Here is a 244048-nt window from a genome sequence, read left to right as displayed (position 1 = left end):
TCAAAGCAGGGCTTGCTTTCTGGTTTTAATGAAATGGCATTTAAACAGTTTTTAAACTACAGTGGCAAACTGTGGCGTTTCAAGACCACCATTTTAACTGATCCGATAGTTACATCGTTCTTGTTTCTCAGAACATTTTATGGAAAGATCTGGAGTTCTTTTTGAACAAAGACAACTGTAAGATAAATGCTGAGGAACCCATATTTTAACCGTATCTAGTTACAATATAACCGACCACAATAACTTTTGGATTATCTCCCTTATGCAGTGAAGTGAAAGAGGTGAGAAATTGTTCCAGAATTAGAATTAGACTGAATATTCATTACATTCTGTTATTGTCCTGGTTCCTGCGGGGACAGGGTTAATTCTCCCTGGTAAAACACCCCTTGTGAGCCGTGCCCAGGCTGGAGCCGGGAGCTGCCGGGGGAGCGGGCGGGAAGTCGCCGCTTGGAGCGGGCTGAGGCGTCCCGGGGCCGGTGGGTGAGCGGCGGGGAGCGGCGGTTCCGGCATCGGGTTTGTACGTTCCTCTGTCCGTGTTAGTGTTGTTGTTTTCTCGTTGCCTTTGCTGTTCTGTTAAACTGCCTTTGCCTCAACCCACGAGTTTTGCCTTTTTCTTCCCATTCTCCCCGTATTGGGAAGGGCCGAGGGAGCGCCACGTGGTTCTTTGTTGCCGTCTGAGGCCAAACCACGACACTTATATCGCTTGTTTCTTTTAATAATCATAAGACTTTAGATTTTTATGTATTTTTCATATATATATAGAAGGATATATGTGTGTGTGTGTGTATATATTCTTTATCCAGATCTTCTGCTACATTCAGGTTGAAACCTGAGAGGGCCCCATTTTCCAGTTTGTTAAGGTGCAGTCGAAATCTCAGAAAGCAGATTACTTCTAGCAGAAACCTAGATCTTTTAAAAGTGTACCTTGTGATCTTCAAATATATCTTAAATGCACAAATACATCTAAGATTTAGGCTTATTTGTCTAAAAGTAGAAAAGCCAGAAAGATTAAAGAAAAGAAACACGCTGGATAACAGCCTCTTTCCTGTCTCTCTTCAGTTTGGAATGGTTTGGCAAAGCTCCATCCATCTTATGAAGAAGAGTCTTGGTTATCTTCCAGCTTCTTAGTTTCTTACTCTCAGTTAATACAGCTGAAATGTGCAAAGTTACCGTGACTAAGTAAATTAAACGGTTTGGAAAAGTTCAGTTTCTCCTGCTTTTTCAGAAGTTTCTGTTGACTTTCACTGGGGTGACATTTGCCTTAAAAATGCACAAGAGAGATGTCACATCTTGCAAAGATTTTGATTTCAAAGCAGCTGTCAACCAGAAAAGCCATCTGCCTGCAGTGCTTCTCGTGAAGAAGGGACAAAGCAAGTATGAGAGCATCCCGAAAGCATATACAGTTAAGCCATAGATGGCCCCTAGTAACTGTGAATTTACAATGGGTAGGTTTAGTGTAACCATATCTGCTGACACCCACACTGTCACAACATTGTCTTTTTAACATCCATTGCTTAATGAAGTTTGCTGCAAAAATAGTTATTGCTAGGGGAAGAGCTGCGTCGTGATTCGGCCCAGCTGATGTCAGAAGACTTCCTGCTGATCTACTTGTGCCCGTCGAAAAAGAGTGAAAGCCCGTGTCACAATGACTCACGGGATTTACAATATACAGGAACTATTTGCTCACTGTGTGCTGTAAATCTCAGTTCTCCAGGATATGTTTTACCACTAGCGCAAGGTAGACACCAGCGAGGTCGGCAGCAGGTAGTGTCTACCAGCAAGGTAGACATTATATGTATTTCATGTTATGGGAATTTCACATCCACTGATTGGAAGGGAAACCTGGGGAGATGGTAAGACAGGCAACTTGTACAAGTCTGTTACTACCTCAGTACCTGGAGTAATTTTCAGGGCTACAGAAAACTTACACTACCCCAGAATGCTGCAGAGAGAACAGCAATGTTGCTGCTGGAATCACTGCAGCCCTCTGTGTGGGATACAGAGATCACAGGACCAGTAGATCCTACAAGTGTTTTTTAATAACCCCGTGTTGGAAAAGGAATAGTTCAGAGTGTTTAAAAAAATAAACATAAAAATATCCCAACTGAGTTATGTAGATGATGTGCAGCCTGCCATTATTTTCCCAGAATCACGTGTCTAGGACACTGTCACTGCATGACTGACTGTCAGCAAGGGCCAAAAATTTGTAGAGTTTGAAGAATGGCTGCTTTTAAGCATCTGAGGAATGCTTAAATGAGGCATAACTCTAGAAATCATATGACTGAATAAAAAAGTGATAGTTAAGTGTGAGCTCTCTGTACATTAACGTGAAAGACAGTAAAGGACTCCCTTATGTCATGGGACTAGCTCTTTATACTGCGTGCAAGAGGAATGGGGGATGAGATAGTGAGGCTGACACATGGTAACTGCCGTAGTTTGCAGCCTGTCTTCTCCACCAAATTAAGGCTTAAAAAAGATCTTTCTGCTAGATTCATCTGAAGGTTAGATAGTGATTTATTTGAGCTTCCTGCATGCTCATCAAACCTTGAAGGTGAACAAAAATAGGAAAATTATATCAACTACAGCAGCAGGTGTTAAACCTTGCTCAGAGGGCTATTTTGCACGTAAGCCACCTAATTACAGCCTCTGATTTATTTATTTATCTTTGGTCCCCTGGTAGTATGCCAGCAACAGCCAGCTCTCATAGGCTGCCTTGCTCTGTTATGTCCCAGTTCTTAAAGAGCATGAAGCCAGCTCGCATAAAAGTCTGCAATTTAACACAACCTGTCATTGTTAATTCTTTCATAAGCTTTATATTTTACTATTAGAAAGTAATTTCTAAACTTTGGAATGCTTTATATAAATAAAGGGTGAAAACAAGCAGGGCACGATCTTCTGTTTCTCTGCCTTTTGTGGAAATTAGCAGCAACACTAGAAAACTTCAAATGGAATTTCCCTCTTTGAATATCACTGTAATTGTCTGGATTTTAGAGCACCTCTAAGGGAATGACAAAGCCTCTGTGTCTAAAAAGCATAAATGATGAAATCACTGTATGCCAAATTTCTTCCTTCGGTCTTGTGTCCCAGAACCTTTTCCAATTGCCCTGAAATGTGCTGGCCTTTTTAGCTCATCAGTCCAGGTGTCCGAAACTTTCACATTTATTGCTGAAATACAAACTGTGTGGCCATCTATATAGCCAGGAGAGTAAAATTCTGCTTCTCTGCGCTGTCCCTAAGAGCAAGACAATTTGTCACAGATGACGCGCATGGTGCCTAACCCACATTCATTTAGGTGTGACAGAGCTTCGGGGGTAGCTGTTTCCTTAGCTCTCCTTTAGCACAGTAGACATCGAACACAGCTGGAGAAGATATTTATCTTCTCTAACCACTAGTTTTGTTGCATAAAACTTGCTGAGGAAGAGAAGACATAAAAGTGTGTATGGAAGAGGAAGACTGCCTGATGAGTATGCGTGAGTGTGGCTCCAGACTAGTGGTTGGAGTTCATCTTCCAAGTTCTGTGTAGGGGCACAGCTTTACCAGCGAGGACAGAAAGCATCCCTTACTTTCCCCTTGACTGCATGAAGGGACCTGAAACTGTATTACTGTTCCCTGGATCGCTATTCGTTGCTAGGTTATCAAAAAGAGAGTAGTGGTTTGTTTCTCTGCCACCCCCATGGGCTTGGTTCAAAAATAAAATGTCTCTTGAGTGCATTTGGGTGCTAACGAGACATGGTGAATCATGGCCAGGGTTCAAAAGTGCATGGTAGTAGCAAAGGAGGTGTTTTCTTCAGACAGCTGTTGAGAAAAACATTGATGCATGTTTATCTGAGCCTGGATTTAGACTTACAAAAGTGTTTACACCTTTAGGTGTGGAACTGAATTTCCCCCAGAGCCAGAAGAAAGGTAAAAACATAACAGTTCAGCAAATCTCATGATTTTGACTCCAGTCTTATGACACTATTTTTAAGTCAGGGGGTTGACAGTTCGCTCTGATTCCCTTTTGACCTGCCCTGATCATGGTCCCTGACTTAAGGCTTAGTGACTTATCAATACCTTTTGCTTGTGATCCCCTGCTTTTTTTCAGTAGGGGAGCTCCTAAATGAGAGCAATTCGAAGACTTCTGTAGTAACTTTCGAGTAAATGGGCATAAGAGGATGAATGAGGTGCTTGAACATGAAATAAAGCTAGGGGTTGGTGGGGAAATCTCAGAGGCTTTAAAAGCTAAGAGATGGAATCTTGTGATAGGAGCTGAAATGGAGACTTCTGTGGAAATTAAGGACGTGGAGATATATACTTAGTTATTTGCTAGATGCACTAGGATTTCTAGATTGTCTACCTATGGAAAGGTTAGAGACAGAGAACCTCTAACTCAGTTTCTATGCATTTAGTTGCTGCAAATTTCAACTCGATCTCAGAAACCTGAAAATCCAGAGGATTTTTATAATGCATGTCTAATGAAGGATACGGAGTGTCTCTGTTCCTGGCCTTACAACAGAGAAGCTTTTGAGGAGCGTTCTTTCTGTAAGCATTTTGTTTATGGAAGGACTTTTCGGCTATTTTCTTCCTTTTGGAAGGCTGCATCCCAAAAAGTCAGCCTGTTCTGCCCTTTTTCTCTGATCTGGGGAATGGGGAAGGGCAGCAGCAGCTAATTCTTTGCTTCCTGGCTGCTGACTTGGCTGCAAGCAGTGGCTGCAGCTCCTTGGGTTGCTCTGAGCCTCCTGATAGGCAGCTAAGACTTACTGCAGCTAACTCAGGCATGGCCCTAGCAGGCTAGGATTGGGGAGTTAAGGCAAAAAGAGCTTTCTTTTTTGGATGATAGACATGGGGAGAGTGGATCTTACACTGCCTGCTGCCTTAGGCTGCCTGCTGCAGGGATTCAGAAAGATGCTGAGAATTGATGACCGAAGGAACAAATAAAATATGGGTGTGTCTGAGAGAAGAGATCTTTGCTGGGCCCGCCAACACCGTTCTTAATGCTAAGCTGCAATATGGTGGGATTTCCTTGGCTTGCTTCTGACCTGATGAATGTTCAATGTTTGAGAGGAGAAAGCTGTGTGTTTCCTTGTAAGGCAGCATTTCTTTAGTATGTAATAATAAAAGTAATAGACCCTTGAAAAAAGTCCAGGTTAATGTTCTAAGGGTGCAGTTAATCTTATATATACTGTAGTATTTCATAATGCTAGTACTTATCTATGTGGTGGGTTGACCCTGGCAAGCTACCAAGTGCCCACCAAGGCACTCTATCACTCCCCCTACACAGCTGGACAGGGGGAGAAAATATGACAAAAAACTCGTGGATCAAGATAAGGACAGGGAGATCACTCAGCAATTACCGTCACACTCAGCATGGGGAAAACAGTTTAATTTATTGCCAATTAATAAGAGAGTAGGATAATGAGAAATAAGAACATCTCTAAAATAAATCACCTTCCCCCCCTGCCCCCTCCCTTCTTCCCGGGCTCAAAGCGCATGGCTGTGGATAAGCCCATGACAGAGCAAGTACACCCCTGGAGGGACTGCAGCCATGGGTAAGGCCATGTTGGAGCAGCTTCACTCCTGAAGGGACTGCGGCCGTGGGTAAGGCCACGCTGGAGCAAGTATATCTCTGAAGGCATTGTTGCCCGTGGATAAGGCCACACAAGAAGAGGTACACTTCAAAGCGACTGTGGCTGTGGATAAATCTATGCTGCAGCCGGTATACCCCTGAACAGCCTGTGACTCATAGATAAGGCTCCACTTGGAGCAGATACAACCCTAGGGGACAGCAGTCTGTGGATAAATCCAAGCCAGAGCAGGAGAAAGAGGAGGAGCTCGTTGCAATATTAAACCCGACGATCCGGTCCAAAGAGGCCAGGGGTGGAGGTTGTTATGGAAATACCTTTAAATTGCTGTATCCTGGGATTTGGGTTACATGTTATGGGAACTATCATAGCAGGAACCTCTTGTTGCTAGCCAGACTAGGAACAAGCAGAGCAGTTCATTGCAATGTTAAACTCTATAACCTGGCCCAAAGGGACCAGGGCTGGAGATTGCAATGGATATACATTTAAATTGTTGTAGCCCATCATTTGAGTTGCACTTTATAGGAATTGCTACAGCAGGAATTGCCCGAACCAATGGAGGCCAAGCCTTACAAGAAGCAGTGCAAGTACAGCAGTGACCCAATCTGAACTGGCTTTGGTGACCAGTAACTCTACGCAACACACCACCTCTCCTGTCCTGAGTGACCACCATAACAGATGGAGCCCAAAGTCATGGACTAAATTAATTCAATGGAAAATTTGTGGACATTTTTTGACATTTTATGGACATTTTACAGGAAAACTGGTGGTAAGGAAATGTGCTGGTGTCTTTGGGTTTGTTTTCCATCCTGGTGTAGTGCTCACTCAGTTTTACAAGCCTTATAGACAGGGTCAGCATCAAAGAGAGGGAGTGAAAACATGCATGAATCCTGCTGGGACTGATGAAGGTCTCTTCCTAGGTACCATTGTGCTGGTTTTCTGAAACATATTCAGCCAGAGGGGAATGGAAGTAAAGAGAGTTGCTTAGGAAAACATAGGCATTCATTATGCTTCCTCAGTGCTACTGAATAGTTTTGTGTAATCCTGTTTTAATTCTAGTATTTGGAAATAATAGTATTGATGCAAAGAGTAAAAACCTATGGATTTGTGCTTATCCATGGTATCTCCTGAGAAGCACTGTGTCCCTGTATGATGCTGTCAACATAGTTCTTGCTTCCCCTTTCAGTTCCAAGTAAAATTCAAGTATTGTAGAAGAAAGGGATTTGTTTTGTTTTGCCTTAGAGGCAACTCTACTGACTACTAGTTATGAGTTCTTAGGAAAACAGTTTAATTATCTACTTGCTGGAAAGGTGATGGTGCCCTAAATATCTTGAATGTGCATCGTGTCAGTGTTTTAGTTTTGAATGCAGCACCCGACCATTTCAATGTACACTAATAGGGTGTGATTTCTGCTTGTGTGAGACTTAAAAATTTGTCTTGTAAACTGGAATAAACTCCTTGATTGCTCTAATGTTACTCAACTACCCTAAAAAACTAAACTACTTCTCATGAGAAGAAATTCAGAGATATCCTTTCTAAGTGTTACTCATTTAAAACGCCATACTTAATTTTGAAGTGGGCAAAATACATTTCCTCCATGGAGTAGGAACTTCTGTTTTTCTCCTGAATCAAATTCCAGCAGATGGGTCTGATTTTCAGTGATATATTCTTTCATCAAAATCCATCTGATCAAATGAACCCTTGTCTTTAAAACTGGTGGTTCCCTTTGTTCAGATTTTCCTCTCTCCGTGTTCAACACTCCCTCTCTCCATCAGATGCTGTTTGGGAGGTCATTTGGATAGCAGTAGTCTTTTTGTATTAGCTTATTAGGATTTCATAATCCTAATATTATGGTATTGAGTTAACATCTGGGAGTGAGTTAACATTTGTCTGAAGAGATGCTCTTGTGGAAGTGTGTTCCCCATTTACCTGAAGGTGGTTAACCCCGCACGGTACAAAGCACTTGGTCCTTTTCAAAATGTTTTATATTGTGGGCTCCTTCAATACAAAAAAGTAGTCCTGAAGCATTCACCAGTCCCTGACCAAAGCTCAGTATCCAGATTTTCCGTTCCCCTGCATGAAAAAAGAAGTTGGCTTGCTTCAGCTGTTAGCCACACAGGCTTCCAGAAAAACAAAGCCAACGGCACTATGGCAATGTATAGTTTTCCTTGTTGATATCTTCAGGAGAGGGTAAAATTGAATGGGCTCAGAACTGGTTCATTTGTTGCAGATTTTGAGGCTTACTGGAAGGATATTTAGAACATATTTCTTGTTTGGGTATGTTTGGATAGAAAAGATAACGGGACAAATTGCCTTTCTGGATGCAGTATTGGGGGCTGAGAGTTGGGAAACATTAGTTCTTGAATCTGTCATAGATAGTCATAGTCACATTAGACAGGGCAGCAGGAACTGAGTGCTTATGAAGATTCCTACTTTTCACGTCTTTGCCCTCATGTTTTTACAAATGGAGATACATACTTCAGTTTGCCTCAGAGAAACTACTTCTACATTCCTGGAAGCCCTGCTACATTAAGGACTAGGATGAATAGCACACATAGTAAGTCCACTCCGGGCTTCGCAGCACTGAAACATTTTCTTACAGGAGATTGGAGATCTTCAGAGAAAAGTCTCCTTCACTTCTTGAGCTGCCTGATATCAGAAAATTGTAAGTACAAACCAGAGGTTTAAAAGACGTCAGATAACATAAGTCTTGCAAATCATAGCATAAATATTGTTGAAAGAAGTCAAACAAGTCAGGGGCTATGTCAGAGTCGCCAGCATGCATAATGAGGCATAGATAATGACACCAGAGGACTTGCTGCCTGATGCAATGAAAAATACTGCAGGGCTGGGCTGTTGGCAGCAGTTTATGCTAAACTGCCAGATTGGACGCAGTTCGGGGGAGAGGTATATATGCATGTGCCCCTGTGGAAGAAAAAAAAAGGGGGGGATGCTAATCAAAGGTAAATGATTTCAAAGTCAGCATTCTATACTATGCTAAATAATTTTTTCTGAATTCTCACTAATGAATTGTAAATCAATAGTTCTAGCGTGCACTTACCTACACAATTTTCAGCACAGGTATTTCACATTGCAGTGTTGTGGGTAAAGCCTGTTGTAGCAGAAAATTGTAAATGATTCAGAAAACGGAAAACTGTAGCCAGAAAATTCTACATAATTTCATATGGGAAAATAGGAAGGTAGGAGAAGCTTTCCTTTTTCTGTAGAAAAAGATTTCTGTACTGATATTGGAGATTGCCCCACCCAGGTGCAGGACCTTGCACCTGGCCTCGCTAAACTTCATGACATTTACGTGGGCCCACTCCTGAAGCCTGTGAGGGTCCCTCTGGATGACATCCCTTCCCTCAAGTGTATCAGCTGCACCACAAACTTGGTGAAGATGCACTCAGTCCCACTGTCTATGTCATTAATGAGTATTTTAAATAGTATCGGCTTCTCTATGGACCTTTGAAAGACTCCACTCATTGCTGGTTTCCACTTGGACGTTGACTGCAACTCTTTGTATGCAACCATTCAGCCAATTCTTTATCCATCTAGTAGTTCATCTACCAATTCCGTATCTCTTCAACTCTCCAATGTAAAGTTGATTCTCAGGTGCCAGAGGATCTGTGGCTAAATCTCAGGGCAGTCCTCTGTAAGTGACTTTCAGAGTATACATCCTCTACCCTGTCTTTTTTCCTACCTTCGGTTCCACCTCTCAGTCTTCCTGCTGGTCCAGTGATCAGAATGTTTTTCCCAGCTTTCATGACAAACTATTGTTTGTTTTGGGGCTTTCAGATCATGCTCATTTTCTCACAGGTACAATCTTTTAATGCCTGACTATGAAGCATTATGAGGTGAGCTTTTCTCAGTCACTTTAATTTGAATTCTTTTTCCAGAATTAATTAATGACTTCAGTATAGATCAGGACGCAGATCTGCCTAGTGACCATCTTGTGTACTAAATGTAAGGAGTCGAGGAATGATTAAATATTTTGTACAGTATAGAATGTTCATCAGAGGCTGTCTCCGAAGTTTTGAAAGTGATAGCAGCAGTCATTCACTGGGGATTTGAGAATTCTGAATTCAAATCCCACCAGGCAGAAAAAGGATTTGAAACACGGACTGCCGGCTTTTTGTATGGATGGTCTGTCTGCTGGGAAGTGGGTAGCAGCTGCCTTTACTTTTGCTGTCTTCAGTAAATCCCATATGTAAGTATCTTTTAAACTGTGTATCAGATAAGATTTCTCCCTATAGCTGGGAGAAACCTTGGCCTATGAATTGTGGTGACACTTGGTCAAGTGGTGGGTTAGAGGTTTAACATAAGTCATGGCTGAAGCAGTTCCGGTTGGCTTGACCAGAGACACTGGGAGTGCCTCGTGAGTGTCGCTGGCATAAACTGTCAAGTTACTTGCCTGTGAATCTGAGCATGATTGACTTGCCCAAGGTTGTGGAGAAACTTGGTGGCAGAGGAGGGAAATTAACTGAATAGTCTTTTGGTCATTTAAGATGTCCATCCACCTTATTGATTGTGTCTTTCTTTCTACATTCATACACTTTTTTTTCTTTCTTCACCTACTGCTATAATTTTTAATTGGAAAGAAACAGCTTCCCTGGCAGCTGAATACTTCTATGCCTGGGGCTTCTTAAGAAGTTGTGGAAAATCAGGATTAGACGTCAAGGGATCTTACCTCAACAGGCACCCAGGTGATTGATTTTAGTGCTAGTTTGCATCAATGCTAATTTGTAATCCCAAACCCCAATGTTTAGTTACCAGAACAAACCGAAGTCCTAATTTTTTGCTTAGCTGCTCTGGAAGGAGGAGGGAGAAGTTGTTTTTTTGCTGCTTTCCACACTCACTGACAGCATTTGAGACACAATCTTTATTTAATTCTAGAAATGATGACATTCTGCTTGGCTGTATGGCAAGAGAAACCATCATCCAGTTAGCTATTTGTATAGTTAGTCCACTCTGGGACTGATACTATTGGTTGAAATGAGCCTAAAGCACAGCTCGAATTTTACTAGAAAGACAGACTGAGACAGAGCTGCTTAATATGTGAATGGTGAAGGAAAAGGTTGGGTATAACACAGGAGAGGAAAAATCAGCTTGTTCTATAAGGAGTCATTCATAAAAAAATATTCTGGTTGCATCTCTGGCTGCCTTTTATCCACTTTTGTGGTAAAGGTCACTCATTTACAGAGGTATTGATGTGGTTTAGCAGTCTTACTGAAGGCTTAAAAAGAATCTTAAGTGAAGGCAACCTCCACTGGACCTTTGGTTTAGAAAAGGTATTGGCACAAGCTGTTATCTGATGTTCGGTGAAGTTTGGGAGTATTAGTCTCTTGTTCTGTAGGGGCCCAGAAAGGAAATGTTTTGGTTGATGAAGCTGAAGTAGCAGCTCCAACCCCCTCCTGGGGGGTTGGACTAGATGACCTTTAAAGGTCCCTTCCAACCCAATACATTCTATGATTCTACGATTCTAAAGCAGCAGGTTGAGGCTCACTGTGATGCCCCTGTTGTAAAAGGGCAGTCCACAGGCTGTAGCTACTTCTCTGCTGTAGTACAGGAGCTTGATCTGGTTGCTGGGGCAGGCTTCAGAAAACACGGAAGGAGCGCTGAACCTTGCTCCCAGTGCTTAACTCTCTGCTAAGATTTGCAAATCAGGCCTTAGTATTATCGGCAACTGTTTTGTCAAAAATGATCCTATGATTTTATGATTCTATGAAAATGCAGACCTGACAGCCAAATTGTTGGTGGGGAGCAATAAAAGGTGGAACTGCTGTCTTTTAGTGGCAGTTGCTGCTTACATTCTGCAGTTGCCAGTATCACAGCAAACACCGTTTACAGCATTTACTTTGTGGGTACCTTGGGTTTCTTTCCAAAATGAGTTAGAGAGTTGTAACTTTAAATTGTATCTAAGACTTTAAACGAATTTGACACTTTGGTTATTCTTCAGGTGGCAGTTTTGTCATGATATCCTTGTTGTGTATCTTCCAGTTCTTCCTGTCCTTTTATCTGAAAAGATTTCAGTCCTATGTGTAAAATACGATACTGGCTTGATTTTTCTCTGTAGGGAATAAGAGAGCATGATCTTGAAGTACCTTCGGCTTTTTAAATGGCATGTAATGCTTCCTTTGGAAATAAGAGTGGGTGGGACCCCCGTGGTGCAGTGGCAATCTGAAAATAGTCCTTCTATTGGATGTTGTTCCTTATACAGCTGGAATAACAGCTGCTGATGTTTGGGAGCACATACTGGGGAGACATCACAGTAGACATCCTCCTTTTACTTCTTCCTGAAGGCATTTATTGGTCACCTCAGAGACAAGATACTGAAGTACACCTACCATGGTAATCTGTACATTGAGGAACTAGTCTGACACCTAGCACCTGTAGAGGGCATATATGGAGCAGGCTGGAGTAAATTCTGTTATTTGTGCTGCTTTGGTTGAACAAATGCCCCAGAAAAAGCAGGAAGAACATGTTTTGCCCTGAGCTTGCATTGGAAATGACTTTAAAATGCAGACATTTCTAGAAGCAAGAAACAATTAGTTATTAGATTCTTTGCAATTTATTGTTAACCTCTGGTATCCTAAGAACATTCTGCTGCTTAGTCATATGTGCAACTGAAATTTTAATTTAATTTGTTTAATTTCATTCCGTACATAGACAGTGTTTAGTAAATTTATTAAGATTCTGTTACACTTTGCCCTCTTTATACTAAAAAAGTGATAGATTAGTTAGTCATTCTGAATAAGCAATTTGTCAAGCCTGTAAGCCATATAAAACTAAGTGCATAAATAATTTATTGTCTACTCTGGTAGTAGAAATAATGTACATTTGGCAAATTGTAATTAAAATAATCAAGAGATTAATCATTTGACAGAAAGTTATTTATTAAACAGAATTAATTCTCTTAAAGGTGTGCTTTAAACTTGGAGTACTAATGTGTTCTTACCTGAGACATGGTAAATTAGAAGTTTTTTCTTTTTTAATCAGCAACTTCATAAAAATTGTGGCACGTTAGCAAAATGGACATTAAAATGTATTTTTGCAATATTTCATAATGTTACAGCAGAAAAATCATTTAAGAGGATATTCCTCAACTGAAGTTATCAGATCAATTTCTCATCCTCTAGTTAGGGTCTAATTTAAGGTACGTTTAATGAAACATAAGCTTTTATTGGGAAGTACTTTCATATGGAAAATATCTGCAGAGTAAGTCTCGGTCCAAGCTTTTCATAAGTTAGAATTCATCTTCTTTGCCATGGTCTAATTTACACGTATGTACAAATGCAGGAAGAAAATAATTTTACTTGGAGGCTTACAGACACGGAATGCTGTGAACTTTACCATACATTGAGGCACATTCAGACCCAGCATGAGTCTTCGCAACGCAGTGCTCCTTGTTGCAGTAATCCAGTGGCAGGTCATGAACTTCAGCTCTAATCTTCCGGTTATGCGCTTACATAAAAGTCTGTTGACTTTTTTGGACGGCCTGTGTAGCAACTCGTACACACCAAATACGTTACACGATTACTGCTCTGTTCTGTGCACCTTGTATATATGGGTAGCTTTACCTCTGTGACCAGTCTCACTGATGAGCGGGGAATGGCTTTTGTGTGAACTGCTCACTTGTAGTTGAGAAAACTGGAGGATGAAAATAAAGTTAGGTCAATAGAAAGCTTTGGTACTTCAGAAATGTACTTTCAATGGATGAAGCACAACCAGTGCCCGATGTCTCATTTTGGCTTTTAGGTAGCAATCTCCTTTTTATTAATATTGTGGCTGTACCTAAAACAATTAAAACATAATACTGGAGAGAGACTGTTTTCTGCTCATAAACCAATGCTCCATTCTGATCACCATGGTGCAGTTTTTGCTACACATGGCAGACGGATTGGTGCTTAAATCATGGCAATAAATTAATCTGCTATTTGGAAGTTTACCTGTTGGTTGTTTTTTGTTTGTTTGTTTGTTTTCTGCAGTGAGTCCAGCAGACATTTTCCTATGTAGCCTGGATCCATAGATGTTTATCTTCAATGTTCCCTTTTCCTGAATCAAGCCTGGATCATTATGAGGTTTTCAGTTTAAATCTAATTCTTGTACTGATAGCCCAGAAGTTCTATTCTAGTACTAAATAGTACTAGTTAAATTTTGTTGTATGTGGTTATGAGTCTTCAAAACTGCATAGAACAATGAGGAAGTCCGTGAAGAGGCAAAAATGGTAATTTCCACGTCAAATTAATCGGATTGTTAATAATACTACCAGTTGTTTATGCACAGAAACAAATAACAAATTGATGAAAAGGGTATATTGTGTATGCAGCTTATAGGCCTTCATGTGCTTTGTCCATATTTGAATGATGTTAGCTTAGACTTTTTGTATGTGTGAAAGGATCTGCTTTCAAGACTGTGTTCAGACAGATTTTAGAAAATATTCGTATGGAAAGGAAGATCCTTATATTGAGCTGCCTTCAAAAACTATGTAACTTTAAATTAAACTTTTGCAAGTGCCTAACCCAAGTGAAGACAATGTAAGAGATGTAAAACCCAAAGATTACTGTGTTAATGTCTATAGAAGCTGAACATACCATTGTGGAATGAGGGTAGGAAAGGGAAACTGTGAGAGCAGAGAATATACATACCATCAACGATGGAGGGCAGGTTGAGGGCTACCAGAAGTTTGGTAAGAATTAAAAACTGAATATAATGTAAGACTTGTGTAATAATAAGGCTTTTATGAAGATGTTAATCTTGTCATTGCATGTGGTTTATGGTAGCAAGTTCTGGGGGAAATGTCACCATGCCTCAAAGTAGAGATATTTGGTAGTGCAAAATATGGGCCCAAAAGTGGACTTGACTGCTTCCTGAAATCTGTCTTCATTCAGTAACACACTTACTAGCATATGCGTAATTCTCCTTTAGGGTCTTAAAAAGAGTTCAGATTTAAATCTCTGCTTAGGCACTCTAATTATGTTCAGGATGATTCTTAAATTACTCTGGTAATCCTAGTTACTTTTGAAGGTGCCTTTGTTGCCAGAAAAAGCATTCTAAAAAAGCATTTTCATTGAATTCAGTGCCATGCTGTTAATTTGTTAGTATAATAGGAGAAGGTTAAGGCTGAACTTAAGGAAAATGACACATTGCAAAATGTAGGGCTATAAAGACCTTAGAGGGTTCTCTAGCCTATTCCTCTGCCTAAAACAGGTTCACCTAGGCTGAAAAATCCAGTTTAAGAGCTGTGAGGGGCTCCAAGAAATGCTGAAGTGGGTGAAGCTAGCAAGAAATGTGATACAAGATGTTCAAATAGTATGTATAGAAGACTCGGGCCACGACCTGCTTGTGTTTAATCGAGTTGAGTTATGGATCAAGGTCAATAGAGCATATGCTTCCTATGAAAATTATCAGGAACACAGCTAAGTCAGAGAACTTCAGGAAGCAGGTAGGACAGCTAGTTTCAGGGCAGAAACCAGAGGGCAGGGGAAGAGAATGTAGTGCTCTAGGTGGAGTGCAGTGTGGGGCCTGATAAGGCAACTGCACAGTTCCGTGTAGACAGCGTAGCTCGCAGTAGCAAAAACCTAGTGGAATGGTTGTTTATCCACCCCACACTTTACTAAAACATCAACTATGATAAAATGAGGAATTAGAGATGATGAAAATCCCTATGTTGTATATCTGCAATGACCAACTGTGGAATAGCGTTACTGTGAGAACAGTTAAGGAATTTAATAGTGTTTCTATTAGAAAATGCAAAATCTTTTGAGCTACATGGTTGAAAAGTCTTTACTTGTTTTGATTAAACTTTCAGGGGCAAAGACTTTTCAGGTGTGAGATGGAAATTCAGGTTAAGAGAATAAATTTACTTATTTAGTGTCCAGTAACTTGACTGTTAGAAGATTTGTCTATGGCACTGAAGTCTTCATTCTAAATCTGTGCTTTTCATTGGTCAAAGCAGGCACTCCTGACTTTTTAAATATCGCAAGTGTACTGTGAAACTGCGAAGAACTTCCATGGGATAGGAAATATTTTCCACCAGCTATAGTGCCCATTAAAAAGGCACAGCTTGAGAAATAAATAGTTTCTAACTACTCCCCCAAATTATCATGGGCACAAGGAAAAAGATTCTGAAAGTTGCATTTACAGCAGTTACTGAAGTATTTTGTTTGTGCATTGGGGGAATAAATCGCTATTTCAAGTTCCTCATAAACGCCTCCTTTTAGGAAGCTGCTAGATGACATGGATCTGAATATGCCACAAGGTTTTGGTTTCAAGTTATATTCTAAACCAGGAGAAGCCCGTCTTTGGAGTAAAACTAGAGCAAAGAAAGTAAAACTTGGGTAAAACTAGAAAGTTTTTGAGCTCATGAGGACCTAATAATCAAAAAAACTGTTAGACTGGCTTAACTGATTCTTGGTTGCAAGCTTCTTATAATTTTGGAGTAAATACACAAGAGGGTCTTAAATGCTTTAAGTTAAGAAACCTTTTGGAACAATACATGTCTCTGCTACACAAATAGTGTGTACTAGAGAGTCAAGCTGCTTTCTTTTTACACTTTCTCTCTTCTCACTTTCTTAATCTGTAAATACACAATGATATTGATCTAAGAAAAGTTAGTGACATTGGGGCTTTTCTTTACCCAGATCTGGGAGGGGCAAAGAAAAATTATTCCATTAAAGCAGCTGTCACTAAAGAAGTTACAAGAATATTAGCTACGGTACCTGAACAAAGACTGCTGCAGGAAATTACAGAATAGAATTTCAACAGAGGTTACACAGATATTTCCAGATGCTGCTGTGGAAACAGCTTTTAAGTGCACAGGGTTTCCATCTAAAGGCAGATGAAACAATAATAAATATTTGCAAAGTAAATTAAACTGTATCTAGAGTACTGCAATAAATAAAACGTCAAAAAGGAAATCACTGAGAGGCCTGCAACTGCTCGCCAAGTCTGAAACTTGTGAAAAAAACCCTGAACCCTAAAACTTTTGTAAAAAAATAAAGATGCACACACCGCTTCCCAAACTTCTTACAAGGGATCTAAGTCCCGAGTGAAATGTAAATGAAAGCATCAACTGCAGGAATTCAGTGTGAGGTTAATTTTCAACATGCTTAGCCAAGGCAACATTCTAAACAAAGATTCCTATTGTATTAATTATGTTCTTTGCAAATGAGTGAGCGTTAACCTTTGCATTCTGATTACTGTAGGGAGATGTTCCAGCCACTCTCAGGGTAAGGTTGGCTAGGCACCTGCATATTTGGATAAATAGGTACCGAAATCTCCTTGAAATGCAAAACCAGACAAGAAAGCTTCTCTTATTTGCTCTTTCTTGTGCAGCCAAAAATACCCTGAGAGAAGAGGTGTCGGTGCTTCTGCTTGTAATCATACACTAGGCATGGAGTTGAAGAAGCAATCCTGTAAAAGTTAACTGAATTTGTGATTTATTCAAAGCAGATAGGAAGTATGTAGCCTAGTCTTTCAAGCCTAAAGTGCTTGAAAGGGGTGATCTTTGTTAGGTGACTGCTTCCAAAGACCTGAACTTAAGAGAACATATCCTTCTGATGTGGCCATCCCCCTGACTCCCTGTGTCTGGGAAACTAAATTGCTGGCAGGCACAGTTTGCAGTGCCATCACATGATTGTGCAGTTACGAGGCTATAGGGACCCCTTCAACCTGTTTTCTGGTTCTGTGGCTGACAAAGATTTCAGTGACTTTTTAAAGTTTTCTAACCCCTCAGTGGTGGTTCTTGTTTGTTCTTTGTTTTTGTCCACGGAGTTTTTATTCAAAAGAGGCACTCTTATGGGACATGATTTTTTTCTTCCAGTGCAGTGGTGAGACGATTGCGTTTGTGGTCTACAGCTGTGCTGTGGGAGACCCCAGTACTTCTGGCAACTTCAGGGAAAAGCTTGTTTTGATTTTTAGCTGAATGAAGCCAGGAAGCTCAGTTCTCCTTTCCCAACTTGTTTGAACTTGTCTACTGTGACCAACACTGAAATCCAGTGAACTTTTTATTGTGGATGTGTACTTAGACACATCACTTTGAAATTAAATGTGTATCAATCTTACTCATATATAGATATCTAACATTTTAATAGATATTAAGGAAACATTAGTGTATAGTAGATAAATCCCTATTTAGTTAAATACTCTTCTTATGGTTAAAAAATAAATGTAAGTTTTTATATAGTGGTATATAATTTTGCTGATTTGCTTACTAGATTTTCAGTTCTTCTAGCAACAAAAGTCTACTTGTGTAATGGATTAGTAAGAGATTATTTTAAATCTCATACATTGTGATCTGTCTTGAAGCATTCAGACTATAGTAATCTTTCACAGCCTATTTATGATACATGTTTATATTAACATTGGAAAATGAGCTAATTCAGTGTGATTATTCACCTAGAGACCTGACTTGACTTCTGTATTTGTCTATGAAGGAATTTCATAAGAACTATGAAATACCTTTAACATGCTTTTACTGTATTCGTGAGGTTTTTTTCTCTTTTATCTGCATCATACGATTGGGGACAAACTTGGCTATTATTAGGACAATTGCACTTTACTGCTTCAGAAGCTTTTTTTTCTTAAGGTTTTATAGAAAAAGTAGGTGTGTAAGTAAAAAATATTGTGATTTATAGAAGCGTTGAATCTTGTACCTCTCTCATGTCAGAGCCTCTAGTGGCTGTGGGTGATGAAATAAAGCCACTTTGACTTAGGTGCCAAAATATAGATTTATGTCAGTGATGACTTAAGGCATACAAGTTGGAACACTTTGGCCTAAGTTTCAAAGCCTCTTTTTTTCTGAAGACAGCTTTGACAAAGTTAAACAATTCCTAGGCTTGAAATACTGCCAGCAGTTTTTCATGAGGAGGGTAGGTTATTCACGTTTCTTCCTGCTGGTGCCTTGAAATCTATTTCTGATCAGTAGGCAGCTACTCTTTGCTGTACTCTGTTGTACTTGATCCATGCTATGGTCCTGCTATCTGCCTGCTCGAGCAGGTCACTACTGCCTAACTGTATTATGCTTTCTGTGTGCTGTGTTTACAACTCTGGACATCCCCAAGATGGAGACGATGTTTCTTGTATATCTCTATAATGCACACTCTTAGGGAGCTGTGTATTTTTGTAGCTTTATATTTTTTTCACTGACCCTGAGTTGTCAAACAGAGTCAAAACATTGGGTTCTTTGGTACTTAAATGACATGCATGGTGTTTACAGCAACTGGGGACTTGATATCCTCTTCCTGATCTAATCATGGAACTCTTCAGTGGATCAAGGTAGTAGGGCTTAAACGGGTATAATGTATTGTTTTCCACAGCCTTGGGAGACTAGATTGAGATGTGTGGATTTCAGGTCTCTGTGACTCTGGCCTCTGAAGATTTAAGTCCAAGCTATTTTCATTTGGGTCAGTGTGAACCAAAGTACTGAGAATGGGAGGAGTCCAAAAACTAGGGCTGTATTTTCAGATACGTTTATGAGTATGTAAACTGGGCACCTACTGAAGTCTGACAAAACTCATCGTTGTCAGATATTATGTAAATACTGGATGCTTACGAATATTCCCTTTATCATGCCCTGCAGCGCCTTGTCCTCCATCAGAACAAGGGTAACAACACTTACCTTAAAACGTTACATTCATTTATCCTCTTTTGCAGTTTCTTGGATGAAAATCACTCTTAGCTGCAATTTTACACAGTCTAAATCATAAAAGGTTGGGTACTGGGAGCCTTCTGCTTGTATTCAAAATAATCCTTTTGCGTTGAACTGTATTGCTTATGGTTAATTCTGTTTCCTGTCCCTGGGTTAATTTTAATTTTAAAAAAAACAATACCCAAAGAAACCACACACAACAATTTTCTGCTGCACTCTATTTTTCACATTGACCTTTGAAGCAGAACTGCCCGTGTGTTGTTTTTATATTATTTTTATGTTCACTGTATTTGACTTGTCTGTCTCAGCAGTAATACTCTTAAAAATGCAAAGGAACAAGTGAAGTGTGACCTTTTACTCTTCAAACAATGTTGTCTGTTGCTCATTCAACAGTCTATCTTTTGAACTTCTGACCCAAGTTATTTCATCGTCTTCCCATATTCTTCTGAATAAAAAAGAGTTGGTACAAAAATATATTGTTTAGGACTGCTATTCAGATATTTGGTGTGTACAGATTATTTCTGAAACACGCGATTGTATACGCATATGTAGAAGATCTGACAGGCTCCTCCAGGCTGCCCAGATAATATAGTGTTACATTTTCTTCACTTCTCACTAGCTTGTGTACACAGTGCCATTTGAGCTGCATTGAATTTGGTAACCATTTTTGGTTTTTCTGGTCTCAAACAATATTTAACCGGATTAACATAGTTCAGTTCTGCAGAAACTCTGAGGGACTTGGAACTGTTGCTGCGGTTCTTGGTAACCCCTCACAGAGGTTGTAGCCATGTTAAATGGGTTTGATGCGTGGCGGTAAGGTGGTGCTTCTTCCCTGAAAGACTGACAAAGTTGAGGTTGTTCAGGCTAGAGAAGAGAAGGCTCCAAGGAGATCTTATTGCAGCCTTTCAATATTTAAAAGGGGCTTATAAGAAAGATGGGCATAAAGTTTTTAGCAGGGTCTGTTGCAACAGGACAAGGGATAATGATTCTAAACTAAAAGAGGATAAATTTAGACTAGACATAAGGGAAGAAATTTTTTATGATGAGGGTGGTGAAACACTGGAACAGATTGCCCAGAGAGGTGGTAGATGTCCCATCCCTGGAAACATGCAAGGTCGGGTTGGACGGAGCTCTGAGCAACCTGATCTAGTTGAAGACGTCCCTGCTCATTGCAGGGAGGTTGGGCTAGATGACCCCTAAAGGTCCCTTCCAACCCAAACTATTCTATTATTCTATGTTGCTCTTTTTTTTTTTTTCTTTAAGTCATTGTGAGACCCACTTTAATGCTGCCTTTAACAGCCTTTGCTTATCTGTTGAAAATTTTCTAACCTCACTGTTTCTAAACTGGCTTCTGAGATCGTGTCTGGCAGCTGTGAACTTTACTGCTGATTTCGGTAAGAGCAGATTTGTTTTGTGGGTGTCTGCTTCTGCATTGTCCTTCCAAGAACTAGAGGAACAGGAAAGATTAGACTGCTTTTAAAGAACAGATAGCACTGGAGTGCATTATAAAACAATCCTTTATATGGTCAGGGAGATTGATAAGGACACATCTTGTAATAAGAAAAGATGCTTACTTTAAATCGCACCCTATTCTGGTCTGGGGTGTCTTGCTGTTGCCCTTGCAGTTGTGAAATCCTCCCGTGATAATAAGTAGCCACATCCTTTTCCATAACAAAAAGAGCTGTGGTTGCTAGAAAATGTACCTGGGTGGGGAGGCAGTGCCAATTCAAACACCTCCACATTATGTGGGATTTCTTGTGCTCTTTTGCTCTTCCTTTGCTTTCGCTTTCTCCATGTGCCCTCCTCCTGCCCCCCGGGCTTAATATTTTGGGAAGTAAGTGTGAAATGATTACAAGCTGAAGCCTTCCGTCCCTTGGGAAATAGCTGCTGCCCCAGCTGAAGGTAGTTATCAGGGCTAACTGCTGGTAGAACTGCTAACTTGTAATCTGCAGTCTGTTGCCATTCCTCTGCCCCAACAGAACTGAGTTTCTGCTGCCAGTTAATGCTTAGTGATCCCTGGAGGGGTTTACACTCAGTTTGGGAAGTGGTGGTGGCTTAGTGATCCATGTATATCAGGGCATGAGGGATTTGGATTCAGCTCTCTTTCTTTCTCCCCAGGGAAGTTGTTCTTGAAGTGTAGAAAACAACTGAAGTGGATAGAGGCTGGAGGACTCATTTCATGACCGAAATGGATAGAGGAGCTGAGATTGAATACCCCAGGGGTTGGAGAACTTGTGAGGAAGGGGTAGAGAACTGGGCACTAGTCTCTTTTCCCAGAGACCAAGAGGAGAGTTCAGACACATTTCCAACCAGGTGTGGTCACATGGCCAATATGAAGTTGGTAAACTCTATAAAGTTGGAAATTAACTGATTATGGTCCTTTCCATCTTAGGGGCGTTGGGCGTGTGCTTTGCTGCAAGTCGTAGGGGTGAGTTCTGCACAGATATCATTTTGATTGCCTAGGACCTTTTCAGACTTTCCCTGAAGTGACGAGTGCCTAATGGTGCACAGAGGAGAACAAATCCTAGATTTCCCATCTGCTTCCAAGTTGGCTAAGGAGTTGGCCTTCCTTTTTTTGTAGGGTAACAGCCAACAAGGCCTAAAGAAAAGGCAGGTTGCATAGATCTCATTGCAGCTTAGCTCATGCTCAACTTCTTCACTTCCAGGAATTTGTTAGTATTTAGTTGACAACAATATACATCTTCCCTTGGAATCCTTGCTTTGCGGAGTTGATTACCATTAATTATGAATGCCTTATTTTCTCCTGAGCTATCTTAAAAGGGCCATCAGTAGCAATAAAACATTGATTATTCAGTCAGCTGTTTGTCATTGTTAAATGTTACATTCAAAAGGGCAGTAGGACTAAGGGAAAACAGTGGTCTGGGCTTCTGGTACTTGGTAGCATAGCTTTAAGGTGACTGAATCCAAAACTTATGTAAATGACTTGACTGGAGGAGCTGGAGTTAAAGAGTGCAGGTGCACAACGTAATTTTGGGGTTGTAAGATACTTTCCTCTGAAGGCACCTGATGAGACTGTAAGAATTTGACTGGTGGGTATCACAGGGCTCTGACCTGTGTATTTGGAAGGTTTTGGTAATATGTTACTGAATCGGTGATTCTCTTCAAAACTAAAAAAATCACCATTTTTTTTTTGCACTAAGCTTGCTAGCAGAAGCTGCTTCATAAAGTGGACCCTGTTCTCCATTTTCTGTGATCTTCTTTTGAAATTAACCTCCAAACCATTGCCAAAGGATCTTGGTGACCACGCTAAACAAGAGGGTGACTTTGTAGGCATGTCTGTACAGTGCAGGCAAGCACAACTGAACTGGTTCTGCCTGTGTTGACCTATAAGCAGAAATATGTGGGCTGGATGTCTAATCAGTCAGCTTAAGTCTACCAGCAGTGTATATAGGTGGTGATGTGTTGGTGCCGATTCTGGAAAGGCTGTGTACTGTTGGAGCTGACAGATCTACTTGTTTGTGTCTCCACTAGCTTGAGATCTCTTTCTCCCACTTAGTAGAAGACTGAATGAAGCATTACAACGCCTAATGTTGTCACACTGCCTCCCTTCAATTTCTATGTTTGTAACAGGTGGCAAGGCTCAGGTGTACTTGCTACGATTTGTGTGATGCTTGCCCTGCTTTTTTTTTTTGGCTTTCTGCTTAGGCATAATTTGTGTCACCCATTTCCTAAGCACCCTCCGAAAGCATGTTTAACTGAGATGTGATGTGTGGGAGGGGAACTGCATGCTAACTGTTAGTGGGACAGATGGGCAAGACGCAAAAGATCCCCAAAAGATCTTGGGAATTCCCAAAAGAAGTTGAACAAAATAAAATTATTTCAGTTATTTCTCTAATGGAAAAGCCATCCTTCCACAATAAGCCAAGAGCAATTGAATAAATGTTCCTATATTTCTACAGGAGATTAAAGTACTTTGTCTTTCAATTCATGTATTAATCAAGCCCTTTAGAGTTTAAGATGAAACTAACAGACAGTATTGTTTGAACTTTACTGTTCATCAGGAGGCATAGCTTAAATTAATGGGATACCTTGCTCCGAAGACTTCAGACAATTTAGGAGAAAACTTTTTTTGTTTGTTTCAATTATTACAATACTTTATTCCCTCATCTACTGAAAATGTTATGGTTTAGTTCAAAAAGTTATAAGAATGACACAAATTATTTTCTAATAAACTGTTTGCACAAAAACCAGAAACACTCTTTCTGGCACGCTGTTTGCCAGAAAACAGAAGTATGCTCACTTTTGAAACAGTGTCTTAAGAACTTTGCTCTCTTTGTAGGAAACACTGTTCTTTTAGTCCAGGAATATATCGTAAAAAGCTTGTTACCACTATGCCGTATATGTTTACAAAATTTTATGTGAAAATAAAGGTTATGATAGTTGCCGTTGGCTCCCCCACTCATGACATGAATCTAATTAAAAATATACCAAGAAATAGATGTTTATTAGTATTAAGTGATGAGACTTTTGGAGCACTTGAAATAGTATGTAACGTAACAGGTCCTTCAGATTTAGTGTTAGCACTTGTTTGGGCTAGATTTCCCGAGGGGTCTTGAGTTCTGTTTACTATGTTGAATACATTATTTCACTCGGAGAGTCCTTATCAGCTTAGTTAAAAGTGAAAGGATGAAACAAGCAAAAATCCTACAGGAAGTGGTTTGTAGTTGAGTATCTTTCCGACAAGGCCTTCTGAAGGTGCTAGTTGCTATTAAAAGGTTATCAAAACACCTTGCATCTTGTTTAGGTGACTTTCTGTGGACCTTTTCCAGCTGTTGTTAAGCATTATGAAATATGCCTTCGTAGAAAACAACACAAATCTGTAGTAGTTAAACACGAAGTATCAAGGTAGAAGCTGAAACATGTTCACGTAGCATCTCTTGTCCTGTTGACTTGCTTGCATGCCATAGCATTGTTATCACTAAATGATGAATGCAATACAGGGATAAAACTAGCAGAAGGGAATTCCTTGCCTAGGCTGGTGAAGAGGGTTAAGATTTGCAGTGGGACAGTCTGTCTTTTTATTAAAAGGGTGCTTCAGCTGAGGAAGATGGCCATGCTGTCGACACTTAAGCATATGGTGCAGTGAGGTGGTGACAGCCTTCCATGGCTATTGTGACTAGATAAGAAATCATGCAGCAGTGCTGCCTATTGAGTTCCATCCTGCTGCTGTGCTATGTCTTCCTTAACTCTATTTAGGATTTCAGTGTGACATCAGAAAGAATTGAGAGAAAGAAAAGGTAGAGAGATACCATTATTCTTTTTATCTAAAGTAGATTTCAAGGATGCTGGAGTGAGGAATAGGCTTGCTTCCTGAAAAACATTGCAGTAACCTCTTTGAAATCAGTAGTTCTAGGTCCACATAGGCTTTCCATTGCTTTAAATCACCGTACTTCTATTTAAGTTTGAACTTTGCCACATGAAAATTCGGCTGATGCTTGATGTAGGAGAAGGAAAGGACGTGCTCATTGTTGGTTGGATCACTGGAGGACAAATAGAAGAATGTTTAAGAAGCTGTCCTGAAGGAGTCCCTGGAGCCCTCCTGAAACTTTCTCCAATTCCATTAATTTAAATAGGCTAAGACAACCAGCCCCACTAGTTGCAAGGGACACATATATATGTCTCCAGGTGGGCAGGTGCATGGCAGCATGATGACTGCCTGGCAAAAAGGCATGTCCTCTGCTCCTCCTGAGCTTCCAGCACCCAGTAGAATCAATGCAGACACACAGACAGAGGTCTAGTCAGATTATGCAACCACTCAGGTGTCAGGCTGCAGGCTGTGTCTGTAGTTACTCCCATAGATTGAGGGTGCTAGCAAATGTACCTATGGGAGGTATGCCGAAGTAGATGAACTGCTCTGCCTGGTGGATGAGCTTCAGGAGGAGGCGGGCAGACTGAGGAGCATCTGGGAGTCCAAGAAAGAGATAGACCAATGGAGCTGTACCATCTCTGGTGCACACATGACAGCTCCGCATGACCACTGCTGAAGGAGGTCCAGCATCTGTTCTGTGTCAGGATGAAGGCAGTGATATGACAGACAGATAGGCATGGAAGCAAGTTACTTGCTGCATGGAGCTTTAAGAAGAGACGCTCCTTGCCCTCTGAAATACCTTTATACAGTAGGTATGAGGCTCTGGATATTGTGGAGAAAGGAAGAGCAATCTGTGCAAGTTCTCTCACCAAGGTCAGATCAACCAACCCCGTGCATCAAGAGCTGCATTATGACCAGCACTGAGAAGAAACAGCAGAAAGTTATGGTCATAGGTGACTCCGTCCTGTGCAGAAGGGAGGCACATGTCTGCTGAACAGAACCTCTTTCCAGGGAAGTTTGCGGCCTCCCTGGGATATGAATGAAGGAATTCACCAGAAGACTGATGAGCTTAGTACAGACTTTGGATTATTGCCCCCTCCTGTTCTTTTACACGGGTAGTAATGATGTTGCAACAAGTCCAAAGTCAATCAAAAGATATTTCAGGGCCCTGGTAAGAATGCTAAAGGATTCATGAGCACAAATAGTGTTTTTCTCAATCCTCCCAGTAATGATGAGAGACATTGGAAGAAATAGGCATGCCCAAGACATCAGTGCCTGGCCCCAGGACTGGTGCCTCCACCAAAACTTTGGGTTTTATAACCATGGAAGAGTCTTCGAGACACAAAGTGTGCTGCAACCTGATGGTCTGCCTGGACCTCTGAGTTGGAGGACCACAAGTGTGGGAATAGTGACTTTCCATTTGTGAACACTGAAATTGTAAGGGACCAGCTGTATCAGCTGAATGTTCACAAGTCCACAGGGCCTGATGGTATTCATCCCAGAGTACTGAAGGAGCTAGCGGATGTTGTGGCACGACCCTTCTCAATCATCTACCAAATGTCTGGGTGTCTGAGAAGGTCCCTGCTGACTGGAAGCTAGTCAATGTTATTTACAAAAAGGGCATGAGGGAAGACTCAGGAAACTACAGACCTGTTAGTCTAACCTCAGTACCTGGAAAAAGAACAATGTGATCATCAGACAGTCGACATGGATTCACAAAGGGAAAGTTTTGTTTAACTAATTTGATACCCTTCTCTGATAAAGTCACCTGCTTAGTGGATGAAGAGAAGGTTGTGGATGTAATTTTTTCTGGATTTTAGTAGGGCTTTTGATACTGTTGCTCACAGCATCCTTCTCGTTAAGTTGTCCAACTGCGAGATGAGCAGGTACATGGTGAGCTGAGTGAATAACTGGCTGAATGGCAGAGCTCAAACGGTTGTAGTGAATGGGGAGAGAAATGGCTGGTGACCAGTGGTGTTCCTCAGGGCTCAATTTTAGGGCTGTTTCTGATCAATATTTTTGTCAATGATCTGGAGGCAGTAGTTGAATGCACCATTAGCCAATTTGCTGTTGATACTAAATTGGGAGGTGGTATATTGACTCTCAAGGGATGAGAGGCCTTGCAGAGGGATTTGGATAGATTGTAGCATTGGGCAATCATCAATGGCATTAAATTTAACAGGACCAAATGCTGGTTTCTGCACCACGGCTGGAGTAACCCTGGGCACAAGTATAAATTAGGATAGGAGTGGCTGCAGAGCAGCCCTGCAGAATGAGATCTGCAGGTACTGGTTGACAGCAGGCTCAGCCTGAGCCAGCAGTGTGTCCTGGCAGCCAAGAGGGAAAACTGCATCCTGGGGTTCATCAAACAGAATAACCAGCTGGGCAAAAGAGGTGAGTATCCCCCTATATTCAGCATTGGGGCAGCCTCTTGAGTATTGTGTGCAGTTCTGGGCCCCACAATTTAAGAAGGTTGTGAAAGTACTTGGATGTGTCCAGAAGAGGGCAACAAAGCTGGTGAAAGAGCTGGAAGGCATGTACTGTGAGGAGCAGCCAAGGACTCTGGGTTTGTCTAGTTTGGAGAAAAGGAGGCTGAGGAGTGACCTCATTGCTCTCTGCAGCTTCCTGAGGAGGGGAAGTGGAGATGGAGGTGTTGATCTCTTGTCCCTGGTATCCAGTGATAGGACACGTGGGAATGGTTCAGAGCTGCACCAGGGGAGGTTTACCCAGGACATTAGGAAGCATTTATTTACCGAGAGGGTGGTCAAACACTGGAACAGGCTTCCTGGAGAGGTGGTTGATGCCCCAAGCATGTCAGTGTTTAAGAGGCATTTGGACAATGCCCTTAATAATGTGCTTTAACTTTTGGTAACCCCTAAATTGGTCAGGCACTTGGACTAGTGGTCATTGTACGTCCCTTCCAACTGAAACTGCTCATTGTTGCATGAGGACAGGATTTTCCAGATCTAAACAGGTCATATAGGCCACCTGTACAAAGAGGAAGAAAGACAGGACAGACACCTTGTTAGATACTCAAGAGGTGATCTAGGAAGGGGGAGAAGGTAGTAGGAGAACGGCAAGCAGGTGATATAGAAACACAGAACAAGTTTTCTTTCTCTTAAGAGCTTTGGCAGAATTGTGCCTGAGAAGAGTTGCTGGGGAAGGGTACTATTTAAGTGTAGTAGTGACAGAGATGGGGTTTCCCTCAACTCAGATGGGAGCTTCCATCTGCCTGCAGCAGATTCTCAGCAAAGGAGCAGGTGTTAAACCAGGATTCCTCCACAGTATTGCATTTTTCAGATGCTCAGTCTGTTTAAATATCATCTGCCTGACAGCATGCCTACTTCTGTCAGATGGACTTGTGCAACATGAAAAAATAAAGCATGGGAGGGATTCTGAGCTGAGCCTTGGAAAGGCATTTTTGGGGTTTTTTTGGACATTGATAATTACCTCCAGGTATTTTCAGGGGATGCTCCAGGGATACGCAGGTTAGGAAACTTGCATTAGATTGAATTCTGAAACCTGTTCCAAATTGTGTGGTATGCCTTTGTTTCTTGGTTTGTTTGTTTGTTTGTTTTTTTAATACTGAAAAGCCCTCCAAAACCTGTCTTTAAAAATTCAGCAGGGAGAGTGAATTGGTTGATGTTCTAACTGCTGTGAAAAGTACTTAGCTATTTCATTGGAAGAAAGTGTCTAAATAAACATACAAATAGTGCTTTCCTGATAATTTATTTCATTAATTCAATTTGGAAGGATCTGTTCATGGTTGTGGTTTGTTTTGTTTTTTAAATGAGATGGTTATAGATCCTATTTATTTTTTAATATTAAGTTTTATCATGCATCATTTTTATTATTTTACAGTTCTTTCTATAATCACATATATTTAAGTAAGGCCACATTCTGAAGGCAAATTTATAATTGCTTTTGTCATTAAAGAACAGGAAATCTATGTGCTGAAAACTCACAAGGAAACCCTCTCAATCGTTTTGTCTTAATTTTCTCTGGAGGCGTAGACATTTGCCCTGCAAAATTAGTTCAGGGACATATTATCGCCGGATTAGCACAGGTGGGAACCACTCTCATACCTCAGCAATACAGAAGTAGTGAATAACAGCTCCAGAATGAAGAATTTCATTCCTTTGTTCCTACCCTCTTAGCAGCACAGCAGGGTAAGAGGAAGATGTTTTAAAGACCTCCTGAAAATGCAAGTCCGTTTATGTGAGTTAGACCTGTATTCCTGTGCTGCGGATTTCAGATCTCACTCCAGGCTGCTGCTTCTCCAGTTGATCAAGGAAGCCTCTACCATCTTTGCAGAAATAAAGTTCTTAGGTGGTATGTCTGATCCAAGTGATCTTAGAGCAGTCACTAGCGAGCAGAGGCTTGCAGTAATGCCAAGGGAATTCTCTAGAGGAAAGGAATGGTGTGTACACTGAATGAGGAGTGAATCCATCAGTGGTGGGGACACCTTTTCTGTCTCAAGATAGGAAGAGAAATGGCCTCAAAGTTGACATTGTGCACTCACAGGTGCTTATTTAAAGTCTCTGAGGTATAGGCACCTCTAAATGTGGAAGCACGTTTCTTTAGTGTTTGTGAACACCTTGCACGTATTTGTTCTGGCCGTTTTGTGGAAGAGCCTGATCACCTTAGTTACAATCTGCTGTTGCAGGCGGGGAGATTCCTGTGGGATCAGCTTCATAACAACAGCCTTCTCGCTTTTTTGCCTGCAGTCATGACGTCTAAGTGTGGTATGCTGTCTCACTGTGTATTGGAACTGAAATGATAGAGGTAGAAGGAAGGTGCAACTGTATGGTACAGGGATCAAACTTGTCTTTGTTTTTTTGTCATGCTACCAGGATTCATGACCTGGTGAAGATGGTATTCCCCGTACCTCCCTAGCGTATACTAGCACCTGCTTGAAGGACTGAAGGCATCTGCTATGCTTTGAGATAGAAATGGTGTTCAAAGCTTGCAGGTGGCCTACTTCATAGAGCCAGCCTTTCTTCTCTGTTAAAAACCACTGCAGCTACTCTGGACTCAGGGGTATTGCAACTACTGCACTAGAGAGGAATAGAAATAGCACAGGTGATGGCAAGAAATGTGTTCCAGTGCTGCATTTATTTTCTGAATTTTTTTTTAAGCAAACATTAGTCAAAAAAGACTTTCTGCTATCATCTCAAATCTGTGAGGTATGAAGCCAGTCATTTAGGAAGGGTGTTCTTAATCAACTTCTGAGTCAGCAATCAAGTCCTCAGCACAACAAATATCCACGTCAATTAAAGATGTTTTCTATTTCAACTACAACTTCCTATAAGCAGACGTAAAGTCGCCAAAATTGCTACCAATAAAGCAAGGAAAATGCAAGGGAAAAGCCACCTTTCACCAGTCATCATGAAAATACAATCCTAAAATGAATGACAGGGCCATTATATGCAATGGTTTTTCAAAGCACTTCTATCTATGCAAGTTCAGCAATAAACAATGTGCTAGATCTGTAGCTGATGTACATTGAGTTACTTCCACTGAAGCGAAGTCAATGATTTACAGAAGCTGAGGATATGACCCAATATTCTTTCTTATACTGCAGCTATTTGAGACTTGGCACGTTAACAAGATACCATCTTTAATGAGGTATGCCTACAGAATAGTTAACATTTAAAATACGGAAATGTTTGCTTGTTGTCTCACATATGGAGATTTGGCTACAGGGGAAATCGTTATCCTATCTATAAAATGGTGATTACTGTTAAAATCTTGAATTCATATTTTAATGTTTTAATTTAGTAGATCCCAGCCTCCACTGAGGGTTGCAGCTTCATAAAGCAGTTCAGGATAGTTTGATTTAGTAGGGACAGTTGGCTGCCTTGCATTTTCTCCATAACAAAATAGGGGATTGCTTGCTGAGTTGCATCAATGGGTGCTTTGTCTTAAGAATGAAATCGTCTATATTTTGGCTAGAGCAGGTCAGCCAGCAGATGCTTCCCTTCTCCTTTCTCAGGTGCTGATTTGCATGATATATGCCATTTGCAGATAGGAATTTTGGACTGTCTCAAGGGGGCAACAGTGTTGTCAAATGATGTGCTACTTTAACCAAATCTCTTATAGCTAGAGATCAAAAACCTGCCTGTGTCAGCAGATGAATATACAGGTCTTTTATTTCAGCTTATGTCTCCAGCCTCTAAATTGTTGCAAAATATACACCAGTAAGGCAAGGGCAATGCTATCAGAGGCATAGGGCTGCCAAATGCTGCACCACCTTCACTTAAAAGAAAAGTTCAGGATTTGCATGAGAACAGTATTAGTTGAATATGTATTAATTTGAACATGTAGTAATTTGAGGTAAATGCTTTAGCTCATATGTGTATGTATTGATTTGTGTATGTATTGATTTGGGATACCTTATAGTAAGTTAGTGTGAATCTTGTAATCTTTGAATCTGTAATTAAGTTGCTGTTCAGTTATTTTGTTAAATCACTTTGTAAACCTTTAAATCAGTTAATGATTAAGTGGTGCTAAAATTGAACCTCTTGATCTACCTCAAATCGCCAGTAAATTTTGAATCACTGCTAAATCATAACCGTGTCAAATATTTCCATCCATGACACCTGTGACCCCATGGGGAACCCACACTGGTGCAGTTATTTCCTGAAGGACTGTATCCCAGTTTGTAAAGAACTGCAGCCCATTTGAAGGACCTACATTGGAGAAGTGCATGAAGGACTGTATCCTGTGGGAGGGACCACATACTGGAGCAGGGGAACAGTGTAAGGAGGAAAGAGCAGCAGTGACAAAGCACATTACCCATCCCCCTGTGCTCTTTGAGGGGAGGAGGTGGAAGGGTCAGGAGTGAAACTGAGCCTGGGAAGAAATGAGAGGGAGGGGGGAAGGTGGTTTTAGTTTTGTTATTTCTTGCTATTCTACTCTGTTATTAATTGGCAATAAATTAAATTAATTTCCCCAAAGTTGCATCTGTTTTGCCCATAATGGCAATTGGTGAGTTTCAATGCATGCTATCAAAATGATCAGGTGGGAAAGAGAGGCAACAGTGGCCATTATCCTTGCTGATGAGATAAGTTACGCATGGTGTGATGATACTAAAGGGTCCAAGTGGTAGAACAGGGGCTCCTGGCCTTGAAATGTGTACTGAATGCAAGAAAAAAATGTCCTTAAGGAAATATGGAACAGATCCTCCTGGAAGCTAGGTCAAGGTGTATGGATGCCTGACCAATCTGATGTCCTTCTATGATGGAGCAACTGCATTGGTGGATAAGGATAAAGCAACCGATGTCATCTACCTTAACTTCTATAAGGCTTTTGACATGGTCCCACACAACTTCCTTGTCTCTAAATTGGAGAGATATGAATTTGATGGATGGGCATCTAGAAGGATAAGGGATTGGCTGGATGGCTGCATCGAAAGAGTTGCAGTCAGTGGCCCAATGAAATGTCCAAATGTAGATCAGGAACAAGTGGTGTCCCTCAGGGGTCCGTGTCCAGACTGGTATTATTCAATATCTTCATTAATGACATAGACAGTGCGATTGAGTACACTTTCAGAAAGTTTGTGGATGACACCAAGCTGAGTGGTGCTGTTGATACACTCGAGGGAAGGGTCGCCATCCACAGTGACCCTCACAGGCTTCAGGAGTGGGCCCATGCAAAACTCATGAAGTTCAGCAAGGCCAAGTGCAAGGTCCTGCACTTGGGTTTGGGTGATCCCTGGTATCAATGCGGACTGGGAAATGAATGGATTGAGAGTAGCCCTGCAGAGAAGGACTTCATGATACTAGTAAATGAGAAGTTGGACATAAGCCAGCAATTGTGCGCTTGCAGAAAGCCAATTGCATCCTGGACTGCATCAAAAGAAGCGTGGGCAGCAAGTCGAGGGACAGGGTTCTCCACTCTCATGAGACCCCATCTGGAGCACTGTAACCAGCACTGGGGCTCCCAGCAAAAGAAAGACATAGACCTGTTAGAGGCAGTCTAGAGGATGGACATGAAAATGGTCAGAGGGATGGAACACCTCTCCTATGAAGAAAGGCTGAGACAGTTGCAGTTGTTCAGTCTGGAGAAGAGAAGGCTCTAGGGAGATCTTGTTGTGGCCATTCAATATCTAAAAGGGGCTTATAAGAAAGCCCAAGAAAGGCTTATTAGCAGGGCCTGTAGTGTCAGGACAAGGAGCAACTGTTTAAATTGTAAGATAGTCAATTTAGATTGGATATAAGAATGAAACTTTTTACTCTGAGGGTGGTGAGACCCTGGAACAAATTGCCCAGACCAGCTGTGGATGCCCCATCACAGGAAGTGTTCAAAGTCAGGTTGGAGGGGCCTTTGAGCAACCTGATCTAGAGAAACATGTCCCTGCTGTTGACAGGAGTGTTGGAACTAGATGATCTTTGAAGGTGCCTTCCAACCCAAACAATTCTATGATTCCAGGAGAAGAGGTGATGATAAGAGACAAGGCAGGCTGATGAAAGTGTTAATACTTCATGATTAAATGATTGCAGCATATGAACTATTGTCTTGCTTAATTAAAGAACCTATTTTTTCTTTCATTGCACCCTGGAGACCTGAGTCTGCTCAGGGTTGTTTTGATTTAAGAACTTTCTTGGGAGGCAAAACTTGACATTTTCTTCTTTTTCATGGTTATGGGCTTGCCATGGTCTGAATATAGGCTAAGAGTAATCGGTAGGTAGCTTGCCGAAGCTAATACGGAAAAAAGACAGTAATTGTATAAATCATAGAATGATAGAATTTCTCAGGCTGGAAGGAACCCAGAAGGATCATCGAGTCCAATTCCCAGACAAAGCATGCATTTCATGAGTAGCCTTGTACTGAAAGACCTTCTGTGAAAAGACTAGCTGAGAAAACAATGCCTGGCTTTCTTTGAAGATGCTTAATCTCCTCAATGTGTTCTCAGGAATTCATAAATTGACCACTGTGCCCCACAGCTATAATACCTGCCCATAGATTTGTTGTTTTGTTTTTGTTTAACAAAGAATATATCTTATTGCCTAGCTGCTATTTGTATATAAAATGCATCTTTTATCTCATGCTTTAAGTAAATATCGCTGCAGTTCTCCCTCCTCTGTTGTATATCTGCCTTAAAAAGTGTAAACAAATCCATATTTCTTAATTTGCTTGTTCCTGCTGCTTTAAAAAAAAATAAGTAACACTGTTAGCCTAATTTTTAATGCATCACCTTTTTTTGAGAAATTAACATTCTGAGTCTCTAGAGAGAATTGATTGCTTTCTGAGTTAAAAAAAAAGTAATTAATTTTTTTCTGGTTGATCTTGTCGCAGCTTTAACATAGGGTATTTATGAGGAAGGGTTAAATATAGTATTCCGTAACCAACAGTACACACAAGAGCAGCTGAAAGGATGCAGAGGTGGAGGGCCAGATTCATGGATCCTAAAGCTTTAATTGCCACTCATTCTCCTGATCCAAAAAATCCTGGTTATACAAATTCAGGATGATGTAACAGCATACTCAGGGAAGATTTTCAGTGTTTTTTCATACAAGACCCTAATATTTCGTGAAGCTGTAGGGTGTGTCTTTAGTCAGACGTCCCAAATTGGGAGGTATCTGAAACTACAAACTATCCTTGAAGATTTTGGACAGATTTCTCTCATGATAGCCCTGCCTAATGCTACTCCATAGTGCCTCTGGTTCCAGCGCTTCACACAGTCTGAAAAGTCTGGCCCTTGACAGTTTCAGATTTTTGTGTAACTGTTCTGATGGAGGCTGTGTCTGAAGCTTTCAGGTCTAGAGGCTGTCTCAGCATTTAATTAAAATATCGCCTCTACTTGCGAAGCGGAGCAGACTGAAAAAAATGCGTCTCACCAGATTCTGTGTGACGTCAGACCTTTGCTTATTCTGGCTTTTTGCTTGTTCTCTGCCAAAGGTGATGGCATCAGCTAGAATTAATATGTGAAATTGCTGTTGGAGGAGCTTCATATAAAAAATGAGGGAATTGTGCAAGAATTGGAATATATGTAGATGCAAATAGAATGGATTGAAGATTTTCATTGACATTGGAGATTCATTTTTTAGTTGGTGTAAATTTAGGTTAAAAAAGAAATGCTGTGGCAGTCCAAACTTCTTTTTTTTTTTTCTTCGTAATCCGAAGCACCAATACTATTACTAGTAAAGAGACATTACTGCTCTAAGCTCATGGTTTTGGGATTAGCTTTTTCCATAAAAGTGACAATGGCAGACATTACTGATTTTTTTTTCATTATTTCCTTTTTTTGGTCAAAAAATTATTTGATATTCATTAGATTTCATTATGTAAAAGCTCTATTCCTTGAAAATCTACTCCCTCACAGACTTTGAGTTTTTATAGTTCCTTCTGATGCAAAGATACGTTATGGGTTTTTTTGGTGTTTGTTTTTTTGGTTTGGTTTGGGTTTTTTTTGTTCTTGGCTCCTGTTGGCACTACACAGCAGCTGGTAAATTTTTCTAAGCTCTATGAATGAAAGCTGATGGAAGTAGCTCTTTTTTAACTCATCCCAAAGTCTTTTTACTCACTATGCAGAGACTGCAGTTCCATCTCTCCAAATGTTTTTTAGTTTCTTCTATCATCGTGAGTTATTCCGCAAATTAACAATTATTATTTATAACAGCAAACAAGGTATCACCTTCAGTATGCGATGTCATTGGATGCTTCATCTTTTAAGTTTACTATAAAATACACTGCAAAGGTGCAGCTCTGAAAGTACTGATTAATGCTGGCAAGCTTCTAGAAGTAGCTTTTTTCCCTGCCTTATGGCGTAGAGGATTACTTGTTTACTTACTTTACTTTTACATGCATATACCTTTACAGACCTCAAAAAGCATAAAAAAGCCTGAAAGTGTAAAATTGTTTCTGTGTTAAAAATGAAACATTCACAAAGTTACAATCAATGTCTTATTCTGCTCTGTGTACCAGGGGCTATTTCTGTATTTATAGTGAATGATTAATCAGTGAAAATAGTCCCCGGGCAAGGACTTTGAATGTGACTCTCTCCATCTTCCTCAGCTGTCTGCCAGATTTGGGGCTTGGGATACTGTTGCAGTGTGGTCTCCGAGAAGCTGACTTCTTAAATCCTTTTTTATTTTCCTTCCATGGTGAAGTTGTTTTGATGCCCTTGCCACAAAAATGAGTGAAGAACATCAGACACTGAACAGAATGGAGAAAATGATCACCTGCTTTACGCCTTTAAACAAAACAAAGGAAAAAGAAAAAACAAACAAAAAAACCCCAAACCAAACCCACCTCCTTTTGATTAGCTTGAACTCTGCATGAAGATTTCACTAGTCTATCACTTATTATGACGAAGGGAGTTTAATGCTCTTTGTATGACAACATACAGCTAGAGAGAGTATTTGTCAGAGAAATGAAAACATGCAAGAGCTGGTGCTTGGCTGGCTCTTCCTCCCCTGCTCTTTGTGAAGTTATTTGCACAGTCGTGCCATGTGGGCATGGCTCACGTGAAAGGTGAGGTAGTCCTGTTCGAATTAAGCCCCACTAGGTGTGAAACTTCTATTACTAAGCTGCTTGTTATTCCTATACAGCAGACCTCACCATTCAGCATCTTGGCCTCCCCATCTGCGACACAGAGCTTTGGTATTTATACAGTAGTTTGAGAACTCCTGGTGAAAAAATGCAGATGCACTTCAGTAGCAAATAGCATACAAATACCTGCCTGTAATTTCATGCTTCATTTAGTTCAGCTTTATGTCAACATCCAACTAGAATATTCATTTCAAAATGCAAAACTAAATGATGAAAATATTTGGTGCTGTAAAAAGTATCTTCATATATATACGTTTGCTTCCAGAAATGTTTCCATCAGTCTGTTTGGAGATTTTATTTTTCTTTTGTTCTGTTCCCCAGTGAATGATCAATGTGTCCTAAGACTTCACGAGGTTATTTTGAATATTTTTTTTTATCTTCTTAGCATTAGTCCTCCTTGAAATGCCTTTGCCTATTTGCTCATAGATTTACACAATACAAACCTTACTCAGTATAATAAAAATAGAATTTATTTGTTACCGTACAAGTTACTACAAAACAGCAGTGTTAATATTTTTGTCAGGTTTTTGTTTTTTTTTTTCCTGGGGAGTAATGAACGAAGCAATTGTTGTACAAAGTCAGTCACTGAAGGTAGGTGGTAGCAGCTGCCACTGAGCACTGCTGGTTTTACGTGTGCCAGGTGAGTTCTTGCAAATTTAAACTGAAGCACTGGAATGAAGCACTTTTCTGAGGCAATTTTACAACAGGAAGGCTCAGAGTTACTTATTGTGATGCTACTTTGGTACCTGTTTGAACACGTACTGAACATATCTACTATGTGTGTCATCTGCTACGCGTGTCTTCTGCTAGGGGTGAAAAAGGAGCACCCCCAAGGGCGGCAACAAGGTGGGGCTAAAGGGCTGGCTTCGGTGGGTCAGTTGTTCTTTTGCAGTGTTCCTCAAAGGAACGAAGACAAGATCCCAGCATTCTCTGCAGGCAGGATAACTCACCCTTAGGATGTTAAGGTAAAAAGTAGCTTTATGTAGCCCACTGAAATTCTTACTGCTGAATATTCAGAAAGTTATTTACAACCAATGAGCAACCCCGAATGTAGGATTTGATCCAGAACAAATTCCTTTACAGGTCACCTGGTGGCTATAAACATTAGTTTTTTCTTAAATAAAGATTGCTTTTTTATTGGACAAACTGCATGTTACAGTCCTACTGGGAGTGCAAAGGAAGTCTCGCATATGATTTAGTTTTGCCTAAGCAGAATTTGCTAGAGGAAAAACAAACAAAAAGGCATAAATTTTACATCAGTTGTGCTGACACAAAATGTTGGCAAATTGGGCACCAGGAGTGTAATAATATTCATGTCCTTATAGTTCTATTTTATTCTGGTTTATTGCATAGGCTTTATTGTAAGGGTATGTTTTTGGCATTACAGTATGTTTTCTTTTTATTTCATCCATGTGATCTGAATATACTAAAGAAGTAAAAACTTTTTGGTGTGTTCTGGTCTGTTTATTCCCAAATGAGTCCCTTATATATAACTTGGGAAGGAGTGAACGAGCCAAAAACCGATTATTTTTTTTTGTTAATATGCTGAAAATTTCAGGAAATCATGTTAACTTCTTCCCTTATAAACATTTGCATTCAAATCCCTTCAATTAAGTAGATAGGAAATTACCCCCGTATTATTGTATGTTTAGGCTGACCCGAAATAATTTCTACCATTTCTGGTTGTTTAGGCAAGAGCTAAGCAGGATGAAAAGTGCAAATATATGGGTGACGAGGCAAAGAGGATGATAACTAAAAGGAAAGCAAGCAAAGGGAAGACTATGTTGAATTTTAACATATTGACTTGGAATCATTTTCCATCATGACTAAGATATGTGATTTGTAATTGGCCCAGATGGTACTGTCTCTTAAGCAGCTCTTCATAAACTGGTAACTCAGTTGGCTACGAATTCCAGATGTGCTGCTTTGATTGTGTTTACTGAAGTGCTAGGGGATAGTGCTGCCAGTATATTAAGCACAAGCACTTTTCTTTGACGCCACACATACACTATATCTTGGTTTCTCAGTTTTGTTTCTTCCAATTTATAATCAAGGTATTTGCCACTCTAAAGGACAAGTTTCATGTGTTCCTTTTTTCAGTAAGGATCTGGTCTGTGCATAAGTTTTTCATTTTTTTTTTTCTGTATTTTTTGGCAGATGGTAAGCTGAAAACGACAACTCTGTGTTACTCTGTAGCTTTAATACAATAATATTTGGTCAGTAAAGAGGTGAGTTTTGCATAATGGCCATGCTCTGTGCCTCCATTCTTTTTCATGTTCTGTGAGATGCTGCTCCTACTTCAGAATCCTCTTGCTTCTTGTTTTTCTGGACCTTTGCCTTGTGTTTGCTGTCCAAGCATATCTGTTATCTGAAAGGCAGGTTGCTTGTGTGAAAATATGACGGCTCCAAGTTAGGGTTGTGATTTTTCTGTTAAAGCAGCATAGTCTTGCTAGGCTGGATGCGTTTACGTTGCTGTAACATTCCCTTATCTTTGTGTGGCTTCATGTCAGTTTGTACGAGCATCTTTGTGTTCCTGTAACCACATTTATAATGTGAACTGGACTACAGAGTTCTGACAATACCGCTGTAGTTAAGCCAGTACAATTTGTGTTGGCAGGAAATCTCTGAGAGGGTTTATGACATGCTTTCACATGTAAATCATTTCAGAGCTTGCAGTGTTGCTGTGTGGTAGCTGTGTTCATCTGCTCTGTCAGTGATGAAATGTAAACATTCTTTGCTGTCTTGTGCTTTTGTGTGGTGAATTAATTGCTGATCTGTCTTGGTGTTTTTATCCTTTTCGTATCCCTTTAACAACAGAACATAGGGAGAACAACCAGCCTCACATGTTGCATGCACCTTTGCTCACTCTTAGGCAGTTAATGATTTTTGGGTGGCGGATGCTATGCAAGTACTTTAGGGAATGCCGTCCATGGTAAGCACAGCCACTGTAGAATTTTTTAATGAGGAGATCTTAAGAGTTGTAATTCAGCATGAATCACTTCTGCTTTGTCCTCCGCTGTGCTTTTTTGTGCCTGCCACCCAACACCAAGCCCCAGCAGAACCCAGAGGCCCCAGCTGAATTCAAAGCTCTCTGCAGGGAGGCTTGGAAATGCACATAAGTCAAATGCACTCAGGAAATTAAAATCTTAGTTGACAGACAGAAGAAGGAAGGATGTTTGTTCCAATTTAAGTACTGGAGACTGATGTGTAAAGAGAAAAATATGTCAAAATGTGCCTTTGACACTTAGGAGCACACGTTTTCTTGAACCTAAGTATAGGTTGACTTCCAAACTGGAGCTGATCAGAAAAGTTCTGTCGGAAAAAATTAAACCAACACGATTAAAAAGTTGTATGTAGACTTTTGTCTGAGTTTTAACTGAAAACTTGTCTGGCTGGATGTGGCTACCACGAAAGAGGAGGGCAAACTAAGGCAGGAAGCTATCGTGGTGCTCGGGAATTTCACCCTGGGTGACCCAGGTAGCAGTGAGTGTGACACTGTGAAATGTTAATTTAATTTCTATGTTACCTTTATTTGTGTGCCCAGGTGGATGTGTATGCAGATTTATTAAGGATACTAAAAGGGCTTGCTTTTCAGAAGATGAAGTAATGCATTTTTTTCAATACAATATGCATCTGCTTTGTTTCGTCTGTTTTGATGGATTTTTGTCTTTTAAAAAATTCTTTATGAAAAGATTAAAAAGTAAAGCTGAAAAATGAATTTGGTTTCCAAACCAAGTTAAATTTGCCAAGTTAAGATTGTTTTCCACACAAAGCTGACTTTCTATTCAGTAAAAAGTATTCAGTTTTTCTTTTGAAGCGGAATAATTTTTTCTGTGGAGAATTCATATCAATAAGGGGAATTCATTCTCTCTCTGATGCCTTACCTGCAGATCCTTAAACGTAATTTCTGAATTTCTGTTATATTTTTCAGTTGGACTTAACTGCAGAGTTTTGAAGATATGTAAGCCAGTGAACCTTGATAACAGGATGTGATCTTCACAGGTATATCGGGCACTCTGGGCACATTGCTTTCAAAGTATTTGTTATTAACATTAGTATGTTTTATCAAGTCTTCATAAATGATGTTTCAAGTGGTAACTTGTTGTCTTAGTAGGCAAGATTATAATTCCTCTTGTAATTGGTTCCATAGTTTAAGACTTCATTAATTAGGAAGTAAATTTTCTAGCAGTAACTTATGTTAAAACTGTTAACATTTACAATGAAGTAGAGTACAAAAAGTGGTGAGAAGACTCTGACAGTGTCATCTCGGGATTACGGTTTCTCTTGATCCCTAATTTATGTAATGAACATAGGGAAATGTGAACTGCATGCACTCATTGTGTCTTTGTGTGCTGGGTGTACTGTGTTCTGCTGGCTAGTATGTTTCCAGCACTAATGTAGTTAAGTATAAACTTCCTCAGTAATAGCTTGAAAAATGCAGTCAGACCTTAGTAGCATCACGTAAGGACATCTAATGCTTAAAGTTTTACTGCTTAATCTGCAGGTATCTCAAACCAGGTTATACATGCACTAGAATCTCAGCTGTTCCTATTAAGTGAAATAGGGTGATCTTGCTCAATGTAAGGAAAGCTCTGTGTACTTTTTAACTCATGTCCAATGTCTAGCCCTCTTTACGGCTGCTCTGAAAACCAGCAGAGTGTTTAGTGAGGTTTTGCAAATGTATAATGATTTGTCTGTGTATCTATCCATTGCTCTATGAAGCGTGAGCCCAAAATACTTTATAGCCATTAGGACTTTTGTGTGCTTTTTGATACCATTCTTGCATGATCTTAGCATAGCAAGTTGTTTTGAAATGGTGATCTGAAGTTCACAGGCGGGTTACTTGGAGAACTTGCTTGAACATCACATCTGTCATGATGGCTGAGCCTGAAGCATGTTTAATGTTCTAGGGCTTTAATGCCAGCGGTTGGCATGCCAGGAGACAGAGGAAAGAAAAAGTTTTAGAAGTGGAGTGTTGCTGTTCATACACACTGTCATGTGCACTTATATTACTTCATATTTGCTAAATATTTTTTGTAAGCATCTATACTGATTTGTCATATAATCTGGATGGCTCAGAAAAAAATCAGGTTCATGATAGTAGGGCTGCTGCAGTTGTGATGATCTGGGAATATAAGCAAGATGAGGCTCTGTTGGAAGAGTAGTATCTGATGTAATTGGAGGGAAAGCAGACAATCTTTTGAGCACACAAACTCCTTTTAGATCTGAAAGAGAAATGTGAAACTTCAAGAAAATTATGATGAGAACTATTGCTCTGATTTTACTGTTCAGTTTTTCCTCTCATTTATTTGTTAAATCATCATTATAGAGAGACATAGATGCAAATTAATACTACCTCATTGATACATTTTTGGGTTGTTTTTAAGCTAGGGGTAGATTCAAAGGTTGGGGCATCGCTCTTCTGAAGCAAAAAACTTGTTTCCCCTTACTTCTCCTTGTATTCTTGCTGCAAGTCTCTATCACTATTTTTCTTTCTCTGGTAAACTGAATGTTTGCCCCCCCCCTCCCTCCGCCAAATGTAAAATGTCTGCAGCAGTCACTCCCTGGAGCACGCTGTTTTGTGAGCTGTTAAATTAGCTTCTCTCTGACCTGAGACATGGGCCTTATTTGTAAATCCGAACTTCTGCTCCAATTTCATAGAATCATTGCTGCTAAGAAAATTTGGTTTCATTCTTTTTGCGTTCTTGTTTTCAAGATGTTTTTTATGTTAAGAGTTTGTTTGGCATCTGCACTAAGCTGTATACTTTCACTCTAGATAATATGCCCTGGGGTAGATTCTTGTCTTAACAAGCAGTTTTCGACAAACTTTGTATGCTAATGACACATACTCTCTCAAGAAGCACAGGTGTGAAGATGAGTTCTGCTTTTAGTAAGAACCCTGCCCTGCCCTCCCTGCAGACAGGTGTATTCAGATGTAATGTAAGCAGATATAACTGTCTTGACCTGTATTTGTTTAAGCCATTTAAAAACAGAAAGATTCAGATCTTCCAAAACTGGTTGTATATATCTCAAAATATCTTATAAAAATCTTTGACTCATTTATCTCACATTAAGAAGAAGGTAAAGACAAATTTTTGTACTTGTCCCAAGCCTGATTTTTGATGCTTTTACCTTTCAGTTTCCAAATTACTGGGTAACGATGACTAAAATATCTAAAAGACATTTTATTTCAAGCATTGTTTCAAAATTTCAAAATTACCATGTAGGTTAAGAAAGCTCATTTTGAAGTTTCAACACTTCTATTCCAGAAATCAAGGCATAATGAGTTGTGTGTTTGGAATCCCAATGCACATGGGATTTTTTTGTGTTTCCTAATCCAGGTAGCTCTTCCTACTTAACAGGGAGCTTGAAAAAGCGATATGGTTATAAACATCTGAAAAAGAGGTGATGGGTGGATGAAAATAAAGATATTTGTGGTTGAATGTGTGGTAGCATTTTCAGCAGGTGTTGTAGAGGTTGCGTTAGTGGGGTTCTCCATTTCTGCCCCATCCCCCTTTTTTTAATCTGTTGAAGATGTATCAAAGTACGAAGAAAGTCAGGTTTCACCCACCACACTTCATAGATTTATTTTGATTCATTGTTGTGTTAAGATTTCAAAAGTCTTAGAGGGTGAGAAATTATGGACTGACCAAACATTTCAGCTTAATGGCCAAGTTAGCTTTTGTTAGCTCTTGTTATTTAACGAGAAAGTGATCAGATTTGAATTCATGGACATTTCTAGTGGAAATGAAAATCAAACTGCTCAGAAAACATGAACTGTTCTGTTAAGAATAATCTTAAAAATAATCAACTTTGCCTGACTTCTCATATGGAGAACTTTGAATTGCTGCCAGTGCAAAACTAAAAAAAACTCCCCGTTTTTAAATGGTGGTTGCTTAAATGGTGGTTCAGTCCCGTACTGAAGCAGCAAGAACTCTTTCAAAATATTGGGTATCACAAAGCTTATTTTAAAAATATCCAAACATGAGCTGGCAGTGCTACCAGAAAGGGTCAAGTGTGCCTTCTTACCGAGTCCTGTGACGCCAGACCTCCTGGCTGCCTCATTCCCCCTGTTTTGCCACAAAAACTTGTACAGCTACTTTCCCAGCTGCAGTAGTTTTGTCTTCTTCTCGTTGAGTTTTTGTTGTTAAGATAGCCCCAAGGCAAAAAACTCTGATTATAATTCAACTCTGGCAGAGGATTCTTCAGAATTGTTGCTGAGAAGTATATGTCGTGGTTTAACCCTAACTGGCAACCAGGACCATGCAGTCGCTCGCTCACTCCTGCCAGTTGCCATGGGGGAGAGAATCAGAAGAGTAAAAGTGAGAAAACTCATGGGTTGAGATAAAGATGGTTTAATAAGTAAAGCAAAAGCTGTGCATGCAAGCAATGCAAAACAAGGAATTAATTCGTTACTTCCCATCATCAGACAGGTGTTCAGACATCTCCAGGAAAGCAGGGCTCCACCACACTTAACAGTTACTTGGGAAAAAAAGCGCCGTAACTTCGAATGTCGCCCCTTCCTTCTTCTTTCTGCAGCTTTTTATTGATGACCATGATGTCATATGGTATGGAATATTCCTTTGATCAGTTTGGATCATCTGTCCCAGCAGTGTTTCCTACCAGATTTAGCACGCTTCCGCCCTACTCGCTGGCAGGTATGAGGAGAAGAAAAGGCCTTGACTGCGTAGCAACAACCAAAAACATTAGTGCATTGTCCACCTTATTCTCATCCTAAATACAAAACACAGCATTATACTAGATGGTAGTGCAAAAGTTAGCTCTCTGCCAGCCAAAACGATGACAGTGTAGCAGCTAAAGTCAGCTGAAAATTTTGTGCTAAAACTTTTAGATATTGCAACGTTTGACTGGGCCTCAGTTTCAATCTTTTTCTTCCTAGTTAAAATGTATTCAGTCTGAACACGTGTTAATGTATTTTGGCTTTTATTTCCTTTTTTTTGTTTCAGTTTTCTGGTGTTGTGTTTGTATCTTTTAGAGTTTGTACCTTTTAGAGGAGTTTGTGCTATAGTATGCAAAAAATTATATAGACAATTTAGAAAGAAAATCTTTGTTAAGCTGATCTTGATGCTTTGTGAAGATTGTTTCAAAATTTCTATTATACTGAAACGCTCCCGTTTCTCCCCCAGGCCTCTCTTGCTCTAGTTGAGGAGCATAGAAACTCTTCAGTTACCCAGGATTTACAAGGCACTTTTCCTCAGCGTCTGAATCTATTTATTTTTAAAGGCCTGATTATATAATGTCCAAGGACAATTATTAATTTTTCAAGGACAATTAATCCTTGGATGTAATTCTTCATTTTATGGAATTGATTTTTCATTCAAATGGGTCAAAGATGTAGTTTAGAGATGTATTTAGTTTAGATTCACTGATATGACAAGATGATGTTTGCCCACATTGTGCTATTTGTATGAGTGCAAGTACCTTGCATTAAATCAGGAGAATAAATAAGATGATGCATTGCACAGGTTTCTAGTTTTCTGGATTATCTTTTTTTTTTATCAGAGAGAACATTTCTAATGCTGTGATAGCAAAAGCTGTTAAGATAGGGGCATGATTATGCTCTTAAAAGGCTGCTTTCTTTCACTACCAAGTTGTTACTAATTATCTTGGTCACAAACTCTTAAGTAATTTCTCTAGAAAAACCTTAGTTTTTTTTTCTTGCTGCAAACCTTTTCTATAAAGAGTCAGACTTACCTTTTGATTTAATTTCTCTAGAAATAATGTTGAGATTAATGAAGTTATTTAAAAGTTTAATTTAAGTAAGCTTTGTGCAACTAGTTACTTGTCAGTAAAATACACATAAGTAGTTCATCAGGCCTTTATTAAGGTGTGCTAAATCTGAGAATCATTATCATAATTGAGTCATTCCTTGGCTAAACAATACATGAAAGAAAAAATTTTTTTTTTTCTGATTGTCTGTGCCTCCTCGCTTTGGCTGCCTTCCCAACACACGTCACGGGTTCAGTTAGGATGAATTGAGGAATCTCTTTCCAGATCTTGTAGGAATTTGAAGATGGAGTTTAAAAGTAGTTAAAAGAAGACTAGTGGCAAGATCTCATTATTTAAGCATCAACAAAAGACAGGATTCAACCAAATGGTGATGTCTGGTCTTCTGTATTCTTGTATGTAGAAATGTATTGAACGTATTCTTGAGCTCTACTTTCTGTTGACCAAGGTGCTTTGCCTCTTGGCCAAGGTGATATGGCTAGCTGGAGAGTGTCTTCTGCTTTTGGTGAAAGAGTTTTCTAATCTGACTGGCTTGAACTGTGTCCTTATTGTAAAACAGCATGCCATGTCTGGAGAATTTTTCTGTTCTTGGAAAGTGCCTTGTGCTTTATTGGCCATGTTTAAAATAATAGTGCTATCCTCTCTCTCTTTCTGAGGCTGTAAGTCAGGAAAAACTTGTGGGGAGAGGTCATAGAAAATACTTTGAAAAACAATTTCAGAACATGAATTAATAACTAAAGAAACTTAAAATGGTGAACTGGACAGAAATACTGGTTTTATTGGTCACAGCAATTTTTATGCTGTCTCCCTTCTTTAACACAAGCACTAACAGCTCCTCCTCCTCTCCACTGGCAGAAGCTAACTACCACCCTCTCTCTAGTGGTCCAATTGATTTAAGTAATTAGATTACACAAAGAGCTATAATCCAGTATTTAGGCTGGATTGTTCTGCTTTTTGTATGAATTTGTGACAGAATACGAATTGCAAAATTTTGTCTGGTTTTGGCTCTGTATCGGCTGGCCTAATACGAGATCACTACCTTTGAATTTTGCCTCTGCTATTTAAAATCTATAGTGTGATATGAAGTATTTTCAGTATCCTCTGATCAGTTGTCTAGGCAACAAGATTTTCTCGAATTGAAGTAAGTGGTCGGTTATAGAACATGGTTAGATATTAAAATATAAAGCTACCCTTTTTTCCATATTAGATGATATTTTTTGAAGGTATCTTCTGTTATTTTAACTTTTTGTTTGTTTGTTTATGGGATTGAACCAGGTAGTCTGCAGTATCCTTACTATACCATGGAAAAAAAGAATACAGAGAAAAAGGACTTTGTCTAAAGTTGTGGGGTTTTTTTTTCACCTGGAGCCTATAGATGAACCTCACTAATTATTTGCTTTAGTTTTAGTCTTCTATTCGAAATGTTCCAGCAGTGTTTACTGTTATGTTAAGGAGTCAAATGCATGAAATCATGTTGACATGGTTATTGATAGACACTCTATCGTTTCTACTTTGAGGAATATTTCATTAAGTCTGTATTTCATTCTTTCATGTAGTGTGTGGAACAGTCTGTTGCAAGCTTCACTGGAGGTATGATTGTCCTTTCTCTAATTATACAGTAAATTGAATTTCTAGGGAACTTGAGGTATGCCAGAATTTTATTACTTGTAAGAACAATCCAGAATTTTTAAAACTAATCTTGTCTGATCCTGGGCATGTGTTCTCTCTTGATCTAATCCTTTTCACTTTTGAAAGATGAGGACAGTATCTTCTTGAAGTCTGGAAAGAGATTATATCTGATGCTTTTGAATTAGACTTCTGTTGGTTTTGACAAATTTTTTATTTAAGTGACTTGAAGACAGCTCGTTATTTCAAAGAGTAGAGATGAGTTTAAATTTATAATAAATGCATATGTTTAAAAGGAAAGACTTGAATTTGTGTGCAAATGATTAGCTGTTACTGATAAACCTAAACAGATCATGGTTGTGATTACTGGAAATTGAAGGACAAGCAGTTTTAGAAGTTACACTATCTTGTTAAAAATTAAAAAAATTAATAAAGACACATGCGTACAATTTTTGCAAAGCAAAAGATTAGATTTCCTGTCAGCTTATTTCTACACCTGTAAGAAAAATCTCGGTGTAATGGAGTAAAATGTTTATTTTGTTTACTTTGTTCTTCGTAGCTCTAATTGTCAATCCAGTTAGGTTGATGAGGGCTTGTACTCGACAGTATATTGGGGAATACGTAGAGTGAAAGTTAATGATACCTATTACTCTTTTGTAAGAAATGTTGCTACATGTTATATTGTTATAATTTGTCATCTGTGGATGTTTAGTGACCTACATGGAAGTCTTTTTGCTGTTAAACAGATGATCTAGTTTTGTAGGGAAATGCCACTTTTTGTGAATCGTCTTCTGCAAAAGTGGTCAGAAATCAGCATATTCGCTGAGTTGATAGTAGTAGAGCTTTCCCTGAGCTTTTGCACTTCCTTGCATACTAATAATAAAGGTTTGGCCTGTTATAGCACAGTTGGACCTTATACTTTTGGCTTCTTTTTGGAAATGCATATAAGCAATTACATGGAAGCAAATCTCCAGAGAAGGAAAGAAGACAACCTCAAAGGGACAATGCTGCAACAAACTAGATGTGTTGAGATAAATGTTTCCTCTTGTTACCCTGAAATGCATAAAATGTTGCTTAGAAATGCCACTTGGTTCTACAACTGCACATAATAAGAAAGTTAAGGGTGTGTTTTCCATGGACTTAATTGTTTGCTTTTTCTTCATGCCTGGAAAGAATTTAAAAGATTAAGTGAGTTGAAATCAATACTATCCAGCTCTTTCCCGTCTATGACTTGTGCAATGCGTAATATGCAGTACATGCTAACAATTAAATTCAGAGTAAAAACTCATAGTGTGAACAAAGTAATATATTCATGCCACTAATGCCACACAGTCGTTCAGGAAAATCTCCACGACATTTCTCATCCCTACAAATAATGCACTACTATGATCAAAGGAGATGAACAGATTCTACAGGACTATCTTATGGGTGCAATTATGTGCTCTATAATAGATTTGTACTAGGAGAAGTTTGAACATAGTGGGAAGATACTAAGCTTTGGAGTGCTGGTGGGAAGAGCAGAGGGAGACTGTGTCAAGTTTTTTCATAGGATGAACGTGGTGAACTTCCAGGTAACCTTCCAAAATAGGGACCTGTAAATGTAGTTTTAGAGGTTGCTGCCACATTTATGGAAAATAAAATAACAGTTGAAAAGTGATTTGTCGCTGAGGGGGAAAAAAAAAGGCTTTAAAGTCGTTAGAACATGTATTCTAACAGTATCATAGAATGTGTTGGTTTGGAGGGGACCTTTAAAGGTCACCTAGTCCAACCCCCCTGCAGTAAGCAGGGACATCTTCAACTAGATCAGGTTGCTCAGAGCCTCATCAAGCCTGGCCTTGAATGGCTCCAGGGATGGGGCCTCCACCACCTCTCTGGGCAACCTGTGCCAGTGTCTCACCACCCTCATTGTAAAGAACTTCTTCCTAATGTCTAATCTAAACCTACCCTGCTCTACTTTAAAACCATTGTCCCTTTTCCTATTGCTACATGCCCTTGCAAACAGCCCCTCCCCAGCTTCCTTGTAGGCACCATTCACGTACTGGAAGGCCGCTATAAGGTCTCCCCGGAGTCTTTTCCTCTCCAGGCTGAACAACCCCATTGGAGAAAACCCAGCATAGGAGAAAAGAGCCTGATTTAATGGGGCCAAAAAGCCTGCAGGCATTGCTTTGTATCTGTTTTCACTGGTAAATCTGCAGTTTAAGTCATGGTGCTAACCTCTCAAAGCTCCACTGTCATCTGTACGTACATGTTTCTTTCACAGCCCTGGTTTGAGAAGCCATCATAGTCAATAGATATGCAAAGGTTGCAGGTGAGAATATTTTTATTGGTAGGAGTCAGCTCTGAAGTGTAAATCTAGATCCACCACTTATTTCTCTAGAACCTTTTTGAAGGATCTCCAACTTCTGTTTTATGTAATACGTTTCTGTTTTATTACATAGAAATTGGATAGAACAAAAGTCATGCTTTCCCCAGCTTTTAAATTAGAGTTTCTGAATTTCCTGCTGTGGGAAATTTATAGATCACTCCCTTGGATCTCACAGAACCTTTCAGACAGAGCAAGTTGTTAAGATGGGAGCGTGCTGGATAAATAACTTAAAGGGAATCTTGATAGGTTTTAACTACTTTGGGAGAAGCAGAATGTCTTCTGTGAGATTTATAGAAAAAAATCATCAAGAAAAGAAAAAGAAAGGGCATTACATGTGAAATATAATATTACCTTGCAGAACAGTTTTTTTTTTTTTTAAAGTATTTTCATTTGAGACAGTAATGCCCAAATGGTAATATAAACCGTGTTGTAGCAAAAAAAGAATCAGTAAGCCTACTGTATGCGGAGTTTTTAATGTTGCTTGTCTCTTCATCCGCATCTTCAAACAAACTGAAGTATCCCACAGCGAAACAAAACCGTAGCTCAAGGGGGGGTCAAAAAGAAGACAGAAAGGGCTAGATTAAATTATGAATGAAAGGGAATAATTAATTTATTCATTTACAGCAGTTGACAACCATAGGGAGCAAGATAAGCGATGAATTTTTAAGAGTCTTCATCATCACTTAAACATTGGGAAGCCCTGGACATGTATTTTTCATTTTATTGCACCGGGGTAAAAAGGTTGTGACAAAGCTAAGACCTCTGCCAGACATGCATTATGGGTTCTTTCAGAAAACAGAAAAAAACCGAAGTTAATTATTTTTGTCTTGCTTAAGTGATAACCCCTGATTGAGTGCAAAAGGGTGTTTGCACTGTATGCAGAACAGATTGAACTGCCTCCTCTGCACCCTACACACACACAACCCCCCTAGCACCTCTTCCTCACATGCCCCTCTTCTAAAAAACAGTCCTTATCTTCTCATATGTGCCACACCACTTTACATTGCCTTATTTTCATGCATGCAGTTTACAGCTAACACGGATCCGTGGCTGTGAGTACTTTGGATTTCCACAATTTGAGCACCGTTTTGGCACCAGGTCATCATCTCTCTGAGCTGCTGGGACTAAGTCCCATTTGTACTGGAGTTCCTTTTACTCTTGCACTCCCTCACTCTCTGTGTGGTGAAGCCTAAATTTTTTAAATTGTCTGCTACACACATTTCATTATTACTTGGCTATAAAGGAGCCCCAGTGTAAACCAAGTTGCTACCTACTGATTTCAAATGAAGTTCTGTCTATTCTGCTGTTCCAGAAATGTCCTCAGCTAACCCAAATTATGTGAATTGCTTTTCCTCTTCTGGCAAGTAATTTGTAGCTTACACTGAAAGTAATGGCACTGATCTACTTATTTTTAAATGCATCTCAGGTTCTTCTGAACTCCTTCAGGAGTCTATTTAGTCATCTTCTCGCTTTCTGGACTCGTTGTCGCCTAGATGTAAAAAGTTAGGCAGGAGGCCTGGGAGGAACCAGGGACCAGGAGTTACAGGACCGCTGTGGATGGACGTTTTTTCAGTTTATTTGATTCTCTCAGAAAGGGAGAGACAAAGGAGTGAACAGGGCCAGGTCAGCCTCAGACCTAAATACAGAGCCCCTTGTGATTGCAGTTAAGCTTAGGACTGTACGTGTCAGTGGTTGGCAGGTCTGAGCCAGCAGACTGAAAAGACTAATCAGTCACTGTTGTTGAGTCCATAACATCACAACCAGCTTTAAAAGATTTTCCACAAACTTCTATAAGGTAGAAATATGGCTAACAAAGCAGATCATTTTCAAAAGAAGGCTCTCATGGTTGAGGTGTCCTTGGGCTTAAAGTACATTCTGTGAAGTATGAACTCTTCCATATTTTGAGCTGCAATTAGAGCTAATGGAATTTTTTTAACTGATCAGCCTTTAATATCTCATCAGATTAATGTGATTTGTATACTTGGTATGTGCATTTCATCTACATTTTTGTTATCTGCCAAAGTGTAAGCTACATAATGAACCGGAATGTTATGTTCTAACTTCCTAGATAAATCATCATCATTTCAGTCATCATCATGGTAATATTGCTAATAAGTCTGTGGCAAGTTGTTTTGACTTTGGTACTATGGGGATTTGGGTTTCGGGAATTAGTGATTGAGTCCCACTTATTGCAGAGTGAGGAGAAAAGGGAAAACAGAATATTTTTACTTTCCACTTTTTGAAAAATGTTGCTAGTATTGGCATGAAACTGAGCAAATGGAGGAGTTAGTTCCAGTTAATGGAGCAAAGTTGCTCCCTGCCTTAAGCTTCTTATTTTAAGATCTCTTCGAAAGCAGCATTAGGAGCTTTGCTAGATTTCCCATAAAACAACAAGGACTACACAAACAGCTGCAGTTGGAGAAGTAGTTGGCTGTACATCAATCAAAATCTGACTGCTTTATTACCTGTGAGGTGGGTGGGTGCTGGTAATAAGCAGGAAATAAAGTGTTGTAAGCCATGAGATGTCTTCAGCTACCTGAAGTGAGTTCAGATGATGCTTTTATAAGCATTGTATCAGTCAATTTATTATGGAGACATTATTGTATGCAGTGATACCCTGTAGAAATTATGGCACTGGCCATCGTAAAACACCGCGATGTGGCTATGTAACTCAGGAGGATAGTGTTATTCACTGTTGTAGCAGCTGTTGTTGGGCCATACGTCCTTTAATCATTCTTAACTAAGTCAATAACTCCTTAAAAACAGTAAAGAAATGTTTTAAGAGCATTGACATTCCCATCCAGATGTGATTCTTGAGGAGTGGGTAGTTGAAAGAGAATGCAGACTGAAAATGAATATTTTTCTGTAAGAGGAAAAAGACTATTTATTCTTCATTGAGTGGAGTGGCATAATAACAGACTTGAACAACTGAAAAAATTCTGGACACCACTTTTTTTTTTTTTTTTACATTAGTAGTTGAAGAAAGGCAGCACTAGTAATTCAGCCCAGGGTAACTCCTTACAAGGCAGGCTCTTAGTCTGCTGGAGCAAGTGTTTGGTAATATTAATGATGCTTCTATTTATAAACTTAATAGTAGTTTATCCACCTTTGTTTAATGCTGAGCTACTGTTTGCTGCCTCCCATCTTTAGATGTATACTTTTGTAATGCTGTCAGCCACAGCACTAGATGTAAATTCTTTTATTAATTCTTCTAATTATTTTTTCCTTTCGTGCATTCTGTGAGTAATCCATTATAAAAATAACTATTCTCATAAACTGCCATAGCCACTATATTGGTTTAATTATTATTTGTCACTAAATGTAGTATTTATGGCAGTTTTGGCATTGCTCCTTCCTAATCAGGAAGATATACTGTAAATAAACACATTTATTTTAGCATTTTGTATTGCTTTAATATATATCTCTTCAGATTCTTAATTTTTACATTTCCCTATTATGTTAAGAAATAGAGAATAATTTATTTTGTATTTATTAGATAATTACCTTTTTATTCATAGAATCATAGAATGGTTTGGGTTGGAAGGGACCTTAAAGGACGTCTAGTTCCAACTCCCTGCCGTGGGCGGGGACACCTCCCACTAGACCAGGCTGCTCAAACACCCAGCCAGCCTGGCCTTGAACACTTCTCAGGGAAGGGACATCCACCATTTCTCTGGGCAACCTGTTCAAGTGTATCACCACCCTCACTGTAAAGAATTTCTTCCTAATATCTGATCTAAACCTCCCCTCTTTCTGTTTAATACCATTACCCCTCATCCTACTGCTGCACTACCTCATAAAGAGTCCTTTCCCATCTTTCCTGTAGGCCCCCTTTAGGTACTGGAAGGTTGCTATAAGGTCTCCCCAGACCCTTCTCTTCTCCAGGCTGAACGACCCCAACTCTCTCAGCCTGTCCTTATAGCAGAGGTGTTCCAGCCTTCTGATCATCTTTGTGTCCCTCCTCTGGGCTCACTCCAACAGGTCCGTGTCCTTCTGTGTCCTTCTATGTCCTTCTGTGTCCTTCCATGTCCAGAGCTGAAAGTGGTACTCCAGATGGGATCTCATGAGAGCGGAGTAGAGGGGCAGAATCACTTCCCTCACCCTGCTGGCCATGCTTCTTTTGATGCAGCCCAGGATGTGGTTGGCTTCCTGGGCTGCAAGAGCACATTGCTGGCTCCTGTTGAGCTTCTCATCCACCAAAACCCCCAAGTCCTTCTCCTCAGGGCTGCTCTCAATCCATTCTCCACCCAAACTGTATTTGTGCTTGGGATTGCCATGACCCAGGTGCAGGACCTTGCATTTGGCCTGGTTAAACTTCATGAGGTTCCCATGGGCCCACCTCTCAAGCCTGTTCAGGTCCCTCTGGATGGCATCCCTTCCCTCCAATGTGTTGACCATGACACACAACTAGGTGTCAGGGGCAAACCTGCTGAGGGTGCACTCAATCCCACTGTCAATGTCACTGAAAAAGATGTTAAACAGCAGCGGTCCCAGTACCGACCCCTGAAGAACACCACTCATCACTGGTTGCCACTTGGACCTTGGGGTGTTGACAGCAACCCTTTGAGTGTGGCTATCTAGCCAATTCCTTATCCACCAGGTGGTCCATCCATCAAATCCATGTCTTTCTAATTTAGAGACCAGGATGTCATGTGGGACAGTGTTAAATGCTTTGCATAAGTCCAGGTAGTCCATAAGTCCCTGTCATAGAAGGCCACCATGTCAGGCATGTTGGCTGTCACCAATCACCTCCTTATTTTCCGTGTGCCTTAACAGAGTTTCCAGGAGGAGCTTCTCCATGATCTTGTCAGGCACAGAGGTGAGACTGACCGGTCTGTAGTTCCCTGGGTCTTCCTATTTTCCCTTTTTGAAAATAGGGGTTATGTTTCCCCTTTTCCAGTCAGTGGGAACTTCACTGGACTGCCACGACTTTTTAAATATAATGGAAATTTGCTTAGCAACTTCATCCGCTAGCTCCCTCAGGACCCGCAGGTATCTTGGGATACCTCACTCCTGAGCTTGGAGGAGGTGATCCTTGAATACTAACCAGCTTCCTTGAGCCCCTCTCCCCTCCAGTGCGTTATCCCATGAAACCCTGCCAAGCAGATCCCTCAAGAGGCCAAAGTCTGCTCTCCTGAAGTCCAGGGTAGCAAGCTTGCTGTGCACCTTCCTTGCTGCCATAAAGATCTTGAACTCTACCATTTCATGATCACTGCAGCCAAAGCCGCCCTTGAGCTTGCCATTCCCCACTAGCTTCTCCTTGTTGGTAAGGACAAGGTCCAGCTTGGCTCCTCTCCTCATTGGCTCCTCTACCATTTGGAGAAGAAAGTTGTCATTGACACATTCCAAGAACTTCCTGGATTGCTTATGCCCTGCTGTGTTGTCCCTCCAACAGATATCAGGGGGACTGAAGTCCTCCATGAGGACTAGGGTTTGTGAATGCGATGCTGCTCCTGCCTATCTATGGAAGGCCTCATCTGCTCCATTGTCCTGGTCAGATGGCCTGTAGCTTTGCTCTAATGTCACCTGCCCCTGCATTCCCTTTAATCTTGACCCATAAGCTCTCTGTTGTCTCTTCATCCCCAGGTGGTGCTCCATGCACTCCAACTGGTCGTTGACATAGAGGGCAACAGCTCTTCTTCATCTCCCCTGCCTGGCCTTCCAGAACAGCCTTTATCCTTCCATTCCAACACTCCAGTCATAGAAGCCATCCCACCACATCTCCGTGATGCCAGTGAGATCATAGCCCTGGAGGAGTGTGCATGTCTCTAACTCCTCCTGTTTGTTCCCCATGCTGTGTGCATTTGCATAGAGGCACTTCAGCTGGGCCCCCAATGAAGCTGACTTACAGGCTGGAGTGGCTGCCATTCCTTTGTGCTGCTCTTCAGGTGGCCTTCCTTTGTGGCGCTTTACCTGTGTTTCCCCGTTGGCTCCTATTGCCTCAGAAGCCCCTGAGCTCATCTACATGAGACTTCGAGTGTGCTGCAGCATACCCAGCACATCTCAGAGCAACAGATTGAGGGCCTTCACTAGCGACCCATTCCTCAAGCCTTTGATTGTCATCCCTTGGCTTGTCATGAGCAAGCCTGATATTATCCTCCCACCCCCACACACAACAAGGCTAGTGTAAAGCTCAGTCAATGAGCCCTGCTAGCTCATAAACCAGCACCCACTTCCCCTTTTCAGAAGGATGAACCCCATCCAACGTCAGCAAGCCTGGTGCCATGTAGGCCATCCCATTGTCAAAAAATGCAAAACTGTGGTGGTGACTCCAACCACAGAGCCATGTATTGATAGACTGAACATGTCTGCTTCTTTCAGAATCACTGCCAGTAACTGGAAGAAGAGAAGAAAAGATAACCTGCACTCCAGATTCCTCTATTAACCTTCCCAAGGCCCTGAAGTCTCTTTTAATTACCATTGGGCTACATGTTGCCACCTCATCACCACCCATATGGAAGAGTAACAGTGGGTGAGAGTCCAAGTGCCGTACCAGGCTCAGAAGTTTCCTAGTGATGTCCCTGACCCAGGCACCATACTTCCCTGAGAAGAAGGTATGCCTGGCATATTGGACTCTCTCTTCCCCTCAGAAGGGAGTCACCCACAACTACAACCCACCTCTTCTTCCTTGTGGAGGTGGTTGTTAAACATGGGGTAGGCCTTTCTGGTCCTGGCAACTCTTCTGGTGTAGTGAGACCATCTTCCACATCATCTGTGGCTGGTCTACCTCATCGAGAGCCTCACAGCTATTGTACAGAGGCACCTGGTTAGGAGAGGTGGGCAAGGGGGGGTCGCTTGTCGCCCCTGGCATGGACTTGCCTCCATTCACAGCTCTCTTTTTGGCTACTGCCTTCAGTCTGGCAGGAGGAGGGTACTGGATCTCCTTTAACTTGTTTTTTGTTTTGGTTTTTTTTTGTAGCTGTTCCAGTTTCTCTCTCAGGGAGGTCAGTGTCAAACTAAATTTGGTCTGTGTCAAACTAAATTTGCATGAAAATTGGAATTCAATTAATGCAAAAGCACAGTTTAAAACTGTTTCTACTACTTGATTAGAATTAACAGTCTTTTCTCTTTACAGATGATGAAACTTAACTTGAAAAGTGTTAGATCTCTCTAATAGCAAATTAGTGAAGAAAAGACGAAAGCATTTTTATATTTCATCTTAACAGAGTTAAGGCAAAACGTGTCATGTGCCACAGAAATGGAAAGAGTTTGATTTTCTGGAAAGGGAATTAAGTAAATATAATTTTGATTAAGCTTTAGGTCTCAGGTCCTCATACATGGGGTTTTTGTAAGACTGTCACTCATGGTGGGGGGAACTGTGTGTGTGCTAGGCTGTGCACCACTCGTGCACTCCATAGTGCTGTTTTGGGAATCTGTAATCCAGATGGTATTGTCCTGTTCAGAAAGTTTAATTTCTAATGTTACGTGTTACTGTCTGTATGTTTGGTTTGGGTCTTTTCTGGTTAAGTGGTGTTTTCCTAAGTTGAGTTTCTCTTTAAATAAATGTAACAGATCTAAGCTCTGGGTTGGCATACATCCACCTCTAACTTTGAATGTTGTTTGGGTGGGTTTTTTTAAACAGTTTTAAGAAAAAATAATTAGGCTTTCTTTTTTTTTTGGTTTTCTTTGCCATCTTCATTTGCATCTTCCTAAGCAGAATCAAAATAGTTCAACCACTAACTCCTAAGAATTCAACAGAATCTTGGAATTGACTAGACTTTCAAAATTATGAGAAGGCCATTTAAGTGAAAAGTTAGTTGGTATAATTACTGGGATCAAAATGTATTTTCCATTCTGAAATATCAGTTCTTGAAATTTTTCTTTTGTAATATCAAACTGATTCTCTGCATAGTCCCTTTTCCAAAATGAATTACTTTGAAAGGTTGAGTTTTGCAAACTTTTAAAAACAACACATTTTGTTTGAAATCCATTTTGTGTTTATAAATGACTGAAACATAGCTGAGGGACTACTAGACAAACCTGGCGTATCTTATAGATCTGAGATGTGGAGGAGATGAATTACATATCTGAAGGCATGAACAGTGTCACACTTGTACATTGTGGTTTGCAGTCATGTTTCCTTGTTCATTTACAGCTTAAAAGCTGATAGTGTGTATATTCATTTTCAGTATTGTATTTTAAGTCAAAATTTCTGGGTTTGCACATTAACTTATGACTTTGCTCACTTATCTGTTCCTTCTACAGCACCTTGGACTGTTACAGAAACTGAGATTTAAATTAGCGTCAAGTCTAATGATTACAAATGCAGTTCTAAATTTACAGTGCATAAACATTTAAAAGAAATTGAGTATCTGTTGACACAAAATAGCAGTAGGGGTTCATGTGTTTAAGAACAGATGCACCAAAGTTCAGAATTTAATTTCAGATTAGTTAGTTCTGTGGTACTGGAAGTTAAAAAAGCAGGGGGAAGCTCTCCGCTTGGATCTGTGTATGCACTCACACACATATTTCCCCTTTATCTCACTGATACAAAACACAAAAGCCTTGGGCAAGGTCCTAACTAATCACATATATGCCTCTTATGAGGCAAACAAGTGTGTTTGTCATGCTGGAAGACAACTACATGCGTTATACTGTTCCTCGCTGTGATTGGAATAGAAAGAACAACAGGAGCTGTCACTGTCTCACATAAAGAAGTGAAGGATCCCTCCTTGCAGAAAAGCAGGTTTTTAGCTGAATGGGAGAATGGGGTAAAGGCCATTACTATGGCTATTGAAGTGGCAAATGTAGCTGTATTAATGACCACCAAGAAAAATTGCTCTACGGAAGTTCATAGAAGGGCAAGGGCAGAGATGCCAATCTTTAATTATAGAATAAGAGAATTGTTTGAAGACTTGGATGTGCTGCCTTTCAATTCATTTTACCACATCGGATCACTGACCTGAAAAAAGAATTATATTAGTGTGTGTCTGAAATCTAATTGTGCTTGGGTACAGTTAACTAGAACACTTGCTGGTAACTTGATGCCAAGAAACTCATACAGCAAATATTGATCCACACAATTCCCAAAGGAAAAAGAATCAGCTTTTTGTCAGGTGCAAGGATTTGACACTAGCCAAAAGAAAGAGGTGTATTTCACACGAAAACTCTTTTCTGAGTAGTTTTTAGAGTGGATATGGAGGTGTCTCCTGACATCTAAGACCTTGAACCAGGAATGCAGTTGAGTACTTCATAAATCTATCTTTTTGAGGAAAACACTTAAGCACAAACTTAATTTTTAAACTTGAGTACAAAACTGTCCCTTCTGGAAAAGATGGCAAATATTTTATGACTTCCAAGGGAATCTCACCCCAGCAAGACCACACGTACTTCATGTCTGTAACAGCCTAAATAGTTTACTATTTCAAGAGAAAGCTGTCAAGAAAGAGGGGAAACAATAAGAGTGAACAAAGGGAGTAAAAGGAATGCGAATGAGGTTGTGGGCTATAGTCATAAAACGAATTCCAGTCCTCTGCATGAGATTAGCACACATGTTTTGGAAGAATAAAAACCTGCCTTTTTTTTTTTTCCTTTAGAGGGAGCGTTAGTAACAAACCCATTTACCAGCATTTGTAACAGAGTAATACCATGTTCTAATCCACTATGGCATATCTTGAGTGACTGAGACCACTATACTAAGCAAGTTGTGAAAAGATTTACAATGTGAAATGTCCAGGATCTGAAAGGAAAATTTAATCTTTGTGATATAAACAGTGTCACAACCCATATTATAATAATGCACTGAAGCAGATTGAGATGAAGATTTTACTAGCACATCTAAACTGACCTTTCTTTGCTGATTTAGGCCAGCAGCAAAAATCATTCTCCGATTCATGCCTGTGTGCTAAGAGAAAAAAAAGAGAGAGGAAAAAAAAGAAAGGCAGCAATGATAAAAAGATTATTTCTTAGGTTTACATGAATCTTTTATCCTTCTGCCCTATGGATAAATAAATAAAATTAATAAGGATATGGCCTGCTCCTGGACAAGTTATTGTTTAGTCACTATACCAGGCGAAATCCTAGTAGGGAAAGTTTTATTTTTAAAGGTAGGCCAGACAATAAACTTCTGTTTACCAGTCATTAATGTGGAGACACAGCAAATATCCATGACCTTTTTTGAAGTTGAGAGAAGCAGATGCTTACATTCCTGAAATTCTTGTCACTGGGTCTTTTTTCACACTCATAGAACAGTATTAGCCCAAAAAGCTGGTTCACCTGCCTTAACGTTCCTCTTGTGGTCCTCAGGTGGTATGGGATTTTCCAGAATTCCGAATATAGCTTCGTATCGGTCACAGAAGCCTGAATGTTCCCATATGTATCCTCTGAAAATTTCTTAATCTTCAATGTATGTTCATACACGTAGGTGTACTTACATGTATTTAAATTTTATTAATTAAATTTTGTAGCGATTTGCCATAGTACTTGGCCCAAGTGACTGTGATCTACACTTACATACTGCGTAGTTTATGAATGTCACAGCACTATCACTGAATGCTAATGAGTGCTGGTAAGAGGCTCAAAAGACTCGATTGCTTGATTGAAGACCCAATTCCTAGAGTCAGGTAATCGTCAGAGAATTATTGCTTTGCTTTAAAACAAAATAGAAGGGTTTAAAACAGCCTTCCTGTGGGAGGGCAAGGGCATAAAACTGCTTCTTGGAAGATGCAACATCATAATTTTAAGAAACAGATGATAGAACAATTGTAGGGTTTTAGCTTCAGTGATCCTCAGAGGCTTCTTACGGTCTGTTATTCCTGGCCTTCATACAGGTAGAGAGAAACTTGGAAATATCACCTGAATGAATCTGAATGGCTCAAAAATCCAAAAGGCAAATGAAGGTGATGTATTGGTATAGATCCTATAGCATTTACGTTACATTTGTTTGGAACATTCGTGACGCTTTTTGGTATCTGCCACATGAATTTCAAACTCAGGACCGGTGGTATTATATCAATAACAGGAATTTCACTATTAGTCATTCTAGAGATGTAAATGTACTCCTAGATACTGTTATTTTATTTCAATAATTGTAGTAAAATAATGACAGGTGTTCCTTCATGAAAGTACAATATGCTGGTAGGCCCTCCTGGGTTTCAGGTGTAGGGTCATGGCTGGTAGAGTAAGAGATAAAAATCATGCTTGAGGTTCTTTGTATTGTTCTTTTTTTTCCCTCAACAGCTTGAGAATCTAAAATCAGACAAGAAAACAACAATTGCATTGGCTTTGTGTAAATCATCACCTCAGCTTATTGCATACATTAGTAATAAACCAAGTCTTCTAAATGAAATTTCTGAGACATTAATAGATTCGATTTTGTATTGGTTCAAAATCTTTTCGAATTTATCCTTCAAGTGAAGTGGAAGAACGGTTAGGAAAACCAAACGAAATGCAAAAGAGAAAAAAAAGACAAACCACAAAGTACAACCCTTTTCTGATAAGCTCTTTGTAATTACAATGGCAATAATATTAATTGTAAAGTTTGTATTCCTCCAGACACACTTTCAGAGCATCAAATTAGAGGGTGTTGAATAAAAGGCAACATATTTCAACAGATACTTGGTGAAAATATCCTCCTGTCCACATACATTCCCATGGCAGTCTAACGAGCTGCAGTATATACAGTATCTTAAAAAAAAAAAAAGAAAGATATGTTTCTGATATATTTCACAAATTCTCTGCATGCAATGTCATGCACCGGAATTTGTCCAGCATCAAGTTCCCCAACTGATTAATAATAAACATCTTTCTAACCTATTTTCTCTTTGGAGTTTAATGTGGTTTTTTCCTATTTTTCCTGTATGTCAACATGGGTGCAACTTTATCAGGGCTGCTAATATATATTCTACAGCTAGTGTGTTATGAAATTACTCTGTACAGGAAGCCTTTTTTTGTTCACTCTGAACTTTGTAATCTACTTTCACTAACTACAGTACTTTGTATATTTATGGGACAATATTTCTGTTGTTTTGTGGGTTATAAGACTGATTTAATGTCTTAAAGTTAATTTGCCTATTAATTTCCAAAGCTGTTTGTTCTATGTACTACAAAGTAATAGCAGTCATACCTATTGCATAATAAAAACCAAAGGGAAAAGACAAAATTATCTTTCCTATAAAGATTTTCAGTAATTAAGCTGTTAAGATTTCACTGTCTGTAGGAGAAATAAAGTACCTTGGGGAGAGATCAACACATAAGAGGAACAACATGCGTGAAAGCATTGAGCAACATTACCCTGTGTTTCTAGAGCAGTCCCAAGCCTGGCAAAGTTTTACCATATACTATAGATGTGTTGTTTTACAGAGAGTGTAAATTTAACTTTGAAACAAGGAAAAGAGCAGCTTCTTTATTGCATGGAGAGTCAAGATTAGTACCTTTTTTGAGAGAAATGCTACAGCTGTTATGTTCATGCAGGCTCTAGCAGTAGGTCATGCTAGTGAGCATAATAACGCCTTTTTTGGGGACATACCAGTTTTTACTGTGTCTGGCTAATGAATTGGTGGTGTCTGAAATCTCGTGTGTGCGCTGTGTGACCTTGTGTTTGAGGTGGTAGATGGTACTGTGTTTTCATTGTAGAATAGCACTGACAGGCTTTTCTCATTGGCAAAAATTCTGCTTTTCCCTTTTAAGGATTTCTTCAAAGCTGTCTTATGACACTTTTTCTTAGGTGGAGTTTTCATAATGTTATTTTGAGGGGATTGATTCCATCAACTGTTTTAAGAGTTGGCAGGTTTTTACAGTCCTGTTGGCTTTTTTTCTAAATGCAATGCGAGAAATAGCAAATGAGAACTAGGCAATAGGTCTCTTCTAAAAACTGTGATTGAGATTTCCCTGACTTTACTGAGACCATTTCTATGATTACAATTAGAAAAAAAATCCTAATTATTCCCCCCACCCTCCCCCATCCCCAAATATTCCCTCTGAGGCTATGATAGTTCTCATAAGACAGTGGAAATGGAAGAAGACATTTAATCTAAAGAATAATGTCATTACTAGGAAAAAGTGGAAATGGAAAAATGTAGACTAGTCTTCCAACGGGAGCAAGAGGCAGTAAACCCTAGTTGATCTAGAGATGAAATAGACAAGTTTGAAAAAATTTTGAGGTAAGTGCTTTCAGGAGGATTCTGAGTTGCTGGTCCATGAGGTTCTTGCTGGTGCTCTTATACAAAGTTTGGATCAAAATGTTAGTAATAAGCAGAAGAAATTGCAAAACTGTCAAAGTGGCTCAGCACTAAACTCTCTAGAAAGGCAAACTCTACCAAAATCCTATACCAAATGCTTTAGAGGGAGAAATTAGAACATTGGAGCAGAACGTGTACCCTATATCACATTGCATCCCGTTTGTTAATACGGAAGGCTTTAGCTTTCCAACATAAGATTTAATATATCTTCCAAATATAAAAACTGTGTAACTCTGACAGGCAGACTAGAGAGCAGCTGTATGGTGTTTCCTCCTGCTTCAGTCATGTTTCTGTGTGTGATGATCGGGATTCTGCTGTTCATTCTCAGTAATGCTGTTCTCCACTTGAAACGGGTCAATTCTGTAACTAGCACCAAAAATGTACCCTCTTGGAGACAGGTGGCCAGCAATGTAAGGACATGACTATGCTCTGAGCCCTTGCTGTGGTCTCCCTTGGGAACTTGGCTTTGTCTTGCTGTCTGTGCTATAGCTTTTCTAGGGACTAATAGGAGATAGTTAACTTAGGCTGCCACTTTCCATTACTGTTGGAGGTGATAGCCTTGTGTTTAAGAGATCTGCAGTGGATGGGAGCCTGAGGCTTTGCTCTTTCGCATATTACTTTTCCTGTAATTTCCTTCTCATGTTGTGAAGCAACCTTATACACTGGAGGATTCCCCTTTCACTTTATTAGGGCTCAGATATCACTTACTTGTCACTAAAAATAGAAGAATATGTTCTCAAGTCACTGCTGCATAGTGATTGATTAACAAAATATGTCTTTGAACACCACGATTCAGAGAAAATGGACTTACTTTCATAAAGATTTCAAAGGTTGCTCAAATGGATTTTCATCTGATGGCAAAGACGGGTAAGCATCAAGGGAAAACAGCTAGCACAGGGTGACATGAAAGAATGTATCGAGGAAAGTCCTGCTTTATTTCATATTTTATTACGTTTTCTGACTCCCTATTTACCTTGTACAGATTTAAAACAAATTCTTCTAGAAGCCTCTAGAGTGATCCAGTTGCCTTTTGTGGACCGTACATGTTCACAGTGAAGATGATGCAGAATTTGCTTACTTTATTCAGCTCAGAGCTACTTATGTCTTTTATATGTTCTAAACACCATCTTAATATCTTCATTTCAGTTATCTGCTCTCAACCTGCCATCTGAAGAGAAGACCTTAGCTGAAAACTGCTTCTACTGAAACAAGCTAAACAGAAACTGGATGAGAATATTTAGCTTTCTTACAAATGGAGAAAAAAAAGACCACATGGAATCTGTATATCTTCTACCTGCTCCCCCAGGGTTGTAATGAATTCAGGGAGATGCCACGTCTAAAAATCTTAACAACTCAACCATCATCAACTTAACAGAATGCTCTTGAGAAAGGTAGACCTGTCAGAGAAAAAACTATATCACATTTTATTTGGTGAGGCTGGTTTGGGAGTTTTTTTGTGTGTTTTTGGGGTTTTGGCATTTTTTTTTCAAAGATGTGAGTTATTGTTTGCCTGGCCTGCATGCTGCTGTAGACCTGTGAAGATGTTAGTGGTAGGACTTACTCCGAATGCAGTCCTGCTGTTACTTAGATTTTAATAGAGACTATCGGACTAAACTCATATGGAAGCCCCAGGTCCTACCTGGGAAGCGATGATCCCCGTTTCCAAAAAGGCTGTCTAAATAGGAAAACAATGGCTGAAAGGAGGACCTCGGAGAGCAAGAAAATGTGTTTGCCAAGGAGGCTGAAATCAGGTCACCTGTCTTCCAGCTTGGCTCTGTAAAAGCAGGAGGGATAGAAAGCAGGCTGGCTTTTGTATGATGCCCTCTGTAATCAAGTTTCTAAAACAATGAAGAATCAATATTAATACAGTATGAATGAAAATGTACACAGAGTATACAAAGTGTACTGTACAGAGTGTACAAAGTATACAATGTCTGTATACTTTGGCCTTCTGTAAAGGTGCGGAGGGGAGATAGAGCCATGAAATGCATGGAAAATCTTGCCAGTATTGCATCAAAAGTGGTGAAAAAATCTGCCATCGTGTTAAGAATGTTATATGAACTTAAAAATGGGGAGGTATACTGATCTTACCTATGGCGATGGGTATCATGGGGATGCAGCATGCTCACACCTGTGTAACCAGAAGCAGAGCTGAATGATTATTGACCAACATGGGGATGAAAAGATCCCTGGGGAGAGAAAGTTCTAGAGGAGAAAAGTCCCTCTGGGGGAGCAAAGTCCCTCCCACTGTAAGAGAAGACTAGGTTCGTGACCACCTGAGGAACTTGAACATACAGAAGTCTACGGGACTTGACAGGATGCATCACAGAGTCCTGAGGGAATTGGCTGACGTAGTTGCCAAGCCACTCTTCATGATATTTGAAAAATCATGGCAGCCAGGTGAAGTCTCCACTGACTGGGAAAATGGAAACATTGCACCCATTTTTAAAAAGGGTAGAAAGCAGGACCCTGGGAACTACCAGCCTCACCTCTGTGCCTGGAAAAAAACATGGAACAGATCCTTCTAGAAGCTATGCTAAGGCACACAGAGGACAGGGAGGTGATTCGAGACAGATGGCATTGCTTCACCAGGGGCAAATCCTGCCTGACCAGCCTCGTGGCCTTCTATGATGGAGTGACTACATCAGTAGACAAGGGAAGAGCTACGGATGCCATCTATCTGGACTTCTGTAAGGCCTTTGACAAGGTTCCGCATAACATCCTTCTCTCTAAATGGGGGACATATGGATTTGATGGGTGGACTGTTTGGTGGAAGAAGAATTGGTTGAATGGTTGCATCCAGAGGGTAGTGGTCTAAAGCTCAATGTTCAGATGGAGATTGGTGACAAGTGGTGTCCCTCAGGGGTCCGTATTGGGACCAGTACTGTTCAATATCTTCATCAATGGCATAGACAGTGGGACCAACTGCACCCTCAGGAAGTTTGCAGATGACACCAAACTTTTTAGCAGGGCCTGTTGTGATAGCACTAGGGGTAATGTCTTTAAACTAAAAGAAGGTAGATTTAGACTAAATATAAAGAAGAAATTGTGTACAGTAAGCATGGTGAAACATTGGAACAGGTTGTCCAGTGAGGTGGTAGATGCGCCGCCCCTGGAAACATTTCAGGTCAGGTTGGTTGGGGCTCTGAGCAGCCTGGTCTAGTTGATGATGACCCTGCTCATTGCATGGCAGGTTGGACTAGGTGACCTTTAGAGGTCCCTTCCAACCCAAGCTACTCTATGATTCTATTAAAATTTTATTAAGGTTTGGGGTTTCTTGGTGGTTTCTTGGAGCAGAGAGTTGTCAGCTAGATGTGATCATGAGCTGATTGTTGGGTTTCAAGACAAAAAACCCCACAAAACTAGCAGCAAGATGACCTACTCACAAGAAGTAGAACAAAGAGCTCTTGATCCTTGCGTGGAAAGCTTAATCAATTTTATACTGCAGTTTCCCATCAGTAAAATGGGGATAATTGCATTTTACTGCCTCGGGGGTGCTGTGAGAGTAAATACAGTACAAGTTACAGAGGGTCCAGATGCCTTGGCCAAGAGAGCTGTAAAAATACTGGAAAAGAAAATAATTTTCACAACTAATAGGCAAGTCTGAAGCAGAGACATGAATGTGCTAGTCAGAGGCTTTGAAATTCACTCCTGACCCTACACTCAAAGCGTACAATTACCAGTAGGATAAATTTAGCACAAAATCAGGGTTTGCTTGCTTTGCTTGAACTGGCTTTGTATTGGTTTGTATAGATGATACCAACTCTTTCCTGCCATCAAAACCATTACAATTCTGCAGCAGCAGAGAAGCACTGTGTAGCTAAGTACCCCTGTACTGTGCTAACACACACAACTATTTCGTAATGCTTTGAAGCTGCAATATGGGTCTTTAGCATAAATGAATCTTAGGCTTTGCAGGGTTGGGGCAGATCCTTGGCCACGTTGTCCTAGCTGGGAGACACAGTATGGGTTCCTTGAAGTCTTTTTTTCCAAGAGAAATTGTCAGAAGATGACTAGATGTTGAGATACTGCAATGATACGGAGACACTTATGGTTTAAGTTTTCTTGTTATGTAACAGAAAATTTTAAAAGTTCTAGGGCAAAGAGATTCCCACAGTTGCAGTGACTTTCTAGGGAAACTCACAAAAGGTAATATATCTTCTATGAACAGATTTCAGGTAACTGGATGAATACATTTCACGACACAGGAAAAAACCTTTCCATTGATTTCAAGCAATGTTATTGCAGGGTGTAAATGGAAAGAGTGTGGCCAGCTTTGCACAGAAAGTAGTAAGTGCCTTTCTGACACAATCTGCAAGTGCTAGTGTTTTCTTGCCTCTAAACCTTGGCTGTATTGGCAGCCTTGCTGGGGAATACTTCTCACATTGGGTCAAGGTGAAATCAAAATAAGAAATCTTTGCAGTCCCTACAGTGAGAGGTTCAACTTGCTACTATTTTTTCTTTTGGCAGGAGCTTGGAACCCACTGCATCCAACATATGCAAATGATGTTGCTAATTTAATTAAGCAGGAAGTCAGGAAAATTACATTCCATGGTCAAGAGCATTTTTTTTATTTATTGGAATTACATCAGTAGTTAATTGAAAAAGATTACATGCTTTTGATCGTGGTTTAACCCTAGTAGGCAGATTAGCTCCACACAGCTACTCGCTCACTCTCCCCTTGCCCCAGTGGGATGGGGGAGAGGATCGGAAGTGTAAAAGTGTGAAAAACTCATGGGTTAGGATAAAGACAGTTTAACAGGTAAAGCAAAAGCTGTATGCTCAAGGAAAGCAAATCAAGGAATTCATTCACTACTTCCGATTGTCAGGCAGGTCTTCAGCCATCTCCAGGAAAGTAGGGCTCCATCACATGTAATGGTTACTTGGGAAGACAAAATGCCATAACTCTGAATTTCCTCCACTTCCTTCTTCTTCCCCTGGTCATTTGGGGGCAACTGTCCTAGCTGTGTCCCCTCCCAGCTGTGCACCCCCAGCCTACTCGCTAGCGGGACAGTGTGAGCAGCAGAAAAGGCCTTAATGCTGTGTAACCACTGCTTAGCAATAATTAAAACATCCCTGTATTATCAACACTCTTTTAATCACAAATCCAAAACATAGCCCCATACAAGCTACTATAAAGAAAAATAACCCTATCCCAACCAAAACCAGTACAACAGAAGAAAGAATATGGTGTCTGCAAATCTATTTACATGATCTTTATTATGGCAGAATCCAAGTATTTAATGAAGTTTCATATGCGTATCCTCAGAGCATCCCAGTAACAGAGGAAATACTCCATTTGACCATTATAAATCTGAAGGATGATGAGGACAAGGGACAGAACTTTTCAGTTTTAATCACAGGGAAAGACGTTGCATCTAGCTGACTGCAGTTCAAGTTATGACCAAAATTCAAGGCTTTTGGACTGCTATCAGATTTATTATGCAAGTCAATGTAAGAGTTAAAGGAAAGAGTTGTATCTCCAATATCTTGTGACAGAGTGGAAAGTTGACTCTGAACTTGAGATATTGGGAGTGAGGCTTGTGATTTCTGCAGTACAGTTTTGGCTCTTCTCTCATCACTTCCTGGCTTCTAATAGCCTGTTGTGTTCTTCCCTTCTTCCTCCTCTCTTGCCCAACAATAAAACATGTGAAGGGTGAAGAATGGATCAGAAAACCAGAGATGCCTTTTCTTTCTCTTCAGGACTAATTTTCTCCAGTTTACACTACATTTGTGTCAATACTTGATAAATAATTGCATTGCATTTCTCCATATCTAATGTAACAGTCATGCTGCACATTAACCTGTCAAGTATCACAGGCCAGAGTTTAATGTGTATATAACTGGGGATGGCAATGGGATGGAAGGAAAATTGCTGAGCAACCTCTGGCTTGATTTATCAATCAAATATCTCAGGACTTTAGAGTGATTTCTTTCCTTTGCGAACTCCAAATTGTGTTCTGTTATGGAACTGTTGGAGCTGGATAAAGACAGGATATTTTTCAATGGAAAATTTTCATTTCATATTTTCCTTAATAAAAGGGAATAAAAATAGAAAATGCAACTTCATACTCAGTTGGTACATTGGAGGAATAGTTCTTCTGTTGTGCTTCTATCTCTTTTTTTTCCCCATCTGTCTCCTTTTCCATATCCACGGTAGGAAGGGGGCCCACAAGAACTAGAAGTTTAGAAAGAAATGAGGATCATTGCATGCAATTCCATCTAACCTGAACGGAGGGGATTCTAATGTTCAAAAAAGATGAGGCAACGAACATTTTCATTGTGCAACTGTTGCTGTAATTTGAAATATCCCTTCTTAATTGCCTTAAATAAAAGAAATAAAAACCCCATGCACTCATAGCTAGAACTTTTGGAAGAGGGAAAATGTTTGCAGGCCCTGCTGTACACTGCCATTTTATCTGTAGAATACTCAGTCATGTCTATTAGTTGGAATACAGTGTGCTTCACATGACAGTATTCCAGACATATACCAGTATCTTGTTATCAGTAACTTGTGCAAGTGCACGAGTTTGGAAGGTTAAAGGTAGGTATTTAAAGCTTTTAAATGCTTGAGATGTTAACTTCAGTTTAGCGTCAGTCCTGCTTTTCACTGAGTCACTGCATTGTGCTTTTCATTGCAGCGTTCTGACTTCCTCAGGATATCGTACCTGTTATTTGGGCTATTCTAACAATGCAGAGAGGTAACATCACTGTGGGGGCAGAGGGTAGCTTTAAGCTCTAAGCTGCTCTTTTTCTCCTCGTCCTTTCTGCTGTTCAACCTTTCTGTCTTGGTTTTGCACACTTCATTGCCAAGCCCTGTGGCATGCTTTCAGAAAAGACCTGTTGAAGTAATCTTTTCAAGTTTATGAAGAGTTCTTCTAAAGTAAGAAATGTGGTCACCACAGACTGATGAAAATGTGTCCTTCCACAAATGAACGTGTTCCCCTTTCAGTTGTTTTATTTATCTATGTAACTTCTTCCTTTTTTTTTCAAATCTTCATCAATATTTTTTCTGTTCATTGACAGCACAGCATCTCAGCCCCCTTATTTTAAATTAAAGCTATGTACCTTTGTCCCATATCCTCCTTATGTGGATTTGCACCATCTTTCCTTCCCCTATCTTGTATGCACGTGCTTTCTCTGCTTCTGTTTCTGAAACTGTGTTTTATTACCTCTGTGCCGACACTACACAGGTGCTCTTGTTCCAGATGATGACACATGTTTTCATCACTTTCTTCATCCTCTAAGAATTAAGATAGGGTTAAAGTGAGAGCAAGCATCCCTAGGAACTCAAAGATCTTTTCCTTGCATTATTTGTGGGTGGATATAAATAATATTAGTTATACTGATAATTCTGTGAAAAAGACATTCTCCCTCCTTTGAATTAATTAGCTAATGCAGAGCTGAAGGTTGTCCAGCAGACACACAAAAAGATGTAGCATCCTTCTTTAAATTAAAGAGCTGTGGGTGTAGGTAAACTGAAATTTGTTTATAACAAGTAATCACTCTTATTTTAATACATCAACTATGAAGCTGTCAGTCTCTTTGGAAAAATAGCTGAGGTCATTTTGAAGTTAGCAGTTAATTTCTTTCTTATTAATTGATCAATTGTTGGCTAAGGATTGCTAACCAAATAGCATTTTTATTACTTATTTTTAATCTTTCTGTTAAAATTTATTTAAATTCCCCATTGCAAGGTGTGGAGTACCTGTACTATCTGTTTGCATGCTTACCTCAAAAAAGCCAACTGTTGCCTGGTTATATGAAGAATTCAAACAGTGAAAAAGTTGTATATACAGTTACACTGGATATTGCTGCTAACCTGAGGCACTTGTCACCCTTTTGGTGGATCATACGCTGAATTGCTCACACAGTTTGTAGCAGAAGTCTTAGAGGATCCAATTTTGAGTCCAAGTGTCCAAGACTGTACTTGTGAGGATGGTAAGGGAGAGCTTATGTTTTTAACTGCTTTGAAATTAATTTTCAGCCAGTCCATGGTTGTTGGTTCTGTTGTGGCCTGTTGTCATCAGCAGAAGCTTTCCCATTCATGTGTGGCATGAGAAAAATCTAAATTCTCTCAAAGGAAGTAAGAAGACTCCATGCAATACTTGTAAGCTTTGAATAAAACCCTGATAGTCTCCATAACAGAGCCATGTCTCTGGCCTTTCTTGACAGGGTTCTTGGTAGTCCCTCCTGGAGCAAAATGGCAGATTTGAAGTCCTGTGAAGCTGCAGGATTGGTCCCAGTTTTCTAAAGAAGGGAAATCGGTGAGGGAGTGAGGAACATGGGAAGGTTTGTTGGCATCACTTAAGATCAGTGAATAAAAAGGCCAGAGTAATTTAGCAGTTTCTCTGTCAATACTGCTTGGATGATGAAAAGCAAGGGGGACGACTGGAAAGCCAATAATACTTTAGTACAATAGATAGTGAATGTTCATGCTATTGTTTTCCAAAAGGGAAGGCTTTTTAGTGCAGTGTGCCATGAATAATGCAAATGTCAGAAACGGGAGATGAAAGGCACAGCTGAAAAGCAGTGGGCTCCTGCACTAGCTTTTAGAGTTAATTGGGTAGACCAAGCTCCATCACTACTTACCCAAACAGTGTGTCCCATGGGGAGTGTGACTTCTTGTTCACAATTCATAGGTTTGACTTTCATCATTGTGCCTGTCCACGTATCCTGTATAAGAGTTGAATAATTACAACATAAACGTCTGAATCTTAAAGCTCTGGTTACTGGTCCTAACCTTTGAATCTTTGAGGACAATTAAAAACTTGAGTACATTTCCAATGATAAGCTTTGGGGATCTCTACTCTAGCCTCAGTAAGGTTTGGCGATGAGGTCATTCCTTTGATTTTCCCTCATTCTTTATTTCCTACCCATTCAATACACCCATGTGTAGGTTGCATATTATGCCATTTACCTTCTTCGACAGTTTTCCATACTTTAGGAAGTTGCATTCCCCAAGGAAAATGATCACAAGGTTCTGCATCTTTTGTGGGACTTGGTGTTTGGGTATCATTTATATGCCAACACAGATTTTGACTATCGTTACCTAAGATCTGCCACTTACCTAGCCCAAATATTTTTTCCTTTTTCAGGTTGAATCTTAATATACCAGTTCCATTAGTCAATGTAGTGACAAAGGTTCGGTTCAAGTCCAGAGTCAAAATTCCCTAGTCTACCAGTGAAGCAGCCGACTTTGGCAGTGGCAGACATTCAGTTATTTGAATCTTACCAAATGATTGGATAAGTTGCAGAATCAAATTGCCATTACAAGTAAACATACATTGCAAGATTATTAGTACTAACACTATCCTATGAGTCATTTTGGACTCTCTTTCTTCTACAAAACCTTTTATGTGTCATCTGACTTTCGAGAATCTCAACTTGACAGCTCCTGTCCTTTCAGAAGTTCACTGTTCTGATGTTGGGGCTTTCTTTACTTGGGTATGGTGAATAAACCAAATCTCCTGCTTGAAAATTATGTACAGCCATGTCCAGGGGCAAGGGTGTATGTTGGTTGAGACATCTGTGTAGGTATGACAGAACTATGTAAAGAGATAACAGGTAATTTCATATTGTACCCTCCCCTTTAATATGCATTTGGTCTCCCTGGGTAATGATTTCATGAGTAGGATATGGTTTACCATATAAAATTTCAAATTGACCAACTCCATCCTTTGTCTTTGGAGTAATACTGATTCTCATGAAGGCAATAGGTAATACTTCTATAATTACCTCTCTGGCCCAATTGGAGTGGCAAGGGAAAGCTTCAAGCCACCCTGAAAGGGTATATACCAAACCAAATAAATGTTCAAGTCTATTACATTTAGGTAATTCAGACAAATCTATTTGCCAGTGCTCTCCTGGGTTTGTTAGTGTTTCCTGCCAGTGGTTTTCACTGAATTGTAGGATTGTTAGCGCAACAAAAATGACATTTCTTCACGATAACATCAGCTGTAGTTTGCACATATTTGGCCTGATTGCATGTATTTTACTTGGTACCAATGCTCTGATGACTTGTCCTTGCAAAGCTGCTTTCTTTGCAGTTAGGTAAACTTTCTGAATTCCTTGGGTGTTTTCATTGTAGCCTCTTTGATGAGCTTTGCAGTGTATCACTGCTACTTCTTTTGGTTGTAGGTCAGCCTTTAACAATTTTAAAATTTCTTGTCCGTATTCAGTAGGAGTTTTTTGTGAATTTAACAGTCCCCTTTCTTTCCAAATTGCTCCATGAGCATGGATCACTCCAAAAGCGTATTTGGAATCTGTATATACATTAATTCTCTGTCCTTTTCCAATTTCAGGGGCTCGAGTCAGAGAAAGAATTTCTGCTTTCTGAGCTGAAGTGTTACATGGACATTCAATATCTGGCAAGGCCCAAAAAGTTCAGTAGATCGATCGTTGCTCGTGTGTATGTCCCTCTACTAACAGTTCCAATCAGAATATCATCAACATACTGTAGCAAAGTTATACCTTGGTTTTTACCTTGCCATTGGTCCAGTTCTTCAGCTAAAACATTACCAAACAGTGTGGGAATGTTCTCAAATCCCTGTAGAAGCACTGTCCAACACAGTTGTACCTTTTTCCCAGTTGATGGATTTTCCCACTCGAAGGCAAACAGCTTCTGGCTTTGTTCATCTATCACGATACAGAAGAAGGCACCTTTCAAATCTAGTACTGCAAAATAAATATTATTTTCAGGTATTGCTGTAATATGAGTATATGGATTAGGCACCACTGGGTGCAGGTCTAATGTTACGTGGTTTACTGCTCTTAAATGTTGTACCAATTGGTATTCCTGTGTTTTTGGTTTCCTCACTGGTAAGATGGGAGTATTATATTCAGACTGGCATTCCTGCAATAGTTCCTATTCCAGAAAAGTATTAATTAATGATTCTAATCCTTTCCGGACTTCCAATTCAATGTGGTATTGTTCTTTTCTTACCAGTCATGTTCCAGGTTTCAATTCAATTTTCAAAGGACTTACTCCTTCCACTCTTCCAGGTTTTTTCATCACCCACACTAAAGGAATCGATGCATTCATTACTTTGTCTGGTATAATATTCTCAGGAGTTTCTGGCTCTTGGAGTCCCTTCACTAAACAAATGGGAGTCTTCCAGGCTGTGTCCTTGGGAATGTGTAACTGTACAAAATCTTATGAAAACACTACTTGAGCATTCAATTTACATAAGAAATCCCATCCCAATAGCAGCAAAGGGCATTCTGCCATAGAGAAACTCATGAATTAATTTAGTATTTCCAATTATACCTTCTGTTAGTTTCAAATATGGCCTTACATTTTGCTTTTCCACTGCCCCAAAAATAGGAATTGTATTTTTACTTAGTGGACTTATGTGACTAGTTAACACAAAATGGATAGCTCCACTATCCACTAAAAAATTTATAATTTTATTCCCCAGCTTAACTGGAACCAGAGGATTGGCTGGAGAAACACTAACATTTTCCTCCAGTCCGAATCTTCCAGCATTATGAGATTGGTCTCCTCATCATTGGTTCTTTCTTCTTTAACTCAGGAAATGCATTTTTCCAATTTCCCCAGTGTGCAATAGGCACACTGGTTGGGGTTCAAAAGTGGTTTATTGTCAACAACCCCCTTAGGCTCCCTCTCCCTCTGAAGGTGCCTCCTCTCAGTCCTATTTTCCCTCTGCCCTTGCCTCTCATACTATTTCCATCAGTGCTGTGGCTAACAGTGATGCTTGTACCTTGTTCCTATTCTGCTTCTTAAGTGGGAAACATTCATTCCCTGTGCTCCTTCAATTTTCTGAGGCAAATGAATGTCATGATTTCCCAGCAAATGTCTCTGTTCCAATTCCTTTTTAGCCCCTCCGATATCATTCTCCTTTCTTCTGTACCAAAAAGGGTATTCATCAGGGCTTGCATATCGCCCCAATTTGGGGAATGAGTAAGTACAATGGTTTCCGATAGCTGGTACATCTTCTCAGGATTTTCTCAGTAAGGTCCTGCAGACTGTTTCCAATTCAATAAATCACTAGTAGTGAATGAGACATGAACAAGAACTGTTCTGTCACCGCCTAGAGCACCTTTAAGGTACTTGAATTACAGCACTCTGTGCTCTGGTTCTACCAGCTATTGGACTAAAATTTTCACTCCCCATCCCACTTGCTGCTCCTTCTGAATCTGCAGAAGGGGAAGACCCTATTAAAGATCTTTCCAATGTTTTTCCCAAGGGGGCCAGTGGCACCAATAAATGTATTTCCTTGCCTGGGGGGGTATCAAAATGATTGTTACATCATCCACATCCCACAAAACAACCTTTACGATTATCATTTTCTTTCACTTATATTATATACGTACCATCCACACTGGAGTGCACATTCATTAGTTTACATTTCTTTCTAGTTTCATAATGATTTCTCAATGTCATAAAACCATCAATATATGGCACTTCATCCCGTTTTCCCTGCTCTTTACAAAGCAGCATTAGCTGCAACAATGTATTATATTTCAATGAACCATATTCTGGCCACTTCTCTCCGTCTCCTAATTGATATTGTGGCCACCATTAATTACAATATCTTTTCATTTTATCCTTAGTCATAGGGTCCCCACCAAACTTATTCCAGGTTTTCAAGATGCATCCCAAGGAGGTACGAGAGGTACTTGAAGTTGAGGGTATCACTCCCATTTTACAAAAAAAAAGGTTTTTACACTCGGCTCCGATCTATTATCTGCAAAGGCAAAAGACCTCTTCTTCGCCAAGCGTCTACGTGTATAAAACACCAGAGAGAAGTTTCATACACTTGGCTCCAATCTGTTGTGGGCAAATGCGAAAGGACCTTTTCTTCAGCATGCACCTATGTGTAGAAACGCCAGATATCAAATACGATGCCTGCAGGGCTTCTAAAGGGAGTGACGACCACACCCCAGAGTAAACTTCCCTGCGTAGCTTTCTAATACCTCTGTTTGGCATTGCACAGTTGAGCCACTGGCTGCCCTGGCGTAGAGGAAAGATCGTCCAGAATCCCTGATCGACAGCAGCTGCACTTCCAGATGAAATAAGTAGGCTGCAGACACGCTGAATGTTTTGTGATTATAGTGAGGTATAAAAATCTGGCGATGGTGATTGCCATCTCAGAAAAAATACCCTTCAGGAGGATTCGAGGTTTCATTTTCAAGGTAAATATTCCCCTTCGCAGAAACACCATTTTGCCATGGCAAAGCAACTGCGTGTTCCAGTAAGCAGATCTTCCAAATTATGTCTTACTACATACCTATCCCATTAGCACAGTCACCTTGTCATTCATATCCCTGTAATGATCACTTCTGAAACATTTACACCCTGTGTCTGGCTGGCTGGTTGCTGCTTACTCAGTGTCAAGATTATTGATTGCGGGCACTTATTAAGAAAGTATGAAGCAATAAGGTATGAGAGCTGGCTGTTGATAATTCAGAAGGTGAAGCTGGCAATTATATAGGGATCAGAGGGATTATTATATACAGGGCCTGGGTAAATATGAGTGATTGCTTTTGAATTAAAATTCTTCATTATTGATTTTTTTGGGTTTTTTTTTAATTGCATTTTAAATCTACGTCGTTTTAATGCAAACAGCCTATTCTACACTACAGCTAGAATATGCTTCTGTAACTTACTGATTTATGAATATATCTCTCTGTTACAGTATTTCCATCTCTTGGTACAGGCTTTTTTCTTATTTTTCGCTCTGCTGCTGCTATTTGAATGACATAAGTCATGTACCCGATTTTGAATTCTGCCTCTTTCACTGTTGCTGCTGTTACATTGCCTTTAAGGAGCGTTCTTCTAATTATGGAAAGACAATGAAGAGCGCTCCAAAAAAGAAGAGGGGACATATTTTGGTCCCTTTCTTGTTTGAGTTTTAGATCTCATGAATTGAGCCTCATTTGAAGTTAAAAAAGCAAAACAAACATACAAACAAAAGAATTCATTAAAGCAGGTTACTTTAGCATTGAATCAGTTCGACTCAAGTCACTTTCTGATAATTGTTTGAGCTTTGATCAGAGCTTACCTGCAAATATTAAATGTATGGCCTTATTTTAGATCTTTTTTTCTGCTATGAATAGTGCTGTTTTGTGATGTCAAGAAGCTGTCTAAAGAAGCGAACAGAAAAATGTTGTAGCTAACAAAAAGGCCCCAAACGTGGCAACTGTTTGTGCTTAATTTAAGGAGGTCTGTAAAGTCTAGGATTCAGGTTTAAAACTAATCATTATTTTTCATTAGTTTGCTCCTTTCAGATCAGTTGGTAGGAAGGACAGCAGAAAGAAAGCATCTAATGTACAGATTATTCTATGTTTGATGGCTGTGATGCATGAACCGGTAAGACTTCGTGTGCATACAACCACAGTGAAACTGGTAGAGGTATACTAGTTTAACATGAGTGGATAATTAGCATTTTTTAAACCGGAATCTGTATAAAGAGATGAAAGAGAAAGAACTGAAATTCATCCGTGGAATATCTTTATATTGATGATAAAAATCTCACTTCTTAGAGTACTCCTTTTCCATAGGATTTGTGTATAGTTTGGATAAAGGATGTTTCTGCAGCACACAGCCAATCCTTCTATCCAATTCCAGATAACAGCAGACACAAAGCACGTCCCAATTTGGCACAAATTAGTTAATCTAGGGGAAGCCCATGCTGCCATTAGTGCATGCACAAGTATAGTCTAATCTGGTGCATACAGCATCTCATTCTAAAATCATGGCTGTACCTCTCACATCCTGGTGTGGCTACAGTGATACTTTGCAGTTGATCTTTGCCTGTCAGAAGACCTCCACTGGGCTATCGGGTCAATTGTTCAAGATTAAGAAATTCTAAAAGCACTCCTAAGTGCTTTTTGGAAACTTCTGATTAAAAAAGAAACCACCCTGTCCACAAAATATTTCTTTCTTTTGCTGTAGTTCTCATCAGTTTCCCCAGCTATTGAGCTCTTGGATTTCCTTAGCTCCATGTGAAATTAAATGCTAGAAACCACCCATTGTTCTCATTTCTGATACCCAGCAGAATTAGAATATTGTTTCTAATAAGCAATACAAAATTCACTGAATTATTTACAGTCGCTGAAGAGGTAATGGTTATAGTTGTACAATGGGTTGGACTAGATGATCTCCAGGGGTCCCTTCCAACCCTACCATCCTGTGAATGCTTAAAGAAGTGACAGCATTTTACTAAGACCTACTATCTTTATCATGCTGTTACTGCATGGAGCCAGTCACACTCTGGATCACTTCTGGGCAAAATGTGTCTTTGAGATGTGCAGAATGAAGCTCTCTCACGCATTATTTACCCATGTATGTTTAAAAAAACCCTCAAAGCTCAGTGTTAAAAAAAAACAAACAGGCTGTATAAAAAGCTGAGGGTGCAGTTCGATGTTCAACTTAATCTGCAGAAGTACAAGCTCTTACTGAAGGTGGTCTCTCCCTGGCTGGCCTCTTGTTTCCTCTCTTACCTTCCTTATCAGTTTTGTGCATCTCTGTAGTGGCCTCAAGAACAGATCTGTTTGGAAACTCATTTCTCATGGTTTATGTTGTGGACAAATGAATGCAAAGATGAACAAGGTCAGAAGGGAGATCTGGGCAGTCCTTTCTGATAGTAGCCTCCTCTTTACTTGGGAGTATGTGGCTATAGAACTGTCTCTTCACGCACTAACACCAGCATTATATTTGAAAAATTAAGTTATTGTTGAATTACGGTTGGTTTAGGGGTTTCTAGGGTTTTAGCTACTTGGTTGCAAAAGCTCCCAAAAACTTTACATGGAGCATTAATTTTATTATTATTTTTTTTAATTTTGGATGGTAGTTTTTTAACCTAGTCTCCTCCTGTTGAAGTTGCCTTCAGCAATATATGCTTTCAAAAATTAAAATCTCTAGAGAATGTAGCCTTGAGTTTAGAGACAAATATAATAAAGGAAGTGACAGACGGGTGACATTCAGGTGGGCTTGGGGGTTGGGGTGATAGAGAGGCAAAAAGCATGTTAAGGGAAAAAGTTGTCTTTTTTCTTTTCCATGAGCATGAGAAGCATCTATAAACTGTTATTTTTGACAAGGAGCAGTGTTAAAGGGTCATGATCTTCAGTAATTTACACCTTGGCTCATTGTTTGGCACATGAATATGCAGGCACATAAATTGTGCTTACATGTCCTTTTCCCTTGAGTGTGTCTGTTTTCCTGAGGGGAGTGGATGCAGTGTTCTGTGTTGTGCCGTGTTACGAACCAGTTAACAATAAGATATTTGCTTATGCATTTATCATCACTCTGGGTAGAATAGATCTACTTGTATACGAGCCAAAACAGAGGGGAATTCTGTTGATGTCAAGATGAATTCTTGGAACCTGTGGGTTTTGGTGCCCTTAGGTACATGAAATATATATAAAAGATATATATTTTTAATTGTTAACTCTTACATTTACCTGCCATCAGATGGTGTGTTCATCCTCTTGACATTCTTCCTTATTTTATCTACTTTTAACTAACTCCTTCAGTTTTGCATTATGTTCCTCCTGTTCATCGCTTATGCCATTTCCAGGTCTTAAATGATTATATTAAGTAACATCACACCTAATGCAATACATGGGTAGGCCTTCGCATTTTTGAGAAGAGAAAAAGTCCATTGCCACAGCTCACTTTTGTCACTTCGTGACTACCTACTGTGTTGGAAAGTGTGAAATCATCTTGATTCCTGGAGTTTGCAAACCAATGAAGAAACCAGTGCGAGATGGTGGAGTTCCCTTGTTCACTGCAAAAACACAAACAACCTGAAGCTTTCTTTGAAAACAGAATACCAAATGCTCAGGTGTTCCCTCTGTGTGGGGAAATGTTGTCATATAACTTTTATTCAGAATTATTGTTCTGGTAGTTTCCACTCTTAACATTTGCCTAACGAACAAGGTTTTCATCTCCAATGTGGTTCATGTTAATGGTGGAAGGAGGCAAGGATATTGGCATGAAAATTTTATGCAGTTGCACAATTTATTCTGCATAAAACTAATATTCTGGGAGACTATGAGCTCCATAAAACATTAGAGCCAGCCCACTCACTGTGTATTTTTTTGCAGGGTCTGCTCCTCTTATCATTATTAGTCGTTTTTTGGGTAGGGTTGACTTTTGCCACTTTTTACCCAAATCCAGACCGGCCCCACAAGCCAGAGGCCTAATCAATACCACACTAACTGCTCCATTAATCCTCTTTTGCTGCTATTTTTCTCTCATCCTTCCAAGAGACTGTTGTTACCTCAGAGCAGAGAATTGATTTTTTTAGGTAATAAATGCGGCGGTTTATCATTGATATTTCCACATACCCTTGTACTGCGGGTCCCTATCAGGATCTGACAGATCAGAGCTGCTTTCTGATTATTCCAAAGCAGTGACTGTATGTTCAGCCTAATGCAAAAAGCCACAGCTGATGTAACTGTCAAATAAGCCTAACTGGCTTATACTCAGGCCTTTCCACCTCAGATGCTGTGGTAAGACAAGCAAATTTGCATGTTCACATCTGTCAAGGAATTTTGCACAAATCATCTCACATCTAAAGGGCCTAATAAAAAAGAAAAGACTAGATAGAGAAATTTGGGGCTGGAATAGTTCTTGGACTTCAGGTTTTTAATTCAGGATCTCATTATATTCATTCCAATTAGTAAACTTAAGTAGATGACAAGAAGGACAAAGCTTCACCAGCGTTCCTTTCATCATGCTTGGCTATTGAAGGGGAGTGCAAGAGTGCGTAAAATGCTGTTCCCTCACAGGAAATAAAACCACCTGCACATTAGAAATGCTGATGACATTCAAGAGTCATCATGCATCCTTTCGTCTACCAGTTTGGAAATTGCTATAATTTTGTCCTTAAACCAGTGCCCATCCCAGAAGTTTCCCAAGGGCCGTGATAGAGTTTAGACTGGGTTCAGCATTGTAGCAGGAGTCTGGGGTGGGCAAGGAGATGACGTGCTTAAGAAAGTAGAAATTGTGTGGTGTTTCTCACGCTTGCAGTGAAATGCACGCAATTCCTTCTTCAGTGTGTGCTGTTTGTCCTCCTTGTGCCTGTTGCCCTAGGTATGTGACAGGTGTGTTACAGATCTTTGATGGACTGGCTCTTCCGTTCTGGGCTTGTTGGCTTCGAGATCTCTCTAGCTAGGGTTTGCCAGGATGGTAGATAGCCTGTAAAATTCATAGCTACTGAATCCAATCAGTTTAATGTGTACTGAGCATGGATTTCTATGTGAAATGAAGGAGCATGGCATCTTTCAGAAATTCCTGTGACGAAGAAAGAAGCCGGACATCTCCAGGGATGTGGCAGACCCACAGAACATGAAAAGCAGTACAGCCAACATTGAGAAAAAATATAGTTGACTTTTAAATTGGCAAGTCAGGTTCTGAATATGGGGAGAAACTAGAATTGTAGAAGAGCACTGTTTGGGTGAAGTGTTTTGTCACAGACTTTTACATGACACCTTAATACAGTATGGTATTTACTGCATGTGGGATTTTGATGCATTGTAACATTATGAAATACTGAACAAAAAAGGTTGCTAGATGTGTTTTCAGATGATGTGATACTACTCAAACAGTTTCGTTTCTTTTCATTTGTCCAATAAATCCAGATACCAGATTGTTCTTCTGTGTAAAGTTCTTATGAATTATGTTCTTGTCACTTAACCTCATTGAACTCAATAGATTTATTTCACACCTGCACTGAGGTACCTGGGGGGGGAGAAAAATTGTACGCACTTTATGCAGTGGCAACATGTGCATGAGATGAAACAAAGGGCAGGAAGGGGAAGTTGCATGTTGCTTCTTAGCTCTACAGATGGACAATTAGTTTCCAGGTGCACTGGGACCTGTTTTTGAGCAGCGGAAAACAGCTTCTGGTGAACTGCTGTTTTCATCACTAAATTGGATGAGAAGTTGTTTGAATTTAAAGTGTTTATTCAGCATATAATGTTAATCTGTAGCTACCATTTCCCAGTGCCTGGCCCAGCAACTGTTAATGCTGTTATGAAATGCGTGGTCTTAAAAGAACAGACCCTTTTCTTTCTTTTTTTTGGTTTTGTTTTGTTAGGTTTCATTCTATATTGGTCCCCTTTATTGCAATAGACAAGTCGTACAGTAACTGGTAAGAAAAAAAAGCACCCAACTCATTGTGCATGGTCCATTAAGTTTATTATAATACTTAATTAAGGTTTGTCTTGATGCAGTATGTAAACATGTGTGAAAGGATAATTAATGCCTACTCTTTTCTCATCAAGAGGTCCAAGTGAAATACAGGGTGGGAAGAAAAGTGGAGGGTTGGTTCGTTGTTTTTTTGGATTTTTTTTAATTATTTCAGCCATAAGACTCTCTTCTGGGAAATGTAACCCTCACTTGATTTGTTGTGTCACTCAGGTAGTCCTTATCTATTGGCAAAAGAAAATAATTGTGCCTTCAGAGCACCATTTAATCAGCGCTCAGTAAATAAATATTGGCCTTCTCACTGAATAGTTTGGAGGAGACAGGTACTCCTTCATTGAACAGTGTCCCAAGAAACCTAGGTTAGTTCTTAAAATATGGGTGAAGCTTTAAAGACTTTCCTGAGGTACATCTCTATTTATTGAAGACTGCATCCGCAAAGTTAAAATGAACAATTGAAGTGCAGAGATACCAGGCAACTTTATTTGCAGGTAGCATTACCTCTATCTTCCCCAAATGAGAGCAAGAGAAAGAATAAATGAGTGCACAATAAAGTGTTCTTATTATCATCTCTCTTTTTTTGCAACCTGATATGCACATGCAGCTTTCCAGATTTTTCTCTTGGAACAAATGATAATTAATATCATATCATATCATATCATATCATATCATATCATATCATATCATATCATATCATATCATATCATAATTACAAAGAAAATACATACATCTGTTTCCATTACAAAGTATCTAGACTCTTTGTATACATGACACTGTATAATATTTGTTTCTGCTTTTGAAATCAGTTTGTCTGGAAGGAGGAGAGATGGGGGGGGTCAACATGTGGCTGGAAAGGGACTGGAAAGTAACAACTCACATTTTGTTGTGATAATTTGTTCATGTACTGTTGTGAAGATGCAACAGTTCCTTTGCTATCGTATCAAAGAATAATGAATTTTGCTTCCATTCTTATCCACGCCACTATTAAATAATAATTAACATTACAAGAAATATCACTCCAGCCTGGCGTGTGGCACTGATTGGTCCTGTTTCCCTTCTGAAATATTTATCTGTGGGAAACTGTTCAGCTTGTTTTAATTTGCATTGTTACAACATGCCATGATCCAACACTATGACTTCTATACTTTGTCTGCATTTTTTCTAGAAAGTACTATTTCCATGGTCCAGATATCTGTCCATCACCATCTTCCTCTTAAAGTGTTCTTAAACTCATTATCCAATTTCAGTCAACCTGGTGTCAAATATTACTCATTTACAAGTTTTGTGAAAAGTGGCAGGTAGCTGCCAAATGCCCTCCCTGTGGGAACAGCAAGGAGAATTTGACTCTTACCACTTTTGCTGGCCTCATTTGGATAGCCGGTCAGTGTAACTGGAGAGGAAGTCTTAGAGAATATAGGACAGAGCTTAAGCTCTGTGCCTGTGTGTATGTTTAGGCAGGGGACGACTGGACATTTTCAGACAAGGGAATAGAATCACCGAATGGTTTGGGTTGGAAGAGACCTTTAAAGACCGTTTTGTCCAAACATCCTGCCATGGGCAGGGACATCTTTCACTAGACCAGGTTGCTCAAAGCCCCATCTAGCCTGACCTTGAACACTCCCAGTGACAGGACATCTACAACTTCTCTGGGCAATGTGTTCCAGTGTTTCGCCACCCTCATTGTAAAAAATGTCTTCCTTATATCGTATCTCAATCTACCGTCTTTTGTCTATAACTATTACCCCTTGTCCCGTCACTACAGGCGCTGGATAAAACTCTCTCCATCTTTCTGCAGTAAGGTGTCCCCAGAGCCTTTTCTTCTCCAGGCTGAACAACCCCAACTCTCTCAGCCTTTCTTCACAGGAGAGGTGTTCCAGCCCTCTGACCATTTTCGTGGCTCACATCTGGACCCACTTTAACAGATCCATCTCTTTCTTGCACTGTGAACCCCAGAACTGGACACAATACTCCAGGTGGGGTCTCATGAGGTTGGAGTAGAGGGGGAGAGAGGCAGGGGGAGCTCCAGGGAAGATGAGTGAAGACTGTGGAAGAAGGTATATAGACTTTTAGGAGAGCAGATTTCATTACTGCAGATAGCAATTACTTATACAGTCTTTGTTCCTCCCCGCCTTTTGCCTTTCTGTTACTTTGGGAAAGTTCTGTTGCTGTATGTTAGGTGACTCCAGTTCCAGACAGAGTTTTGCCTGATAGAGAAAAAGAATTGTTCTGTTGGTTGAAATTCAGCTACTGATAAAAGAAGAAAAAGCACACACTTTTACTTTTGCCTTAATTACAGATTGGAGCAAATCCTCAGTTTGTCAAAATAATCAATGCAAGAAGAAAGTGAAGATATTTTTAAACAAGAGGTGATCGATGTGCTGCGTACAGAGGCCTGAACTGTCTGACCTGAAATGAGAGGAAAGTCCTTGGAAAGCTACAAAGGCTGAGCAGAAAAATTCAAAGCCAAAAAGACGTGCTTTCTGTCCTCAAATAGGAGACTGTAGTCCTAAAACAATAATGCTACAGTAAGCACTCCCTCTGATGTGAAAGTCACTAAGAGTTAGTGCTGATTAGTGTTAGTAACAGTGCTGATTTTCTCCAGTTTTGACCACATTTGAGCCTTTTCAAAACTTTTACTGCTTTAGTCTAAGAAGTTGCTGTTTGATTTAAAAAAAAACCTCATTTTCTCTCCATTTCCTGTAATTCCCAGGTAATTCCACAGTGGATGGCAACTTTGGCAGAAGCAACAGGTTTTTTCTATTGCCGATGTTCTATACCCCCACAAACTGGGGAATAGTTTAGTTTGTATTTATTTATATGTTTAGTATTTCTCTTTGAAGGACTTGTGGGTGTTACTGACCAAAGTTAGGGCCAGAAAGTATTTGCTAGGGACATGCTTAGTGTGAACAATTATTGTGTAAAATTTGGAGAGGCTGAAATTGCCAGATTGGATCAGACACAAGATCCATCTTTTTCACTGTCCTGTACCTGCGCCAGATGCCTAAGGGAATGGTAATGCCCCAGACTTAGGGCTATCCTGGGGCTCTACTCACTTGTCTCTAGACATTAGGACTGTTATCCTCAAATTGCTGAGGTGCTATGCCCTTCCTAAAAATTGTAAGCATAGTAGTAAATCTGGATGGTTTTGCTATCCATAGAAACAATCCGCTCTGCTAAGTTCTTGGCTTCATAGATATCCTATGGCAAAATTTCATCTTCTACTGACATGCTGTAAGAAAAAAATTCTCCTTTTGTTGACTGCATTTGTCAGACTTGGCTTTCATTGCAAGTTCTTTTGGTCTTTTTTGAGATGTTCAGATGTGCCGTCTTTTGAATATCTGTATTTTTATTTATATTTATGTTGTTCATTCTTACTCACGTTCATTTTTAAGGCAAAATATCCCAGTCTTCTATGCCTGTCTCTTCCACCCTACTTTGTGGCAGTTTCCTGTCATGTAGTGACATTATGTAGATAGTCTTCAGGCGTATTTGCACCAAAGCCTGAATTCTCTCATCACTGCAGAATGATCTTTTTTAGGCATTGGCTTTAAGGTAGGCTAAACTTAGTATGCTGTTTCTGTACTAGTGCCTGAACTGACAGCATTGAATGGTTGCTACTCACGGTTAGCATAGCATGAGTTAGAGTAGGCATGGTTCTCGCGTCTAAGGCCCTAATTTCAATTTAGGCAAGTATCTATCTGATATGTTGTGGATTCTGTCCCTCACCAGGTAATGTGAAAAGCATTTAAGCGCTTTTTAAATGACAGCCATTTTTACTGCAGGATTGAATCAGATGTGACGTCAAAGATTAAAAGATTCATTCTACAGCCTGGAAACATCCTCTTCCTCCTAAGCTGGCCAGTGTGGCTTTCATGACTTGGGCTGCCTTTTGCTTGTAGTAACAAGGACAATGTAGCTGTTCCTAGGACAACCCAAAACACAAATAGTAATGGCGCTGCAATTCATCTTAAGGACTCTTATTAGAGCACTGCAGGTAGGGTCCTTTGGTGTAGCTTGGGTGCACTGTTCACTTTAAAGTAAAACTGTGGCCAATGGGAAGTGTAAAATCCTGACTTGATATAACTGAAATAATCAAAGGCATCTGAAAGTACAAAGATGACATTTAAGTTCATTGAAAATACTCGCACACTGCCCCTTGAACCTGTAAAGTAATGTAACCTTTGAGAACATGGCCATTCTAAATTCAAAATAATCTCTTAAAAATAATTCTTGTTTTAGCATCTTCCTTGCATTAAAAAAATACAAAATAAAAACCAGTAAGTAAATGAATTCATAAAACAAAGCACTGGGCACTGGATCAACAGACAGAGTTATGCCAATATTTATGCTTTGGGACAGTATCACTAAACCACAGTTCTGCTCTGCCAAAATACATAAATATGTAAATAAATGAGACTAAACTTCAGCTCAAGTGCTATTCTGAAATCAGTGCTGTGGACCTAGTAGAGAGGTTTGGTTGAAGATCTGAATTGGTTGCATTTCTCTTTTCAAACATACAGTGTTCATACTGGTTTTCAGGTTTTCAAATTCATCTCCCAGCGCAGTGTGATAAACCTTTTTTAAGAAGTAAAAAATGTGATGGCAAGAATGCAGTGTGTCAGAACAGCTTCAGTCAGACTATTCTGAATGAAAATGATGCAAACAAATTGAGAAAATATTAAAAGTCTGAATGAAAATAAAGCTCCTATCTTTGATCAGTGCTGTTCAACAAAAAGAGAGGACCAAACATTTGAATAGCCCGTGCTCAGTATTCATTTGGAAACAAAAAGAAAAAAAGAAGAAAACAAACAAACAAACAAAAAAACCCCACACCAAACCCACAAAAAAAATATAAAAAATGTCTTTTGTGATATTTAAAATTTGGAGTAAGCAAGCACACATAAACCATAGGGACTAGAAGGAGTTTATTTTACTTTAGTTTCACTTTTGGGAGCTCAAACTAGTCTTCTTTTAATGATGTGTGAAGCACTAGTCTTCTGTTTTACCTGGCCAACGATGATGGCTTTACATTCACATAAGAACATCCCTCTAGAAGAGCCTGAAAATATCTCACAGACTGATCAGGGTTGCTTTCACCAGGAAGGTGAAACGTGATATTGAGATCTTGTCCTGAAAGCTTAATGCTAGTGCCTCCCAGGGCACATAACCAGTCACCTTGTCATCTTCTGTGCATCTAAACAAATTCATTTCTGGGAAAATCTCCATCTGTCTTTTGCTCTGTCTTTTCCCTCCAGATGGAGAAAGGCTTCTAGTCATAGCTGCTATTCAGGCTTGCAGGCAGCCTAGGCCCTCTGTATAGATAAAAGACATACTTCTGTCTCTCAAAAGTAATCATAAGGATTTATACTGGATTCAATATCGGCTGGTGAACTGCCCCATGTTAGAGTTAAAATGGTTGTCCTGTCCTTTTTTGTCTATTGAGGTTACATAGATGCTCTTAGTTCTGGCATTTCCTAAGGTTGTCATTTTTGAATTTGTGGAACGATTGGTCTTCTAATGGACATCAAGACTCAGCAGTTCAAAACCAGACCTATGCTTTGTGTGAGGGTGGCTTAGACTGCCCTCTGGGATGACCCTCACTATGTTGCTTTGAATCTGTGCACCCTGTCTTTGAAGTGAAGCTGATTACACCACACTCATTTTTAAAAAGGGTAATAAGGAGGACCCTGGGAACTGCTGACCAGGCTGACTCGCCTCCGTGCCGAGTAAAATCATGGAACGCATCCTTCAGGAAGATATGTTGAAGGATATGGAAGACAAGGAGGTGATTAGAGACAGCCAACGTGGCCTCACCAAGGGAAAGTCATGCCTGGCTAATCTGGTGGCCTTGTGTGATGGAGTGACTGCATCAGTCAACAAGGGAAAAGCCTTTGATGTCATCTAACTGGACTTCTGTAAAGCCTTTGATACAGTCCACCAAAGCATTCTTACCTCTAAATTGGAGAGAGATGTATTTGATGGTTAAGAAATTGACTGGATGGCCGTATCCAAAGAGTTAGAGTCAATGGCTCAATGTCCAGTAGCAAGTGGTGTCCCTCAAGGGTCTGGAATGGGACCAGTACTGTTAAATATCTTCATCAATAACATAGATTAAGTGCACCTGCAGTAAATTTGTAGATGACAAACAGAGTCGCACAACTGACACACTTGAGGGGAGGGATGAATTTGCTTTCTGGGCTGCAAGCTTGTGTCCAATTTTTCATCCACCAGTAATGATAAACTAAAGCTGAGTGATAACACTGAAAAATGCTTCTGAATGTCCTTATATGCTATTGATTTTTGAAAACTTAAGTACATGATAACCTAATTTAATACAGAGTGTCTAAATTAATGAGTAAAGCCTTTAAAAATTTCTCTGGTATGGGTTACCTGTCCCCAAGCTGTGACACCTTCCACTTGTCTGCAACAAAGAGAACCTCAGGGCTTTTGAGGAAAGATCTTTTTCTGCACTTTTTACACAGAGGACAAAATAATAGAAACCACAGGAGAACTGAGAGGAGGACACTGAAAAAAAAAAACAACAAAAAAAAAACCCAAACAACAAAAAAAACAGTAAAAAGAGAGAGATATAAATATTAGAAGATTAAAAAAAACCAACAGAACAAGAACAGAAAGCAACGTATAGAGAAAGATAAGCAAGAGACAAAGGTAAATAAAAAAACAGGGTGTGGGAAAGACATAGGAAAAGAAGAGAGAATCAATCTCAGAATGTGTTTTAGTGAATCAGACCTAAGGTGATGCAGGAAAAAAATGTCAGGGTGCAAAAATATGCCCTTTTTATGTCTCCAAATACATTCATAAATCAAACCTGATACGATCTGATCCAAATTCGCCAATCGCAGGAATCATGAGTGTGGAGAATGTGCCTAGTCTGCCACAACCTGATTTAAGAATTGCAGTTTTACAGTATAAACAAATTCCTCAGGTTAAGAAACAAGTCTGTTACTCTTAGAAAAGCATGCATTGGAGTGCTTTGACTAAGCATGCGATCTAGAAGTTTACTTTCTTCATTAGTGATTTACATGCAGAAGTAGTTTTTAGGGGTTTAACGGAATGCAACCTGAGTTCTATTCAGAAGGATATGCTATCAGACTGATGCATGTGATATTCCAGTTGAACACAAGTACAATCCCTTGCATCTACAGATATAATTTTGTATTTATTGTACATTAAACATATATTTACGTGGTAAATATGCCCTATGTTTAATACAAGCCTTTGATATGTGCTGTTTCTGTGCAATTATTGCTTATGTTGTGCTTTTCCCCTCAGCAAGTAAAATTAATTACCAAAATGTCTGTAACTATTTTTGCTTAAAACAGAAGGCAAACAGTGGCCTTCTGCTTGGAAAGATGATCCTATTAGAACAGGTCCTTACTATAATGACTCACCAAAGTCTGAACATCATGCAGGCAACTTCGTGCTTCTCACCAGGCTTGGCAGCTTTTTTTGTGTTCGTAGAGGGGTTGTGGGAGGTTTGCAAATGTCGAGGGAACTGTGCATGGAGTGGTGCCCTGAATAATTAAACACAGATAATATTACTTGCTGTCTCCTTTTTTCATGTCGCTGCTAATATCACTGAAGTGAAAAAAATGGTTAGTGCCTTAAAAAAAAAAAAAAAGCTGCTAAGTTTAGGTGCATTTGATAATTACAATATTGCCAAAGTATTCAACATGGTGTAGGTACTTTTCCTCATGTAGAATAAGCCATAGTATTTGCTACAAACACTGTTTAGTCCAAGGCAGCACTTTCACAATCAGCATTAAAAGCTCTTGTATAGAGGTAGCAACAGGATTTGACCCTTTCCAGATTTCAATATCCTGAGAAGATTTGTGATGCCACAGAAAAATGAAAACTTGACCAATTTGTGCAGGCAAGGATTTTCTTCTGAACCATTAAAGACTGCCAAGCTTGCATTTTGTTATTTTCTGTATTATTGCATATTTTGTTCTCCCAAATGAAAGGGAAATTTGATGATGGAAGGATTTAATGTACGTGTTTAACCCAATTAACAGAATGGTTTTGAATGTGCCAGGTAGATTATGGTTTTTTATTAATTTGCATTATAAGTAGGAACACACCAGGTCTTTCATTAACTATTAAAATCAGTGTTTTTTCAATCAACACTGCAAGTATCTGCACAGCCATCAACTGGTGCTGTGTCAAACCAACATTTCAGAAGACCACAGTGTCAACATACTGTTCTTGCTGTTGACTTTTTAAAAGTGTCTAACTTTGGCAAAGGGAGTTGGATACAAAGTATTTAGACAAAGGAAAGATACGTATCATGTTTTTACTGTCAGTTTTAGCATTTATACTGCTGCCTTTTTCTCAGTAGTGGAGTATCTTCCATACTATAGTCAATGGCAATAATAAGGTTTGTTTATAGCCAACAACGCTTGTCAGATGTTCCTCAGAATCATAATTGCCTTTGCCTTAAACCAGAATCACAGAATCACAGAATGGCAGGGGTTGGAAGGGACCTCTGGAGATCATCTAGTCCAAGCCCCCTGCCAGAGCAGGGTCACCCAGAGCAGGTTGCACAGGAACGCATCCAGGCGGGTTCTGAATGTCTCCAGAGACGGAGACTCCACCACCTCTCTGGGCAGCCTGTGCCAGGGCTCTGCCACCCTCAAGGTAAAGAAGTTCCTCCTCGTGTTTAGGTGGAACTTCCTATGCTCAAGTTTGTGCCCAATACCTCTTGTGCTGTCACTGGGCACCACTACAAAGAGCCTGGCCCCATCCTCCTGACACCCACCCTTTAAGGATTTATAAGCGTTGATAAGATCCCCCCTCAGCCGTCTTTTTTCCAGACTGTAGAGACCCAAATCCCTCAGCCTTTCTTCATAAGAGAGGTGTTCGAGTCCCCTAATCATCTTGGTAGCCCTTTGCTGCACCCTCTCCAGCAGTTCCCTGTCCTTCTTGAACCGGGGAGCCCAGAACTGGACACAGAACTCCAGATGTGGCCTCACCAGGGCAGAGTAGGGGGGAGGATGACCTCCCTCGACCTGCTGGCCTTTTTAATGCACCTTAGGACAATTAGTCTTCCTGGCCACAAGGGCACATTGCTGTCTGATGGTCATCCTGTTGTTCACCACAAATCCCAGGTCTCTTTCCACAGAGCTGCTCTCCAGCAGGTCAGCCCCCAACCTGTACTGGTGCATGGGGTTATTCCTCCCCAGGTGCAGGTCCCTACACTTGCCCTTGTTGAATTTCATAAGGTTTCTCTCTGCCCAACTCTCCAGCCTGTCCAGGTCTCTCTGTGTGGCAGCACAGCCTTCTGGTGTGTCAGCCACCCCTCCCAGTTTTGTGTCATCAGCAAACTTGCTGAGGGTGCACTCTGTCCCCTCATCCAAGTCATTGAATATATTGAAGAGGACTGGACCCAGTACTGACCCCTGGGGAACGCCACTAGTTACAGGCCTCCAGCTAGACTCTGCGCCGCTGATCACAACCCTCTGAGCTCTGCCATTCAGCCAGTTCTCATTCCATGTCACTGACCATTCATCTAACCTACACTTCCTAAGGTTGCCTATGAGGATGTTATGGGAGACAGTGTCAAAAGCCTTGCTGAAGTTGCAGTGTGGCAGTGTGCTCTCCTCCTTCCCCCTTCCCCATCTCCTGCTCAAGCCATAGTTGTCAGTGGGAGCTGTGATGGGTTGCACCTGGACTTTGGGGGATGAATGACAACATAGCCAAACACAGTCTGCAATGGGGACCTAGGCTTCTTATTGTTATGCAAATATGATTATAGGTCAATTATCTTACTCTATAAATAGCAGACAGCCCAAGAGCCCTTTGAGGGGCTACAGGCTGTGAGCTGCATGCCAGGATCTCCCCTTGAACAGGGACACCAACTCAAGGTTAGTCCTTGAGGTTTAGAGATTCCTTGCTGCAACAGATCCTCTGTAAGCGACTAACAGCATGCTAAACTGTGAAACCTTAGCTAAGTGATATAAAGGATTGATTGCGCATACATAATCCTTTAGACATAAACCATTGACCAAGTCTGGGACTAGGATTGGATCCAGCTGCACCTAGACTGCTCTCTGAGAAGGAGTTTAGAAAGCGAGGACGTCCTTTCTGAACGTCATGACTCAATAGGAGGGTCTTCCTGACAGTTTTGTTTGACCCTGTTCGTTGTGCAGTAAACAATCAAGTGCGCCTTGCCATCAAATCTTGCTAAAACACTGTCTCATTGACTATTAAACTTTGTTAAATCACTGTTTGATATCAAGAAATATTTCACTGCTTCTCTCTTACAAGTGAAGTTAATCACTCCGCCTGCGACAGGCAGACAATGTCCTCTGCTCTCTCCACATCCACTCAGCCAGTCATTCCATCATAGAAGGCTATTAGATTGGTCAAGCATGAATTCTCCTTGGTGAATCCATGCTGACCACTCCCAATAACCTTCTTCTCCTCCACAGGCTTAGAGATGACATCCAGAATGAGCTGTTCCGTCACCTTTCCAGGGATGGAGGTGACGCTGACCGGCCTGTAGTTTCCCAGGTCCTCCTTCTTGCCCTTTTTGAAGACTGGCGTGACATTAGCTTTCCTGCAGTCCTCAGGCACCTCTCCTGTTCTCTGTGACCTTTCAAAGATGATAGAGAATGGCTCAGCAATAACATCTGTCAGCTCCCTCGGCACTCACAGCTGCATCCCATCAGGGCCCATGGATTTGTGGGTGTCAAGTTTGCCTAAATGATCTCTAACCCAATCCTTCTCGATCAAGGGAGATTCTTCTTTTCTCCAGGCTTTCTCTCTTACCTCCAGGGTATGGGGTTCCCAAGGGCCGGCATTAGCAGTAAAGACTGAAGCAAAGAAAGCATTCAGTAACTCTGGCTTCTCTGCAGCTTCTGTCACCAGGGCACCCACCTCATTCAGCAGAGGGCCCACATTTTCCCTAGTCTTCTTTTGCTACTGATGTCCTTGAAGAAGCCCTTCTTATTGTCCTTGACATCCTTTGCCAGGTTTAATTCCAAGTGGGCCTTAGCCTTCCTCGTTGCATCCCTGCATGCTCTGACAACGTTCCTATATTCCTCCCAAGTGGCCAGTCCCTTTTTACACATTCTGTAAACTTCCTTCTTCCATTTGAGTTTTTCCAGAAGCCCCTTGCTTATCCATGCAGGTTTCCTACCTCTTTTGTCTGTTTTCTTACTCCTAGAGATGCACTGATCTTGAGCTTGGAGGAAATGGTGCTTGAATATTAACCAGCTCTCTTGCATACCCCTTCCTCCTGGAGCCTTATCCCATGGGATTCCTAATAATTCCTAATGTTTTGGATTAGTCTAGATGATATAATGTGACAGTCAATCACATCACTAGACATTTATAAATGAAAAAATAAAACATATAAACTAGTTTTATTCTTAATCCCACTCACTGCAGTGCAGTCAGCAGCACATTGTTAAGTCAATGTGTTGCCAGTTCATTGCCTGACGAGGTGCTGGATGGTTTCTGATCTCTAAGAAGTTTCTAACAAGTGGGGTTGCTATCATAAAAGGAAAACTATACCAGTGAATAATAGTCATTATATCCCCAGTGATGAATCAGAAATGCCCTCACAAATGCTTTCCTCTTAGATGAAGAGCTGGTTTGCGTTCTGTTGAGATGCTGCTTTGAAAAGACATGGTCATTCTTCATAGTGTGCCGGCTACCCCATCTTCAAGAAGACGCTGTTCTTTGGAGGCGTTCCAGTGCCAGATTGAATGAAAACCACTCAATAGGATGGACTAATTGTGCATGATTTTCTAAAACCATCTGTCTGCTTGATAGCTGCAAGGCTGAGTCATACCTTTTGTACTCCTCTTTGTGAATGTGATGGTGTCACTGTTTACATTAAGAACGAGAGGCGCCACTAAGGTCCATTTCATTGCAGCTTGTGTTGTAAATAATTTATACTTCTCTATTAATCTATATAACAGAACATATGCAGTGTTCCTTCAGTAAACACATTAGTCAGCAAATTGTTCAGTCAGTTGTCAAATTATTCAATGGATTTTTGGTGTACACTCAGTCAGCTTTAACGATAATTAAACCACAAAAAATATTAATTTAAAAGAAACTGCATGCAGAGTTCTCTTGATGCATTAGTAGAAGTAATAATAAATGCATTGAGATTGAAATATGGTTTTTTAAAAATATGATTTCTTTTTACTTCTTTGGAAAATAAAAATGCCTTCAGTGCAAAAATTGAAAAATTATCTCTTGATCCCAAATCGAAATATAGAAAAATCTAGATATTTAAAAATGTAGCATTTCTAGGTTGGAAAGGGGAGATTTCTGTAATTCATCAACACTCAAGAATGATGGATTTTAAAATGTCTTATTTGTATAAGATAAAGCTTTCTTTTTCTTTTATCTTTATATATTTTCTTTTATCTTATATCTTTAAAGTATCTTATTTTGATAAGATAAAGTTTTCATTTCATAACAAATTTTTCCATTTATGATTGACATTTAACATTACCATTAAAAGCAAAAAAAGTTTCTCTTCAAAATTTTAGTCTTCCATGGGTCTTCTGTTTTAATTCTAATAAATCTTTGCTTCAGAATGTGGGGGAGAAAAAGGACAAAAACCTCATTTTCCAGCATTTTTATGAAGTTTGAACTGATCATGACCTTCCCTTAAAATACTTGAGCTAAAATATTCTGCCTCAAGATAACTTGCTTTAAAGAATGCTGTTAAATTCTACTCACTCATTTTTAAATAGTGCTTTGGACAAATATGTTGTACTTTTCCCATGCATTTCATTTAGAACAACTGCAGTAACTCGGTAACAGTCAACTGAATTTAATCAAACACAGTTTATTTTGTGAAACTTGAGGAGGCTTCTAGACTACACATCGGTTCAACAATTATTTTCGTTTATGCTTAGAAAGATTTTTTTCTTCTTTTATCATGTCTCTTATGAGCATTGAGGATGCACAAGTCTCATGACTTCAAGATGGAATTCCTCTTCACCTCTTCCACCAATTCAAAATTGCCCTCATTTCAACTTAAATTTTCTAGAAAAAGCTTTCAAAGTTTAGGTCTGGCTGGAAAAGAATAACCTTCTGTGAAAACACGGGAATTGATAGCAATTCCTTACGGATTAATGCTGTAAGACTTTAGAATATTTAAGGCTTTTTTAATGTTTTGAAGCAACAGCAGATCACCGGCCAGATTCTCGTGAATATTTCACTGAGCATATTAGGGTCTACTTTTCCTTCGAGTGGGAAGGAGCAATCACAGTGCCATCGGCTGCGAACAGAATGAGGCCAGCGCTGAGCCGTCCTGAGCAGCTCGTCCTCTGCCTCTCGCTGTTTACGCAGCAGGTGTGGCATGACTGGTCTGCCATTCCTCACCTTCCTCTCATCTGCCTGGTGTTTCTTTCCATATAAACCCGCTCCCATGCACCAGTGCTGAGAACAGGAACTTTTACAACGTTACAAGATTATAGCTGGACCATATTAGAATTAATTGCCACAAAGTTTTCCTCCCCTGCCCCCCGCCCCCCCCCCGCCATTTGATCCGTATTTGGGTCTTGTAAGCGGCAGACCAAAGTTACCATTCTGTCAAGAGGAACATATCTACCCTGACCAAAAATTATAGGGTAGAGTTCAAGGCAGCCAACATCGGAACAAGGCTGGTGATACTATATTTCAGAAGTATTTTGATTTCTTCTAGAATAAAGAAGTATTGAGAACTTTAGCCTTTTTGAAGTAGAATTTCTGCTAAGTGTAACTTTGCTTTTGTTTCATGAAACAGTTCTTAGCAATGAAATACATTTAATGTTTGGCATACATGTGGGGTTTTTTTCTTTTTTTTTTTTTTTTTTTTTCAGTGGATGGATTTCATATCCTTACATTAGTCTGAGATTTGTTTTGATTTGAGAGTTTTCACTATGGACAAACAGCAAAAAAACAAAACGAAACTGCCACATGTAGTTAGATTTGGGTGTAATGAGTTTAATAGAATAAACTACTTTAAGGATTACTTGGTATTCTATTTGATTTTTAGCCAACAGAAAACTTTTTACCAAGAGAGAAGTCTGAGATTTAACTGTAGAGGATGAGAAAAAAAAACTCTATTAATTTTGCCTCAGGAAATCAATGATTTGAGTTTTAATCTTTTTTAGGGGCATCTTTATCCTTTATCTCCCTGTCTGGCCTCAGAAATGAACTCCCCATATACTTTGTCATATGATTTACAGGTTGTTGGTTTGAGACACAGGGACAGTAAGTCAATAGCCTTTCTCTGAAAATCCTGCTCAGATTTAGCATTGTCTAATATGAGATGTGCAATCAGAGTCAATCTGCTGTCGAGAGGAGTTGTATTCTGTACTTTATACAGAAACATCAACTGGAATAATTTCCCCGGAGTGTTCTGAAGGCTTGTCTCTGAAAGGCACGAGGAAATTTGGATGGAGTTCTGGAAAGTCATCAAGGGCATAAGAGTATGACCTTGGTAAATCTTCATTTTTAGTTTCATTGCAGAGGCTGGTTGAGTTGATCTTAAAAAGAAAGCAAAAAAAGAAAGCATGATATTCTTGTATGCTCAATGTTTATATGGCAATATTTACTGTAAATGACTTCTTATAAAAATATGCCATTCCAATTAAAACCAGAAGTTTAACACTGACTTCATGTTTAAAGTTTTGGTCCAGTTTTGACAAAAGAATATACAGACTCTCTTGCCTTACTTTCACTTAGTTGACTGTATTGTTACCTATAACAAAATCTTTCCAAGTAAAAGCCTATCATGTTTTTTTCACAAGGTGTTCTTGGGTTAGTCTTACAATATCTCCTGAAATGTACAGCAGGGGGAAGTTTAAATAAAAATAAAATTAATTTTATGACATTTTCCAAAAAAATGGCTTTTGACTTCTTGAGTTTCTGTGGTGCCCAAACGGAAACACTTTAATGAAGTAAGTAGCTTCATCCTTCCTGAGAATACAGCTAAATTAGTATACTGTAAGTTTCTGAAGATGATTTGGGAAGAAGTAGAGCATTTTCTTTTACTTTTTTTTTCCTCTCTTGGGAAGGTTTCAGGACTTTGAAGGGCTTCAGCACAGGAAACTAAATGAGCAAGAACAACTTATTAATTCTTGGTTTTTTATACAAGGGATTTTCTTGTAGAGAAGAGAATAACGTACAGGATTCCAAATGCAGTGAGGTTACTGTGGGCTTTAAAGAGATTTAATTTTGAAAAAAAGAAATCATGTGGACTTATTAAAATGGACAGGAAATGAGGTATTACTGCAAGCAATATTTGCTCTTCACTGTGGGAAAAAACATCAACAGGGTTTGGGTTTTTTTGGTGAAAAATATAATAGACTTGAGCTGTCAAAATTTTGCTGCACATCTGAAAAGGTGGTGTATGTGAAGGAATGACAGAGAATTCACAAGCTCATGCTACTAGCAACGCTAACTGTGCTGTATCTTTTATTTCTTGCCAAAGAGAGTGAATATTTTTGAGAAAACTATCTCAAAAATATCAATAACAAAGCCTAACAATACAAGTTGCTGATGTGAGAGATGTCTTGAGTTTGTCAGATAAAAATGGAACTTGGTGTCCAGAATAGGTAGCAAGGCACAGGAGTATAGTGCTGTTCTGTATATGAAAATAATGTCATATGATGTCTCATAGACAAAAAAATAATAGGCCTCAAACTCAGCATGCAAAATTTGTTAGGAGTTAAAATATTTCTTTTCTGAGGAGATTGAAGTTGTTAGCCCAATGTCTATTGCCTGCAATTTTATGGATTGGGGGACCTCAGAGACAGAGTCAGCTACATATAGCTGGGAGCCTTGATTCTCTTCCCCACTTGGACATCTTTGCATGAGATGCCTAAACTAAAATTTCATCAGTAAGCCCTTCAGCTAACTTATTTTGAAGTTTATTGTGAGTGAATAAATAATTAAAGGATGTGATCTCCCTGATTAAAATGAATAAACCTTTGGAAATTCTGGTTACATTTTTGTCATGTTGCTGTAGAAAAGATTTTGAAAGTCAGCTCAACATGACAGTGTAATAGGAAATGATAATTATCAGTTGTTTCTTTTTCTTTTGCTTTACAGCACGCAATGTAATACTATTTTCAAGTCATTCCAGTAGCCCCGTGCCTAATCTATAATTACAGGCCTGATCCGATTGTACTTCAGTCAATTGACTGCCTCTCATAACAACTGAATTAGGATAAATAAAGATTAAAAAGTACTTTGTATTCCCAAAAAGACTTCAAAAAGTTTTATGGAATTAGTAAGATTCTTAGAGGGGTTTTAGTAAAACTACAGTGGACATACTCACCTGAGTCCAAGCTGTTCTGCCAGCCTCATCATTGGGAGCTGCCAAAGATAAATTTAACCTTCATAGATCAAAAGCAGTGATGGGTCCTGTGACAGTTTTCTGTGGATTGCAGTTCATGATTAATCCCTCTGCTTTGATATTAGTGAGCTAGCAAAGAGTTTGATTCCTCATAATCAATGATTCTTTGGCAGCTCCTGAAGTGAGCCGTGCTGGTTTTAGTTCCTGAGCCAAATGGGAGTTCATGCTGCCATTTATTTACTGTTTGCTGAAGGGAACATTTTAATCAACGGCCTCATCACATTTTTGATATTTCATTGGCTCATGACAGTTGTTATGCCATTTTCTGGATTTTAAATTCCTTATTTGTTTTAACCACTGTACAAATTAAATGAATAAATAAGGTTTGAGTAATTTAAACAAAAGAACAGCTGAGCTTTAGCTCTAGATGTTCAACACAAAAATACATTTTTTCTGAGTCAAGATTGCAATTTCTATAAAAGTAGCGAAAGAGGCAGTTCTGGAACACCACAAGCAGAGTTTGATACAGCTAAGTGGAAAGGCAACATGGTTGAGAATTTTTTTCGATGTCTTTTGGCATTTCCAACCTTGTCAACAAAACCAGAATTGATGGCTACGGGGAAAGACTCAGAGGGGTAGAAAATCTTACCAAAACTCACAGTTCAGGTCAGCTTCAGAATTAATCTCCCTGTTCAAAGTCCAGTGTCTTGTGAGGACATGCCTCTCGGTGCTACTCCTGACCTTTGAGCTTTGGGCGTGAGTGAAGCCCCAAGCAAAGAGCTGTCTGGTAAAGTCAATTTGTCCATATCTCTAGAAATGGCTCATCTGACAGAGTCAACTGCATTGTCATGAAGCAGTGGTAATTAATAGTGTACTTCTAGATGAGAAGCCTCCTCTCTGTTTTGTGATACTCTCTGTTATAGTTTAATAGAATAAATCCTTAATTTATGTCGTCTTAACAGCTTTGTCTTTTAAATTAATTGCCTTGTGGAATTCACTACATATTAATATTGAGTAGAGCTTCTCTTGTTATGAAATACCAGAGTACTGATCTGAAGAAAATTAATGATATGAAGCATGAAACAGCACTTAACAAATTGTCTTTATAGCACCTTGAAATCTTGCTCTATGTGTTTCATTTCAATCTGTGCATTGGTTTGTAACCCTTAGCCCTCACTGTGAGAAGAATATGTAACCTTCCTGAGCTGTTCAGTTTGCATTTGGAACTCCATTTTTGCTGAAAGATGTGTAAAATCCCAGTAGCCCGATGATTCCGTAGTGAACACACAGCTGATAATACTGAAAAGCCGAAGCTATTCAATTAAGTGTTGGCATTTATTTATGTTTGCAGCTTTCCCTCTGGATGCAGCTCTTTGTGATCTGGTAATATATTTTAGGTTTCTGCTCATAGAGATTTTTTTTGCATTTCTTGAAATCACACCTTCTAAATAAAGGGGATTTTTCAAGCAGCTACAATGGCAGATGAAAACGAAGATATTCTTGGGTAGCGGTGCCTTTGTTACCAAATGATATAATTCAGGGGAGAAATTAATCAGAAGACCTGACTTTTATTCTGAATCTGTTTAAACAAGGCAAAGAAAATACTTTTTTCTTTCCTTGCTCTTACATTCCTCATCTCTTGGATCTGTCTGGGTAAAAGGTTTCCAGCTATAGATTACCGGAGAATAGTCAATGGCACCAGGAATAGTTAGGTCTTAACTTATGTCCTCCTTTCTTCTGTTCCCGTATCTTACCACCCTTTTCCAAAGTAGGAACACTTCAATTTTGTACTACCCATTTCCTTAATCTCCTCCGGCATCCCCTACAAATTCTTAAACCAGGAACCAAAACCAGTTTAGGATCAAATGCATCTTGGGATCAATTGATTTAGTTTAAAATCTTTTTTGTTATTTTTAGAAAGGCTTGGTCTAAAAAGCCCCACAGTCTTAATTATATTTATAAACAATAAAAGCCATGAAGTACACTTGCTGGGGTCACTTGGAGAAAAATGTGAAGTACGTTTCAGCAGAGTGTTCAGATCCAAACTGAGTGAAAATATTCCCAGTTTGGAACATAGACCATTTGCTCTTCTACCAAACTCATTTTTCCTTCCAGAATTACATTACCTGATTCCTGTGCTGCCAGTTTAGTCCCTTTTTCCTGTTACTTTGGCTGCATCTTGAAAATGATTGTGAGAGGAAATTTAAATAATAAGAGAACACCATTTCATAACAACTGCAATCAGACCATGATTTGAAACTTGGGAGCTGTTTTCATATTTTTGAGAAAAAAAACCCAAACAAATCACCACCATCAATCAGTTCAGAGCATGAATGGAAGAAAACTAAGGGCCAGAAGAATATAGTTTTCATATGACGTGGACTTTAATTACATATATTTCTCTGAAAGGAAGGAAATGTGTAATACTTTTTCTTCAGTGTGAATGGAAATAAGGACTGCGATCTGTTGCATACAGAGCTCTTCAGAGAACTTAAAAGTTTGGAGATCTTTATTACCAGTACATGTGTTATGTATGTATGTTATTTGGTGCTTTACCTAAGACTGTGTTTGAGGATTTGAGCAGTTTTATATCTGTGGTTCATACGTCTTCGCTGTGCTCCACTACCTGTGGTGAAGGAGGACGTCACACATACTCGAGAGAGAACAGTTTGCTCTACTCAGGTGGACCATACCCAGTGAGAACAGCTGTTTCTCCCAGTCTTTTCCTTCCTGACAGATAACAGAACAGATTTCCTCTTGCTATCTAACAAAAGGTTTCTAGCAGCTGTACTTAGAGAAGCTTAACTTTTCTTACCATTTCTGAAAATTTCAGCATATTGAGTCATTTCATTTGACACACCTAAACCCCTCCATTATATTGTCCGTTGTACATTGGGCAAAGAGATTTCCTTGTAAAGAGAATGGAAACCAGTCTGTTTATTTATCTCTTCCTTATGGAATTGTATTGTATTTTAAAGCAACCAAAACATCCAACAACCTGTGTGAAGATGCACATTACCTGGTTGGTTGGTCTGTAGGAAGCTGCAGATGGTTATTTACATGCTGTGATGCATTACTCTGTCTCTTTTTATGGTCAAGGGATGTGATGGATCTGATTTCATTGCATAGAGTTGCTGAAGCACTACCATGGGACTGCAGCAGTAACTGCTGAGCCTTGTTTTAAAGTGTGAATATGCTTTGAAGCCTTCCACTGCAGTTTGTTCTTTGATTTCTAAAGGTCAAATAGTGACTGCATAGATCAAAATTTGACTTGTTTTCAATAAGGATCTAGCTTAGTCAATCAATAGGCTACCATCTTTTAGACTGCAGTCCAAAAGCCCTTGAAAAAGCTTTCTTCTGTTGCCATCTCACATCCCCATTCGAGGACAGTTAAGAAGCATATCATAGTTCTTCTTTCTCTGTAACAAAATAAGAAACATTTAGAAATACTTTTATTCTGGAACATCAGATAGGTTAGATTAAATCTCCAAATGTGAAGGCCGTTTGTATTGAGTAGCTTTGTTAGGGCTGTCTAGAGCATCCTACAACTTCATGCGTGCTGAACTTGAACAACTTAATACTTGCCGAAATACAAGTTGTGATCATAAACCACTCACTGAATATTTCTTTCCTTTCAAATCTTATTCTAAACATTTTTTCCTGCTTGGTAGCCTTAAAGTGCTCTTGTCCTCTGTCCTGGGTTTTACAACTGAACAAATTAATCTCCTGTTGATACACTCAGTTTTCTTTCATGTTGTTGGAACAAATTTGTATGACGTCAGCAAATTAATAACTTACATGATATTTAAATATTATTTTTTTTATGAAACTTCCAGGAATGGGTAAGAGCTGATTCCTCTGAATTAAAGTAAGTTAAAAATTCAGGGTAGGAAACTATAGTTAATATTTTTTTCTCTTTAATCACTCAATTATTCTGCCTTTTCTGCAACAACCAATGCAGAGAATAAAAGTGCAATCTGAATTAATTTCTAAGTATTTTTAGACCATGAACACATCCTCCTAAGCTTGTGTTATTTTTTCCTTACCTATGTAATAGATCTTATTGGTATAATTTCCTGACTTTGTTCAAAATCTGTATTTAATCCAGAAAATAGTGCTTAATTGTTAGGAAGATAGCATAAGAAATCCCAGCCAAGGCAATGCTCTCATTGTGTTTGGTGTGACATAAATGAATAACAGATACAAAACCCCTATATATTCATTTTTTTGGAAGCCAAGAAATTTAAGAACAAGTTCTAACAATGGACCTGGAATAGCTTTCACCTACTTACCTGAGTGTCATCATTTCCAGCTCCAGCACTTCAGGGATGATGAACTTCAAATCACTAGTCTATGTACTAGTTATGGAAGAGGAGCCAGAAGCCTGCTTACTGCAAAGGGCATCTGTCCTTCTCATGTGTGGAAAGTGTTTAGTATGGCTCCTGTCTTCGAAAGTTTCCCCGGAGGTTCTGTGGCAATTAAAACTTGGTGTCTTGAACTTGTAAAGCCAACTGGGTTTTTATATTCTGAGTCCCTAAAAAAGAATTCTTTTAAGTACCTGCTCAACAACCAGTTAAATATAGAGGTACCTGAAGTCCAACTTTTAGGGCTGAATTTCCTGTAGATATTGAAATACGTGCTTTAGCACATCAGCAGATGCATCTTGTTTGTTGCAGGGGCTGAGTCGGTTAGCAGCTGTCTCTTGACATGTGCTGTTGAGATTCAGAAACTAGACATCTATTCTGTCTACCTGTTTTGTCTAAAGGACTTAATCCTGGCATCTTTTCTGATGCACAGCTACTGGTTTGGGCTCTATACAAAGAAGTGTTTGCTGTGGGTAATTTTCTTCATATTGTATAGTACTTTCATATCGCAGGACAAAGAAAGGTCACTGTGCCTCTTTTTCTATATGGCATGCTGAGAATGTCACACACCAGCCACGTAGATACTGGGCAGCTGTCTGTGGAGCTGCAACATAAAATTAATTAGTACTGGCACATGGAAGTAACTATACCATTTGCAGCGTGTTGTGTAGACGCACCAGTTCACTTGGGATTGGTTTCGAAATCTCTGAAATATAGAAGTCCATGTAGATGGACTTTTCTTGCATCAGGATTCCACCATTGGCAGAGGGTATTGCTCTGCGCAGGCACTTGCATCCTCAGTTTTGATTTTGTGGAAATGCTACCAAACAGTGGCCGTTAATGGGACTAGAGAAAAAAGCAAAAAGCAAAAAAAAAAACCAAACATTGCTTCTGACACTGTCAAATTCAGTGGACTGAGATGCACTGCACATAGCGTGAGGTATTTTAAAAGAGAACTGAGACCTCCAGACTGATTTTACCCTGTAGTTTTGTTGGATAGCTTTTGGAAGTTCAGACTCTGGGATGCAGTTTACAAGTAATTAAATTCAGTCCTCTGTATCTCAGAGGTGCTCTTTGAAAATTTAATCTTTAACCTAGGAGGCTCTAGCCCTTTTAATCTGTTGTTTTGTAGAGAACTGGTTATGAGGGGGTTACTTTAACAAATGCTGCTCAGCAGGGATGTACAGAATGCTGATCTGATAGGGATGGTGCTGGGGAAACGGTACGAGGCATACCCACACCGTGGACTAGATGGGAAAAGAGGAGACCTGACATTTCTTCAGTTCGTGTTGCTTTTTTCCGAAGAGCTCCCTGGCTGATCATGATTTTATTGACTTCCGCTTCCATCTGAAATGTTCAGTCTGTTAGCTGATTTTGCATTGGCATGTCTTTAAAAATTAGTTATTTGAATGTGTGATACCAAGTAGCCTATGTAATACCGATGGGAGAGATTTAATTTCCGACTATTGCTTTAGACACAGTGCATTTTAAAAAAAACCAAACCATAATATGCTGTGGAAATCAGAGAGATTTTTAAACCGAATGAGACTAGTATTAATGACTGCAATATTTAACTCAACATTTTGTGTATGTCTGTCTATGTTTTTTTTAAGAATCCCATTTCAAACAGTTACTTAAATGGTCATGTTTAATATCACATCAAAACTCTTCCGAAGAGATTTATTTTTGTTCTGGTGCTGGTAATGTTAAGCAAACATCCTGGGTTCTGGTCACTGGCTTCAATTCATTCTCTGCCTACACGTTATATTTGAACTTATTAAGATATTTCAATCTTCTTTGACAGCTTTATGTTTTAAAGGACTACCCCAGTTCTCTTATCACTGAAAAAGCACCATCATGATGTGAAGAGGCTTCCATCATGTGTGTGAAGTATGCGTGCTTTAGTAGAAGTGCAGTAGTAGTCACAAATGTGTAAATGAATAACCAAAGGAAATGAAAGCACAGAATGAAAAGTAACGTATTGTAACACTGTTCTCCTAAGCAGTGAAACTGGACTAACGAAGGAAGTTTTTAAACACAGAAAATCTTGATAAAAAAAACCAAAACAAACTAGGGCAAAGAAGATGCAGATAAGATAGCTTATGTACTGAAAGATCATGAAATTTGTCAAGTTAAATGCAAACAGGTCCTAGCAGGAGGCATAAAATAGCTTGGGAAGTAGCTCGTGAAACATTAAAATTTTAGTAGATTTTTTTTTCATCTCAGGAAACATATCGGTACTCTGTAGATTACATAGGTGAGTGATGGACAAAGGGAGGACTAAAAAAAGATATAGTCACATTCAAGCAGAAATTATTTCTATCAGACTTTTTATAAGGGCCTGAGATATTGGATCGAGAGATGCCTGAGTCAGAGACGTTGCCTCAAATTGAAGCGTCAATGTAATGGGATTAGAAAAACTTGCTAAAATAGATAAGTAACCAGTTGCCAGGTTCAGGTGGTATTTGCTGAAAACTGGGAGGAGAATTTGCCAAAGTATTAATGGTGATATAAAACCTATTGTTCAAATCTGCTTACGTCCAGGAAAATAGAGAGCAGAATATGCAATGAAGTTTTAAAGAAGGGATCCAAAGAGATTTAGAGCACTGTGGCCCAAGTCAGACTTCCATCATTGATGGCTGATACGATTAAACAATGATAAGGGAGAGAATAGAAAATCATATTTAGCAGCTAAAGATGCCTCTCAAAACTGAGGGGCTTTTCTTGAAAGGAATCGGTAAACACTGGGGCAGGGCCATTGTACTTAGGTTTTGAAGCGTCTGAAATGAATGTCCCTCACTAAGTATTTTTAAAGACTAAGTATTCTTAGAGAATAGGTGGCGTGTTCTGGATTAATGGTTACTAAAAAAAATATGAAATAAAGGGTTGATTCTACATCACATAGACCAAATAATCATAGAATGGTTTGGGTTGCTAGGAACCTTAAAATCATCTAGTTCCAACTCCCAAATATGCAGTTGTATCCTGTGGACATTTTGCTGTTCATTATACTCATGCGGTCTGCAAAGCAAGTAAAGTAGTGTGATGACAAAGTTAATTAATAATTATTCAAACTTAAACTGACTGTGAAGATTAGGGTGGTGGTTAATGAAATGGCAGCCAAATTTCATCACTGTCAAATGCAAAATGATGTATACGGAAAACAGTTTCAGGAGTACAAGTGCATAGTAGGGTGCTCTTACTGAGCTGCTCAGAAAAGACATCACGGAGTTTCTTATCTGTATTCTAAAACCTCATTTCTCTTTTTATCACTGTTCAGAAATACAAATAGAATGTTGGGGATTTGGGGGAAAAATTAAGGGAAAAATAGAAAACATAATTTTGTCACTTTAACAGCATGGTATTTTCTTTGCCTTATCTAAGAAAGGCTTTTGTAGAACTAGGAAAGGTACAAGGAAGAACAAGGGAGGTCAAAGATATGGAGCAGACTTTGTATGAGAACTGATTAAATAGACTTGTTCTCATCCACTTGGAAAAAGGAAAGCTGAAGAAGGATACTACAAGTTGTATATAAAAACGTGTGATGTTCAAAAGGCAAACAGGGATCCTTCTTTGCGCTTCTTCCATAAAAGGCATCAGATTTCCAGTACATACAGTGAATCCCTTTCTTATACAATGCAAAACTAAACCATGGAATTTTATGTTGCAGCAAGTTTTTTATCCAATTTATCGCAAATGTAATAAAAATGTGATTTTATATAATAGTGGAAAAAATAAACATGAATGGCATTAAAAATTAATTTGAAACCACCTAAGGTGCAGCCTCTGGAAGTGTATAGCGTGCAGCTAGTTGGCTATTGGGAGGATGTACACAGGTGAATTATCATTGTACACTTGCCACGTTCCTTATATGTGGTCCCTAGCAATGTAATGTCTGCTGACAGTGATAGCTCTGCTCTGTTCCAGCACAGTCCTCCTTTGGTTCTAAAAGTTTAATTAAATTATTAGTAATTATAACAATTTTGTGCTTTGATTCTTATGTCATGGCTGCTGGAAAAGTGTCAATTTTACAACTGGCATTGTTCTGAAAGTAAAAGTAGTGCTGTAGCAGGCTGCTTTGTCTCAGGACTGCCATGCCTGTCTCCTAATATAATTGAAAATCCTCCCTTCCTGGGTGGGTTCAAATGTCCTGGCAGGCCTTTTTGTTTCATGGGACTTATTTACAGCGTACAAGAAGAGTTGCAATGGGGATGTTAGTAAGCATGTGGACAAAATATATTTGGGGTTTCAAAAAGCCTTTGACCAGTTTCCGTGCCAAGGCTCATTAACAACATTGCCATGGGACTAGAGGAGAGGTTCCTTTATAAAATAAAAGATGGTTAAAGGCTAGGAAGAAAAGTTCATTGATGACATGGTGGTTTTAGGGTCATTGGCCATTGTGATTTTTGAAAATAATTTTGAGGGGCTGCTTGTCCTGGATTCAGATCAGTACTGCTGTTACTAATGCCTCTGGGATCTGTCAAGAAGATGAGGGTAAGCACAGCACAATGATTTTGCCTCATTTTTGAAACAGGCAACGTGGAGCTTTTCTAATTTTCCCTGCCCAGCCAGAGGGACAAGCAGGTGAGTGGAAGAGCTGCTAATCCAAACAATTTAAATAGGCTCTGCTCATTTACCAACAGACAACCGTGTTCCACCATGTTTTTCAGAGGGAACAACAGTCCCAGCACATGTTGTGATACATCCTTGTTCCTATGGTGTAGAAAAAAAAAGGGCTTTTGAGGGCTTTTGAGACCCAAGCCGCAGTCTGCAGTGTAACATAAAGTCTGGCCTTTTAATTCATCCTTTATTGCTTTTTAAACACTGAGTGGTGGTGAGGAACTCTCAGAACGGTAAAAACGTCATTCTTCCCTGAGATTTTCCAGTTTTCCGAGAAACTCTTGTTTTGTCATCTTTCCCAGTGCACTTTTCTAGGAAACAACTGACGTACTCAGTTAGGTATCAGTTCAAACTCCATCTAACTTGTTTAACTTGTTTGTAAATACATAGAAAGTGTTAGAAAGCTTCTTGTTAGAGATATTACCTACAGCACAGTCCTTTGCTAAACTTGCCTCACACTTTTCATTTTGAGACCAAGCGTTCGCTTTTTTGAACCTGGAAAAAGTTTAACTCTGTGGGTTTCCCTTACTGGGTATCTGCCCAAGGCTTGGATACTTTGGTTACCGGGGATACGGTTGAGACAAAATTCATTATATTGCTCATGTTAAAAAGCACGCAAGGAAGTTTGCGGGCTTGTCACTGTGAACATGTAGTTTAGGAAAAACAGTTTGCAACATTATATTTTCATGGAATTATTCCCATGATGTTTCTTCATGTAGTTATCATGGTATAAAAGAATACACAATAAAAAATCATGTAATTAGAGAAGCATGAGGAACCTGAAGCAAAATTGCCTGGACTATAATTTCCAATTGTCAAGTTACTTGGCCACAGTAACTTTAAAAAAATTTAGGACTTCCAAAAAAACATTTCTGTGCAAAGGGGAAAAAAGCAGTCTGTCCTGGGCTTTTGGTTCAAAATGTGGAGTAGAAAGCCTGCAAGTGAAATCATAAGACTCTGTAGGCAGCTAAATTGCTGTGATCAGACACCGGAGTCATCACATCATTAAACTCAGTTGAATTTTCAGCTTCTAAAATTGTTCTTTCTTTTTGTGTAAAGTCAATGTGAAAGGACTGGATCATAAAGCAGCATCTGTCTTTTTTTTTTTTTTTCCATGCAGCATAGCATGTTTTCATAGTTTAACAATCAGAGCACAGGTGTGTTGCCCTAGGGAAGCATCAAGAGCAAGAATAAATCACATCCCCAAATAAGATGTATTTAGTAAATCAGTCTCCATGAAGTACACCCTTATCAATGTTACCATTGACATGTTAGAATATTTTTTTTTAGTCAGGGTAGTAAAGCGCCTGAAGAAAGTGCACGGCAGTCCAGGCCAGCACTTTTTCAATTGGAAGGTAGTAAATGTTTGTGATTGTCTGCACGTCAAGATTTCTGAGGGCAAAATACCGGGGTTATTCTAACAGCAAGTTGATACTATCCCAGGAAAATGAGATATTTCAAGAGGTTACCTAGTTACCTAGTTTGTACCTAACAGACCTCCTTATTCCTAAATTTCTCATGCTTTTTGTCATGCTCAACAAAAGCACCATTCAGCTGTATCTTGCCTGACAGTTAAGACACATGCAATGATCATTTCGTTCAAATGAATAGCAGTAACCTTTATTTTGAACAAATAGCTAGTCCACCAGGGAAAATACAGCATTGCCTTTGCATTTCCTCTGTGTTAGCTCCTCATTGGTTACAGCTGAGAAACAATCATGTATTCCTCCTCTCCATTTTGCCAACTCCAGTTCCAGTCTCTGTAAGGGATCACTGTGTGGCTCATTAAGTTTTGTCCATGTAAACTGATATTTTGAGAGTTGTTATTAAGATCTACAAGTGATGGGATCTGGCAAAATTTCTTGTACTGCTTTGCTCAAAGTGTGTTTCCTCATGATAGTGCTGCGTGAAATGACTCTATATTTATTGGGTGTTAAGTCCACATTTAGAAAGCAAACTTTTTTTTTTTCCTGGATTCTCAAAATTATGCTGAATTGTTGCAGAAAACATTTAAAATTGTGAAGGACAAGATTTTCCAGGGAGTGTGATATTGCCATCCCCAAAATGCATGAGAGTTTTATTACATGTACACCATAGCATATAGAAATGGAACAGGGTTAAAATGGTTTTATTGTTTTCAGACGAACTATAGTTAAAATTAAGGCAACTTTATAGGCAGAAATATAGGTGATAAGGAATATGGAACCTGGTAATTTAAGAGTCATAACGAATATGCACCTTTGAACATTTCCACTATGTGCTTAAGTTGAAACATACAAATGGGCTGTCTTAATGGGACAGCCTCTGAGTAAATATTTATAGGACAAAACCATAGGACTGCTTTGTTGAAAAACATGATTTTACACTTTATGGTAAAGACCACCAACACAAGGAGGCAGGGCAGAGGAAGGGTTTATTCGGGCACCTGTCAGAAATGCTCACCAGCCCAGCTGGTGGAGTGCTTGGGCGCTCACCCCCTCCTCAGCTTTTCACCCGCATGTCTGGTCAGGTGCCGGCAGTTCCTTTCTAGGCTATGCAGACACTTGTTACCAGAGCCAAAGCTCTGCCTGAGCAAATTTGCCCTGCTGTTTCCGTGTATAGCTAGCCTGGGCAGGGTGTGGATACCGTTACGCAAGCCTCTGAGGTGGCTCGCGCCGCTGAACTGTGACTCACTGTGCTTCGTCCGTGTGTTTGTATGTGTCTGGAAGCACGGTGCTGCAGCCGCGGCTAAAGGAGCTACAAATTTAGGACTAAAAAGGCCATTAATTATAAGACCGCTTTTTTAAAAGCAGGAGCTAGAATCTTCTAAAAGATGACCATCATTTTTGGTTATTCAAAGCCTATATCATTTCAGGAAAAGAAAAAGATTTAAATGAATATATAACGATACTAATATATACAGGTATATGTAAAAAATACATATGATATTAATACATTTGAAAATTTTACCTAGTCTGATGAAAACTTTAATTGATGGTAATCTGGACCCTGCCTCCATGTGTTCAGTAAATACATTAACTAGCACTTTTCTAGCTTTTTAAGTTATTGTGTATGAAATACTAATTATTTCTGCCACGCATTAGTATTTCAGGGTTTTGTGCTACAAAAGATGCATGATTTGAATAATTATTTATGGCCTATTGTTCAGAGTACTGGAAATGCACAGAGACAGCCCGCTCTCAATTTGGCAGATGGAGTTCATGAAGCTAAATAACAGAAGATATTTGATTGAAATAAAGACCCATGTAGGATGAAGCTTTGCACAGATGGAATAGCCTGAATTTCCATAGTCCAAGACCATTGACCTTCTAATTATGTTTAATTTTGCTCTAAACTTAGTTAACATGTAAGTACTCAAAGTATGGCTGTTATAACTAGATCATGATGATCAGTGAGTGTTCCTGAAGCAACCAAATAAAAAAAGGAAGTTAATGTTGCACAGAACTGTGATCTGTTCCCTGTGCTTGAAGTCCTAATTTCTGGTAATGTGTTTTCCTTGGTATATTTGGTTACTTCCAGAAGTGCAGAGTTTTTTGAGTTTGTAGCCACCTGAGAGACCTCTAATAATACACTTAAGATATGTCATATTCTTCATCCTGCTTCAGTAAATGCATGAAAAGGATTTTGCGTGATGTCTTGTGCTTATGTTAGTACGCATAAACAGACCAATTTTCACTTGTGTTAATATCTCCCAAATCCGAATCAGGGTACTGTTCTCTTTCTGAGATCCCTGAGCAGTGCTTTCCGGGGAGTAAGGCAGCTTGAAATACATCTATCACTGCTGTCCTCAAAATTTGCAACACAATGCAAACTGACAGCCATAAGCATAGATCAACGCTCAGGCTGCCTGGCCTAATACCAGTTTGAGATGCCTCTGTTCCCAGACTGTAGGTGCCATGCTTCTGATGAAGAAAAAAGGACTTCCGTGACAAGAAGTTCTTTAGTGATTTCTATGACTAGGAGAAGTTCTTTAGTAACTTCTTTACTGTTCTCTCCCGGTAGGTTCCCTTAATTCTTCTCTTCACTTGTTCTCCTGAAGGGATTCAGGCTTAATAATCATTTTAACATCTTTCTCCCACTCTTTCCCCCTGGGCTGCTTAGTATGCATAGGTAGAGGAAGGACCGGCTTCTCGGCGCTGCAGCTTTTTTGCACGTAGCTTAATAAGCTGAGGCAACGTGTCCCAGCACAAGCTGACTCTGGTTTTGTCGTGGCAGGAGGAAAGAAACTTAGTAACCGGCAGCAAGTTTGATTGTGTAGCTGGGGATGCAGAGGCTTGGAGTTACAGCAACAGATCGTTCAGCCATGGGTTGAGAGTTTCCACATGGGGTATGTGAGTTGGTGGCCACTGCATTTGCTGTTGCTATCTGTTGTGCTTCCTGTGCAGCTGATGTTGTATCTGTAAGCAAATATCTGTTGCTGTGTCAAAGGACCTGTAGTCAGGTATTATATATGATGGTAAGGCCTATAGGGATTTTGGCACCTGTGGAGCAACCTCATGGCTGTGACAGTTTCTCCCACAGAAGCACGTAAGCACATGCAAACCCTCTCTCAAAGAGTGTCCTAGGCTCTGGGGAAGGAAGTTTCTGGGCATTTTGAGCAACCAGGATGGTATCCAGGATACGGTTTATATTCTGAGACCTATTTCCCATTGGAAACTTCAGCATGGAAGACTTGTTAATTCTTCACCTCCTTTAAATCACAAAGTCCTTGTACAGCAAAGAACGGGTCAAATGTAAAGCAGTGCTTAATTGATTTTGTGGGTTGAGGGTCAAATGAATTATCTGGCTATGCTGTCCTTTCTTTGTCACATTCAGTGAGGTAGTCTATTTAAAAAAAAATCTAAATCTTTTGCTGTCTTTTTTTTTCCCCCTTTCCTTTGTCCCCTTTATTTATATTACTCCAAAAGTCAAATAAACAAGGTGTGTTTGGCCAAAGATGTGGAAGAAGGCAGTTGTCTGCAAAGTGAGATGCTGAAAGTTACAGTTTAGAGTATGCAAATCTAAGGAATAGCCTGCCTTGCTAATAAACTATTTCATTTTTGCATGTCTCATCAGTACTGTAAATACAGAGCACTTCTCTGCAGCTTAACCTGCCATCTGGGACTGAATTCCAGTAACAACCCACCATAAGGAGTAAGTAATGAATAAATGTGAGTCAGCTCTGTTGTTAAGAAATACAGCTTTGCAAGTTCCTGCTGTAAGTGGTACAGAATTTTTCCTCTTTTCTGAATTAAAGATCTGCCAAATTATCATGAAACAATTTGGATAGTCTGCAAACCGAGCTGTTTTCTGGATAGCATAGTGAAATTTCTAATAATTGAGAGCCCTTCTGTCTACAGAAACTTTTGCTTGTTTGTTTATTTTAATAACATGGGAGGCAGCATGTAAGAGCACAAGCTGTGATTAGAGCTCTGCAGATACCAAAATGGCGTCTAGCTGTATGAAAACCAGCATACAAAAGTACTTCCATAATGATGACAACAAAAATATGTTGCTCTCACCAAGGCACTTCTCAACTGTAAAATGCTTCATGAGAGCTAACCACTTGGATGTGTTTCCAGATCAGCAGTCAGCATCTCAGACGCCATCTCAGATACATGCCTAGGTGAAAGCTGGAGCGAAGTGCGTAAGTCAGTAAGTTGCCACATTGCATTTTTTGTTTAAATCTCTTGCAAATCAGTATATCGTAAACTACCGGATGCTGATAGAAATAGCGCTAGATCTAACAGCTTTTTCTGAGAAGTCGGCTGTGATACGAAGGGCTAGATGCAGCTGTGTATGGGGAAGGGAAAAGGGAACTAGCAGCTGTGCTGCCTTGTCGTGTGAGTGGGAGAACATGCTGCAACAGGTTGTGTCAAGGGCTGGCTGAAATCTTTGAGCCTTTTTCCTAAACTTGCTCTCACTGAGACATATTAGCTGGTCTCGACCTTTGGTAGGGGAGGTAGAATTTTGCAAGTTTTTTAAACACTGTCCAGAGTATGAGGAAGTTTGTGACTTGTATAAAGCAGTGCCTCCCACATTGCCATAGATATTTGGCAAAACCTCAGTATGTTACATGCAACCAGGAGAGAAGAGGGCAAGAGTGAAGCATCCATTTGTATGAAGCAGTGCACCAGTGGAAATTCAAAGCGCAGAGCTCAAGGCCTGACACACCGCAAGAAGGAAAAGTGCTGGCGCCATTCCTGTGGCCAGGTACTCAACAACCAGTTTGCAAATACCACTCTTGGTCTGTGCCTCCTTTTACTTCCTGTTCAGAAAGAATTAACACTGTTTCCAGTTGGTATTATTTATGCTAGTTTACTAGTATTAGTCTTTATAGGAAGGAAAAAAAAAAGGCTATTAACAAAGCATACAGTGTATAGCATGTATATTACTTTTCTGCAAAGAAACATTCAGCTGTTCTTTCAAGAGAACGGTCAATGAAATTTGAAGCCAGCTAGCCACAGAGAAGTCTGTAACAGTACTCACTGTGCACCACCATAAGTCTATAGAAGCCTTACTGATTTTTCCACCCAATTCCATCCACTGTTTAAGGAGTTCCACAGTTTTGCTGCCCCTTTTCTAGTTTTCATCTAAATTCAGAGGGAAGATGTACCGAATCGGGGAGATGAGGTGTGTATTCTGTATAGTCTGGTAACTTGGCGTTTGGGTTGGCAAGTTGGAGCACAACATTGTCAGTCATTACTAAGAAACAAAATGATCATTTATTTATATGTATAAGTTTTACTGCACTGTAACATCACCTGAGGTGTACTGGGGAATTCTTAGAAGTATGGTTAATATATTGAAAAATATAGAAGAACATGAGCAATTCTTTTATTTTTTTTATCCTTTTGGCCCATGTTTTAGTTTAAAAATTGGTTGTCCTCCATGGTAAAGTGACTGCTAATCTCAAGACACTTACAGTGGAGGGAAAGGGAGCAAAATATTGAGGAAATAGGAGTTTAGGATATTATAAAGGAGGACGATGGCAGGGGAGAGAAACATCTTTCAGCAGAATTCAGCCAACTAAAGGATGGTTAAATTTTCACAGTACGAGGAGCCAACATGGATAATTTGGCAGGATGAACATATTCCCAGTGATACCCTGGAGAAATAGAGGCGGAAATGATGAGTGACTGTATGGCAAAGCGTGTATTTACCTTCCCCTTCAGGTGTGGAAAGGACTGACGGCTCTCTGGCAGAAGAAAGACAGAAACACAAATGTAAGCAGAAATAAAATGGATGACAAGTGTGTGCCTTGACCGTCTCCAGCTGTGTGGTATTTCTTGGCTTGTGTGCTGCGTTCCTCAGGAGAGTCAAAGACAGCAAACAGGAGAAGGTAATGTGGAGAACTAAACATTTAATGGCAATCCAGAGCAAAAATATCAGATAGGAAAAACAACTTTGAAATAGGCAAAAATGGGGAAAGATGGCATTATTTAGTAGTTGCGAAGGAGCTCTGTACAAGTGGCACAGTGGATCCGCTCTGAAGCAGAAGTCAAAGTGCTCGTATGTGATCAGGCTGGATGTCTCAGCAAGGGTGCAACAGACTATAGGAACAGGGGTTAGGAGTGACTGCAACAAACAGCTTCGGCCACTTCAACCATGTATGCACAGTCATATGCACCTGTGGTGGTTGCGAGTTGAATAAACAAATTTCCCTTAAGTCACGCAGGCACCTCTGGATAGTCTTACTGCTGGAAACTTAAGCTTAGTCTCTTATTTCAGGGCTGTTTCTTTTTGATTTACATGCTGTTCCTCCAGTAGAGGTGAAGCCTGGCAGTCATGTGTTCACAGCAATGAAAAAGCAGAGAATTTTTTCTCACTTTGCACATTCACAATTACTGTGGTTTAATCCCAGCTGGCAACTAGAACCATGCAGCCACTCACTCAGACCCCCATCCTTTTTCTCCCCAAGAAGCATGGGGAGAAGAGGCAAAAAAACATAGAGGCAAGGAAGAAAAAAACAACTTGTGGGGTTGAGATAAAGGCAGTTTAATAAAAACAATAACAGAAAAGGAAAAATAATAATAATAACAGTAATAATAATAATAATTACATGGGTCGCTCTCACCGCATGGTGAATTGGCACTGTCCTGAGCAGTAATCGCGGATTCCTCCCCCCGGCTACCTCCATTTATATTCTAAACATGACATCTATGGTATGGAATATTCATTGGCCATTCCATCATTCTGTCTATGTCACTATGGGAAGCTGAAAAAAGTCCTTGAAGAGTGTAAACATCACTTAACAACTAAAACCAATATGTATTATCGATATTCCTTTCACAACAATCACTAGAAAGAAAATTAACTCTTTCCCAGCTGAAACCAGGACAACCATACAGTAAGTATAAAATAACCAGATATTTCCTTTCTGTAAACAGTGATGCAAGGAAATGTTGCAAGTGATGCAAGAACATTTTGCATGCTCTCAGGATGAACAATGGCTGTTACTTGCATTTTCATTATGAATTTGCTCTCAATCAGCCACGGAACTGCTCCAGGACCCACGCTCTGACACTTACCCTTGGCACAGGGAAGCAAGCAGGATATGCTCCCCTTACATGCACCCTGGGCTGGTCCTTAATGTTAATTGTAATTTTGGCACCACAGGGCATGTAATAACAGGAACTTCTCAAAGGCATCTGCAAAGTCGAAATCCCAAACGATAATAAAGACTAGTTGGTTTCAGTGTAATTCACATTTGACTCACTGAAATGTTAAGTCTCTGAAACTCTTAGGAATGAAACCAGAAAAAGTACACCTCAGGGAAAAAATCTTGTACTTCCAGAGAGGCTGGAAGTCAGCTGCTTGGCTCAGGATTTCAATTCTGCTTTTGTAATGTAAGGAGAGATGTTTATAATGTAAATCACCCACAAAGGAAAGTGGATGATCCACTTTCCTCAAGCAACAAATCCTGTTGTAATCTTGCAAACACCATAAAACCCAGTTTACTCAAGCATTTGATGCATTCTTTTCCCCATGTGTTAAGCTGACAAGGCAGGATTTACAAAGTGTTCCTTGTGGGATGGTACAAAAAGAAAAGAAAATTTTTCAAACTGTGTAGCACTTTAATTAGACCTTTGTGTAGCACTTAGTAATGAGGTCATTGACTCTTTCTCATCTGGCTGCTACTAAGGACTTGCTTTCAATCCTTTTCCAGTCTTCCTTTAGCTGTGACTGGAGTCATTGGGCAAATGGTGTTCTTACGTACTGGATTAGTGACTTCCCCATACCACGCAGTCTGTGGAAAAAAATTATTAGGAATTTGGTGACTTCATTTATTTCTGAGGAGTCACTCCAAAGAGGGGTGTTTGTTTCCCTCCCTTGATCCCTTCCACCGTAGCCCTGTTATTCCTTTGGGCAGCACATCGCTTCTCTGTGTTTGTCTTCTTGCTCTTAGGTGGGCCTGTTGCAATCTGCAAGTAAATGCTAGCAAGGGATGTTTTTTCCACTCCTTGAAAAGATTTGGGATTAAAAATTAAATCACATGCCAAATCAGGCTAAAAGGCTGAAATGCTCTCAACTTCTGTGACTTCAACAGTTGAAGGGGAAAAAACAAAACAGCTGAAAGAACAAAATTACCCTAGCAACTATAGTAACTTTTTATCATCCTACTATGCATTCATTTAAAATACTAAAAAAAATGCTTTCAACTGAAAAAAAACCCAACTTATTTTACGAAATGTTAAAATGTGATATTTCTGAGGATATTTTTTCAAAATGAAACATTCATAGAAAATTTTATAGAAAAACATTCATGGAAAATTTCAAAGAATTGGCAACATACAATAGAAATATGGGGGTTTGGGGTTTTTTTTGGTAAAAACTCCCTATTAACTGTGTATGTAGGCACCTCAGAAAAATAACAATCTCTTATGGTGCTTGGGCGATGAAGCCTCTGCACTATAATTCAAATAAAATAACAATACATCAAGGTTCTTTCAAAAACAACAGCCCCTGTATCTCATACTCAAAACATTGTATCTCATAAATCTCTACCATCAAAACTAAACTTATGAGCAGTCAGAGTTCTAATTAAAGTAGGAGATTTTGCCTATTCTAAAATTATTTTACCAGATCTATAAAGCAAGAAAAAAATAATGGACAAGAGGCGCCATGCTGGATCTTCATCTCACCAACAAGAATGGGCTGATGGGGAATATGAAGCTCAAGGGCAGCCTTGGATGCAGTAACCATGAGATGGTGGACTTCAAGATCCTTAGGGCAGCGAGGAGGGTGCACAGTAAGGTCGCTACCCTGGACTTCAGGAGAGCAGACCTTGGCCTCTTGAGAGATCTGCTATGGCAGAATTCTGTGGGATAAAGCCCTGGAGGGAGGAGGGCCCCAAAAAAGCTGGGGATATTCAAGGATCACCTCTTCCAAGCTCAGGAGTGATCCATTCCAAAAAAGAGAAAGTTGGGCAAAACATCAGGAGGTCTGCATGGATTAACAAGGAGCTCCTGCAAAATCTCAAACAGAAGAAGGAAGCCTACAGAGGGCAGAAGCAAGGACAGGTTGCCTGGGAGAAATACAGAGAAACTGTCTAGGCAGTCAGGAACCAGATTAGGAAAGCCAAAGCTCTGATAGAATTAAATCTGGCCAGGGACATTAAGGGCCACAAGAAAAGCTTCTATAGGTATTTCAGTGATAAAAAGAAGATTAGGGAAGATGTGGTCCCTCTCTGGAAGGAAACGGGAGACCTAGTCACCTGGGATATGGACAAGGCTGAGGTACTCAATGACTTTTTTTGCCTCAGTCTTCACTGGCAAGTGCTCTAGCTAAACCGCCCAAGTTGCAGAAGACAAAGGCAAGGACTGGGAGAATGAAGAACTACCCACTGTAGCAGAAAACCAGGTTCAAGATCATCTGAAAAGGTGCCCCATCGCTGGAAGTGTTCAAGGCCAAGTTGGATGGAGCTTTGAGCAACCTCATCTAGTGGAAGTTGTCCCTGCCCATGGCAGGGGGGGTTGGAACTAGATGATCTTTAAGGTCCCCCCCAACTCAAACCTTTCTATGATTCTATGATTCTATGATAATAGTATGCTAACAAAAGAAGGTTTTGGTTTTAGCATGAGTAACAGAAGGAACATGTAGCATCTTCCTAGGCATGTGGATAGTGATAGACTAACAATAGAGGACATACCTAAAGGCAACAGAAAAATGATTAATTTTTATTGAAGAAAGCCCAACAGGTATCTAGGAATAAAATTTGTGATTTATCACAAGCTGTGAGTGGAAAACAATAAAAGCCTGGAACAAAGAGGAACACTATATGCAGTATAGTGAATATAAGACATGCATCCTTTTTTTACTACATCTTAATCTTGGCCTGTAAAGGCTATCCCAGATAGAAAAATAAATAAGGTTGTATTGTCTTGAGATCCTGGCGTAAAATTGATAATTCCTTCTGTGAGATTAAAGTATTATTTTTTTAAAAAAAAGAACCGTTATTTTATTATTTTCAATAGTTTTGCTCTAAGGAGTTTTAGCAGCAAATATAATTAGAAAAAAAACAAAACATTGGTTTACAGGACTGTCCTGATGTGATGAGACTGTTTTAATTTTGTTGCTGTCCTGTATATGTTGTGAAAGGCAAAAACTCCCAAATATCTTGCACTCCAGTCATGTTCTGTCTAGAAAAAAGGATTATCAAGAGACTCATTTACGCATTGTTTGAAATCTTTCTCAGAAAGGTCAGCTCCCTGGACAACAGATATTAGCAATTTGTTCAGAAGCATAACTAGCTGTTTGTGTTATTTATTTTTTTTTTCTACTTGTGCTAGTTCTTGGACTAAATTAGCCTGAAATAGAACGGTTTGAGTTGATGTCTCTATTCAAGACATTTTGTTTTAGAAAGGATTAGGGGACAACTGCACCTGCTTTGGTCAGCACAGCGATCCAGAAACTGTGCTTGTGTCTGAAAGGAAGTGCCTCCTGCTTTTGCATGAACTATGAATTTCTCTTTTGTCAGTTCAAGTTAAGGTTGGCATTTTTTTAAGATCTTGTAAGTTAGTCCCGTCTGGGAGCTGCCATCTTCTCAGTACAGTTGCATTTGCTATCACATCTGATACTCTCTGCAGGGGTCCTTGTCAGTATGTGCTAGCTGTCTGATGCCTTAATATTAATACACCAATCCAATTGAGAACGTAAAGTTTTATAGAACATTACAGAAATATGTGCATGGTCCTTACATCTGGGATGTTGTGAAAGCTGAAGAATAAGAGACAGGTGAGCGGAAAAAAAAAAAAAAGAGGCTTCATGAATGCAAGGCTATTAATTCCCTAACAGAGCTGCGTGGTTTGATTAGCATAGGCAGGACTATGCTCAAGCAGGAATGACAAGGAAATTCAGATGTCCCTTGCACAACCTTAAATTTGATACGTTTCTGACAGTGTTGCTACAGCTAAGTCTGATATTATGGGCTAGATGAAACATGTTTCTGGGTCAGCTCCTCCAGCCTTTGCTATGCAGTCAGGATAACCTGAAATCTGTGAACCTTTGTGAGGGAAGGATGTAATTCTAGGTCCAGGGGGCAGGAATGGACTGAAAATGTTTTTAATTCATTACCTTATGTCCCCCTTCCCTACCTTGCCCCACCTCTGTTCTTAAATGGCAATGGATGCCAGCCTTTTGCAGACTCGTAGTTCATGCTAAGGAGTGCAGTTTGTTCTATGTTGGAACTTCCTGGGGTGCTTATCCTGTCCAAGGGATCAAATAATCCCAGAAATCCTGGGGGCAAGACAAAGTCATGGAGCTGGACTAGCACATGATGAGCGATTTGTATCCTCCAGATAGACAGTGCAGTGCGCGTGTCCTATGTGTGTTGTTCCTTGCAATTTGCTACCAGTTTTTATCATCCTATAAAGCAACTTTTTAAAATTATATAATGATGGAGAGCCTCAGCTGGATATGAAATAATGCAGCGTAGGTTGTCCCAACCCCACAATACTGTGAAAATTGGTTATAGTCACTGCAATACTGTGAAAATTGGTTATAGTCACTGCAAAACCCCTTGCCACAGGGTATACATGATAAGCGCTAAGAATGATTGCTTGTTCATAGCAGTCTTCCGAAACAGAAAAGTGATTCTTACTAGCCTGATCTAAAGATCGTTACCAGTAGGTATGTGCTAGCAGATATCTTTAGAAAGGTCCGGTGCCTGATAAAGCAATGGAACAATTTAGTTCCTAGAACAAAAAATGAAGGGTACCTGTCACTTCAGGAAAGTAGCATATGATTTGCATTTTGAACTCTTGAATTACAAAAAGCATGCTTTTTAGCCTTGGTATGTACATGCAAAATTACATGTCTGTTAAAACATTCAAGAGCTGATGTGCTTCTGTCTATATACTGTACACAGTTCAAGACATCTTGTGGAAAGTGTTTTAAAGCATTTCAATAGAGCTTGGACTGAGGGCCCTTCTTCCTAGACTTTTGAAAGCTGTCTAGTCTTAGACATTGAGGTTTCTTTAGAGAATTGTCCACAGATGTAAGTACTGAACACTTCTAAAAATCCCTCTTGGTGTATAATTCTCTCATTTGAAATATATGTATAATTAGTGAATGTGGTACTTACATCCTTAACATTTAATATATTGAGCTGTTAATCTACTTGTATTGATTGCATCCTGCTTTAATCAGGATGCAAGAAACAGGCTATAAAAATGACTGAATTAATAATCCATTTTTAAATGGCTCATTCATAGAGACACTCTTCTCATGTGCTTTTTCTTGGTGAAAAATTTTACTGTTATGGAGGACGGCTATTTATAGCTATGTTGTTTAGGCAAAAAGTAGACCTGGTTGTATAATTTATTGCAAGGAGTATTAGCTGCAAATTTAGTTATATTTTTTGTTCACACATCATTCATGAAATGGCCTGATTCTTTTTGTGAATGAAAAATGTCAGCCTATGGGTTATTCTATCAAGCTATTTGCCTGATTCCTTCTGGGTACGAGAAATTTTACATCTGTAGGTAGTTTCATCCTACAGCTTGTTTTCCATGGGATTTAATTGCCTGCCAAAAGCAACCTCACTTCTTTTACTTCAGTGGACAACTGAACTTTGAAAATCACAAATATGTTTCTGCAATAATAGTAGTACTCACCTGCAGACAAAGGTATACAGGTCAATCTGAAGAATAACCCTTCCTCTGTCTTCAATGTAAACAAAATACCTTCCCTGAAAAATGGCAAAAATAGCTGACAGTACATAGCAGAAAATCTGTAACTAAACCATAGTCTAGTTTTGATTTATGTGCTTAATTTTGAATTAATACGTTGTGTTCATTTTTCACCTATGTCTAGCAAGAAGTCCTTTGTCCTCTGCAAAGGACATTTAATGAGGAATTCTGAAATATGATTACAAACAACCTAATCATGTCACCTGTAGTCATCTAGGTGTGTTTATGAAAAACTCATGTGTATGGGACTAAAGGTTCAAAGCAATGGGAAAAAAACATGAAAGTGACAATTTTACCTGGGCACCGGAATCCCATTACTAGAAGCAACATAGGCTTTTAGCACTTAAGTCCTCAAAGATATTTAGGTGTTGAATTCAGTAGTAAGTACATAATGCCTTTAAAGAGCTGAGCCTCAGTAAATCTGTTGTAGTTTAGGCCTAACTGGCCGATGATAGATGACAGATGCTGCCCCCTGACTTCTCACCCCAAGGAGAGAAGGAGGAGAAATAAAGAGATTTACAAATTTAGAAGGAACTGAACTACTTTAATGGAATATTTAATAAAAAAATAAAAAGGAAATAATGAAATAGATACAATATATACAAAACCGTATTGAGCTCCCAGGATGATGTCACCAGCAGGCACTGGGGAAGCACCAGACTGGACTCGCTATGGATAGGAACTGGATTCCAGATCTGCAGTCAGGAATGCATGAATTGGAATCAAAAGCAGATGAATAGACAGTTCTCTTCGGACTTCGGCCATTGAAGAAAGGTTGACCCTTTGATCCCTCAGCTTTTACACTGAGCATGGGGCAGATGGCATGGAATACCCTGTTGGTCAGTTTTGGGTCACCTGTCCTGTCCGGTTCTCCCCACAGGTGGGACCCCTCTACGCTTTTCCATTTCTGACCCTCCAATGGGGCAAATAATGAAATTAGCTGACCTTGGTTGTTATAGCAATAAGCATAAGCAAGAGCCTCACTGCATAGCATTTCTTGGCACTAACTATAAACACAGGTCTTATCATGCTGAGAACGAATAGTTTTCTGCACAATATGCTGTTGATTTCAGAGTTAGAAGAGGCTTAGCTAAAAAGTAAAATTACTGAACAGAAAGTTGTTTCTGTTCTACCTCAAACAAAGGCATAACCAAAGTCTCTGTAGAAGAAAAGATAATCAGGTTCCTAAGTATTAGGCTTCAGTTGGAGGCTTATATCTTATTATGAATTAGCTGAGAGCCAAAAATAAAGCAAAAGTGCATAGAGGAAGGACTGTTTCTCCTCTTTTAAAGCTTTCATGTAGGAAAAGTAGTTCAGAAAAAAATCTGGTTTGTAATGCTGTATTTTCTAAGGATTGAATGGTGCTGACACAAAATAGTTTTTTTGTTTTCTTAAAGTCCATGAAAAACTATTTGGTTTAATTCTTCTGTTTTGTTCCTGGTCTTCTCTTAGAATCTGGTTATTTGCAGCAATGTTAACAGCAGATTCAGTTCTCTTCAAACTCTGCTGAGATTATTAAAATGGAAAAGCAATCCATGAACACTTCTGAGGATAATCTTAACACTACATTGCGATTTACATGGTGCTCTATGTTCCCAAGCTCTTGTCAAGATCTCTTCAGATATTTTTCACTACACCAGCTATAAAGCAAATATTTTCCTGCTAGTAATTAAGTCCATTGCCATGTCATAGCATGAGTCCCAGAAGTTGCATTTGCCTCTCTAAAATTACTCAAGTTAGAAAACTGATAATAAACACATAATGCATAGTGAATCTCACTACTGTGCAATTAACATTGCAGTTTAAACCTTAATTAGATTTTGCCTTTGAAGGCAGCAGATTTCAATGCAATTTAATGGTTTGTTTGTTCAGTGGCTCTCTGCTTCCGTTTAATTATGGCACTTTAAAAAATATTTTTTGTTATTAAAACAGTAAGAAGAGCCTGAAAAGGGTATTAGTGCTGCTCAGTATGGGAAAATGTAGGCGGTAAGATTCTTGAAAAGGGGGTCAACATGCTTGAGTGGAACTGCATGGACATACACAATCCTACAGTGTAGCAGTACTGTTAAAACTATGAGGCAGCATTTTGACTGCTGTGTGGATAGGCTGGAAAGAATCAGCTTTTGTAGTCCCTGAAACTCTTGCCAGTGAAATTCACCCAGGCCCCATCTCTGGAAGTGTTCAAGGCCAGGTTGGATGGAGCTTTGAGCAACCTGATCTAGTGGAAGTTGTGTCCGTGACAGGGGGCTTGGACCTAGCTGATCTTTAAGGTCGCTTCCAACCTAAGCCATTCTATGATTCTATGAAATAAAGTCCAGTTCTGCTCTAAGCAGATTTTAGTCCAGATCCCAGTATAAGTATAAATGTCTTGCAGGTGTTAGATCAGAAAGGCGTTAACAGCATCATCTTTTGAGGCCTTACCTTTTGTAAGTGGTGGTAATCATCCTATCCCTGGCAAGAGGCTGACCAGCTGTCCTGCTAATTATGAACTCCTAGTAAGAGGTGGCATGCTGAAGTAATACTTCCTCACTCATTCTATCACTGGCTCAGACACACAAGCAATTTATCATGGCTTAGCAAATTGCTCTTCAAGCAATAGGAACTGTCTGTGTGAATGCTTTTAGCCCATGGCAAATACAAATACAGCTTTAAGTTGTTCTCTTTAATTCCCTGTCTTGTCAGTAATGTTTCTATTGCAGAGGTATCAGTGGGAAATTCTGTGATTTTTGGCTTACAATCATGATGGCTCGAGTTGTCAAGTTCCAGTCTCGAAACCTGGCGAGAAGGCACATGTAGGGAGAGATACCTGATACTACTTGTACATAGAAACAGCATTAGAGACAGACCTTAAAGAAATGAGTTGACCTGTCCATGTGGCTTTCATCTAGACTAAAACCATTTAATTTTCTTAAGTAATCCTTAAAAAATGAGTTCTGATTTTATAATTTAATTTTCCAAAAAGATGACATTAAAAGAAAAAAGAAGAGAGAGAGAAGACAGAGGAAGGTATTAAAATATGAGACCATAGCATACCTCAGGAGAAAAAATCCAGTGGGGAAATGAAATGTGAAGAGATGAATAAAAATACTGGCACAAGCAGCTGGAACCTATAGTAAGTTGTTCTTTTGGAAATGTATATGCACTGGAAGACCAACAAAGTTCAGATTGCAAGGCTTTCAGGAAATCAAAGATAAGGAAACTAGGCTTTCTGATTTTAAATTATAGAAGCAATCTGATTGGGGAGATCATTTACTGAATATAGCCTAGAACATCTCAGACTCTGTGGGACTCATTCCAGTGTTCTGAATAGGCTTAGAATGTCACCTTTAATGCAGTAGTGGTGTGTCATGCTTCAGAACAAGATATGTTGAACGTAGCTATCATGTTTTGCAGGTTGCCTCTGGCAGAAAAATTACGTGTGCTGGATAGTGTTGGAATTGCATGATATGTGAATTAGAAGCAGAATACAGATGAAACAGTAATTTGGGGAAAATGGAAAAGAAGGTGTGGGGTGAGGGAGATGGAAAAGAACAAAAAGTAATAAACTAGAGGAAATCCTTACCATGGAAGAAGTGGATCCGATCAGCTGGGAAAGGGGGGCTGCTCTGTTGTTTTATCAATCAGCACAATTTTGGTCTAAAGCCAATGCATGAACAAATGAAGAGTAGCAACGTACCAGAGACTCTGCTGCCATTTTGCTGTGCTACTTAGAAATAAATGAACAAGCATTGAGGTAGCTCTACAACTACTGCTCCTGAATACAAAGATTATCTGATTAAAAATAGGTTTCAAGGCACATTTAATCTTTCTGCAAGTCTTCAGGCAGCTTCTCTGCTACATCAAGTTATTATTGCCTACACGGCATGGGGAGGGTGGACAGCTTGGGTGCAAAATCAGATTGTTATAGTGATCAATGTGAAGAATCTGTGGTGGATTGTATATAACTCAAAGGAAAAAAAAAGAGAACCGAATGAGTGCACAGCTTTCATATTTATTACCTTTACAGCTTAAAAAACCCAACTCATACAGCAGAAAAACAGATGTGAAAAGTATCACTTGTGCTTTCCACAGACTTGTTTGTTTGTCTGTTTTCACCTGTGTGTGATTTCATAACGTAGTCCAAGACTTCTGTGTTTACTTTACTTTTTAAAGTTTAAAAATACGTTTGAAGCCATTTGGAAGCACAGCAGAAATGAAAGGTTGCCCAAGTGTGTTTTTCGTGTGCGTATAGGTAGGAAAATGAATGAATCACCACAGTACACATACACCATGGGAAGACTGAAGTTATTCCCGCTGACATTGGAAGAAGTTGATTCCTTCCTCCAAATCAAGTAAAATTAAGCGATGTCATGGATCGCTTGCATATTGGTAAATAAGTAATGACCTTTGTTTTAGGTGGTTGCCCTGCCTGGAGCACCTACTCTTGTATAAGTCACTCGCCGAGGAGACCAGCTCCAGTGCGGGTAAGTCCGCACTGGGGAAGGGAAACGCGGCAAAAAAGGGTCGGCCGGGGGCTCGTTTTCCAGGCTTTTAAAGCCAGGAAAAGCGGCCAGGCCGAGCCGGTGCCCGGCGCTTCTCGGGGGCGGAGGCAGCTGAGGAGCCGAGGGCGGGGCCAGCGCCCCCGGCGGCAGATTTAAACGAGGCGTAAAGACGTCAACGGTCGCTCGCTGAGGGGACCAGCTCCGGGGCGGGTAAGTCCGCACCGGGGAAGGGAATCGCGGCAAAAAAAATGTGATTCTTCATTGCACCTCTCTAAAATGTCCCAATACAATTTGTGGCAGTTAACGTGCATTTGGAATAACATGTGGTTTGTATTTGTTTTGCAATCATTAACAAATGGTAACCGCCCTTGCTTGGAGTTGCTGGTTTTGTGTTGTGCTGTGAAGGACAGGTCTTTCTTTTCCATTTTGATACTCATTCTTCATTTCATTTCTTTCGCCCTTGCCCAAATGCATTGCAGTCCTCTTTCGTTGTTGCACCCAGTCTCAGCTCTACACTGTTGCACCTAACCAGCCTCTACATCCTAATAACACTCTGCTATTTAGGCTGGACGTCGTGTTCCAGAAACTGTTCAGTCTTTCTTTACTATACATGCTTTTTCCCCCTCACTGTACCTCTTACTAGAAACAAATGCTGACTTCTTAATATCATACTGCCAACCTAAATAGCATATATTGTCAAGAATACACCTTGCATTCGTAGGAAAAACAACTACCTGTTGCAAACATGAAACAAATTCTGTTAAGTCCACCTCTTTACTTCATTTTAAATGCGGTCAATTTAAGTATCAAAGACACGCACAAAGAGAAACTTTCTTTGGTTATGAGTTTTTGTAATTAATCATCTTTATTCTCCAGACTGTTAGATCTTTCTTTTCTTTTCTATTCAATATACCTACCAAAAAGCATCACCTGAAAACATCACACCCCCAAAAGTGGGCCTCAGGTTTACCTTTGGTAGTAACAGGTAACAAGTGTTTGATAGCAAAATCTGTGGAAAGGGGGGAAAAAATATCACTAGGTAGCTTATTTCTGTCAAAGGAAGAGAGGAAGTACAACTGGATTTCTCTACATACATATTTATGTCCAAAGATCACTTTTCTTCTGATGTATCTTTCTTTGCATCCTTTCTAAGTGCACGTTGCTGGCTCGTGCCCAAATTCTGTCCATCTGTATCCCTTTCTCTGCAGGGCTGCTTGCAGTGCGTTCTTCTCCCAGTCTGTACTGATATTAGGAATTGTCCCTACCCAGGTGCAGGACCTTGTACTTGGCCTTCTTGAACCTCATGAGTTCTGCGCGGGCCCACTCCTGAAGCCTGTGAGGACCCCTGGATGGCATCTCTTCCCTCTATCAACTGCACCACGTCCTGAGCGTAAGTAGATTCTAACTTGTTTCCAAGACTGTCAGAGTTTTGCAATGTAGTTTGAATTCAAAAACAGAGAAACAAGAGATGAATAATCCAGCTTCTGTGCTCAGGATAACCTGAAATGAGCATGGTTTGGGCCAGGTAGGTGTGGAAGACAGAAAAAGAACAACTCGTGTATTTTTCTGTGTGCAAATGTTATAAAATATCTTTTTAATTTTAGTTTCTTGCTCATATACAAGAAATATTTTTTGAAATATTTATTAATTTAGTAACTGTTTACTAAGCATTTTGCTGGTTAGTATTCTTGCAATATACTACCTCTAATGTAGTAGCATCATTTTGACTCAGTCAACTGGCTCTCCTGGATTCCCATCTCAGAGGCTGCTGAGATGCCTGCCTGGGCATTGAGGATTCAGTGTGGCAGCAGGATAGTCAGGGACTGAGAGCTGGACGGATTGATTTAATTGCTTGTTATTATCTTTTTCATTGTGCCTAATTTACTCAAATTAACATAACTTCCATTTGTCTTTTAGCCGCTCTTACTGGGGCACGTTTCTTGTAACCATTGCCAATCCAGATTTTCCTGTGCTCTGATTTTTAGATAGCTATTTGTCAATTAACACAGGAATGGAGGTGGGTAATGATGTACAGATTATTTGTAAAACCACAACTGCACAGGCAGGTGTTTTTTCAGAACTGAAAACATAATACTCAAGCCCATTCCTGTGCAAAAAAAAAAAGAAGTCACTGAAGTTGTGATCAGCTTTACAGATGCTGTGGAACATTTTCTTTGAGTAAAGGCACATGTTTGTATTGGAGCTCAAATTCAGATTAGAGCTAGTGCATGCTGTTGGACTAAGATAATGGATATCAATGAATATACCTGTTCCTGCTTTGTGTCGAGTGGAGGCTGATGGCATCCTTCTGAGTATCAGCCTTAAAGACTATAAGCTCTTCTTCCTATAACTGTCTCTAGCACAGGCTGGTGACATTCCCTTTGGTGTCTTTAGCTCTGAAATTATTCCTCGTTAATTCCGTGTTATTTTCAGATCTAAATTGCAAGAAGCTGCTGGAGCTGTAACGTGGATTTCTTTCTCCCATATGGCACTTAATCTGTAACGCTTGACATCCTGCTTTGCCCTGTTATGTTTTTTAACTTTGTGTCCCCAGATTGCCTACCAGGGTGTAAGCATTATGCAACACTGAAGAAGATAGCTGGGTGGTTTAGGTCTGTCTCGTAACAGATTCCCCAAACAGTCACTAGTCAGTCCTCATAGCAATTTTTTGTGCTGTCCTTTTTAGGCACTTCCAGGAGCTTTTAAGAGGACCTTTACTGAGAATGAAATAAATTATATAATGTAGGACTGCTCTATATTACACTCTTCACATTATGTGTTTCCCCTGTATTACATATGTAAACCTAGAAAGCTTGAAACAGCACTTTCACTCACTTGCAAACCAAGTCTTGCAGTAGATTTAAGGTCCCTAGCATGTTAACTGTATTTAAAAGAATGACCTTCTACATTAAACACTATTTCAAAGGGTAAGCACCTCAGAAGTCCCACTTTGCATTTATCCCAGTCCCACTGGGATATACTGTCTTGAACTTGCTGTGTGCACTGGACCTGGGTTACCCTGTAGAAGTGAAAGAAGGAAGACAGAAATCCTTGTGCAAAAGAAGACCATTAGATTAAAGTTGGTAGTAGTAACTGGATGTCCTCTCAAAGTATCTGTAAGATTATCACAGAGAAAATCTGGCTTGACAAGTCTGGGTTTAAGGCTTAGTTGTATTCTGACACATGCAGTGACATTGCAGTATATTTTGAAAATTTCTGTTCATTAGCACTCCTGTGGGGCTTTAAACATGTACTTATGTGTCTGTTTTTGGGCCCAAACAATTTGCAAAAAGCTTCAACCACCACCAGATAGTCAACGAGTCTCACGGAGATTCCTGATCATTGTACGCAACGGGGTGTGGGTGCATTGAAGAATTTGATTTAAAAACAAGCCATAAAAGTAAGATTGTGGAAAAGCTTGATGTGTAATTTCTTCGCTATGTGGCATAGTCACATAGAAGATTTTTGGAGAGACTAAGGCAGCCATTCCACAAATTTGGGACTTTGAGCAACAAGACTAGCTTAGAGAAGCTTTGTTTCCCTCAGTTTTTTCCCCATTCCCCTTCAATTTCTCCACCTTTTACCACGTACCTTGCCTGGGCCTCTGCAAAGAAAAGGGTTATATTTAACCTGGATCAATTCACTGGTCTGGCTCACAATATGGTTTTGTAAAATGGTAGCGTCAGCAGTCTGGAGGAGATGACATGCTGCAGCAGGGAGCAAGAGCAGCTTGGAGTGAGAAGGGAACCATTTTAGCTGATTTCACTCTTGCAGTCCCTGTACTGTGCAGCAGCCTGAGTGTCTCTGTCTCTTAGCAGCTATTAAAAATGTTCGCTGTATCTTTTGTATTCTTGAAATTGAGATGCGGAGCCTTTCAAGCGAGTTGTCCTTCACTAAGCACAGACTTCCTCATAACTTGCAATCAGTGGGAGAAGAGACAAAAAACTTTCATTCAAATTTCCAGGTAAAAGAAGCAGCATTTTTCTAGATGTGTTACAGAAAATTAAAGCTACAGCTATTAAAAAAAAAAAAAAAAGAAAAGAAAAAAAAAAAGTCTTAATCATTTTTGAAAACATATGCTACCAGTGAAGGCCAGCCTGGATTTGAAGTTTCATTAACATTTAAAACCACTACAAAGGAAACTTCAAAATACAAAAAAAAAAAAAAAAAAGAATTGCACTTTGCATCTTTGTCTTGTGCTTTATTACTGTTTTCAGTACATACCTTAACTTCATTGGACTGACAGTGACCTAAAGCTTTGCAGTAAACCACAAAGTTTTGCTGCCAGTTTGCTGTGACTGCTCAACTACATTTGGTAGGAAGATAGATCTATTATAAAATTCAGAACTGTCACCTGAACAGGCATAAAATGTGACATGTTGCAGATAACAGGGGAAACAATACAATGATAAATATGACAGGTGTAAAAGATAAAAGAACGGTATATCAAGTAGTGAAAATATGTCCCAGTAAAGAGAAAGATTTTCAAAACAGGCATTGATTCCTGTAAGATGACTTCAAATGACAAATTAAATTAAGATGAAGTGATGCTCTTGCAATAAGCAGAAGATATGACACACTGATGTGATAGACAGAAAACATAATGAAAGCAAGACAGCAGCACAATGCAGAAGAAAATTAAAATGCATCTGAGATATCTGGTGATTAAGACTTTGATCCCACTAACAAGTATGCATGTATTTAGCTTTCTGAATGGTTTCAGTGATGCTTTCACATCAGTTCAGTGAGTACATACAAAAATAGCAGAAAATAACAGACTGAAATGCTTGCCCTAAAAGAAGTCTAGAGGTGCTGATAAGACTTTACACTCAGAAACATTTTTTCTTAGTCATTTCTCTGGGAAAAACGAATTAATCAAAACAGTACATTGGATATTTGAAATCTGGAGTGTTGAGCACATCAAATGTCTTTAATCTTCAACTGAAGTTTTTGACACAGGAATTAATAAGTCACTAAAATTCTTAGACTTGTGTTTAATCCCTTGAACAAAAGTCATTTTTCTAGAAGGTTAAAAGTGCAAATAGAGGAGGATGCGAATCATTCATGGCTTAAAACTAAGCAGAAAAAGACACAGTGTTACAGAAAGCTCACTGCACTTAACATTTTCTGAACGGTTAAGAGGCTCGCATGTTGGAGGGAGCAAGAGAAGTGTTACAGGAGGAGAAGTTTTCAAAAGCCTGGTTCAAAAATTCTTAGTATAGCAAAATCCTAAACTCGACTGCTACTTCCTAACCTTATTTGGGACATAGGCTCCACCCTTCTGAAAATCCTGGTGTAGTCTCATGCTCAGCTTTACATCAGTGAGTTTAGCCTCACTGAAAGGAAGTAACTTTTGTATGCTTTCATGGAGGAGGCCATGTTCTTGTATTTGGAAAATGTTATTTTGTCTAGCACAGATCTGTTCTTTCTTCTACAAGGAGATTCCAGAGGCACTGTCTGCCTGAATCAGACCTACATACTAATAGAGTTGGGTTTCCCTGTGAACATACTAACTGAAGATATTGAAATAAATGCTTTGTTTGCTTATAAATTTTATCTTCCATAACAAGGAGGATTACCTGAATATGGATTTCTCCTAAAATGGGCAGAAAATTGTGTGGAAGTCTACCTTACTAGCTATGTATAGCTGATAGAAGGAGTGCATAGTGATCTTTGCTTTCTTCAGGGGCTGGGCTGGTCCACTCAGAAAAGTGGATGCTAAGTCCCTGAAGGCAGGACATATCTGCACAGCGTATACTCAGCGTGATGTGTCTGCTTTTTCTCATCTTCTGTCTTTCTACATGTTATACTATCAGGCCTCTTTTTAAATACCTTGAAAATAAGAGATTTAAAATGAAAAGGGGGAAAAGGAACAGTCTCACTACAGGATTTATGTTGTAAATAACTTGGCATTGAAATTAATGTTTCTGAGCTCCTGTTTTCTCTCAAGATGATAAAGCTATCTTTGATTTTTCTTATCATTTGTTTTCGTTTATATATTAGAGTCCTTCCTGACTTTCCCTTTTTTATCAAAAATAAGCACAAAGTCCCGTGGGCAAAGTTGTTGTTTGCCAATAGAACCCTGCAGTAGCCTCAAATGGAAGAACCCACAAACCTATTTCTGTTTTATATAATGCTCTTAACTTGAAGACCCAGAATTTGTTCATCCTGAAAATCTGCTTGTCAGATTGCTGGACCTGGCTATGCATCCTTTCCTAGAGTGTCACAGTTCTTTTCTCTTATGCGTAGGCAACTGGTAATTTAGAGCTTCTAAACCAGGCTTCTGGTGGCCAGCTATAGTATCTTAGTACTATAGTATAGGCACGCTGGGGAATTGCAGGGGTTGTTCCCAGAGTGCTGCTTCTAGCTTGTGAAATCAAAGTGCTGTGAAGTCTTGGAATGAATGGCAAGCAACGTGATTATCAAAATCCTGCAGCTTTCTAGCACAGGTTCAAAGCAACTGGCAAAGAGAGGTGACAATTAAAGAGATAGTACTGATGCTACTGTGTAGAGAGACAAAAAATCACAAAAGACACATGTTGACACAGCCTATGTTGATACTGTAAGTAAGTCCTACAGGAAGACAGACATGTAGCTGGTGTCAACCTCCAAGAGATATTGTCCCTTAAGTACAGTGATGGAACAGCATTGCAAGCAGTCATGGTAACTGCAAGAAAACATGTGTCTTTACAGTTGTCTCCCAGAAGAAACAGATAAACTGCAAGGAAGCATTGATGTCTTTAAAAGTGTTAACAGTAAGAGATGTATAGAGGATGACATCTTTCCTGCACTAGGCACAGGAACCAGGATAGGCACTAGAATAAAATATCTCATAACAGCCCCTTTTTAAATCAGATTCTGATATCTGTAAGGGAGAAAGTAGTTTGTTGCAGGAATAATGAGATCCTACAAATTTGATATCACTAAAATAAAAACGTATTTCTTTTTTCAGCAAGGACTATTTACTCTGGCTCCTCCATGACATGGTTAATACTTGATTAATATTCTGCTTTTAAATGCCAGAAAAGAAAACCGGCAGAGTTTTACTTCTTAATTAGCTTCTTACTTTCCATTTGCAAAGATTATATGTCATCTAACATGCTGGGTTCTGTCTCACTAGAGAAATTGAGCACTTTTAAGCAGAATATACTTTTAAGTTGTTCGTAGTTGGAATAATTGAGTCTACGGGAACTTCCACTGTAACAGAGCCAAAACTTCATTTAAAAAAAAAAAAGGCAAGCAACAACTCCTCTTCTGATTTAAAGCCATAAGAAAAAGTTATATTTATTACAATGAGATTGTGTGAAATATGGGACCTCATATATAAGCTTTAATATAAGAAGTACATCGATAGCATAAAGGGATGGAAGACTGGGAAGAGAAGAACTATTCCAAAGTGTTACTGTGAAGGAGTGCCACAAGAGCTGACGGAAGGCTTTTCTTCAAGAATGAAAATGAATATAAATGATTGTACAAACTACGGAGTTTAATATATGGGAGTATAATAGGAATATAATAATCTAATTTAAACTTGTCACTCATCCCACATGTGTAAACTCTAACGGACTGTTAGAAACTCAAGACCTTTTATTGTCTCACTGCGGTCCATACATATCTCTTTCTGAATTTGACTCAGCAAGTCTACATGGAAGGGTATCTAAGTTGGTGTAATTTGCATGCTGAGAAGGTGTAGGAGGAATAGTTAGAAAACATGCAAGTAATAAAAAGTATATAAAAGTATGATACCTTATACCATTATTTGGGTGTTGGCTAGATCGTATTGTGTAGCTACAAAGTTTGTCAAAGATATTGAAGACTCTGAGCAAGCTTTAGACCAACCAGTGAGAGTACTCTGAGCAGACCAGTTTTCAGGTACAAATCAGAAAAAAGCCAAGAAAGAATTAAGTGTTTCATGGATAAATTAATTGCAGCACTCAGATACGCTCATTTAAAGAGAACTTGAACATGGCTAAATAAACACTGTTTGCAGCAATGACTGTAGTGGGAACAAGGTCTTGGGATCCTAATCTTGGATTTCCATAGTCTTAAGCGTGCCCCTGAACAAAACCAATGGCTCACTGTTTTGCCCTGTGTCTACCAGTGGACAACAGTATGTGATCACAGAATCGTAGAATAGTTTGGGTTGGAAGGGAGCTTTAAAGGTTGTCTAGCCAACCCCCCTGCAATGAGCAGGTCTAATGGTGTGGCACCAACCTCTGAACAGAGATCTTGTTTGGCAGAAGGCACTTGCCAGAGAAGAGAGACTGCAGAACTCACAGAAGGGTTTAAAATCTGTTTAAAAGAACTGTTAGAAATCATAGAGATGAACCGAGCTGTACCGAGCCTCCTAAGGAACACAAAAATCATGAAGAAACATTTCACATCCATACAGAACCAAATGTCTGTGTTGGTATTAAATCATCATATGGAATGGTATAAATAAATTGGCTCTCTGGTAAGCAAAGCTAAAGCTTAAAGCAAAATCATTTGATAAAGACAAGGGAACCCTTAAGGTGAAAATTACAGTTCAAAAGCAAAGTGCATCTGATCATAAAGCAAACTAGCAGACATGAAAGAGGTAAATAAAAAAAAAGTTGGCACAACCTAAGCTGAATTTGATTAACTGACCAGAACATTTGATACGGGAGGAAAAAGAAACAGGATATCTGTGATAGCTGTGGGAAGGTCTTATTTCCTACAGCTGTTATGGCTTTTTTCTGGCAGTGAACTCACAGAATGTTTTTAATTCTTATAACTTTGTCTTTCGTGTCATAAAACATTCACAACTCTAGAGAGTATTCTTAAACAAAGAAGTACCTAATTACACCTCCCATATGTTTCCTACTCTCCTGTTTCAGAAAAGTTGTATATGTACAATAGCTTGCAATTGTTCTTTTTCCTAATTGATATAGCTGCCTTGTCATCCTAATATCTGAACAATTTTAACAAAAAAAAAAATATATATATCAGCAGTCATTCTACCTCATAGAGTCACTAATAATCTTCCAAAGTGTAAATTTCTTTGGATTAGATGCTTTTGTTTAGGAGATTTCAATCAAGTCAATGTTGGTGTTATGAGTAATTGTGCAGTAAACTCTCAGATCCTTTTCCAAAACTTATTTTTTTGACAGTTGCCTAAGAGTTCCTTCTGAAAAGATAAATATCACTTGTACCCCCAGAAATCTGGGAAATGCAAGTTAAGTTATCAGTTGTTCTCCGGTGCACCAAGCTGCAAAAGGAAAACATCTCTTTCACAACATGCTAAGGTTTATTTTGGGAGTGTGGACTAGCAATGTGAACAAGATCAGCAGGAATGTTTTTTCACCTTCTGGCCAGTTCTACTAAAAGTATTCTTTGTGTCCTTGACAGAGAGCACTAACTTCACAAAGGCCTAAGGTCTGAAACGTAAAAGAATGAATTTTTTCATTAAGTTGTAAAGAGGAACATCGCTGGGAATGAAAAAGCAGTGTATACACTAACTGTGTGCATATTGTGTTCTTGGAGAAACAGGGCCCAACTCTAACATAGCAGAGAAGCAAGTTACTTTGATTGAAAACTTGTGAGCATGAACACTTGCAGTACTGAAAAGACTGCTTTCAGCTGAATAGGGAAGTAAAACTTCATCCCACTTCTTAATGGAGAAAGACTTAAAACATGCTGTAGGAACACCTTCAAGTGTCAGGGACTAGAAGGTGAGTTGAAATGTGTTATTCTATAAGGCAGTCTCTACACTATTATTTTTGAATGGTTGAGGCTGGAAGTCTTGTTGCATATATGAAAATGAACACTCAAGCTGTTTTAAGTGCAGATAAATTCATGAAGTAGCACATTTCTATGTTTTCTCCTTTTTTTTTTTTCCAATTTAAGGAAATGTTTTGGGAAAAAAAAAAAAACACCTCTCCTACCAGGGACTTCACAGACATCAAGAAAAAATTGTTTTTTCCAGAAGGTGTCCTCCTTCTTGAGTTCAAAAAATAGTATTGTATGTATATAAATACTGCAAAATGTTCTGCAAATGCATTCTCTAATAATAATTCTGATATTTTAAAACATAATCCAGTACTTGGCTTTGTGAGTGTAGAAATGTCTAAAAGATTGAAAATTATAGGATTTTCAAGAGTTCTTTTGCAAAAAATCTTTTTGATGTCAAAGTATGAATATTGGAGACCATAACTTGGAAGAGTTACAAATCTCATATGTTCCTTAAAGTAAGGCTTCTAAAAGCAATTGCTGTGGTTTAGAATTCACTCTGAAATCTAGATTTGAAGCTTTTAACGAAAGATGGTTTAATTTCAAAAGTCCTGGAAGTGGAACACATTTGTTTAGAAGGCAATTGACATTTTAGGGTGGTGTTTTCACATTCTTTTGTTTGAATACCAGGCTCAATGGCTGCAGTACATTATTCTGCACTATCAGTCATATTTGCATAATGTTAGGATAATAAATGAGTACATTATTTTCCACAAAAACCACAAAGAGATTGCAACCTTTTTTTTTTTTAAAAAAAAAGATAAAAATCACAGTTCATACTTAAATAGGTGGCTACAAGAATCAAGAAAAAGAGACCTCTCCCCTCTTCCTGAAGTAGCTACCTTTTCAGTGGTTAAGACTACAGCACTTGAAAAAGCTACTAAAGCCAAGGGACATTCTGTCAAATAAGGACTGAAAGCCAGCTGTGCTTTGATCATTAAATGCCATATTTGTGCACCTTATAGGGAATTTAGTTGGATTGTAGCTGTCATTTGAAAGTTTAGTATCTACCTAATGCTGGTGCTGATGGAGCCTTTGTATGACAGATCTTTGATGGGGAGGAACTGAAGTGAGGGCAAGGCATCATTCAGTGAATTCATCCTCTGTTGCACTTCTGGAATTCAAGTTTTGATCATCAGGTTCATTGAATACTTTTATAACTGTGGTCTGTAAAACCTGCACAGACGTCTCAAAGTGAACATGCTTTGTTCACTTTGACATGCAGTTCCTTTTGATAGAGCATGCCGGTATGAAGACCAGAAGAACATCCTGTTAATCATTTCTACTCTAATTTTAGTGATGAATGGGGAAAAATTCTAGGTTCCTGAAGAAGATTTACCACAGAGCTGCAGTATGCTCTTTTACATGGACTTCAGAAAAATAAATAAAATCAATTGTTCAACATTGTAACTATTTGCCAGAGTTTCAGTTAACTGTGTTAACTGTACCTTCTGGCCTGAAGTTTAATTTTTGGGGGCCATAGGCACCCAAATATATAGTGTATAATATTCCTCAAAGTTAAAAATCTGAATTCTTCCTTTCCTTCTCCGAATATAATTATTCGTTACACATTTACTAATTCTAGGGATTTATAGAGTACTTACCACTGTAAGTACCTGAGGACCTAATACCATAAAAAACACATTAGGTTACATCCAAAAGATTGATAGTTTCTTTCCTTCCAACACTGCTTGACCTGACTTGCCATACCTGATCTGGATTCTGATCAGGATGTTGTGACAGCTTGTAGACCTTCCACTACTCTTTTGTGTGACACCACAGCTAAAGTGTGAGTCGCTCACCACTTCATTATTGTTTTACGGTGAATGAGCTGTTTATGCTTTGCTCATCCTTAGATTGCTTAGAGGGAAACCTAGTGACAAGTTATATCTGGACTCCAAGCTGCATGTTGAATTCTCTTTTGAAACTAGAAAGTGATGCGGAAAGCTATACAGCTTTCCAAGGTTTGAACTAAATTATGGCCTTGACAGCAGTGGCAGTGACCTTTTCAGGACGAAAGCCAGCTTGGGGGAACATGATTAATGTACCTTCACCTTAAGAAGCAGCACTTTCAGCTCCTTTTCATCCTGTTTTTATCAAGTGTTGTACTGTCTAGATCAAACCTAGACAGTCTGCAAGTTCAAATAATGTGTGGTTTGGTCTCTGTCTGGAGTTCCTGAAAAGTGTTCAGCTCAGTGGTTTGTGTCTGGTTTTGTTTAGTAAATATCAAGATGTTTTCCGGCCTTCCCACATTTTTGTGGGGTTTTGTTCACTTTCGCACTCATTTCAGGGACTGCAGTGGCCGTGAAAGTGTTGTGGACTGACAGGAGATGAGGATATGCCATGTTGTCCCTGGTGTAGCTCTGAACAACACAAGGTTGCTCTTAATCATTTTGACAGTAAGGGTAGCTTAATAAAAGTCCATGGCACTCTGAGAAGGAGCTAAGCCAAGACAGGTGGTTGATTCCTGTGTCTCTTTTCGAGGCATTAGATGTTTCCTGTAAGGAATTATCAGCAAAGTAAAAGTGAATTTTGAGTTCAAAGTTTTGCTGACATTATAATGTAATATACTATAACAGACCAAAAGAACAAACTGTGTCAAACAGGCAAAAAAAATGAAGTGAAATCGTTTTACCTTTTCAATATGAAGTATTTCTTGTAGAACATGTCGATTTGATTGAATCAGCATTTTTTAAAAGAAAATTATTCTGTTGGGAAAACTTCTAAGCAGTTTTTCTGTAGACACAGTTCCAAATCAAACAATCTCAAATTTATTTATTTTTTTAAATCTAACAAATGTTTCTCATTTTATCCAGTTGACCTGTACATCAATAAGATGTCTATCTGAATATTTGGAAATATTTCAAATTGGAGAAGAATATATATTCTAAAATAATTATTTGCAGATGATAGACCAGAGAGAATACTAGTTCTTTGTACTAAATCACTTGAGATGGCAGCGTGAAACATTCTGGAAACTGCTGGAAAATACTGAAATGAGAAAAATAAATGGAGTCAGATGATGTATGCCTTATTTTAGCACTAGAGTATGAGTGGAATAAGCTTTTTTCCTCAAAATCAATTACACATTGTGCTTCTGAAACATACTTAGTAGCAGTGGTGCTCATTTTTAACAAGCATCTGTAAGTCCTAGCTCTCTTCCAAACAGAGGTCTTGGCAATCTCACCACCAGCCCAGCCATGAACTTTCCTTTCCCTCCTTTATCTATAAATCTGCTTATGGCTGAGAATATTGCTAGGATTTTTCCTTGGCTTTACTCTGCTTTTGTGAAATCTTTTTTTCTTTTTTTTGTGAATAACGTGCCTTAATCTTTTCTTGTCTTAATCCATCTCTAGAATTCTTTCTTTTATGGCCTTTTTAAACTCCAACGTGGAAAATCTGTCCCTTGGAAATCAATTGGAGCTTTGCCATTGACCTCAATGTAGCTAGGAGTCTAGCTTTTATTTTTTTCCATAAATTATGTTCTCCTGAACGCTGAGATCTCATGCAGCACTCAGTATGAGAAAGGTGTCGGGCTTCTCAAATGTCTTCCATGAGTTTTGTGTGCAAAAGATGGGCAGTCCTTACCCAACAAGACTTCCAAAGAAGTATCCTATAGCAAAAGGAGAATCAGAGATAACAACTGTCTGTTGCTGGACTAGGTCGGTCACCAAAGATAGGGACGTAGACAAAGTGGAGAAGTTTAATGTCTTCTTTGCCTCTGTCTTCAACACCCATGATGGGCTCCAAGACCTCCAGAGCCCGATGTTGGAAGACCAGGACTGGAGAGATGATAAAATCACCACCAACACAGAACTTGTTTGAGACCTGCTGCTCCAGCTGGATGTGCATAAATCTATGGGACCTGATGGGATTCATCCCAGGGTGCTTAAAGAGCTGGCTGATCTCATTGTGTGACCTCTCTCCATTATTTTTCAATGGTCTTGGGAGTTTGGAGAGGTCACAGTTGACTGGAAGCTGGCAACTGTTATCCCAATTTTCAAGAGGGGTAAGAAGGAAGACCATGGTAATTACAGGTCTGTCAGCCTCACTTCAGTGCCTGGTAACATTATGGGGCAGGTTATTCTGGGAGTTAATGAAAAACACTTGAGAGACAACACAGCCATTGGTTGTAGCCAGCATGGATTCATGAGGGAAAAGTCTTGCTTAAGTGACTTAATTTCCTTTTATGACAAGATCATACATCCAGTTGACCAAGTGAGACCTAGATGCGGTGGTTTTGGATTTTAACAAAGGTTTTAATAATGTCTCTCACAGCATCCTTCTGGGTAAAATGTCCAGCACAGCTAGACAAGTCCATATTTTACAATGCATATAGACAAATACAAATTGGGGGATTGGAAAGTAGCCCCACAGAAAGAGATCTGGGGGGTTGGGCTGATGGCAAGTTGAATACAAGTCAAGAGTGTGCCCTGGAGAGGAGAAGGCTGAGGGGTGACCTCATCGCACTCTGCAACTTCCTCAAGAGGGGCAGGAGAAGGGGAGGTGCTGATCTCCTCTCTCTGATTACCAGTGACAGGACACGAGGAAATGGAATAAAGCTGTGTCAGGGAAGTTCATATTAGGAAAATGTTCTTCACTGAGAGGGTGGTCAGTCATTGGAACAGGCTTCCCAGGGAATGGTCATAGCACCAACACTGTCAGAGTGCAAGGAGCATCTGAATGATATTCTTAGTCATATGGTTCAATTTTAGGTAGTCCTGCAAGGAGCAGGGAGTTGGACTTGATGATCCTTATGGGTCCCTTCCAACTTGAGATAGTCTATGATTCTATGAAATTCTAACAAATTCTCAAATATCACATCAATGAGTTGTGCTCAAATGCTACCCTTTTTGTTTGAGTTCATTTGTCAGGATTTGTTTTGACTTGTTAAGCTACCAGGAGGTATATTGATCTAACTGAGGTAGCTGAGGAAAAACTTGGAGAGAGGGCTGACAGAAGCTATTCTTCCTTCAACTGCAGTATAAGGGCTATCTCAAACATGTAGTCAAAGAACTGTAAACAGTAGGAATGGTAGCCAAATATTCCATGACTTCTGTATCTTTTACATCACTGCTTAAAAATGATGCTGAGGATTTAATATGCACCAAAACTCAGCATCTATGAACTGTAACACTAATACCTTAAAAAAGATGTATTTTCTTTGACAAACAAGTATGCATATGACTGTCTTGAAAATAAAAAATCCACAAAGATAAAGTATCAAATAAATATAATCTAAAAGGCATTAATTGTATTCGGGGCTCATCTACCTTGGCTACTTTTTTTTGGGTGGCAGGAGATATCCCCACTGGGTTGTGATGCTGGTTACCTTCATGCCAGCAGTGTAAAGAATGCCATGTCAACTTTATCTTCTTTAACAGCCTCTTTCTGTAATAAGGAGAATGTATCTTTCCCTGACTTCAGTAAGCATCTTCTGAACAGATGACAAATTTGCCTGTAGCATATTTCTGTACTCTAGTCAACTTCTGCAGTAATTTTTAATGGAATAATTAATTAATGAGGGGAATGTTTCTTTTATAGCTTCTTTTTTTTTTTTTGCTAATTAAGTTAACATGAATATTACAAAAGCAGAAGTTTAACCTCTAGATGAAGAATTAGTCAGTATTACTGCTTATGTATAAAGTAGCTGTGGGCAGGTCAGCTGTACGTTAGTTGGGATTTTATCTTCAGGCTTCCAAAAGAAAGCTTATGTTGCTGTGGGCAAACTTGGAGAGAGATATCTGATGGCACGTGAAATCCACAGAATCATAGAACAACCCAGGTTGGAAGGGACCTTGAAAAATCATCTGGTCTGAACTTTCATGGGAAAGGGAGCCTAGATGAGATTACATAGAACCTTGTCCAGTTGCATCCTGGAAACCTCCAGTGATGGGGACTCTACCACATCGCTGGGGAGGTTGTTCCAGTGATTGATGAGGTCCTCACTGAGCCTTCTCTTCTCCAGGGAGAAAAGATCTAAGTTCTTCTGAGTAAGATCAATATCCTAATCACTATTACTGTTTTCTAGGAGACCTCTATATCAGTATATAACATTGCAGCATGAAAAAAATCCGTTTTTAAAGATGCTACTTCATGTGCTAGGTGCTCTTCATAAGTGTCTAAGTCTCTTCTTGATCCCATTGACAGAATTGAAGGTGTTTGACTATGCCCTCATCCCACAATCTGAGAACATCTCCTTGATGATACTCCCATTGTCACAGTTTGCTTTTCACTTTGTCATGGAAGCTGCTGTCATTGTGATAGAGCATCAAAAGATGGCTCCGTTTTGTTTAAAAAGCATTGAGAACATATTTCCCATGTTTCATTGAACACAGCACAGCCCACCTTTTTAGCTCTTCTACTTGTTATTTCAGTACCATTGCCTGCTGTGAGGAAAAAAAGATAGACATCTATCGTAAATGAAATTGTGAATTCATATGTAAATGCAACAGAGGATGAAAATACTCATCAGCTGCTTTGTTTGGTTGCAGTCTATATTTTTAGTTAATATTCAAGAAGTAAAGACATTTGTTCATTCTCTCTGTACCTGCCAAGCTGGAAAGCTGCCTGGCAGAAAAGGACCTGAAAGTGTTGGTCAACAGGCAGCTGAATATTAGCTGCCCGTTTGCCTAGGTGGACAAGAAGACCAATAGCATCTTGGCTTGTATCAGAAATCATGTGGCCAGCAGGGCTAGGGAAGTGATTGTTCCCCTGTACTCAGCAGTGACGAGTCCACATGCAGAATACCTAAGCCCTCACTTGTACTCCACAGGAGGCTTCCCTTTGCGCAGTCCACCCTTTCCTTTATCCCCAGCAGTAACCTTTTTGTACTATATGGAATCAATATATTCATATTTAGTGCTTAGAATAAAATACTCAAGAGCAATGTCTTTTAAGGCCACACAAAAATGCATGTCCATTTGGTCTCATCTAATTATATGCTTTAACAAGAAATTATTTTGATAGGCAGAACAGAATCAGTTTGCATTTCCCAGAAGCTCTTCAGTCTTGAAAGCTTCTCAATTCTTTTTTCTCTCTTTTCCCGTACAAGTTAGTAGGATTGCTTCACTACAGGGCAGGCTAGGATGATGAAGAGTGTGAAGAGCTGTCTCTGAAAAATAGCCATGAGCAGGTTGATACATAAGAGACCAAGGGAACCTTGTGGTTTGTGTCTATTACAGAATGCCCGATCAAGGGGAGCCTATTGATGAAGCCTTCTTACTCCAGCTACAGGTGGTATTGCACTTGCAGGCTCTTGTCCTGCTGGGGAACTTCAACCACCCTGACATCTGCTGGAAAAGTAGTACGGTGAGCTGCAGACAATCCAGGAGACTCTTGGAGTGCATTGAGGATAACGTCTTAAGCCAGCTAACAGCCCACCAGAAGACATGTGATAGTGGACTTGATGGTCACCAATGCAAGTGAGCTAATTGGTGACATCAAGACTGGAGGCAGCCTGGGCTGTAGTGATCATGCACTTGCAGAGTTTGAAGTCCTGAGGGATATGGGTCAGGGAAGAGTAAAGTCAGGACCCTGAATTTTAGTAAAGCAAGCTTCTAGCTCTTCAAGGAGTTAGTCAATATAACCCCCTGCAAAACTGCCCTCAGGGACAAGGGAGGAGAGCGGAGCTGGCAGATCTTTAAGGACGCTTTCCTTAGAATGCAAGAGCTCTCAGTCCCCAGGTATAAGAAATCAGGAAAGGAGGACAAGAGACCGGCATGGCTGAGTCGAGACCTGCTGGTCAAACTAAAAAGCAAGAAAAGATGCACAGGCAGTGGAAGCAGGGACAGGTGTCCTGGGAAGAGTATAGGGATGCTGCCATGTTGTTTAGGGATAGGGTCAGGAAGGCCCCAGGTGAACTGTTCACTGGATGAGGGATTGGTTGGATGGTCACATCCAGAAGGTGTAGTCATCAACAGCTCAATGTGCAGATGGAGATCGGTGACAAGTGGTGGCCCTTATGGGTCCGTACTAGGACCAGTACTGGGACCATTATCTTCATCAATGACGTAGACAGTGGGATTGAGTGCACCTTCAGCAGATTTGCAGATGATACCAAGCTGAGTGGTATGGTTGACACACTTGAGGGATGGGATGGCATCCAGAGGGACCTGGATGGGCTCGAAAACCTGTGTGAACCTCATGAGGTTCAACAAAGCCAAGTGCAGGATCCTGCACCTGGGTTGGGACAACCCCAGTATCAATACAAGCTGAGGGGTGAAGGGATTGAGAGTAGTCCTGCAGAGAAGGATTTGGGGGTACTGGTGGAAGAAAAGCTGTACATGAGCTGACAATGTACACTCGTTGCCCAGAAAGCCAACTGTATCCTGGGCTGCATCAAAAGAAGCAAGGCCAGCAGGGCAAGGGAGGCGATTCTGTCCCTCTACTCTGCTTTGGTGAGACCCCATCTGGAGTACTGCATCCAGCTCTGGAGTCCTCAGCACAGGAAAGGCATGGACCTGTTCGAGTGTGTCCAGAGGAGGGCCACAGAAACGATCAGAGGGCTGGAGCACCTCTCCCATGAAGATAGGCTGACAGAGTTGTGGTTTTTCAACCTGGAGAAAACTCTTGAGAGACCTTATTGTGGCCTTTCAGTACTTCAAGGAGGCCTACAGGAGAGATGGGGACAAAATTTTCAGCAGGGCCTGTTGTGATAGGACTAGGGGTAAGGGTTTTAAGCTAAAAGAGGATAGATTTAGACTAGGTATAAGAAAGAAATTTTTTACCATGAGGATGGTGAAACACTGGAACAGGTTGCCCACAGAGGTTGTATGTGCCCCATCTCTGGAAACATTTGAGGTCAGGTTGGTTGGGGCTTTAAGCAACCTGATCTAGTTGAAGATATCCGGGCTCATTGCAGGAGGGTTTGGACTAGATGACCTTTAAAGGTCCCTTCCAACCCCAACTATTCTATGATTCTATGATGACTTTCCTCAACGTGAGCAATTTTACAGTTGTTGGAAAAGTCTTCCACCCTCTGCCTTTGGCTGCTAGGCTTTCTCTGCTATCCAAACAATCCTGTTGGGTTAAATATTATACTGTTTATGTTGGTAGCAGATCCCTACACTGCACTGATACTAAGTGCTAAGAGCTCAGCTTGTGGTTTTTTCCCTCCAAAAAAATCCCAAAACTGATTTTAGAAACTGATTTCTAACTTACAAAGGAAATGATGTAATTTGCACCGGTTCAAATATATCATCCATCTGTCACACTGTTTAAGCTGAAGTGTCTTGTATCAGAATACAGCCTGTCTTGTTCTTGAAAGACATATTGTGACAGTACATAGACAGTGAGATTTGGGTCGCTGTGCAATCCGTGATGTATCCTGGGATAGGAAATTTGATTATACTCTATATTCCATAGTAAAATATTACACAATTTAATAATAGCTTTCATGTGAAGATCATTTTTAGTGTAATGTACATATTTGGTTGGAGAGTGGAAAAATTTGTGGAAGGCATCTATTCAACAAATAGCTGTACACAGAGCTGGATAGTAAAGCAAGCATTCTAGCTCGGGACATGTAAAAATAAAAAGCATTCTTTTCACTTACCCCTAATCATACATCATGATTTTCTTCAAATTATTTGTACTATTCAGGAAGGTTCACCCACAAATAAACTAGGTATTTATAAAGCAATAGATTAATAGAAAATTTTCCTGTTGTCTGAAGAGAGAAATCTAAACCCCACTTAAAACACATCTGGATAGTCTCAATGTTACTGAGAAGAGATAGAAATGACTGGTGAAGAAAGGGCTACAAGTTTTTAGGATTTCTGTAAGAGGGTTTCTTCCCCCTGCTCCATTACAGAGATGTAGTAGGTAATAGCCTCTGCTATGTCTCATGTCTGTACAATCAGTGGATTTCTGTTAATCAAAATAGTGTTGTCTGTGCACTTCTGTTTGCTCCTGTTAAGATTCTTTGCTGTTTAAGATCAAAATAGCACAATTAACATGTATTTTATCACTTCAAAGTGCTGCATAGGGGAACTGAGAGAAAGGAGAGGAAAATAATAAAAGGAAATTGTCTGGGGTTTTGTTTGTTTGTTTGTTTTGCTTGTATTGGTTACTCTCCCACTGGATTTTATTTCAAGAGAAAGGCTGTTCAAATATAGCTCCTTTCCACTTACAGTTTATCTGTCATCTGCTTAGAGTTTGTACATTGCCATTGACTGTGTTTTGGTCAGGCTGATGGACAACAGTGTGCTTAGTGCTTACAACAGTGGGATTGTAAGAAAGAAATTCTGTTGACTTTCTAACATTGCCTCCTCTTACTGATGTTTCATGAATGTGTGAAATAATTATTTGTCTCTTTGCTTTTGAAAAAGATGGACCCAGTCTCTTTTCAAAAATCACAACCCCAAACTAATTGTCTAAAAATTTAAAAGAAATTGCATTCTAATAATGCCCTGAGAGCTCAATATCTAATCATTGGAACAGTGGGGAAGGTGAAGGATCCATTAATGAAAGCTTCTGTTTTGCATTACTTTGATCAAAACAAACCATTTAAACTGACAGCTGATGCTGTCACACATCTTTCTTTGTATCAGTAGCTATAAGCTTCTAGCAGATGTCATGCCTCCCTGAGCAGCCTTGGGTACAAAGGACATGAACACACAGTACTGGGCTGTCTCCCAACCTTTTTCTATATCATACAAGCAGTAAATTGGGTAGCAGGCTGGTTGTTGACTAAAACTTGTTCAGTAATGGTAATTTTTATTTTAGCTTCTTTTTTTTTCCCCCCACACGTCTGTTCAATTTTTCCTTTGTATTCCTCTCCGCTATTAAAAGAAAAAAAACCTACTATGATTGAGCGCTGATGCTTTGACTAGACAGTATTTCTGTGTATCCTCTTTAGTCTCATATCTGCACAGGTGAATACTACTGCTACAGAGTCTGCTACAATTTGCTGATAGCAGTGAGAAGGAGCTGCATACACTTATGGAGTTTGCAGGCATTATAGAATCCATCAGCTGCTGGATGCTACTAGCAGGGACTTCATTTAGCACTTGTTGGTGTCTGGGTAATGGAAGTCTTTACTATGGCAGATGTGCTCCTGGATGCTCTGAACCCATCTCTAGCTTGTTCTCTTGCAACCTCTCTGAGGCTGGCCAGCAGATAAAATGCAATTTCTTAGGGATTTCCTCTGTCTAATGAATGCTGAAGTAAATTCTACAAACTCCGTCTGATTTGACTTATAACAGAGAATCATTTTGTGATTTTTTGAATGGAAGTTCCTGTGCACAGATTTTGTCTAGGAGTCCAGACTAAAAAAGTTTTGTTTTTTCTGTACCAAGCACTCTTTGGTTACATGTGAGTGCTTCTTTTGGCCGTATTGGATTTCTAACAATTTCCAAACTCTGTATGGCAAGTGCAAGAAGTTTAGGGGTCACTTTTCTCCAAAGGAGTTGCAATCTGGATTACAGTCTCCACAATCTCAGATAAAGCCATTAAATAGGGATATGCATGCATAGAAGAAGCAGTTGTCTCTCTGCATATTCAGAGCAAGTGCTTACTATTCTGGAATCATAAAAGAAGCAGGGTTGTTTTTCCGATATCTTTCCTTTCAATGTTTTATTTTGAGAGTGAGTAATTCTACAGATAAACTTTTGAAAGACACCAGTATCTTAGCTGGGGTACTTGTGCAGCTTAAAGCAGGGGGTCATAATTCTGAAGTTATAATGAGCACAGACATGCATTAGCTAGAAGCAAATGTTTCAACCATTTTGCAAGTGGGAAGCCGAGGCATGCAAAAAAACAGTATACTATAGTAGTGTATAGAATACTACACTACAGTGCTACACTACTATGCTGCACTGTAATGCCAGAACTGTGCACTGTAGTTCATAGTTTAAAATGAAATTATTCCAGTTTCTGTTTTTTCCAAATTTAGGAACTCCGTCAAAATATGAAGCAAAGTTTGTCTTACAATATTTGCTCTCATTAAAAACAAGTTGTGTGGTTTTCAGTGCTGATATCCTCTAGGTCTGCTGTGATTTGATTCCTTCAGTACAAGTGCCATTAATGTACTAAGGACAGAACTCAGAATTATGACTTGATAATTGCTATGCTTTTTCTTCTCTATTCTACTTTATTGTTGTTTTTATGTCTTGGAATATTTAGAAGGCACAGAAAAGAGAAGCCATGGCATTAATTGCAATTTTAATTTAAATACATAACTCTTTTGGTCGTGAGTTCATGGTTATATTACCAAAAAAATAAGAGAATATTTCAATCTGAACCTATTTCAATCTGAGATGTAGGGATGAACAGTTTATGATCCTCCTTTGGTAGTCCTTTCTCTTCTTTTTTTTGAAGGAGTCCCCAATTTTCTACTGGGCTTAAAAAATGCTCAATACTTCATAAGCTCTGTACAGACTTGCATTTGAAGGGAAAGTTAACTACCTGAAACAAAATGACAAATGTATTGGTCACACTTTTGCATTCTGTATACAAGCAGGGAGAAAGGGAGATTATTTTCTAGGTTTACAATTAAAATTAATGAGGTACTATAAACTAAAATGCCTGCTTCAGGATGAGAAGGAGAAGTAGTAGGTTATAATCTATTTTTATGTGTCTATGTAGATTATAATGATTCCATTAGATTACTTTTATATTCATGTTATTAATGGTTTCTCTGCTTTCTGCGGCATTTTAAGCTCACTGAGTAGATTCAGTACCTTGAAACAGCAAATACTAACTCCTAAGGAAGGAAGAATCAACATTTTTCCTTCCATTTAATTGAAAATAAACCAAAACCTTACAGATCATAACTCTGATGGTACCCTTGTAAAATCCTGAAGCAGATTTGTCTTCATTTAGGGCTTGTTTGTCAGGGAAGCTACCATGCAAGGACTGCAGTGAATTTGCGGCATGTTTGCTGCTTCCAAATAACTTCCTCTGGACACAGCCTTGGGCCACAGTAAGTCTGAAGTTGCCCACTATTTCCAAGACAAGTTTGATTGCATACACACGGTGAAGGCAAGGCAGGTACTGTGCTAGCAATCCTCAATCTATTTCACTGTGAGATGACCGATCATTCGCTGTGAATACCTTTTAGTAAAGTTTCTATAAATTATCATGTGGTTTCATCCATGGGTGATACTGGGTGCTTTACCCAGGTTTTCAAAGAAAAAAATGACAATAATTGAAATAATCTTTAAAAGGTCCCAAAATAATATATGGGCCTTGGCCTTCCCATAAATATGCAATTTAGAGTATGTCTTCAAATTTTCTTAGACAATATTACCGAATCACAGAATAGTGGAGCTTGGAAGAGACCTCTGGAGATCATCTCCAGTCCAACCACCCTCTCACACACACTCAACATGTATCAGACAGGTATCAGAAAATAATAACATCTCATTCATAGCTCATCAATGTAGAGGATTTAATACCTTTTGCTTCAGTGGGATTAGACTTGCTTTTCTGCAACAGAAGATCATCTATTAAGTAAAATGAAAAAAGAACCTCTTCAGATGTAAAATAGTTTTAAATCAATGAAAACAAGGCAGTACAGTGTCATACATGGCAAAGAAAAGGAAGCTTTTTTGTTTGGAGCATCTGAAGTTTTAACCACTCTCAGCATAGGATTACAGAAGGCTAACTGCCACTCCTATGTAATCACTGTACTAAATTATGTCTAAAAGATAGATGGATCCTGCTAAGACTTTTTAAAACCCGTAGTGTTAGACAGTTTAAGTATTAATATAGGTGAATTAAAAACAATAATAATTTTGTTCTAATTGGTCTTATTTCATATTTAGTCCTACCATCTGCCTCCAGCTCCTGATCATATGAGTAGAATGATATTGAAAACACAGTAGCATAATCTTAAATAATCTTTTTTTCCGTCTTCTGCATCTCTCTCTCTTTCAGTACATAACACGTTTTTTACTAGCAGACACTGGAATTGTTTTTACTTTCATAAAGGAAAAGCTAAAGCTCTGACAAGATTTATAAATATCTGGGGTGACTGACTCATAGCAAAGTGATCAATCATAACACAGCTCATACAATAGTTGCTTCTGTAAATTGTTGTTTTCTTTTTCACAGTGAAGGAAGAAAACTAGATTAGCATTCCAATGAGTTCTGTCTAACTTTGTGACTGCTGTGATAATTTTTGCCCGTTTACCATTGTATGTCTTTTACCATCATAAGTTGCTGCCTTCAAACTCTTTTGTAAGTTCTTTGACCAGGTTCACTTCAATTTGTTTTCTCTTTGTATCTGCCAAAAGTTTTTATGTTTTTTTTTTTTTTTATTCTTTGCTGTGATGGTACACAGTATGTTTATAGCAATGAGGACGAACATTGTTACATCAGGCACATTGGACTGGATTTTGATCATACTTACAGAGAAGTGAAAAATGGAGTTAGGCCTATCAGTGGGAGATCAACATCTCACCTTTGAGTGTAAGTCATCAGCAGAATATAAAAAATACTGATATTTAACATTGACAAAACCGACTTTAAGTATAGGATTATGATTCTACTTGGTAGATAGCAAAGCTGAAGTTCTTAGCTCAAAGTAAAACTTTGCAAGGCACAAGAGAATTACACTCAGTTCCCTGCAGTGATACATCAACTCAAAAAACATCGCTTCCAAACTATTAGAGAATACACTTTCCAAATCACATATAAATGCCAAAGCAAGTACAGAAAGTCTTGATCTTATGATTTTATTAACAGTAATAATTTAATTCCCTATTATGCCATGCTAGAATACTGGTCCCCTGAACGGATGTCAGAAATGTGTAAAACAGGGCTGTGTGCCAGCTGTTGCCACAGAAAATTATGTTTTCTTTTATTTTCACAAACCACCAATCCTGCTCGTTATTATAAGGATTCACTTGAGATAGGCCCAAAATGTGCTTCCCTTTCACTGCACTATTTGCTGCAAATGCTGCCTTTAATGTTCAAGCTTAGAAATGAATGTGAGGTGAGACATTTAAAAAATATCTCTGAGTGAGATTTTTAGCGGTACTTAAGAATTTGAAGATCCCTTTAGGAACTCTGAAGGATTTTCGAAAACACGCAGACTCCCAACTCCTACAAGTCTGGTCCTTAAGGGACTTTGGGGCTCACATTCCTATGGCCTCTATGAACCTGACACTCTTAGGTAATTGAGAGATTTGAAAATCTTTCTCCTAGCTTTGCAATTCATTCACTAAGGATTTTCTCATAGAAATGAAGTCTTTAGAGCATGGACAGCTTCTATATGTGAATGCTATAGTTAGAGCACAGGGAGCGCAGTTACGCAGTTACTTTAACTAGGCATATATACCCCCATACCACTGAAAGCAGTGGCTCCATCTGCCTCTTGTCCTGGGCTGCTCATTCCCACCAGCTCCCTATGCCAATACCAGTTAGTTTCCAGCTGGATCACTTCCCATTAGTCTTGGTGTAAGGCCAAGGGGCAAGGCTTAGCAGCTGTGGTAGAGAGTGGAAGGTACCTATGCTCTTTTCAGTAGCAGGGTGGACTTCTGCCAGGTTAAAGCAAACATTTAACCACAGGCTAAAAAAATACAATGCTCTGATAAAGATAAAGCTTCCAGTGCTGTTCATACTTAACACAGGCAACTTTCTGAGTCTTGCATCAGTTTTACATTATTATTGCTTTTACAAAAATTACCTCTACTCTCTAACCTGTGAGCACTGGGAAGTGAAAAGGGTTAGTAAGATGGAAAGTAATCATTTCAGTCTGGGAATTAATTTTGAAACTGTAAATTAAGCTTCAGTTTAATATTCCCAGTCATCTGACCTGCAAACTAACTGGAAGAGTCAAGATATACAGCAAGAGAGACTTTTAAAGGAAATGTCAGCTGTTTCTTGACATATGGTGCAAGAAACTTACAGTACAAGAATGTCAGCAGCACTCGAAAGGTTAATGGAAGTGGGATTTGCAGAAACATGACTGATTCTTCTAGAACAGGTGAGAAAAAAAGACAATTTGGACAAAGACCTTTAAAGCTCTTTTGCATTTGCATCTTTCCATCTGAAGGGAAGAAAAACACTAGTATCTCTTTTAACTTAAATCACTCTAATTTCTTGGAAGGATCCATAACTTGTCAAAGAAAACACCTTCAGACTAAGAATGAGCCGTCAGAATACGTGAAATACATTTTCATAAGCTTCGTGCTGAGTATCTATCATGGCGTAGGAGATTGCTTTATAGTATCAGCAGAGTTGAGGTTAAATGTTTTGGTTTCACTGTGCATTGCCCCTTCTCACACACACATGCACATGCCTGCATATGCGCACATTTCTGACTCAGCTTTATCACATCTAGTTGAACTGTAGGTCCTTTTTTTTCCTGTTTACATTTAATAGAATGAATTAAAATACCTTTACACAAGGAAAGCAACTCACAAAAGAGAACTATTTTGTTATTCAGGCCAAGTGTGATTTAAATCCCTCGCTTAGATTAAAATAAAAATAAGTAATGGTCCTGTTGTATTTTAAGTAGAAGAAACATTCTGCTTGCATTATATGAATTCACACTAAACTAACAATTAAATTAAAACATAATAATAGAATTGTAATTTTGCTGGCTGACAGCAAGACAAAGAAATCTGGAAAATAACCTTTTTTTCTAAGCAAGCCTTGTAGCAGTAGTAAACATTAGTCTTCTTACTCATTTTAATTCCTAAATTTTAATCTAGACCCTGTTGTCCCAGCATCACTGAGCAGGTTGCAGATGTCACTGCTGAGTAGTGTTGGGCAAAACTCTTGCACACATGAAACTCTCTTTGGTTTGGTGGGGCAGAACCAAGCACATTTAAAGATGGCCTCTTGACCAAAGTTGCAAATTAAGATATGTAATGGACACTACCCAGTTTAGAAGATGACTTTCTTAATATTCACAGTGTCTCAGCTTAGTAGGATGTAGCCCTGCGGGCTTAACTTGGCTTGTGATTTGGGCTGTAACTGCTTCAGTATGGCCTGGCTGTAAAAGATAACGAACGTTAAGCTACAGGTAATAGAAATAAGCTTTTCCTATAGACAAGATATCCCATAACTATTTCCTTTTGTATGTTCATGTCTCCCTCTACTACATACGAAATTAGGAGATGGCAGGCAATTTGCTCTGTATCCTGAATTTATTTGGCAGAGTCTACCTCTCCTTCTGTGTTCTTTCCTTGTAGCCCTTTTCTTATGGCCTGATGCAGGTAACTTTCACTCATTTCAAGAGAGAAGCGAGGCCAGGGATTAGAACTGGTTCGTTCTTGCACAGATATTTCGCTTGTGTGATACTGGGAGATAATTAACCAGAGTCTTTTCCTTCTGTGGTTGTCAAGACAACTTGTCATGGGAAGGGCCCAAGCTGGAAATGCCTCTAGACTCATACTGTTACCCACAGTATGTATTAATGTAAGAAATGTATTAATGAAAATGAAAGGTTTGTCAGAGGATCTGTGAACTTTGGGAAGCCAACTGGAGAGTGAGCAGCATTTATCAAAATAATGGTTACAGATAATCTGGTAGACTAAGGTACTAAAACCTAAATTAATTCTGAACCCAATGCATTTATCAGCAGTGAGAATAATTCATCACTAGAATGGTGTGCCTGGGATTATGCTTTGAGTTTCTAGCAGTGCTTTGAGTTTCAGCAAAACTGGTCTGGAGGTCCTGGGTCACAGCATGGGACAGAATACACTATCCTATTTGTTCCTTCTTCTAGCCCTTGAAATGCATGAATGCAACTCTCTTCCCTTGGTAGGCAGTGACTTTCTATTGAAGAATACAACATCTCTTATCTCTGGGGTGACCTACAGGGTGTCATTTTGGGAACGTTAAATGAACGATTCTCTCCTCTAAGCGAAAGCATTCCTGTGGCTTTTTTCCCATTTATGTTCTGGTTTATGTAACGTAAAGTAAAATGGATAAAACGAAATTAATTTAACCATCACTTAGTAGACGATGGCAATTCTAAAACAGTTCCTTTGTCTTTCATATATATAACATTATTCACTTACAAGCTTTGTCAATACCTTAACACTGCAAGTTAAAAGCAGCTTAGTGTTTGTTATTAGATTTTTTTTTTCAAATCTGTAAATCCTAAAACTAACATGAAGCTGTGTTATTCTCAACATTAATTTGTCTGCCAAAGGAAGACAGCATCACATAACCTAATTTGATGCCCAGCTAAATAATGCAATTTGAGAGAATGCACCATTCAGGGGATTGATTGACTGATCTTGGTTGATGTAATTGTTGGGCAGGCAGCCTGAATTTTGATAGAATTTTTGATGAGGTAAAGGACTGACTTAAAAAAGGGTAAGTCAGGAAAGTCATGCATGGCTTTGCATGAAAGTCATATCTCTAGCTTATCCAGTGATCTCTCAACCCTAACCATGGACGGGAGAGTTCATATGGTTTCATGTGTCTTTCTGATTGTTTTCTGACTGTGGTTTTTAACACATTTTCTGCATGCCTCGTCTGTTTGATGTAGAGCTGGTGTAGCTTGCACGTTATGCTTAAAAATAAACTGTATTATTTAATAAATTGGATTTTTGTTTTTTTTATTTGATTTTAAGTTTTTGTTATGAGAAACTTAACAATTCTTTGAAATATGGTATCCACATGTCTACTTGCCAGCTGCTACTGATTGTCTGTCTTCGTAAGTGTGAATATGTACGTATGCAACGTATGTTTTTCTTCATTTTATCACTGGTGCAAGAAGATCAATTTATCTATCCATTTAAAATCAAAGTATACTTTCCTGTGTATTCTATATACCCAAGTCTTCATTAGCAACAGAGTAAATGGGCCCCACTAATAGGATATTTTCTCCCAATGTCAGTAGCCAAATTTTTTTGTACTAATTGCAATGGTTCAAAAAGCTAAAAAAATCCTTACAGCATAAAATTTAGGAAGGTTTTCAGTCTCAAAATGAGCCTAACTCTTGTACCTGTGGGCCAAGGAAACACAATGAAACATTAGGAAATATAGTTTCAGATTGCCAGCATAAGGTATACTGAATATTGCATCTGTAAAGTTCTTACATGTTTTCATTTTTAAACTTCAATTTAAATGCAAATTCTACCAATTAAATAGTATCTGCATGTACTTTATTACACTATAATTATTGCTTTCCGTCTTGCCAGACCTGGCATATAATAAGGCCAGGGGTCATTTTGCTAGTCCCCTGAAAGTGCAATTGAAATCAATCTTCTGTGCAATTGCACTCATCATCTGCTGTATTTATGAGTGACAAACATGTTTGAGGAAAGATCTGAGGACAAAGTTAAGCAAATGCTCTAAGAAATACTGTGGCATTGTAGTTAAAAGAACACTTCCACTGAAAAGACAAGACCCCCTCCAGAAGTCATCTCGTCTAAACGTAATCCTATAAAAATTAGCCCGTTAATCTAGGGTAGTTATTGAGACTTTCTGCACTGTCCACAGAGGAAACTTTGTACTGTATTGGGTCACCTTTCTACTACTAAGTGTCCAAGACGGGGCGGGGGAAAGTGTTACTCTCTTCCTAATGACTGTAGCAGGAAGGGGGTAACTAGCATAAATTAGAAGTTCTAACACTGAGATATTAGGTGAGATGAATCCCACCTTTATTGTCCATTGTTCCTTCTTGCTGTCTCCCAGGTTCAGACCCTGTTTTTTATGGCCAAGATGCAAGCGTAAAGCCACCTTTAGTCTCTCTCAAGGACTGCAAGGAGATCTCAGATCTATCATTCCGTGTTTTGTTAGAAGCCATGGAAGGATACTTTTGTAAAGGAATGTTTGTGAGAAAACCCTTGCATAGATCTTCTCCTGTTGTCTGGGAGGTGATTCATTGCCCAGTCCCTTGTCTGTGTCTGTCCTTTACTCAGGCAGCTGTGAAGCATGGCTATTATGGTCTCTTTTTTGACTCTGTGCCATTCCAAAGAAAACAACAGCTATCATAGCCCACTCTCCAGGCTGCTCTCACCCACAGTGCTTGTAACCCACACAGGAGAGGAAGGAGTATCTTTATTCCTTTGTAGGACCTTGCATTGACGCCTGAGACTTTCTAAATATTTATCCATGTATGAGACAGCCTGTTCCTTCTAGGAACTAGCTGCTCACAGTGCTCTTTTTGTCTTCTCTTCACCATCAACAGGAATATAATATTTCCTGGGATAATCAGATTTAATTTTTATCATTTGTGTTTTTCTGTAGTTAACCTCGTAGCCCTTGGGTTCAGATAAAGTTTTACCACTGCAACTTAAAAGGTTGTCCTGGGTCACTTGGCTGATCTGGGTTACTAGCCACATACGTGTTCCTAGCCCATAGCAAATAGGAGATGCTGCACTGAAGGCTAAACCTAATGCCCTTGCTTTTTCTGGGACCAAGTATGTACACATATTCAATTACCACTAGGCTTTGTGGGGCTTTCTATAACATGAACTGCTTTGGGATCCTTCATTTCACAAGACTCTTTTTCACATTACACTGCACATATGCATCTCTGATTTTTGGCTACATATGTGTGTATGTGTAAATATATGGATACAGAAATGCTATTTAGGTTTATGGTTGTGTGCACTTATGTATATCCAAAAAGACAGGACTCTTAAAAATATGATCTTTGTATTTGGAAAAGACAGTGAAGGGCAACATACATTTTTGACATATCAACCTTCAGCATATTAAAATAATGATTTGCAGACATGAGGCTTTCTTTGTCCTTTTGTTGCAATTGGTCTTGACTGCTTTGCAAATGTGGTGGCCATTGCAATGGTAGGTGACAATTCCTTAATGACTTATCTTGTTTGAGGAGTAAATCTGTTGACAATGTGCATTCCCAGTGATTACTGAGATGGTCACAAGGGCATTAGCAGACTCCGGACTGGATGTTACAGTTGTCCCAATGGTACATGGTGGTAGCAATTTATACATTCCACTACAGAGCATATTCTTTAAATATAGATGATCTCATTAAGTACTTTTGAAACAACTGAGGCTTCTTCCCCTGTATTACAGTGTCAAGTCCACAAGAGAGCAGAGAAATAGTAGGGGGTGAGGGGTGGGGTGTCCTTTGTTTTTATCAGAGAAAGGAAAAAGGAATTAGGATGTTAGGGGGATGGAGACATGATAATGGCAGCTTGAGTAGAAAAAAACTTGTGCAAAGATTAAGGAAATAAACAGCCTGTCTCCATGCCCAAAGACATTGGAAAAGTAATGAAATTAAATTCCAATAATGTTTATTATGAGGAGACGTCTTACCTAAGAAGGGCTAAGCGCTCAAATAGTCTGCAGGAGAAGCAAGGAATCTCTGTCAGTGAAGGTCTGATGGAGGTCAAATCAGGTCAAGCAAACACCTGCAAGAAATGTATAGATATAGCTGATCTTTTCCTCGGACACAGTGATGGGCTATCTGACTTCTTGAGGTCCCTTCCAACTCTACTGATAGATAGTTGTGCAAAGACTGACAGGTCACAGGTACACCACATTTCAAAACTGTTTCGAGTATCTTTGAAAAGCTTGCCCAGTTTTTTCCATAATTCATTCATGCATGATTGAAATGTCAAACGATATAGAATTTTACCGGTTGGGTGTGGAAACGTAGTTTTCTCATCCAGCTTGCTGAATATCTTGTGTCTGGGTAGTGTGCTTCATTCTCTTACCAGCATGGAAGGTGACTTGCAATAGAGCTTGCTTGGGAAGCAAAGCCCAGAGTCAAGCATTCACCACAGGTTGCATTTTATTCTATGTAGGGGAACTTCATTCTTTTTAAAGAAGACCTTTCTTTTCACCAGAAGCCTTGCACGTACAGTGATACTGTAAGGCTCAGCTGTACACTTCCCATGTCCACTTCCTTGTATAAGCTCTCAGATATGTGACTCTTGCTGTGCCTTCTGTAACACTGAAGTGACATTAGAAACAGGAGTTGAAGCAAAGGCTAAAAGAGGTAATGGCTTCTCCCTTTGAACAGCACAGTGAGGTCTGCAGCAACCTCTTTCTCTGTTGTTTTTGGTGTGGTTTTTTTCCCCACAGGTCTGCAGCAAGTCTATAACGAGATTTTTACGGAGTATGGGTATCAAAAATACCGTGTCTGTGGAGACATTCCGGGTGATAGGCAGTAGTAGATAACATAGTTTATATCCCAATCTTTATTAAAGAATTTATGGTGTATGAACTGTTCATTGACTAAGTGATGGGATTGCTATGATTAAAAGGAAGAGCTGGTTGGAGAAAGCAAAAAGATGATACTGTTAAGATATATTTCTCTGCCAAGTCCTTGAGATCTACTGGTCCTGGAAATGAATAGATGAAGTACCTCCAATTTTAATAAGCTAGCAGCTGCTTGTCTTACAAGGCCTGAAGGCAGCAAGAGATGGGAGAGAATAAGGAGATGGCTTGAAGGAAACAATTCAGAAGTGCTAATTGTTGTCTGAGCTTATCCTGTAAGGAAGTTCCAGAGGCTAGAACTAACATATTAATTGAAAAGGCATTAGAACAACAACAACAAAAAAAGATTAGCAAAACCACAGCTACAGAATGATGACAAAAGAAGACAAAAACTCTAGCAAATTACTAGAAAAGCCTGCACTACCGCTGGCTGGGTTGCATTTAGCTCTGATGCATTCTTGTGACTGAAGTGTTCTGGTACAGAGTGAGCACATCGAGTGGAGGTGACAGTGAACTGTATCCAGCACATAGATTGTCTTGGGCATGTTGAACAAACTGTTTGAACAAGGCAAATGAGTCTGTCATCACTGTGTTCTGTGCAGTGATCTCTGCCATGAGTTTAGGATTAAAATACAAGAATGTGCCTCATCAGTAAGTCTTGTGGGAGGAAGGAGTCCCACAAAGTAAGATGTTATTAAATGGCCCTAATACCCCCATAAGGAGAAATTCCTCACTCTCTCATGTGCAATATCCAGAAAGGATGAATCTCATCTTTTGATTTCCAGCATCTTTCAGTCTGGGGCTGAGTTAAGTCTGAGTCTTTTGATGGGTAAACGATCATATCGAAAAAACCCGCTGTCTTCAACAGAGTGTCAAATCTGATGTATAGCTGTCCTGTCAAACTGGTAATTGACATAAAGCATCACCACATTTTTTACTGGTGTTTGTTGTACTGTTTTGTGGAGATGCAACATAGCCATTCTAACAAGAGTGAGTAGGCATAGAAATGGTTTTGTAGGGTTGGTTAATAACGATTTTACCTGGAACTTAGGCTTTTGCTTTGATTTGAGCAATACTATGTTGCATTGTCTTCAGAACTGTTTCAGATTTGCAAAGTGAAGTCTCTAAGAAGTTCAAGGTTTAAGATTTTCAATTAGGAACTTTGCAATTTTCAGTTTGAAATGAATCCTAGTTTTTTAAAAAGATACACTCCGCCTTCATTTCCACTAGAAATAAGTGATAAGTTTGTTCTTTGAAATTAATTTTATTCTAATTTTATCCTTTGGTACTTAATTTTAATTAAATTTTCATAGCAGTTCTACTGCTTTAGAGTCAATGTCAGAGTCTGAATGCCTTGGAATAAAGTATTTTCATCCCCAAAGTCCTTATTTCTTATCAAATTTACTTTTCTGTTGCTATTTTGTTGTCTTTCTTATAATGTAAGTGTAATTTCAATAGTAAGACATATTGTTCTTTGTAGGATTTTCTGCATTTTATGTAATTAAATGCAAGCACTTTCATTCTAATAAGTGTAGCTTAAAGAGTTCACAATACTTTTAACAAAAAGTGGGATAAAACTACAGAATTTCTGATTAAGAAAAAAAAGAAGCCCTCACTAATAAAATGCCAAAAATAAGATACTTGATCAGAGTGAAATTCATACCTGCTCAGGTAACCCATAGCTGGCGTAACTATCCCACAGGTCATGAGTAAGTGCATCTTTGGCTGTAATGGTGCCACGTATGAGAATTGATACCATCTGTTGTCCTTTGTTACTTCTGCCTTGAACGTCCTTTCATCTTTTAAAAGTCAGTTTAACACAGTGGCTGGACAACATAGTGGTTAACTGACATGCTTTCAGCTTTCAACAAGTCTGGGAATTTCTTAGGCCTACCAGGAGGGACTTCATGGTCTTAGATACAGAGATCTGAAGGACTCTGTGAAACCAGAGAGTTTGTGCCACAGAGCAATCAGCATTGTGTTGTCAGTACAAAACCCAGGCTGGGTTTGTGTTCTTTTTTGGAAAGTTTCCTGGTCCAAAAGAAGGCATCTTGTGAGGTAAGCTACTGTTCTGAAAAGTACAGTCTACACTGTTAGGGGTTAGAGAATAAAGTATTGCAAACTCATTAACTCCTCATTGTTTCTGTAAAGCAAAATGGTTTTTTGAGTGCATCCTATGGAATGAATTCAGAAGAAACTAAAGTCAAAATGCAGCACTGCTTCTTTTAGTTACATCTGTTAATAAAAATACAGGAGTATTCAAATTTGCATTTTTATCTCACATGCTTGATCCATTGTGTATTTTTTTTTTTTTTCAAAAGAAATGTGGAACTTCAAAAAAATAGAGCCTTTCACCCTAAAAATACGCAGCGTCTGCAAATTGCAGTTGACCCTTATACTTTCTCTATCCTTGGTGCCCGATCTGATTATGCATAACAAGTGCCTATGATGCTCAGTACCTACTTCTGTCAGATATATTCCTGGGAAAAAAGTACTTCGGAGAAGTTGTATTTATATTTGCTTATTTATATATCTATTCAGAATCTAAAAACATTACAGGAGAAACCTTATTAATGGTGGAGCCAGGAGTAGTCTGCTGTGCTTCCTATACAGCTTTTAGTTTCATATACAAAACACTGAAGACTCTACAGTAGAAGTGCCTTAATCTCACCCTGACTCACCCAGTCAAATCTTTGTTTAATTTAAACCTCTTATATGTCAGTCATGTTTCTTAGAGCCATAGAACAGCACAGGTTGGAAGAGACCTTGAGAGACCATCTGGTCCAACCCTTTGTGAGAAAGGGAGTCTAGATGAGATTATCTCAGGAGGCCTGCAAAAGGAGGCCTACAGAGGGTGGAAGCAAGGACCGGTAGACTGGGTGGAACACAGAGAAACTGTCTGAGTGGCCAGGAACCAGATTAGGCAAGCTAAAGCTCAGATAGAATTAAATCTGGCTAGGGACATCAAGGATAACAAGAAAAACTTCTATAAGTACGTCAGGGATAAAGGCAAGACTAGGGAAGATGTGGGCTCTCTCCATAAGGAAACAGGAGACCTAGTCACCCAGGATATGGAGAAGGCTGTGGTACTGAGTGACTTTTTTGCCTTGGTCTTCACCGGCAAGGGCTCTAACCACACTGTCCAAGTTAAAAGGCAAAGTCAGGGGCTATGAGAATGAAGAACTGCTCACTACAGGAGAAGATCAGGTTTGAGACCACCTGAGGAACCTGAAGGTACATAAGTCCATGGGGACCTGATGAAATCCATCTGTGGGTCCTCAGGGAACTGGTGGATGAAGTTGCTAAGCCACTATCCACCATATTTGAAAAGTTGTGGCAGTCCGGTGAAGTTCCTGCTGACTGGCAAAGGGGAAACATAAATCCCATTTTCAAAAAGGGAAAATAGGAAGACCCAGGGAACTACAGACCGGTCAGTCTCACCTCTGTGCCTGACAAGATCGTGTAGCAAATCCTCCTGGAAACTCTGCTAAGGCACATGGAAAATAAGGAGGTGATTGGTGACAGCCAACATGGCTTCACTAAGGGAAAAGCATGCCTGACAAATTTGGTGGCCTTCTATGATATTGCCACAGCATTGGTAGATAAGGGGAGAGCAAATGATGTCATCTACCTGGACTTATGCAAAGCATTTGACACTGTCCCGCATGACATCCTGGTCTCTAAATTCAAAAGGCAGGGATTTGATGGATGGACCACTTGGTGGATAAGGAGCTGGCTGGATGGTCACACTCAAACGGTTGCGGCTCAATGTCCAAGTGGAGTCTAGTCATGAGTGGCGTTCCTCAGGGGTCAGTACTGGGACCAGTGCTGTTTAACATTTTTGTGGGCGACATGGTCAGTGGTATTGAATGCACCCCCAGCAACTTTGCTGATGACACCAAGCTGTGTTGCACAGTCAAACACGCTGGAGGGAAGGGATGCCATCCAGAGGGACCGGGACAGGCTTGAGAGGTGGCCCATGCCAACCTCATGAAGTTCAACCAGGCCAGGTGCAAGGTCCTGCACATGGGTCACGGCAATCCCAAGCACAAATACAGGTTGGGCGGAGAATGGATTGAGAGCAGCCCTGCCAAGAAGGACTTGGGGGTGTTGGTAGATGAGAAGATCAACATGACCCCTCAATGTGCATTCACAGCCCAGAAAGCCAACTGTATCCTGGACCGCATCAAAAGAAGCGTGGCCAGCAGGTCGAAAGAGGTGATTCTCCCCCTCTACTCCACTCTCGTGAGACCCCACCTGGAGTACTGTCTCCAGCTCCGGTGTCTCCAGGACAAGAAGGACATGGACCTGCTGGAATGGTCCAGAGGAGGGCCACAAAGATGATCAGAGAGCTGGAGCGTTTCTCCTATGCAGACGGGCTGAGAGAGTTGTGGTTGTTCAGCCTGGAAAAGAGAAGGCTCCAGGGGGACATTGTAATGGCCTTTCAGTACCTGAAGGGGGCCTACCGGGTAGATGGGGAGGGACGTTTTATCAGGAAGTGTAGTGATAGGATGATGGGCAATGGTTTTAAACTGAAAGAGAGTAAATTTAGATTACAAATTAGGAAGAAATTCTTTATTATGAGGGTAGTGGGACACTGGAACAGGTTGCCCAGAGTTGTGGATGCCCCTTCCCTGGAATTGTTCAAGGCCAGGCTGGATGGGGCTTTGAGCAGCCTGGTCTAGTGGGTGGTGTTGCTGCCCATGGCAGGGGGGTTGGAACGAGGTGCCCTTTAAGGTCCCTTCTAAGGTGAACCATTATATGATTCTGCGATTCTATGATTATCTATCACCCTGTACAATTACATCTTGAAAATCTCACAATTTGTCTTTTTTTCTTCTTTTTTTTTTCTTTTTTAAAAAAACAAACCAAACTTCTTCAATTTGACCATTGCTGCAAGCCCAAGTTGCAGAGGTTTTGGCTAAGTCTAATAGAAGGACTATCATGGCTGTGTGCTAAGTTTTCTGAAAGACAGAAAAGACAGAAGATATTATAGCCTTTTCATTGCTTGGCTAGAGCTGATCAGCTGAGAGGATATCCTGAAAGTTTAATCCCTGTAAACACTTTGTTTAACTGCACGCTGGAGAGCCTTAGTGTTAATACTCTGCAGAAAATCTAGTGGTAATCTATTTTACTAGTTTTACTGACTTTAAGGTTGCTGATCTCAATGACATTTAAGTATTTATCATGTAAACAAAAAGCCATGGAAAATTAAGTGGTTTTTGGTCAGAAACAGAAATAATGAAGGGTAATAAACCCTTAAATCAAGCAACAGTTTCTCAGAGCACAGCATGTAGTGAGTTTGTTACACTGGCTTCTGGAGGAATTAATTAGGTAATGTATTTAATGTGTCTAGAGTGCTTTGAAAAATATGAAGTGCTTTATAATTGCTAGGAATTTAATTTCTTAATTTGTTAATTGTGTATTTATTTAAGTGACGCAAATTCCAAAGCAGATATAAAAAACCTCAATAGCTTAGTTCTTCAAGAATTCAGATTTTGTTTCAGAACTGCTTTTATAATATCTGGTCTTTTTATTTGCAATACTTTCAATTTCAATAGTTTTGTGCAAACTGAAATACCTTATTTCTATCTTTAAAGTATTTCTGCTTGTGTTTTAATGAATGAGTAGAAGACTTTGATGCAGAAAAAAAGGAACACACTTAGGGGCATAGCCACATGGAGACTTGCATGCCAAAACAGCCGAGTTCTCTTAGTTTTTACTTTTGTGTATCACTCCATAAAGATCCATACAGGATGCACAAAAGTTATCTGAGGGACCACAAGAACCGAGGATCTCTTTTTTCTGGAAAGTAATTGCCCTGCCTACTAGTCTATAGACTCATTGATTAATTAATTCTCATTCACTCATTCTCTCATTTTCTTTCTTCTAGAAGCATTCACCGTGGGAATAAGGTATCCAGCGGAAAGGAAGACTTTAGATTTTTAAGTGAGTACAACAGTATAGGACATATGTGTTGTTCCATGTTGGTGACTGGTGCCCTCTCTGAGATCATAGTGATGTGGACGAGTTTTGGAAAATTGAACTCTCATGTAAATTTTTTTGCCTCTTGGGTGATTTCAATTAGCAGCACAGTTTAATTTTCAAGGGACTAAATGTAATTTGCGTACTCAAAATCCTTGTTGTTTTGAGCTGCTTCGTTACTTTCAGTGATTATGGTATCAGCTGTGTCTAGTAACCTGGGAAGGTGGGGGAGTTGCTGGGGGGAGTCATCTGCTTCGCTGAGGGGGGAACTTGTTCCTATTGCCCTCTACCCTCTAAGTTACCTTGTTCAGCCAGGGAGAGAGAGGACAGGGAATTCTCTGTACCATGTGCCCTGTCTGCCTGTTGGGCCTGGCTCAGGGAAGGTAGGTTGTGACTCCAGCAGTCTATTTCCCTCTCACACTCCCTGATGGTTCTTAATCTACTTACCTCCTCCCAGAGCTCCATCACTAGGCGGAGGACTTCCTCTACCTGGGCACACCTCCCACAGGTGTGCTCACTGCTGCCATCTGATACTGGCATAAGGGCAGGGCAGACCCTGCTCCCAAAAACCTGTGTGGCGGTATGCTCCCAGGAGAGATCCGTGTGGAAAGCTGCCTTAGTCCTGCTGGGTACAGAGCTTGGGAAAGCCAAGGCTTTCCACTGGGTGGATACCATGGCTCCCTGGTCAAGCTGGTATGGCTTCAGCACCCTTCCATACGCCCTTCTGCGTGAACTGTGGTGCAAACTGCTGCACTATTCTCTGGTTGACATGCCGTGTTCTGTTTGCTGCTCTGTTCGTAGTGCTTCTGCACTCCAACGCTCCATTGTTCCCCTTTGTTCTGTTGCCTGCATCTTCCATCACATTTGTGTGCATCTAGATTATAGTCTTGTGGCACATACAGCAGCCAGCATGAAGAAACACAGATACAGACCGGAATGTGTACTGCTGTTATGCTAGTAAAAGATTTCCAATGTATTTGCTGTTTTCTCTAAAGCTTTTGTGCTCAGATGACAGTGGTAGAGCAGAGTTTGGCTTGAAGAAGCAAGAGCTGTCTCAAGTATCCTTGGGAATTTTGGTGGGGGGAGAGTGGGAAAGACAAGGGCAGACTTTGAGGTCAATCCCCATAAGAGATGTCTACATCGTTACTTTTTCAGGAACATGGCTGATGAGCAGGTGGGCATGAAATGCACTCTTTGTCCCACTGTCAATTCTATATGCACCATTTATTGCCATATAACTGTCAGCACAGCAAATGAAACTCAGACTACACATAAAAATTATAGACTTGGGCTGGTTAGCATACTATTGCAGAGAAACAGGGTCGTATATAAGCATTCACATCAGCAATGGATACTTTTTTATCAATCATTTTGCATCATGTTTTGTACTTTTATCAACATATTTATAAGAAATGTTCATTGTTTCTGTCCTTGCTATAACAGCTTTGTTGTAATGGATTGGGAAATAGCAATGATACACATCTGACTGTGTAGCCAACTGATGGAGACTGAAATAGGTGGCCAATGCTGTCTTCATCAGATAAGGAACATTTTGATACTCGTGCTTATTGGGACAGACAGGATATTATTCAACTAGTTTGTATCAGATATGGCATTAGTATTTGAGAAATCTATGATGTGATCTTCAGCCCTAGGTTTCAGAGAAGGCTCATACTCTTGCCCACTGTATCACACCACTATTCATAGATTTGGTCCAAGCATGCTGGAGATAAGAACCCTCCACTCAGGGGCTGTCTTGATCATTGCAGACTTGACTTGAACAAGGCTGGGAGCCACCAGCCCTGTAAACACCTGTGCTGTAGGCAGGACCATGGTGGAAGTAAGGTCAAGAGGCAAATTTTCAACAGCATGCAAAAGCCATCACGTATCTTGTTCCAGTCTTTTCCTAAAGAAAATCCTACCTTTTATTTTCCAAGTACACCTCCAGCCTGGTCTGTAGCAGAAACTAGGAGGCTCTTGCTGTCATCTTAGAAAAAGATAAGAACAGATGCAGCCAAAATATTAATCTTCTCAAATGTCAGAAATGCACTACAATCTTTCCTCATATTATACAAAAGAATGTCGTTTATTTTGTGCGTCAGAATGATTGAAGACACTCTGGAATGCCATCACTTTGCAAACGATTGATGCCTTTTGTATGCACAAATTATCTGAATTAATATCTTGTAAGTGAGAGTTGTGTATATTATGTTGTGTGTTTTCCCCCATAACTAAAATAGGAGTCTCTCTGTGATAGGATTTTGATTGCTCTTCATTTTGGAAGACTGAGGCAGGGGGAGCTGTGCCTTGTTCTGGGTTATTTTCATATTCATCTGGAATGCAGTTTGCTCCTCGCCACTCAGTGGAGGAGCTGTCTTACAGCACTGAGGTGGAGAACTGTAGGAAAAGTGATGTGAAGTCTGAAAATATAGCTTTCTACTGTTGCCTTAACTCTTACCTTTTTTTTTTCTTTTTCTTTTTTTTTTTCTTTCAAGACCAGGGGTCTATGTATGATCGCTAGGGCTTCTACAGTGTTCAATTTTTTGTTTTTATTACTCTCTACAAACTACAATGACATTATTTTAGTCTCTGGTGTATTGTACTTGAGAACACCTACATTGTGATGGATATATTAACTTTCAACTGGGACTAGCTCAAAATAATATTACAGTAAAATGTGTATGTACTATATTTTAAATCCAAATTCCATCACAAAAACGTCTCTCACTTTTTAAACTGTAGGATCATGCTTTTTTAATAAATTCTCTCTTGTTGATATTTTATACATCAAACAAAACGGATATGTTTTAAAGGATCTAAATAAAACAAAAAGTGACCTGAAAAACCATCAGTGAGAATTTCAGTAGAAGATATTCTAAGCCTATGTAAGAATTTCAAATTGAGTTTATTTTCCTTATTTACAGACAAGTCTGAATATGTTTGTGTCTGCTTTCTGGTAGTAGAAGGAAATGGAAGGGCAGTGTAGAAAACACTGCACATGATGTTTATTACACAGACGGCCTAACCTAGGTTTACTTAAGTCTTGGGAAGAGATCCTCCGTGGGTTCAGTGCCGTCATGAATGCCCGAACCAGGCGCAAATCTTGTTTTCTCATCTAAAGATTCTTTATAACAGGAAACATCCCTTCTTTGACATGTTGTTCCCTCACCTGTGTCACCTATTATTTTGTTGACTATTTGTTTCTGGTGATGAAGACTTCTCCTCTGGGCTGTGTGCTTCTTGCACCTCTTAATGCAATTTAGCCTAGCAGACCTAGCTGTGGGGATATTTGTCTTTGTTCTCAAGCAAGCCAGAGAGGAGAATTTCTTTGTGATCTTGACACAAGCAGCAACCTGATGTGTCCCCTGAGGTCCCTGCAGCAGTCATTGAGATATGTTTTACCAAAGGGGTCAAATAACTATGCCTTCCTTGCCTCACTGAGGTCGTGTTGGCTAGAAGAGTGTCATGAGTGAGATGGCTGAATTCATGTGCCTGTGCTCAGCTGACTGGGAGTTAACAAACACAACACAGCTGGTGTAAAACCAACAAAACCAGCTGGCTTTATCATGTTTGGGTTTTTGGTTGTTTTTTGGATTTTTTTTAAGGCAGCTCTATGGTCATGTGGCCTTACTGAAGCAGGATCTCCTCTTTCAAGCAAAATGTTGGACCACATAGACAGGTTTGTTTCACTGACCTCCAGCTGGCTAACAGCTGGGCAGCTAGCTAGGCTTCCTCAATAATCACCAGAAAGAAAGAGGCACCTCCAGATGTGAATCCATTGCCCTTCTTGGTCTGTGTTAGCATGGAAGAACAGACAGTGGAGGTGCCAGGGGCTGCAGAAGTGGCTTGGAAGGATGCATTATACTAGATGCTTAATTTATAGATGCCCGGCTGCAGGTGAGGTAACTGCTCCCCATGTCAGCAATTCATTTGCCTCTCAGTATACTTACTTGCACAAGCCATTTTCCAGCTCAGCAATTAGCTTAAAAAAATGGGATTTTTGTCTGAAATGACCCCAGTGGGAATTATTCATCACCCTTATCTCTCAGTTAGCCTGTCTTGGCTAGTACTGAGAATTTTCAATCTGACCCCAATATGCCAAGCCACAAAGCTTTCAGCACCATAGGGAAGAATTCAGAGGCTTTGGCTGCTCTGGCGTGCTCAGAGATAATCTGATGGGCACTCTGAGCACACAGATACATTAGTGTAACTGACATAAGCACTATTACCATGTGGCTGAAAAGGCACAATTGCACAGGCGTGGGATCATGTTATCAACCTGTATCATCTGTCTTAACAGCTCTTTTCTTCAGAGCCAGAAGTTCACCTCTGGCTCCCTTAGTTATCGTATGTATAATATTTGTAAAACATGAACAATGAAAATAAAATTAATTCACTTGTAAAACAAACCTTTACTGACAAGCAGCTGACTTTAACTGATCCATTGTTTGGTTTGTACTAATATTTAAATAGACATCTCATAGTCAGTGAGTAATTATTTTTATAGACTGCTTCATTTTCCATTGCTGACTGTGAATTTCTTTATATAATATGCTTTTTTTATTGAAAAATGATGATGTGTTGCATGGGAATGGGTCAGGCTTTTTGAAAAAGTCCGTATTTTTGGAAAGTTTGGAAAGCATTTAGAGATTGATTAAACATCCTCTTTGACATTTTCAGAATGAAAACAGAAAACTTTTTTTATGTTTCTACTGATTTTCCTCCTCTGATATTCATTCATTTTTTTAAAAAAAATTAAAGGTCAAAGCCAAAATGAAATGTTTTAAAACACTTTTATGTACAGGTTTATGAAAAAAAAATTATAGTTCTTACATTTCATCCTGAGGATGGAAAGAATTTCATAAACCGAAAAATGTTTCTCATTTGGGAAAATCCTTTTTTCACCAGGTTTGTTAAACTGCCATATTCACTATTATCCAAACCTATCATATCTGCCTTCTTTTCAAAGAAGAGAGAAAATGGCTTGAAATTGTCTGGTAGTAAAAGCTATTTCATAACAAAATATTATAAATTTGCTATGTTTCCCTCAACTACCTAATTTCTACATATGTTACTGTGAAAAATTAAAACAAATACTTCCGTTTTGAGATACTTTCTCTCGCAGACTGCAAGATGGCTATGGTTCACTGACTTAACTTAGCCTCCTCTCTATTCTGGTCATTTTTGATTAGGAAACTCTTCACTTCCAGTAACTAACTAAGGCTGATATGCTCTAATTGTTTAGTTAACTAGATTTTATTACATTCTAGTGGGAATACTCTACTCTGGGTTATTGGTTTGCCTATCACAGGAATAGCAGGTCATACAAATGTTCCGATTATTACACAATGTATGGGCCCAGTTCTGCTTTTGGGTATTACAGTAGGTTTGCAAGGCTGAGTACCAAATGAAGCAATAGAGTACCAAGGGAAAATCAAATCAAGTGGTTTTACGTTTACAGTGACACGAAGAAAGGATTACTCTTGTTCTACTCATACTGAAAAGCAATTATTCTGTCGTGAGGATCACAAATCACCATCATAATAATGAAGCTTTGCTATGGCTTTAAATACCTCTAATTTATTACACATTTTTGGCATGTTATTGACAATTATTACCTTGGGTGGTATTACTCGCCATCCTTGTAGTTTTGTGAAATAAGAAGCTGCTTAAAAATCACGAAATTTAAAGCATCGTGGAGTTTCCCATGGCTTTATGTAACAAACCTCCAAAAAAAGAAAACAAAACAAACCAAGATTTTCCTAAAGCTTCTAGAAGGGAAAGAGTGTCAGGACAGGTCACACCTGAGCTTCTGCTGGGAAAAAGGGAAGATGAATCAGCCTTAAAGGTTTGAGTATGCTCAGTGCAGATTAGAAAGGGGCTATGACATCTAAGTGGATGTTGAACCAGATGCACATAACATGGAGAATTTCTGTGTCAAGGAGGAGCTTCACCTGCATTCTCTCTTCTGGGGACCACTGTTCACTTGGAAGCTGTGGAATTCGCAAGAAAAGCGAGAAAGAAGGAAAACCATGGTACAGCAACTGACTGAGGGCAGGCAACCATTGCATCTCTTGTGCTTTGGGGACTGTGAAGTCACGGGCTGCATAAGACTGCCTGCCCTTCACCTGCCTCGGTAGTTCACAAGGGCAGGCAGTTTTATGAAGCCCTTGCTCTTCATGTAATTTTAGCTGCCATGGGCTGAGGACTCGATGAGGAAGGGCATCTCAGCAGCAGACCTTGTGTATTTGACAGCCCACAGAATGTGATGCACTGGGTGATCTTCAAGTTATTTGCTGCTTTTGAAGGGTCGGAAGTGGAAAAGCGTAAAGGGGTCCCACCTGTGGGGAGAAGCAGACAGGACAGGTGACCCAAAACTGACCAGCAGGGGTATTCCATCCCATCTGCACCATGCTCAGAATAAAAGCTGAGGCGTCAAAGCGTCAGCCCTCTTTCTTCAATAGCTGATGTACGAAGAGGACTCTGTCTGCCTGCCTGCCTTTGATCCCGATCCATGCATTCCTGACTCCAGGTCTGGCATCCAGTTTCTGTCCATCGCTGACCCATCCAGTCTGGGTCTTCCCCAGTGCCTGCCGGTGACATCATCCTGGGAGCTTGATATGGTTTTGTATACGTTGTACCTTTATTTCCTTTTTTATTTTATTGTTAGTATTTCATTAAAGTAGTTTAGTTCCTTCTAAATTCGTAAATCTCTTTATCTTTCCTCCTCCTCTCCTTGGAGTGAGAGGTGGGATGGAGAGTATCTGTCTCGTCATTAGCCAATTCTGCCTAAACCACGACAGGCTGTAGATGTCCCATCCCTGGAAACATTCAAGGTCAGGTTGGAAGGGGGCTCTGAGCAACCTGAGGTGTCCCTGCTCATTGCAGGGGAGGTTGGACTTGATGACCTTTAAAGGTCCCTTCCAACCCAAACCATTCTATGATTCTATTCTTCTGTATGTTTTGTGCCCACAGCTGTCTGTCCCATGTTCTGAAGATGTCCCTGCTTCTTTGGCTTACCGCAAGATCATAAGGTCAAACAAGGCTCACTATCGAATGGATGGCCCTGTACAGGCAATGAGGGCAGCAGCTGCAATGTGCTGCCACCATCTGTGTGAGTTAAATGGACAGCATGGTGTTTGAAGAGTGGCCTGCTAAAGGACCTGCAGTCCAGAAAGCAGATTTTTGTGGAATAGTTTTCCATGGAGTAGCTTTTAACCACATATATAGGGGCAAGTTTCATCAGAGGGACTGGACTAGATCCAATCTGAAGTAAGACAATGAAATGCCTATGGCATGGATGTTGGGTGCCTGGTGCCAACTGCATCCATGTATTAGTCTATTCCTATTGGGCTTCCTTTCTTGCAAGTGTGGACATGGTCTGATTTTACAGCACCACTTTTAGGTGTGCTGTAATTGCAAAGTTGCATAATCAGGACAAAACAGTCCTGATCACTTCTTGATGTACAGGAGTAAGATGCTAGCAGTTCCCTTTCTCAGGACTCAGGAGACAAACTTGAAAGTAAATGGAAAATACCTTATTAAGGGGAATTCTAATTTCACTGCTGCAAGTATCTTGCTGTTTTGCAAGAGTAAGACATCTGGGCAGTTCATGATGGGCAGAGGTAGGAACAGGACAACAACTGAGATGACAAACTATGGACTGTGACACTCTGAAATGGCCTCCGAGTGGCTCTCTGAGGGAACTGACAGGCATCTTGCTACAGTGAGCTCCCTTTGCCCCCAATTCACAGGTGGCAAGCTGGTGAGAAGGGCAATAGCTGTAGTTATCAATGCAGTAAAACATGTATATCAGGAGATGGGATGCATCTGTTGTATGGAAAGGCACAGTTTAGAAGCACTGAGCAGTTTTAAGCAGCTGCAATTATATTATCTCAGCTTATTATTGCTGTTATAAATAAAACAGATGAACAGTAATAAAGTACAATGAACTAGACTCATGTCAAACCCTGCATGAGTGAACACCATAGTGAAAAGCCATTTTCATTGTCCTTCACAGAGGCAGGAGAGAATTATGTCCCCATATTGAGTGGGAATAATGAAGAGGAGTCAGCTCACCATGGAGCAGGGACTGTGCTGCTGTCTCCTCATGGCTGATGGAACCACCATGGGGATCTATGTCCCAACCCTTCAGAGAACATGTGTCTGACAAGGAGCTGGGGGCTCAGACCTTGCTGTATGTCTTGGCTGTTTTCAGGTTTTGGAAGCAAAGGCAATCTGGGCCTTATGTTTTCCAAGTTCTTTTTATTATTGAAATTTGGCTTCATTGAGATAGCTATTGACTTCAAGAAAAACAGGGCTTCATCCTGTCTTTGAAAGAATCTCTCTCCTGTTCTGAACATCACTGTTCTGACTTCAGTTCCAGTTCTGGAATTCAGAATTCAGAATCCAGAATTCAGTTCTGAATTCAGTCTTTAAAAACATTCAAACCCAGACCCGTTTCTGTGCTGAAACTTGCCGAAAAGCATGTTCTTTTAAATCAAAGCTGTTCTTAAGAAACACAATCTAATAAATAATTAGAAAAAAGGATGAATAAAAATGCTTATGCTTCAGACTTTTGCCTGAAGTGTCAAATTTTTTATCTTACCTCCAAAATATTTTCTTCTCAAACCTAAATTTCATGTGGAGTTTTGTTATTTCCTGAGAATATATATTTATAATATATTTTAATATGAATAAGACACGGAATATGTATCAGGAAGAAAATATAGATAACATAAGGAGGACATTTTACCTACTTCCTGCACAACATTTGTAAGATATTACACACTGCCATATTGCCTCTGTAAGGTTCAAACGAGGGAACCTTTTGTCTTTTTTTTTGGCATTCTCATAGTTCTTGCTGCTAAAAGAAGCAACTAACTTGAGAAATTTCTGGGGTTTTAATCTTGCTAAATCAACAGTTTCTAATAGAAGTGTATTTTGTTAGAAAATGTCAATCTGACTCAGTCCTGGATATCAAAAGGGAAATTGTCAGGATGCAGAAGCTTGGCAAAACTGGGCTGTCATGTTATGGCTATGAGTTACTACTAATATCTGTCCCTTCTTCCTTTTATGTGAACTGAGCGTTTTCATCTGAACAAGAGAGTGAAGGAAAGTATGATAAGATCTATGACAGATCTTGGCAATCTGAAGGTCATAAAGGGAGCTCACAGACTGGTTTTGACTTTGGTGACTACTTAAGTTGTATATGATATCATTAAGCCTATATTCATTGTGTACACTACAGGCTACTGTGTTTTCTTTAGGATACTAAAGTACTAACATTGTACACATGTTTGGGTTTTGTACCTATGTGGCAATATATAGATGTGCACTAATATTCTGTTTTGAAAAAGAACAATTGTAATGACTCTTACTATCCCTAATCAATATACACAGATATAATTTGTCCTTGAGTCCTGAATGAATATTGTCTGGTTTCACGTTGATGTAATTTCCAACTCAAAAACTCTGCCTTACACATAACAGACATGCCAGCTCTGGCAATTTTGATTAGCCTACCTGGTGCCTGATTTCGTGCAGCATTTCTGGAAACCAGTCATCAGCAAAAAAATAAATCATCTAACTGGGTACCAAAACACAGAATGAAGCACTCATCTTTGCTCTACCACAGTCCTCCTTAAGGACAAAACTTGGAGTGGTTGTGAAGACCTGCATCTCCCACGGACTTGGCTAGGAGTTGCAGGAGCAAAGCACCATTCAGGATCAGCAAGCCCTTCCCGCTTGCCTGTATCATCTGCTGCTCTTCTGCTATGTGGAGAATTTCTCTCTTCCCAGCTCTTCTCTTGATGACAATAGAGCAAGATCTCAGATGTGTCTTGGGAGCACACTCATCCTGCTTGCTTTCTTCACCTTTTCTGTTGGCATTAGGTATGCCACAGGCAGCAGCACCTGTACCACTAAATCCTTTTTTACACAAATTCAGAGGCAACACTACTCTGCAGAGACATCATGGCAGCATGAAGGAGGTGAGTGATACATTTTACAACCGGTTGCACAGATAGAGTATTAAGGGCACACAATATATTTCATAAATGAAATACATGTTCAATGGCTGTAAAGCAGTTTCTGAAGGTACTTAAAAGTCTGCTCTCTGAAAATGTTAGTGTAATCCTAAGGGTGCTTGAAATAAGATTTTTATAAAAATAGCAACAGAGTTATTTATAAACTGATTCGTAGAGTATTAGTTGTACTTTGTCACACTATTTGAAGACAAGGAGCTTCATGGCACAGATACAAACCTTGCTGATCTCTCTGAGAGTTTACCAGTACTACATCACGTTTACAGCTCAGTTATTTAGACCCAGAACCTTTCAGTACTCCTCATATGAACCCTCATGTTGGAAAGATGGGACTCTGCAGTACATTTATAATTCCCTTATCATAATCACAAATCACAAAATTGGCCGAGGCCAACTGTAGGAGATTCAACAAGGCCAAGTGCCAGGTCCTGCACTTGGGTCACAACAACCCCATGCAGCGCTACAGGCTTGGGGAAGAGTGGCTGGAGAGCTGCCTGGCAGAAAAGGACCTGGGGGTGTTCGCCAATAGCTGACCGACTATGAGCCAGCAGTGTGCCCAGGTGGCCAAGAGGGCCAACAGCATCCTGGCTTGTATCAGAAATCGTGTGGCCAGCTGTCAGAGTTTTAGGCTGGGCTGGCCACTACACAAATGACAGATGTTTTCTATCAACGCCTTGAAGGGAGAGAGAATAGAGGAGAGAGAGAGACTAAAGGGTTGAAAAAACACCTATAACTGCTATAATGAAACATTAAATAATAAAAAGAAAATACAATAATATTAATAAGAAAATAATGAAATACATACAATATATACAAAACCAATATTGAGCTCCCAAGATGATGATCATGTTGCTGGCAGGCACTGGAAAAATCCTGGACTGGGCTCAGCGGCAGATGGGAACTGGATTCAGGAACACACGGATCAGAGTTAAAGGCAGAATGGACAAAGTCCTCCTCGGATGTCAGCCATTGAAGAAGAGAGCTCTTCTCCTTTGATCCCTCAGCTTTATACTGAGCACAATGCACATGGGATGGAATACCCTGTTGGTCAGTTTTGGGTTACCTGTCCTGTCTGCTTCTCCCCACAGGTGCGACCCCTTTACGCTTTTCCACTTCTGACCCTTCAACAGGGCAAATAACAATGTTAGCTCACCTTGGCTGTTATAGGAATAAGTATAAGCAAGAGCCTCTCTGCATACCATTCCTTGGCATAAATTATAAACAATCAGGTCTTATCATTCTGGGAGCAAACAGCGTCTGAACAATATGCTGTTAATTTCAGAGATTTCAGGCAGTTCGAGGAGACTTAACTGAAAAGTAAAATTACTGAACAGAAAATTGTTCTGTTTTACCTCAAACCAGGACAGTCTACACCTAACCCAGGCTAGTTATTTCTGTTTCTCATTTCTGCTTCTTCATCTTCCCTGCAGTAACCTTTATTTCTTAGTTTTAATCAATTTTAGATCATAGATGAAGTGACAGAGCAGTTTCACTTAAAAATACTCAGAGACAATGATGTCTAATGCTGTTCTCTGTGATTTAAGGAATAAATCATCACAAAAAATAAATGGTAACTTAAGCAAAATACCTTTGATACAAGACTTCAATTATAAATATTCAGTGTGTTCATATTGAAAAGCTCTGCATAAAACTTGTGGGGGCGGGTTAGGGGGACAGGAAATGGCTTTTAACTGCCATTACAGGGAAATCAATACTTTCTTTTAGGAGACTTCTCTATTTTTGTTTGGCCAGAATTTCATGGTTTTTTGCTTCAACTTATTTATAGTTGCTTAGACCAACACAAGAGGAAGCACAAACAGTGTCAAATCCAAACAGGATTTGAAAGTTTGCTTGGTGTTGACAGAAACTACTACAAAAAGTGCAAGATGTTTCACACAGGCCTTTAATCATGAATGAAAAAAACACAAACAAACAAAAAAACCAGACAGACCCGCCCCCGCCCAAAAAAAAAAAAAAATCTAGTCTGTTCACCTTGCCACTCAGCTGTGTGTCAGAGTTTATCTTCTAAACTCCTATAACAAAATCAAGGCTCTGGTTACATTAATGGGAAAGTTTCATAAACTTATTGAAAGGTAAGATTTGCCCGTGGAACAGTTTCACTGCAGTTGGTCTATATGCCTGTTTCAATATCTGTTAACCAGTGGTGGTTTGTCATTTCTTCAGGTGGTGTAATGCCTGGAGAGACCATTCTTCATCATCAAGTCTGATCTGCATAGCCAAAACTCCATAATTGCTTTTTGCAATATTTTCAATTTTTGGAAACTATATTTCGGCTGGTTTTACCAGCTTTAGTGCATACATCACTTTGTGGCTTGTTGCAACAATTAACCAAATGGAAAGAAAAGCTCTAAATAGAGATGCACATTTAGTTCAGTGAATTGGTGTTGGATGAAAAGGCTGATACTTCCTTGGTGTTTTGCTGGTTCCAACTTGTTACCAGCATGTTTGACCCAAGTAGTTAATGACAGCACACCCAGCAGTGATAAGCTCCTGGCAGCTTTGCAACTGCTAGTTAGTTGCATTCCAGCATCAATCATGATTTTGTTAACAGAAGACTTCCTCACAAAGGCTTTGCCAAATGGCTTGCTTTGAATGGCTACACCTTATAAGCAGCCTCATTTAAATAAAAGTGGGTAGAATAAGTTAAGTGAAAAAACAAAGAAACAGAATTGTTCAAGTAGACGTATAAAAACAACATGGCAGAAAATCAAACTGTGCCTTCTTCCCTTTGCTGTCATATTGATTTCAAGGAAAAGCATCAGCAGTTTTTTTTCCTTCGTTTCTTGCTCATAAATTCTCAGTTTTCCTCAATGATTAAAACCTTGCTCCATTGCAAACAGCGTTGTTTTATGTATGAAAAATTCAAACCCATGGAGCTAAGTGGGTAGTTCCTCCCAACAATTCCATTTTATTCGAGAACCCACATTTTCTGTGCTAATATACACAAAGTTTTTCTGCCAATCACTTCCTCTGTTGCACAAAAGGGCACATACTCTTTACCTATAGTGCCTACATCCAAGAAAATGTTTACATGGCACAGCATAAAACAAATGACTCACCAGTAGATGTCCTAGCCTTGTGTCAGTCTGCAATCAGTAGTTGCCCTGATCCTGAAATGGGAGAGATGAGAGATAGTTTATGTCCTTGCTGGCAGGAGGAAGGAGAGCATCTGAAGGACTCACACGGAAAGGAACAAATGTCCAATCAACCTTACTTCTCTAAAGAACTGGAACTGCACCCAGAAATATATACAAAAGTCCCTTTCTCTTCTGTCTAGTTGCTTCATCTCTGAATGCTTTGTTGGCCCATTTACAATAGTGACAGACAGCTTTAATTAAGACATTAAACTTGAAGTTGTTCTAATTGTTGGTTTCTAATTGCTGGATTTTTTCCTGGTTCCATCTTTTTTTTTTCTATTTGATTGTTTCCTGCAATGTAGTCTAACAATACATCCCTACTATGAAAGCAGTGTTGGCTGGCTAAGTAAAATTTCCATTATTCTGTATGGTCGGGTGTCCTACAGGCTTGATCTTTCTTCAGCAATCATATTGACTGTTTTGCCATCAGTACAGTAATTGTAATGGGAGAGGGTTCTCCCTCACACAAATGGGAAAGACTTTAGTATGCCTCCTGGTACCCTTCTTCACAGAGGCCTCCAAACATCTATATTTTTCTGCAATCACCACTAATCTTATTGTAATCACTACTGCTCTTATTCCTCTGCAACTAGAGACAATAAGTATGAAGAACAAGCATAAAAACCTCTTTTCCCCTACATCATAGAAGACAGCAGAAAATAGTGCGACCTTAGTATCAAATAACATTAATAATCTCTGGCATATCTGTGCAGCAACAAACTGGGAAACTGAAAGCAGCTCTTAATAGGACAACCATCTTGCAGCCCATCCTCTGGTTGAAGGGTCATTAGCTAACCATTATATGGTATTTTCTTCCTGTCATTAGCTAACCATTATATGGTATTTGCTTCCTGCGTATATCCACACTACAGGGGCAAATGGATCATTGTGCCCACCTGGTTAACTCCAGCAGTGAAGGTACCACAGGGTAGGCTTCAATGCAAGTTGTATGAGTTTCCTATGGACTCCTCCACCTATCCTCAGCTGCCAAAGTCCTGCTGCCATGTCTAGTCCAAGCTAGTTAGATAAAGTTGCTTTAACCTGCTTAGAATCTAGCACACGAGCATCATGCTACCTCTCTGGCACACAGGGTTATTTCTTATCAAGCAAACAGTTACAAGATAAAGAAAAAGCACACCTTTGGCTTAGGTCTTATAATCAGGCACGTTTTGCTTCCTTAAAGATCCATGGTCACAGAATAACAGAATAGTTGAGGTTGGAATGAACCTTGAGATCATCTGGTGCAATCCCTCTACTCAAGCAGAGTCACCTAGAGCGAGCTGCCCAGGACCATGTCCAGAAAGCTTTTGAATATCTCAAAGGATGGAGACTCCACAGCTTCCACGGACAACCTGTGACAGTGCTTGGTTACCCTCACAGTGAAGAAGTGTTTTGTGATGTTCAAGACAAACTCCTTCATTTGAAGTTGTGCCCATTGCCTCAGGTCCTGTCACTACGCACCACTGAAAAGAACCTGGTTCTGTCTTCTTTACACCCTCCCTTCAGGTATTTATATACGTTAATGACTTTCTCCCTGAATCTTCTCTTCTCCAGGCTGAACAGTCCTAACTCTCTCAGCCTTTTCTTATAGGAGAGATACACCAGTCCCTTAATCGTTTTAGTCGCCCTTTGTTGGACTCTCTCCAGTATGTCCATGTCTCTCCTGTACTGAGGAGCCCAGAACTGGGCAGAGAACTCCAGGTGTGTCTCACCAGTGCTGAGCAAAGGGGAAGGCTCAGCCCACATGGCATGCTGGCAACACTCCTCCTAACATAGCCCAAAAGGCCGTGGGTCTTCATTGCTGCAAGGGCACATTGCTGGTTCATATTCAACATGGTGTTCACCAGGACCCCAAGGTCCTTTTCTGCCAAGCTGCTTTACAGCTAGTCAGCCCCCACAGTCTTTGTGTATGTCCCCTGACTGAAGATCCTTCTGTCTCTGTTCAATTTATAACCATTTAAATCAATCGGTGCTCTTCCTTTTGGAATAATCCGTTCTTCTGAAATCTTTTGACCTACTCATTCACATTTTCTGCTTTAGTGTTCTGGTTAATAAGAACAACTGTGTGAATAAATCTCTGTCTCCCCCAAAGGCGTATCTGCTCAAGCACCTTTTTAAATTTTCTTTCTGGAATAATTATCTTTGATTTATGGTGTTCCAGTGAGGAACTGCTGTGCTGATGATGATGAACAGAAAGTTTGGATTTCTGGAGAGGCTGGATGAACTCTTAAGGTGTTTATGTCTTCATCATATAATCCTAAAAAGCAAGCAATCAAGCAAGCCAAAACCTGAGGAGTAGAGAAAGGAGAAGCTTGTAGAAGTATTTTCTGTAAAGCAAATTTTAAAGAAGTTTTCCAGGGACATCAGTGGAGTTTGTGAAAAGCCATTATTTGGTTATTCACAAGTAAAATTTTATGCCCAGCTTTAGATTGAGCAGTTTCCTCTTTCTGTAAATGTTTTATAAGTGATGCTAACATGCACTCAATGCAAACAGCTATGAGGAAGATTTTCAAAAACAGAATCATCTAAATCTGCATTGAATCACAAGCCGGATATTCAAAATTACTGTGTTCAGCAATTTCTTTCCTAGCAATCCTTGTATTTACCCACTGAACAAGCACTTTGGTGTTAATAGTTTATGCCATGCATGCACTAACAGGCACTTGAAGTGTTCTCTAACCTGTATGGATTTACTCTAACCATAATTGCTTGAAATCTGGAGCAATGTGCATTTATGTCACACTCTTCACTTGAAACGTTTTTTCCCTTGTCACCCAGGAAACTACATTTGGACATTTTTTATAAAAGACTGTGCTATAACTGAGACCTCTTCTATAATTGATCTCTTGAGGTTTGTGAATCATAGTGAGATTTTGAAGAAGGTGCTTACTCCATGTTAATTCAGCACGGTCTCTGTCATGATCTTGTGATGGGTCTGTATAACTGACCTTATAGTCAGTTGTCCTGGTTCTAGTGGGGATAGGGTTAATTTTCCCATGGAGCTGGCACAGGACACAGGTATTCCATATCACTGATGATCAGGTAATGTCTTAATGCAATCTTAAGAAAACATTTCGAGTATTTTTAATTGATCTTACTTCAAAACAGGACTACAGAACCAGTACTGCATAAGCATTTGTGCCTTTAGAGACTGCTCTCACTATGGCCTGATAATCACGCTTACATCCTTGTGCAGTGCTAATTTCTCCTATTCAGATTGCAGGCTTTGTAACAAATTTAAATTACAAACAAAGCAAAGTGTTCATGAAAAGTGCATTAGCTGCATAACCTAGAAATACAAAAATGGAATATGTGATTTATGCAAACTATGGAACTTGCAAGTGCTTTCTAAATTAAGCCACTAATCTGTAATGTAAACATAGTAAAAACATTCTTTGAATGTAGCATGAAAAATGATATATAGCTACTGTATAAAAGGCTTTATTTCTGGTTGTGCCTCCTGAAAACAGGAAATAGAGTTGATAAGGCTGTGCTGTAGTAAAATTGATATTAACTAGAAAAATGAAATGTAACATGTAATTGAAGCAACCAAGGGAACCTGCTGCCGCTGCTAAAATTCCTCTATACAGCCCCAACTCCATTTGACTATTTATAGAGAAATAGTGACTAGACAGGATTTATCTAAGATTAGATTAAGGAACTAACTACTAGACAATGTAGTTTTGTTGATAAGCAGGATATTCCTGTCAAGAGAATGATGAACTGTAGGCCTGGTCAGCAAACCAAGAAAACCACCTGGAACTGCCAAGATTAGAGGAGAAGTAGGTAAAAGGTAATTTCGGCAGGGGGAGATCATGACCACCAACTCATTGACCACCTACCCAAATGATAAAACCTACTCAAAAGAGAACAATGGAAGAAGACAGAGTCTGCACACTAATTTACATAGGAAGCAAAGAGAACAGCAATGAATAAATATTAATTGTTAGAATACATAATAGTCAGTGTATAAAAAGGGAAATTCTTGAAATGCTCCCATCTTGGGATGTGCACCCCATTTTTGTGCATTAATGGAATAAACTTGGAAATACCTCTGCTCTGTGTGTTATTGGCTTACACATCAGGCAAAGAACCCAGATTTGGGTTAACAGCTGTAGAACCCTAAGCAAGGAATCAAACACTTGACATCCGGTTTTTTTGTGGCTTGTGATTTCTTCTTTCTGGTGCGGAACTATCAATCTTTGCATGAAAAGCAAGAATTTGCATGCTGCACTTTACTCCATTTTGTTAATTTGGTAAATACCAAATTATTTTCAAGGTTCTTTTAAGGATGATTCTAAACAAATCTTCTCATAACCACTGAAAGTTCTTCTCCTCTAGAAGTTGTGATTTCCTATTTGCTGAGACGCAGACTTGCTGCTGAGCCTCAGCTCACACAGACTTGGGCACTGCACACAAAAATGCTGTCTTCTTGGACTTCGAGCTGTGAAGACAAGATCCGCTAGAGATCCATATAATGGACAATATGTAGTTATATCCCATTAGATCCTTAACTGCCCAGGATCCTAACAAGATGGTGAAACCTCTCCTGTTCATCCTTGAACATATATGTGTTCACGTCACTCATGACCAAGACACTTCTCTGACCGTACAGCCCTAAATCCCGGTGGGAGAGCAGCAGATGTCCCTCCTGGCCCTTCTCTTGCTCTCTTGGTCTTTTACTCCAGTTGGGAAATTAAGCTGTTACTGCTAAAAACAGTGACAGTCAACACTGCCTGGATGAAACCAAGGATCTGACCATCCTCCAGGCATTCAAGCAGAGGAAGAAAGCATCTGTGAAATAGACTTACTGCACAGAGGAGTAACCTGAGGAGATTTTCTCTTCTTATGCCTGTAGTCAGGCAGTAGCAACAACTTATGCTAAGAAATGGTGACATTTTGAAAGCTCTTTCCTTCCCACAGCAGAAAGTGAAATATTGGCAGGGTTTTCCACTTGCGATCATTAGGAGTTATTCTAGGAATGCCAGAATGTCCCATGTCAGAGTAAATAAAAACATTTTGTATTTATGTCGAAAAAAAAAGTGCAAAACATTTAAAATGAAATCTGAAAATACTTTAAAAATTGAGATGATATATTTCTCATGGAAAGTCAATTTGATTCTTTTTGATAACATCAGAATTGAAATCCTAACGTAAAACAATCCTTTAATACTTAGCTGTAAATTTGACCAGGCTTATTAAAAACGAGCCTGGGTCAATATCCGTAACAGAAGTTTTGTAAACTTGGCTTGTATGTCACATTGTCTACATGGCTCCATTTTCTGCAGAAAAAAAAATATTTCATTTAAGAGGTCTGGTACAAATTCCATTCACATGAATGGGTGGATTCTCTCTGACTCGTATGGATTTTGGTTCAGGCATGGAAAGGCCTGCCACATTCTTAATGGGCTGGAGAACTGATTAACAGAGCAATGCTATGGAATGAAAACATTGCGTTACTTTCACCTCTGGAACAAGTACAGCTGTGGAAATGCTGTGGCAGCAATTCATTGTTATTCCAATGTACTGAGAAGCCATAGATTGGCTTAGAAACGTTTACTTTCTTCATAGATAGATAGTTCTTTTTGAAAGCAATTGGAGTACCAGAGTTACACAAAGAATGACAACAGTCAAATTTGTGTAGCTGCAGTAAATGGGTGATGTTGCACTAGAGTACAAAGAATTACACAGTGCAAGAAATTTATTAAAAATTATTTTAAAAAATCAGTATTGTATCATGCCCTTTATAGCAAGTGTTATCTGACTGCTGCCTCCTTTGATCAAATATAACTGTGGGCCTAAATGACATGCTTTGGAAAATCACATGTTGTGCCAGTACTTGGAGAATTACCTTCTTTATTGAAGACCTTGTACAAATTACAATTAATACAGTGGTACTGCCTGAAGAGCCCTTGCAGAATGTGCAGGATAAATTGCAAGATAGTCTGAATGGCTATACTAGGACACATCAAAGTTCCCTGTAGTCCAATATCCTGTTTCTGATGGGCCCGAGAAGAAATAACAAGGTAAGCATTTATGGTAGTTCCCCTAACTGATCTGAGTCACCAGTTTTAATAAACATTTTAGCTCTTACCCGTGCTAGAAAGGAAGACTTCTGTATGATGATTTCTCTGGTCTATACGAGAATTAAAGTTTGGAGCTGCTTTCTATTGAAGTTCAGTCATGTCTTAATTAATATTCGTATCAAAATCCATGCCAAAAAGATTCTGGATAGCATGAGACTCCCTTGTGCTGGCATGGCTTGAACATGAAGGTAGACAACATCTTTGCCTAAAATACACTTGTGTGTACCATGTACGTTTTTGGAAGATCAGTCATCTACCAAAAATGTGTGACTGAAGAGAGAGATGATTGAATACCTAGGATGTGGCAACTACAGATACCTGTGAGTAAGGTTAGATGACAAACAGACGCTTGTCCCAGGTAAATGGGGTTTCAAAAAGGCCTAAGGGAGCCAAACAAAAACTGTATTGAATTGCAGTGAGACTTGCACTGCTAAATCACAAAGGATCAATATGTTTGCACAATTGCAGATAGCTGCTTTTCAATATCTTTTTCCAACTTTTTATTTTCCTGGCAATTATAAAGCCTCTTAAATGTGAAGATTAAGTACAGTTATCATGTTTTAATAATCAATGTGGTTTAAATTTCTGAACAGGTTTTACAGACTGAGTGTAATCTGAGCATTTTAAAGCTTTTCCCTTGGAACATGCCATCATTACATTCATTAAAATATCCCCTGTGTTGTTAGCTTTTGTGAAGTAAATTTTAGGGACTATCATTCATTTGTCATTTCACAACTTTTGATCATACATTTCACCACTGAGTATTTTCAGGAAGAATTTATAGGTAATATGTAAGATTGTGTTTCACCAAGCTACCATTTGATAAAATAGATTGAGAGCATCACCAGGTAAAAAGAAATTGTACTCAAGTTAAAGAAAAGAGGGGTGTGGATCTTAAAAATTTTATAGCGAGCTTAAAATACTGTCTGCTTTCTAATTGCCCAAGGAGCAAAAGAATAAAAGTTTGTGAAGGGTTTGTGCAGGTGTGTGATGAGAAAAACCAGTGAAGATTTTGCTTCTCTTTGAAAGTCTTCATTGCATATCATGAAGTTTTTTGTGTTGAAAATAAAGTGGTCGCTACCCTTTTCTGCAGACTCTGGTGATATTCTGGTAGCTGAGTTCACAAACCTAATTCAATAGTCATTCACTAAATAATCATTCCCCCTCAGATTCCCTTCTGCAGCCACCAGCTGAAACCTTTGTGCTACTTGACCTTGTAGAAACACATGTCTAGAATTGCCATCCCCTTGATACCTTAAAAGTCAGACAGAATCCTGAACATTTCCTTCTTAATTTTTCCAGGGTCAGATTTAGCTCACTTGACTCTAGATCCTGCTGAAGCCAGAGAACATACTATATAGAACAGTACTCACACCTGAGTAGCAGTTTGCGTTTGCAGATTAATAAAATGTAAGATTTGGCTGCTACACTATAAAATAGGACAAATGCTTAGAGTCGGCTATTATGCTGCGTGAATGTAAATGTTCACTATTTACAAGTGTCAGGAATACAATCGAGAATGCTTTCTTGTTATGTGACCAAAACACATTGTGTACAGGTGCAGCATAAGCTTATTGAATCACATAACCTCTGGCAATTCTACTTCACAAATAAGCATTTAATAGGGAGCGATAGAAAATGAGTTGTTACATTATGATGTGGTTTAACCTTTTAACCCTGAGTTCTAGATGCAGTGAAACATGAATTGTAGTGTCATTTCATTTCTCATTATCAGATTGCCAAGAAATGAAGTATTGTCACTACAACTTACTTGAAGTTAGCTGCTGTTTTATGGGAAACTGTGAAAAACACTCTACTCAGACAATACAGCATATAGCTGTTATTTTCTGTCTTCTCTGACTTTTCTCAGAGTACATTGGAACATATATAGAACTGCTGTTTTCCCCTTGTTCATCTGCTCCCACCTAGAATGGGAAATCTTTTTAGATTAACCTCCTAGTTAAAAAAACAGCACCAAGTGAGAGGTACAAAAGAGGGTTTTAGTAAATGCTCGTGAAAAGGAGGCAGCTGCAGGAGCAGCAAAATAACTTCAAGGAACAGGGATTCTGTTTTCATGCAAATCTTTCTATTAATAAGGAATGAAGAAGAAAACCACAGAAAATCACAATTGGTATAAAAGGTCTCTAAATAAAATGTGTTTATTCCTTGAGATGTCAGCAACATTTCAGTGCCTGATGAGTCCATATATGGGTATCAGTATTACTTATAGCTACATGTATATTTAATACCCAGGAATTGATCTTTCTGATTACATCAGTGTGCTTTAGTATAATTTGCTGAGACAGACACAGAAATATGCTTAATTGCAAACCATGCTTTGAAGACTCAATAATTGGCTATTAAGTCTAGGATTAACCAAAAGGAGATCATAAAACAGCATGAAACAATATGCTAAGTGACTGCAAGAATATTTGAGGAAGTAACTTTTAAACAACTTTGACATTCCTCTGGGCCAGTTCTGCCATCCTTAGTCATACTGAGTAGTATTTTATTCCACTAATAGCCCTGATATGATCAGTGGGATTCTTTGCAAAATAAGGCACAACTCAGTGTGAACCAACACGGCAAAAATGCATCCATGCTTTATTGTGTTTATATTTTTATATGCTTATTTGTAGTTACTTGGGGACATGATTTGTTGGTACCGACTCCTTGATACAAAAATACAAATTCTACCTGACCGTGTTTTTCAAGAACCTGCTTCTTCCACTGGGATTTCTCTGCGTCATAAGCAAAAGGATTGCAGTCTGACTAGATCCATATGATCTTCATCAGTCTGCTGAATAGGCATGAATTCATTGGAAAGAGAGGAGTATTGTTCTCACTTGACAGCCAAGGAGCTGAGGCACACGCTGGATGGAAGATCTGATGAATAAAAGAAGTTGAGGTAAGGGTTAGAGTCCTAGACTTCAAGAGGAGGCAATTTTCTTTTGAGTTATAGTCAGTTTTTATTGTCTTTCCCCATGTTGAGGATGAAATTGATTAAAAAGCTTTTTCACAGGGCTTTGAACTTTTTTTTTTCCAGTCTACAGGCACAATCTACTTCACTTTTTATTAATTTACATCAATTAACATATTTAAAACCATGAACTTGTGCTCCTCTGAGTTCATTGCCTTTCTCGTAGTTACGGCTTTGCTATAAGATCCATGAATTTGTAAATGACCTCGATTTCTCTCTTGTTCATTCTGAAAACTAATGATGAAAATCTGGTGCTCTCTGCATTGAGCTTTGCACTGTAGGCTGTATTATCAAAAAGATTTTCTTAATAAATGTGTTTATTCATAGTTGTTCAATCAAACAGTGCTTTTGAAGAGGCAGAAAAGGTTTCTAAGTGTGATAGGAGATGAGAAAGTGAGAAAATAAGTGTAGCACTTGAGGAGTGTGCTAGATTATTAGTGCGACACTTAAGCAAGAGACCCTTAAACTATGCTGCTACAAGGTACACGTTGAATTGATCCCTAGCTTGTCACATTGGCTGCCTGATGTATCAATTTTTTTATTTTTTTTTTATTTTTTTTTTTAGTCCAGTAGCCTGTGTGAAAAGGTAGAGACAGCTCTCCATTGTTCTTGGGGGCAACTGTTTGGGGCTTAGCTGCACTGACCCTACTGCTGCATGCCTTCGCAGCTCTCCTGTCTGGCGCAAGCTGCAGAGCACACAGCACAGCAGGGGAATATTGTGAAGGGACATATATTCTCCTAAGAAAATTCAATTTTATTGTTATGTTAGAATAATTTAGTAAAAAAGTGTAAAAGATGGCCTGCACTCATTTTGTTCTAAGTAAATTTGAAAATAGGGACCTAGCGCCGCTTTTATATAGAAGTAAACTTGCATTAGCACTCTCTGTCATTAGTAGCCAACACAAATGTAGGTCGAGCTACTGCCCATGGTGGACTGAAGTTTGAATTATTTCTATAACCTGGGGGTGTAGATCATAACAGTAGAAGATGGCTTCCATATGGCACTGAGTGATGCAGACGTGGCATACTTGCCTTGATGTGAATTCAAAGCCAGGCTGAGCTGCTTTTGCAAAGTTCAGCTAACTGCAGTCTTGGGCTTCAGAAGTAGTCCGGGATGGGATCAACAAGTATGGGAAGAAGAGCAAGGATGTAAGGGCATGAGGAGAAGAGACCATATTGCGCTTCATATTTTCTTTAGCAATGGTACAGAAGCTTGTATTGGACAATTCTGACTGGAACATTTGGTGAGATCAATGGAATTTTTATCAGTGCTTCTTCCTAAAGGAAGTCTTTGGTATTGTCAGGAAAGATGGGAAGAGACTCTTTATCAGGGAATGTAGTGATAGGATGATAGGTAACAGTTTTAAACTGAAAGAAGGTATATTTAGATTAGATATTAGGAAGAAATTCTTTACTCTGATGGTGGTATAACACTGGAACAGGTTGCCCAGAGAAGTTGTGGATGCCCCATCCCTGGAAGTGTTCAAGGGCAGTTGGATGGGGTTTTGAGCAACCTGGTCTAGTGGGAGGTGTCCCTGCCCATGGCAGGGGGGTGGCAACAAGATGATCTTCAAGGTCCCTTCCAACTCTAACCATTCCATGATTCTATGATTCTTTCTCTCTCTTTGAGGGAGTGCTCACTTTAATTCCCTTGGACTTGGGAGGCAGAGTGGTGGCTGCCAGTACCATTGCTGCAACCCAGAAGGGGAAGCTTTCCTGTGCTCTGTGGCTGTGTGAAGGGAACTGACGTTGGTCTGAACATGATGGCAGCGAACTGTGGATGTTTGCTGAGAACCTACTAGACTTTCTTTGCCTCTGTCACACTACCTGTGTCTTGATGGAGCACGACCAGTCCAGCAACCTGATATTTACTTCCACTTTCATATCAAATGCCATATGTCAGCTTAAGGGAAATCTACTCTAGATGTCCTCGTGGGATTGATAATGTTCTTTCCCTGCAGATGCCAGCTCCAACCAGGAGTTCTTGCCATTTCTTATCCCACTGACAAAGTAACTAAAATTAAAAGATCTGCAAGTAGAGAATAACCAAGAAAACAGGTAAAATTTCTTTGTTAGTCTGGACTTCCCATAGAAGGTCTAATTGTCTCCCTCTTTAATCCTTGTAACAGCTCCCACTGATTTCAAGAGCTGGACCTGTCTTTACTTTTGGATTTTTTTGGAAAATCTTGGTGAAGTTCAGCTGGTATGGCTTCCAACTCTATAGTCATATAATGCATATAATACATGAATGCATACATATATTTATGCACATAATGCATGAATATTGTATGTGTGTGTATGGTTATCAAACTAATAAGCTAATCATGTCTTGGGGTACATCTGTCAGTGGAAAGACAACAAACCTACTCCGGTGGAACTAGGAGGAGCATGTTTGGGTCCTACTGGGAACTCAGCCTGATGGAGACCTGAGGAAGGTTCTGCTCACCTCATGTCTCCAAAACCAGAAAAGCAAACCCAGCTAGTGTCCATGTGGAGCTGAGCTCTCCTGGGACAGGGAGTCAGAGACACCCCCTAGTAAAACAGCTATGCCAAAGCTGGACTCCTTTGTTGCTTTCAGTCCTCTGATTACCTTTTTTTTGTTGTTTTGGGGAAAATAAGCATAAGGAGTTTAACTTAACATGCAGTAGACGGAAATTTCCAGTAACTGAAGGCATACCTGAACATATGAGACTATCCACCTAAAGGGGTGAAACAGCCTCTTGAGTTAGGTTTAATTATTGTCACCATCCCTAAGAGACGAGACTCTTAATAAGAGAGGGGAGAGAAATGTAATACTCTATACAATTTTTATGGCTTCATGATTTCAAAAGAAATTTGATCTATGAAAAGAACCTTTGCCCGTTTGAGAGGTTTTCCTACTCATATTCCCTGCCTGACACACACATCATAGGCAGCTCCATGTTACCTGTTTGCTGTTACCTATATAGTGGCCACATTTGCTGAAGTTTTCACCTGCCTCTTGGTTGACATCCTCGATAGTGGGTGTTGTACTCCATTAAAGCCCTGCCAAAATCACTAAGTGCTGGTGGAGTTAAGGTACCTTTGTTATAAGTAAGCACATGCATAGTTTTATGCATATGAATGAAACCATTGATCTTAACGGGATCAAAAATGGAATAGAAAGTTTTCTAGCAGACAAGTAGGTTACAAAGGAGAAGCTAATTTTAGCATTAGTTTGGAGAAGCAAGTAATTCTCGGGTATGGGTATGACGAACTCTAATTAGCATCTGTGAGGAATTAGAGGAGATTTGTGGAATAATAGTTCGCACACTGTTCATACTTTAAATAACAATTTGGTTTGAGTGTAATTATAAACAAGCTTTTCCTTCTCATTAATTTTCTTCTTGATTACTAAAGCCATTGTTCAAGTGTAGAGCAGAAACGAACCATTAGAAACTGTTTACACTCTGCAAATGATAGCAGAAATTATAAAGGAAATGTATATTAATGAATAAAAAGATATTGATTCATGTGCAAAAAGTGTTGTGCCTGAACGAGATTAAATTGTGCTGATTATTTTGATGCATAACAAGGAATAAATGAGTGAACCACTGAGCAGGGTGGTACAATTTCGTACTGATGCTTTTGCAAATAATTTTTCTGTCTGTCTTGACTGGATATTATTTTTCACCTATAATACTTGCTAAAATGCCTTATTTACAAATCTCTCCTTTAAACTTGGTAATTGCAAATTATGTAAAACTAATAAATATATAATTATTAAACTTCTGAGGTAAAGTACATTAGAAATACTTTAAATCCAAGGAAGATGGATTTGTTTAGCTTTTTCTTGCAAACTTCGAAGGTAAACCTTTTAAATAGCTCTTGAATCATGAGATTTCTTATCCTCATGGTTGCATGCACAAACCCAGCCACAAGTGGCTGTTCTCTCCTTAAAGTTATATACCCATGTATTATCTGACACTCTGGTATACTCAGGAAAAGTTGGGCAAATATGAAAATTCCTCTCCGTTCCATTGTAGACTATATATTACATAGTCTATGGGTATAGTAGATATATTATGATCTCATAGATTAGATTTTGCTCCCTCCTAATTGCTCTACAGTTCTGCACATCTGGTACTCTTAATCCCTATTCTACCAGATTACTTTGCAAAGTGTCCACCATCTCAGAAAGTCTTCTTCCACTTCCCTCCCTGGCATTACATAGGAAAGCAATTCCTTAGAAACATCATGCATTTTATCTGTAACATAAAGGGGCTTTGCTTTGTCTTTTAGAACAACTTTGCTCCTTCTTTTGTTGTGAATTTAACTATGAAGTGTAAATTAGAAGTAAAAAAGGATACTATAGGATTTTGGTGAGAAAGATCTCACGTGAGTTTTCTCTGTGGTGCATTCTCCTCCACATCCTGCCATAAGAGAACTGAAAAAAACTATTACATTCATAATGAGCTTCTGGGCAAAGCCTTAGGTTCAAAACAGAAGAAAGAAAAGAGCACAAGAAATAAAACATTTCTTTGTTTAGATGCAAAAACTTTTCCCCCTTCTTCCCCTCCTGCAGAAAAACAAGACAGCAGGGAAAGGCTTCATAAAAACAATCAAACATTCCAGATGGAAATTGAGGAGGGTACCATTTTCAAGATCTTTCTACTTAGGATGCTATTGGTGTGAATGGAAAAGTTTTAATTAATTTTAAATATCTACAGCTAACTACAGTTAACAGACTACTATGTTTGTTCAGCCAGTTGCCTTTCACATCTTTGTCAAGCTCGCATTCACTTAGATTTTAAAATGTATGACTTGCTTTAATTTGTGCTTTGATCAGATGACTCTTTTGCTACAGAATTTAAGAAGTATCCAGGTAAGGGGGAGTTTAAATATGAGTTTAAAACTCTATTCCATTCTAAAAGTTAATTCCACAGCTTAATGCTTTGCAAAGTCACTCAGACATGTTACACGGGTGCATTTGGGGGACATGAACGTGAGCTTTTCCAGAAAGCTCTAAGATGAAATCACTCATATCTAGAATGTTGTAGCTACAGTGGACAAAAAAACCCAACCAGCCAATCAACCAACCAGACGCACAGCCCTGCCCCCACTCCCCAACATTATTATCATCTAGACTAACACATAACAGAGAAATGGTTCAATTAAGTCATCCTTCAAAGCAGGCTGAAAATCACAGGCTACAGTAGAAATCACCGGTCTTTATTACCACGCTATTTTACAGACAGGCGTTCAATTAAAATGCAACTTAAACTCCAACAAGATGCAGAGGTTAAAGCCCAACATGTGTGGGAGAAAGGTGGGGAGGGAAGAGGAAGCGGTTTTGATGAAACAGGCGAATAAATGTTTTTTTCCACCTGAAGTTTCATCTTCTGTTTTGAATTTCAACCCAATCTAAACAATTTTCACCACAATTTACAATTAATCAAGCATCCAATGCTTATCATATCTCAACAGTCTTTCATTCTGAACACAAAAGAACATCTTTAGGAGTGATTCAGCAGGTGATCTTAGTCAACTCTTGTGAGAAATCTCCTTTTCCCTCTGAATGAGAAAATCATTCTGAGCAGTACCAGCTGCCTGTATGGATGTGAGAAGACCAACACTCTTGCATTTACAAGGAGGGTTTGGATTATATACTTTCTTCTCCTTCCTACATAAATTCTAATTCTTTTTTTTTTTTTTTTTTTTGCGGTTGGTGAGGAGGAGGGTTGTTTACAGTTCATTTTGATTTTAGTTTGTATTGGACCTGTCCATCTGTTCCCAACCATGCTCCAAAGAAGGATAACTGAGAATCTTCTCGCAGTCACTGAAACTAAAGTATACTGTTAGCTTTCCCATCTTGCGATAACAAAACACAATGTGACTGCTATGAGGAAGTAAAGATTTTGTAACAAGTCTCTCTCTGAGCTCTTAAATAGAGTTTGAAAATTTCATGAGACCAATTTTGTAGATGGGACATTGTCAGCAGATGAAGTGTTTTTCTCAAAGTTGAGAAAGAAGCAGTGGGAATATTAGGAACCTCACTATTATCATCTTCTTACAAAAAAAAGTCCAGTTGTTGTTTTGCACTGGTGAGCCCACAGGAACCTTGCTATGGTAGGGAAACAGCTATTTAGTACATTTTGATAAAGTGCAGAATCATGCAATTATTTGTTTAACTTTAGCATTTTGGAAAAAATAATAAAACAAAAAAAATACAATCTTATAGAATTGTTCAAAAGAAAGAAAATGGTGTATCACCAGCCAAGTTGTTTCACCTGGAGAAAGGCAGTACTGTTCCATCGGTTTGCTTACCTGGGTTTCCTTTGCTGTGCTTTTTGCAATCATATTTAATTATTTTTCAGATGTCTTTTAACTCTATATTCATTGTTTTCACAGTGATTCGGGCTCCCCTTCTCTTTACTCATAGAGCAACTGCCCACTTTAGACAGATATGTCTTACTAAAGAATTTACCCTCAACAGGTTTTTGACAGATAAAGGTGGATACCAGCAGACACATTTTGTTTGAGTGCTACATTTTCAGTTCAAAACTACCCACTCAAATACTTTGGCCACTTCATTTTTGATCCTGGTCCTTTGCTGCTGCCACACCAGCCTGCAGATGATCTCTGCCCTTATAGTGTCATAGAATGGTTTGGGTTGGAAGGGACCTTAAAGATCATCTAGTTCCAACCCCTCTGCCATGGGCAGGGACACCTCCCAGTAGACCAGGCTGCTCAGAGCCCTGTCCAGCCTGGCCTTAAAAACTTCCAGGGATCCACAACTTCTCTGGGAAACCTGTTCCAGTGTCTCACTACCCTTATGGTGAAGAACTTCTTCCTAAAGTCCAGTCTGAATTGTCCCATTTCTATTTTTAATCCATTCCCTCTAGTCCTACCATTACCCAACATCCTAAAAAGTCCCTCACCAGCTTTCTTGTAGGCCCCCTTAAGATACTGGTAGGCCACTATAAGGTCTCCTCGGAGCCTTCTCTTCTCCAGACTGAACAACCCCAACTCTCTCAGTCTGTCTTCATAGGAGAGGTGCTCCAGCCCTCTGATCATCCTTGTGGCCCTTCTCTGGACACGTTCCAGCACGTCCATATCTTCCTTGTAGTAGGGGCTCCAGAATTGGACGCAGTACTCCAGGTGGGGTCTCACGAGAGTGGAGACCTCCCTCGACCTGCTGGCCACGCTTCTCCTGATGCAGCCCAGGATACGATTGGCTTTCTGAGCTGCTAGTGCACACTGACGGCTCATGTTGAGCCTCTCACCCACCAGCACCCCCAAGTCCTTTTCTTCAGGGCTCTCAAGCCAGTCACTGCCCAGCCGATATTGGTGCTTGGGATTGCCCTGACCCCGATGGAGGACCTTGCACTTGGTCTTGTTGAACTTCATGAGGTTGGCATGGGTCCACCTCTCCAGCCTGTGCAGGTCCCTCTGGATGGCATCCCTTCCCTCCAGTGTGTCAGCTGCCCCAGACAGCTTGCTGTCATCGGCAAACTTGCTGAGGGTGCGCTCTATGCCACTGTCCATGTCGCTGACGAAGATGCCAAACAAGACCGGTCCCAGTACTGATCCTTGAGGGACTCCACTTGTCACTGGCCTCCACTTGGACATGGACCCATTGACAGCCACTCTTTGGGTGCGGCTGTCAAGCCAGTGCTTTATCCACTGAATTGTCAGTCCATCAAACCCATATTGTATCAGCTTGGAGACCAGCATGTCATGCGGGACAGTGTCAAAGGCTTTGCTCAGGTCCAGGTAAATGATGTCAGTTGCTCTCCTCTTGTCTATTGATGTTGTGACCTTCTCATAGAAGGCCACCAAGTTTGTCAGGCACGATTTGCCCTTGGTGAAGCCGTGTGGATTGTACCCAATCACCTCTTTGTTATTCTTCTGCCTCAGCAGTGCCTCCAGGAGGATCTGCTCCATAATCTTATTAGGCGCAGAGGTGAGACTGACTGGCCTATAGTTCCCTGGTTCCTCCTTCTTTCCCTTTTTGAAAATGGGGATTATGTTTCCCCTTTTCCAGTCAGTGGGGACTTCACCAAACTGCCATGACTTTTGGAATAGAGAGCAGTTTAGCAACCTCATCCGCCAGTTCCTTCAGTACCCGTGCGTGTATCCCATCAGGTCCCATGGACTTGTGCACTTTCAGGTTCATCAGATGGTCATGAACCTTACCTTCACTTATGATGGGCAGTTCTGTCCAACCCCTGCCATTATCTTCTGTGACTCCGGGAGTGTGGCTGGAGCCCTTACCAGTGAAGACTGAGGAAAAGAAGTCGTTAAGAACCTCAGCTATCTCCATATCACTTGTCACCAGCTCCCCCGTTTCCTTTCTGAGGGGTCCCACACCCTCCCTAGTCTTCTTCTTACCACTAATGTACGTATAGAAATTTTTGCTGTTTCCCTTGATCTCCTTGGCTGGATTTAATTCTAACTGAGCTTTAGCTTTTCTCACCAGGTCTCTTGTTGTTCGGACAGCTTCCTTATATGCCCCCCATTCTAGCTGTCCTTTCTTCCACTCCTTATAAAGTTTCTTTTTGTGTGACAGTGTGTCCAGGAGCTCCCTGTTCATCCAGGCAGGTCTCCTAGCATTCTTTCCTGCCTTCCTCTTTGTTGGTATAGTTTGCTCCTGGACACGGAGAAGGTGATCCTTGAATACTGACCAGCTGTCCTGGGACCCCCTTCCCTCTAGAGCTTTGTCCCACGGCACTTTGGCCAGCAGATCCCTGAAGCGATTAAAGTCTGCATGCCTAAAGTCCAGGGTCGTAAGTTTGGAATACATCCTCCTAGTTGCCCTGAGGATCTTAAATTGTATCGCTTCGTGGTCACTGCAGCCAAGGTTATCCCTGAACCTCACGTTGGTCACCAGCCCTTCCCTGTTGGTGAGAACGAGGTCCAGCATAGCACCTTTTCTTGTTGGTTCCTCTACCATTTGGAGGAGGAAGTTGTCATCTATGCATTCCGGGAACATCCTGGATTGCTGGTGCCTTGCTGTGTTGTCCCTCCAGCAGATGTCAGGGTGGTTGAAATCCCCCACGAGGACCAGGGCCTGTGAACATGAAGCCACTTCTAACTGCCTATGGAGGGCCTCATCTGCTTGGCTCTGCTGGTCAGGTGGCCTGTAGCAGACCCCTACTGTAACATCGCCTTCCCCTGTCTTCCCTTTAATCTCAACCCATACACTCTCAATGAGCTCCTCGTCCTTCCCCATGTGGAGCTCCATCGATTCTAGCTGGTCACTGATGTACAGGGCAATACCTCCTCCCCTCCTACCCTGCCTGTCCTTCCTAAAGAGCTTGTATCCATCAATCCCTACATCCTAGTCATGGGAATCATCCCACCAAGTTTCAGTAATGGCCACTATGTCATGGCTTTCCAGCAGCATAGTGGCCCTTAATTCATCCTGTTTATTGCCAAAGCTGTGTGCATTCACATAGAGGCGCTTCAGCGGGGCTGGCCGTGTCACCCTCTCACGCGAATCCCCCTTGATTCCCTTGGGGTGTCCCGGTGCGTTGTCTCCGGCTTGCCTTAGGGCAACAAGTTGAGAGCCCTTACTAGGACTCCATCCCTCTGCCCCTAATGTGCTGCCCCACTGTTTGTCACAGGCAAGCATGAAATTATTGACCCCTTCCCCCTTCAAATCTAGTTTAAAGCTCTATCAATGAGGCCTGCCAACTCCTGCCCCCAGAACCACCTCCCTCCACCTGCTTGCCATGGATCTTTTGATGCAGCCCAGGATAAGATTGGCTTTCTGGGCTGTAAGTGCACATTGATGACTCATATCTAATATTTCATCCACCAGTTATCCCCAAGGCCTTCTCTGCAGGGATGCTATGGATCCATTCATCCCCCAGTCTGTACTGATATTGCAGGATCGCCCTGACCCAAGTGGGGAACCTTGTACTTCACTTGTTGGACTTCTTAAGGTTCAAATAGGCCATCTCTTTTTGTAATTGGATACTTTGCCCACTTCTGGAGTTTGAGTCTGAACTTTGCACATCTTTATAAACACTAACTTGAGATGTTTTGTCTTGTGCTTGTTTGTTTTGACTTCAGGTCTGATGTTTTTAAGATATTTTTGGTTTGTGTGATTTTTTTGATGTCCAGGTGGAGATTTTGAAAGTCTGAGGGGTTTCAGGGAGACTAAAGAAGTTTGTTGCCAAAATTATAAAGACACTCCATTCTTCTAAAACTTTGTGGTGCAGTTAACTCCTATGCAGGATTTATAGATAGTATAAACTTTAAGCACAGCATTCCCATCTCATGTTTATCAAATGCTATTGGTGATGTTTGTGAAATATGTCTAGATCAATTAAGAAAAAAAAGCCAGTGATGAGTCTTATGATAGCTGTTGGCCAGATTGTTCGCAGAGTGAAATCATGTCACACCTAGGGTTTTAAAATGGTTACAACAATGACTGAATACAAAGCCACATTCTCTTAGGGATAAAATGTATGAGTGCATTTTAGCATGTTAGACATTTTATGTAGTTATTTATTTTTAACTCGGCACAAAAAGCCTGACAGCTCACCTCTTTCGGATAGCATATCTCCTGTTGTTTCTCATAGATAACTGCACTGTAGATGCAGCAACTGTCTGTAAAGCCTGATAAGGAGGCAGATGTCAGCGCTGGAGGAGCCATCTTTCATAGTATTTTGGGACCGCAAGAAGGTATGTTAGTTGTTCGACTGATGTAGACTTGCATGAAAGGAAATTATTTCTTTAGCTTGGATCAAGGAGCAAGTGGGCAGTCCCTTTAATACAGTCTTGCAATAACTTACAACTCAAAGGAAAATGAGAGAAGATGAGAAGACCTTGATTTATGTACTCTGTGCTGTTTGCAGAGGTGGGCAACACAACCAAATGCCAAAAAACAAAAGGTGTCTGTGCAGTCAGACCTGCACCCTAACGGTGTTTGCTTAAGTACTGATTTGACTGTCTATTCACGAAAAGTGAAGGCCCTGACAAACTGCTTCTGGCTATATGCTATATACTGAAATACTTCAATCAATATATGTAATATAGTGTGTTCTTTAAGGAGACTAGAGCAATGAGTCTGGAATGTCTTAAAATGACTCATATCACTGCAGGGGGATTTAACAGAGATTCTGAACTCCCCCCTAATTCCAGTACTTCAAATTCAGTTTTCAAAATGAAGAATTTTGTACAAATGGATGGTACAGTTCTGTTCTACAAACAGAAGAACATATTGCTTAAAATGTGCTAAGTAGTCTTGAATTGTTCTTGCTCCTAAAAGAAGCAAGAACAAGAAATAACAAGTTAGTTTTACTCCTCCCCCAAGAAAAATGCCAGTATCTATATGCACAAATTATCTGGGGGGAAAAGAAAAATGGAGGGGTGTAATTATAGCAAAGTTATAACAAGCTGAAATGTCTTCCACTGCAAACAGACTGTCTAAGGGCTGCATTGGGAAACATTAATATTTAAAGATAGTCTTCAGGACATTTCCAGCAGTTCATTGTGAAACATCTTTGTCTATTTCACACATAAATATTTTAAGATATCAATATTTTGCACAAATAGAGGAAAACCTTAACTCACTGCAGGGAAATCAAGGGTAAATGTCTTTCCATTCTCACTGCACTACCAAATTATTGGATTCTTAGGAGATATTTCAGGCATAGGAAAACTCACAACAATTGCATTAAATTTAATTTCAGGTTCTAATGTAGTCTTGACTTTAAAAAATCTCTCTAGAAAGTCAGTATCTTCAAGTCTGGCGCAAAATTAACAAACCTAAGAGGAGATGATCTAACATGAAACTAAAGAAAATGAAATCCGCAAATAATCTTTTGAGCAATGAGGTACAGCCATTTTGTTTCTTTGATTATTTATTTATTTATTTTAAGGAGTAATGATTGACTTTGCTAGGGTAGATAGTTTGTGGCAACTTGGGACACAAAGTGTCAGTCACAAAGACCCAGTGGTCTGTAAGTTTTGAAATTCAAGTCTCTCTGTGTCCTATGTTGCCTTTCTTCAGGCTCTGCTACCCAGGAGGAAAGGGATGGATTTGACGTAAATTTGACAATCTGATCTGTGTGCTTACTCTATGGATTTCTTCCTATTAGTCTCTTTACAACATTAACTCAAATCACTGAAATATTAACAAGATGTGTCTGTAAAACCATTGTTTTCGTAATTGTTCGTTAAATACCTCATTCAATCATATCCACTTATGGAAGTTGATGCAGCCTTCATTGACATTGTAATTAGAAGGATATGTTTATGTAGTTTGGTATTAGAGAGCCAATGTTTATTATGTTTGCCTGTTGGATAAGAGAATATTAGCTTTTACTTTCCTATATACTGCACATATAACTTCCACTGGAACAATAGCCAAGAAAGAAAAACAGGAAGCAGAGAACAATACTTCAGGGAAGGATATTGGACTAGAGTGAGTCACAAGTTGAATGTAAGTCAACAGTGTCCTGCTTTTGGAGGATATGGGAGAAATTGTAAATGCCATCTTGGCACATAGAAATGGAAGAATGATGCCAGCAACATGGAGTAATTTGCTATAGCCTTGTTGAGTCATTAGTGGTAGGGCTTTTTATGCTTATGGTTATCACACTTGGAGAAAGATTTGGAATGGTTGGTGTGAGAACAGCAATGAGAATGAACAATGATCTAGAAAATATGACCTGAGAGGGGAGGCTGGAGATATGGGAGCTGTCTCATCTAGATTAGAAAGTTGGAGGAGGATAATGGTCTTCAGATATTAAAAGAAAGCTTGCAAAAGTAAGCAAATTTCATCTTTTTCCATGCTTATTCCGTGGAGGGCAAGGAGTAGCAGGGTCAAATTAGAGCACAAGAGTAGCAGGTAGGAGTCAAAAAGGTATTTTCAGCTCTGAAATGGATTTCTGACTCCTATCATTGAGCAGGTTTAAAAATAGTGTTAGAAAAATGTGCTCCAATAATGATCGAGACAGCCTTGGGCAAAAGGATGTTTTAGGTGACATCTGGACAGCCCATCCAGTCTTTTTTTTAATGTGGTTTCATTGCCTGGAAAATCAGAGCTAAAACCAAGGTCTGCTTTTTTCACCCAGCATACTTTTAATGCTCTGCAGGTACTGTCTTCCATGATTTTAAGTGTCTTGTGTTTGGTGAGAGTAAGCCCTTAATGTTATTCCATTTCCATTTGCTCAGTACTAACAAAGAAATTTTTGCAAAGAGTGGGTTGGATTTTTCAATTTTTAGTTTCACAGAATGCCTGGAGGATTTCCTCAGGACAGAAATAACAGATTTAGTGAAATTTGCCTGGGATAAAGGTAAATATTTGACATCTCCCCATAGGAAATGGAACCGATCTTGACAAGCTGTTTACCACCAATTCTCTAGATGACTGCGTCAATTCAGGATAGGGGTTTAGAAAAATAAATTTTACTCATCTTCCAAAAAAAAAAAAAAGGTCCTCCTTCATATTTATTTATTCAGTTTTGAGCCTGCTTTCTCTGTTTTATCACCTGAAAGACAAGTGTCTACATCACTTTTATCCTATCTGAGCAGCTTATTACAGGATGTGCTACTGAAGGGCTATACAAATAATTAACCACAACTGCACCATTGCATGTTTGGGTGGAGACTCGTTCTTGTCAGCTCAGGAGAAATGGCAAAGCTATGGAAAATAATGCATGCACCTACTTGAAAATATTGCAGAAAGTCAGAGTCCGCTTGTATCTTAACAGGAAAATTCACTTCAGGTTAAAATCTTTTTAGATATGAGTAGTCACTATCACTCTAAGTAAGAAAAGTAATCGTGGCTGCTATCACTTGTGACAACTATGAATTCCATCGCAGGATATCTTCAGAATGAGAAATCCAAAGAATTGCCAGGTCCACTGAGGTCAGTGGAGCTGCTCTGATCATTCTACCCAGAGACTCTTATCCTGTTTGAGGACCTGCTTGATAGCAGCAGTGAAAATGGAGGTTGAAAAGAACTGAAATATCAAGACTTTACTGTTTTACAGCTGTCACTGCACCTCTTTCTCATATATTGAACATATTTTGAAAGCTTTAACCTGGGGAGGGAAAAGACAAAAGTTCTCAGGGTCATGGATGTTCTCAGATATCTTCTGCAGCATGAATTATGCAAACTGGCTCTTTCACCCCGCCTTGAATCTTCAAAATTTGGGTTTGATTGGGTGCAGCTCATGTTATGTATGGAACTTGGTGGGACACCTAAGGGATGTTCTTTTAAAAGCTCATTCTTCTTTAGCGGTCAGAATTTAATTCAGTACAGATCCCTAAAGGGTGCAATTTTGAGCACTTGTATTAAGAGTTTATTTAGTTGCTATTATGGAGTCAATATTGTTGACATAGTTTGTATTATGCTATGGACACTAATTTGATTTAACACCATCAAACTCAATTAGAAGCAATTAATTCTCATTATTATTTCAGTAACAGACGTATATGAATATAATGAGAATATACTAAGAAGGTCTGAAAACCTGGGTAGCCATTATTGGTTAAACACATGTTAGCGTGGCAATAACCGTCTGGATTTTCCTACTTACCCCCATATGGTCTGCTTAAGAGTTCTAGAAAGACTGTTATCTTTGATTAGTTTGGGAGCACAGATTACTATACAGGAAGCCAGAAAATGTTTAAAAGCTTTTAATAGCTCTCATAAAAAGAAAAATAAAATTAGAGGCCACCATGAAAACATGGAATAAGTGACCAATATACTCCTACCAGTAGCATTTCAGAATTATATATTGACAGGGAACATTAACTACTGGAGTTAATTTCCTTTTCATGGAGTGCCTAGTGTATGCATGAAGACATGCCACTGATAGTGCTTGGATGTTGCAAGATGAAGCTGCTTTCAGAAGAAGAATGCCAAGAAACCTGACAGATATAGAAAAGGATTACCTAAAAGGTTATTTAAATTTTGTTTGTGCAACACGATGAGTGTCTCCAACATCTAATTTAGATAGGACCTTTGATTTTGTTTTATTCTACTTAAACTGGAATTAGCTCAGTCTTTCATCGTGGCGATGCAGTTTCTCCTTAATCTAGGCTACAGTTCCTTGAAGATAATTATCTCAAAAAGTTATCTTTTCTTCAGGCTTTATGTATTTTCCTAGTTATGAGATGCAGAAAGAACTTGCCCCAGGTTTTGTGAGATGTGTGCAGGACAGATATGTGGTAATGTCAGGCAGCCTCATGTGACCTTCCTGGTTCTGTAGTTCCTAAAAGAAGCATGAAGGGAAAAATCAAAGAGGAGTGTGAGATGTTGTTTTGTAAGGAAAAGTCAGTAGAACTGGTTGCCTGCATGAATTTATGTGAGAATGAGGAAGGACTCTGCTGGTTGGTCTGTCCATGAGAATGTGGAATAGCTGCTGGAAAAGATGCTGGATTGGCAGACCTCTGTTCAGAGATGAATGTATAGAGCTACTCATTAAAGTTTGCTTTAGTGATCAGCAGAAGGGAATTTTTAGCAATGGGACCAATGAAGATCATCTCTGTCAGCTTTGCCTTCTTCAGCAGCTCTGCTATCTCCCTCTTTTTCCTTATAGTTACTATAGACAACTCCCTTTATTGACCCCTAAATGCAATGTTCATGCAATGTGTTGGGGAAGGTGGGGACAGTGGAGAACAAGAAACACAGATATTCTCAGGATGCTAAAGGTAGATAAAAGGTGCACCATGGATGAGATGGATAAACAGAACAAAATGTCCTCACAGTTTTAGACAGTTCTTTTCAGGTTTTAGCATGCCTACTGAATGATGCTAGCAGTCATCTCTGAGTTCTTCTCTACGTGTTGTCAAAACGTATTAACTGCTTCCAAAATATGGGCATCTCCACTGGTTATTCATGTTACTGTACAAAATAGCCACAGAAACAGCTGGACGCTGGAATTAAATGGCTTTGGGCACCCCCAAAATGAATGAGGATTTTTCAGAAGATAAGTGAAAGAAGTTCTTGGAATTCATGGCTGAATTCAGAGTGCCCCTGTGGTATGACAGTGGAATTGACAGCATCCTTCACTATTTCTGAGGAGAGCAAAACTTTAGTTCATTTATACGTGATTCCATATTTGCTCCTGCCTTCCTGATGGTAAGCACGTACCCTTGTCTCTGTAGTGTTGAAACAGGAGGGAGCGGGCGAACTTGCTGCATGCACTTAAACATTGTTCAGTGTGCTGCATATGCAGAACACCAATGTTGTTTAAATAAATTACATCTCCAGGCTTGAGATGGACAAGTAAATTCCCTCGGGGCTTCTTAGAGGTTTCATTTTTGTTCTTCAGTTCACTACAGTGGTACCATTTTTGAGACAAAAATATGGATGCTTGATGGGCTTGCATTGCAGCTGAAAGAACAACAGAAAAAAATGTTGGTTGCTCCTAGGCTTAGAGTCCTAGGATTTTTCAGCTTTTAGACAATACTGATATTCAGGCTGCTATAGGGTGCTGCATACTTAGTGAAGTCTTCTTACATGAAGATGCACTGTTATGAGGCCCAGTTCATCGTTACCTGAGGAACTGGAATTCTTCCTGTTGAGTTAAATGGCATTATGTACGCGGGACAAAATGAAGAGTCCAAGAGTAGTGGTATCATGAAGTAGCAGGGAGGGAGGGAAGTAGGTGGAAGTTCTAAGAAGGTGTTTTCCTGTGAAGTTAACTGTAGCCAAAAGGGAAGGAATAGAGAAGGAGCTGCTGCCATGAATCCTGTAGTAATGCGATCCATACAAAAAGCACACAAGGGGACATGTATGCTGCACAGTTAACCAATGTGCATAAAAACTTAACTCAGGACAGACATCCACTCCAGTAATTGGTAGTCACATAATCCCTTTTCAAAGACATAATGTAATATCGGAGATCTTTTTTCCTGTCTTCTACTAGGAAGTGCTACTCTGGGAATGGCAGGCAAACAGTCTTTCAAAGTCATGTGTATGTCAGCTATGAAGTGAATGAGGCAAAACTGAAATGAATTTGAACTTGTTTTGCAGTTGATCAGTCATTCATTCGTCATCCTCCCCTTTGGGAGAAAAGTCATGGACTGAAATAGGAAAGGAAGGAGACAATTAAAGAAGTCTTAAGTAGAGAGTCTGCTCTACCTTGTGCAAGCTATCAGCTCCCATCTATTGGCCTTGCTGCTGGAAACATCGCTGGGCCCACTCATAACCCACCAATGCTGTAGGAACACAATTTTGGTAATGGGGTGCTTGCAGTTATTTTATAGCCGAAGAAGAAAAAATACCCTCCAGCTTAAGGTGAATGAAAATTAGTGTAGGGCTGAGCATCATAAGAATGAATTAGGATGTTCTTTTTCATTGTATTTTAGATGTGAAACTAAGGCATGCAGGACCCTTGTGTTATACTCTTAGGCCTGAGATTACCTCATGTCATAAAAGGTGATGACACAAATATTGCTCATTTATGTCACTATAAAGTTAAGTTTATAGTGGTACAATCAGTACTACCATTTATGCTACCTAAGCTTGGCATTACTAATTGTGTCACTATAAAGCTATTTTATAGTCATATAAACAGTACAGATAATGCTGTCAGGCATTGGTATTAATGCTGCAAATAAGCCCACAAACATTTTATCTGAGTATCTTTCATGGTGCTAATATGCAAACATTAGGGGCAAGCTCACAATTGTAATCTGTGATACCGTGGCCAGTTATTGTTATCACTGGAGAATGAGACAAGAGCACTTTCCTCTGGCTGAAATATTTATTACCACACTTGCTTTTCATAAATGTCTGACGATCGCATCTCTATCTGGGGATGCACAGCAAGTACATCTCTAAGGGCATGTCCCAATCTGGGGACCTGCAAGGGGGATACGTTCAGTTTCTGGGTGAGGGCTGGTATAATGCTGTAGCTCCTCTATTTGCTGGAACAGGTAGTGGAAGTCTAGTTGGGAAAGTAATCTGTTCTACTAGAGAGTACATTGTGTATTTGTTGCCTCCTGAGCATAGCAGAAAGCAATAAATGAAAAGCCTCTGTGAGGGTTAGTACTGTGCCCTGTTGCCAGATTCCTGTTTCATCTATTGCCTCCAACAAGTTTCTTGGGTTGGAGAAGACCTCAGACCTGTTATGGAAGAATAAAAGGAAAATTATTGTCTCTCATACTGTTAATACTCATTACTGTTAATTTGCAACTCTTAGTCATAAAGCTGGCTTAAATGAAAAAAAAAGTATCCAAAGACCGTAATAGATTATATCTATCCAGCATCAAAGGCAGTGAGTAAATGTAGGGGCGCAGATGATTATTTTATGACTTAAGGCCTATTAAGCTCAGGAATAGATGATTCAGTTGCATATGCAGCGTGATCACATAAGCCATTTTTTTCTGTAGAACGTTAGGATTAACATGATTACAGGGGAAAAAAAAAAGACTAATACAGGGAGGTCTGCAACAGGTGTTGATTAATCTTGCAGGAAATCCAAAGCCCAAATGTTTTAAGGTCTGGGACATACTGAGGGAAATCTCAAGTTTCTTCCCCAGGATACACAGACAAAGCTGTCTTTTGAGAGCCTTTCTTCAGTTTCTCCTAGAGGCTTACAAGTGCTGCAAGGGCAAACCAAGGGGGACACTGCTCTCAGTGGCATGTTGCACTGACTTAGTGCAGTTGATGGGCACTGACTTAGTGCAGTGAGGATGAGCTGGCACCCATGTCAAGATACCTCATCACTGTTGGTCCTGGCTAGCAGGAGGAAGAGCAGGTTGAAGTACAGAAAGGAGAAGTGCTGTGAGACCCCAAGAGAGGTGAGGATACTCAGCAGAGATGATTGTCTCTTGTCATGGACTGTGCTAAGAAGTTAGGGCAACAGCTTAGGGCAATTGGCATTAGGGCAAGGCTTCATTTTTCATATGGCTAAAATGAGGGAGAAGAAATCCTCCCTTGGTATCTGAATAGTTCAAAAATCGCACAAGCAGAACCTATCAGGCACTTGCAGCATTGGTCCTCCTTCAACCCCACATCGTAATGCACACCAGCCTGGGGAAGAGGAGAGTCCAGCACTCAGAGAGGACACAGGTAACAAGGAGAAATCCATTCCCACTTCAACTTTCCTAAGTGACAGTACAGCATCCCTTGGCAACGTAATTGAACTCTCAAACTTTGCTCTTGGAAATTCAGACATTTCTGAAGTTTTTCCTGTCTGCAGTTGTGTCCTGAGCTGCCAGGTCCTCTTTCAAATTCTCTGCTGTGAAAGACTGGAAAGGGCCTAAGTGGCACTGCAGAAGAAAAAAGATCTCCGCCTTCAGTGTCACTCCTGTTTGATATGTTTCAGAAAAAGTGAGATCACAAAATTACTTTTTTTAACTCTCTCTCAGTATTCTGGGTTTGTGTTCTGCTTTATACCAGAAATGCTGGGTGGTGTTCAAATAAAAGAACTGCAAATTCACATCAGCTATGAAATGATGTGGCAAATCTGTGAAATGAATTGAAACCACATGAAAGCAAAGCTCCTAGAGTCAAACCTGCAAATGCTAAGGGCAGAAAGCTTAAGATCTCTAGACCGAAGATTTTGAAACGGTGAAATGGAATGTATTAACCTCCTACTCCAGTTTTAACCAAAAGGGGAAATGTCCTACTTCAACTGGTCTTGGAATAAATAGGCAAAAATGTGACGCAGCTAAAACATTACCCAGGCTGCAAGTTGAAATCAGGATGACTTGCCCAAGACCTCCTAGTGCATGCTACTGTGTGTGCAGACCAGCTGAAAATTCAGGGTGTTTATTTTAAAATTCGAAATGAGATGCTGTAGAGACACAGTACTATCATCCCCGCAGTGCTCCTTGCAGGGCCGTGACGCTCTGGACAGGTAAAGAAAAAGTGAGCATCTGTAATGTGATTTAGGATTCTCTGTGAAGCCCATGGTAGAGGGGAGGCATTTTAGTATTATAAACATGTAAAAAGAGCCTCTCATTGGAAAATTAGAGTGGCTTTTAGTCTAGATCTATTTGTCACATTGTTATAGAGTATGTATTTCAAAATTTGATGAATATACTAAAGAAAAAAGCAATATTTTTTATACTTCATATCGTCAATTTATTTTTTATAATTGACTTTCTTTAAAGTAAGAAACTACACATAGAAGGAGTATATGTAATCCCTTGATTTGAAAACAGGCTGCAGCCACAACATAAAACTTGCCCTAAGTGCTGTATTTTTATGTTAGCCACCTCGATTATTCTTTCTAACAGGTAAAGCTAATTAAAAGAAGATCTCTGCACACAATTTAGTCACTCATACAATCATGAAGCACTTCTAGTTAAAGAGTTCAGTTTCGTTTTTTCTGAAATGCTTTGAGTTTAATATGACTTACCATCGTTATGCCTGGACTCTGTGCCCAAGATTTTTGGTTTGGTTTGAACGAAGTGAGTTCTTCAGACTGAGACCAGAATATTCATTTTCCAAAACAGACAAGGAGAGAATGCTAATGAATTAGCCCATACAATTAAAAGTTTTGTATCTTATTAGGAAAAATAAAAAAGATAAGTATAAATAATGCAAATATCTGCACACCTGAATACCTTAAGACACCAAGCTAATGCTCTGGAGACCAAGAAACGCAGGCCAGAATGAAATAAGCAGGCTTGATAACATCAGATGCTTCTAGGACATCAGAGGGCACAAGGCAACTTGTGCACTGTGAATCCAGATTGATCTCTACAGTGTTTCTTCAGTTGCGTGCATAGACCTACTCCACACTAATGATTTGCAGACTATTTTCATTATGGAAAATAACTGCTTCTGCTACTTGAGCTTTGGTGGAAACTGTCTTTTTATGGCTCGTAAAGAGAACTTGTCTGGCCTTTTCCACACCTACTGTGTAGGCTGTGGAAAGCTGGAAACATGAAGGAAGGAGCTGAGCTCACTCAACACAATTGAAGAAATCCTGTACAAACAGGGACAGATATAGACACAAGCGTTTGGACCTCTGCAGCACATGGTCTAAAGACACATATTTTGCATGTGGATTGCAAAATCTGATTTTAAGAGCTGTCACATGGGATAGCTCCATTTCCGTTTTTCATTGGTGCTCTTTCATCTCCTTTGAAAATCTGCTGTGTCTTTGGCTGTCACTGCCAGCCACCGATGGCATCAGAGACAAAATACCAGGCTGGATGCATCTGTGCTCTGATGCAGTGCAGTTAGGCTTATGCTAGAAAGCAAAGAGTAAAAATGTGAAAAAAGGCAAGCACTGAAGCAGACAACCTAGGAGACTGTGTATTCTCTCCCTAAAGACCCCCAGGTGGCAAGCACCATTCAGGAATGACGCAGGTACAGTTCAGTCTGCCTGGGGAAGAATGAGCTGACTTTTGAAAGTTCCTTCCAGCCGTGCAAAGAAAAAACAAACACAATCACAGCTTCACAGAAATGTCCATTTTTTCGGGAATTTTCAGATATGAGTCATTTAACTGTGCCATTAGGCTGTCTGCTTGCATTATCTCCAGATCATCATAGCTCTTGCTTGTTTCAAATGACGATGGTAACTCACTGCATTGAAGAAATGGTTTCCGCTGAGCAGAAAACTCTCCTAGGAAATGATCATTGGTACAGCAGTAAGCTTTTGTGTAATCTGCTGAACTCTGGAGCTTCTGGCCAGCACATAAGGCTGTGGCAGCAGGGTAGAGTCTGGCAGCTATTCTGGTCCCTCAGTCTGGGCAGGGTGTTTACACCCACGTCAGTGAGAACAGAGGAAGAAAGAGCACATGTGCGTGTCCGCAAGGGGAGCAACTAAAGCAGAGTCATGTCAGCTGCACTCTGCGGGCACAACAAAGTCGATAGCTCGGTGATGTTCTGACATCAGCGTCAAAGGGTTGAAACATGGCCAACTGAGAGCTAAAGATTAGTGCAGATACTACAGTCATTTTTGTCCTTTTCATCCACCAAGGGAAAGATCTCCTATATTTAATTTTATTAGAAGTTAGGAAAAATAGCTCAACTGAAAAATGCTACTTCCCGTATACAAAATATAACACTTTGTAGTATTGTAGAATTTGACTTGACTACATTGCTCATGGGGAAGTAACAGCACTAAGCAGGTTGAAGTCAATGTTCTGTTGGAATATGGGTGGAAGATGCAGTTTTCCATACCCTGAAGGCCCCACGTCTCTTCATGGAAGTAGAGAGGTTAATACTTACTGAGAAGTAATGGAAATAGATCCAATATGAAGGTCTGGGCGTGGGGAGGAGGGAAAGAGCTGAGCTCAGTAGATGAGCTCACGCTTTCATTTGACATCAATTTCAGCAAAACTGAGATTTTACCCCTCAGAGCTGGAAGGTCATGTTGTCCATGCCACATCCTGTCAGCAGAGTCAGCTCAATCTAAATGGCTTCAGGGAAAGATTCATATTAAAAGCTTGCAGAGTGACTGTCAACTTTACAAAGGAATTTTCATCTATGTATAGATATGTAAGTCAATGACTGCCCACAGCCAAAATCGATTCAAATCAAAACCGCATGGAGGCATGTACATGAACCAGATTGGAGAGCAATGACACAAATATTCCTAAACCATCACAGCAGAATGGCAAGAACAAATACTACTATAATTTAGTGGCAATTTTGCATGTTATGGAGACAAAGCAAAAACAAAAGCATCCTTCGGTTCAATAACTCTGCAGGTTATACATATGTGAAGGCAATGTGGTGAAATGTTTACTCTTGAGCCTTCTCCTACCATTTACTTGCCCTGACTCAAATGTCCACCTTCATCTCTACTTCCCTTTCCCTTTCCTGACTTTGTGTGGAACATTTGAGGTGGTGGTTATATGTGAGAAAATATGAGCGTGTTGGTGATGCCATCTCCACATGGCATGCTGTGTTCTCTCCTGATCAGCTGCTGTAAAAGGTACGTTTTGAAGTGTTTAAAAAGAGAATGAAAATTGTTACTTCCTTTTGGAACTGAAGAACCAAGTTGACTCGGTATCTGGAAAACATAAAAGTGATAGCAAATGGAAATTAGGACATTTCAGTTGGAGATGAATCCGAAGAGATGTATGAGAATTTTGTAAAGTGTTGTCTTGGAAAAAGGAACCACACGCTTAAACTTACCTTTTTTATACAACCAGAAAGAAATGATGTTAAATTGTAAGACCATCTATTTAGAGCTAATTGGATTATTTGAATGGTAGAAAGGTAACTAGAGGAACAAGAAACTCTTCAATCAATAACATTGGGTTTAGATATTCTGCAAGTGTTTAATACATTCACAATGATATCAGACAGGATACAAGAATAACAAGTACACTTAAGAGTCACGTATAAGTAACCAGGAGCGAGGAGGAAAAGTCACCTTATAGGCGAGATACTTCGCGAATTTTTTAGAGGACTTTTCCCATCTGCCTTTTTAAGAGACAAGGTGGTTCATTAAATATCTGCCTGCACCAATCAAAAATTGTATTTCCTTTGTGCCTCACTTCTCCTCAAACCTTCACACAGGGCCATATTTGCCACTTCCTGTACAACTTCATGTAAACTTTGCACCAGAAAGCTACACATTTTCATAAAAACTGCCAGCAAGCTGCTCTGTATACTTAACATAACATAAGTAATTTCTGAAAAGAACATAAGTAATTTCTGAAAAGATCCAGGAAAAGCCAGTGGCCTGTGGGAGTGGATGAATCCTTGGGCTGTAATGCAGCCAAAATGTGAAAATTAGCATGTAATCCAACTGGGGTTACTATATAGTCCTCTATTTTTAGAGCCTCTCTTTATAAGTTTTATTAACAATGCTGGGACATTCTAGCTAGGTTGGCTCCAGAATCACTTGCGCTCAGTATTGTGCAAAATTATTCTAAGTAGTAACATTTTTTTCAACCAATTTAAGAGATGAGACCCACTAGACCTATTTCACATTTTAACAAAGTTTCCTTTTCTCTGTCCACATTTATGCGCTCATTTATCTATTATGCCTGTCTTTGCTCGTTTCTTAATTTTTTCTGAAGCTGCATGTTCTTTGAGGTGAAAAAGTCTTCCATGTCTTCCCTACAGTTCCTAACAAAAAGGGTCAAATCCACAAGAGAGCTAAATTTTATATTTTGTGGTGAATATAGGACTGGAAGATACTTCAAAGGTTGTCTGCTACTTAAATGTCCCAGTGTCATTCCTGGTAGGACCTTCTTGTAATAGCAAATAAAGAGAAATGCAAGCCCAGAAAGGCATGCTGCTCCATAGCAGAGGGAGACCAGAACTTGCATTGGTACCCACATTGTGTATTCCTCATTAGACTAATCACTGCTGTTGCAATGATCGATTCCTTCATTTTGCCGCGTGTCTGAATTTAGCAGCAGAGCATTGCAATTACCTTCTGCTATTTTTAACTTTGTGCTGCCAACTCAGGATATAAAAGTCCTCTTTAAGGGCTATTTACCACTGTTGCTATCACAGACATTGACAGAAATTGAAAGGGAATTTCATAGAATCATAGAATAGTTCGGGTTGGAAGGGATCTTAAAGATCGCCTAGTTCCAACCCCCCTGCCCTGGGCAGGGACACCTCCCACTAGACCAGGCTGCTCAAAGCCCCATCCAGCCTGGCCTTGAACACTTCTAGGGATGGGGCATTGACAGCTTCTCTGGGCAACCTGTTCCAGTGCCTCACCACCCTCACAGTAAAGAATTTCTTCCTAATATCTAATCTAAATCTACCCTCTTTCAGTTTAAAACCGTTATTCCTCATCCTATTGTTACACTCCCTGATAAAGAGTCCCTCCCCATCCCTCCTGTAGACCCCTTTCAGGTACTGGAAGGCCGCTTCAAGAGCTCCCCAGAGCCTCCTCTGAACAACCTCTGAACAACGCTGAACAATCACAAATCTCTTCTCAGTGGTGCCCAGTGACAGGACTAGGGGCAATGGGCACAACCTGGAACACAGGAAATTCCATCTCAACATGAGGAAAAACTCCCTTACTTTGAGGGTGGCACAGCACTGGAACAGGCTGCCCAGAGAGGTTGTGGGGTGTCCTTCTCCAGCAATATTAAAAACCCGCCTGGATGTATTCAGCCTGGTCTAGGTGAACCTGCTCTGGCAGGGGGGTTAGACTAGGTGATCTCCAGAGGTCCCTTCTGACTCCTACAATTCTGTGATTCACCTGGACTCAAAACTGTTCCTTTTCCTTTCTACCAAGCACCTATGTGGAGAGTGTCATGAGCAGTTGCCGGTCAAGACGTTTCACTGCAGCAAGGTGACAACAACCACTTTGCGTTACATTTTAGCCACAGAGAGGAAAGCCTCAGTCTCCTTAGGGGTAGAAAGAGGATAAGAAACTCTGTGTCCTCCATGGAGTGAAACTGAGAAGGATAACTCACCTCTGCCTTAATCTTCCGGCATGGGTCCCCATGATCAATTCCCAAACAGTCCTCATTGATTCCTGGCTAAATGCTTTCACTCTCACCCATATTAAGACCCCATTTTTTCCCAGCTGACTCTTTTACTTAATGTTTTCTTCATGCTATAAAAGAACCAGGTGAGAAATTCATATGAGGAAGGAACAGAGGGAGGCTAGAACAATCTCTCTATGTAGGTTTTTTTTCATTTTTAAGACTGAAATACAAAGAGCTCTATTTTACATCATCATTCCTACCTGCTCATAGTCCCAAGCTACAGCAATTTTAGCATTTGCCCTTTACAGTTAGCTGAAGTCCAGGAAAAAGTCTGATTACTGCTTAAAATAACAGCGTACTGGTACGCTAGGCAGGTCCAAAACCAAATTTATCAGACCTACTTATGCAGAGAGACGAGGCGCACGGCTGGAGTGCAGATCCCTTGCTGGTGTGGGACTCGTGTTTGTACAACTTTGGGCTTTCTAAGACGAGCCTGCTCCATCCTTCCATTACTCCAGAGAGACCCATCATGTGTTTCTGGGGGAAATGCAGAAGCCTCATCAAAAATGTAGCTGAAATGCAGTTATATGGCAGAAAAGTTCATAATGAGCAAGGAGATGGAAAGGTACTTTGATCTAGCTGTGCAGGTATTATGGGATAGAGTCTGTGTGACAAAGAGTTGAATAGGAGAGCTGCTGCTTTCCCAAGGAGGTGAAGCAAGGTGGTCACTAGAGAATTTCAAGCCATCTGGAAATTTTCAGTTAGAGTTTGGGCCTTTTTGCAAGAGAAACATTGAAGAAAAATAGTTCAGTGAGTCAAAGCCAGTCTCTGTTTTTGCCTGCCAGCAGTCTCATGGGATTTGCAGCTTGACTTTATCATGCTTCTTGTAAACCAGGTATCCCACCATGGGCTTCCCTCTGATAAGCATTACCCTTGCTTGTGTCCATGGTGAGAGATACTGGCTGCCCCACAGTTATGAGCACTTCAGCTTCTACAAGGCCTTGCATTACCCTAGGCAGGGATTCAAATTTGCTGCTATATTTGCAGCTGAAGTAAAGGTGAAAATAGTTTATGGGGTGACATCCTGTGCATCCTCCTAGTGTGATCCGGTAAAAAGAAAATAATTGGGACTTTTATAAAAACAAATCTTTTGCAAGAGGAAATTTTCTTTCAGATGGAAACATTTTTTCCTGGTGCTTGTCCCTGTGCTAACTGAGCAGTGCTTCATTTACCGTCACGTTGAGTAGGTGAAAAGCGTCTTACCCTGTATGGGCATCTGTGTATGAGCTGGGAAAAGTGGCAATGAATTTCAGCTGCAGGTGAACATCTTTGAACAAAGGCAGAGGCAACCTCAATATGGCTATTTCTGAACAAAGGGATGAAAGTAAAGGCTGGTGGGAATTAAATATTTTGTGGTCTGAAAACAAGAAATCAGGAATACATAAACTTTGTGTGTGTGTGTGTGTGTGTGGCTGTGCAGTAGTTCCCAGAACCTGGGGAAAAAAAAAATTGAAAGCCAGGTGAAAGGTGTGCACTAATTATTTAAGAGGATAGCTGCATCCAGCAGCCAGTAAGCTCCGAACAGCAGGGCAATTTTCCTTTCTTTACACCTTTTGCCCTACATACACACAGATTGGGGTTAGGGATGAGAATAGGAAAGGAATGAAGGAGGGGGAACTTATTTACATACCAGATCTTTACATACAGTTGTTTTATTTCCTTCTGTCCATCCCATCGTTGTATTAGGTCAAACCATTCCTTATTGCCTTTGCTATTTTGTGCCTTGGAGAGGAGCATCTTTACAAACACACAGATCTCATTATCTCATTACCAAATCAGGGGAGTGAGCACAGCTGCTCCTGTCAGCACAAAAGCCATCAGGTTCAAATAGGCTCTACATGGGTGCAAAACATTTTCTCTGCTGCAATTTTCTCTGATTCTCATCAAGGCAAATCCCAACTAGTATCTATTTTTTTTTTTCTACTGGAGAAGAGGCACAGCTCCGCAAATAGACTGCTTTTGGGATATGGGAGGCAACCAAGGTCTGGTATAATTGGAGATTCAGGAAATCTGCCAACCTCCTGTTCCCACCTCTGAAAAAGCAGACAGGAAACCTTAGAGAAATCTTTTCATCTTCCTGTGCCTCAGTATCCCCATTTGAAAATTAGGAGAAAAATATCGGTCTCCCTGGTAGTCTTTGAGATACATAAGGAGATGAATATCATTACACCTACTGGCTCTTAGAGCAGGACTTCACACAGAGGCAAACACGCACAGAACCCATCAATAATCTGGCGACACTGCCATCACACACTTAACTGCTGTTTTACAATTCCAGCTGTCCTGAGTCAGCACAGTGAAGAACATTTGAAATTTTTCATAGGAAATCCTCCAAAATCAAAGCACCTAATAATAAAGAGAAGCAAAGACAGAGAATATTACTGTTTTTTCAACAACTGTTTTTTCATAGAATCACAGAATGGTTAGAGTTGGAAGGGACCTTAAAGATCATATAATTCCAAATGTCCTGCAATGTTCAGGGGCACCTTCCACTAGACCAGGTTGCTCAAAGCTCCATCCAACCTGACCTTGAACACTTCCAGGGAAGGGGCATCCACAACTTCTCTGGGCAACTTGTTCCAGTGTCTCATTGCTCTCAGAGAAAAGAATAACTTCCTAATATCTAATTAAAATCTACCCTTTATTAGTTTAAAACTGTTAACCTGTCATCCTATCACTACATTCCCTGATAAAGGGTCCCTCCCCATCTTTCTTGTAGGCCCTGTTTAAGTACTGGAAGGCTGCTCTAAGGTCTCCCTGGAGCCTTCTCTTCTCCAGGCTGAACAACCTCAACTCTCTCAGCTTGTCTTCATAGGAGAGGTGCTCCAGCACTCTGATCATTTTTGTGGGCCGCCTCTGGACTCACTCCAACAGGTTCACGTCCTTCTCATGTCGGGGACTTTACATACAAATGTATTATGCATGCAAAATTTATGCATCCATGTAGTTTTTTTAGATTTGTCTAAAATGCAGATAGTTAGAAAAGCAGTTGCTTATTACAGTTTCTCATAGATGCTTTCAAGAGTGAAATACAGTAACCTAATTTCTCTCAGCTGGTAATTAATAGTCTTTTCTCTTTTGCTACTTTTGTTTAGTGTGTAACTTATGACCAGAGGTTTATAAGTCCCTGACTATCTATTATGCTGAAAGAACTTCTTCCTTATGAAATGTCTGTGCTCCTCTACCTGTTAGATATCAATATTGGATTCTGTGATGAAATGTATAGCTTACAGAATTTATTTGCTTTTTGCTATCTGGGACAATACTCTTTTTTTTTTTTTTTTTTTGGTTAATCTATTTTTCTAGCCTAACTTTTTTTGTCTATCCAAGTTCCTGTTTCTTATGGTGTTATATTTTATGATTACTCAAAATGGTTATCTGTTGTGTTTGACAAATGCAAATGGCAAACAAGAACAGATGTAGTTCCAAATTGCTGTATAACAGGGATAAAAAATACAGGCAAAAGTAAGCCCCTTAGGAAGAGCTATGCTTTGGTCTTTCTACCTTTTAAAGTCTGTATTGTTGCCAAGTGAAAAAGGCTGGGTAGCAGGGTGAGTTCATACTTAATACGTAGATAAACAGTTCTGACATCATTAATATATTTTTGTCTGAGACTTTCTTATATTAAATGTAATACAGTTTTTTCATCCAGAAATTACTTCTGTTGGATTGTACCGTAGTATCCCAAAGAATGGCTATTTCATCCCCACCTAGTTACCTGTACTGGACATACTGATGCGTGTTTGGTCACCTAGTTTCAGTGTCATGTCCAGTGCTGTCTCTAGAGTTAATTCTAAGGGGAACGCTCTTCATTTCTGTTATCGTTAATGAGTACTAAAAGAGAAGGCTCTGCATTTACTTAATGAGAATGTCATGGTTTGAGCAGAGCTGGAGAAGAGGTGGATTTGAACGGCTGATCTTTGTAATGAACCAGAACATTATCAAATAGCATCAGCCATGATACAGAATTTGGTTTAACAGCTCTGTGTCTTAGGTGAGGCCAAATAACTGTGTGCATGTGAATTTTGCGTGCTTAAAAATATACAACCATTTGTCTCCCACAGAAAAATTTACTAATGATATACTTTTACCTATGCTATCAATTGATCAAAGTATGTAGTGGTAGGTAGGACTAGAGCAAAAGCTGTTCAATGGGAATGGGAAAGAAAAAAAAAAAAATTAACACCGGCACAGACTTTATACTTTCACTAGGAACTAAATTTTACAGACAGAATAGAGTAGAAACTGACATGGCTGTGTCAGTGGTATACTAAAGTAAGACAGATCATAAGATAGTCTAGATAACTGCCCAACCTGCATACTGAAAGCTATCAGCTATTTAAGCTTTTCCCACTATGGGGGATGAATGTGCTCTACTTCAGGATGGGTTTTTAAGGCTGTTCAAGCATGACAGCACCAACTTAACTTCAAATTGTCCACACAGTAGTGATGATGAAATCATGAAAGCATGGGCTTCAGCAAATACTGCCATTATCATGCTAGACTTTTACAGCTTAGCTCTCTGCAAAGGCTGGTAAAGTTAAAGTTAATGTCCTTCTAGTTAAGTGTGGTGCAGTCCTGACAGTAGTGTTAAGTTTCTGCTTTTCTGTTAACTATGGTGAAGACCTGCAAGGAGGCCACCAAGCAGCTTCAACAAGGAAGGGCAGCATGCAAAGCAAACAGCAGCTCCCTCATCACATTCATTCCTGGGCAGCAGGGGTAGGCTTTCCCCCATCATTGGTTGACTCTTTATGTAGGACCAACCCTGTATATCACAGGCACCCTACTGCAGACCGTTCATAACTGCGTATGCATGCTCAAGCCTGGACTTCGATCCAGGGAATACAAATTGTGTGACACCTTCCTGATGAACGACATATGACTTCTAGGCATGCTGAAAATCCCCAGGTGTAACATTGTAAATGAGGCAGCATCCCTTTGAAACAGAAAAGGACTGTGCTTGGCTTGTATCTCAGGCTCAGCTGGTAGCGGAGAGGAGGAACACAAACATGGCACCGTTGGACCAAAAGTCCAAGAGAGTAATTTTCCATCAATTCTAAATCTGCCATTGGGTGGTGAGAATATCTGCAATTTGGCTTATATAGCAGAACCATGGGAGGATATTTGAAAGTGTATTCTTTATTATTATTCACAGACATGATGGGAGGGGGAAGCAAAAAAAAAAAAAACAACCTGAAAATTGCAGAATACTCAAATTATTAGCTTATGACTAAACACTCCATCTTTCTGGTCCTCTTCAGGAGGTTTGCTCCCAAGTGTATTCTCATCCATGTGGAGGGATGAATTAGCATATCCAACCAGCAAAGCACCAGCATTTTCTTTTTTGTTTACATGATGGAGGAACTTCTCAGGAATTAAGTGGAATGCTTTCAGCTCAGGTGAGTTACAGAGACTACTTAAATCTACTCCGAACATATCCATCAGAGGTATTAGCCAGGCCTGATCCTGCCTCTGCTGAAATCAGTGGCTGCTCTTGAAGAGAACAGCAATCTTTCCCTTATTTGCTACTGTGCAAAAAAATCTGTAGTACATAATAATATTGTTTCTCAGTTGAAGTCATTTTTCAGGCCTGCACACGATAGATGCAAAGAATCTAAAATCCCCTTGCTGCTTTAATCCCTGGTTTTGGTTTTATAGTTCACACAGAGCCCAAGGAAATTACTGAAATCATCCCCACTGACTTAGCTAATGCTGAAACTGCTGGAATGCTGGTATAGACAATGCTCAGGCAGTGTAGACAGGGCTTAGCAGCACCACATGTCCCTCTTGTGTATTCCAGCTTCCTTTCTGCTTCGTTTAACCAAGTGAAAGAAGCTGAACTGGTCAGCCCACGTCTCCCAGGGAAGCTGGAACTTGGAGAAGAAAGTGTTGTATAAATCTCCAGCACCAAAACAACCATCGAGCGCTAACAAAGCAGGGGGATGTCACCAGTAATTCAGAGTGCCTGTTAGGCTATGAGCAGTCTGATTGTGTGTATCTGGCATTGAGGTGAAAGCTCCTTCTCAGTGCTTCAGATAGAGTCAGATGCTCTAGCAGGCAATTTCTGGCAGTGAAGTTAGACTTTCAGCAGCTGGGATTATTCCCCCCCAAAATGGTTGCCCAACTGGAGTTAAATTAATGAGGTGGTGATGGTTTGTTCAAGCTATAAAAATAGTAGCAACTAATAGTTATATAGGCATCCCATCTCAAAGTCTACCCATATGCTTTACATACAGCACAGACTATCGCTCCAAACACTGCAGAAAATGCAGCTTTTGCTAGGGGCTTGATATTTTACCATGGTTTCCCAAGAAGTAGCCTGTTACAATGGATAGAGCAGTTCCTATTAATTCTCCTTATCCTTCCTGATTACACAGATTGTCCAGAGCCAAAGATTTGGGTTGCTATCTTCACTCTACCTTTTTTATTATCCACATCTTATCTTTCTTTAAAACTGGAGTTTGAAATCACAAGTGCATAACAGCAAAGTTTGACCTGCTATATTTTGACATTAACTAGAAAAATCAGCTGCTTTTCTTCCCTTAATCGCATGGAAATAAAAAGTAGCAGGTCACTGTTAAGAATGGAAAGGGGTGTCTGTCTTGCTGCCTGTCAATCAGCAACGTGCCCTGTGGCAGAGTCAGGGGAAAGTATTTGACTTAGTACTGACATATTATCTGAAGTATTAAATTATCATGTGTCTGAGGAATAGAAACATAAGCACATTTTCTAGGTACTGGGGTCCAGCACAACAAATTGTAGGTAAGCTTGCCATTGTGGGGCCTGAATGGCTCACGGCTTTGGTGTTTAATCTGTGTAGACATTTATCTAGTGCAGCAAAATCCTTGTAGGCTTAATATATTTCACCACAACAAACAGGAATTTTGTGATCAACTTCAGGAGAAAGGTCTTGGTTTTACCACTACATCCACAAAAACAGACCTCTGTGATCATGCACTGTATCATAGGAATTGGCAGCTAGGGCAATGCCTTAACATGAGCCTTGAATTTGATCCAGGTTAAGCAAAGGGCAGCATTTTAAAATGGAATGGAATGGAATAGAATAGAATGGAATGGAATGGAATAGAATAGAACAGTTGGAAGGGTCCTACAACAATCATCTAGTCCAACTGCCTTACCACTAATTTTATCCACTTCAGAGGCTATTTGAAGAAACCCCTCCTATGCTCCCAAAAGGCTTGTACCATTGCTGCACTGAGGGAATAGAGTTTATGCCTTAAATCAGTTGTGTGTTTCTTCCCAAACTCTGAGTAGTATCAAAGACTTTAACTCAGGTTCCTTGAAAGGTCTTATTTTCTCTTTGAATCTTGACCTTAGCGTTACCCTGTAGCAGAGAATCACCTGTGAGATGCTTCTGCTCGACCCCCTGGACTTTAAGCATATTTCTGTGAGCTCTAGGGACATGAGTGGAGTTAGACTGGGAAGTCAAGTCTGGGCTACTGGGACCCCCTGATAGCCTTGAGGCCAAAGCAGAAGCAATCATGATCTGAGAACTTATTTCAGGCCTGTACGGAATTAGCTTGTGGCCCCACCCCTGGTTCTCTTGGGAGTTGTAATGCATCACCCAGCACCCATGACTTTCTGCATTGCCTGCTCCTGCTTGTACGTTGTTCGAGGGCTGAATTGGTGAAATGGTGACCCCGTGTGCTCCCCATCAGATCTTCTTTCCCTTTGGAAGAAGAGCTGAAGCAATCATCACTCCATTTTGGTTCCGTAAATAGAAACTCGTATGGGAGTATGGGAGAGCTGTCACCTCTAGCAGAGATCTCACCATCTCAGTGCTCAGGTCCCCCTGGCATACATATTTTCCTTGCTTCCATGTGTAAAGCTCCAGGGTCCCTGGATTGTACTAGGTACAGCTCTGGGACAAGGCTCTTGATCCCCACTGCTTTGCTGGCACTGAGAATCCACCCTTGCTTTCTTTCATCAAGGTCAGAAATCTCTGTTCCTGGCCTCAATGTGACGAGAGACAGCAAAGGCAGGTCCTCCTCCTTGTCTGCATCTGAACATCACCCTTGCTGCCTTTCAGACTACCATATCTGTATGCGTTTGCTCCTGCTTAGGGCACAGTGGGGAGTAACTGCACATGCCGGTGGCTTGTCAAAGCTGAGCAGCTGCTTCAGCCTGCTCAGAGGTGACCAGCATCAGCAAGGCCTGAGAGGTGGTGGCATCTGAGCAGGCAAAGTGGGAAGGCCATAATAAATGTAGGGTAAGTAGGGATTTTTGCCCTGCTCCTCAGAAAATATTCCAGGGATCTTGCCTGTGTGTGTGTGTTGGTATAGAGCAGGGTGCTGGTATCGAGCAACAGTGTGCATAAAACCTCATTTCGCCATGGCTTTTAAATCGTGATAGGCTGCCTGCGTGCTTTGATGCCATATGTACATCGGCAGGCTGGGTATTCCATCTTGGCACTGAGCTCTTAGCTGAGCCCTTGCAGAGGCATTTGACGGAATTGTTGCTGTGAAATACCTATCCTGTTTCTCGCAGAAATACCTTTCTGCCACAGCTAAATATAGTTGCAGTGACAATGGTGAGAAGGTTGAAGGTTCTGTAGGAAAAGCCAGGTGTCTTTTGCCCAGCTGAAAAATATTTGCATGATGGAGATGCCTTCAGCCCTCAGAGTTCTGCTGCGTAGGAAGCTGATATGGCTCCACCTGCTGGTTCCAGGTCAGGAATGACATTTTTCATTTTTGTGGGGAAAATTCTGTAAACGGCAATTGTTTTGCAAACATTTCCCCATGCAACAACACCTCCCCCCCCCCCCAAAAAAAATAGCACCAAACAACACCACACACAAAAAAAATAAAGAGAAGGCATGCAAGCCTTCCCTGAAATTAAACAATGAAAAGTTAAACGGAAAGGGAACATTATTTAAGCCCTACCAATCAGGGATTGTGGAAGAAAAATATAATATATCAGAAGGAATGAAGGAGTTTGAATAAGTTACTGATGCTTTATAGTTCCAGACTTAAATTTAAATAAAAATTCTCTTCTTTGGGGTAAGATAGCAGGCTTTCTGGACACAGAATGGCTTTAAAAATAAAATTTAAAAAAAGAAAAAGACAAGTGCCTTTTTTTCAGAGACAAAGCTAAATTAAATTCTTCCGGAGGCATTACTATCTTCAGGGATATATGCAAGGGGAATTTGTCTCTGAATGAATGTCTGTGTTGAAAGGCCTGGCTATCTGTAGTCAAACTCCCTGTTAAAGATTCAGTGGTGGAGTATTCTAGCTTTTGGGTGGACATGTATAACCTGTAAAGCCAACTGGTCTCTAAAAGCTTATTACAATTTCTAGTGCATGTGAAAATGCTGATTATGGTGATTGCTATCCAAATGCCTTTCAATTTACTAATAAAACTGTGATAAGTTTCTGACATTGTTGCCATCTGTTCAACACTGAGGTTGGACAGATGAGTTTGGGAGTTGTACTTCTGGGGTTTTCTTTATAGTAACTTAGGCATTGCTTTCAAAATCTGTCTAAATTCCAACAATGTGTTTTCCATCCGCTTTTCCAGCTTCTGTGGGACAAAAGAGGATGTGCAAAGAAGAAAGATTTTACACGTGAAGAAGACCAGTTTCAGGATTGTAGATTTAGATCCTTGATCTGTTACAGGTTTCCTGTGGGATTTTATTGAGGAATTCGGGACTGTTCACTGCTAATGGTGACCCAGGTTTGTTTTAGAAACTTCTGAGAAGTATAGCGTACATTGGTGTGTGTCTGCACTTGGCTGCAGCAGAGGTACCGACAACAGAGAGTGCTACAAGAAGCATGGTGGGGTTGGCAGTAGCAACAGCACTCCTTTGTTCTCCTTTGCATAATGATGAAGTGTCTTCAGGCAGTAATTGCAGAAAAAAAGCAGCAGCTTTTAATGAATGGACACTTTTGTATTAGTAAGCCTGCACGTGACCTTGCTGCTGCTACCTGGAGGACAGGCTCTATCTTTCTGAAAAGTCCCTTTCATTTTTGCTTGTAGACCTCTATTTTACTAAGTGCTGCCAAGTCATTCCTGTGTAGTTGCCCGGGATGAGGCTTGACTACACCATCAGTTCCATTTACATTTCATTTGGAGGAATTAAATTGAGTGTAATCCTTGTAAACGCGTAAGAGAGAAGAGTACTCGGCTTTATTTATTTGAAAGGTCTGTGGTAGGAACTGGCAGTGGTAGTTGGATCGTTTTATTCATAAGTCTGATATACTGTCTTGGAAAGAAAGACACAGATTTACCAGGTAGCTATAAGGCCTCTCACGGACTCTGTTATCCCCAGTGCCTTGGCCATGTGCCTTTGAGGCTAATACATGCATTTTGGTTATATTACTATACAGCCCTCCTATTGACTGGGACTGCATCTGCCTTGAGGGAATTTGAAGAAGGCATTGCTATATGATGGTACTAGTGATTTTGAAGGACGCTTTTTGTTAGGTGACTTTACATAAATAAAAGCTTGACTGTAAATGCCAAACTCTAAAAGCTATAAATGATCTGTGCACAGATCTCACCCTAGCACTGCAAATTCTGGGTATTAGAGATCAATGATCCCCTCCCCAACATCTGTTCCGTGCAGCATGTGTGGTGCATCTGCAGGTAACCCGCCTCTCTAACAGCAGGCTTGCCTCTGCTTCCAGATCCCAGCTGCCCCAGAGTGGCATGGCTCGGTGCCTTCCTTCTCAAAAGGACTTCCAGATGACTTCTCTCCGTGGCAGCACCCAGCACTGCAGCACCAAATAATTCCAGGGACATCTAAGGCACTACCATGCTACAAATACAGGTTACCAGGTTGCAAGAAAGCATGACACTGACCACAGAATAGAGTAGTCTTTAGGGCAGGCCCTCCAGCAAGTAAGGACTCACATGCTGCGTTAGCACAGCTGGTGTGGTGGTGATCTGTGTCCCTGTGCCATCCTGCAGCCTCCATTCACCTCTACTGCAGCTGCCTCCAGCCTCAAGTCATTACCAGGGCAAAACACGCCCAGCAGCAGCACGGGATTACTGCTAATTTAAGGGAGAAACAGGGAAAAATCATTTGTTCATACATCTTGACTGAAGTAAAAGGTCTTAGAGGCAAAATAATATACCATCAGATTGTAAGCTGCTAACTGGTGGCCAGTAGCAGATGCTGAGGAAAGGACAGAACAAAGGCATGCAATGACATACGTCCCCAAAATGCTCTCCTGCCTCCTTGTCAATGAGTGAGGTGCATCCTGGAGGAGGAGGTGTCTTTGCATTTAGCGGCTCTTATGGGCTTTCCTCCCTGAATTTGTCTGATTGCTTCTTGAAGCCACATATATTTTTAGCTTCTGCTACACCTTTTGACAGCTTCACTCATACCATAGAACCATAGAATCATAGAACCATAAAATCACAGAATCATAGAATAGTTTGGTTAATTCCAAACCCCCTGCCATGGGCAGGAATACCTTCCACCACATTAGGTGGCTTGAAGCCCCATCCAACCCGGCCCTGAACACTTCCGGGGATGGGGCATCCACAACTTTCCCGGGCAACATGTGCCAGTGTCTCACCACCCTCACAGTAAAGAATTTCTTCCTGATATCCAATCTAAATCTACCCTCTTTCAGTTTAAAACCGTTATCCCTCATCCTATCGCTACACTCCCTGATAAAGAGTCCCTCCCCATCTCTCCTGCAGGCCCCCTTTAAATACAGGAGAGATGTTATAAGGTGTCACCACAGCCTTCTCTTCTCTAGGATAAAGATCTGCCTCTTTTTTATTCCTTTGCTAGCTTCAAGTATTGTCAGTAGAATTGTCATTAGCCATATAAAAAGTGAGGCTTTGAATACATTAGGAGAAAAGCACTACGTAATATTTATACACAGTGTGTTTGTTATTAACAACAATAATAGTTTCTTAGCACAGATTTGGGCATCCTCTTCACCTCTTATTTCATTTCTTGTATATATGGAGTTAATGGAAGAGTAAATGATGGTGATAGGTGGAAGATGCGTTTTAGAAGGATTACTTGCCATGACTTGGAGATGTAGGACTGTGAGTTCTGCAGATTTCCTAGGGCTGTGTCAGCGAAATAACTTATGATGGTTTTCCCTGTAGCACATACAACACTTTTTGAATGGCACCCTGTCATAGTTTAACCCCAGATAGCAACCAAGAACCACGCAGCCAACCACATACTCCCCCCACGGCAGGATGGGGAAGAGAATCAGAAGGGTAAAAGTGAGAAAATGCCATCCCCAGGAAAGCAGGGCTCCATCATGCATAATGGTTACTTGGGAAGAGAAATGCCATAACTCCAAACATCATCCCCCTTCCTTCTTCTTTATGTACTGAGCAGGTCTTGACTGCTTAGCAAAAACTGAAAACATTAGTGCACTATCAACATCGCTGTCATCCCAAATCCATACCAGCTGCTAGTAAGAAAGCCAACTCTATCCCAGCTGAAACAATGACACACCCACAAATTTTCTGTAGCAGTCTCAGTTTTGTTCAAATCACGTGCTGCATGCCAGACATTGAGTCATCATTTGCCAAAGCACATAAAATGATATTCAATCTTTATGCTTCTCTGGCTGTACAGCTTTACAGATTATTTTTTTACTCGTTCTTAGGTGATTATCTTACCCATACAATATTACACTGCATAAAACTGTTTCTCTTTATAGGAAATTGAGTTTGGTTTGTGATTCATATTTGCAGTTATCTAAATCCTTTCAATGACTCAAAATGACACAGCTAGTAAAAGAGCCAAAGCAATCTCCTTTGCTAACATATTTGCCCCTTGTCTTGAATTTTTGATAATGTGTGCTAGTATGGTAGTCACATGAATAAGATCTCCTTGGAACTGTTTTATACCTCTCTCTTCTCTGTGGCCATTTAAATTGTATAGGATCTAGAACTCACAATAGCCAGGATCCCAGATTTTCTTTTTTTTTTTCCTTAAGGTAGCTTGGTTTTAGCTACCTTAGCAGGACCTAATTTTGAGGAAATGCTTGGAGTTTCTACTCCGTAAGCTGGGTCCTATAACAGCACTTTGGGCTATATACCTAAAAGCAGTAGTCAGGTAGGAGCTTCTTGAGATCTTTTCTAAAATCATCCAGCAAGCAAATGCCTCCACCAAATTTCAATAGCAGTCAACAGGTAGTAAATGTTATGCAGGCACAAAGAAAGATGCACTTCCTGCCCCATTAGATTTGCCAGCTGTTAGTAAAGTGGCCACCTGGTTAGTCAGCGTAGTAATCCTGTGCCTTTTCTCTGTCTGTGCAGTTACACATTTTCAGGGGTCTTCACTCACGTTAGGAGTTCAGTCAAAATTGTTCTCTGTCATGCATCATCAAGCCTTGTGCAGAAGCTGCTACCTTTCTACAAAGCCATCCTATGCAACACCGTCGTGGTAGGCATAGCTGTAGAGATGGTATTGAGGTCCTGACTTGTGCCTGCCCAGTCACTAGCATAAGTGAGGAGGAAAAAAACAGCTCAATAATCCAGGACAGTGTCTGAGTGTTGGCTCTCCAGGAAGAGGAGAGAAAAAGATAAACTTCTTCTAATGTTCCTGTAATATGAAGGCCTTGTGTTATAACTTTGCTGATTGGTTCAGCACTCACCCAGCTTTTATATCGGCACAGACATTTCACAGAGTTTAAACACTGTCCTCTCAGAGAACTTTTCTTCCAACCTGTCCCATCTGGAGCCTTGAAGGAGGAGATTTTTCACTCCAGGGAAGGAATAATGGTGTCATCTCTGCTGGCCTTGTTGATCCCACAAGACTAGAACAGCTTTTATCTGCAGCTGCTTCTCCATGGGAGACCGTCTCAATTCATCATGGAGAGAAAAATAAAAGATGGACACGGATTTGTTTTGGTCTGCTGTTCTTCTTTGCCCTTTCTGTGGATCAGCATAGCACAGCTGGAACGTGGCTCTATTAAGCTTCAAATGGTGTACATATGCTTGGTTTAGCGTTTAAAAGCATTTGGAGCTCTGTACTTGCAATGAATAATGTCTGAAGGCAGAATGATATTTTCCTTCATCAGAAGAGGATGACATAGGAAGGACTGGGCTAGATCCTGAGAACTTGACCAAACTTGTTCTTCCAATACAATACCAAACTTCCAATAAGTCTCATGACTTATTGGAACCTCTTCCCAAAAGGAAACCCAGTCCTGACCTGAAGCTTTCAGCACTTTTGATAACCACCTCTCCTCTTCATAACTTGTTTTAGTGCAGTAAAATTATTCTTAAAAAAAATGGACTGTAAATCTCATTGGATCAGAATGACCTTAAGCCTCGGGAGGTAATCTTTTTCAGTGAGAGGATTTGGAAGCAATTTTTCTAGGTAGTGTGAATATATTCTTTTTTAAATAAATATTTTACTGGATATAAAATTTCTAGTGATGTGACATACTTGGGTGGACACCTACCTAAATTTCAAATGAAACTGTTGAATATTGTGGAGTTATAACTGCACGTTCATTTAAAAATTGGTCCTTATTTCTTTCCATACATGTCCTTTATTTCTGTCCCCCACAGTGGGGAGAGGCAAAATTTTTACTCGTTACAGAACAACCTCAGTAAGCATTTCTTCAATGCTGTGGTTGCTTCCATGTAGAAATAGGCTCTGATCGCTGACAAATGTTCATGTTTAAGCTGGGAGGAACACACCACATTTATAGCAATAATGTGACCCTTTATTTAAATATTTGATTATTTTGTAGTACAGATGACATTGAATATACAAAGTCAATACTTTGAATGAGGCATAACAATCAATACCTGAGGTCTAATGGGGTTTATAAAATATGTCAATATCACAGGTCAGCCTGTTGCATGGAATGCTACTCCTTAAGAAATATAAAAGCGGGGTTTAAAGTGCATGGAAATCAACTGAGAAAGTAGCAAGCATAATAATTTTTAATAAAGTTCATTTACCTCAATAGGGGTTTAGTATGATGTATTCAAGTTATCAATTTTATGCTTTCACAGTACTTCCTAATGTGAAACAATGGCTCCATTGGGTCACGCAGTTCTCAAGTCCCACACTTGTCACTCCTTTCTTCTGCTCACTCAGCCATGCTTAGCACACGCATGGCTTGGTGGACGGAGTGTCTATAGTATGCCATCTTTTATACCTGTGAATTAGCAGGGTGAGTGGCAGCTCTCTTGAAGTCAAGCTGTGTGACTGAGGGCTTAACTTCACAAACTGACACTTGCTTGGTCTGATTTCTTTTGTAGCTGTGTCCTTGAGCTTGTATTTTCCCCTTTTTTTCCTTTCCCTTCCCAGAAAATAACTTTTACACCTGCTGTCCAGCCATAACAGAGATGTGTGAATGGATACCAGTAGTGAGAGAAGCCTCCACCATTTAGTCCATGCTGTTGAGCAGATGCAGGGTGACCAGCCGTATGAAGCCACTCTTAGGCTATTGATTATGCTGCTCCTGTTTTACACCTTTTACACCCTATCGCAAGCTGTTCTGCCCTCAGTCTTATGTTGTTCCTGCCACCCAACAAAACAGTCAACACAAAGAGACTCTTCCGCAAACTGCTCTTTTGATCCTCTAGATCTCAAATCCATCAAAAAACGTTGCAGCAGGTATAGCAGCTGCTGCTTCTTGGGCTTGGCCCACTGCCATGGGCTGTCATACAAGCTTCATAAATAGGAATGTTTGTATCTGTAAAAATGTAGACATTTGTGCATGGTTTATAATTAAATAAGACATAGCAAGCAACGCATTATAGTGCAAAAACAGCTGCTCTCGCTGTTGTGGATTGTCAAGATGACAAACTGGAAGTTACAATATCTATCATGCTCTCGTCTGTAAATCTGTTAGTCCTCGTTATCATTACTGGATGCAACTCAAATACTAAATGAAATACAGTCAGAACTGGGAGAGCTCTCAGTGCTCGATCTGATGTCAGCTCTTGGGCTTATGTGTATTTTAGGTTTCAATATCTTTTCTGTAACACAGAAGATGTTGTCCAAAAAAAAGTCCCTAAGTGTGCAGAAGATCATATATTGGGTTTTGGAGAAGGGATGGGGCAGTAGTGTCTTCTTTTTTTTTTAATTTTCAGAGATAATAAATTAATTTTAATTGGATAAATTAGAAGAACTCAGATAAATATGCAGTATATATTTTCCCTTAATTATATCAAAACTCAGAATGAAGAATAGGTATGTATTTTTACCATGACAGATGTTATCACTGGTCATCCATACTTATTTCTTTTGTGTGTACGTGCATGTGCGGGCATATGTGTTTTGATATGTACACAAAATGTGTACATGAAAAAACTAGACCCTAACTCAAGTGACACAGGTATACAGACCGAGCACCTGAAAGTTCATATACCTGCTGGGCTAAAAAACTCTGTTTCTTTTGTTTATCAGTGGCATGTGAAAGTTTGCTAATATGCAGACTAGCTGCATCATTCAGCACACAATTTTCTATGTGCCCATTAGAAGATCAGACCAAACATGACGTACAATAAACTTTTGGCCTTCTCTCAACATTATCCTGTTGCCTTAAACTAGGAAATCACAGACTGTCTAAGGATGAGAGCTGAGCTAACTCTGGGAGTTGCATCATGAAACTTGCAGCATCTGTAACAGTTCAGGAATGTTCCTATCATAGGCACATAGATAAAGATTTAAGGACAATACTCTCACATCTTGCCAGTACTGATTATTAGGAAATCACGACAGCTGGAATCATTTGTGTTTGACAGACAGTGGCCTTCCAAGACATTGGTGTTAGCATAGTATGGAAACTTGGAGCAAGATGTCTTTGCCGTAGCTGGTCACCTGTATTGAGGAGCTGCAAACCAGAATTCAGGTCATGATGAGACAAATCTCTACCTGAACTTGCAAAAAAACTACCTGAGAACTTTCAAAGTTCGCCACCCACTACTTGACAAGAACTTTTTTTCTAGGATGAACTTTGTGTCCTGAAATTCTTTTCTAAACCTTGAAGGACAGACTCAATAGAGCAGATGTAAAGTTTTTCACAGTCCCAAACAATTCAAGACTGGCCTCATCACATGCTCCAAAGCATTCTCTGCAAAGGTTTGGCTCAATTCAGGCTGCTACTCAGTTCTTACAAAAGGAGAACCACTTTTTAACCTCATGGCAAGTTAATACTGGTCTTTGGCTACATTTTCCTTTTTTTGAAGTAGTAGTTCCCAACTTGTGCTGAACTGTTGCAAGTACTGGAAATCGAGCTGTGGTGCACTAAGTGATCGTGATATGCTATGCTGATATGTGGCAGTGTCTCCCTGCACCTCAACTACAGACAAGAACAAGCAGATTTTTGGCTAATTTGCTTGATAATTCAACCAAGGGACCCAGACATTTTACCAGAAACTTGAATGAAACTGCTGCTGCTTTGTCCGCCTTCTTGAAATCTGCTGGCCAAGCCCCTACCTGCGCTGCCTCACCCCAGTTTGGCTTTCTCAGATGTTCCACTACATACTGGTAAATGCACAGGAGGAACTTCTTCAGCAGCATTGTGAAAACCATTGTACACACAAGGGCATGATCTGAGAAGTCATAAAAGCACTCCACAAAGGACTTTAAGAGGAAAGTGGAGCTATTCGGGTATCGGGAACTGCTTCTATACTTGCTAATGCTGCAGTTCAGGATTGTACTTATACGTGTGTTTAAGCACTGGGTGCAAACTCAAGAGTTTTGGTGTCAGGGAACTGCAGCACCAGTTCCTGTTTCCTGTTTATGGCTGGAACAATCTTACACTTCACCCCCACATTATAATCTCTCAACTCTTAAAACCCTTCTGGTGAGTGGGTTTTCAACTCTGAGGAGAGCGCAGAACTAATTAGAGTAAGCTTTGCTATATAGTGTCACTCTGGGGATCTCTGCTGACGCATGTGAAAACAGCTAATGCGGAATTGATGTATCCCTAATGAATTGCAGAGGTCAGTGGGCCATGGAAATAATATCATTGCATGGAAAGCCATGAATAATTCCTCCCCGGCCCAGAAGATAAGTGATTAGTTACAACCCATCTCTTTGACTCTGTATTTTGTTGGGTTTGTTCTTAAAAATCATACCAAACCATAATATTTGGAATACTGGAGTAATGAAAAATACCAGCTTTATTATATATCCCAGTACATAATGTGTGCAAATGTGGTGTGACAGAAGATTGCGGGTGCAGGTATGAACGAAGGCGTGATTACATTGGGAATTCTGGTGCATGTATTCTTCTACACCTCTTCACTTTGCAACAGCTTCATTTAAAACAAACCACAACAACAAAAGCCAGATCAGTTTTTAAACATTAGGGCAAAGATGAAAAGTCAAGGTCTAAGGTACAATTAAAATAATAAATTCCATCAAAGTCTATAACCACAGTAGATGCATTAATTTGTGCTTTGCTCCAGGCTACTGCTTTTCGACTAATGACATCTAATTATATTAAGAATATTAGGCCCAAATTAGATATTTAGATACTTAATTTCTACTGAAATCACTGGGAGTCAGATTACAAAATACCCTCAGTAGATGGGGCTCTTTCTCACAACATCTGACTGGCATATGGGAGGAAACATTTACTTTATATAGTGGTTTAGAGTACTCATGGATGACCTCAAACAGTCTGGAGTTGATCCTTAGGTGGCAGAAATTGCCACAGCTGCACTGACGTTAATGGACTTATAATAATGTACACTAGTTGACAAACCATCTCACAGAGGTTACAGCATAATCTTGGTTTCTATATAGGCCCTTTGAGAAGTAGCTTATTTTCCAGAGGTGCGCATGTATTGTCATCCTTTTATTCCTGCCTGCGCTGAACTACAAGACAGGATCCAAAGCTGTAGTCTGCCTTTCAAAATAAGCCCTTTAAGTAGCTGCAACATGAGATATTGCTGTCCCCAAAGTTGAATTTGGTCATGGATAGGTATGTTTTTATTGGTCAATGTACATATGTAGCATATGGTAGCTCTTCATAGCCTGTGTAATCTTATTCTGGCACCTAAATCTAATTACAGCACTGATTGAGGATAGAGGCATTAACAGCTCTTCAGGAGTAAATGTATATGTTTAAATCAAAGTTGCATGAGAACAGAAAATTTAATGCTTCTTCTACTACAGTGCAAATGGGTTTTTTTTGATGGAGAGCAAGTCATCATCAATTGATCAAGAAACAGAGAAGATAATTACCAAATCTGAAGAGAGAAAAAAAGAGATTTATTTTAATGAAAGAGTGTAAAACCGGCTCTAAAGGCAGTCCTCTTCATTTCCAGCAATAATGGTGAGTGCTGGACCAGCACATATTGCTGGAAGAAAGAAACATTAAAAAAGTATCAGTAAACACATCCCTTTTTGCCTTAAAACCTGCTTGTTGAAAAAATGGATTTTTTTTTCCCTCCAGAACTCCACTTCGATTGCAAATATGTTGATCTTTGAAATTAGATTTCAAGGAAAGCCTGGGAACAAGAGAAATATTTTACTTTTTCTTCTGAAGAGCTTTGATTATCATTGCCTAGCCTGGTTTCCTATATCTCCTGCCCGCTGTAAGGTTACATGAAAATTTGCAGAAAAAACAGTTTAAATATGGATTCAGTCTATTCTAGATGAAGATGCCTCCATTTTTAGAGCTAATCCTGATTTTTGGTGGGTCACCCATAATCCTGTAGGGAAAGGTAGATTTAAGGTTTAACCTGAAGTAGCTTTCAAATCCCTCTTTCATACACTGGTTATATTTGGTGATTAGGACAGGTGATCTTCTTTCACAGTCCATTTTTGGTGGGATCGTACGCTATTTGAAATGTTTCTTCTCAGATGTTTGGGAAGATTTAGATCTCTTTAAAAATGAGACCTCTTTGGAGATCTTTCCTGGAGCATGTGAAAACATCACTCACTGGCAGTAACCACACAGGATGAATGTTTGCTTCCTACCAAGAGGTGCACATATACATGGGCTTGTGGAATTACCAGTGATAACTTTGCCCTTATCACCGTGAGCTGGAAGCTGGTGAACAATTTCCCAGAAGCGATGGTGGGCTCCTTGGATGTGCTGTGTCTTGTCTCACTGGTTTTCATGATCTTCTTGGACTATCCTCAAAATCCAGCCTCTACAGAGAGTGATATTGTTGTCGCAACAGAGTCATTTACGCCGTGTGCAAATGTGTACACAGAGTAGAGGTATTATTTATCTAAATCACTTCTGCAGAGATGGGTGCTAGGTGGTAATCCACAAACTCTTGGGGATATTTATATGGTTCAAAACACAGAAATACACACCCTTCATTAGAAGTATTGGTTAGTACCTTATCTTAATAATTTCTATTGGTTAGTACAGTCTCCCGCTTTCATTTAAAGTTATAAGGTCCTTTAATTGATGTGTGCATGCTCCAGTACCGTGGGGATGGTAGTCCAATTCAGCCTAATTGAGTTGATGGTCGCAATTTCCCACTGACACCTTTACCTTTCCCCCAGTTACTGCAAATTTTTGTAGACTTTATGCTATACCTGGCAGCTGTCTGGTTTTCAACAGGTTTTAGTGCCTCCTGTGGAGGGATGTTCCCTTATCAGCCTTCTGTTCTTCTTCAAGGGTATATTCATTAGCAAGGCATTTATTTTTTATACCAAGTGTCCAGTTTCACAGGGCCTTGTAACCTTTTTACAGCTCTTTGTTCGTACTTAGCGAGAGATTCTACCTTCTAAAATATATTTTACCTTTTTAAAAGTACATTCTACCTTCTTCTAAGTACATTAGTATCACTGAAATTTAGTGAATGTTTCATATTTGTTGCTTGGCTGACACCAGAGAATATCTTTCAGTTGCTGTGAATGCTTTGTTTTTCACAGAAAAAGTGAACTCTGAAAGTCTCTGGTCTAAACTCCACCTCAAAGTAGAGCCAATTTTCAAAGATATATCCAACTGTTAGATAAGCGTGATGATGTACGTGTGGGAAGGTTCAGTGCTTTGTAAAGTTGAAGTAAATACCATCAAGGAGAGCTCAAATTTGAAGAAGGGCATGTGTATCCCAGTGAAGATTGACTTCATTAGGTCAAGAAGTATGGTGGTAGCAAAATCTTGTTTGGAGAGTTGATGTATGATGCTCTGAATAAAAAGCCATGCATTCAGCTGCACACGTGTGAATTACATCTTTGTGTAATTTCAGAGAATTTCAAATTTCAGAGAGAATCCATAAGATTTAGGCTGTTAAATTACTCAGGTGGTGTGACTGACTATACCCTTAGGGGGGAATGTGACTCACTGAATAAACCCCTACAATGGAATAATGCTTGGTGGAGATGGGCAAGGGTGATTGTGTCCATGCAGTTCAGAGAATAACGCAAAGAGGCTGACTTGATCTCAACACAGAGGGGACTAGAGGGTGGCCTTTTGTTTTAGGTAAACATCTATGAACAGTTGCGTAGATCATCTGGTGGTGTGAATGCTTTGAGTTAGCCAGACTAGCATGGAAAGAGTGAATATGTATTTGCTGTGTTGGCTCATATAGTATAAAAACTGAAACACTAGCAAAATAATTTCAAAGATAGCAACAGACTTGAGCTGGCTTCAACCCAAGAATTCCTTCCTGGTTACTGGAGACACCCAGTATCATGACAGTGAGTATAAGGATCACATTGGTATTGTGATTGAACTGTATATTGCAATTGCTAGGTTTTGCTAAGTGTAACATACCTGTATTGCCTTTTCACTGTATTTTATATCAGAAAATCAGAAATCAGGAATCCTGTGTATCAGCTGTCTTCAAATAAGTAAATTTGATATTAAACTTTACACTGTCCGTATGTGGAATAACTAAAAGAACCTGGTCAGAGAGTATTGGACTCTGACTGGTGTTTTTAAATATATAGTGCTAAATGCCTAAAAGATTATTTCATCCGACTGTGAAAAGTGACATCCTAATCAAGGTTTGTCAGTGAAAACCAGTTGACTCAAACCCAAAACATACTGTGCAATAAAAGCTAAGGAGATGAGCTGAACACTCTTGATCAAATAGGCTCTCTCACTTCACACAGCCAACTGAGAGCACCTCTCCAGAAAGCAGCCTGACCTGGGTCAGCGTGCATACAGTGCTTGCACGAATCAAGGCTAAACCCTCAATCTTTGCTGATAAGAAAAGACTGCAAATTTTTGATGCTTCTGCCTAATTATGCCTTTCCTGGTTTAGGCTGAGAAAAGCAGCAGAAATACCAAACATCTGAAGGACTGTTCTGATGGTATATCTGACCCATCGCAGCACAGATTTCTATAATTGCTAGCACTATAAGGCATTTCTTCTGATAAGTAATGAGGTCTTTATCTTTTCCAACGGGGAAAAAAAAAAAAAGTTGTAGTACAAGTCAATTATATAGTGCCATGTTGGTCATAAAACGAATCCTTACAACAAATTAATCTGAAGAAAAGAGAACTATAGCACAAAATTTGCAGCTAAAAGAGGGTTTGTTCTGGCCAACACTGTTCATGAACCAGACTCCTATAACCAACTGTTAAAACAGTTTGTCTCCAAAAATGGTAGAGCTGAGTCAGCACGTATTTATAAATAGAAGAGAACAAAATATTTCCAGTTGGAAGGGACCTACAAGGATCATCTAGTCCAAATGCCTGAACAATTCAGGGCTGACCAAAAGTTACAGCATGTTCTTACAGGCATTGTCCAAATGCTTCTTAAACATGTACAGGCTTGGGGCGTTGACCATCTCTCTAGGAAGCCTGTTCTGGGGTTTGACCACCCTCTCAGTAAAGAAATGCTTCCTAATGTCCAGTGTAAACCTCCCCTGGTGCAGCTTTGAACCATTCCCACGTGTCCTATCACTGGAGACCAGCAAGAAGAAGTCAGCACCTCCCTCTCCACTTCCCCTCCTCAGGAAGCTGTAGAGAGCAATGAGGTCACTCCTCAGCCTCCTTTTCTCCAAACTAGGCAACCCAGAGTCCTTGGCTGCTCCTCATAGTACATAGTAAGGGTAGTTATACTGAGTTTGATGAAACCCAGGATGAGGTTTGCCCTCTTGGCTGCCAGGGCACGCTGCTGACTCATACTGAGCCTGCTGTCAACCAGCACCCCCAGGTCCCTTTCTGCACGGCTGATCTCCAGCCACTCCTCTCCCAACTTATACTTGTGCCTGGCATTACTCTGCCCTAGGTGCAGAATCCAGCGTTTGGACTTGTTAAATTTCATCCCATTAAGCATTGCCTAATGCTCCAATCTATCTAGACCCCTGTGCAAGAGAGTCAACACCCCCTCCCAGTTTGGTATCATCAGCATAGTACCCAGTATAATCTTCTCCATAATTTTTCCAGGAACTGAGGTTAGACTAACACATCTGGAGTCCCCTGTGTCTTCCCTCACACCCTTTTTGTAAATTGGAATAACATTGGCTAGCTTCCAGCCAGCAGGGACCTCCACAGACTCTCAAGACATCTCAAGGTAGCTGATCGAGAGGGGTCCTGCCACAACATCCACTGCTCTGGGACGAATCCCAGCAGACCCAATGGACTTGTGAGCATCCAGCTGATACAGCCGGTCCCTTACAATTTCAGCATCCACAAAAGGAAAGTCGCTGCTCTCACACTCGTGGTCCTCTGGCTCGGGGCACCAGGCAGCCCAAGGTCTATCAGTATTATTAAAGACTGAGTCAAAACCAGCATTGAATGCCTCTGCTTTTTCTTCATCCCTATTTGTCAGGTGATCATCTTCAATAAATAGCAGTCCAATGTTTTCTTTAGATCTCCTCTTGCTATTAATGTACCTTAAAAAGCCCTTCTTGTTATCTGACACAACGCTGGCCCGTTTCAGCTGTACTTGAGCTTTGGCTTTTCGTGTCTTCTTGCATATACGAACCACAGCTCTGTGATCTTCCTCCAAAGCCTGACCTTACTTCCACAGATCATACAATTTTTTTCCCTCTTGAGCTGCATGAAGAGTTCCCTGTTCAGCCAAGCTGGTCTTCTGCTCCGCTTCCTTGATTTATGACATAGTGGGATTGCCTTCTCCTGTGCTTCTAAAAGATGGTTCTTAAAGACTGACCAGCACTTGTGAACTCCTAAGCCCTCAAGGAGGAGATTCCCAGGGTAACAACTCTTCTGTCCTTTTTTCTCATGATACTGAAAATTCTAAACTCAACTGTTTCCTGATCACTGGGGCCGTCAGCCACCTACTATCATATCTCCCTTGTCTATTGGCAAATAGCAAGTCTAGGAGGCACCTTTCCTACTTGGCTCACTGAGTATTTGTGACAAGAAGTTAACTCCCCCAAACTTCAAGAATTTCCAAGACCCGCTTATCACAGCAGTATGATATTCCCAGTTATGTCTGGGAAGTTGAAAACTCCCATAAGGACAAGGGCTACCAATCCAGAAATTTCTCCTAATTGCCTATAGAATAACTCTCTGGTGCTTACATCCTGGCTGGGTGATCAGCAGCAGACACCCACTACAACATCTCCTTTGTTTTCCATCCCCCTAATTCACATCCAGAGGCTCTCAACCACATCATTACTAGCTGTAAGGGCTGTAAAATCAAACCTCTCCCTTACGTATAGTGTGACACCTCCACTTCACCTGCCCTCCCTATCCCTCCTGAACAGTTTGCAGGCCTCCACCCCAGCACTCCAATCGTGGGACTCATTCCACCAAGTGTCACTAATACCAATGATATTGTAGCTCTGGGAGCTGCCCAATGCTTCCAGTTTCCTACTGGAAGCTACTACTCTATGCGCTGGTGTATAAGCATTTCAGATATACTCCTGAGCCCTCTGTGCTCCCAGGAGGAGTGTAAATGTTCCCACTAGCATTGACACCCTCAGGCAATGCCATGCAACCCTTGCCTTACCTACTGCAATCCTGTTCGTATCCCTTTCCGCCCTTGATTCTAGTTTAAAACTCTCTCAATCTGTCCCACCAGCTTATGCCCAAAGGCCTCTTTTCCCCATGGGGATAGGTGGATCCTGTCAGACCTCAGCATACCTTGTGCCCTGAAGACTCTTCCATGGTTTAAACACCCAAAATTTTGGCAGAGGCGCCAGTCCTGTTGCCAGGTATTGGTATCCTGAGCTCACCTTTTTCTTCCAAAGTCTGCCCACATTACTGGGCGGCTTGAGGAAAACACTACCTGAATTTTTTAGCATACTTCCCAGGGCTCTGAAATGTTTTTTGATGGACTTCGGACTTTTTGTTGTGACATCATTAGTATCCACTTGAAAGAGCCAGAATGGATAGTAGTCCAAAGGTTGTATTAGGCTTTTCAGTCTTGTGGTGACATCCCTAATTTGGGCCCCAAGGAGGTAGAAAACCTCCCTGAAAAGAAGGTCCAGTCTGCAAATGGGTGCTTCTCTTCTGCACAGGAGGGAATCACCAATAACCGTAACTCACCATTGTTTCTTCTTGGTGCTGGTCAGTCTGGTTACACCTCCCACAGACTTGCTTGCAATCACTTTCCACCTCTAGGAATATCTCTGCACACATTCCAGAGCCGGAAACCTGGGTGGTTGCATATTTGAACAGGAGCTCTGTCTGTGTGGCTGTATTGGTTCTACTGGGTGCTAGAGGTTCTGTGGTCAGGGGTCTGTTGCAATCATCTGCGCTGATTGTTTTATGCATGTGTATTTTTTCATTACAGAGGGATATTCAGCTCCTCAGAGCTGTTCTTGATGTTTGAGACCGTAAATTCAAACCAAGCATCAATCCAGGACTCTTGCGCTCGCCCAAATGACTCTAAAGACTCCATACCCAGATGTGGCACACTCTGACTTCCCTTCGCTGAGAGCTCTTTCTGAAAACTGTACCTAGAATGACTTCAGAAACATCACCAGTTTTGTTTCAGCCTGCAGTTTGCTCAGAGCTGTATCACTTCCCTAGGCAGAAAATGCCTAATGCCAAGCACAATCTGTTATGCCTAGATTATCATGTCCTAAATAATCAAAGTAATGACAATAATAGTGTGATTGTAATCACCAAGTGAATATGCTGGGTGAGGATTGTACAAGGCTCAAATGAATTTAATACGCTTCTAAAGTAAACAAACGCAACAAAGTCCTCTTATTAGGATTGTTGTATCTTCACAACTGATGTCTGCTTGGTCTGATGAGACATCTAAGTCTTTGTACATGCACAAAAAAGGATAATTAAGCAATAATTGCATCTGATGCAGAGTATATGGTGGGAGGTGGGGGATAAATAGCTTGTGAATCAATAAGCCATGAGGCTGCAGGCTGAGTTATTTATTGATTTATGACCCACTTAGCTCCAAGTTTACTCCACATCTAATGCAATTATACCTTCTGGATTATACTTCATTTAAGAGGGAAGGAAAGTATATCGTTTCATCTGAGGAAACATGCTGCCTGCATTAATAATACTTCTCAGAGTTAGATACTGCTTTGTTGCTGGATACATTTTGGTCAGATGTGACATTCAAAATCTAATGAGCTGTCTGCTTGACTTCAGCTTAAAAAGCCCTAACAAGCCACACTGCAAAAGAATTACAGGATCCATCCAGGATTATTAGGATCCATCAAATCATGTTAACAACCTTGGCCTGTGCTGATTTAAAACATCATGGAACAACATTACTCGCTCCAACGGCAACCACGTAGCCTGTGAGAGTTAGTGGCCTTTTCAACCTGTGAGCGATACAAGGGACAAAAGCCAGGACTTCAATACCATCAAATACTAGAAAATTATGTGGTAAGCATCCTGCTTGCTGGGACGTATCTGAAGCAGATACACTCAGATGACTCACATCCAACAGTTTCATTTTGAATCTTCAGGTCTCGCAAGACCATACTGGATGAGAAAATGGTTGTGTGTGAAGAGGGAAAACTTCCAACCAACTCCACTGAGCAGAAAATACGTTGAGGTTGTTTGGTTTCTTTTTTTGCTTTTGCTCTGTTTTTTCCAGGATAGATGCTGGAAAGAGCACACAGAGGACAGTCTCTGGTGCATACAGGTGGCTTGCTTTGGGATCAACTGATCTGCAGGAAGAACATGTCTCAGCAACAGGAGAGTGAAAAGAGTGGTATACAGGCTTGTGTCCATCCAGGGACAGAGTCTCATACTGGAGCCCACTCACATTCCTTATTTATGTTGTCCTGTGCATCTCCTGTCTCACAGTCATCTCATCTGGAGCCAGAGACCATGGAACACTTATTCTTAATGCTGTAGGAGAAGATCATTAGCAGGGTACTCAAATTCTTAGCTAAATCGTACTGATTCTTACGCAGATAATTCATTTCAGTGAACATGTTTCCGTGAAGCAATAAAAAAATTATTCTCCTTTCTTCACAAGCCTAACCCTTCAGCTGTGTCTCTGTAAATCTGTAACACTTTCTGTTGATTTGTGACTTCCACCTGTAGCTGTCAGCAGTATAATTTCCCTCACTGGCGGTCTGAACCTGCCAGGTGCTAAGAGTCTCTTTGCAAAGTGCTGGAAGCCACACATAGCTTTCTTATGATTGCCTTCTCCTAACCACGTAGAATCTCCAAGGTGCCCAAAAGTATGATAAACTCTTTAGAGTAGATCAGGACATGAACATTGTCCAGTGGAAATCATGTCCACATCATCCAAATGTCTACTCAGTGGCAACAGAGAAGTTCACAGACATTATCACTTCAGTTTGTTTTCCAATTGGCCTCTTTGATTTGCTCATTGAGAATCTTTTGCTACACCTTCTCAACAGCAGAGACTGCCTAATAAAACTCAAAAAGTTTCTTTAATGACTATGAATTCATAAACGAAATCTATTGTGGCTGGGTTACCCCCACAACATCAAGTTCCACAAATGGAAAAAGTCCGTCAGACTCAACTCTTAAGCCTGAGCAACTCCGAGACGTATTTTGCTTATCTTGTTGCCAAACCACAGCCCCATTTCTGTTCCCAACAGACAGGGGAGCAATAGTGTTTGTGAAGAATGTGGTTGCACACCAGCTGTTGTTTTATATCAAAAAGCTGCTTTTTCAAAGTATGTGGAATACTCAACTGCCAACAGTTTTTGTGCAGATGAAAAAGGGCAGGCAGTGACTTAAGGCACTGCTATCTGTGGGGCATAATGTGGGGATATAAGTTGATGTTGGGACCCAAGTTTGAGGCACTTGGTCAGAGTTCAAGTTGTCTTTAACAGTAACTGCCTCTGAGAGACAGGGAGTATTTTGTAAAGCTCATCTGGTTATACTTGAGATATAACCTTGGTGTACAGAAAAGGCTAGATGGGATCCCTGGGAACAATTTTTGTTGTTATTATTATTACTATTTTATAAAGTTAGATTACTTTCTGGTATTGTGATGACTGTGTTGAGTGACTGGTTTGGCCTGTTAGGGTTATGCAGTAGCTCTTGGTGAATCGTCACCTTCCAGTATTGGGCCATTTTTGTAAGTTATCCCTAGTCAGCTTGCCTGTTCCTCAGTTCCCTTTGCTCCCTTCTCAGAGCAGTACTAAGAAGCTATGACTCAGGCCAAATGTCTCAATGGACAGGACAGACAAAACCTCCCTAGCCATCCCTCTCTGTGGGCTACCTGAACTTCAGATGCAGGGACTCAGACCTTCATAGACACCTGAGCCCCTCTGCAGCCCTTCTCAAGGCCAGGCGGCTGGTAGGAGTTGGTGGTGGGAGAACATGAAAAAGGCTGTGCCACATATTATAGAATCATGAAGTTGCCTAGGTTGAAAGGGACCTTTCAGATCATTTAGTCCAACCATTAACCTAACTCTGACAAAAACCATCGCTAAACCTAAGGACTCTAAGCACTATTTCTACACATCTTTTAAATACCTCCAGGGATGGTGCCTCAACCACTTCCCTGGGCAGCCTGTTCCAATGCTTAATTACCCTTTCAGTGTAAAAATTTTTCCTAATATCCAGTCTAAACCTCCCCTGGCGCAACTTGAGGCCATTTCCTCTTGTTCTATCACCTCTTATGAGACAGGCCAAGTGAAGCCTGGTAATTTACTGATAGCACAGGGGAAAAAAAAAAGTTAGTAATGGGCCCTGGGACCCGAGTACAACTGCTATGAATTGGCATAGCCTGCTGCAAATGCTTCCTCTTGTTTTGGGTCATGACACCAGTCAGCGGAGCCTGACCTCACCAAGAGACTTTATGGCCTCCCACATGTTGTTAATATCTTTTAATCTTGTTTTTATGCTGGGAGAGGGCATTTTCTTTTCCTTTTGTCTCAGCACTTAAGGTGTGTTACAAACATCTAGGAAGACAATAGTCACACTTTAAGCAAACATGCAGGAGATGTACCAGGATTTTGCTTCTGAATCTTTCTTTACGTTACTTACAATCAACTTACGATAATAATATAATAACTTAATATAATCAATTTAAGATAAGATAGCTGCTGTCCTGCTGCACTGGGAAATGTCAGGCCTTTGGTTAATGCAGAAAGCAGTTCTTCTGCCTCTCAATGAGTAACGTCACTGATGTTACCCTACAGGCAGCAGGAAGGTGCCTTTTTTCTTAAACATTTGGACAGCAGATATTATGGGGGATGAGCATGAAGCGGAAGGTGTTTAAAATGGATAGCTTCACTCTCTCACCTGAGTCATCTGTTATTTACATCACTGGGCTCCCAAGCAGGGAAGTCAATTGGTGAGATTATATCCATCCAGTTCATTTTTTATGAATCAGGCAAGGGGAATTTATCCTTGGAGCTGCAGAGGAAGATACAAAACATTTTGTTCATTGACCGGGCTATCTGAGACTGCCTGTGTTAACAGGGAGTCGGTGCCACTGAAACCATGTACTCTCCAGCATTGCCCTGCTGTTGTAGCAATGTCTCTAGTCCTGCTGCAGGTTCTCATTTAAAATCTAATTGTCAAAGGCAAAAGATATAGTCAGAGCTGTTAGTGATGTGGCCCTGTGCTATAAAGAATTTCTGAATTATTCTGGTTTATTTTACTTTTGCTTTTCCTTCATGCAGGGTAGAGGAGTCATTACAGCCTGAATTATGATACATTGTCAGCAGACTATTACCCTGCATTTTTAACATGACATAATTATACTAAGTTTAGTGTTGCTATTATGGTTAAATTATTTACTTAAATGCCTAAAGTCAACAATGTTTACTCATTGCCATTAAAAGATGGAGAATAACTCAAGAACAGCTTCATGGCGCCACAAGTAAATAAAGCCATTTGCTACAAGTTATTTTTCATCTCAGTAGAGACAGTAGTCTGAGAGCCGAAGATTTTTAGGGGCAGAGGGCAGCTGAATAGTATGGAGATGAAAACGTATTTCATCAAGCTTAAAGAATTATTTGCTGAAAATAATATGTCATTTAAATTTTTTTTTTGGTACATTTAGCCTCTCTCATTGGGTTCAAAATAACTGTGTTCAAATGCAAGTGCGACTTTAGATGGCACAAACCAGGGTGCCAGCTGTAGCATATATTCACTTCTGCTTTTGATCACCATTTTGGGAGGCATGGAAATAACTGTGCTACAGCTAGACCTGAAGAGGCACGCAATTCTGTGATTTATGTCAACTGGTGTAAAGTAGCAAGCATCAGTTAATAGCATTTCAAAAGCACCAAAGTACCTCAGAAATGCACTTCACTTTGTGGATGGGATGCAAGTTCCTAAATTGTGCTCGTACTTTAAACATTTTATCCATCGGTGAATGGTTGGTTGTAGCAGCCTTTCACGCTGACCCAGGGCTCTGACTGATGGATGAAATCCATGGAGTCTATATTCATTAATTCCAATAATTTGGAATTAAAGCCAGTCTATGTTTCTTTTTTATGGGCATCCAGCAGATCTGGAGATGATAAGGTATAGTCTGGGAGTGGTGGCATTAAAGACAGGCTGTTATTTAGTGGAAATCAGGCAAAGAAAAGGAAAATTAAGGCAGTCTTCAAAAACTAAGCAAACTAAACCCAAAACTGGTGTATTGTTCGTATATTGCCTTGGAATCTAAGACTATAATTTGACCTTTAAACTGAGGTTTCCAGAGAGCTTGATGTCCGCTTAATGCCGTCCATAATGAATCTCAACATGGTTGAGAAAGTAACCCATGTAGGTATTTAGGCACAGATGGTCCTACCTGGTGTTCCTTCTGCGATCCCATCCAGCCCTAGTAGGCTGGGATCTTCTAATGTCTATGAAGTTAGTCTGGTATCTTGCTTTTTCAGGCTAACTGAAAAGAAAGTTGTCTAAGAAATTAGATGTGCTGGATAAATATCTTTCTTTTTTTATTTCAGTAGTATGGAGAGTGATACTCCTTTTCATTAATGAGGACAACACTAACATTTTCCAGAAAAACATATAAGCATAAATTGCATGATTAAATGTTTTTGTGCAACCTACATGCAACTTTGTAACCTTAATTGTATACACTTTAGGAAAAAATACTTTTACTTATATTTTGATCATGAAGAAAAGAGGTTTTCCAATGTTGAATAGTGCTTTAAGAGTAATTCCTCTGAATTTGGCTGGTTCTTTATCACTGAAAGAAATATGTATATATTCTTCACTTTTTATGCTTTAAGTTGAAAGAAGAAAGACCCCCAAGCCAAATTGCCAAAACTTGTTGTCTGAAAAGGCTGAGAACGTTTAACTTTGAACACAGAGAGCCTTTATCCAAAATGTTAACTATGTGATGCTGTAAAACTGTTGGCAAACAACACAAAACTTAAATCAGTCTGACTGAAAAAGCCGCTTTGTCCTCAATAATGCTTTCCCTTACACAGTTGTTCAGAGATTGTTATTTCATGCACACCCCAGTTAGCATACATCCCTGCATACATGTAGTCCAAATTTCTGGAAAAAAAGCTATAAAAAGGAAAAGGAAAACAGCTTTCAATATTTCACTATATATCATGAGAAAACAAAAACAGAAGCAAAAAGGCACAAGCCCAGGGTTATTTTTTTTTTCCCCCTTCTGGAAGTAATTTTGGAGAGATCAAAATCGCAAACAGCAGCAAACATACATCATTTTTACAGAGCTAAGAAGGTGCTGCGCTGCTCCATAACAGTAACCAAAACTAGCTTTGCAATGGCACATAAATCACTATCCATAAAGACAAGAGAGCCCAAATTCCCAGTTATACATTAGTAAAATTGAGGCAGAGACAATCCCTAATGGACATACATGATCCAGAGAGACAGCCACCACTGTAAAGCTGGGCATTTGACAAGATAAAAGACAAATCTAAACCTTTATATAGAAGTAAGTACAAAAGGAAAGAGTGTGTTCCTCAGCACAGCATAGTTAAAGGCTCTAATCAGAGAATATTAGTAGAAGTTGTGATAGTTGAGTTGACCTCATTCAGTGCTCAAACCTAGGTCTTTGGTTTCTGAAACAGGCAAAGCAGTCTGTGTGAAGGATGTTAAAGATAATCACTCCTTGCTATCAGATAAACAAACTTAAGCTGGAAACGCAGGATTTTCTCCTTGCTTCAGAAACTACAAAAATTCAAAGGCCTATTCATATCCAGACTCCTGCCCAGCAGGGTATTGCCCAAGTTGGAGCCCTTTAAAGTAGAACAGGCCTTGTTTTTTTCCCCTTATCCTTTCAGACTGATCAGGAATTACGCACACATTTACAAAAGAAACTAGATTAAATGTGTCCTCTTGCTCTTCCCTTCCTGACTTATTTCAGGTTTTTTCACTCTTTCCAGTATTCTGAGTCTTGTTGACCTTGGCTGGTCACCAGGTGCCCACCAAGCCACTCTATCACTCTCCCTTCATCAACAGGACAAGAGGAGAAAATACGACGAGCTGCTTGGTTGAGAGAAAGACAGGGAGATCACCTACCAGTTGCCATCACTGGCAAAACAGACTCGACTTGGGGAAATTAATTTAATTTAATGTCAGCTAAACAGAGGAGGATCATGAGAAATAAGAACTAATCTTTCCCCCCTCCCTTCCCTTCTCCCCAGGCTCAGCTTCACTCCCGACTTTTCAACCTTTTCACCCAAAGTGGTGCAGGGGGACACGCAATGGGGGTTATGCTCAGTTCATAACACTTCTTCTCTGATGTACCTTCCTCCACATGCTCTTCCCCTGCTCCAGCATGGCATCCCTCCCACGGCATACAGTCCTTCAGCAACTGACTGCTCCAGGGTGGATCGCCCATGGGGTGACAAGTCCTACCAGAAAACCTGCTCCAACGTGGGCTCATTTCCACAGGATCCTGCCTGTGGTTCCTGCCAGGAGCATGCTCCAGCACACTGAAGTAGGGTTTGATATATTAAAGCTGTAAACTAATTGAATGCTTAATATATTAGGACTGTAAATTAGAGTAGGAGCTAAATATAGGAGACTGGGTGCCTTAAGGCTGTACAAAAAGCAGATGCAACAGTTGTAGTACTAAATGTCAGAACTTATCTCCTATTTTTTTAAGAAAGAATGCTTTAGGACAATATAGCCTTGTAGTAGAAGCTTATCTCTCAAAACAAGGGGCCCAGGATTACTGAGGAATGCA

General features: G+C 39.9%; 1 long non-coding RNA gene across 1 annotated transcript; it reads left to right on the top strand.

Annotated features, from left to right (window-relative positions):
• The first annotated feature begins 461 nt into the window (after positions 1 to 461).
• Positions 462 to 162972, top strand: LOC134516755 (uncharacterized). The gene is made up of 5 exons (XR_010071425.1): positions 462 to 513; positions 40029 to 40099; positions 125075 to 125142; positions 126430 to 126550; positions 162917 to 162972. It is a non-coding gene; the product is annotated as an uncharacterized LOC134516755 (long non-coding RNA).
• The last annotated feature ends 81076 nt before the right edge of the window (positions 162973 to 244048 follow it).

This window comes from Chroicocephalus ridibundus, chromosome 5, assembly GCF_963924245.1.
Source record: "Chroicocephalus ridibundus chromosome 5, bChrRid1.1, whole genome shotgun sequence".
Taxonomy (NCBI): Eukaryota; Metazoa; Chordata; class Aves; order Charadriiformes; family Laridae; genus Chroicocephalus; species Chroicocephalus ridibundus.
The sequence above is the reverse complement of the archived record's forward strand: the minus strand, read 5'-3'. Positions and strand labels throughout refer to the sequence as shown.